This window comes from Thermobia domestica, chromosome 10, assembly GCF_964235325.1.
Source record: "Thermobia domestica chromosome 10, izTheDome1.hap1.1, whole genome shotgun sequence".
In the NCBI taxonomy this organism is placed as follows: Eukaryota; Metazoa; Arthropoda; class Insecta; order Zygentoma; family Lepismatidae; genus Thermobia; species Thermobia domestica.
Window position 1 is genome coordinate 120,987,703 of NC_137463.1, and position 235,182 is coordinate 121,222,884.

General features: G+C 35.9%; 2 protein-coding genes and 1 non-coding gene across 5 annotated transcripts in view; 1 reads left to right on the forward strand and 2 right to left on the reverse strand.

Moving 5' to 3' along the window:
- LOC145662078 (uncharacterized) overlaps positions 1-2,372 on the reverse strand; it is a 78,252-nt gene extending 75,880 nt beyond the window's left edge. The window contains exon 1 of the mRNA XM_081727418.1: positions 2,111-2,372. Coding sequence (XP_081583544.1) covers positions 2,111-2,213 — 103 coding nt within the window. The 5' untranslated portion in view covers positions 2,214-2,372. The remainder of the gene's footprint in view (positions 1-2,110) is intronic.
- Positions 2,373-26,066: 23,694 nt separating this feature from the next.
- dia (diaphanous related formin 1) lies at positions 26,067-198,087 on the forward strand. Of its 3 annotated transcripts, none has more exons than XM_081728518.1 (20): positions 26,067-26,085; positions 60,379-60,465; positions 116,802-116,957; positions 135,209-135,313; positions 141,994-142,190; positions 144,383-144,689; positions 146,826-146,936; positions 147,558-147,793; positions 149,203-149,333; positions 151,943-152,097; positions 153,773-154,153; positions 158,682-159,089; positions 163,532-163,618; positions 168,473-168,625; positions 176,236-176,490; positions 181,789-181,953; positions 188,663-188,903; positions 189,227-189,253; positions 190,784-190,865; positions 197,806-198,087. In XM_081728518.1, the coding sequence occupies exons 2-20, from the start codon at positions 60,430-60,432 to the stop codon at positions 197,822-197,824; spliced, it is 3,252 nt and encodes a 1,083-aa protein (XP_081584644.1). In that variant the 5' UTR covers positions 26,067-26,085; positions 60,379-60,429; the 3' UTR covers positions 197,825-198,087. The 3 variants fall into 3 exon arrangements, with proteins under 3 accessions (XP_081584644.1, XP_081584642.1, XP_081584645.1); XM_081728516.1 differs by lacking the exon at positions 26,067-26,085 and adding an exon at positions 53,322-53,512; XM_081728519.1 differs by lacking the exons at positions 26,067-26,085; positions 189,227-189,253 and adding an exon at positions 53,328-53,512.
- On the reverse strand, positions 152,745-152,817 carry TRNAT-GGU (transfer RNA threonine (anticodon GGU)). Its single transcript has one exon. It is a non-coding gene; the product is annotated as a tRNA-Thr (tRNA).
- Positions 198,088-235,182: the final 37,095 nt, after the last annotated feature.

Below are 235,182 nucleotides of genomic sequence, written 5' to 3' on the forward strand. Positions count from 1 at the left end.
CATTACGAATTTTACTTACATTTTAAGCTCGGAAGAGCCGAAGCAAGTACACCCATAAACTAGAATGTTATACTTGATGAATGGAGGGGTGTATACCTACTTTTGGGCCACCCTATATATATATATATATATATATATATATATATATATATATATATATATATGTGTGTGTGTGTGTGTGTGTGTGTGTGTGTGTGAACAATAAAATGATAAAGTAATTGTACGAACACAATGAAGAGAATTTATCAACGTTTTAAAGATACGTAAGTCATTATACAATATGATTTGAATGTTATATCACATCTTTCCTGGGATTTTCGTGACGCGAGAGGATTCTTATTTCAAAATGAAATAAGAAAAAATAAAAGCATAAACTTTTTTATACTAAAAGAGACGAGACTAAATGAGACTTTTTCAAAAATTTACGAGACAAGACGAGACGAGAAAACATTATTTTTCGTCTCAACTTGTGAGCGACCTAGTAGCCTAAATAGCTTCAAGATAATGAAGAATATATATTTTAAAAAATGTAGAAAGTGGACCAGGTAATATGTACTGTAGAAATGCCATTAAATAAACTAATAATGCGCAGTTTGTGACGTCATAATTGTTAAGCACCCAAATTTATGCATTTATGCGTTGAAAACAATTGTTGATTCATGTAAAAGTAATTTCCAGATACTGTCCAATTCGTTTTTTAAATTTCTGATGTTCTTTATTGTCTTTAAGTTATCAATTCAATAAAATTCAAAAAAGGGAGGAGATGAATCTAGCGAAGAGACTTGAAGCGGAACCCAAACCATAATCGAGTTCTCTTCCGAGTCGGGCACTCTCATTGCCAGTCGTTCTTTCAGAAAAAATGTTCCGGGGGAGCAGACGTAGTATTCCGGGGGCACTTATGGTACTATTTTATTTATTATTATATTATAGACATATTATTTTGGTCTCGTCCGGGGGGCACTCTCATAGCTCCAGAAGGGAAGTGCTCCTCCAAAAACATATCTGGAAGAAACACTGCTCATCGCATACTCGCCGGAACTTAGGAGAGTCAATCAAATAGATTTTCGTCCACACAGTGCGTCTAGAGATGCAATCTTTCGTTTAAGCGTGTTCGTAGACGCTCTCTCCGAATTAGCATCCTGTTTGGAGCGTAACGGGAAGCATTATGCATCCCTGAAGACGTTTCTGCAGGCTCTCGTAGTTCATTATTTTGGCTAATAGTTTACCCTTAAATGCCCATTGCTATTAAGAATAAAGCCATGGTCGTTTTAAATGCAATCTATTGTACACGATTTGTTTCTTAATTAACATTTGCTCCATTACAAACTTCGATAAATAATGAAATGCCTCCTTTAAAGCGTTTTTCTTTGCGGCGTGTGCTATAGCACATGGACGTCTAATGGATAACTACTTCGAATATTAGGATATCATCTGTTCACAAAAATGAGGTGGAGTTCTGGAAGAGAAATGATTATATTCCTCTAAAATGTCAGCTTTCATTGGTAAGAATATCATTAAAGATTATCCACGAGTTTAAATTGTGTGAGTTCTTCATAAAATGGCGGAGCATTTGATTCATAGATTACGAATGCAACATATAATTCTGCAATAGTTTATCTCCTTAAAGTGCCTCTTTCCATATATATTCTCTTCCGGAAAATATTTCAAGGCCATTGTGATCTTTTTTGTATTGTTATAAAAATGTAAGACGGTTTGATAGTATATTTATATGTATTACAACTGAAGGACACTAGTCTTTACGCGCATTTCTTTATCATAGAATTTTAAATAGAACAATAATTGGACATTATTCTCAGCTGTTCAAAAGTATTCTTATTATTTGATATTATCTTATGTATATTTGTTGGTCATGAATGCAAAGACACAATGTGATTAATGTACAAATTTAATAATTTGTATAAATTTAACCTCCAAAATGTATCGGTTCTTTTTTACAATCACGGAGACAGTTACACACAATATCTGAAGATCTGAAGAGTTGATGAAGAAATGATAAAAAATAAATTAAAAAAAGGAGAGAGAGAGAGAGAAGATAAAAGAACCATATGTGAATGTATCACAATGATGGTTCCAAATAAGTTTCACTCACCTGGTTCTAGTTTATCGTTGTCATTCTTCTTGTAGATTGTAGGTTTACTTTGCACTAGTATGACACTAACCACTAAAAGAACAAAACACGTTGACCACTCCATTGCATAAGAAAATTAGGTCTACTACTTCACGGACGGATACACAGGTGAGTAAGTCTGCATTAGATGAGTTTCTGCTCTGTACGCAATCGAAATCTCTCTCTCTCACTTCTTTACTCCGTCAGTTACAAGCCCCGCCTGTATCTGGGTCATTCCAAAACTCCTCCGCAGTCAGCGTTGCCGGTTCTGTTACAAAGAGAAAGCAAAAACTAAAGTTTTGCCATTTACCAGTTTTGCTTATGTTGTTTGTTTAGTACTAATCAAAGCACTGGTCTTCTCTGTTACATTCTTTTCTTACTCTCAAGACAAGATATGGACAACAATCTTCTCTCCGGAATTAGTGTTTGCAATTCGTATTTAACCTACATCAAAATGACTAAGCATTCTAATGTTTTGTTCACACGACATCGAGTAAAATTATGCAAATCATACTTTCCATTTTCACTATTGTTTGAAGGTAATTGCATCTATTCATATAATGCAAAGTCACACTGTGATTTCAATCCATAAGTTAGGTGGAGATCTATAACACTAATCGAAAAATGACTGTTACTCCAAAACGTCAGTTTCCATTATAAAACATTTTAGAAAGAACATAAGGACATAGAGTTGATGTAAATCGTATGGACTTGCTTATCCTTCTAAGATATACTATATAAAATGTGTTTGTATACAGTGGTGCCCACCTGCCTTTGTGTCCATGACGCAACCCCCCATCTGTCTGCCTTCCCCCCTCCCAGCCTGATCGTATAATAATGGTCAGTATCGTGGTATGAAGGACAGAAGAAAAATTTTATGGATTGTGTTATCCGTAGGTGTTCTTCAATGAAAATAAAATCTTCTTTTCGATTAATTTTTACCCCCCTTCAAACATATTTATATAGATATTTAATCCCCCCAAATATTTCAATGACGCAGTTTGCGTCACAGCCCCCCTTATGGGCACTCTTGGTACATATATGCACATTTCCATACAAATTTGCACTGTAAACCAATCTTCGCAGCCTCCAGAGACATCTATTGATAACATTACCAATGTTCGTCTTTGTATCATATAAAGAAGTTGACACTTTCACAGTAGTCATTGTCCTATGTAACTATTGAGAATGAGACCATTCAATACAATTCAATTTGATGCAATGCTTTAATACAAGCTGCTTGGACTTATATGTGCACCATTAACCTAAGTAGGGCTTGCTAATTAGCTACTTGGATAAATGGTTGCACCTGCTAGTGTAGAGTAAGAACAAGGAAATATGAACACACCTCTATTACTATACATCTTCCAAGCTTTTTCTTTACCATTTTTTAAACTACCTTAAACTATGTTAACTGCAAATAATTGGTTGAATGAGACTGTGAATTTCCACACATAGAACAAGCTAGAAATTTACTACCTGGCTATATTAGACTAGAACACAATAAATGTACATATGTAGCTCCGATAACGATGCAAACTGAACTTATCTATCTATCTATCTATCTATCTATCTATCTATCTATCTATCTATCTATATATATATATATATATATATATATATATATATATATATATATATATATATATATATATATATATATATATATATATATATATATATATATATATATATATATAGTCTACTTAGCCGGTTTCAATATTGAGTGTCGCACTTTGGCGGATATCTTTGTCCATCTGTCCTCTTCATTCATATGTACCTCACTTCCCACCATCAGTCATCGGATTCAAGAATACACTGGTTAATAACAATTTTTCTTTAACATTATAGTGTCTATACTTCATCTTTTACTAAGGTGAAACAGATTTATTCCAATGGGGCGTGCCATTCTAAAAGTTTCTCGTCTGCTGTTCCTGCAGAACGTTCGCTATGCAGTTATTGTATTCTTTTTTTTTTTTTTTAATAATCGCTTCGAATTCAAGTTCTTCCGATGTGCATTCATGGTGGTACTTCGTTTAAATTTATTCCATGCCGCCATCATTTAAGTTGGATTACTTTCTAGCATGCTCTCTCTCTGACCATCATCTCGAACCCTGGGCCACTAGTCAAGTTCTAATATGCAACTATCATGGTGAACTGAATGGTAACAAAGCTGATACCACTCAGGTTGTTTCTCAGTGCTTTTAGGTCTCTCTAGTGAGCTATGACATGGCAAACTTGTTCCTTCTGGCCAGTTGTCATCGGACATTTATTGACATTTAACTCTCTTGACCGTACCCATACTTATACCATACGGTCCATTTTGACCTTTCAGATATGTATAGTCTTTGGTATTCTTGCCTTTATCATGTGAGTTTAACCAGGTTAGACTGAAGTCGTCTTGCCAGTTTTCATCACTTCCTTCCTGACCGAACACGGACTTTATTTGACGACTGTAGTAATTATTTGAGTTACCTGGATTCCAGTGATAACTTTGATGCTGCAATGATCCTTCATTCGTGTGTTCGAGTCTTCTCCTAGCATCGGCACTGCAAGTGTCTTGCTCTCGATATAAGGACATTTTATTGTGAAACCTGTACTGGTCATTTCCTCTTCTGTATAAATAGTTGCGTTCTCGTTCTTGTTGTCCTTCATAGGAGTTCTGCACCTTGACGTACTTCTCGAGTCTTATGGTTTGACTCCCTGGAATTGTCCTTCCGCGCAGTTATGCTTGACCTTGTGAGTCTTCAAGTTATTTGAACTAGCTGCAGGGTTGTCCATTGGAGAATGGGACTCCTCAATCTCCTGACTCGAATCCTGACGGGTTTGGTGATCTAATGTTTGCAGCTGCTGTGGCTCACAGCTGGCTTTTGGCACTGTCTGTGCAGATGGAGAATCGATTTCGATAATTTCTTTCTTTACTATATATAGAGATATAGTAATACAAATTAATTGATTACCTATGTCCCCCCTTTTGGACAAGATAAACTCTTAATATCTTCAAAAATTATATTTTATAAGGCGTTGTATTTCTTGGTGCATATTTACTTTATAGGCACTTAATCATTATGGTTATAAATACAGCGTTTTCTCGGTTAACAATGTTCGACTCAAACTGACTTAAGGTCGCACTGAAATCATTTTTACTGTAAGGGCAGTATATATGAATGGATGGATGGATGTGTGTGTATTCCAGCGTAATTTTGCCTAGACCAATTTCAACTAAGTCTGGTACACATACTGTATGACTTATAATTTGGAAAATAATACACCGACAACTCCCTCTTACAAGGTAGAAAAAGGTGACATATAGATATAATCGAAACCGACCTACTTAGTGTCAAATCCATAATTTTCGGTGTTGCTGACATGAGAAGAATAGTGATTTTCCAAATGCCATTTATGTCCTAAGTTCAGTCCCGATCGGGATGAGGAGCGAAAAGAGGTGAAAATAAAATACAGTAAAACCTGCCTTCAACGGACCCTTTATTAAACGGAAAACTGTCTTAAAGGGAAATATTTCATGGTCCCATGGATTTTGGAGTAAAAGACATGTAAAATTCCTTTCATTAAGCGGAAACTGTGTTATGCGGACAACGGAAAGCAAAATAAACCTTTAACGGAAAATTCTGAGTTTCAGACTACATTGTTTAGAAAATTTTTAAACATCCTGTGAGAGGGTAAACATATACTGTCTGCGATAAATACTTCGTTCTTTTGTTAAATCTTTATGGGCAGTGTTGACCTTCGTCAATCACTACTCATATTCAGCTCCCACAATTTTTCGCTAGTCCTACGTAGCATGTCAGCTGTCAGTCTTCTTTGTAGGCGTACTTCTGTTCCGCTTGTGTAGCAACTAGCGACAGCTAACAAAAATGAGAAGAAAGGTGACAAAACAAAGTTCTGGAAAAAAGGAATTGAGGTAAAGCAGAAGTTATATATCTCCATCACGTGTGGTGAAAACAAGGAGGAAAGAGTTCAGAGGACTTTCAAAATTCCAGAGAAAGCTTTTCTGTGTCCTGAAGTATGCCGCAGCCAAGTAGCAGCAATGTATGCAAAAACTCCTGCTTGACTATTGGGAAAAATAAAGGAAAGTGTGCACAGCATATTTTGTGTTTATTTTAAGTTTTTTTGGGTATTAATCCGTAGAAGGAAAAAGTACTGTAATTGAACAAGTTGCGTACATCAATATATTTTCTCATTATGTCCGTTATAAGCATATATATTTTTTTAACGGAAAGGTCTATCTCCCTTAAGCGGAAACCTGTCTTTAACAGAAATTTTTGCGAGTCCCGCTTGATTCCGCTGAAGACAGGTTTCATTGTATCTAAAATGACGAGGTAAGTGTCGAATTAAAAAAATAATATTTAGAAAAAAATGAGTTCAATTTTTTTAAAGGTGATTGTACATACATACAGTATGTAAAAGATGAAGTAAAGAAAGCGTCTGTTGAATGATGAACGTGTTAATAATAGTACTTTGAACAGGGAGATTTCTAAGGATCTTGCCAGATTGAAAACAATAGTGTTCAGGAGTTTACTGTTACTATGACTTAACGCACATTATGTAGTTTTCACCATTTTTTGCGCATAATAAATTGTGAAATTGATATTTCCAAGCTGATAATCTTTCAACATGTGCCACTTTTAGCACAATATAAGGCTGCGGGAATATATCACCTTCAAACTCCGGTAGGTGATTCTTTATATCAAATGAAAGAAAAAACGTTCTAATAAACGTTCAGGTTGAAAAATGTCTTCTTTCAGATTTGTAAATAACCAAAAATGGAAGAAACACATTTTAAAATGACCTTTCTTGAAAAATATGAGACCTATTGCAAGCGGTTCTAGGAATTACACACATTCCATGCGTGTTTCAGAATCCTCCGGCACCAGCACAATGAATTGCACGAGGAGAAGTCAAAAGTAAAGGGACTTGAGAAAAGGTACATTTATTCTAATGATTGAATGATAGAAAATTGAAACATACATTATGTTTCTACGCAATCTCCCTGCACTTCACCGCACTTTTTCCAACATTTTACAAGTGTTTTGATTTCGTCGGAAAAAAAAGTTTTTCGGTTTTATCTGTAACAAATTTTGCACCGCATCAATGACTTCTGCATCGGTTGCAAACCTTCTTGCCCTGAGCGCTTCCTTCAATGGTCCAAACTATAAAAATCGTCTGGACTGTATGGCAGGTGTTCCAGCAATTCGAATCTCAACTCCTTTATTGTCTCGACCGTCTGTTTGGCAGAATGTGGTCGAATGTTATCTTGATGCAAGACGATACCTTCTTTCAGTTTTCCAAGACGTTTAGATCTGATTGCAGGTTTCAGTTTAGTTCGCAACACATCACAATAGTTTTCACTTTTTACAGTTTCGCCTCTTGGAGTGAAATGAATGGCTACCACACCTTCCATGTCCCAGAATAGTGTTAGCATAATCTTACCAGCTGATGGTTGATGTTTAAATTTTTTAACTTCTGGTGATGGTAGGTGTTTCCAAACCATGCTCGCAGCCTTACTTTCCGGTTCGTGATGATGTACCCAAGTTTCATCTACAGCAACGATTTTGCTGTAAAAATCCATCTCCTTCGCGACGATAACGGGCCAAATGTTTACGAAAGATGTTCAACCTTTGTTTTTTATGCTGCGCTGACAATTCTTTCGGGACCCACTTTGGACCCACTTTCCGAAAATTTAGCCTGTCGTGTAAGATGGAATATGCTGAACCATGACTGATATGTAGAGTATTGGCGATTTCGTTCACTGTGATTCGTCTGTTTTCCATCACCATACCCTCAACGTCTTTCAAATTGTCCTCAGTCGACGTCGATGGCCTGCCCGATCTTTCCTCCTCACATAAAGAAATTCTTCTCTGTTTGAAAGACCCTATCCCTTCGTAGATCTTGCTTCGCCATAAACAGTTGTCGGCACACTGCGCTTGCATTCGACGAATAATTTCCGCAGGTTTAACATCTTCCGCAAACAAAAAGTGACACTATCCTCATTTCCTCCTTGGTGCAGATCGACAATGGAGTTGCCATGTTTAACGGTCTGCTACACTCCAACGACTAACGCGGGAATAAGAGTGACACGTTGCTTAGAAGTGTTGCAGACGACACTAATTCAGCGCTGGATACTAGCAGTGTTACCAAACCCTACTGCGGGAAATTGCAAGTCCTTTTACTTTTTGACTTGTCCTCGTATAGAGTAAGTTAGGGTACAGGGATACATTTTTAAGTATTTGGTCTAGGAATTAATTCGTGCGGGTGGACAAGAGATGGCGCAACGAACGGAGCGTCCCACAGTTCCGTGTATCCACACATGTGTTGCAAACCCCTGTCATCGCGTATCGTTCGTAGTATAGGGCAGTGGATTAAAGCGTCAACAACACCAGTTTGTAGTTAAGTGAACATGGTGCAATTTGTGCCTGATAATGTGTTTTTGCGGGGTGTCCTGCTGCATTACTTTAACATGCAGAAAAGTGCGACTGAAAGTCATCGTATTTTGGTGGAAGTGTATGGTGACCATGCTCTAGCTGAGCGAACGTGTCAGAAGTGGTTTGCACGGTTTAGAAGTGGTGATTTCGGCTTGGCAGACCAAGAGCGAGCTGGACAGCCAAATAAATTTCAAGACGAAGAATTGACAGCATTGCTCGAGCAGGATTCGTGTCAAACGCAGGAACAACTTGCAGCAGCATTAGGCGTTGATCAAACAACAGTCTCCAAACGCTTGAAAGCCATGGGAATGATTCAAAAGATGTCACATTGGGTTCCACATGAATTGAAAGACAGAGACGTTGAAAGACGAAAAACCATTTGCGAATTGCTGCTTCAACGACAGAGCAGAAAGGGGTTTCTGCATCGAATTATTACGGGTGATGAGAAGTGGATCCATTACGAGAACCCTAAACGAAAAAAGGCCTGGGTGAAACCAGGTGAACCAGGTCCATCACAACCAAAACGAGATATTCACTGTGCAAAGGTTATGCTGTGCATATGGTGGGATATGAAAGGTGTGGTGTACTATGAGCTGCTGCAACCGGGTGAAACTATGAATGGAGAACTTTATCGACGACAATTAATGCGTTTGAAGCAAGCTCTGGCCAGAACACAACCAGAATGGGAGAACAGACATGATAAACTTATTGTTCAACATGATAACGCTCGCCCACATGTCGCAAAACCGGTCAAAACCTATTTAGGAAATGTCGGATGGGAAGTTTTACCCCACCCGCCGTATTCACCAGACGTTGCTCCTTCGGACTACTACTTGTTCGATTGCATGAACAACGATTTGATTGGACAGCGGTTTACTTCTTCAGAAGATATCGAAACATGGGTCTCTGACTGGATCGCTTCCAAGGATGAGGACTTCTTTCGCCACGGAATCCGTACATTGCCTGACAGATGGGCGAAAGTGGTGGCTAGCGATGGATAATATTTTTCTTAAGGTATTTATGTATTTTGTGTTTGTACTACAGCTTCAATGTGTGCGTACCAACCGCACGAATTAATTCCTAGACCAAATACTATTTAACATTAATAACTATATTCAAATAGATTACTCTTTCAAATTAGTACACTTCTCTCTTAGTATTCTAAAATGACTAATCTCACAATTCTCTATCATGTAAAAGTCAATAGATACTATTTTCAAAAGTTACGCAACCACACACCACATGTTTTATCTTCAACTAAAAGGTTTTGACAATGAAGTGGAATCAATGTTGACATTAAAATATAATTTGATAACGTTTATAAGATCATATTTGCTAATTTGCTCCTGTTTAAAAATAAAAGTTACGGAAGTACATCGTATCATAAAGAGTTTGAAAATCATTTCTGTCTGGAAATACTTATAATCGTAATTGATTAGTAGATGCGAGGAATTGCATAGATTTTTCGCTAAAAATACAAATATATGACAAAAAAATATCATTCAACTAGCAAAAAGCTGAACCCAGGTCCAATAATTTAAATTATTTCACACTTGACTATTTGCAGTACAAAACGGTCGACTAAGCACGTATTTTGTTTGTAGTACATTTGAAACCTCTAACGACCAGCTAGATTACAATCATTCGCTCTTATTAAACAATTATGATCATAAGTATTTCCAGATAGGAATTATTTTCGAACTCTAAAATATGATGTACTTCCGTAATATTTTGTTCCTAAAAAGAGCAAATTAGTAAATACATCCTTAAAAGCAAGAGCGCCAACTTCTCTGTAACTTTGGGGGAGGGGGAAGAGGGGAATTAAAATGTGTGTTTGTTTCCAGAGAAGGGTCTATGAATACATATAAGAGGATTTTAAGACAAATTGAATCCAAATTATACCAAATATTGTATATTCATAAACAATAACAATACATATAACAATAAAAGTACGGATAAAAATATATATTTATAAAAATACATGGGTGTCCACACGAGCATTGTGCGGCCCGGGCCTTCTCCTTTCTTAAAGTTGCAATTAATATTTTAATATCAAAATTCAATGCAATTTTATTATGAAAATTTTTCTTTGTAGATAAAACATGAGATGCTGATTGCATAACTCTTGAAAGTAGTATCGACTGTTACATGAAGGGGAAAAGGTAAATTAGTAATATTCGATTACTAACAGAAAAATGATGTAGTTTTAAAAAGTAATTTACTTGAATATAATTGTCAATGCATAGTTAATACTTAAAAGTTCATCCCTTCACGCAAACTTCCTCTATGCAATTCGTTACGCCGGTACAGGAGGATTATGAACATGGATATTTAGATAGAATGCATAATAGTTTCTATGTACCATAATTCCTTGTCTCATTTGCAATATGTTCCACAGTTTTCAAACTAGAACATTTTAAAACTTGATATTTTCGCTCTATCCGTGTTTTATAACTCTGAAAGGAGGCATTTCTTGATTCATGTTTATTTGAACTTTCTTCTTTCATTTGATCCAATGAATCGCTTCCCAGAGTTTGATGGTGTTATTTTTCTTCCGCCACGAAATAGCCTATTCAATCTTTATTTTCACTTAAAATGTATGTTACATGAAAATTATAATTTCAAATAGTAAAAACTTTTCATCTGTATTGTAAATACATGTTTTAATTTAGAGCTAGTGGTCTACCTCCACGCTTTATCGTACGTTGGAAAGATGTGCTGCGGTCGCTCGGCCTCTTTGATGAACTGGTTCCGCGAGCTCAAGCACCCGGCCCGTATTTCCTCTATCTGGACATTGGTCCTCGTGCACAGAGTCCACCGTCAAGATTTGTCCCCTAACCTTGACGCATTGGCGTCTAACCCCTATTCTCTAAGGGAGTGGGATACGCCACTGCGTGGCAGAGCCGAAGCCCCACCTACCAGTTACCTACTGGTGGAGGCGGACTGCTTGTGAGCCAGTCCTTAAATACTCTGCCTGAGCGTTTCAAGGCAAGCTCACCCCCATGCTCACCACTACCCAGATTCTTGGGATTGGCTCCCATGATGTACCGAATCCTACGGTACGACCGAGCCTGGCAGAGTCCAACTCTATCCGGGAGCCCCAGGCATGCCCAAAGGAGGCTTGTTCAATCTCGGCCTTGCCTACCTCTAATGTTCAACTAGCAACCGCCTTCACGTGTAGAGGTACCACGCACACGTCGAGATACTCCCGTATCTCATCCCAGATCCTGTGGTACGTGTCAAGTCAGCATTTGAGTTTGGTGCCGGCCCATATCCTACAAAGTTTCCTCCCTCCGCGGGTTCAGAACCGTTGCTCAGATTCCTGGGGTAAGCATCTCCCTCACCTCCGTTCAGCCCCCCGTAGGCAGGAATCCGACATTCCCCTTCCGGTAGGATCGTCCAAGCAATACGGGACTTCCTCTAATTACGGAAGAGGTATACCATACACTGTAGGCCGTCTCCTCAAGGCGGACATAGTCATTGGTGAGCCGTGTCTCCCTGTGGAGCCGACACGTTTTAATAGGTCTATAGGGTTCAATTTTACCAGAAAATATACAATGTTGTATTACTTTTAAAGTTTGGCTCTTTTTAAATTCTTGGAACTTCATTAAAAGTTCGGGATAATTATCGAAATACAGTAAAGAGATTCAAATGAGTACTAAAGGTACTTCATATCCCAATTCTATTGCTCAAGAATGGAGTTTGAACTGTTCATGGTAAGACACATATTCCCCCATACCACTCTGACCTGGATCCAGGCAACTGTACAAGTTGGAGTTACCCTGACCCAGCCCAGATGATAAAAAGTGCTAAGTTAATTATTTTATTCCTTGTTTCTGATCATTAAATAATTTTCATCCATTTACTGACTCTTATGCAGTGAGCCAAACACATTGTTTGAGTTAGCCAGGAAAAAATCCAGAAGATAAGCATATCTTCCACAAATCGGAGTTCTTGAATTTTTGAACAAAACTGTTATCAGTTTTACTCCATTGCTTCGGCTTGTTTTTCAGAACTGATTTGATTTAATCAGAGATTAGTCACCTTCATGATCTAGGTCATGACCCATATGTAAATACATTTTCCAATTAAACATATACATAACCAAGATTATTAATTTACAGTAAACTTTAGAATTCACTGCTTAAACTAGAATTACCATTCACTCACTCACACTTTCATACCGTATTTGACAATGTATTGATACAGGTAAATGGGTTAAATATTGCTTCGAAAGGATACTATGACATAACTAAAGTTTCGTAACATTTAATATATTTACTAATAATATGAACACAAGAAAAGATGTTTTGCTATTACTTAAATGCTCTCTGGTATCGGTCATTTTCGATGATTTTTATAAATATCCTCCTCCCCTCCCGATGTTGTAGGGCCCGGCATTCAATGTTTCATTGTTATCTCAGCGACCCCGAAAACTGAATTCGATACTGATATTGGTCATTTTGATTATATATATATATCCTCCTTCCCTCCCACAATTTTTGCGGGGCTGAATTTGGATATAAATCATAAGTGTCATTGTTCATCTGAGCGACCTCAAAAACTATAGATTCAACACTAATATCGGTCACTTTCGATCATTTGCAAATGTCTTTCCTTTCATTTAAGTTACATAGTCAAAATTATATGACAAAAATCATCTCAGGTTTAAACTTCATCTAGGTTGAAAATATCTTATGATCGAGATCGGTTTAGTGGTTCAAGAGTTATTAAGTTTTATTCATTTTTATATATCTACCCCTCCTACATCCTCCCATAAGTTCTACCGTCAAAGTGAGTATATAAATACCATCCCAGGCCCGAACCTCATCTTAGTTGAAAATTTGATCGAGATCGGTCACGTGGTTCAAGAGTGAAGTCACATGGACACTCACTTTCATTTTTATTATTTTTACATATATATATATATCCCCTATTCTCAGTTGCACCGTCAAAGTTAAATCATAAAAATTATCCTCAAATGTCATCTATGTTGAAAATTTGATCAGGATCGGTTGGGTGGTTCAAGAGTTCTTAAGTTTTATTATATATATGTCCCCTCCCCTAAGTTCTACCGTCAAAGTGATATGATAAAAACCACCACAGGCCAGAACTTCATCCATATTGAAAATCTTATTATGATCGGTCCTGTGGTTAAAGCGTGATGAAGTCATAAAGAGAGTCACTTTTATTTTTATTCTTTTTACATATAAATCTCCCCCTCTCCCTCCCCTAGGTTGCACCGTAAAAGTGAAATGAAGAAAACATCCCAGGTCCGAACATTATCCATGGTGAAAGTTTGATCGAGATCAGTCGGGTAGTTCAAGAGTTATTAGGTTTTATTCATATTTATAGATTTCTCCACTCTCCTCTCCTCCCCCTCCTCTAAGTTATACCGTTAACTGATAAAAACCACCTCAGGTCCGAACTTCATCTATATTGAAATTCTTTTTAAGATCGGGCGGGTGGTTTAAGCGTGATGAAGTCACAAAAACAGTCACTTTCATTTTTACTTTTTTTTTTACATATATCTCCCCCCTCCCTCTCCCTTTCGTTGCACTGTAAAAGTAAAATGAAAAAAACATCCCAGGCTTGAACCTTATCTATGTTGAAAGTTTGATCGAGATCGGTCGGGTGGTTCAAGAGTTAAGTTTTATTTATTTTTATAGATTTCTCCCCTCTCCTCCGCCACCCCTAAGTTCTACACTTAAATTGATACGATAAAAAACACTTCAAGTCTGAACCTCATCTATGTTGAAAATTTGGTTAAGATCGGTCGGATGGTTTAAACATGATGAAGTCACAAAGACAGTCACTTTATTTTTACTTTTTTTTTTTTTTTTTACATATATATCCCTCTCCTCCAACCCTTCTTTGCACTGTAAAAGTGAAATGAAGAAAACATCTCAGGAACGAACCTTATCTTTGGTGAAAGTTTGATCGAGATCGGCAGAGTGGTTCAAGAGTTATTAAGTTTTATTCTTTTTCATATATTTCCCCTCCTCCAATCCCTTCCCCAGAGATCTACTGTCAAAATGAAAGGATAAAAACTTCTCATTTTTGAACTTCATATATGTTGAAAATTTGATTGAGATCGATAGGATAGTTCAAAAGTTATTAATACACGAACATAGTCACTTTTATTTTTATATTTATTGATTTTTGTATATCTCCCCCTCCATCCCCTCCCCTACGTTGCTCCGTCAAAGTGAAATGATAAAAATCATGCCAGTACTAAACCTAATCTACATTGGGTGATTCAAGAGTTTTTAAGTTTTATTTATTTTTTCTGTCCCCCTCCCCCGCCCCTAAGTTTTACCATCAAAGTAAATAGCTAAAAGCACTCCCAGGCTAGAACCGCATCTACGTTAAAAATTTGATCGAGATCGGTCGAGCGGTTCAAGAGATTAAAAGTCACAAACATAGTCACTTTCAATTTTATAATCTAGATTTACGTTCCATATCATAAAGACTCATACTCAAGACACTCGATTCTTAAATATGCCCAAAAATTGCCTATAACAGTTACATTCTATCAACTCAAATCCATATGCCACTATGAACAAATACTTAAGATATTATTGTTTTTAATGTGCATACCCCAACAGAAGATAAGAATGACGATATAAAAGACAGTTTTCACGAAAAAGTATTAGAACGGGTATTTGACCAACTCCCGCGATACCTTATGAACATACTATTAGGGGATTTCAATGCGAGGGTAGGACGAGAGGATATTTTCAAACTGATTATAGGGAATGAAAGCCTACATAACAAAAGTAATGACAACGGCGTTAGACTCGTGAAATTTTAAACATCCAAAAACCTTATCGTGAAGAGTACAAAATTCCCACATATGGGATGTTCATAAATACACATGGACCTGGCCAGAAGGAAGAACATACAATCAACTTGATTACGTTTTAGTAGATAGAAAAAGACAGTCTAGCATAATTGATGTTCGGTAGTTTAGAGGACCTGACTATGACTGATTACTCTGGTAGCAGCGATAATAAGAGCGAGAATATCGTTAAGTAAAGGGAATATTCAACATCTAAAAACGAAGAGATTTAGTTTAAACAAATAGAGGAGAACCAATTTAGAGGAGAATACTAGATTGAAGTATCGAATAGATTCTCGGTTTCAAAAGGTTTTGAGAACACTAGTGTTGAGGATAGGCCTACTTGGGTTGAAATTATTCATAGTAATGGGGCACGCGAAAATACGTAGAAACAAACCATGGTTCGACCAGAAATGTACCAAACTAGCGGAGAAGGGAAAACATCCGAAACTGCTCTAGCTACAAAATTCGAACGATATAACTATATACGTGATACGAACAATATACAAAATTTCATTGACATCAGATGGGAAACTTCCAAAATATATAGAGAAAAAAAAAAAAAAAAAAAAACGCGATATTTCGAAAGCTAAATTAATGAACTTGAAGATAATAGTGAAAATATCGAGACACATATAAGGGCATCTACGAATTTAAGAAAGGGTATCAACTTCGCGCGTACAATTTAAAGAGAGATGATGGAACAATTCTCACTGATACAGATAGTATCTTGAATAGATGAAAATATTTCTTTGACGATTTGCTTAACACGGAGCCAAAAACTAATGTTCGTGGGGAAAGAGAAATACACACACCAGAACCATATATTCCAGAGCCTAACCGAATAGAAGTAGAAATCGCTATAAAGAAATTAAAGAAACACTAATCTCCTGGTATAGACAATATTCCGGCTGAGTTAATTTTTACTGGAAGGGAAAAGTTTGGAACAAAATACACAAACTCATTCTCCTTACCTGGAAAAAGGAAGAATTATCACAAGAGTGTAGGGATGCGCACGAGACAAGATTTATGGCTGTCTCGTCTCGAAAATGTGCTGTAAAAGTGGTCTCGACTCGAAAAATGTATATTTTTCTATTGGAAGAGCCGTGTCTCGACTCGAATTTTGTCAGGAAAGTCCTGTCTCGACTCGTCTCGTGCGCATCCGTACAAGAGTGGGAAAAACGAATCATTATTTCAATTCACAAGAATGGCGACAAGGCAGATTGTAATAAATACTGAGGCATTTCCCTTCTGTCAACATCCTATAAAATCCTCACAAATATTCAGTTAGCAAGATTGATTCCATACGCAGATGAAATTATTGGGTATTATCAGTGTGGATTTAGGTGAAATCAATCAACTATCGATCAAATATCTACCATGTGACGAATTAGGAAAATAGCATTATAGGGTGTACAACATTTGGCAGAATTTGGAATATCGAAAAAGCTAGTTAGAGAAATTAAGATATGTTTAAATGAATCCCAAAGTAGACTCCGAGTAAATTCTTTCTACGAGCTTCCACATCGAGAATGGCTTGCGTGTGTCTCTTCACTCCTCTCATTTTCACACTCATTCTCAACATCGTGATTGATCCGATTGGGTAGACAAGCGTGATTAACTAAGCAAACTCATCACCATCACAACGCTGAACACGTATTTCAGACTTTGACCGTTTCCGATTTTGAAACCGCTTCTGCGTACACTGTAAGTCATTACTGAGCATCTTGTATATCACGTGGAATGTGTGAATTGCGAGCGGAGCGAGCAAGAAAATTTTAAACAAATTTAGCTATTGCTTTGCAAATCGACAACAATATTGATTTAATGGGGCGCCAAAACTTATACGGGGCGCCGCATCGTTTGCTCTTTTCCAACACTTTTTCTTTCTTTCTGCTAGTTCGGCGCCCCCTTAGTATCAGCGCCCGGGGCAACCGCCCCGCTCCCCCCGTAGCTACGGCTCTGGATATCAGCATCAATGTTTTAGGTAATTTCCGCTAATTTACTGACTCACCACGATATAAATTTCGCTCGCATAATAAATCGACAATTGTTTCACTATGAAAGTTACAAAACTGGATTTTTTTAAGAAAGTATTTTACTTATTTTTCTCTTCTGTAGTGTCTTACGCCAATAGAAAAATGTAAAGAAATGCAAGACAGGACAATAGTTGGGAGGTTGAGACAGTTAGTGTTTGCTAATGATTCGAGTGAAGAGGGTGTTTATGATGGAATTCGGTGGGCAATATGAATAAGAGAAAAAGCAAATTTGTTTGAGGATTACGATGATGTTGAATTTGTAATATTTTTCAGTTGAATAAAGATAGTCAGTATCATTCAACATAAATTAGGATCTTCTCCTGACATGTAATTTTTTTCTTGTTTTCTGTGATACTATTTCGGTATAATAACAGCAATCTATAGTTCGACATTTTTTTTATTAGACCTGTATATTTAAGTTTGAATCTTGAATTTCGAATGTGATTGCGTGATCGTTGATTTTTATTAGTTACTGAGTTATTCACTTCCGAATATAGGAGGACTATTTAGAAAAGCACCTTACGAAAAGTACGATTTTAACTTATTGTGTACAGTAGCCGATGACTCGGACGGAACAACAACTACACTTAAATCAACTATGAAGAATCAAGAACAACAGTACAAAAAAAAAAAAAAAAAAAAAAGTTGGAAGATGAAAAAAAGTAAGTTTTGAATGGTACTTTGATCCTCAAATCTTACTCAACTTACTCTTTACAGTTTTTGCATGCTTCAATTATTGGCTATCTAAAGCAATCTAATTGTATCATTATTTCACTCATACAAGTTTTGGACTCACAATTAGCAGACAAAGAAGTTATATAGTTAGTTAGAAACCGACATTAACTTACGGAACAGAAGCAAAGAAGCTTACATAATTATTGTATCACGAACAAAAGAGAGCGTGGGAAACTAAGAACTTTCAATTATGAAAGCAACAATAATCTTTGTAAAACAGAGAACATGTTTAAGATAGCATAAATTAAGATGTTGCTTCCTTAAGAGATAAAAATGTTTACAATTCACTTTGTTTGCTTTGTATGAATTTGTATTCTACAATTTCATCACTTAGTTTGGAAACGTACGATCAAAAGCTTATTTGAAACAATTATAAGCCAATAGGTCAGTTTTTGAGTTTCTTTCTGATTATAAAACGTAAATTGTACTTGCTGCAGGTCATAAAGCACTATCTCTTTAGAAAGCATTACTGATGTAGGATGTAGTATTACAGATGACATGGCTTTACAATGACATATGTATTTTATGTGTAGGGTCCGTAGTTGAGTGTATATAAACAAAAAAGTAGCGCTTTCATGTAATTCGTGTGACCACTGAGCTCCCGATTTTATCTGACTGTATGTTCCATCATATTCTCCGCCACTTTCTCATTTCTGCATTTTGTAGCTAAAGGGTATGTTTACAATAATTACCATTGGGTTACTTTAACGTAATACAATGAGTGCTTAGGAAGCACGGTTGCAGTGATATATAAAGTAAAAATACGAGGATGGTTCAATAATTATTGTCCCTGACCTATAAGATGTATTATTTTTCCAAAAAGTCTCCTTTCATAGTAATGCACTTCTTCCACCGATGCTGTAAAGCCACTATGCTAGCTTTAAAGAAAGTCTCTGGCTGAGCCGTGAGCCATTCCTCCACAGCTTCAATAACAGCTGCATTTGAGTGAAACTTCTTCCCCTTGAGGTGCTCCTTCGACTTTGGTAACAAATGAAAGTCACTAGGGGCGAGGTCGGGTGAGTAGGGAGGATGTTCCAACACATCAAAACCAGCAGCATGGATTGCGGCACCAGTAAGATGGCTTTGTGGGCCGGATCATTATCTTGGTGGAACAGTACTGTTCGCTGCAACATCCCGCGCCGTTTTTCCTTCTCGTAACTTACGGATTAGGGCTGCTTAATAGGCCCCCGTGATAGTGTGTCCAATCTACAGATAGTCAATAAGGAGCACACCCTTCGCATCCCAAAAATTGTGGCCATAACCTTGCGTGCTAATGCTTGCACTTTGAACTTGCGTGGGGGAGGCGAACTGCCGCCATTCCATGCTCTGTCGTTTGGACTCGGGATCATAGTGGTGGAGCCACGTCTCATCCATTCTCACAAATCTATCACAGAACTGTTTCAGGTCTGCCCCCATAACCTCCAAACCAGCCCTTGAACATCGAACTCTGTCTTTCTGATGTTCACGAGATGACATTTTGGGTACTCATCGCGCTGACATCATGCACAGCGTCAATTTTTCTGGGGTGCATGCTGTTGTTGGAGGACCAGCACCAGGGGCCTGTTGACAGCTTTCCCTGCTGCAAGGGAAGTCACGGCACAAGTTCTTTACCACCTGGTAGGAAGGATCCCCATCACCCAACACACTGATCATGTGCTCATGAATCTCCTTTGGGCTCAACCCCTTTTTGTGGAGGTACTTGATGACAGTTCGTTGTTCGGTTTTCTCCATTTTTCAAGCTAGGTGCCACCTCTAACACCTGAAACGACAAAAAAGAATATTAATATAGCAGCTATGGTTCCGACATTTAGCATATAGGCATCTAAGACACTAGGCTACAATATCACCCATAATCCATCCCAGCTCAAGTATTTTAAATATGCCGGGGACAATAATTATTGAACCTCCCTCGTAAACTTTTTAAAGATAAATATTTTCTTACTTTGTTTCATTAGACGCGAAGTTCGACTTCGTTTGCTTCAAATCAACTACTTTATTTGGACACAACTCATAACATCGTACAGACATTTTGGAAAAGGGGAGTCCAGTCGTTCTGCATTTGCAGTTCTTTCTTTCGGTGCAGTTCTTTCTTTCGTTGCAGTTGCAGGATATGATGTGAAGTTGCTCCTCGGGTGCAGGCGGTAATATGGTGGGCTGAGGAATATATTTGACATTTAAGAGTTTTCATCCCCATTGTGAAGCGTCTAGATCATTTCCTAACCGCTGTTGTATTTGATGGTACAGTAAGGGACACTTCTGGATGGTACACTCATATGGAAATTTACAGCAAAAGTGTACCATCCAGAAGGGTCCCTTACTGTACACTCGGAGGAAATGTTGACGTGCTGCAACTGACGTTGAAGACAGAGTTGCTAAATTAATTGAAATAGTTATTGCGGTCTAGGCCACAAGTTTGTTGTACTTGTAAACCCTCAGTTGATCTAATGATTTAAAATTACAGCGGTTATAAAGTTCAATGAGGAATTTCTCTCCCACTTCTGATACCCTGTCACAATCTGCGTCGCTCGTATTAAATATACATCCACCTTATCCTGTAGTTGTGGGTTGTTTCCGAGTATAGACCAAGCCATTTTACCCTTTCATGTAAATAGCAGTAGTAGTATCACTTCCATTCATGGCATGCACAAAAATATATGTTTTCCTTTTCATATTACCAATCTTGTTTTGGATATCTGAAATATTGTATAATCAGGCCGTATGTCACCCCACGCTGGGTATGAGGAGATTAATGGTTGCTCTATTAGGGTCCGCAGCCACAAGCATTAACATAATGTCACTATCTGAAGCTACTACAGTCATTTTGAGATTACATTCGACTTTATTCAAAACAGTAGCAACTATTAAGGCATCATCATCTCCCTTGGCTTCCTTCATGCGGATTCCTTGCTTCTCAAGACGAATTTTCAATTGTTTTATTAGTTGTATTTTGTTCGAACTGTTGACAAAAAATCCCCTTAACTACTTTTAACCATTTTTGCACCGTCAACTAAAATATTTGAGCAGCTACGTTTTATTGTCCTTCGGATTTGTTCTTGCTCTTTTGTGGTAGAATCACCATAACCATCGAAAACTATCGTTGATAAGTTGGTGCAGTGAGTTTTCACATAGCTCACATAAGATTCAAAAACTTGTTCGTACGTAGCTGAACTTGGCAAAACAACTTTTCGAAGCAGCACACCTCCATACACTATAATTTCATATTCATGGGACATTTCTTTCATATCATTATCACTAGGAGTTTTTCTTAATGCCATGTTTCAGAATAGCGCCTGTCGATAAGGGACTAACGCGATACTTGTTTAGATCTTCCTGTTTTCATCACACATGCTATCCGCATAAACAATTGATTCGTATCTACCGGGACCACATTTTCATGCACCTTAATACATATACCTGTGTACGAAATAGTTTTACTTGGTCAGACTTCTTCAATTTTAAATTTCCAAAATCCTTCCCAATCATTCTCTCTACACAAGCTTTCCCAAAGTTTCCGCGGAATCGCAGTTTACTGAAGCATCAGGAACAACTGCAGTCACGATAGAGATTGAATTGTTTGTGCCCACGTCAAATGGACTATAGTCACTGAGCCATAAAACAAACTTTTCAAGATCCTTGTAGTCGCGTTCTTGCTGGGATTGTCGCAGATAGACATGTTGTTCGAACGACGATGAAGAGATGCCGTTGAATCTTTCGAAGGCTACACACATCCGCAAAGTTCTAGGTAGGGAAAGCACCCACTGAACTAGAGTACTGTCCGTTGTACCTCGGCCTCTCATAAGTCCTCTAGAGGTTTTAATTGCTCACATTGTTGTTCCATAACCATATCACCCAATACTCCACTCCAGAATTTGTCACTACTTCTTACCGTAAAATAACCTTGAACGGCTAACTTCTCATATTATTTTGCAGGGTACAAATGCGCACATTTAGCATAATTTAGGTACCTGCAGCATGTAAATGAGGCAACATACATTTTATGCTGTGAAGGTGCAGTTCCCAATCTCTAGTTCTTTCAGCTTTAATAAACTGATGAATCAAATTGATCTGCCTAACATACTGTATCCAAAGTGCTGAAGTGCGGCTGTCAAATGATAAAGTCCTTGCATGCTTTTTCCAAGATAAATGAAAGGTCACGAGAGCGTTGGATTTGCAGACTATCATAAGAAACTTAATTTTTCATGAATTCTGAATGCATAGTTTGTACCTCTTGCATATTGGCTGGACAAAGATACTTTAGAAGAGAATACAGGGGCTGGCCTCTTGAGTAAGGCCTCTTGAGTAAGAAAGTGTGCTCTTAAAACTCGCGCATATGCGTGTCCAGTCAGCATATGAAGTACTGAAGCTTTAGCATATACCTCGCTCCACAAATCAGTTAAGCCACTGCCATCCATGATCATATCGCTCCTATAAAGGACATAAGAAGATGAAATCCTCTCAGACGCACAATGTTTTTCAAATCACTTTCTTCTCATGCAGAAACAACCATCTCGAAGGCCTCAATATACAACGGTTGATCAAATGTGATGAAGCGAGACTGTTATCTGTTGTAACAAACATCGAGAGCAAACTGCATAGCTGTGTACAATGCACCCCGATTCCCAGGGTCCAGGTTGAAGAGTAGGGTGTCAATATGTAATATGTTACATGAACGATGGTTATTTAATGCGATCTTCATGTATCCGTTCCATGACAGAGCAGACAGCTGATTTCCATTTTCCGACGGCACACAAGAGGTCCAAGAAAACAGCTCTTGAAAGACTCTCGACAGAGTGTTGTGCCAGATTCTTGATAAATGCTATGTACATTCAACTACTGATCCTACATACAAAATATATATGTCATTGGATTTTATTTTATTTGCAACACCAGCGATTCTAAGGTTTCCAGAGTAAAAGAAAGGCAAACCAAGGAGCTATTTTACTTCTTCTTACTAGTTTTAATTCTTAGTGCGACAGTACATGGTGTAAAACGAACATCTCATAATAAAGCCCATTATTTTATCTTTCATTCGAATCCTATTTGAACTCCGTAGGCCTATTCGTTTGGATTTAAGAGCGATTCCAGCGATTCCTTGCGTTTCTCTAGCATTCCAGCAGTTCAGCTGCCTGGAATTCCATGAAGCGACAGCGAGAGATTAGGGGACTTTTGATATGTTATTCAGGACCTTTAATGGAACAAATCTGCCAATTTTCAGCTTTAGACTATTTTTCGCACAGTTTGACCAAATTTTATCTAAAATGACTGGGCTAAATTTCTGACGCGTCATTAAAGATGTCTGCAGTATGGCGTTGTCGGCGTAGTATACAGTACACTTTCTGTTGAGTAGTTCCGGCTGTTTCTTTTGACTGATACAGAGGTTGATTCATTTATATTGAGCCGAAATCAATGTGCAACTGTACCGCTCATGAGCAACCCATCGTCGTGAGATTGCAATGAGGCAAGTAACAGTATCTCGTTAGTCATGTAGCAGAACACTGTGATCGAGCATAGTTTGATACCACCGAAACATATTCTGGGAAAGGTTTATTGTGACCTTTTCCGACTCTAAGTTCACTGAGTTGTGCATCGTAAAAATGTGTAAGGTGCTAATTTTCGTGTATTTCGTGCCACTGTGAATCGTATTATAAAGAAATATGCAACACAGAATCCACGGCCCACCACACTGATCCCAGAAGCCTGAAATCGGCTTGCCTTGAAGAGGACCCCGCTGATATTGCGTATGGTTCGGCGTACGCTCTCCGAAAATCGCCCTACATGGCGTGTGTACTGTTAAAAATAATTTCTTAAATTTGAAAACCCGTTTCTTATCTGTGAACCAAACAATCTTTTCTTAAAAATGAGATTTGCGAATTCTCATTCATTAGAAAAGCAATAAAGTATTTTCTCGTCTCGCTTCATACAACCTCATTTACTTTTTTTTAAAAAAAAAAAATCTCATTAACGAGAGTTTCAAACTTTTATTTCTAAGAAAAGATATTCTCGGTGAGCAGACAAGAAATCGTTTCTCAGATTTAATAAAGTATTTTTAACAGTGTGATGGCCAAGAAATGTCACATATCACAGGCGATAATTAACCGCGCCAATCACAGGAATTTAGGCCCCACAATCGTTAGTAAGAGCACTGTGCACGTCCTGAAACCGTATCATGTGGATGGACGAAAAAGAAACTGCAGGAGTTTGTATGAATGTCGTATCGCGGTTGATCGATGGAAGTTTGTTGTTATGCTTGATGAGACGTGAATTTACCTCACAGACTTGGTAAAGTTCATGCCATTTAGATGCAAACCTGTTGACGCCAAATATCGAAGCATGTTCTTGCGCTAGTGCGCAGTGAGTTTATCAAAAGGTTTCATCATCATGGCCGGTTTCTTGTGCAGGAGCAAACTGCGTCTCCGAAAGGTGGAGCGAAACGTGAAAATTAATGTTACGTACTACCAGCATGAAATCCCAGCATTGTGCGGAGAAGACATAAACCAGGTTGAAATGAATCTCAAAATGGCATACAGCCATCTGGCGAAAACATCGCTAAAATTCTATTCGCCGTATGGAATAGGGAACTGGAATTGCGGCAGTTCCCTTCTCTGTCAAAAGTCCAGATGCCAGCCCAATGGACTATTGTACTTTCGGACTCCTCAAGCGGCGCCTGTCTCATCACCAAATCCGTAGCGTTTGAAGCCTGCTGATAGCTTGTAAAGAGGAGTGGATGCAATGTCTATAGTCTAGCTGCAACGCAGTTTTCGTCAATGGAAACTCAGATGGCGGGCAGTAGTCGGTAGAGGGGCCTGAAAATGAAACACATCTGGTGATAGAAAGATGTCATTTCCTAGGAAAATGGGACATTCAAATTCGGCTTAATGTAAGTGAATCAACTTCAGTTGGTACACTTTCGCTACTTGTTGATAGTAGATGTCCAAATCTATCGTTTTGCCCAGTGACAGCAACTCATGATGCACTATGCCCTTCAAATTCCAGAAAACACACAGTATCATATTTTCCTAGGTGTAAGTGTTGACTTTGCCACAGACTGTGAAACTTCTACTCGCTTCAACCACATTTTTTTTCGCACATTATTGTCGTAGCTTATTCACTTTTCGCTAGTCTTGATCAACCGCTTCAGAAATGGCTCGAGTTTGTTTCGTTCTTAGAGATTCGCAGGTAGAAAATTCGACCGAGTTAATGTTTTTGAGTCAGATCATGTGACAACTTAACGTCAAGCTTCTTTTATAGCCAGCATTCTCCAAATGGTTTAACAATGTTCTGATATGAACGTTTAGGTTATTGACGATGTCATGGCTGCTTACACTCTGGTCTTGTTCGACTTTTGCTATAATATAATCCATTTTTACTGTATTGGTCGCCCATTGCGAGGAGCATCTTGGAGATCGACATTTTCAGAACGAAAACGACTGAACCATCTTTTGAGTTGCTTTTCATAATGTTACGTAAATATAGAGACTAGACCAACTTTTTTTTTAGTGTTTTATTAAACGATTAATTTTAACTAGAAAGCGAATTCACGAATACTACACGGACATAATCCACTTTTAGAAGCAAAACAAGTTGTAGTGAAAGGGAAAGCATAAGTTATTTGTGGAAACAGAAACGTATACTTGTGTCAAAATATTTGTGAAGGTAGACAAGGACTTCCGTACTGATGTCACAGAAAACAACCTTTTGTAGTTAGGATGGTCCAGAAACAGAGAACAGAAAGATGAAAAGTGAAAAACAAATTATGTATAAAAACTCTGGTAAATTCAACCAGAGGAGAGTTGCCTCTTAACGACGAGACTTTACGAGTCGCGTTTATCGAATCGTTGTCGCGAGTCTATTAAGTTGTTTTGGTATATAATTATTGGATTGCTGTAAGGAGACAATCATGTAAGTTGGAAATGCTCTTATTGTTTTCTGAAGTAGTAGAAAATGGAGTTCTTGCTTTAAATATTCAATCATTCTATTCTATGGTATTTTATTGAGAATGACTAGAGTTAGATAACAACATTTTGATTACCAATTGATTTGTAAATGTTCATGTAATTACGTGAGCTGATTGGTGCAATTATAGAGCAGACAATTATGTCTTGCTTTCATGTAGATATCCTAATTTAGTTGTAAGGGTCAATCTAGCTCCACTTGTCTAAACTCATTTAGTTGGATAATAAAATGATAGACTAGGAATGTGAGTAATTATTCAACTTTACTAGTTTTAACAAAATCCTCGTGCTTTCTCGCGTGACATGGTAATTAGCACGTTAGATGTAAGTACTATCGAGTTATTAAAATTATTACCTCACATAACCACTATACTATCAAATTTGACACTCATAATTACGTGTTAATTACCTGTTAATAACTTAACTTCTCATAAATAACATAACTTTCTTCACGGATTTGCACAGTATTTGCAACTTGAACGCAGTATTCATTTGGCATCTGGACTCTTGACAGAGAAGGGAATTGTCGCAATTCCAGTTGCCTGTTCTATTCAGCGATAGTATTTTAGCGATGTTTTCGCCGTATGGCTGTATGCCTTTTCAAAGCGAAATACCTTACTCTTATTATAACAATTCTACCATTTTTTGCATATCTATTAGCTGCAATTGTCAGTTGTCGAATGATGTTGGGCCTGACGTGTTGCGATCCATTTACTCTGAAATTTGGGACGCTAACGTCATGTTGTGCGCTGAAAGCTCACTATTTTATAGACTACCTAATATATAATTTATATAAATGACCTGAGTAACTTTAAGATTGATGGATATATAAACTAATTTCTTGGCGACATGTCATTTACACATACCAGTGAAACCTGTAAATGAACATTTATGAAAGCTCGACTAGAAGTCTAATAATAATAATAATAATAATAATAATAAAAAATAGTAATAATAATAATAATAATAATAATAATAATAATAATAATAATAATAATAATAATAATAATAATAATAATAATAAATTTCTCAACCATGATCATCAACTATTATTAAATGTTGATACGATCGAGTACGTGATATTTTCACCAACTTTAATTGGAAAATCACTGAATAATGTAGTTGAAATTGGAGTAGTTGAGTGACGGTTGTTCATCATACGCTCCACATGACCTAGAATCGACTCTATGGCTTTGTCCTGAATAAGGTCTACACTCACTATCGAATGACTTGGGACATACAATTTTGTAGATTGAAAACTGTTTACAACCTGTGCAACTTTAAAGTGAGTTATTGATTAAAACATAAATACTGCATTTAAAAAAAATAATAAGTTAATAAAGACAGTTTGATAAGATACGATTAGATGTAATCTGCTGCCATAAACGTAAAAGACATTTAACTTAAACAGAGATCTCCTTATCTCTCTGCTCGAAAGATATTAACGCCTAAACCCAGCAGCTATATTTTTACCCTTTAAGTTCTATGCTATGAGGAAAATGATGCTTTAAATATATTGTCTTTTAACATTTTAATTATTCCAGCTTATACGTGGGCTGAAAAAAAAAGTAATGGCAACATTATTATAATTCGTATCTGGCTTTATGCACAGCTGTTACGTTCCTCCAATGTAATGACCTTCCATCTCTATTATCTTCTGCCACATTTGTGGAAGACATCGTACACGGTACACCATCAGCATGTCAATTTTTGTCGGTCACGCAGGGACTGCCATATGGTTTCTCTTGTGTCGTAGTGCTTCCCGCGAAGCAGTTTTTTCATCTTGGCGAAAAGGTAGTAACCGCATGGGCTCATATCGGTTGAACAGGGTTCACGTTACAATATGTCTCGACGCAAAACTTCCATCACGGTGTTAGCTGTGTAATGCCGTGCATGGGAATGAGTGCCCGAACATGCAATCGCTTTCTCCAGAGTGAAGGACGAAGGTGTTGTCTAAAGAAGATGCAACAGTAAGTTGGAAGGGTTACATGCACAGGACCGACACGGCGTAGGATCGACACGGCATAGGATCGACACGGCGTAGGATCGACACGGCATAGGATCGACACGGCACAGAACCGAAACGGCATAGGATCGACAGCAGAACTTTCATACGATCGAAATAATAAAAAATACATTATTTTATAATTACGCAATATTAAGTAACAATTATTTTCTCAAGGATATATAGGAGAGAACCGTCATACGATCGAAACGGCATAGGAACGAAACGGCGTAGGATCGACACGGCATAGGACCGAAACGGCACAGGGCCGACACGGCACAGGATCGACACGGCACAGGACCGAAACGGCATAGGATCGACACGGCACAGGATCGACATTCTGTAGGGTGGTCAACACTTTCTGAAAATATCAATATCGCATATCCCTCACCTTGAATTTGTGGATATAAAAAATTGTAAGGATAAATAATTCTAAATGGTCTATTTTTAAAAAAATTATATATATATATATATATATATATATATATATATATATATATATATATATATATATATATATATATATATATATATATATATATATATATATATATATATATATACAAATTGTATAAAAATATTGTGCGTAATATATCCATGCCGTAATAAATACACCTTTAATTTTGTGATATTAAAAAAAAATACGCTAAATAACTCCAATAGTTGATTCGAGGTTTTCAATACCGAATAAATAATATTATTTGTCTGATATTTTTATAATGATGTAATTTTTTATGTATACTAAGTTGAAGTATGTACATGTAACTGCAATTTTAAAACTGTAGGCTTAGAATTTGCGTTTGGAAATTTGGAATTTTTTAAGCGAATCAATGCACCTATGTTAAGTTGCCTCCTTTCAAATTTCGAATTGAAATCGGAAGCCAATCGTTTGTTTTTCGTTTGTTATTGACTTTTTTGAAGAAAAATAGTAAAAATCGTATCTTTCTTAAAACATAAAGAGATGTTTACAAAATAAAGTTGGTATATGGCCAAATTTACCCTTGTTCCTCCACTTAAAATTTTGATTGAAAATCAAAATCAATTGTTTGATATGCGTATGCTACTAATTATTTTGAAAAAGAATAGTCTGTTTCGAAAAACATAAAGAGTCTTTTCAAGAGAAATGGGTGTTGGAATTTCATATTGGCTCCACTTTAAAGTCTCGAATCAAAACCGAAGCCAAGCGTTTCTTATTGGTTGTTTTTAAGAGCAAATCGCTTGTTTCGAAAAAAATAGAGAAAGAGATTTACAAAATAAATTTAGAATGTGATCAAATTCAATCTGATTCCTTTACTTACAAATTTCGATTCAAGACCAAAATCAATCGTTTGATATGGATTTGTTGTTGCTTGTTTGGAAGAAAAGTAATTTGATTCGAAAAACATAAGAATATAATTAAGAAATAATGTTGATGAAGGTGATTTGTTTCGGGGCGGTTTGCTTATTTTGAAGAAAAAATCACTTGTTTCAAAACAACCAGTAAAATATATCTATTTCCAGGATACATTTGGTGGTCAACTTCATACTGTTTTTCTGCTTTTAAATATCGATTCAATACTCAAGCTAATAACATGTTTTCCTTTCTTATTGATTGGTTTGAAGAGGAAATAGTTTGTTTTGAAAATTATTAAGAGTCATTTACAAAATAAGGTTGGGTGGGCCAACTTTTTGGTGGTATTTCAAATTTCGATTTAAAATCAAACTCAATCATTTATTTTTCGTTCGTTATTGATTGTTTTGAAGAAAAACTAAGAGCCATTAAAGAAATTTTTATAGTAAAGATGATCACCTTCACAGGGTTCCTGCACTTCAAATTTTGTTCAAAGCATAAAACGGTTAAAATAATAAGAGAAACACAATCAGTACTCTACGCAAATGTTTAGGGGGTTCAGGGGCTTTAGGAACACAAGTTTATATAATATCAAGTGTTTATATATATAAACTTGCTAATATGATAAACGTGCTTAATTTTGCATAATACCTTGCTCAAGGGGGGTTTCAAAGTCCTTAATCCCTTTACTTCAGTACGCCACTAAACATCAATTATAAGTCATTCGTTATCCAAATTGTACTTCTTGTACTGATTCAATCCTTAATTTCAAAGTTCAAAATTATATGAGCACTTATTATGCTATTGGAAAAGAGCACATATTTTATGACAGTGCAAGGTAGTTTCTTGTTTTAACAATTGAAAGAAAGGAAAACACCAATAAAAGTAATAATAATACCTGACACGAATTCCGATAGTAAATCATATTTTATTATCTTATTTGAAACTTTGAGAAAATTGAAGCTCTACACCGAATACAAATTGGATAATAAGCAATGCTTTATAATTGCTTGATAAATTTCAAATTGAGAACAAAGAGAGTGATACTGTTTAAAAGAAAGATTGAATAAAAACAAGAATTTTAGGAATGATCTAAAAAATGGATCAAAATATTATGATCTTGGCTAATATTAATTTTTGAATCAGTTACCATAAAATATTCGAACGGTCTCTAAATCGAGTTTTCTCCAGATATGTAGTTCTCCAGGTATAAGGAGTACAAGAAAAATTTCGATTAATTAAATATTTTGGATTTTTTTTTATAACGGGCCACAAAATTTTTGGACGGTCCCTAAATCGACTTTTCATATTTTTTACGCAATAAGCATATCACACTGAGTTAAGTGATATCTTGGGTTGGGTTACACTATATGTAGTTCTCCATATATAAGACATACAATAAAATTATTGTTTGAATGAAATATATTGGACTTTTTGGATCAGGGGCTACAAACGTTTGGACGGTCCCTAAATCAAAGTTTCGTATTACTTTCGGAATAAGCACATCATGCTGAGTTAAGTGATAGTTTTGGTTTGGCTGCACTATATGTAGTTCTTCAGATATAAGACGTACAAGATTTTTTTTTTTTTTATTGAATGAAATATATTAGATTTTTTGGATCAAGGGCAACAGAATTTTTGAATGGCTCCTAAATCGAGCTTTCGTTTTATTCAGGCACTAAGCACATCATACTGAGTTCAGTCATAGTTTAGGTTTTGGTACACTATATGTTGTTCTCCAGATATAAAGCCTACAAGAAATTTATTGTCTGAAATATATTGGATCTTTTGATCCAATAATAGTCCTTCATCCTCCATTTATACATTAAGCAAGTAACAGTATAACGTGTACATTACGTGATACACTTTGTATTTTATGGTGTGATGTTTAATAATAAATTATTAACAGAATACCCGTTCTTCGCACGGGGAGAATAGTTTCATTTTGAGCATAAAGGGCAATGGAATCTGAGTATGGATTTAAACTGCATCGGGAGTGTTACTGTTCGTCTGAGTGACTCCAAATACTATTTCATCGACACTAATATCGGTATTATTTTTTATCATTATATATATAGTGTGTAACTTCATTAATGTAATGAACGTCTGGAGGTGATTCCTGGACTCGGAAGAAGAATTTAAATGAAACGAAGTCTTTAGCTTATCATAATTATAACTTCTATGCCAATGGTTACGGATGATCAATCAACGGCTTCCTGTTCAACTTAAGAGTGTGTAAAAATGAGAAAAAAATAACTTTGATCCAGAGTAGGTTTATAACGACTGTGCATAAGACAGTCAGGGGCAAAAGATCATGTACGATGAACTAGAGTATAAGGGATTCTTCACATAACAACAGTGATTCCCACAAATTATGTGAATATAATTTGAGCCAAAGTAAGCTAGATTAAAAGATTTCCTCCCCGTAATGCGTAAATTCGTGGAAGATAATAACTACGAGTACAGAAGGAATGAAACTCGACGATACTCAAGGTTTTGCGCGTGTTGCACAAGGAAAGAAAGAAATACAATTTCAAATTATCGATTTATTCTGTTTCGGAGAAGGTAGGATAACTGAAATACTCAGAGGTACCTTGTACAGTATTTGTGCAATGCAGTATGTATACACGAGACAGCTATGAAGAATAACAGTTCACAGTCTGATATTGTCGACCGTTGACCGCATTGCAAAGATGACATCGGCGAAGCAAATTTTTCCGCGTGTGATCAAGCACATCTGAAATTTCGTAGATGATTGCCGCAGCTATATTACATCGAGCTACAAGTTCTTCGACTGTCGTGGCCGGAGTTTCATACGTATCCCCGAAATAAAAAATCAAGCAGCGTGAGGTAGAATGAACGAGGTTGTCATAACACAGGTTTTTCTCTCCCAATCTGGGAATGTTTCATTTAGGTAAGTCTGCATATTCCTGTCAAAATGTGCAGGTGTACTATCATACTGAAATCACATCTGCTGTCTTATGTTCAAGGGCACATGTTCTATCAATTTTGGGAGAAAATTACGTAAAAATAAAAGATACGTACTCCCACACAGGCAGACCGATAATAAATAAGATCCTACCACAAAATTATCCACCACACCACACCAAATTTCTGCTGCTGATCGTTTACTAGAGTTGCATGTGGGTTTTTACGCCATACACATGATAGTTTCAAGACGGTTTTGATCATTCGACGTACGCTGTCTTCAAGTTCAGCTGTCCATATGGGGCTATTTCCTCCGATTTCACGTACGAGAAACCGAAGGGACCCCTCTCTCGAAGTCGAATATGGAGGCGTGGAAAAATACAAGGAAAGTTACTCTCTTTTGAGGGCGACGGTCACGATATAAACGCCTCACTTCTGGGCTATTGCCCTTTGCTACTCCATAAATGAGTTGCATATCTGCCAGCTCGTGGACAGGGTAATCTTCCATCGCGCAGGCGTGTACAGGTTAACACAATCAATTTTACTTAAACACCAACGTCTACACTTTTACACGACCTTAAATACCTGGACACAACCCTCTACCGTTGAACACAACATTTCCCATCCTGTTATACAGCAATTACACGTGTAACAGTAGAGCACCTGACTATGTATATCACTCACAAGTTGCGTAGATGCTTATTACAACTCAGCCATGCTAACTGAAGCCATTCCACAATAAAACTTCAAGACAGCCTTCTGTAAGCCACTCGCAATTGGCACACAAGGGACGATAGTTCCGTAGTTATTCCTCCGTGTAGGTATTCCATACAGCTCTAAGGTATGTACATTAGAATGTCGAAAAAAGACTATCCTTTTTTAAAATGTACTTTCAACGAGCTTCCTTTGAGAAAATTTCTCCGGCAATGATAAAATCAAAATGTAAGTGGTCTACACTAGGATAGTATTTTGGTATATTCACAATAGCAATGAAGTTTTTCATAGCTCAGGGAAAAGTTGAGGTTTGCCAACTCGAAGGAAGGGGAAAACGCCATCAAAAGTATTCCTGGGAGAAGATTCATCTAACGGATAAATCAAGTATACTATTCCAGCGCACTTCTTGGTATCGTTATGCAACGTGTACAACATCCCTTGTTTCTCCACTTTTGTTGCTTCTGTGCACAGAAGTACCATATTCCACGGAATTACATATTACGAGGAAGAAACCGTTTAATGCAGCTTACTTTTGCCCCATATCTATTCACACAATATTTGGAATCCCTGGGTCATGTGGAGAATTCCTTGTACACTCGTTCATCACATATGATCTTTGCATTTTTCGATGTTATATTTATTTACATGCCGCCTGACTGTCCTATGCACAGTCGTTTTAAACCTAATCTGGATCAAAGTTATTTTTCCTTTTTCACACACTCTTGGACAGGAAGCCGTTCATTTATCATCCGTTACCATTAGCCTAGAAGATATAAGTGTGATACGTTAAAGACTTCGTTCCATTTAAAATCTTCTTCCGAGACGTCATTATGTACTGAGACAAAATAGATGAATCACACATGTGTATCTCTCTTTCTTTCGAATTCTGAGTGTTCTTCTAACTTGAACGATGCACTATTATTTTTTAATGTTAAATCTTGTACTTGATTGATCATTTCTTCATTCAACGTTTGATAAAATACTCAAAGGAATACTCCAGTTTCTTTGGAAGTCATCCTTGCATCGTCACTGTACACTAATCGAATCTACGACTAAAAACAATGGACATTCTTTTGCCCGACTTCAATCCGACGTTTTGTTCATGAGTTATGGCGGTTTATACATTTTTCCGATAAATTTTCGGGTGTTACACCCAAGTTGTTGTATAGTTTTTGTTTTATTTCGGTGTCAGGAATCACCTAACGACGTTTGTTATATTAATTAAGTTACACCCTATATATATACGGGCGCCATTTTATGTATTAAAAAAAAACAAATTTGTTTAGTAACGTAAATAGCTAAACTATGAAAACGTATTTACTAGAGAAACACTTTTTAGTTCTTGTAATAATTTTCTCTCAAACAAACTGAAGGTAAATATATACCAATAAATCAATACAGCTATATTTTAGAAAATGAAATGAAATCTTTGAGTTTTACGTCCCACGGTTATGCCGGTTAGGCTGAAGGAGACGGTGATTATGAGAAATGAATGAAATGGTGGAATGAAGAAAGTGGGAGGAAACGGGAGAACCCCGAGAATATCCACGCACACGGCGTTTATCGACCACAAAGTTCACTTGGCGGGAGCAGGGTTTGAACCCGAGACCCCATGCACCAGGGGTGAACGCTCTACCACTGACCCACCGCGGCTCCAGCTATATTTTAGAAATACAATAGGCACGGATTTTTCGAAGACTGCTCTAATACATAGGAACAATCAAATTTGTAAATAGAGAGTTTTCTTTTTAAATAAAACAAACTGAATTGCTTAAACTGCGCTATATCGATTGGTTTCAGCATCTGATTTTTTAAAAATAAATAATTAGCAGCACGAAAAATTCCTATATTATCTTCGAAAATAGACCTACATGTTAATTGCTTTACTGGCTTTATACATTTTTTTTTTGAAAAAGTGATTGTAGGGGAAGATGGGGCTAGTTGCAACAATTTTCAGGTCTGCTTTTTTACTCGAAAATTATTATAGATATAAAAACTATATTGAGTGTACTAAAAGGTACATGCCTTAACTACATGCGAAAAAAAGTGAAGTGCAAAACATCGAACGGCAGTTTTGATAGCATCCACTTTTTGAACTAAGTCCGACTGTTGACACTTGCCCCACCCATGGGGTAAATTGCAACATCATCTGGGGTAAGTTGCAACAATCGGACTTGATTCAGAAATTTAATGCTATCAAATCTACAGCTTGAACATCGCTTCACTCATTTTCACTGTGGCAGTCAATGTCTATAATCTATACAGATGTAGTACGGATTTCTCTCGGAACACGACCAATGAGACCACTTCTCACAACACAAACACTGTACCCAGTCTTCTTCTGTATCCTGTTCTTCGTACGGTTCTTCAGAAACCAAACAGACGACTTGAGAATAAATTCTTCTCAGCTGATGATTTTACGTTTTCGGTTGCTTTTAGATGCTTCTTTTTCATTTCAAAAGTACTTTTTTCTAGAGTGTCTGTGAGAATAGCACATCTCTTCCTTTTCCGAGCTGTCAGTTTTCTAGTTCCAGATTTTGGATAGAACCATACATGTTCAGGAGATCATCTGAAGGATTCTACACTATCTTCTTAGATGCATTTGCAGGTGATCCATGAAGCTCACTTTGACCTGCAGTCTGAAGTTCTAACTGAGAAGATGAAAGGAAACAACTACTACTAGGCACTGCAAGCAATAAGCCATCACTGTTGTCCTATAATAATAATAATAATAATAATAATAATAATAATAATAATAATAATAATAATAATAATAATAATAATAATAATAATAATAATAATAATAATAATGGAATAATAAGCCAGCAAGTTTTTCTAGAGGGCCTTCATTTTTACAAACTAAAAACAAATCAAAAGTTTCTTTCAAGATTATGAAAGAATTAATAACACATAGATACATATGTATTTCAGAAGTACATATTATTATTATTATTATTATTATTATTATTATTATTATTATTATTATTATTATTATTATTATTATTATTATTATTATTATTATTATATTATTGTTATTATTATTATTGTTATTAATATTTAGTAGTAGTAGTAGTAGTAGTAGTAGTAGTAGTAGTATAGTAGTAGTAGTATAGTAGTAGTAGTAGAAGTAGTATATTTCATATATGCTACATTTCTGAGACTTGAGTCTTGATAGTACGTGAAGTTTAAATCAAAGGTTATGTTACGGACGGCAAATGATGGCTTAACACCAAAAACATATTCTGGCCGGGACCGGAGGTTAGTCTGTTTTATGTTTATTAAACGTGTTTAATAATTACAGCAAATGAAATATGTTTATAATAGAATGTGAAAGAATACAGTTTTAAAAGAATTAAACTACGTCAACATGTTAAAATAATTAAAAGAACCTAATTAATCAGTCACTTTGTACTCTCGTTTGCTTAACTGGATGAACCGAGGCCTAAAGGAAAAAGAGTTTTCTGCCCAAATCTCATAAGCAGTGGGATATTTTAATATTATAGAAACTGACTCTCCTTTCGCTTAGAAGTGTAATTTTCAAGACGCTGAAACATATAGTATTTTATTACTCTTAGTTAAAAGTTCAAATGCCGAGTTTCACGCATCTAGCTTAAACAAATCCTTCCTTAATTTATTTACATATTTTCTGAGTAAGTAATGGGGAAATCGAACATAAAAAAATGTGCTCCCTTTGCTCTTTCCCTTTTATGTGTTCAATTTTCAATTTTCAATTTTCAGTTTTTTTTTAATAGGAAAGCTTATATGCCAAGTTTTATTTTACTAGCTTTAGAAACTTGCGAGATACACTACCCTTTAAAAAAATCTTACCCCACCCTTTTTACGATACTTATTTCCAAAAATTCTTTCTTATGTACTGCTTTCATAAGAAAATTATATTTTATAACTAAAATTTATCGACTCTACTTGTAGTAGTATGCCCAAAAATCACACATCTTTACTCTTTTATATAAGAGTACAGAAGATAAATACAGTCAAACAAATGGACTTCCATGAACAGTTTCCGATTTCTTATAACTAACTTATTCGTACATTTCCCACAAGCTGTGGTTTTAAATTTACGCTCTGTCAAGGTCCAGGTTTCAAAAAGGAAGTAACTGGAAATACAATAATATTATATATTTATGTACATGTATAATATGTATAAATTTATTGTCTTATTGAAGCTTTCGTAATCTGAAAATAAACTTTTGATTTGCTTTTAATATATAAAAATCAAGCTCCCCTAGAAAAAATTGCAGGCTACACCCCTAAATGACTATGTAGTAATTTCTGCAAAAATGGCACAGGACCTAAAATTTAGGTCTAGTGCCTATATTTTTAGGACTTGTGCCGTTTAGAACTTATGAATGTCACCCAATGTATTGCATAGTAAATGTTCTTTGTTCAATTTTAAATCTACTGCGTTCTTTATGTATACCGTTGGTATTTAATGTTCACTCGTGAAATGTCTAGTGAGCTTTTGTCTTAATTAAGTAAACTTTGGTGGATTTTTGTCTTACTCTTAATAAAATTCGCTCCACACAGTATATATTGAAATTCTGAATGTTTTCTTGCTTTCAGAAGTCTGGTAAAATATGCTTTTTAAACATTTTTTCAATTTTTTATTTATTTATTTTTGTTTTAGGAATTTGTCTTGGGATTCTCGTATCTCCATTCGAAAGAAACGAATTTCTTAACTAATTATGTAATTAATTCTTAGAATGAAATAAGTTGTATTATGTAATTCACGTATAAGTGCAGAACAGATAGTGATAATAATAATAATCTTAGTAGTACAAATATAGCTGTTATTGTTGGAATTAGCTACGTTCGTGACATTATTGCCAACTAGTTGCTGCATCGTCGCAATTTCGTGGGGTGGTGGCGAATTTCAGAACTAAAGCAAGTGAATGAAAAAGGCACAAGACCTAAACGGCACAAGTCCTAAAAGGCAGAAGTCCTAAACGCCAGAAGTCCTAAAAATCATATCGCGGCACAAGTCCTAAACGGCAGAAATCCTAAAAATCATACCGTGCCACAAGTCCTAAACTGCAGAAGTACTAAAATTCAGGTCTAGTGCCTATATTTTTAGGAGTTCTGCCGTTTAGGACTTCTGGATGACACCCGACACATCATGCTGCCTCAGTGATGGTTTGGTGGGGAGTGAGCTACTCAAGCACAACCCAGCTGTATTTTTGCGAACAAGGTGTTAAAACATCTGCCAAGGTATACCAGAACACAGTGCTAACACCTATAGTGTAACCACTATCTGCTACCATGTTCCCTGGAGAAAGGTGGACCTTCCAACAGGATTCCGCTCCAGGCCACACAGCGAAACCAACTTAGGACTGGCTGGCGCGGAACGTCCCTCACTTCATTTCTACCACTGATTGGCCTTCTAGCAGCCCGGATCTTAACCCGTTGGACTACAAACTTTGGGCAGTACTTCAGGCAAAGGTCTGCCATAAACGGCATCCATCTGTCGACAGTCAGAAACAATCTTGGCCCGAGCAGTGAACAATTTTCCCATGGACAGTTTTGGGTAAGTTACATGTAAAAATGTAACGCGTTACAAGTTACTTTACTTTTTCCTAAAATGTAACGCGTTACTTGCCCCCAAAAAGTAACTATTACTTTACTTCGAAAGTAACGCGTTACTTTTAGGTCTGAAACTTAGAATATGTGAACAAATGTTATCACTTCAATTTTCCGTACTACTATTACTATCGCTTTTATTATTATTATTATTATTATTATTATTATTATTATTATTATTATTATTATTATTATTATTATTATTATTATTATTATTATTATTATTATTGCCCTTTCTGAATTGCTTTATGTAAATGCAAGGACACATTTTTACTTGACAGCTATAAGTTATGAATATTTTCATATAAGGTAACATTGGCTAAAATGCCATACTGCGTTACTCGTAGGGATGGGCTAGGGTAACCAGACGTACTGATTTTCGCAGTACAGTACTGTTTTTCAAAGAGCTGTCCTGCGTGTTGCGAAGATGTCTAGGAAATCGAGAAATATCCTTCTTCTTTAAAATGTCCTGCGAAATGTCCAGAGTTAATTTATTTGCAATATCTTAATGTTTCATTCTTTATTCACAATATTTTGAATCAAACACACTCTTTTCCTGAATGATGAACCGCTGTGTTTTTTAACACTCCTCAGAAGACTAGGGATGGAGAACAATCAACAAACCATTTTTTACAATACATCGCTTTTACTGAGAAGGCCTTGTTGAGATATCGGTAAAGTAGGAAAGGTTTCTTATTGAACTTATGACAGTGATGCTAACCAAGTTAAATAGAAGTTCCTTTGTGCCGGTCTAAATTTTCTTTCATTTCTTAAAATAATACCACGCTTCGAAATTTATTATTATTATTATTATTATTATTATTATTATTATTATTATTATTATTATTATTATTATTATTATTATTATTATTATTATTTAGCCCAACACGAACTTTGACTGTACGTTCATAAAATAAACCAATTTGTTATTCATCAAAGCATTTGGAGTTGTGTTTAATTCCTTTAATAATTTTGTTCAGTGCTTCTTCTTAACAAAAATGTTCATTAACTTAAGGTTAACATTAATTGAAATAATGATATGCGTATTGCTGACGCAGTAAGATATCATATACAGTACTATTATACTTGTGTCCTACTTTTCGATTGTTAGAATGTGGTCATCCTACGATGGGCACGAGTGAGTACGAGCGAGTATTCTTTGAAACTCGATTCGACTAAAAACAGACATCTTTGAACGCGATTCGAAAAATTTCCTCCAACTCGACTCGAATTCGGGTCGAGTCGAACCAAATCTGGTTTGTAGTTTCGAGTATTCTCTTCAAGTATCTTGCATAGACAATATAGGTTATCAATGATACTAGTACTACTACTAGTACAACTTTTATTATTATTATTAATAATAATAAATAATAATTATAATTATAATTATAATTATAACAACACTGTGTTTAAACATGAAAGAAACGCGGTCTGTGTTTGAATACTAAAAAACTAGTTGATTGCTAAGCTCGGTAGTCGTGAATTCTAGGAGTCAAGGATATTGTTCACGAGCTTGTGAATTTGGGTTGAGGGTTTAGGTTGAGTATTCGGGCTCGAGCCAAACATTGTTAAAAGTTATAGGGCACTGGCCAAATATCTTCAAAACTGTTCGGTCCGGGTTTACAATTGTAAACAACTTGAGCAGCTGGGCTCACAGCTCACTCACTATGGACCCGAACCGAGAAGTGAGCCGAGCCAACAGCTCACCGAACCGTGTCAGCAAGAGCCTTCGGCCCAGATGAGCCGAACCGAGCAGATGGTTCATCCAACCAAGCCAGCTCGAGCCGATGGTTCACCCCAAGCGAGCCGGCTCGAGCCATCGGCTCAGTTATTTCTTCCCAACTGAGCTTCTTATTAAAAAAGTCTCTTGTGGTCTCGATATCGAGACGAGAAGACATGCGAGCATGTTTCCTCTAGTGAGCAACATTAAAAGTATTCCATATTACTACTTAGCTTACATTTCTCATGGCTTTCGCTTTCTAGTGGAATCAGGCCATGATTTCAAAACGAGTAAAAACGTAATAATAATAATAATAATAATAATAATAATAATAATAATAATAATAATAATAATAATAATAATAATAATAATAATAATAATAATAATAATAATAATAATAATAATAATAATAATAATAATAATATAAGTATTCCATACATATAGAAATGCTTTTGACCAAGCACACAAGAAATTATATTTTGTCCATTTAGCACTATCATTCTTTTGTCACTCACAATTATTAATATTCATATAGTAAATATCTTATAATTCTTATATTTTAAAATCAATTGACAGGTCTCTGATTGCTTTTATGAGAAATAAATATTTGGTTTTATAGATACTACGCAGTGGGGATGATCGTGCGTCGTTTCGGTCCTATGCCGTTTCGGTCCTGCGCCGTGTCGATCCTGTGCCGTGTCGATCCTGTGCCATTTCGTTCCTATGCCGTGTCGATCCTGTGCCGTTTCGGTCCTATGCCGTGTCGATCCTGTGCCGTTTCGGTCCTACGCCGTGTCGGCTCTATGCCGTTTCGATCGTACGTATTCTATGCATATAACTTGCACAGGCATAGAATCGACAGGAGTTTATAATTTGTAAGAGCAAAGATTAAACAGATAATAAAAATATTATTTTTTTAGGCACATGATTAAAAGTTAAATTATTTCAGAGCAGCGGCGTGAGAGCAAAACGGCACAGGATCGACACGGCATAGGATCGACACGGCATAGGACCGAAACGGCACAGGATCGACACGGCACAGGACCGAAACAGGTTTCTGAGCTGAATTGTCGGTCGTATGCCGTGTCGATCCTGTGCCGTGTCGATCCTGTGCCGCATCCCCAGTTGGAAAACATGATCTATCTACTCTTGAGGTACAGTATGGTGCAGGATGATCCCATAGATATTATAACTCATAGTGAGTATCACTTTCACATCAACACCATGCAGGGTATGTACGAGATATGTTCATTAGGCAAGGGAAACCAGTACGTTTCCATTTATTGGATTGCGGCTTCAGGTGTAGTTCATACGATTGAATAAGGTTTCGTCCATAGCGACAATCCTTTCAAGGAAATATTCACCCTTTTGGTTGCGGTTCAGCAATTCCTGTGCAAGTGCATAGCTATGCCATTGTTGCACCTCAGTGATTTGATATGATATTCAACGCTGCAATTTTGTTGAACCAAAGAATGTCGTGCAGTCTGGTAGTACTGTTTTGTGGCACATGTCTACCTCTGCTGCTAACTCACGCGGAGCCCATCGGTGATTCACATGTAGCAGGGAGGTAAAGAAGTAAGGAATTATGCTGTTATCCGTTTTGGTAATCGCGAACGGAGTTAGTCTTGAATGACATCTGCCTTCACGAAACCCTTTCACCGATCGTGCCATCGTACGAATACGGCGCTACATCACCATATGCTTCACGAAGTCTCTGAAAACATTGTTGTGTACTGTTTCGTCCCTCCTTATTCTTGTTTTTTTTTTGTTTGTTTTTTTTAATATTTTATTTAGTAATTATTTTTTAGTTGGAAAGAATAAAGTTATAGTAAAGAGGAAGCGAGTCTTAAGATAGCATAGTGTCCCAAAATATCAAACTGCATTTTTTATTTAACTATTTTTTCTTTTTTGAAATTTTTACAAATTCAGAGGAGCCGTTTATGAAAAGTATAACTTCCATCACCAAAAATAAAATTTTATTAGGCTATTAAATATCTATTTTTACATGACCTTTACCACAAAATTATTTGCAATAAAATTTATTTTATCATTTTACAATTTTAATTAGCAGGAGACCTGCCATTCTGTTCCTATTTGAGCTATTTTAATGAAATAGATGTTGCTGTTAACAATAAAGTTACAAAAAAATCTTCGTCATCCTATCCCTTCTAAATCCAGTAATTAAACTATCCAAAAGCAGCCTAGCGTATAGTTAATGTAAATCTGCCTAACACTCCCTTCCAAAAAAAAAAAAAAAAAAAAAAAGCCTCTTCAATACCTCTGTTGAAAACTTATCTAGGCCCTTCTTTTCACTTTTACATCTTCATTTGTAGAACAGTAGCTGTTTCTCTTTCTGTTTTTAGTTTTACTTTCTTCGTCTTTCTGAAACATAATATTATAGCGCCTCCACATTATTTCTTTATTGACGGCAGTGCTGTCCCTTATCGCCAAGGAATTGTTGTATCGCTAAAATACACCCTTCTGAAGTAAGAGCAGTGTTATCATTACTTTTTATCCATCCTGTGTATGTTGGTCATAAGATGTCTCTGGTTGGCTGTCTCTGGCATAACTAAAAATATTGATGGTTCCACTAACGAGGAAAGGGAGTTTGAACTCCTTGCTCAATCAAGATTGTTTTTGAGAAATTATTCCGGTAGATTGTTGAGGTTTTATCAGTTGAATCAGAAGCTACTTAAGAAAACGCAATTAAACATCTAGCAGAGAAACCAAAAACATTTTTTTTTTTTTTAAATGTGATTGATGTATTTGGTCTAGGAATTAATTCGTGCGGTTGGTACGCACACATTGAAGCTGTAGTACAAACACAAAATACATAAATACCTTAAGAAAAATATTGTCCATCGCTAGCCACCACTTTCGCCCATCTGTCAGGCAATGTACGGATTCCGTGGCGAAAGAAGTCCTCATCCTTGGAAGCGATCCAGTCAGAGACCCATGTTTCGATATCTTCTGAAGAAGTAAACCGCTGTCCAATCAAATCGTTGTTCATGCAATCGAACAAGTAGTAGTCCGAAGGAGCAACGTCTGGTGAATACGGCGGGTGGGGTAAAACTTCCCATCCGACATTTTCTAAATAGGTTTTGACCGGTTTTGCGACATGTGGGCGAGCGTTATCATGTTGAACAATAAGTTTGTCATGTCTGTTCTCCCATTCTGGTCGTGTTCTGGCCAGAGCTTGCTTCAAACGCATTAATTGTCGTCGATAACATTCTCCATTCATAGTTTCACCCGGTTGCAGCAGCTCATAGTACACCACACCTTTCATATCCCACCATATGCACAGCATAACCTTTGCACAGTGAATATCTCGTTTTGGTTGTGATGGAGCTGGTTCACCTGGTTTCACCCAGGCCTTTTTTCGTTTAGGGTTCTCGTAATGGATCCACTTCTCATCACCCGTAATAATTCGATGCAGAAACCCCTTTCTGCTCTGTCGTTGAAGCAGCAATTCGCAAATGATTTTTCGTCTTTCAACGTCTCTGTCTTTCAATTCATGTGGAACCCAATGTGACATCTTTTGAATCATTCCCATGGCTTTCAAGCGTTTGGAGACTATTGTTTGATCAACGCCTAATGCTGCTGGAAGTTGTTCCTGCGTTTGACACGAATCCTGCTCGAGCAATGCTGTCAATTCTTCGTCTTGAATTTTTTTGGCTGTCCAGCTCGCTCTTGGTCTGCCAAGCCGAAATCACCACTTCTAAACCGTGCAAACCACTTCTGACACGTTCGCTCAGCTGGAGCATGGTCACCATACACTTCCACCAAAATACGATGACTTTCAGTCGCACTTTTCTGCATGTTAAAGTAATGCAGCAGGACACCCCGCAAAAACACTTTATCAGGCACAAATTGCGCCATGTTCACTTAACTACAAACTGGTGTTGTTGACGCTTTAATCCACTGCCCTATACTACGAACGATACGCGATGACAGGGGTTTGCAACACATGTGTGGATACACGGAACTGTGGGACGCTCCGTTCGTTGCGCCATCTCTTGTCCACCCGCACGAATTAATTCCTAGACCAAATACCTACAGCTGATAAATCTTGGATATCATTTCAGGAAATTGTTACTATTTCTAGTTGGTTTAGTGGCTAGCACGTGCGTCTTTGGTATACTTGTTCCCGGATTAAAATTCTGGTGGGAAAGCATAATGTAGAATATCAACTGTCCTCGATATTTCTATGTTCGTATTCCTGTCGTGTCAAGTAGAAAATGTTGAGTGAAAACAGAAATATTAGGTAGATCAAATAACTGAAAAATATGTATTCGATTTATCAGTTAACTTTCTTTTTAAGTAGTGGTTGATACGTGCAGAGGTGCCCATCCTCCCCAAAGCTGATGGCGCACTCCCCCCAAAACTAATAATCTCTTCCCTCCTCAAAACTCAAGTCCTCTAAAAACAATTGCCCAGTGTAGCAGTAGTTTTTATAGTAATAGTAATTGTTATTTTTGTTGTTGTTTTTATTTCCTGTAGTAGTATTATAGAATGCTTGTAGCAGTAGTAGGGGCAGTAGTAATTATAAAAATGGCATTACTTTTATTAGTAGTCTTGGTAGTGTACAATACTAAATATGTTCTATAAGAATATTGAAGGGTATGAAAACTTCTACACACTGTGTATGGCACAGGTATTCTTTTTTTTTTTTTTTTTTTACAATTAGTATTATTATTTTTTTCTTTACAAAATATTGATATAATTCCCTTGTACATGAAAAGTAAGACGCAAGTTACAAGTTATTGAGTTTGATACCAAAAGAAAATGTTATCCTCGAAATTAGCCTACAAAAAGAAGTGATATCCAACAAAAAACATTTCTGTAAAAGAGTCAAGTACGAGTGGCCTTAAAAAGAATTGAAATCACAAAAATAGGCGCCAAGTTCTGGTGGACAACAGTTACAAACACTCACTGGCTCACTTCAAATTTAGATTTGAAACTTGGTTGTTGTCTGTATGGTTACCACTAGCTCACGATTATGTCAAACTACTTTATAATTTTCAACAGACAACATAGGCAAGTTTCAAACTTAAATTTGAAAGTGATTCCTTGAGTGTTTGTAACTGTTGTTCACCAGAACTTGGCGCCATCCTTTCATATAGCAACTTGCGCGGTACTTCATTCATAGAGTTTCTAAGCAGGAGGCAGGGGGATTCATTCTCGAGATTAAAAAAAAAAAAAAAATCGCATCGTGTTCCAATGTTATTCTGGCGACAGCAAAATTACTTATTCGACATTAGAGTAAACTTCTTCCCCATTTTTTTTCTCGATGGCACAACTTGCGCCATTCATCCCTCCTGTGGGCGGCCCTTCTCTCTTAAAACGAACCAACCTTTCCTTTCATACGGCTACTTGCGCGGTACTTCATTCATCGAATATCGAAGTATGGGGTACGGGGGTTCACCCCGGAAAATTTTTGAAAAATTAGCTTCTCAAAATCGTGTTTTAATGCTATTCCGACAGTAAAATTGCTAGTTCGAAAGTAGAGTAAAATCCCCCCCAAAATTTTTCTCAATGGCGCAGCTTGCGCCATACATCCCCCCTGTGGGCGGCCCTGGATACGTGTACCTTTGGTACACGTGAGCTTGGGTTCGATTTCATGTGGAAGAAAAAATAAATTTAATTTCACAACCTTTCTTTCATGGATCATCCATCTCTTTTAGCATAAAGAACTTGCCTGAGACATTAAGGAATAGTTACAGGAACTCCGGTAGATAAATTAAGGGTAACTTTTCAGACACATTGCATAAACGCCTACAAAATGTCAATCATAATCTAAACTCGATACATTATAAGCTGTTGATATATTATCTTTTGCAGAAAAAAGAAAAAGAAAGGAAAAGAAAACATGGGCTTGCTCTATAATAGTTTGCTTACTCCTCATACAACAGATTATTTGCAACCCACTGTCCGCTCGTTCTTTAGACCTTATATATATATATATATATATATATATATATATATATATATATATATATATATATATATATATATACTACAAATATGTGTGTACTTTCGTGCGTCGAAACGGTGGACGTACAATGACAAAATTAAAATTGTGTACCTTGTTGACTGATGCATGGAAAGATTGCTCTTCAACATCCATTATTTTCTAGGCTAGTTTTAGACGGAAGTATTTATCGTAGCATTTCTTGTAGCAAAATCGTATCATCGATATCCTACCGTGTAAAGTAGCAAATGTTATAGCATTTCCCATGCCATGGCATCGTAGCATTTTCCCCAGCATTTCTGGTCCGATTGGAGCGCCGTGGTGTGTTAAAAGGAAGCGAAAGATTTTGTGTCAAATATCCATGCTCTTTGTTTTGCGTGGGAAATTGAATTGTAGTAAAGAAAAATGAGTTGCTGATTGAAAAATGTGAGAAGCATCCTTGTTTGTACAAAGTTAAAAGTCCTTTCTATCATAATAAACATATGCGACAAAGAGCTTTAGAAGAAGTAGCGACTGAAATCTCTGTTTTTAGTTTCGGAGCCATAATTGCGATATTCTCCAGTGATTTGTTTGCTACGTCACGACGAAATGCTTATCAAAATGCTTACGTGTAAAAGCACCATATACTTTTGATGCCATAGAATATTATACGTGATTTTTGGCAGCACATCTTCTACGCTAAATGCTTCCGTCTAAAACTAGCCTTACAGTAAATATTTTCACAGCACAGGAATCCGGCCTCTTAATCGAAATACCGTTCCGGCATACGCGTTCGTAGCTGACACTATTCAAGAACTAACCATGAATAATCCAGTATATGAGTCACAAGAACCAGCCACATCAATTCTTCCAGAAGCAGTAACAACCTCACACAACCAGATGCTCCAGAAAATTCTATCGTGCATATTATACTCCTCTCAACCGAAAGCACGAAAAGTACTTCCTGAATTTCAGATTTAAATGAAAATGGTCGGCAAGCCGTCGTTTCCGAAAAGTCTCCTCTGTGCAATGCAGATTTTATTTATTTATTTATTTATTTATTTTTATTTTATTTATTTATTTATTTATTTATTTACTTCTGTCTGGTGGCAAGCAGTCACCTGCTCCCGGGACATCTAATCAACATCATGAACTTCCTACTACGTTGGCACCGCTGAATTCTTTCCAGGCCCTTCGACGAGTTCACAGAACTTAAATCGAAACATAACTAAGGAAAGTTTTGCGATCACTTTGCAAACCTTTCTGCAAAAGCAACTCTACTCTGCAAAAGCCATCATTCAATCGCGAGGAAAATGGAGAGACTATGCAAGCTTCATAAAAACAAATGCATTCGCTTACAAAGGGAAAACTTAAAAGAAGAAACAATAAAACTTCTGAGAATATTTCAACTCAATCTAAAAATAAACTTGCTGAAGAAACATTTGTTTGCCCCGATTGTGAATAAAATATGTTACGAATTTTATAGTTGTTCATTCTTAAGTTTTTCAGGTTTGTGCAAATTTTTCTTTATAAAGACTGCTACTAATCAGATTTATTTTTAAGAGAACTTTTCTTGCGTTATTTGTCTAAGGGTACAGAACTGTTCTGTTTCAGTACAAGCTCCTCCTCCAAAAGATGATGATGCTCAATGTTCTAAGTGTTTGATGGAGGACAAATTACACTTTTTTACTAATGATATTTCTCTGTAAGGAAAGAAAAAGATAATTGGCATGTAATGGGTCTAGTATTAGATGAGAAAATATGTTACTTATTTTATCATGGTTTTTTGAACAGTTTTATAACATTATTTTGCACGATTGTATTTTTATTCAATAAATTTAAAAATGTGTAATTTGAATTTTTCCTGTTTTATTGCTTAGTTTTACCCCAATCACTCGGAGTAATATGGGTAATTGTATGTTGCTACATTACGTAGAGGGTGAGGCAGAAAGATGTTAACATTAAATGGGTGTTCTTTTTGTTTTTGTTTTGCAGATTAAACCATGGCGTGCCGATATTCCATTGAGGAACCAAGGAAGCCGGACAATCTGTTGATGTTTTCTGACGAAGCAACATTCCACATCAGCAGTCGTGTGAACAAACACAACTGTCATCAGAGAAACCGAGCACCCGTAGAAAGTTCGCGCGCACATGAGGGATTCCCTCAAGATGAATGTTTGTGTGTAGTGGGCAAATTGGAGTGATTGGGCCTTTCTTTTTTGTAGAAGAGACCGTCAGAGAGAGAATTATCCTGTCAAGCTCAGCACGTTCATGGAGGAGAACGTGCCACTTGTTATTCTCCAGCGAAGGTACTTTTAGCAAGACGGCGCCCCTGCCCATTACATCCAGATGGTTCGGAATTACCTGAACGACACGTTCGGTAAACGTAGGATTGGTAGAGATGGTTCCTCCGACCTGACGCCATATGATGTTTGGTTGTGGGGCATGGTCAAGTATCGTGTGTATGACAGCAAACCTAGCAATTTAGACGACCTGAAGCATCGCATCACTCAGGTTATCGTTGCTATCCATGGGCACCCGAAGGTGGGAGCAGGGTGGGGCAAGGGCCCCCCTCCGGCTGACGAAAATGTATAAGTAATATAGCCAACCACGTATATTAAATACCAGAAATACCAGACGTAATATACCAACCATGGGGATGGCCCTCTCTAGAAAATCTTCTTCCGGCGCCTCTGCTGCTATCCCCGCCCAAATGGCCCTGAGGGCCATACAATCAACAATAAACAGACTCCATAAGTGCCTTCAGCGGGATGGATGCCAAATTGAAAACCTGTAACCAAATCCTTGCCTTGTAAGTGAGTAAACCCCAATTTAATATTAACATCTTTATGCTTCACTCTTTATTGTATTCTTTTAATTTTTCATAGAAGACTGTCAAATATTGCTGTACATTATCAAGCAAGGAGTGTCCTTTCATGAGAAATAGAGATTCTTTGAATTGAATGTTATATTATACCTGTAGAACCACTTTTATCACTGTGGTGCCCATATTTCCCTGAGTTACCCTATATATTGATTTCGATTTTTTTCGCAATCATCAAACTTTCTTCTTTATCTGTTCTCGAAAACAAAATAAAAAATCTCCATCTCCTTTAATCGTTATCCTTTCTTGTCCTCTAGCGTCGTTAGAAAGTTAAAAAATAAATCGTTATTTTGTCTCATTTAATAAAATAAATTTCAAAAAATGAAAAAGTCCAAAGGAAACACATGGAACAAGAGCAATGATGTATGAAGAACTGAACAACATTCACGGTTAAGGTAAAGTTTGACAACAGTCCTAGATGACGAAAATTGAGAGCGATTTGAAAGTAATTGTTTTCTTTATGTGTAATAGAAAGTATAGTATTTTTCTGAAATAGTATTATCGTATGTCAACTCTTTGGATCAAAATCCGGACGCTAACATACATGCATTTACCTAAACGTAGCTCAGAAAATAACATGTCTAGTATGGAGGCTAATATCTATACCTATATCAACCTTAATCACTTAGCTCAAATTAGTGCAGACAATTAATTTAGTTGGAAATGACTTAATTTACTAAATACATTTCAAGACATCAGATTTTGTTAATTAACTAAAACTGGTGTAGTGGCATTTTGTTACTTAATGGATAATTACTAATCATACTCAAATTAAGAAATAAATTTTTACGGAACAAAAGATTGGGAAATTTTAGAGTCGAATATATGCAATGTTTTTTTCTATTAGTCATAAGCCATCTCTGTACTCACCAAATTCTTTTGACTTCGATGAAGAAGTAGATCTTGCCCCTTCTATGGACGCACGTATACCCTCTCGAGTTCTCTATCATATCGTCCACTTCTCTTCCTAGTTTTTGGTGGCGTCATTTACTCTTCCGCTTACCTTAATATTCAAGAATTTCCTGATTACTCGGAGTAGGAAGTGTTTATGATTTAAACCAACACATTGCTACGTAACATATATTTTGTTTCTTATAGAAAAAGAATGTTCTGTCTGGACATAATTTTAAGTTTGCCACATGACTTCCTTAATTGTTCTAAAGATGTGAACGATCAACCAGAACCAGCCTAAGAGTTGAATTTTATTTTCATTTAAAATATGAATAACTAGCAGCGTTCACCCCGCTTCGCTGCGGTCACCCCGGAACGCAATAAACTTTGTTACTTAGATAATTTTTACTTTTTCGCTTTCAAGTGATATGATAAAAACCATAGAAGATTGCAGTAAATGTTAACATTATATCGCCTGTCATTTATGTTAACCCGCCCCGCTTCGCTGCGGTCACCCCGGAACGCAATAAACGTTGTTACTTAGATAATTTTTACTTTTTCGCTTTCAAGTGATATGATAAAAACCATAGTAGATTGCAGTAAATGTTAACATTATATCGCCTGTCATTTATGTTAACCCGCCGAGTAACACGGTCATGCGGGTTGCATATAAATACGTTTATTTTTACCTATGATGAACTAACAAAGGATTTGTACGTTATGGACACTTGAATGGTCAATTATCTCAAGACACTGGTAATTAAAAATTAAAGTGATATGATAAAAACCATCTAGGGTCCAAATCCTAATAACCCCCCAAAAATGAAAGAAATTGGTTCAGCCGTATTAGCGTGATGAGGGAACAAAGGATTTGTACGTTCTCTTTTATATATAAGATTTTCAAAGTATTGAGATAATATTTAAATATATTTTCCCTTTTATCAATTGACTCTGTCATATTACAGTATTTTTTCTATTTTAGCATTCATTCTAAGTTTTAAAAATCTAGAGATTGTGCAACTGAATATTATATTCTGAACACTGAAATACAGAGTGGCCCAAAAGTACGTATACCGTACCATACTGATTAGCTCATTTCATTTTATATCATTTCTTAGTGTTATTCATCAGGTAGACTCAGGCCCGTATTTATATATTGTGCGGCCCTGTGCTCTAAATAATCCACTCCCCCTCGAGAACGAAAAATGTTAGAGTTGAATTCATAGTTTTTGAGGTCACTGAGATGAATAGTGACAGTTTTAATCTAATTCAACTTCAAGGTCATACTACATTCCCCAGGGAGGAGGCGAGATTTTAAAGATAACCGAAAACTAATAATCGATATTAGTGTTAAATTCGTAGTTCTCGAGGTCGCTTAGTTTAACAGAATCAGTTTCAATAATGTTCAAGTTCATCCTCACGTCTTTGGGTGGGGTTGGGAGAGGATGACTTTTTAAAAATAATTGGATAAGCTAGCTAATTAGTAACTACTGTAATTAGAGTGAAATAAACACATTAATATATTTTCCTGCGCTTGTGCGGGACTATGCGGATTGCTAGTTTTAAATATTACTTTACTGTAAAAATTTAGAAAACTCCTTAGGACTACGGTGGCTCAGTAATAGAGCATTCACCTTTGGTGCATGGGGTCCTTGGTTCGATCCCAGCTGGAGCCAATTGAGCTTTGTGAGGTTTTCTCGGGGTCTCCCGTTCCCTCCCACTTTCTACATTCCACCATTTCATTTATCCCTATCACTGTCTCCTTTTACCTCGCCGGCATAACCATGGAGACGTAAAACTTAGATTTCATTTTTAAAAATCCAAAATTTTGCCTCCCCCTAAATTCTGCCGCCCTGTGCTTGAGCACAGAATAGCACATCTTAAACTCGGAAGAGCCGAACCAAATAAACCCACAAACTAGATGTTATACTTGATCAATGAAGGATGTATACCTACTTTTGTGCTACCCTGTGTGATAAAAGAGACCTGTTGCTATAGAAATGCATTGCTATTACTATCTGTTACGGCTTAGTTCTTGCTCTCTTGTGTTGTTACAACAGTTTTAAATCTGTAAATTTCCTGCACGCGAGCGTCGTCTGTTAGTATCGCGAAGGCAGTGGAAGTAGCGGCATCTATTAACGTCACTGGTAAGTATTAGTAATTATCCTAACGCCCATAATGACATGTTTTGCTTTTATAATAAGGATTACTATTATTATTATCGTTATTATCAGTAGTGTATGCCGGATTTTATCAAGGGAGAATCATGTCTAAATTCATACACTTTCAGATTTAATTGTAGGTTTTGCATATCTTACTCAATAGAAATTAAAACCCGGGAACCATTTCATACCTGTTTGCGTACACGCAACACAAAATATGTATGTTAGATTTCGATAATCGGTCCCTATATCGCTTATAGCTACTTGTTCCAACTTTTGCGTTACGGTCCGTAAATATTGCGAAGTATAGTACATAATTAGGCCCCCGAAAGTACTCTAGCAGTGATCATTATAAGTTTGTCGAAACACCTTTGTTATTCATGAAGCGAGGTAGATGTAAGCTGATCTAACACTTAACTCTACACTTATACTGCAAAGCGTCTCAAAAGTATGCAAATTGTACAGTCCATTATGTTTAGATCCCCGACGGTGTCTCAGATACAACAGCAATGATGTCAACTATAAGTCTCACACCTCACCGGCTTACGTCAATACCACATCTGATTTTGGTTGCGATAGTCGGACATGTTATATTGAAAATTTTGCGTTGCGTTTTTGTACGCAGAAGTTTGCAACGACTGGTACTCTACGTCACTTAATTTGCAGGAAACTACTGCTGAAGTCTCCATTCTAGTATTCTACGTATAATTATTGTGATAAAAGTTTAAAATAAAATATAAAATATGGTATCAAATTAAAAAAAAAAAAATTAGTTCAACAGGCAAACCTAAGGTCTATTTTGCCTTCCAGCGTTCGCAAAATTTACTAAGCGTATACGCAATCCAAAACCGTTTAAAGATCGATTATAACTACTGTGCCTATTATCGAAAACGGAGATTTTGTGTTACGTTGATGCAAACGGTTACGAAAAGCAGGTCTCAAAAAATATCGTGGAAGCTTTTGATGGAATATTTACATTTTTTAGTTGCCGCGTGATGTCATCAGCAGCGACTTACAAGCAGGAAATATTCTGTGCAACTGTAAGAAAAAAGGAAAATGTTTGGAATGTAACTGTGGTGCTTTTGTGGTGTGTGTGTCAGCGGGAGGAGGTGATTTGTTAAAACTTATGGTTGCGTTTAGTGAAATTCAAATACATTATGTTCGGTTAAAGGACTTACATGGAAAATCAGTCTTAGTAAGTGTTAAATGTGCAAATTGTTTATAATATGTGTTGTACTTTTAAAATTTTTGGCTACGCCCTGATTCTAGTGAGCCAATCCCACTTGGAGGTTATTAGTGCTAATGTTTGTTTTAGCCTTTTTGCGGAATATTTTGAATAGTAGGCTATTTTTCTAACATAATGTATTGAGTTGTGTGATATGAAGTAGTGAAGTGAGTTTATACAGTGTTAATTAATTGCTTAGTTTTATTATATTTTGTGGAAGTGAATAACAAACATCCATAACTACTTTATCATTTTGATTTTAAACAAGAAAAGTCTTGGATGTAAATAAATGTAATTTAAAATGTTAGTGCATTTTATGTAAAGGTAATAGTATGCATGAGAACCCCCTGATCTGCGTTTCTTCTGTGTTCTATTACCACTTCTACATGAAATACTATAAATTTTCTACTAGTGCAATAGTGAGAAGTATCCATGTGCACAAGACATGCGATATGCGTTAAATTCTCCCCCTTCCCCCCACACACATAGTCATAGATAAAGTACAAGGGCACTACACATGCAGATATAAAGTACAGGTACGTCCTTTTTTATTTTCGTATCAGTCGATAAGTAAATAAAAGTCGCTTTGTTACCCCCTTTGTAAGTTCGTACATACTCAATGAATAACCCCTAAAAGTATGGGCGTCCTGCTAGGTGGCCACTAAAAAGCACGAATGTTATCTAACCGAGTCATTGAAGGACCGTAGCAGGGGCCCCGAGCAGAGCGAGGGGTTGCGTCCGCAGGGAGCAGGCGTGTACGCGACGGGGGGCATCCGTATCAACGAGGATAGTGGAAAAATACATAAAAAATCCGAATATCCACAATAATTTTTACATTCAAAAACACTTAAATGGTAATAATGATTTTTACTTTCAAAATGGCTTCGCTGCTTTCCCGGGTACAAATGGCCCGCTACGAAGAGAAATTCGTCTGTTCTGAATTTTTACTTCTTTTCCGCATTTCGCACGTTTGATTTTACGTTTCAACATACCATGACGCTGCACAGACTTTATAATATGACGCTTTTTAACACACACTTGTTTACAATGAAACTTTATGTTTGCATTACATCCATCGCAAACGTCCATTGCTAACACTAGCAGAACATTCCCGCCGTTTATTTCCACTTCTTCGCATTCTTATATTCTTCCGCTTCAGTACATAGTTACACTTAGAATACGTTCACTACCATTCAAAATATACTTCAATATGATATGCAATGACATAAATTACTTATATTCACACTCTTCTTCTTTTACGAAATGTGTTTCACATAGTGTTTTACCTGTAAATTTTGTTTTCGGTAGAACCGTCTGCTCGAGTGAACCTGTTAAATGTTGGCCGCCTGCATAAATAAGTTCTTTTTAAATACTGTTCTTCCTTTGTGAATTAACAGATTTTACCTATAAGTGTTGTAAAATTTGCATGCATATTTTTAACCTACTTTTCGCCGGTTTCTTATTTACCGGCTTTGCTGACGTAAACTTGCAGGTTCCTTACCTGTTCTGCCACAGAGTAGGTCTACTAATTTCAGGCTGGAGATCGTGAAATTTTTTTCATTACATAAGAAAAAGAATTCCTCGGTACACATTTACTTTAAAATGACTTTACCGTATTGCGTATTAATACTGCATCCGGAAATATTCCATAAAAACTATAGTTTTAAAAAAACGGGCTAGGTAGCCACTAAAAACTAGGAATGCTATCTGACGGAGTCAGGATAAAGCAAAGCAGCGCGGCCTGAGTGCTAGCCAGGGTTTGAATCCGTAGGGAGCAGGCGTGTCACCGTTGGTGGGTATGCGCCTAAGCGAGGATGTCGCCGAAAGTATTAGTTTAGGTACTTTATCGACAACTTGGTGTCCTCGAAGGAAATACCTTTCACTGTTGACTTTTCCCAATTACGTTTCATACCTTCAACACGAGTTCAAATTTGAAAATGTAACTGTTCCTCCGTTTCTTTACTTTCAGTGTTTTCCTACATTTGTCACACTTTCTTCTCAGTTTCAATATCGCTCCACATAACATAGTAACTTTTTCTTCACCAGCATAGGTTGTTATGAAAATCACAATTGAAACATGATATCCGTCACATGCAGCTGCTGCTTTTGAATGCTTGGAATTAATTTCCTCATTTCACTATACTGTCTGATGTCAGCATGTCTTTACTCAAATACTACCAACAACGCGCAGCTTTTAACACTTAAAATTACCACATTACGCTTCTTTTTAACATGAATTTCGAGAAAAATAATCAATTCACCGTTTCTTTCATGTAAATTTTACTTATTTTCACATTTCTGATCTACTCTCCGGTACTGAAACCCTGTTAAAGATCGAGACAAGTAATTATCATAAGCATATCGTCTTGAAAGAGCAGTTGATATGTTCGAAAGGAATGCTCAAAATTTTAACAGAAACAGGAGTTAAGTGCCGCAGAGTAGAACAAGACACGTTTATCGGTAGGAGTGCACTTTGTGCAGAACATTTACAGAAACCGATATAATAACTAGCGTTACGTGCAATTACACTTACAACAAAATGGGTCCAAACTACCCTAACCCTAAGCTAACCCGACCGTACCCTACTTATTCATACCTTGCGTCATGTCAGCAATGTGCGAAAATCACTTGTTCTACCAAGTGCAAACCGAAACATAACAAACCTTAACCATACATCTGCTCTGTGGTACAAAGGCTGAAAACAGTGCAGGCTTCCAACTTAAGTAAACGAAGTTACTAAAAGTTTATTCTAAGGCTGTACAGTAAGTTATTTGCCTGTTCCGAAGGCGATCATTCATGTGAATAGTCCGTTAAATTAAATAATTGATCTTTTTCTGCTTCAAATGATTCCCTAAGACAAATACCCAAATAATTGCGTACAAATTGATAACATGCGTTCATACTTATATGCTTCCGTACATATGGCATAAAAACGAATGTGCAAAAAAGTTGTGTTACGTGGCAACCAGGAGCGAGAATGCTATATAAGTGGCCCAGGGAGAAGCACAGGTGGGGCCCTCCGCGCTTTCGATTGTAGGGAACAGGCGCGTCATCAACGGAAGATGAGCATAGAGGATGATGCAAGAAACACTTAATATCGCATAGATTACATAGGATAGGGCACTCTTAATGGTTTCATACAGTTTCGCACTACATAAAATACTGATTTCTGCAGTGCAGAAATACTTCCACAATGTAAATTAATATCGTAGACAATCCCCTTTCATATACACTCACATATTTTATGAGTAAAACTACCATTTTTATGAAGAACTATTGTAAAGCATTACTACTGACTGGAGATTAGAACTCTTTCAAATATTCAAGTGAGCTACGTACACAGTAGTGCTGTCGAATTTTTGTGACATTGGCGGTTTTCGGTTTTTGTCTATTTTCTATTTATTAAAGTTTTTGTCTGCTAATTGTAATACTGACACTGCAGCTAAATGTAATTTTACTTTTTTCCTGAAAGACAGTTCCCTCTCAACTAGATGTGCAAGGGCTCGGAAAAAAACCCGGCTGTTTTGGAAAAAAAAAAAAAAACTTTTTTCTGCCTCACTTTTTTGCTTGGGAAATTTTCGGCTTTTTCAAAATTTTGCTTTAAATTGATAAAGTAGACTTTGTTTCGCTTCTCTATAACACAAAAACTCATTTAATTAGTGGTTGATGCCGATAATAATATAAGACCTCGAAAATAAACCATGAATTTCGAAAAGATATTTCAAACTGTAAATTTTTAACATATTTGCATTATGAATGCCAAAGAATAAACCAATGTATATAATAAGAATTTTTTAACCTCTTATATACAAAAGTATGCAGAGTTGGCAAGAACCATGATTGTTTTTGAAAAAGCCAAAAGCCCTTTTTTGGGGGAGGGTTTAAACCAGTTTTTTTTTGTTTTTGTTTGTTTGTTTGTTTAAACCGGGTTTTTGGGTTTTAAGTATTTTGCTGTATGTATTTATATTATATATTGACAGAAAGAAGTTTGTTTCGCCTTGGTGTTTTTATACAACAACAGGGTTATGCTGGAAGGGGTCACATAAGCTTAAAGAAATCCGGTCAGTAAATTTCTTCAATTGGGAAACTCCCGCCATAGCCATCGGGAAAATCCCGTCATTACTTTAAATGTAAAACAATAACGGAAAAGTCCTGTTATTGCTTTGCATGTAAAATTTAAGGTCAATGTATCATAAATAGTACGCTAAAACCAAGATATAAAATTACAAATTTAGTATGTAGATATCATTGAAAGTCCAACCCAAGCTAATATTGGAAGCTACGTAGGCAGTCGATAATTGCCAATTTCTATCAATATATTTAAGCAACCCTGGCTTCTTTATAAAACAACAGGCATTCAGGCAAACAGAAATATACAATTTAGTTTCATTTTGTATGTTTAGGCTTAACATTCTTACCTAATACCAAAGTTATCAAGGAGAAGACTCGCTTAAAGTGAGATCCGAACCTCTACTTGGTTTGTTCGACCGAGAGTTGAACATGAGACACTTTGATTAAAAGGTGAAAAGGAGATAAAACTAATGCAGATGGTTTGATATTTGAAAACGTCACCATGAAGTTCACACGATTCACATTTTTCGTTCTTTTTATTTCTTTGGTTTGAACCATTTTTTAAAAAAACAGCTGGTGTAAACCAGCCAATCCTGAAAGTAAATACTTCTTTTTTAAAAAAAGAATACACAAATAACTAGCAAAATTGTATGTAGTATTTTTACTTCAAAATATTCCATACCTTCTTTTTGAAGAAAGAAAAAACATATTTACATTTACATTTATATGATACGCTTAAAGGTCGCATATCTAGAGCTTGGTTTTGGGTGGTTCTTGAAATTCTACGGTCAAGTTTTATATAACCACCACCATGGTTTACCCAGATCTCAAGGTTTCTGAATTTTTAACAAGAGGAATTCAACATATGAAGGGTATGAGGCAAGAACATGGTAACCCACAATTTTACTATTTTAAGAAATTAGAGGTTTTCTGGTGCACAATTCATTTTCAAAGTCGGAAAGATGATTTTTCACGTAAGACTATACATGAAGGATTAAACGAAGCGGTATGCGTTGCTCTCTATCTGGTGCTGCATAACTCAGCATTGTTGGTTACCATGTTCTTACCTCACACCCTTCGTATCTTTACGGAATCCCTCCGCCACCCCTACCCCCCAAAAAAACTACGGTTAAATTAAACTAAACACAACTGCACAAAAACATGACTGAGTGAACGAAATATATATTAGTTATGCCTTTACTCACAAACTTTATGCTTCCGTCAAATAAAAGTTAGGACTTTTTAGAAAAACTAAATATTAGAAAGAAAAACCCTTCCCAAAATATTTTTCTAAATCCGCTACTGATTCTCAGTATAAAATGATCTTCAAGGTTGTATCCGGAAGATTATTGCTAAATAAAATATATAAACAAAACGGAATATTAATTATGCCTGTACTCATGAACTTCAAGCTCCTCCCAAATAAAAATTAAGGATTTTTTTTTTTTTTAAACGAAACAATCAGAGAAACCTCTCCCAAAGTACTTTTCTAAATCCGCTACTGATTATTTGTATAAAATGGCATTCAAGGTTGTATTCGGAAAATTATTCCTAAATCATTGCACAGCTACAGTGTAACAGAAATGTGGAAGTACTGTTTGACGAATATATTGAAAAACGTACGCTTTGACGGATATATAGAAAAACATAAGTTTAACTTTTGCGCTAGAAGCTAGATTACTAAGCTCTTAAAAATGAAACACGGATAACAAACTGAAATGATCCAGAGAAGAAAAAGATGTTGATAACTCAAAAGTTAAAATGAAGTTAAATAACCTCTAAAATTGCCCTCAAATACTATATTCTTTATGTTTGCTTTAATTCGTAAAACGTGCTCCATCCATTTTGGTGGTGAATTCCAGAGCGAAATATGGCATTTAGTTCATGGAAATCTTATCTAATTATAGAGTATACCATAAGAAAGCTATTTAGATAGAAAAATCATGAAAATTTGCAATTCTCGTTTTTTCACCAAAAAAGCCGCCTTTTTATGTGAAAAAAAAATCAATTAAAAAAAAACGGCTTTTTTTTTTTTTTGCATCTATACTCTTAACCATCTATGCAAAAGACGGATCGGATGAATCACATGTTATACCCAGAAAACAGAGTGTTTTCAGATATTCTTGCTTTTACCCGTCTGACTTACATGCATTTTTCGCTCTTTAGTTTTGTCTCCAAGGAAGGTAACTAGACAGAGGTATGTTTTGTGAGACTCGAATTGACAGTGAAACAATTAGCAAATAGCGTGAAGGAGGTGGTTAATCATTGTAGACTCTCTGTAGTTAGGATATTTTCTGTGCTTCGGTCATTTATTTAGTCCTTCTAGATTAAAAATATAAATAACGTACCACGTTTGCGACTTAAAATATCCTTACTTTTCTGTATTGTAGCTATTTTGTTTGGCTACAACGAAATTATCATATGCATAATGCAAAATCATTGTTCAATTTTCACCCTTGATTGACAAAAATGCAGGGGAAAAGAGCCAGATCTAAAAGGAATTCGTAAGGATCTAGGGTAATTTTTTTTCCCCGGACATAATATGTGGAAGGCAGTTGCACTTTTTGTGACCACAACTGTACGATTGTGAAATGTTTCAAATGCTCAGTTTTAACCATTAGATACGATTTTTTTTTTTTTTTTTAATTGCTCATTGGTATTTTTTCTGGGTAATACGTATTGTGTAGGATTTTGTAAATTTGGTGATTATTATTATGATTATGATGTTAAAAGATGGTAAACAGTAACAGCTTCATTACTTGCAGGTGGAAAAATGACGGTCGAATTGGATCACTTACAAGAGTGACTTAATTACCATGTCTCGGGCAGATAAAACGAAGTCTGGGAGTTTCGTAAGTATTCCCTGTGTTTTTGTTATATGACCTTAGCAGCATATACTCTGTTTTATTAACAACAACCTTCCGTTAAAATCTTGAACCTTTCCCTTTTAATATGCAGTAAATAAGGAAGAGTTATTAGTGTAACTAAATGAAGTGTTCATAACCTTTCTTCATTTTGCAATGACATTAGACATACTTTTTGGTTTCTTTCAAACAAGACGCTGTTGGCTTACATATGTGTCCATTATTTTAAAGTCTGGTCAATTTTAAACCATTGTTATAGGCTTTCTGTCTCTTGCCTTTCGTATGTATGTGAGACACTTCTAACAAGGAATCAGAGAGTATTGTATCATGTGAGATGTAATAAATATAGACTTAGAAACATCGTAAAGGGAATATTATCACAAATGCCACATACTTGTGGTCTGTGTGGGACATTATTAACAGCATAACACAATTATAACAAGTGGTGAGGCTGCAGAGAGAGTTTAAAAAAAGAAAAGAAAAAAAAAAAAGAATTATGATGTACATTCATAAGAAAAGGTAAAATGCGCACTTTGCTCGCGTTACAAACGCCAAGCTTCCATTCAAGCTCTTGCCAAACAATGTCGATGATTCTTTTTTCAAATGGTTCAGATTTCTGATACGAAGAAGAAGAAAATAACTAGCTCTCCACAAACACAGAAGCAGCAGAAATTGATGTATTACCGTCCCTCCCCCTTTCCCAAATGATATTACGGGAAACTGCATCTTCATTGACTGATCTTCAGTAATTCTCTATGCCGCGTGCAATGTGGCTTCACTGAACAGCAACTGTGCACAGGGAAACCGTACAGCCTATACAGCTCTCAATTCATATTGGGTATTGGGCCTACGATTGACATCTCCTAGTCCATCAAAAGAAAGTTGTCAAGACAGAAAAGTGTTCTATAGTGAGTCTGGAGGTAGAGTAGTCCTTAATTGGTCTCCAGAGCATTACTACTACTACTACAGAAAATCTGAAAACAAAATTTAGTAAAAAATCAAGTTAGAAACATGCAACGTAAGGAAACGTTCCAAAGCAAGATAGAAAAAGTTCAACTTAGACACACTGGATAACGAAAGATAGTGATACGCAAGGAGCTATGATCGAGGAACCGATGTGATTGCCTCACGATAGAACGATTCTCTTGTTTCCACAGTGTAACTGACGCTCATGGCTTACAAATAGGATTCTTCGTTAAATATAATATCGTATTTTCACTTGACAAGGTCGTTTCCATAAATAATAGAATGATCAACATTACACTGAAGGAATAGTGATGTGATATCTGTGTCTTAAGCGTACACGCACCAATGGAAGAAGTTGAAGATTGCATTAAATCGGTTTATACGAAAAACTGAAACAAGTTTTCTAACAGTTTTCGAAGTTGTGCAACATGAAAATAGTTTTGGTTGATGATAAGCGTTCTCAATGGGAACATAAGAAAAGAAGAAATATTCCATACACAAGTTTTAAAGAAGGCGCATACAAAATTAAGTGACAACAATGGAAACGGCATTCAAGATGTAGCAACTAAATCCACGTACTTCAACACTAAAATACCCATGGAAATACGTGAATTCGGACATTTGCATAGTAAATTAGTTTAATCACGTTCTAATAGATTACCGGTAACATCTTAGATGTTCGGCAGTATAAGAAATGAAAATGAAATTTCTAGTTTAACGTGGCGCGATTATTCCGTTTAGGCCAGCCGTGCGCAACAGTCGGCCCGCTGGTCAGTTATTGAAAACAATAATTATTATAATTTTTCTTTTTTACAATACCTGTTAAGAGTGAACTGGAAATTTTCCGTCGATCACACAGTGCGAAACGTGGTAACGCCCTGAAGACAAGCACTTGGCAAGCTTAGGTACTTGTTGGAAATTTCCCTCGGTATAAGGATTGCTAAATGTACCGACAAAGTTCTAAATACATTATTCTGCTCCTCTGTAGTGAGTAAGTGTTTAGGTTACCAGTGTAACAGTTGTTTTGTGTTATTGTGATGTAAATTACAATGAACATGTTCCCTCATTTAATACTAAACTATTCAATTGTATAATATAATGATATACCTACAGTGAGGCCCGCGACGCCATTTAGTGCTCTGTGATTGGCCCGTCCACTGTTCCAAGTAGCACACCCCTGGTTTAGGGTATGGTCGGGTTCAAACCGAAGACCCGTCGTACCAGAGATGACCAATCTCTCACTGAGCCCGCGTGCCCTCTTTTGGTAGTATAGATGAGGGCTGTTTAGTAAAGAACACAGTAGCCGGCAACGGAGCAAATTTTGATATCCGAGGACTAAAGAGTTTAAATGTTCTGAAAAATACGAGATTGGTAATAGATTCGAGTTTTTTCTTTTTTTTGGGGGGGGGGGGTAGAGCGAAGATCGTAGGTAGTGATGATTTAGAAAGAATAATAGGTTAACAAGATGAGGTCTAATATCCGTGTTACTGTGGAAAAGGCGTAAGGTCTTAGTAACGAATTGAACTGTGGTTCGATGAGAGATATATAGACGTGGAGGAGCGAAGGAAATGAAACTAGATTATAGTGGCTTCAGAAACCGAACATAGTAAACAAAAAGTAAAATAGAAGAAAATAAAAAGATAAACAACCGATATAGTGTGTGTATTTAAAGATTCGCAACAACAAAAATAATAATAATAATAAAAATAGTAGTATGATGTTTAGGTTGTGGCAAATAAGAACTATTCATTTTTTTCTTATCTTAATTATTAGGTTAATGAGAAAGTAAGAACTTTCTGAAAAAAATTATGAATCGAGTTCACAAAAGGCAGAAAATAGTGAAACTATTAAAAAGCATATAATAATAATAATAATAGTAAATCGCTTAAGAACACAAAATAATTTAATGAAGTCAATTGAAGCCGAACAAATTAATGCCTCATAGAAACTTATTTGGATGGTAGGCATTAATATGCTTGGCTTGGCACAACTTCAAACAATTTTATAGATAATAGTAATAAATTATTTTGTGCTTTTAAGAACTTTATTATTATTATTATTATTATTATTATTATTATTATTATTGTTTGTTTTTAATGCTTTTATTATTTTCTGCTTTTCAGTTAAGTCGGTTATTTTTTTCTTTTAAAAGGTTTTTAATTTCTATTTTTTGTTACCGCACTAGTTTAGTTGGATACCTAAACTAAAAATAAAACACTAACTTCCTATAGAATGGGTCTCCCTACGAAATATGTGTGAACAATAGCGTAATAATTAATTATTAAATTGTTGAATTTTTTTTTTACAATAGGTAAAAACATTTTTTTTTTTTTTTTTTTGCGAATAACTCATATTAGTGAGTACCGCATCAAAATATCACGTAGTCTAAAAATAGCTTTTTGCGCACGAGATGGCGTTAGTGTCCCAAATCGCAGCGTATATGAGTCGGAGCAGTCCAGCCAAACGTCATTTGACGGCAGACAGTTGAAGCTAGTAAATATGTAAAAAGAATTGGAATTCTTATAATCAGACGTATGAGGGAGTATCAAAAAGTTCGTGCAATCACCTAGAAGAAACCCACTCTGCAGAACTCTGACTCCGTGTGGTAGTAGTCCTTCTCTACTTAGTCACCGTGCTTTGTATGGAGACATTTTTGCCAGCGGTTCTCCACTTTCCGTAAGCCCGTTTTGTAAAAATCTCCTGTTTGGTTTCGAAGCCACAGATCAACCTGAGAATTGACGTCATTCCTACCTCTCAAAATTCCATCCTCTGAGTGGGCTTTACATTTCTGGGAAGAGAAAAAAGTCATGTGGTGCTAGATCTGGTGAGTATGGAGAGTGGGACAATGTGTCATGTCTTAATTCCCGTGTCTTCATCATGGATGCATGGGCGGAATAAGCTGATGCATTGTCTGCCAACAGCATCAGCCCTTGTGTGACCGATCTCGACGTTTTTCTTCAGTTCCTCTCGTAACTTAGGAGATGGGAATAATGGGTACTAGTAATAGTTTACCCCTGTGGTAGGTAATCTGTCATGACGACTCCTTCACAGTACAGAAAACTAAAAACATCACCGGCGGCAGACTTCTGCACTTGTGTCTTTTATGGGGTTCGAGGAGGAGGGGTGTTTCCATTGTTTGCTGATTCCGTTTGTTTCTGGTTCATAAAGATAAACCCAATCTTGATCCACCTCACAGTGATTCAACATTTCATTTGCAACGTCCTTGCAATTTCTCTTCTGAAAATGTGTGGGCAGTCGTGGCACCCACCTTCTGCACTCGGGTTGACACATTCTGAAGATGCACCTGGTTGTGAATATTCCAGGCAGACCCATAACTCACACCTATTGCACACATAACACTTTCAGTGGTTATCCTCGTGTCTTCCAGTATGATCTCAACTTTTTCCGTCAAGGCGCTAAGATCAGTGAAAGATGATCTTCCAGATCGGTATCCGCGGTGGTCATATGTCCAGTTTGGAATTGCCGTTTCCACTTGGATACCATTTCATGGGATGGGCTTTCATCCCGATAAATTTCTTTCATCTCTTCGTGGATCTACTTTGCTGATTTACCCTGAAGAAGAAGGAACGTAATGACGTTCCGTGCTTGTCAATCATTGCACCTTCAGTGATTTACCTGAAAAATTAAATAAAGAGTTGTTCTAACGAGTCCAGAATTTGCATGGTTAGCATACAAAGACCTAACTATAAAATGCATGTCCGATGGACTTCGTTGTTCGTGGTTTTTTAGGTATTTGCAAAAAGTTTTTGATACCCCTTCGTAAGGTATTCCAACTTGAAGATGAATGAACTTGCGCAATATTGCTGTATATTTTACAGTTTTATTTCAATAATGTAGCAAATGCGGAATAGGCCCGTGAATAAATTTGTACTGTTTATGGGCCAGGGGCGTTATCAAAAGCAACAGTCAAAAATTGTTTATTCGCTTTCGTTCTGGAAATTTCGATGTTCAAAACGCTTCTCGCAGTGGGCGATCAATTACAGCAAAGTGGATGATATTCTAGCAAAAGTTGAGGAAGACCGGCATGTAAGCAGCAGGCATGACATCGTCAGTGCACTCAATGATCTTAACATCATTACGAAACAATGTTAAACGATTTTAGTCAGTAGAATTAGCGTAAAAAATTTCATTTCCGGACATCAGTATGATATTTTACTCAGTACTTGCGTACATACCGAATAATAATAATAATAATAATAATAATAATAATAATAATAATAATAATAATAAACCTGCCAGGAGACACCTAATCAAAGGTCATCCCTCCTAGTGGCAACGTCATTTTAAAATGGCCGCCGTGTCAAGAGATGAAGTTTCGTTTAAATGGTCGTATTTCCATAATCATCATAATATTGTGATGTTTCTTGAATACACCATTTAAAAGGTCTTGAATTAATCTACAAAAAAGATTCAATAACTAATTGTTGTAATACGAACTAGTAAGAAGTTATAACGGGAAAATTTTGGAAGTAAGTGATACATTGGTGAACATTTAAGGAAAATGATTTTAAAAATATTCTTTTGCGACATTTGGGCAACATATATTTTTAGGCTTAATGGGACTTTGCTGAACATGAATATGAATGTTTCTAAGTCATTTAGGGACGTAGACAAAGCTTTTTTGGGTGGTTTCTCTAACGCAGCAGTACAGGCCAATTGAAAATATTTCTCCGACATATAATGTTCTTTTGCACAACGCCGAGAGATGAGCTACAAGATCAATATCATGCAAGTAAAAGAGATTTGCAGTTGCTGTCGATGCGTAAAATCTGACTTAAATGTTCTTTACTTTGTAGATGTGAGATGTGACTTTTACTTTGTAGCTCGATGTAGAAAATAAAACACAACCATAGAAGATATGTTTCTTCTTTTTCACTCCCTCTTAAATTTCTGCTGCAATAACTCCTAAACAGTTTGTCTGACAAAAGAAAATAGAAGTAAATGACCTTTCTCTAGCATGATTGAAGGACTTTTAAATTGTATATAAAAAGATTACAATATCCTGTTCGTAACTTAAGGGAAAATTGGGAATTTGGGCTGGGGGTGAATCCGCCTTTATGTAAGGGAAGAGGAGTCAGTAGAGAATGATGCGTACCATCGATGATGTATTTTGCTCATTCCCAGAAGGAAGCTGTGCTATTGTTTTTGATTGCAAGTGTTTCCATAAATAGATTATTTTTTTGGAGGATTCATCGTGAGTTACTGAGCACTTCCGGTATTACAATCGTAATTTTAGCAACAGTAATGAAATCATTGACCCTGAAAAGAAAGAAAACTATACCTCACTCTTATTTCTTGTCGATTTGAGGTGGCTTGAGCCACTTTCGGTGGTCGGATTGTAATTCGGAGGTCACAAATATATTTCCTGATCCTGAAAACGTAGGAATAATACATCACACGGCAATATTTGTAGTCATTTTAAAAAAGAAATTAATGCAGCAGCCATTTTGGTTAAAATTTTGTATTTCACCCATAAGGAAGCGAAATTCGACTTGGGAATATTTAGATCCATGTTCAGCAAAGTCTATGCCTGAATATACTAAAGTAAAACTACTTGGCATAACGGCCCGATATGTTGACCTGAGCCGCTCCACGCCATTTGTTAGCGATTGGTGGAGCTACGTCCAACCTAGCGGCGAACATGCGGTCACCGCACCCCGTCGCCCTATCTCTAACCGGCGTATCGGGAGCTTTCTAGACCTAATGGTCTTTTATTCACGTGACTTCCCAGTTTGCCTCACGACGCTGGGTGGACGCCGAAAATTGGGGAAGCACCGGCCTTGAATCGAACCCGGGACAATGGGTACATGAATTTAACGCTCTAACCACTAGACTGTGGTGTCTCCCATGCCTAATTATACATGCTACCCAAATTTTGCAAGAAAAAATCCGTTAAAATCATCTTAGAGAACGTTTTCCTGAAATATCCTCCAGTATACTATCCACTTCCATAATTTTACGTTTATAACTTCTTAACCATTCATGTTACAACAAAAAGTACTGAGTCTTTTTATTATTATTATTATTAATACAAGATCTTTCAACTGATGGGTGTGTTGAAATATCACGATATTATAATTGGTAGTAGAGATATGGTCATTTAAATGGACCTATGTATCTCGACACGGCAGCCTTTTGATGTCGTCATAAGGGTGTTCTGATCCAGTGTTTTCCGGCGTTTTTTATTTTTGCTTTATATAAATAACTATTGTGCAAAATAGCACTCCTGTGTCTGAAAGTGAAATATTTCAGCGATATATGCATTAACTCCATCGACTAGTTAGAGCAGCGTTTCCCAACCTTCTTCAACTTGCGGCACACTACATTGTAACTTGAATTCTCGCGACACACCCATATTTTATATATATATATATATATATATAATATTACTATCATTATTTGTAAATATAAAATACCGTGGTATTTTTATGTGATTACTGGTCTCCTCCTTACAGAGAAGAAAGCTCGATCACTGATTTTCCCCCGTGGTAATTCATTATGCTTATTTTTCATTCTAATTTTAAAATAGAAAACAGTTGCAATGAAATATATGACTTTGGTTTTTAAAAATCCATTTTCTCTTTCGAAAACTGTATCTAACCTTTAACTAAAAGGGAAGATCACTAAATAACGAATAAATAAACAAATCTATACTTTTAAAAAACACAAATGTAGTTAATTTGTATGCATATTTGCTCTGTTGAATTTATTGAATGATATGTTAAAATTTCAAGTTACGAAATAGTCTGCAACAATAAAGAAGCAATAATGGTCATGACAATGATAAATACGTTTTTCAACATTAAAAATGTACAGAAAAGTAACACAGTATGAAACTTAAAATTGTATATTTATAGTAGAGGTTCATAGTAATGTGAAATACAAATATACATGTTCCCCTGTCTTGCAATATGGTTCCTATAGAATTAATAATTTGTTTCGATTTCCTCGCGGCCCATTCGCGGCACACCGGTTGGGAAACGCTGAGTTAGAGGAACACAGTAGTTCAGTGGTAGAGCTCTTACCTCTTGTCCCTGGTTCGATCCCAGGCCAGGTAAGTTTCTGCCGGGCGAAATCGTAGTCTTGGATTTTCTCAGGGTACTCCCGTTTCCTCCCACTTTCTCATTCCACTAAATTCTTCCATCACTCACTTGCTTTAATCATAGTTTCCCTTAGCCTAACAGACATAATCGTGGGACTTTAAAATCAAACATTTAATTTTATTTTAATTTTTCCACCGAATAGCTGGAGCTGGCTGCAAAAATGTTATCAACCCCTTCGTTGTATGAAACCCATCATACTTTGTTGATTTTACGGTTGCCGCATATTTTAGGGTCACATTTTTCAACAGACGTTGCAGGAGTTATTTGATTTTTTAAAAAATAAATAATTAATAATTTTCCAAATATTTTATGCGTAAGAGTCTTCTTAGGGAATAGCTTATTTGATTAGTGAAAACTGCATCGCAATGTGTTCAACAGTTTTCAATGTAATTGCGAACATATCTACAATCATAATACATACATACAGGTCATACACAGAACTTCCTTTTTAAAAAACGGTTAAAGAAAAGTAGATTCAAAGTGGGAAGTATGTTACTTGTCTCAACAAAACATTTTCTTACGGGATTAAATAAAATGAAATGGATCTTTAATTTTACGGCTCACGGTTTTTTCCTTTATGCTAAAGGAGACGGATAATTAATGAGAGTCAGTGATTTTGAAAGAATTCATGGAATGACAATGTGGAAGGCAGTGGTGGATCCGGGGGGTGGGGCGATTGTTCCCCCCCCCCAGAACAGGAAACTTTCTTATTATATATACCAATCGCAGAGTTTGGACCTCTTAAAAGTAGCAGTATTCCAACTCACCCGCCCCCAGAAGTCCGTCCTGGATCTGCCCCCTGGTGGGAGGTAACGGTAGAATCTCGAGAAATTACGGACATGGTGTAATTTCTCACAATGACCTGAGATCGAACCGGGACCAATAGCACTGGAGGTGAGCTCTCTTACCACTGAACCTTCACTGCAGCTAATATCCAATAATTTACAGTTAAAATAAGGTGAAACTATAATTCTTGCCGTCGTATCATATAAATGTGGAATTTTGTTGCTGAGCGGAAAGAACATTAAAGTAATATCTGGCGCGAAATGAGAGGAACAAACAGGTGCATTTAAAAAATTAATTCAGTGCAGAAGTTCAACCGATACTGACTGCAAAATGTTTTGAGATGGCTGAGACACGTTCATATGAGTAATACTTGTGACGTGCATAGGAGAATCGTAGTTGGGAAGCTGGTTGGAAAGAGACCTAGGGTAGACGGAGAAAGTGCAAGAATAATGTAAAACAGTCTGTTTGGGAGATTAGTAATAACAGTCCTGACTGAATTGGTTGGGCAGAGGAAGAATTCAGTGATGACATTTTGTTCCTGCGGTGATGATACTTTCTGTTTTTTAGGTCATTAACTTATGATCCGTAACTTGCTGACTTTAGTTTGACTGGTTGGTTGGAGTAGAGTACCTTATTTCAGCATTGAGGCTGTATGCGTGAGCCTACAGTTCAAGGTGGAATTTAAGGCATCGTAATGAGTTCAAATTTAAGACTCTTTCACCGGGATTAGGGCTGTGCGATATCCAGATTTAAATATCAATATCGACGAACTATCGATATATCAGTCAGTAAGATATTTTGATTTCGATATTTCATAATACTCATCAGCCAGTTAGTATATTGAAATATTGCACAGCAGTAAGTATACATACGTCAAATGATCGGACGGACATCCATCTAAAAAATACCTTTTGGCATGTAAATACTCTATGCAAAAAAACAATAATATTTCCTATATTTTTGTTTCCTATATTGTATATTATTTTCAATTTTTGTTTTTGAAGTGTTTAACTATTTTTTTTTTACTTAAGTAGTATATTCTTCTTTTTATGTGGTTCAATAATTTTATTTTTGTAACTGTTAATATTTTCTATATATTGGTGCTTTTTTTTAAAAAAAAAAAAAAAAAGAATGTATGCACGTGGTTAAGTGCTCGGAGAAGGCTGCAGAGCCTTAACTTCGCCACGTAAAAGAAGTCATAAATAAATAAATAAATAATTGAAACACTCCTTTTGCAAATATCCGTATAAGGTGCCTGGATAGGCTAAACCTGCAAGAGGGCATTTAGATCAGTTGTGTGGTTCGCATATCGACTTCCATCGCTGTTTCCTTTTCTTCTCAGACCAGATCTGGCTGCTTAATTCAGAAAGACATCTCTCAGTTGCCTCATCTTTTTGGGTCAATAATGAAACGTCCCCCTCTGCCGGAATCGAACTCGGGACTATTCACGCCACACTAGTCATTCGACTGTGATAGTATATGAATTATAAATATATGATATGATAAATATATGATATAAGTATATGATAAATATATGAATTGAAATCTGTGTTTTACGTCCCGCGGTTATTCTGTCTAGGCTAAAGGGAACGGTGGTGATAAGAACGAATAAAATAGTGGAATGAAAAGAGTGAAAAGAAGCGGGAGATCACGAGAATATATATATATATATATATATATATATATATATATATATATATATATATATATACAGGGTGGTCCATTTTAATCTTTCCACGGCAATATCTCGAAGACGGTTGAACATAAATGAACTGAACAAAAATTCAAATAGGAAATACCATGGGGCAAATCGAATGGTGATGTCGCGGTGTCCCCAGGGCCGCTCTTCAAGGGGACCCGGGGCCCAACTTAAATTTTAAACGAAAATATGGGTCAAGTGATACCTCGTTCGATAGATCTTAATACACTAAACAGCGTTTGGTAAAAGATTGGGTCACCGTTTTCAAAATGGCCACCAAGACATGTGCCTGTATCAGATAAATGTTCAGTAGCATTAATATGAAAACGGTTGAACATAAATGAACCAAACAAAAACTCAAATAGGAAAGCCATGGAGCAAATCGAATGATGATGTCGCGGTGCCCCCAGGTCTGCCTTTCATGGGGTCCAGGGCCCAACTTTGAAATTTTAAACGAAAATATGGGTCAAGTGATACCTCGTTCGATAGATCTTAATACACTAAACTGCGTTTGGCAAAAGATTGTTTCATATGGGTCACCGTTTTCAAAATGGCCGCCAAGATATGTGCCTGTATCAGATAAAATGTCCAGTACTACTAATATGAAAACGGTTGAAGATAGTAACGGATGAACAGAATAAAACTCCTATAGGAAATCACGGAGGGTATTTTCATTCCAGGGTTCGAATATGTTGCAACAGAGAAGATGATAAGAGTAAAAGTATCATAATGCAAAGGAGGAAATCTAGTTCCTAGAAAATCATCGTTCCAACGTCCTCCGTTAGTGGTGAAGCGGAACGGGAAGGAACGCTGAAACTGCAAATGAAAACCTTAGGTTTTGTAAATTGTATCTTCACAACTAAATTATCTGAAATATGTTTTTATAACAGATAAATGTCTGTAATGAAAAAAAGTAGGTAAAATTCTTGTTAAATGGTACCTTCCATTTTGAGATGGAGTGGGTTAGTGGGTCAAGTGGGTCAAGTTTTCTGAGTGGGTCGTGGGTCAACGGCATTTGACCCTCTGTAACCCACCACCCACCGTGACCCACTGCGACCCACCACCCACCATGACCCACTGTGACCCACCACCCACCATGACCCACTGTGACCCATCACCCACCATGACCCACTGTGACCCACCACCCACCATGACCCACTGCGACCCACCACCCACCGTGATCCACTGCGACCCACCGACTCAGTATGATCTACCGACCCTCTTTGCTCACTGCATTGTAGACAGTATCTTCTGAAGACTGGTAAATTTATCTTCGTTTTACTTCCAGGACCTTCATTTCCCTTCCTTTTCCACTTGTTTCTGTCTACTTACCTGAGGTGAGAATATCTAACCAAGTTAAAAAAGAACTTCAGGCGCTTTTGGATATTGATATTTTTAAGACTTATACTACCACTTGGCTTTCGAGATCTGTGAGTTTTTAGAGGAGCTAACTACTGGAAGAAATACATTTTTGAATCACTGTGATATAAATTATTATATAAAAAATTGAATGTAACTATGTGTGCCTGATCATCACGGCCGAATTGTAAAGTCAAATGAAATTACTTTTGGTATGTAGTTAGGCCTTAATCCAAATTGGGATGTTGTATTGCTTTCATTATAATAGCTACATATCCTAAGGAGGGTGAGGATCCGAATTTTTGCGAAAAAAAAAATTAGTATCTCGCAAGCCGTTATAGTTACTGAGCTGAAATTCAGTGTATTCACTCTTTATTGAAAATAAACAAAATGTGTAATAGCATATTTTTAAATTCTCCTTTATGGAGGGGGGCACTTTCTATATATGGAAAATTGGTAGTGAGTTGGTTTGTAAAAATGATCGAAAACGATCGATGTTATTTAAGAAAAAAAATCAGAAACAAAAAATTACAGTGCTTGGCTTCATATATCCATTGCTTTCTACTATAATAATTGCTGAAGCTTATGTTTATTATATGGAGCGCTCACAGCACAGGGCAATCAACCCAAAAACTTGTGACTAAAATAGGCATAAAATTTGTACTGTAAGCTTAATTACACGAAAATTTTAAGTTTGGATTATACGCATAATTATATGGAAAATTTTACACTTTTTTCCCTTTACGTTGGTCTACTTACCTTGATTTGGAACTTTCAAATTTCATCCTCTTTTCCACTGAAAAGTATCGATAATTTAACAAGGAAAGAATTATACTATGATAATTTAATTGAAATTCATCGCAATTTGGCACATGGCAAACAGCAGTGTGGTAATTGAAGGGGAAGAAGGAGAGAAATTCCCATTCACCTCTGAACACTTTCCAGGAACCACGTTCTCTTTCGCTTTCTAGACGGGAGAGGGAACTTCGTAATGGCATCAAACCTTCATGTGTAATTACAAAAATTAAATTTATAAACAAATAAGAAATCTTCAGTTCATCAGGCTTTAATTGATAATTTATTCACAAGATTCCCTATCGAAGGCGTGGTAGGTGAAGTTTCTGTTCTCCATGAGTCGACATTGCCAACTGACATGGTCGATATGGAAAAGATGTTGTATGGTGATAGAGAGATGATACTTCTTGCTGAGTATTTCAAAACTGACCAAGGAAAATCGTTATCAGACTTAAGTCTAACAAGCAGATTGTCGATGAGGAGTTGCAGAAATCGGGTAGAAGTATTATCAATTTCCACGACAGAGTGCGAACGGGGACTTCCCCTTATGAATTTACAGATGACTGATATTAGAAATAGACTAATGCTCAAACATTGTCTAACTTGTTGTTCATCAATGTTAATGGCCCACCGCTAGATAAGCTCAAAGTAGACAAGCTATTTATTTCTTGGCTGAAGGATGGACACCATTCCGCTGCGGATAATTTACCACGAAAATGTTACCAACAGGAAATAAACCCGATTTCAGGTTTGTTTTAAAGTGGAAAATTACGAGCTATAGAAAATGTATAGGCCTCCTTGTATTACTAATGGCTTATTTGTGCTATTCAACTTTGTACCTATTTTTTAGTAAGTTTCTTCTTTGCTTTAGGTAAACTACTTCGAATAAATATTCATAATAATTGCAATTATGCATATTTGTAACTTAAACGTGGTGTTTAGTGATTACACAAATTACAATTATGAGCATACTTTATGGAGATGCTCTCACATAGGGTACCCGAGCACCTTTATACACTATGAAAAACTGATTTTTCAAGTCTTTTGTGAGAAAAATACTGTGAACTGAGAAACCATAACCCTTTCCATATTGTACAGGGGTATTTTCCTGCGAATAGAAGTTTCTTTTGGAATGCGTTGAGAAATTAACACTTGCAAGAATACTCTCTCAGTGCAAGTATATTTTACGCACACACCAATTTCCCCTCACCTCGAACTGTTTCAATTTCCTCACTGACAAACACTTTACCATTTTATATCATAAAGATCAGATCCACCGTTATTCTGACAGAGCGGTGCTTGAGCCATTGACTAGAAATTCAAACTCCGATTAGTGACAATTTCACAGTCATGTTTTATTACAAGTGTAAACTCTTTAGTTAGTACAGAAGAGGCCGTGAATCGTGTTTAGAGTTGATGACGATGGATTTTGGTGAGTCAGAATAGGTCACAGTGGATGAGAGTGGTTCATGGTGGGTGGTGGGTCAGAGTGGGTCACGGTGTCACCGTGTGTGGTGGGTCACGGTGGGTGGTGGGTCAGTGGGTCGTGGGTCAAGTTTTCATTGACCCACGCCAACTCTGACTTGTACACCCAAGTGTTTGAGACGAACCATACTTATTGCAAGTAAAAGTGGGGTTCTCATTTGAGATTTTACCATTCATTTCCGCTTCACCCATTTACGGAGAGAGATCGGAAAGATAATTTTCTAAGAATTAGATTTCCTGTTTAGCATTATGTCACTTATAATTGAATAATCTTTTTCTCCGTTGGAGTATTCTCGAGGCGTGGAATGATAAGTACCCTCTGTGATTTCCTATATGAGTTTTATCCTGTTCATTTATCTCCAGCCGTTATCATATTAGTAGTACTGGACGTTTTATCTGATATAGGCACAATGTCTTGGCGGCCATTTTGAATACGGTGACCGATATGAAATTTTTTTGCCACAACACTTTTTAGTTTTTAAAGATCTATCGAACGAGATATAACTCTACCTATGTTTTTTCCATTGACAATCTTGAAGTTGGGCCCTGAACCCCCCATGAAAGGCGGCTCTGGGGATCACCATGACATCATTCGAACGTGCTTTATGTCATTTTCCTGTTCCATTTTTGTTCTGTTCATTTATCTCCAACCGCTTTCATATTTGTGGTACTAGACGCTTAATCTGATACAGGTGTCATGTCTTAGCGGCCATTTTGAATACGGTGACCGATTTGAATTTTTTGGTTACAACTCTGTTCATTGTTTGAAGATATATCGAACGAGGTATCACTCGCCCCATGTTTCCGTTTAAAATTTTAAAGTTGGGCCCATGAAGGGCGGCCCTGGAGGGCACCGCCACAACTCCATTCGATGTGCCCCATGACTTTCCTATTTGAGCTTTTGTTTGGTTCATTTATGTTCAACCGTTTTCATATTAGTGCTACTGGACGTTTATTTGATACAGGTAACATATCTTGGCGGACATTTTGAATATGGTGACCGATCTGGAAAATCTTTTGCCAGATCGCTTTTTAGTTTTTAAAGACCTATCAAAGAGGTGTCACTCGCCCTATATTTCCATTTAAAATTTTAAAGTTGGGCTCCGGGCCCCCTTGAAGAGCGGCCCTGAGGGGCACCGCGACATCACCATTCGATTTGCCCCATGGTATTTTCTATTTGACTTTTGTTCAGTTCATTTATTTTCAACTGTTTTCAAGATATTTCCGTGGAAAAATTAAAATGGGCCACCCTATATATATATATATATATATATATATATATATATATATATATAATGTCTATTTGTAAAATTAAAGTTCCACTTCTTTTTTAAACGGCTTGCATGAAGCACTGTTATGCAGTATGTGTTGCACATAGTTTATGCTTTCATTTAGTTTTGAGAGTCCCGCGTCACTTCTTAAAATAATTTTTTCAGTTTTCGTAATCTGTGTTGAGAATAGACCAACTGCCCTATTTGCAGTAACCTTTGTCTGTCATGTGCTGTACTCGGCAGCGAGGGCGTTCTTTTTTTGCACATTTCGCTGTTCATTCTTAACAGCAGCTGGCAACTAACCCACATCTGACGTCATTGCTATCTCCACTTGGCATGTAAAATTGTTTTCAGTAGCACTTCACAAGATTTCTGAGCCTGTCATACTGAATATATAAATTAAAGAATCTTGGATGTAATCTCGTAATTAATTAAGTAGAGTATGTAGTTATTTAATACTGACGCTTCTGTATTTGCTGACAAAACTATTTTCTCTCTTATTCTTGTAATTTAGTAAGCTATATATATATATATATATATATATATATATATATATATATATATATATTTGAATACACAATATGGTATTACTAAGAAATGTCCGGTAAAATTTTCAGTTCTTGCGAGTGACAACCTCAACCACAAGACTTCCAATATATGACAATTAGAAAAGAATACATTGAAATCTTTAGGAGTTTCTTAATCATGCAACTTTTATTGCCGGTTTTACGAACATTCGGTAGATGTTTTAAGAATTGTAAGATTTTCTGAATTTACTGAATAATTACATATTGGTCAGTGATAATAGACATTCATGAAGCTGTCAGTTAAAAAAAAAAATGGATTCAACAAGGTACTACCTCATTATTTGTCAAGTAGGATTGACCTTTAATCTTGGAGAAACCTGAGAATGACCTTTCGTGAGATTCGAGTCTAAAACTCACGTTCTCCGTAAAATTATGTACACCTGTTCAAAATGAATCAGTCAGTTTTACGTTTCATGGTCATACCCCGTCGGTGGAAGGAGACGGATGATTAATAAAAGTGAATGATTACGCAGTGATTAGTGGAACGAAAATGAAGGAGAAAAAGGAAACATCCCTGAAATCCCATGGACACCATATTGTTCATCACTAACTCCCATGATCTGGATTCGAACGAAGCATCCCTCGGCCCAGAGGTGAACGCTTTACCATTGAACCACGATGCTCCAGTACGCTAGTTCATTTCGGTGTTCTAGCAGTCTTTCTTAAAGAGTGCATCTTACTAAATTAATATGGTTTTGACCGCCTTTCGCCTTTGCACAGCTCTGATGTGATGTGGAATGGAGTCGTAGAGGTCGTGAATGGTAGCTAGTGGAATATTAAACCATGTGCAATGCACTACTCAATATCGTAAGAGAGGATGAAGACGGAAATTTGCGCCGGATTTGTGTTTCCAAAACGGAGCACATTTGTTGAATTATGTTCAGATCCTGGCATTGGGCGGGCCAGGGGATGTGTTGAACTTCATTCAGCTGCTCATCAAATTATGCTGCAGCGGCTTCAGCTATATGAATGGACGCATTATCATCCTGGAATATGACATCCTTGCCGTGAAACAATATCTGGACCATAGAATCTACATGCTCCTCTAAAATGAAGTCATAATCACAGGCAGTGACGTGACCGGTTAGCTTAACATCAGTGGCGTATTTACGATTTTGTTTCGGGGGGTGCTTTGCTAACTTTCGAGAGGGGCTTTGCCTGAAAATGTGAAAATTCTGCAAGATATTTCATATACTTTACTATAGTAAGTAAGATTTCGGGGGGGGCTTAAGCCCGGAAGCCCTCCCCCTAAATACGCCACTGCTTAACATAAACCAGGATATTGGCGGCCACAACATCACAGAGCAATCAATCTTTATGTTTCACGGTTGGGTGAAGACAATGGGATCATACGCTTGTTTGGGCGTCCGCCACAGATGAACACAGCCCGTGGTTTGAAATAAGGTAAACGATTGCTACTCATCCGACAATATCACATATTTCCATTCAACAGCGGTTCGTGTTCTATTGGCGTCGTGCTAAAGCGTTATGCTCCCTTATGAGTATTTCGCCTGCGCAACAGCAACCCTGTATGCTCATGTTATGTAACTCGCGGCAGACTGTGATTCTCGACACAGTCTATGAGAAGTGTTGCTTAAGTTCATTTACGCGAGAGCTCGGAGTAATAAGTTACTTTAATACTCGTTGGGATCTCTCACCAAAGGTTTTCTTCCGACCAATGTTGTTCGCCGATGGTTTTGCCGTGAATTTTCTAGGCAGTCATAATCTTGGACACCATTTCTCCTGACACTCCCAACACACTTGTAACTTTCGTCACTCGCACCACACAACCAAATGCAAATGATTTGCGTTCTTTGGAAATAAGAGAGGTTGTGTATTTTACACTACCATCGTCAGCCTAATTCACTGCACACTGTTGATCTACTGCTCCTCGCGTAGTACTGAGTTTGCCCTAACACACCCCCATCAACAGGTCGGCATTGCGGTCGCCCTCTGACCCTTACTAACCGTCTAATTTCCAATACAGGAATTTTCCATTAAATTGATACGTATTTGTATTACTAAACAAAAAGTTATGCTTATAATTTTAGCAATAACTAGTGATCTCAGCATAGTTAATGACAATACGTAATATTGGTAAGAAACAACTTTGTTTACGTCACGTTAAATTATATCCAATGATAATTTTAACAATTATTGGTACATCTGGTTTTCATAAATTTTTGAAAGTTTTTTAGGCTCATAACTGATCATCGATGATCGTATGATGGTCGATTATCACATCCTTAGGTTCTCCCATTTCTGTTCACTATTTTCATTCTATTAATTATTATTTTATCATTGTTTACTTTCATGTATTATCTCCGTTAGGCTGCAAGATTAAATTCTGGAACAGTAAACTGAAGATTTCATATTTAACTATTTATTAGAATGGTAATATATTTGTTCACGATATTAGTATTATTATCGTCTTCTTTGGACTCCGTAAGTTTTGTTTCCCATCTTTGTAATCCGCAAATATTAACTTTTAGAAAAAGACGATTGCCTTGCCCGCTTGTCTAGTGGATGGTGGGTATGCGTTCAGTGCATGTGACCATGAGCCGGGGCAGCACAAAAAAGATTAATAACAGTCATTCACTTCCATTAATCATCGATCTCTTTAGCCTAAAGGACATAACTATGCTGGATTTTGTGTCGTCATATATTATATAATATACTATATTTGTAGAATTTAAATTGTATTCTGGTTAGGAGTATTGCTTATATTCCCTTGGTCCCTTGTTTTCAAAAATATAGTGTTGAATTCTCATTTCATTATTCTTTATTACTTGAGAAATCTAGATTACTTTCATTCATGCATCTCATCATATTAAGGAAAACGGAAAAGGCGGGAAAATTTGCCTTAAATAAACAGTGAAGCAAATTTAGGTAGCATGGTCGATTATTTCCGTTCGTGTAGCCAAGCAGGAAAGACTTGCTTAATCTTATCTCTTCCTCTCATATATCAACAGTGAAGTGCGTTGTTTTAGTTTCTGTGTCTTGCACTTCAGACAGTGGACTAGATTCAGTCAGTTCGATAAAAAAACCGTGAGAGTGCTATGTCAATTCTTTCAGCCCTTTAACTTACTTACGTTGCATCATCACATGTGCTTTTTATAAACGACTGCAACTTAATTTCAGAATCATTGAATATTTTAAAATATTATTATTATTATTATTATTATTAAGAGTACAGTAAATACCAATCTGACATGTCAGAAAACTATTTGTCAGTTATAGCGGCAAAATAGAGATAGTGCTATCAATTGAAAGCTTTCTAAAACATTCTGACAACTTTGTTTAGTTGTTACTTGTTCTTCAAATTGTTTTACTCGAAATCACATTTTGATTATTATACTCCTTTTGTTTCGGTAACGAAGTTTGTATAACTATTTTAAAGGCCTACCCTGATGCCTCATATCTTGCTTATGCAGTACCTTCATTTCGGTTTAAAAAAAAAAGGGGGGGGCTATCACAATAACAATATGAGGTTACTTGGTGAAGAGCAAGGATGGGTGTTGAACTAAATGTGTATATATATATATATATATATATATATATATATATATATATATATATATATATATAACATTTTAAAACATTTTTCTGACCAGGACAAAATGAATTATTTAATAACTATACGATTTTTGTTACAGTTTCAAGGACCTAACGTCCTCTTCATCAGACATTGAGAAATGTTTTAAAATGTTATTGTGATTATCCAGAACTATGGAGTATATATATATATATATATAAATAAACTTATATCGGGGTAAAATAATCAGAAGCAGTGGTAATTTTGTAAAATACCCTTGAGGAGGGACTTCCAATACTTGGGGTGTGAAAAGTAATACGGCGAAAATACGGGAACTCACATCTGGCATTAACGGAGATGTGAGTCTGGGTGGTAGGATTTTCCACAAACTATCCACCTAAGATAATCTTTGATCAGGAGGAAAATGAATGCTGTCCTATTAACGATTCGAGCTTTTTTTTTTTTTCAATCATCAAAGGGAAATTGATAAGGAATGCTAATCGGAATTGAATTGGCACTTGCTAGTTGTTCAACATATCATTCTAACAAAATTCAATTTGTCACGTATTCCTAGCTATTCTGGAGAGACATAACTACGGTTGTGATATCTTCGAACGTATTACGTTCTAGAAGTATATCTGCCAACAAACTAAATCTATCGGCTTAAAATATTAAATTACTCATAATTAGTTATATATGCCATTTGTATAGTAATGTACAGTATTTAGTATTGTTTACAAGGATTATTATTATTGTAACCAAAGGTAGGTTTAAATTATTTTTGTTGTTGCGCCTGTATTATCACGCGTCACTAACACCTTTTACATTTAATGTTTTAAAACCTAGAATTTGTTCCGATGGAAGTGGACTCCTGTTATGAAATCTACGTATAACATCAGCACTTGAGAGGAAAGATAATAATGATTGTTGTAAATTACGAACCACATTTTTGGAGAAAGCAGATACACTAATCCTGCTAATATTGTCACTACACTTATACCAGTCAATAATGCATATGTTCTGAACATGTACTGAAAGTTTTCTTGTCAGATGAAAATGAAATTAAATTAAATCTGTAAGTTTAACGTCTCACTATTATGCCTGTTAGGCTAAGAAAGACGATGATTAAAGCAAGTGAATGATGGAATAGTTGGTGGAATGAGAAAGTGGAAGGAAACTGGAGTACCCCAAGAAAACCCACGACACGATGTTGTCCGCCACAAACTTACTAGTCGGAGATCGAACTACGGATCCCACGCACCAGAGGAAAGCGCCCTACCACTGAGCCACCGTGCCCCTTTTCTTGTCAGATGATAGAAACAAAATGTCAACAGAACTTGTAACGGCCTAAATTTGTGTTCAAATGAACTTGAAAACGATCGGTCAAGATGTCCACAAAGCCGTTCAGGATACGCAACGAGGCTCTCCAAAAAGTATGAATAATAAGCTGGCATCTAGAATTGTTAACATTCGATGAAATTTTCACTTGGTTTAGTACTTTATATATTTGGTTAGTAATACTGGTTTAGTAGTTAATAATAGTGGTTATAATGTTAGAAATAACAGTGATAATAACATGCAGAAAGCTTCAGTCTCAGATGTACGCCCACAATTACACAAATGCTTCTAATCTCGGGGCTTGCTTTCGGTTCAGTCGGGCAATCCTAAACGTAATTGTTTTCCTCATATAATAAATGAAAGGGTAGTGTTTGTCTCCACATTAATGCTATTTAGATGATGATAATTATTACTTAGTGACGTTCAGGAATTTTGCCTTTTCTGTCTTTCGTATCTCATATTTAAAAAAAAAAAAGAAAGAAAAAGAAAATGAATGATTCTAGTGTAGAAGCAGCAAATATTTTTCTGTATAATATTCAAGTAGGAAATTAAAAGAACATTATTCTCATATCCAGTGCACATTGTTTTCAACCTATAGAGCAATATATAAGGAATATTTAAACTCTGTTAACAATTCATGGTGGATAGCGTAACGTGTGAAATTGTATATTGAAATAGTTGCATATATAATGTGGAATGGCGATCGCACAAATAATAGTGAAATTGTTCTGAGTTTTAAAAAATGCATTCTGTTAGTGAACTGCAGCCATTCTTCAGTGACTCATGTCTTTATTTTCTTCGTTCTGACGTCAGTGACATTGGAAGTTGTCAGTAAACGTCAAATACTTGCCAGTTTTCTGTTTTGAAAGTTGTGTATTCTTGTACTTCTAACCTACATTTCTTAAAAACGAATATCAAAATAGATATAAATGCTGTTTTCTAGTTAGCACTTATACACAACGAGATTTACATTTATAAAATTGCAATATGTTTAAAAAAAATAGCATTTATGAATTGGCAAGATATATATATATATATATATATATATATATATATATATATATATATATACATATATAAAATAGAAACTATTCGCTATGATAGAAGGAAGAGTTTCAATAGTAAACTATCCAACATTGCAAAGAGAATTCCTTTCAGTTCCTACCGGTGTGATGGTCTAACTCACAGTATGGCTTCTTAAAAATCAGGAAGGTTCATCACAGCAGAAAAAATCTCCACTGGATCCTATCCCAACCAATCAGTATTGTTATAATCAACTTCCTAAGCTTCAGCTTCATATGACCCAACTATTTTCTTCTTAATGTCTATCAATCTAGAACCCCGCACATATTTCGTATTCAAGCGAGTTTTCCGCCCACATTTAGCGTTTGTTCTCGGAATTTCCGAGGCTTGTTTATTTTTGCGAGTTAACTTCTTTGGTTCCCGCGTCTCCTGTAGGAGACATTTTTGACACACTGAGTCCTAATGTCGCCTACAGGAAACATAGAACCCTGACACTAGCAACACTGTAGCCCGTTTTTTCCCACCACCTGCATATGCGCAAGGCTATAGATGGAAACAAATACAGAAATGATGCTTACAAATACAGGACTGAAAATGTTAATGCAAATATACTATATTGTACTAGGAAAATGATGTTTTACAGTGAAGTTTATGTTCGCTGTAGTGCTGTCCATTGAAAACTGGTCTACTTACACAAAAGACCAGCTTAGGATTCGAGTTGTCACCTCAAGAAGAAAGAAGTTCGAATGGAAGTGTTATGGAATTCGAAAGGAATAAAATAGCCAATAGATCATGAAGATGAGAAATAAACTTTGTTTATATACAAAGGACATTAGGAAAGTTTTGCAATAGAACAGAACGGATCATTACAGGAGTTTGCAACTTAGCGCGTGTTTAGACATGCCCAAACCTGCACTGTAGAAGCTCTATTCATTGTCTCAGTGTCAATTGATTTTCAGTTGTGTTAGTGAAAAGAGGTGGAAATGTCATCGTGGCCAAAAACTGAATACCGGGCAATTTTGCACTTGGTATAAGTGTTGATCAGTGTTTAGAGAAAGTGACTCGTGTGCTTGGAGAGGATTGTCCTCGTCGTACGACGATGTTTAGGTGGTACCAAGAGTTTCGAAAAGGAAATTTCAGCCTGGAGGGCGCTCCAAGGTCAGGTCGGCCATCTTCATCTGTGACTGAACAAAACATTGCTGCAGTAAGGAAAATGCTTGAGACAGATAGACGGTTACATACCATCAGTTAGAGATATGCTTGGACACTAATGCACCAGCAGCTCGTGCTATTCTCCGCGATCACCTTGAGTTTGAAAGCGTTGTACCCTTTGGGTACCACAGGACTTAACCGACTAGCAGATGGCACACCGTGGTTCATGGTGCCGTGGAATGTTCAAAATTAAAAAAAAAATAAAAAATAAAAAAAAAAATGGAAAATCTGCCTCTGTGAACAGTATTGTGATAGGTGACAAAACTTGTCTCTATTACTGTTACGTCCCGACCAAGAATCAAAACAAAATGTGGATGTTCGAAGATGAGGCTGTTTGAAAGTGCACATCAGTAAAGAAGAAAATGGTGGTGGTATTTTTTAGTGTGCAAGGAATTGTCGAGCGAGTTGCCTTAGAAACAGAAGACAGTCACAGGGAAGTGGTATAACGAGGAATGTCTGCCTAAAGTTTTTACAGCTCTCAAACAGTAGCGCCCAAACTCAAGGATGGCCACATGGTTTCTTCACCACGATAACGTTCCAGCACACCGTTCGAAAGTTTACTCAGAGTATTTGGCTAGACTGGACTAAAACTGTTAGAGCACCCTCTGTACAGTCCAGATCTCGCTCCGTGTGAGTTCGCGCTGTTCTTCCATGTGAATACCAGACTGAAAGGAAGGCGTTTTACGAGCGATGACGTCCTACTAAGGGCTTGGGACGATGAGTGTGCCCAGATCTCTGTCGAAAGATGAGAGTTTCTTCGTCGACTGGTTTAGAAGAATGGAAAAATGTATAATGTGTGGTGGAAAGTACTTTGAAAAATTTATAAGAAATAAGGTCGTATTGCAAAACTTTCCTAATGCCCTTTGTATGAGGTAAACAATTGGATTAATTTGGCCACATAATTTTGAAACCATGTGTAGACAAGTACTATTGTACTACAAAGTAACAAAGAAAAAGGTTGTTGCCATTTTTGAGATTCCGTTTGATCAAGCGCTGAGTAACGGTAAGGAAATTAACTTTTTCTGCTTATGTATGTATGTGTGTGTGTATATGTATGTAAGAGAAAGAGAGTAAGGTATAGAAATGGCAGTTTCTTTCTGCGAAATATCTTGTTAGCTTTACTTATGTTAATAGAAGTGTTTATTATAATATAAATTTGAATTTATTTTATTAAATAAAAAGGGCAGAAAATCTTGTATGCTTATTCTAACACAGGACTATAATGTGACCCATACTAAGTTTTTCAACATGAAGGCATAGTCCCATTTAAAAGTTAAATGATGTCATTACTTTTCCCTTAACAGGAAGTGCATTGCAGTGAGTGTTTCCTCGTATGAAATGACACGCGAAGATGTGTAAGAGACTGTGAAATGACTGACAATATATTTACAGGTGTGACGGGAATATCAGTGAACTCTAATTATTTTTATCACGATTTTAAGTTTTTGGACGTTATTTACTTACAAACATGTAATGTTTCGTAATTCAAAATTACAAATTGGAAATATCTGAGATGTATAATTTTCCACAAATACAACATATTATGTATTTTGTCTTCTGGAAACTTTTGCCAAGTCTTTCTTCATTAACGAGATTAGTATTATCTCTGGAGAAAAAAAAAAGTTGTCCATTATTGGGATTGGGATGAGTCGCTTGCGTCGTATCAAGAGCTTGTATCTATGCAATATTGCCTTCTCTGACTTCTTTAGCGACTTAGGATTCATCTGCTTTCAGCTTTAAATACCAATTCTTTGTTTCTTTCTTGCCTTTTATTAGAAGATTTTTAAGGTTTAGTTTAATTAAATAAAAATAAACGAATAATAATTGTACGAGTAAGATTATTCATATCTTGTTACATCAAAAAAAAAAAAAAAAAATACTGTATTTATAAAATATTGCATTGCGATGTTATGAATGAGAGGAAATTTATCGTGGCATGTTAATTTGCTGATTGTGTAGATTGAAATATCTGAATTATGTGTGCTGCGTTCAAAAGCCAAAAGCCTTGGTTATCAAAATGATCTTCGGCTGCATCTACACATTTTTGCTATCGCTCAGTCAATGGTGGGTCCCATGAAAGTATGGAGCCTGCGATGCCTGCGAAAGTTCTCAATCGTACATTGCAGTGCCCGGTCATCAGGTAAGTTCCAGCGTGTCTATCGGTCACGAAAGTCACAAAAGTGTCACGAAATCAGAAAACAGTCATGAAAGTCACGAAAAAGTCACGAAATATAGCTTTTGGGTCACGATTTTTTAAAATTGTACAAATGTAAGTACAGATTGGAAAATTTTGTTCTATAAAATGTCAAAATTCACCACCAAAAATGTCTATAGTCGGCTTGAGATGCTTCCAAATTGCAAGTAAAGTACGTTTCTATCGCATGCATGAAAATTCGGCCTAATTCGTACCCAAATTCGCTCTTGAAAATGTTAGGAAATTTTATTATTTGGTAAAGAAAAGGTCACGAAAAAGTCACGAAATTTCATTTTGGAATTTTAGTAGACACCCTGAGTTCTTTCTTGCCATAGAGTGATCGAGATTCCAGAAGATCTAGTGGTAATTAGCGGAAGAGACGTCAAGAAAATACAATGAATGAGGAAGTATTTCACACTGCAGCTCGTGGAGGATCTAGAATACCCTTTTGCGACATATGAGCATGCATTGTTGTCAGGTCCGTATTTGTCTAATGTGCACCCTTGTGCTCTAAATAATTTGCTGCCCCCGCACAAAATTCGCCACTCCCTCCCGAAACATCAATATTAGAGTTGAATTCATAGTTTTTGGGGTCGCTGAGATGAACAGTGACAGTTTTAATCCAGTTCAACTTCAAGGTCATACACCACTCCCCAGGGAGGGGGCGATATTTTAAAATTAATCGAAAACGACAGATATTAGTGTTAAATTCATAATTTTCAAGGTCACTGAATTGAGCGTTATCAGTTTTCATGATGTTAGTTCATCTTCACCCCTTGGGGTGGGGATGTGAGAGGATGACTTTTTAAAAATAATCAGATAAGCTAGATAATTAGTAATTATTGTAATTAGAGCGAATTAAACACATTAACATATTTTCCCACGCTTGCGTGGGCTCTGTGGGTTGCTAGATTTAAATATTACTTTATTGTGAATCTTAAAAATAATTCCAAAATTTTGCCACCCTGTGCTCGAGCACAGATTAGCACTTACCTGGAACGTAAAACTTAAAGAACTGCACGCGCTCCCTACACTTTTCCTTTTGATGTGAAAAGGGTGGAAGCTAAAGTGTTCGTGCGTGATTCGTATTTTGTAGCCTTCTGGTTCTGGTTACGTAATTAAACTGGGACGTCAGTTAGAGTAGGTCAAACGTAAGATCCCCAAACAACATTAAATGGGGTCGTATGGAAAATAATATTAAACTGAGAACAAATAAACCTATTGAAACGGGAAGAAAGGTATCCAAGGCAATTCAGCATGGATGTGGCAGATGAACGAACAGTACAACGCTGACTTAACAAATTTAAGAATTAAGACAAATGCGTCCAGGATGCATCGCATAGGGAAAGCCTTATCGTCGGCACCTCCACCAGCTTGTAATTCGATGTAAAGTAGTGTGATGGATCTCATATGGGTTGATCGGCTCAGAAATCCACCTGAGTGTTTCTTCGTTGTCTGGGAAACGACCCTTTCTGCACAATGCACACGTGCAATGAGAAGTGAATTCTTTACGGTACTTCACAGCGCTGTCACCATTGGTTGGCATTACATGCACTCGGTTCGAAACAACCAAACCATAATTTCATTAACGAAGGTGATGCTATGTTTGGTGGATTTCTCGGGGTATCTTGAACGGCTGACTACTGCTGCTTGGACAGACGATCAATGTGCAACAGTGTACTCACAATGGACCATTCCGATTTGGTGAATTCAATTGCTGAAAATGATGGCTAGTACTGGATTCAGCACCAAAAGAAAGAGAGAAAAAGAGGGTATTTAGTAGCAAACCTTATACAGAGTGGGAGATAAATGAGAGCAAAGTGCTAAGATAAAACGTAGAAAATGTCTAGAAATGCCATACTAATTTTGAAACGAGTAGAGGGATTGAGGTCAAATGTTGAATATGAGGAATGCAGTACAGCTCCACTGAATAGGCGTAATGTGATTTATGAGGGACATCTGAAAAGCCGCTATGTTGGACTTAGCGCAAGAAGAATATACGGGTAAGGGGTTATGTGACATATGGCTCGTGATGCACACCGTTTATTGAAATCAATAGTGGTCAATACAGTGTGAGACCTCTGTAACAGGAGGCGTTCCACGCTATGGCAATGTCAATACTATCGTAAAGGTGACGTGAATGAGGAACTAAAGACACTGTAGTAGGTCCATGAGCACGTTGTATGCGTGAGGGGTAGAAAGAGATAAAATTGAATTCTGGAACATCAAGAAGAATGTTTGCAACGTGTAACGCAATGAGAAGTAGTTCCACTGGATGAGCGCTGGCGTGGTACCTTGCACTGACACATGTCCCATTCAGGGTTCTGATATATTTATGGTCCCCTCCAACAAAACGTACCGGTTGTAACACTGATGACTCTTCTCAAAACCAGTTACATTCAATTGGCAGTTAAAACACTGTTCACATTACGCCTATTCAGTGGAGCTCTATATGCATCCCTCATATCCAACATTTGATCTCAATCCTACGCGTTTCAAAATTAATATGGCATTTCTACCATTTTCTACGTTCTATCTTCGCATTTGGCCCTCATTTACCCCCCACCCTATATAGGTCTGCCAATAAACTCCCTCTTTTTCTATGTTTCTTTTGGTACTGAATCCAGTACTAGCAATCATTTTCAGCAATTGAATTAACCAAATCGGAATAGTCCTTTGTCAGAATAATCGGAACGTTGTTACACTGGGGTTCCGGTATTGTAAGCCAAGTTTTGTAATGATAATGTTATTGTCTCGGGCGTTAAGTTTTGCAACGATTGAAAATAACTAATAATTAAAGGAAAATTTCTGCTCGGGCTGTCAAATAGAATTACTGCGTGATATTACGAATAAGCAGATCTTACGTATTCGGGCGACGAGGAATATGAAACGTATTGTTTTCGGAATTCGATTCCTTATCTCTAATTTGCATATTTAATCTGCACTAGAATGAATAATTAAGGCACTCACGGATGAGCCTAATATGCATCAGAAAAATGAATACCTGACCTTGTACTTGAAAAGTGAATGGTATTGATGAGTGGCAACTCATCTGCCTATTACACAAATAACATTAAAAAAAAAATGAATGAGAGTTTGGAGAATTGAAGTTGACTCCACGGGGCTCGAACTTCAGTTCTCCAAGGTAAAGATACAGTTTTGCTAAGATGGTTAGGAATTTAAAAAAAACATGATATATATATATATATATATATATAACGAAAGATGACCTAATGTCTAATCGATCCTGTTTTCCCCATAACGGTGTCTCCAAGGCGCTAGGAAAACAGGTGCGTAGTTAATGGTTAAGTGATTTAAACATGCGGAGCAAAAATCTCACAAGCTGCAAAGCTGAAAGAAAGATTTTTCGCTAATGGCTTGTTCAGTTGGCTACACTGACTATCACCTTGTCACCGAAGTGTGTGGAGATAGCAAAAATAGTTAAAAAGCAACAAACAAGGAAAGTTTAATTTAAAGTTTAAAAAAAAATGAGTTAATTTAGATAAAAATTTCTGATGGTCAATGTAACCGTATTTCAACTTTTTCAGTTCTTCTAGGTATGCTAATACCGGTTAAAGAAATAGGCATATCTTTGAAATGATAACCACATAAATGCTTTGGTTCTAACGTCAAATAGACTTTTAATAAATTTAACGAGAAATAAGGTGATATCTACAAAAATCAACAAGAAAGTTAATTTGGATTTACAAAAAAATGAATTAATTGACTTTACTGAAAATGAATCAGACTTTTGACTGTTTTGACCAAATAATATGATTTCTGTTAACACATTCTTCACTGTACAACGTAATATTCAAATTATTTTATCTTGACTGTAAAATTTAGCAACAATTTCTTTCTACTCAACTAAACTGACGATATTCGATTCTTTATAATTACCATGACGTAGTTATACAAACAAAAATTTCTATTAAACTGAATTAGAGATGCAAGGGCTCGGAAAAAAACCGGCTTTTTTGGAAAAAAACTCGGTTTTTTCTGCTTTGCTTTTTTGCTTGGGAAATTTTGGGCTTTTTTCAAAATTCTGCTTTAAATCGATAAAGCAGACTTTGTTTCGCTTCTCTATAACACAGAAAGTCATTTAATTAGTGGTTGATGCCGATAATAATATTAAACCTCGAAAGTAAACCATGAATTTCGAAAAGATATTTTAAACAATTTTACTTCAACATTTTTACATTATGAATTCAAAAGGATTAACCAATGTATATAATAAACACATTTTAACCTCCTATACACAAAAGTAAGCAGAGTTGGCAAGAACCATGGTTGTTTCTGAAAATGCCAAAAACCCGTTTTGGGGGGGCAGTTTAAACCAGGCTTTTTTGGGGTTTAAACCAGGTTTTTTGATTTAGATATTTTGCTGTATGTATTTGTATTACATATTCACAGAAATAAGTTTGTTTCGCCTTGGTGTTATTATTCAACAACGGGGTTATGCTGGAAGAGGTCCCATAAGCTTAAAGAAGTCCGGTCAGTAAATTTCTTAAATTGAGAAACTCCCGCCCTAGCCATCGGGAAAATCCCGTCATTCTTTTAAATGTAAAACAATAACGGGAAAATCCTGTAAAATTTAACTTGCATGTAAAATTTAAAGGTCAACGTATTATAATCAGTACGCTAAAACTGAGTGACACACAATCATAGTCAACGTCTTGCGAATAAAATCAGAAAAATAAACACACTGCTGAACAAGACTGCACTTATTTAATATAAAAACACATTTACACCTGACGTTTCGATCTTCTATCCAAACGATCGATGAGGATCTTGGATAGAAGATCGAAACGTCACGTGTAAATGTGTTTTTATATTAAATAAGTGCAGTCTTGTTCAGCAGTGTGTTTATTTTTCTAAAACTGAGGTATTAAATTACAAATTTAGTATGTAGGTATCATTGAAAGTCCAATCCAAGCTAATGTTGGAAGCTAAGTAGGCAATCGATAAATTTTACCAATTTTAATCAATATATTTAAGCAACCTTCGCTTCTTTATAAAACAACAGGCATGGATAAATATATAATTTGATTTCGTTTTGTATGTTTAGGCTTAACATCCTTACGTAATACCGAGGTTATCAAGGAGAAGACTTTCGCTTAAAGTGACATCCGAAAGAGTACTTGGTTTACACATGAAAGAAGGGTTGTGGTTCGACCGAGAATTGAACATGGGACACCTTGATTAAAAGGTGAAAAGGAAATAAGACTAATGCAGATGGTTTGACATGTGAAACGTCACTATGAAGTTCACACGATTCGCATTTTTGTTCTTTTAATTTTTTTTAGTTTAAACCAATTATTTAAAAAAAAAAAACAGCTGGTGTAAACGAGCAAACCCTAAGAGTAAAAACTTCTTTCAAAAAATACACAAATAACTAGCAAAATTGTATGTAGTATTTTTACTTCAAAATATTCCATACCCTCTTTTTGAAACAAAATAAAATTAAAATAAAACATAAGAGAAATACTAAGGCTAGTTTTAGACGGAAGCATTTATCGTAGCATTTCTCGTACCAGATGTGCTGCCAAAAATCTTGTATAATATTCTATGGCATCAAAAGTATATTGTGCTTTTACACGGTAGCATTTTGATAAGCATTTTGTCGTGACGTAGCAAACAAATCACTGGAGAAGAGCGCAATTATGGCTCCAAAACTAAAAACAGATATTTAAGTCACTATTTCTTCTGAAGCCCTTTTTCGCATATGCTTATTATGATACAAAGGACTTTTAACGGTGCAGTTATACTATACAGATCCATAGATTTTAAAATTTACAGAAGAAATTTATAATATTTTAATATAGTAGTGTATAAGTAATGGAAATATGGTGTGCACTTACATCTGAGATGTGTATTTACGTGGAAATATAGAAATTAAAGTCGAACCTGAAATGCACGTAACCTTCAATAAGCTGCCATAAAATTTTGGCAAGTCTGTAATTTCCCCCCGTTCCCACTACTGATACTACTACTACTACCACTACTACTCCTACTCCTATTCCAACTACTATTACTATTACTAAGTACTGCTACTGTTACTATTACTAAGTACTCCTACTCTTACTACTACTTACTCTTACTACTACTTACTCCTACTCCTATTCCTACTACTACTACTTACTTCTACTATTATTACTCTTACTACTACTACTACTTACTTCTACTATTATTACTCTTACTACTACTACTACTACTTCTACTACTACTACTTACTTCTCCTCCTCCTCCTCCTCCTCCTACTACTACTACTACTTATACTATGGATCCGTATAGTAAAACTACACGTTGCCACCTGTTAAAGTGAACCTGCACCGGAGAATGCAAGAGCACACCTCAGAAATTATTGCTGAAGGTACAATAAATGAAACGAAAAGTTTTTTTAAATGAATTTCTGTGGATCCGTATAGTGAAACTGCACGCTTTTAACTTTGTACAAACAAGGATGTTCCTCATATTTTTTAATCAACATAATAATAGTATCCCTTCTCCGACTCATTTTTCTTTACTACAATTCAATTTCCCATACAAAACAAACAACATGGATATTTGAAACAAAATCTTTCGCTTCCTTTTAACACACCACGGCACTGCAATCGGAGCAGAAATGCTGGGGAAAATGCTACGAAATAGAGCAGATTCTATCGACAAGAAATGCCATAGGATATGCCATGGCATGGGAAATGCAATAGCATTTGCTACTTTACACGGTAGGATATCGATGACACTTTTTTTGCTACGAGAAATGCTACGATAAATGCTTCCGTCTAAAACTAGCCTTAGATTTGTATGATACAATTAAAGGCTGCACATGGTTCTGTATATTCTTGAAATTCTACAGTCAAGTTTTTTATAACCACCATCAAGGGCGCCCATCAGGGGGGTTAAGGGGGCGCTTGCCCCCCCCCTAGAGGAAAATGTACTTCAGAATATTGAAAATCCAATAGGATTTTTACATTAGTTACAGCAAAATTTGAAACTATTTTTGAAACGTCGCTTATACTTGCCCTCCTTGGAAACCACAACATGGGCGCCCTTGACCACCATCACGGTTTACCCAGTCCTCAAGTTTTCTGAATTTTTAACAAGAGGGATTCAACATATCATTACGGAACAAAAAAAAAGACTACGGAATATATTTAAGTTAAGCTAAATACAACTGCACAACAAACGTGACTGAGTGGTTGGCTTTTGCGCTTCTATCGGGAAGTCCGGGATTCAACCCAGCATTCGACCATTCTGACAAAGCCTTCCTTCATTCCATCTGAGAATGTAGAAATAGTGCGTGTACTGGCCGACTAGGAGTGTAGGAGTTGGCCGACTTCCTTTCTTATTGTTTTTAAATCGTTATTATTACTAATTACCAGCAGTGACGGTTTTGCGAAGGTTAGAGGATCGGTCTTTCGGACTGAAGCCTGTTCTCCAAAGTTGTGGAATGTCTAAAACGAACGAAATATCTATTAGTTATGCCTTTACTCATAAACTTTAAGCTCCCGTCAAATAAAAATTACGAATATTTAGAAAAACTAAACATTAGTAGTAAGAAAACCCCTCCCAAAACACTTTTTTAAATTCGCCACTGATTCTCAGTATAAAATGATCTTCAAGGTTGTATCCGGAAGATTATTGCTAAACATATAAACGAAACGAAATATTAGTTATGCCTGTACTCATAAACTTCAAGTACCTCCCAAATAAAATTAGGACTTTTTAGAAAACGAAACAATCAGAGAAACCCCTCCCAAAGTACTTTTCTAAATCCGCTATTGATTATTTGTATAAATTGGTATTCAAGGTTGTATCTGGAAAATTATTGCTAAATCATTGCACAACTACAGTATAACAGAAATGTGGAAATACGGTTTGACGGACATATTGAAAAACGTATGCTTTGACGGATATATAGAAAAACGTAAGTTTAACTTTCGTGCTAGAAGCTGGAGTACTAAGCTCTTAGAAATGAAACACGGATGACAAACTAAAATGATCTAGAGAAGGAAAAGAATGTCGATAACTCAAAAGTTAAAATAAAGTTAAATAACCTGTAAAATTGCCCTCAAATACTACATTCTTCATGTTAGCTTTAATTCGTAAAATATGTGCTCCATCCATCTTGATGGTGAATTACAGAGCTAAATATGGCATTCAGGTCGTGGAAATCTTATCTAACTATAGAATATACTATAAGAAAGCTATTTGGATAGAAAAATCATGAAAATGAAAAAAGCCAAAATTTCCAAAATTCTCGGTTTTTTTCCAAAAAAGCCGGCTTTTTATGTGAAAAAAACCATCGATTCAAAAAAGCCGGCTTTTTTGCATCTCTAAACTGAATATTAATTAACAAAATAATTTATTGTTTTTCCCCTAGGCATAAACGACTATTAAGTAATTCGCCCACAGTTACTACCTTTTTTTTTTTATTTATAAAAGAAATGGAAATAAGTTTAAGAATCGGATTACGGAATGAAAGAATTAATGGTTTAGGTTGCTTGCAAGACTCACTGGAGAGATAGTTTAGAAGCGATAGTATGCTTTTGAGAAAATTTAGTGCACTGTTTCTAATGAACTCTAATGAATTTTCAATATTAAAAGATTTGCATAAACAAAACATAGCTTTGTACACATACTATATCAGTTGGAAAATAATACAATTCACAATAAAAATCGTTACACAACACTAACTACACAAATATTTCATATTCAAATACACTACACAGAAATATATATATAGTACTACCATTATTATAGTTTGGCCAATTGATCAAAATAATTATATTGTCGACACTTTTTTATTTTCTCACTGATTCCTTCTTTTGCGAATAAACGTTTCTCCATAGCTATGGACCCTATCTGCGTTCGTTGCTCACATAGGTACCTCCGAAGGAATTTACTCGAGTATCTTAAGTTTGTTTACCTTATTTATGAGAGACTAACGATATTACGGGATAAGAATATTTACACTTATTTGTCTGAAACTTACTCAACATAGCACGTCTTTGGAAGCTTTATATTGATTGTTTCTTTTAAGAATGAGTATAATAAAAATTGACAAGTTACAATAAAATCATATTAAGCCTGTTTACCGCTCTGACACATATTTCCCTAACACAACCTATACAAATGTTAAAATTTGAAAAACTAGACTTTGACGCTAAATCATAGTTTACTCAAAACAGAAATTACATTACATTCACACATCTTAAACGCGATTTATGTTTAAAAGAGAAATAATCCATACTTGATGTAAATAAATACTGGATTGTATATAAATGATTATAATGACGGCTTCAAGGATCTAAATATTGACACATTACGATTACAAATAAATGCATGATCGAAGATCAAATCAATGTATACAAATTTCACTAGTAAAATAATCAAAAATTTTATGGTACTTATTCAAGAATGAAATTAACAGTTCCTATATCAGTGAATTAATTTTGGAAATGCAACCAAGGCATTAGGCTATTTGTTTACTTCTTTTAAAAAGAAAGAAAAAAAATGCTCTAAATGTTTACGGACAGTTCCGTATGAATAAACAATGTCCCGAAGTTTCTAGAAAAAGGTGAGTATGGAGATCACGAATCACGGAAATATTGGCCATAGTCCTTCTTCAATAACGAAAATAACAGAATACTTTGTCCTACCTTAATAAGTCCTTCCGCTTATATTTCCACACTTCAGAAGAAAACTGCACTGTACTTAACTGACCGTCACAATGCTTCCTAATGTCCCTTCTCAGACCCCGCTGTCCTCTGGATTCAACTCCCGGAGAAGAGGTCCACGTTTGTCTGAAGCGTCTGGGTCTTCGTGTGGCAAGGCATCTGTTCCATGTATCGGGGATCGAACCCGTGTCTCCGTCCTTCATCTCCATGTTGTTGAAATGCAACGATGCGTCACTTATCACATCCATCTGCACTTAAATTTCACTCGCACAGTTTATATATATCCGCCATCCATCGCACTACTTTTCCTCTCTGAATACAGGAAGTCCACGTATATAGATCAATCACAGACTCAGTTCAAAATCACAAATTACGTAGCGTCACCATAAGATGATAAAAATTATGTCTAGGTGTCGATGTTTTAAATATTTGTATAAATAATCTTGTAACGACGAAATTGCTGTGGATAACGCGTGGTTTAAGTAGCTGGCTGCTAACGGGTCTTTAGCTAGCCATTTTTCTGAAATTTAAACACTTAAATATATATATATATGTGTATATATGAGTTGACGTATGCTTATGAATCGCGTGTTGGTGATGTTTTCACGATGAAGCGTCGACTTAGAGTAACCTCTCTTTCGTGTAGGCGTTCTCCCAGCTTTCTTTATTTTTTTTTTAAAAATAGACGCTTCATTCTTCTCTTTGTGAATTTTGAATTTCGGATTCTAAATTCGCCGCTTTAAGTTCGTGACACCATTTCCCAAAAATCGGTTGATAATGTGGCTTGGGTTTCTAGCGTCTCTTCTGGGCTAGTACGTGATGTTAAAGAGTTTCATAAGCACTTGCGAAGATTGTAGATAAAAAATTTTGGTTCCTGTGTGTCTGTGACGTGATATTTGCGATATCGAGGTACTTAGGTAGTGCGACAGTATGGCTGGAGTAACAATACCATCGACTGGCGAGGTAGAACGGTGGGTGGTCTATTAGTGCGGTTACCGTCTTATGTTTTTTTTTTCTTTCTGAAAAGCAGAGAAACTTCTTTACCTGGGACAAATGAAAGAGGTTCGCTTGGCTGCTAAATGAAACAAAATAAAATTTTCCTTGACTTTTTAAAATAAATTGAATTTACATATAAATATGTTTTAATTTGAATATATGAACAATTAATTGAGTGTGTGAGCGTAATTGTCACAATACCCCCCTCCCAAGATGTAGCAAGTGCTGCAACAGAGTGAGGCACGGCTGCATCTAAGGAGAAGTAACATTTGCTAAATATAAAAGTTCAAATTCTAACAAAAAGTGCAAATACATGAAAATCCTAACCCTAATCTATGTTGAAGAAAATTTATAAATTCACCAAAAATCCGAACCCTAATGGTAAAATTTCGTTCAAGCTGAGAGAGATAATCTCAATCTAGATGAGAGGTCTCAGGTATTGAGTTGGTGATCAGTTCAAGCTGCTGGACACAAGCTTATGAGGCATGTTTTAAATAATATGACCTTATTCTTAATTGTCTCTTGGAGTTCTTTATTTTCTCTGCGCGGGATACGACTTCTTATATTTCTTCCAAAGTGCTGGCTGCCCTAGGTAACAAAACAACAAAACAACAATATTATATAATTCTCAGCGTCTTGTATCATCGGGAAAGAGAGCATTGGTTACAGAGGGTGGCATGGAGCTTCAATTCCTCCATGTGCGAGGGCAAAGCCACTGCTCGCACTTTTGCTTTTCTTCTTCGGCCATGATTTTTCTTCAGTAACATAACTTTAAAATATAAGGAGAGTAAAATGATTAAGGCAAAGTTCCATGTCGCGAACATCCAATTGTGGGAACTTGCAAACATCTTGGTGGATTTGTCATCTGCTCGCTGCTCGTAGCTCACTATTCTTAGGCTCGGCGCGTTTTCGCAGGTATCCTCACCAAGGAGAAGGGGTGCGTTGAGTCTCTGCTCTAAACGCAAAACTCCACTTCAGAGAGCTCAAATCGGGAATCCATCTCTACCGATTGCTCCGTATACAGGCACTTCTTCGTGCATATCAAAAATTACATCTCCTGGGCCGGTTTTAATGCTGGGTTGCGCACATTGGTGAACATCTTTTTCCAATCTTCCTCTGTAACTTTGATTGCCTCACATCCGATATCTGAAATAAAGTTAAAACAAATGCTGGTAAATAAATTCATTTCTGGGCATTATGCTTCCATATAGTACATATTCTTATTCTTTATGTTTATCTTCTAGGGTTAGCCGCTTGGATAAGAGATGCAGTACATTCAACTGAGTTATGCCATAAACAAAATTCTCTTATATTTCTTTCATCAGTTTCCTGTTAAGTTTTCTTTCTTCGCGCTAGTACTTTATTCTTGACTTATACTTTTCTTGCAGTATCTTCTTGCAATTTTTCTTTACTTCTTGCCTACAATCATTGTATTTCTGTGCTTCCATTAGTTTTCATGCCATTGTGTGTCTTAGTCTGTTTTCCAGCAAGCTGTCACGTAACCTCGACTCGAACCTGGACCGTTGCAAGTCAATTTTTAGTATACAAATGTCATAGCCGGGTGAATGGTGACAATGCCGATACCATTCTTGTCATTTTCCAGGCTTTCCTTGGTACAATGTGAGTACTGCCAATTGTCATTGCTCATTTCCTTAGTGCTCACCACTTTCCTATTGGCAATCAATGTATCCTGTTGGCCACTTTTACATTCTGCTTCTGACTTGTGGTCTTCTCTGGTGCCTTCATCATGAAAATTACTTCTTGGCGGATTTGCTTCGTTCTGCCAGTTATCGTCACTTATCTCCTGTGTCTCTACTGCTCTGGCCTGACTGTGTATAACTTGCCGGTCACATGGACTTCTCTGGCCGTTGTAAGTTCTCCATGAATCTTGGTCCTCGAACTCAAGTACTCCTTTTCCTTCTGCATTTCTGGAGTCTTCTGCCCAATTCCTCCGTGCCTTCGGGTGATTATTCCTCCTGCAATAGTTATGGCTGCGTTGCCATCCAGCACGTTTGTCGTGGAAATCTTTCATTCTTGTATTTTTGTTTCGTCTTGGTTGGATTCTTGTCCTACCAGGGATCATTCTTCCACGCAGTTTACGTTTGCTCTTGAATTTTGGAGCGTTCACAGCGTTGGAAACACTTGTGCTTATCTTTACAGGTGCGGGGGTTTGTTTGGCTTCCTGGTGTGTATCCTGCACAATTGCTTCTGATGGAAGTTCCTCCAGTACTTCCGTGTTCGACTTCTCGTGTTCGTCCAGCCTCCTGGCTTGCTCCTGTCGTTTCCTCGAGAGGTATTCTGCCAAATGGTCTTGTTTTTCCATGAGCTTGTCAAGTTTTCTATTTTGTTTTTCTCTAAATTCTTCGTTTTTCTTGTTCTGTTCTTCTATATTCTTCCTCTGTTCTTCTCTAAATTCTTCGTTTTTCTTGTTCTGTTCTTCTATAATCTTCCTCAGTTCTTCTCTAAATTCTTCGTTTTTCTTGTTTTCTTCTTTTTGTTGTCTCATTAACTCATGTAACGCTGATTGTAACGCTGATAGAAAAGATTCCTGAAAATCGCCATTAGTGCTGTTCGGCCTGTGATGCTGTTGAATGTTGTCTCTACTTCCTTGAGTGACATCATTTTCCATAACTGGACTTGTATTCCTCTGGTCACCACATTCAGGACAATTTCGAGCCTCATCCGTGGGATCCAAATCCTGTTCCCATAGGTCACGTCCACACGTGCGACAACGTTGTGCTTCTTCCATTGCAGACATCCTGTTTCTTGGTCGTTGCCTCAAGGTAGATGGCCTCAACTGTGGCATCTGCAAGTAGACTTAAATAACTGGATTGTCAGAATAATTCTTATTAAAATTTGTCTAAAATGAATTCTAATTGTCTGACCTATGCTGTCAATCACTCTAAATTTCGTACTCTAAGTTCACCTTAATACGCAAAAATATTACTATTTCATCAATGTAGCATGCCAAGCTACTTTATCACCACACGTTTTCCACAACAACTTAGTTCATTCTTGTTTTTTTTTCTTTTTTTTTTTTACTATATTCATATGGATATTTATGTGTATATACAAATAGTGTATTAATTAACAGATAACATGTCTAAAACACAATAATATGTAAGTAATAGAATGCATGTGTAAATAAAAGTATTAAATCTGACCTATTCTAAACCTATATCTATATATGAATATATAATTATGTTAATACTAATGTTATTCACTAGAAACACACTTAGCTAAATTTATGCATCAATATGCCAAGAATTTGCATGTTCACTTATATTAGTTGCTTACCTGGTGCATTACCTTTTTGTTTTCTTCTTTCCTTCTTTTCTTCTCTTTTTTTTTAAACAAACAAAATGGTGTATCTCCTTTCTCTTCCAATCAAATAAACCAACAAACAAACATGAGGTAAGAACAATTATTATTATTATTATTATTATTATTATTTTACGCATGTGCTGAAATGAAATAAAATTGGATGCGAGGGGGAGGAGAACGCTTAATCGTTCTCTACGGGTAATCTCGAAATAATGATTCTTTGAATACAAAGCTACCTAATTTCATATCACGCTTCCCATTCTTAATTTTAGTATTACGGAATAGACTTGATTACTGTTTTCGTTCGCTGTTCGAAATTTACTATGTATGCTTCTCCAAACTAGATTTCATATTTTTTTTTTTTTTTTTTTTAAGCTTACTACGCTTTTCGGTCCTTCAAATGAGATTAACTACGCATTCGGGTCCCTGTTCGGGAAGCCATTTCTTGTTACACTGGGGTTCCGGTATTGTAAGCCAAGTTTTGTAATGATAATGTTATTGTCTCGGGCGTTAAGTTTTGCAACGATTGAAAATAACTAATAATTAAAGGAAAATTTCTGCTCGGGCTGTCAAATAGAATTACTGCGTGATATTACGAATAAGCAGATCTTACGTATTCGGGCGACGAGGAATATGAAACGTATTGTTTTCGGAATTCGATTCCTTATCTCTAATTTGCATATTTAATCTGCACTAGAATGAATAATTAAGGCACTCACGGATGAGCCTAATATGCATCAGAAAAATGAATACCTGACCTTGTACTTGAAAAGTGAATGGTATTGATGAGTGGCAACTCATCTGCCTATTACACAAATAACATTAAAAAAAAAATGAATGAGAGTTTGGAGAATTGAAGTTGACTCCACGGGGCTCGAACTTCAGTTCTCCAAGGTAAAGATACAGTTTTGCTAAGATGGTTAGGAATTTAAAAAAAAATGATATATATATATATATATATATATATATATATATATATATATATATATATATATATATATATATATATATATATATATATATATATAACGAAAGATGACCTAATGTCTAATCGATCCTGTTTTCCCCATAACGGTGTCTCCAAGGCGCTAGGAAAACAGGTGCGTAGTTAATGGTTAAGTGATTTAAACATGCGGAGCAAAAATCTCACAAGCTGCAAAGCTGAAAGAAAGATTTTTCGCTAATGGCTTGTTCAGTTGGCTACACTGACTATCACCTTGTCACCGAAGTGTGTGGAGATAGCAAAAATAGTTAAAAAGCAACAAACAAGGAAAGTTTAATTTAAAGTTAAAAAAAAAATGAGTTAATTTAGATAAAAATTTCTGATGGTCAATGTAACCGTATTTCAACTTTTTCAGTTCTTCTAGGTATGCTAATACCGGTTAAAGAAATAGGCATATCTTTGAAATGATAACCACATAAATGCTTTGGTTCTAACGTCAAATAGACTTTTAATAAATTTAACGAGAAATAAGGTGATATCTACAAAAATCAACAAGAAAGTTAATTTGGATTTACAAAAAAATGAATTAATTGACTTTACTGAAAATGAATCAGACTTTTGACTGTTTTGACCAAATAATATGATTTCTGTTAACACATTCTTCACTGTACAACGTAATATTCAAATTATTTTATCTTGACTGTAAAATTTAGCAACAATTTCTTTCTACTCAACTAAACTGACGATATTCGATTCTTTATAATTACCATGACGTAGTTATACAAACAAAAATTTCTATTAAACTGAATATTAATTAACAAAATGATTTATTGTTTTTCCCCTAGGCATAAACGACTATTAAGTAATTCGCCCACAGTTACTACCTTTTTTTTTTTATTTATAAAAGAAATGGAAATAAGTTTAAGAATCGGATTACGGAATGAAAGAATTAATGGTTTAGGTTGCTTGCAAGACTCACTGGAGAGATAGTTTAGAAGCGATAGTATGCTTTTGAGAAAATTTAGTGCACTGTTTCTAATGAACTCTAATGAATTTTCAATATTAAAAGATTTGCATAAACAAAACATAGCTTTGTACACATACTATATCAGTTGGAAAATAATACAATTCACAATAAAAATCGTTACACAACACTAACTACACAAATATTTCATATTCAAATACACTACACAGAAATATATATATAGTACTACCATTATTATAGTTTGGCCAATTGATCAAAATAATTATATTGTCGACACTTTTTTATTTTCTCACTGATTCCTTCTTTTGCGAATAAACGTTTCTCCATAGCTATGGACCCTATCTGCGTTCGTTGCTCAGATAGGTACCTCCGAAGGAATTTACTCGAGTATCTTAAGTTTGTTTACCTTATTTATGAGAGACTAACGATATTACGGGATAAGAATATTTACACTTATTTGTCTGAAACTTACTCAACATAGCACGTCTTTAGAAGCTTTGACTTTGACGCTAAATCATAGTTTACTCAAAACAGAAATTACATTACATTCACACATCTTAAACGCGATTTATGTTTAAAAGAGAAATAATCCATACTTGATGTAAATAAATACTGGATTGTATATAAATGATTATAATGACGGCTTCAAGGATCTAAATATTGACACATTACGATTACAAATAAATGCATGATCGAAGATCAAATCAATGTATACAAATTTCACTAGTAAAATAATCAAAAATTTTATGGTACTTATTCAAGAATGAAATTAACAGTTCCTATATCAGTGAATTAATTTTGGAAATGCAACCAAGGCATTAGGCTATTTGTTTACTTCTTTTAAAAAGAAAGAAAAAAAATGCTCTAAATGTTTACGGACAGTTCCGTATGAATAAACAATGTCCCGAAGTTTCTAGAAAAAGGTGAGTATGGAGATCACGAATCACGGAAATATTGGCCATAGTCCTTCTTCAATAACGAAAATAACAGAATACTTTGTCCTACCTTAATAAGTCCTTCCGCTTATATTTCCACACTTCAGAAGAAAACTGCACTGTACTTAACTGACCGTCACAATGCTTCCTAATGTCCCTTCTCAGACCCCGCTGTCCTCTGGATTCAACTCCCGGAGAAGAGGTCCACGTTTGTCTGAAGCGTCTGGGTCTTCGTGTGGCAAGGCATCTGTTCCATGTATCGGGGATCGAACCCGTGTCTCCGTCCTTCATCTCCATGTTGTTGAAATGCAACGATGCGTCACTTATCACATCCATCTGCACTTAAATTTCACTCGCACAGTTTATATATATCCGCCATCCATCGCACTACTTTTCCTCTCTGAATACAGGAAGTCCACGTATATAGATCAATCACAGACTCAGTTCAAAATCACAAATTACGTAGCGTCACCATAAGATGATAAAAATTATGTCTAGGTGTCGATGTTTTAAATATTTGTATAAATAATCTTGTAACGACGAAATTGCTGTGGATAACGCGTGGTTTAAGTAGCTGGCTGCTAACGGGTCTTTAGCTAGCCATTTTTCTGAAATTTAAACACTTAAATATATATATATATGTGTATATATGAGTTGACGTATGCTTATGAATCGCGTGTTGGTGATGTTTTCACGATGAAGCGTCGACTTAGAGTAACCTCTCTTCCGTGTAGGCGTTCTCCCAGCTTTCTTTATTTTTTTTTAAAAAATAGACGCTTCATTCTTCTCTTTGTGAATTTTGAATTTCGGATTCTGATTCGCCGCTTTAAGTTCGTGACACCATTTCCCAAAAATCGGTTGATAATTTGGCTTGGGTTTCTAGCGTCTCTTCTGGGCTAGTACGTGATGTTAAAGAGTTTCATAAGCACTTGCGAAGATTGTAGATAAAAAATTTTGGTTCCTGTGTGTCTGTGACGTGATATTTGCGATATCGAGGTACTTAGGTAGTGCGACAGTATGGCTCGGGACAGGACGTTTGGGCGCCGCCATTTGGGCGCGGACGTTTTGGCGCTGCCGTTTGGGCGCCGGACGTTTGGGCGCAAAGCCGTTTAGGCGCCAGACGTTTGGGCGCGAGGTACATAGTAAAAATCACAATTTACGACATATAAAGTAAGCTAGGCACTGAAAACTAAGCGCCAATCAAGATATATACATTCCCTACACTTCTATCTTTATCTCACCTCATTTATCTGTATATATTCTATCTCTATCTTATTTATTCATCTAAATTAAATAGTTTAATGCGTTTGTGGCATTTGTTGCCTAACCTCGTCATGGATTGATTTTTCGCTTGTTCACGATTCTTGTACTTCTGATCTAATTTTTGTATTATATAAGAAAGCTAGGAAATAAAGGAATCAGACGAACTGTTAATTTTCTTAATGTTAATTAAAACATATTGATTTAATTTTTGTATTTTTTAAAAGAAAGTTAATAATTACATATTTATGAATATTAAAATTTGTTTTCTTTCGTATTACGTTTGCCAAACTCCTCTCTTCCTTAAGTCCAATAAAGAACTACCAATAAAAGATTGCAGCGTAGTCGCTAACACTCTCGCCTTCGGTGCGATCGGTCCCGGGTCCGATTCCCGGTGGGGGCACTAGGTCGAAAAAGTGTAACACGCTCTTTCAAGCCAGCTACCCTGAATGAGGTTTTCCTGGGTTTTCGTCATTCACATTAGGCAAATGCCGGGGTGGTACCTAATTTATAGGTCCCAGGCCGCTTCCTTCCTTCCCTTTCCCCGGATAGTGTGCTCCCTCAAACGTGACGGGCTAAATGGCCTTAGATGCCGAGAGCCTAGAAATCTAAGAGTCCTAAATCCTAATCGAGTTGAGAGAAAGATATTTTGCATACATGGTGTGTAAGACATATTTTGCATACAGGATGTCTAACACATTGAGTTTAGGAACTGTAGTATGCCGTATTTCTGGTATCACTTTTTTTTATTAACATTCCAATGTAAAAATCAAAACTTAACACACATTTTTTTCGTCCCATTGTAAGCATTTAATCTGCATTAAAGAAAGTGGCGAAAGAAAAAAAAACAACGATTTCAAAGTGAAAAATAATAGTTAAGTGTACATATATTGCTCATTTAGCCACTAGAAATGTGTTTGACATTCACACTTATTGCGTAACTACAGTAGAAGGCCTGCTTTAAGTTTTTTAATGGAATAGGCTCACTATGTATGTAATGCAGTCAATCATATGTAGTCTGGTCGACTTACATTTGGCTTGAAAAGTTATCAAATAAAAAGCACACTTAACTTTCGTTGAAACTTAAATTTACAAAATTTAATTGTTAATTCAGTTTTTATAATTTTGAAATTCCAGTATTTCTAGTATGTAAAACAAAATCCAGTATAATTCAAGGACTTCCACTACAGTAGACACCTTGTGATATCTTGATTCGAACTTTGTACTCAGCGCCTAACATAACGACTTTTTAACTCGCGCCCAAACGTCTGGCGCCCAAATGGCTTCGCGCCCAAACGTCCAGTGCCCAAACGGCGGGGCCCAAACGACCGCGCCCAAACGGCGGCGCCCAAACGTCACGTACCGGTATGGCTGGAGTAACAATACCATCGACTGGCGAGGTAGAACGGTGGGTGGTCTATTAGTGCGGTTACCGTCTTATGTTTTTTTTTTCTTTCTGAAAAGCAGAGAAACTTCTTTACCTGGGACAAATGAAAGAGGTTCGCTTGGCTGCTAAATGAAACAAAATAAAATTTTCCTTGACTTTTTAAAATAAATTGAATTTACATATAAATATGTTTTAATTTGAATATATGAACAATTAATTGAGTGTGTGAGCGTAATTGTCACAACGTGAACATTAAAAATTTAACACTGGAGCTATACAGCCTCCACATTCCGTGCACATAGCATAGTCCGAGGGACTTATGCACAAGTTGGTCCTAGGGGTCCGGAAGCCCTCAGCCAAAATCCCGACTTCTCTGTAAATCTAGTCTAATTTTAAGTGATTTTACAAATGTTAATATATAACTTATCCTTATATTGAACCCCCTCCTCCCAAAATAAATTCCTGCGTACGTCCCTCGTACGATTATCGTTTGTTCTATTCGGTAACTAACCATTTGTAGGAAACCCTCGACGAGGTGAGACAAACACTGTACAATTTCTTTGGTTCACATTCTACCACCATGGGCTCCATAGTCCGCGTGAGCGTTGAAGATCGGGAAATTGCTACAGATGAAAACTTCTTTGATTTTCCAATGATGTTACTATGTTTGCCATTGTAGGATCAAAATTCGACAAAAATTTTGAATTACCTTATAGGATTACGTTTGATATATAAAGATTTTAGGTTTGTACATATTCTAAGAGGACCATAATTATCATTTGTGAAAAATTAACATTTAATACTCTCCAGAGAAGTTCAGCAACGTAATTATTGTCTTATCGAGTTGTTCGCAGAGATCGAACTCTGTAAATAAACTTCCTTCTGAGCTCTCGCCATTCAAATCTTGTAATGCTGGGATGTATGGAAATAACTTAGATCGTTTTGTTCTTTTCTTATATCTTGTTTCCTTACAAAGCAAAGACACATGCTTCGCCCCTCCCCGCTCCTTCTAGAGTGTGAATTTAACTGATCATCGAAGAGTTTATTTACCATTTCAAACTGGGCATCCATACTGATTTCTTTTTCAGTGTCTCTCATCAAAGAATGTTATTCTTGAAAGACCTGAAATGTATCCCAGATTGTGACTTTATAGTCACAGTAGCCTACAAATGCAAATGATGAAAACAAGTAAACTAAAATACAAAGAAGATGAACTAGTTAACTTCTGTAGAAATGTTTGAGAGTTCAAAATAGTAACTTTTTTTTTAATGGTAACGACTTTCCGTGTTGTTGACCTATGAACGACTTTATCATTAATAAATTTAAATGATTATGTTTAAAATCATATTGTGTACATAAAAAAAAAAAAAAAAAAAAAACTGGTAAAGTCTTCGGAGTGGCTGTCCTTGAGCTGCTGGAGCTCTTGTGATATCACAGGCGATGATGTAGTCATGGAAATATTGTGTAGGAAAGTCTCGAAAGGTAAACTTTGTTATGAGTCAACATCTTTCGTGTACAGAAACCTGTTGACTTTGTTCATTGATATTGTAATTAAATGTCGCTACTGTATTTTGATGTTCTCTGTATCCATTGTGAAGTATTCCATGAAATAAATGCTGAAGACTTCCATGTTATAGCACAGCATTAAATCATTTCAAGAATTTAAGTAACGAAGTAATTAGCATAAGTAACTATAAATACTACTAATAGAAAAGAAGTTACAATTATCGTAGCACTTTCAATCTGCGAGGTCGAATGTTCATACCCTGTTTGAGAATACAATACGTATATTGCAAACGTAGTTCAGTTGCCAGCAGGACCGGATTAACCGATCTGGAGGCCCGGGGCTAGAAAAAAATATGTAGCCCCAGCTGACTTCGCCGAATACTTTTCTGTGAAAGTACAGAAGGAAAGTTGAGGGAATATCTTTCATATTTTTGGTCATATTTGATTTTTTGATGATTGTATCCTTATAATTCTTTTTTTGATAGCCAGTTGAGATTTTGATCAAAGTAGAGGCTCCTGTCCACCTGTAGGCCTGGAGCTACATTCCCCATAAGCCTCTCCCTTAATCCGGCCCTGGTTGCCAGTCTTAATCATAAACCCCTTTTTTGACCTTTGTGTTCCGTTTACAAAGAATAACCAGTTAATCGATGTTCTTAGTGAAAAAAGATGGACAGCGTTCCTTTCAATTAGGAATTGTCTTCCTTTTCGTGTGCATGTAGGACTAACCTTCAAGTACGATATTAACATTTGCATTTGAAAAATATTATTAGTAACAAACATTTCGCTTCTGTAATGTTATCTTTTGCGAAACATCATAAGAATTTGAAAATAAAATAAAATTTTATGCAATAATTGGGAGTCGGGTTTAAGATCTTTATGAATTTAATTTACATTCATAAAAAGAAGTTAAAGAAAAACATTGTTAGTTTCAAGGGCCGGGAAACTCATTTTCTCAAGCGCAATTTTAAAACATATAGAAATGTTTAAAACCGTTAAAAGTGAAACAAAGAAGGTGATGCCCAACTTGGAATAATATTAGTGGTATTTACTCAATTGTCGTGAGTTTCTCTGTTGGCGAATCATGGGTTCAGTGAACCATAAAAATATTTTAGGATTAATATTCTTCACCGAAAGTGGTGGCAGTGGAGGAACATGTAGTCTTTAAGTTCAATTATGGTAAGAACGGTTATAAAATAGAGATAAATTCTTATTCTGGCTGAATTTTCCTTAACTGAAAACCAGAAATATTTCTATATGTAGATGGTCCCAGAATCTTCAGGTAGGAAGTCTGAGATGCGTGTGGAAGTTAAGCTTTTTCTAGATATATCCTCTTCTTCTTTAATTGCAAATTTACAACTGTTCCTATATGAACTGTTTAGTGCGTCTTTTAAGGCATTACAATACTGCAATAGTAATGTCACAGACTTTCATATTTTTTAAACGTCCATTTATATTTTACTGAAGTTTTGAGGAGGAAGGAGCAAATAATAAAAACGACATTCAAGAAATTTTGTTGAATATACATGAAAAAGCATCAAGTAAGCAATCCTATATATTGCTGGACCTTGGTTGAATTAAATAAGGGATATACTACTGTAACCTATGTGTCCCACAGAGGTTGACTCACTTATATTGAGCCGAATTTGTATGTACCACTTACCTAGGAAATGCCGTGTTTCCATCATCGGTTGTGTTCGATCTGCAGTCCACCTCTGATGACTATTGCTCGACATCCGAGTTTCAAATTGCAGGAGTCTGCGTTTAAGCTAGCCATGAGTGTTGCATTTCACTTCTCTTTACAGGCTTTCCACAGGCCGGTGACGGTGCAGAATCGACTATTTTGAGGAGTCCGAGAGCACAATATTCCATTAAGTTGCATCTGGACTCTGAACAGGAATGTCAGAGAAGACAATTGCTTCAATTCGTTTCCTGTTCCATACGGCGATAGAATTCCAGCATGTGGCTGGATGCATTGTCTTGGTGCAATTCAACCTGGTTCACGTCTTGCCCGCACAATGCTGGGATTTCGTGCTGAAACGTTCGGAAACGTAGTTTGCTGCTGTACGAGAAACCGACCATAATCATGAACCCTTTTGAGAAAGGTTCTAGCTGCTCGCGTCAGTGTAATGGCCCCAGAACTTTGTGTCGCATATTTCGGTACAATACGATTCACAGTGGAGTGACTTACACGAAAATTACGCACTTGATACATTTCTACAACGCGTAACGCCGTGAACTTAGCGTCGTAAAGGGCCACAATGAACCTCTCCCAGAATCTGTTCAGTTTCATCATCATCAGGCCACGCTCGACCACACTAATCTGCTACGCGATTAACGAGATGCTGTTGCTCGGCGATAAGTTGCGCATGCTTAGTACAGTTACACATTGACTTAGCATAAATGAATCCTCTGTATATCTTTATGTTGTAGCTTCGTAATTCTTTTCACGCTAAGTTCGGTTTTAAGAGAAAATGACAGATAGCAGAAGCATCATTTACGACGCTGGGTCAATAAATATCGCCCGGACTTTTGTGACTTTTTGCGTGTTTGCACTAGTTCACAGAACTTGATGTGTGAGAGGCGTAATTGTTTAGCTGAAAAGTAGTTCTTTTTGACTTTTCATAATGGATGAAAAAAATAACACTGCAGTCATTAACGTACGGTGATTGAATTGTATAACTCTTGCGTGCAGTTCTCCAAATTAGCCAACAAATTGATGGGAACGTTTCCCGACACAAAAGAGTGTGATCGTAATTGTCATTCTGAAACATGAAACTACAGTGTACAAGAAAAGATATTGCTTGATATTGTACAAGCTGAAATGCACTGAAGACCATGAAACCAAAGTTGCAGGATAAGGAAATTAAATTGCATCATGATAATTCGAGACTACATACAATTTATATGGCAGTGCAGAAAACCCGGGAGACGGTGACTACATTGAGTGACAGTCTTAAATGACATCCAAAGTAAGTCTTCTTAGAAAATAATTACATGCGAACAGATGGACTGTTCTCACGTCAAGTAATAACGTAAGTTTAAAATGCATATAATGTAAATTTATAGATTGTGTGCTATAGTGAAATACAGAGCTTTGCCGGTAATTCAGTAACAGAAGGGCCTCCCCAAACGAAATGGTCTAAATTGGGTAGTCAGGCGAAAACGGGATCTACATAAGGGAGACGGTGTTTTGGTAAGAGGTAGAAGGATTAGACGGAATGGCTCTTGTTGCGGATTAAGAACAGAAAATTTGCTGTGATAAACAGACCGCGGCAAAAAATGAATATGAGGAGAAAATAAACGTCAGAAAAACAAAAAGGAAGGTCGTTGGAATGAAGTGGTCTGTATCTGGTCAGTTTCAAATATGAGGAATGAAAATAGGGCATGTGAATAGTTTTCGGTACTTGAAGTGAAGACATAAAGTATGAATGTGAAATAAAAGCAGGAATAGAAATGGCGAAATATGCATTCAGAGAGAAGAAAAAAATATTTTTGCAAGTCTTTGAATAAATGGTTAAGAAAAAGATCAAAACATTCCAGGTGGAATATTGTAATCTACCAAGCAGAACATGTACACTATACAGTAACAACAAATAACAATTAGAGGTTTTCGAAATGTTGACGTAGAGAATAATGAAGAAAATTTAATGTATCGAATGACCCGTTAAAGTGTGCTGGGAATGTATGGTTAAAAGAAAATAAATAGTACGCAGTTGGAAAGAGAAGTTGATTGGGACTTGTCTAAGGAGGAATTGTAAGGAATATTAGAAAGTACAATGGAAAGGACAAGAAGGAAAGGGTGAAAGATACTGCAGTTTATGGATGTTATTAAAACGAATAGGAGCCACGGAAAGAGGAAGAGATTAACTGAGAACCGTATCACGTGGAAGTTTCTCAGTTTGTGGCAAAGTGATCTGCCAGTAACGGCAGAATACTTATAATGATCATGATAGCTAAGATATTTGTAGTAATGACTTCGAAAATATACAACGAAGAAAAATTATAGGAGGAACATGTGAAGGTGTACAGTAAAGATTATATTAACCCTCCCGCCGGCATAGTGGTCTTTTGTGTACATGGTCCCGGGTTCGATTCCCAGTAGAAAAGCATTAAACTTCGGACGTATTACGTTGGTTCAGATTTCATTTTAAACTGTAGATTCACGTCTCATAGCTTCGCTGCTGAAAAGGGACGCTAAATTCCATCAAACAATAAAGATGTTATTTTAGAAGTGTACTGATTTGACCTTAACAACAAGAATCAAGTATGTGAAGAAACGTAATGCATTCGCATTTTATGTTAAAGAAATAAAAAGTAATCTTCTAAGATCTAATGTAGACGTTGTGTTACATTTTGTGTAGCAAAATTGCGATACAAATTTCAATTTGTGTCGCAATTTGTAGATTTTGTACCGCATTTTCTGTACTATAATGTGTAATTATAAAATGATTATTGTATAGAGAGAGTCTCTTTGGTCGGGATGTTTCTTGAGTTGGGTTCGTGCCATCTCGCAAGGAGAAATCTTGCAAATGCTGTATGTTGGTTTTTACAAGGGGCGTAAATAGACATCTGGTATATCAGTAATTCAAATGAAAAGCGAAAAGAAAAGAGAGAAATACGAGTGTATTTTTCTATATTTTCGACGCTGAAGAATGCCGTTAACTGCTTCAGTGATCTACAGTACGCACTTCTGCGTTTACTAACCATATCCAAGTCCCATTCATGTTACACCATATATCGACTAGGTCCATCATGGTTTGAACTTGTTTTCTCTGCTGCCAATGCGCCTTTTCTTCAAGGTTTTTTTTTTTTTTTTTTTTTTTTTTTTTTTTACACACGTTTAGAAACAAGGATAGGGTAACCCAAAACCTGAGGTCTAGAGGATGAACCAATAGCAACAAACCGACAAAGGGAAGGAAAGACAGAGTAGAAAACTATTTTGTAACCCAAAGTCGAGGCATTTTTCGTGCAACAACTGAAACTTAAGCAAAATGTGTATATGACGGATTCAGAGCATCTCTGTGAATTTCAGTTGGAACAGGCGGTCTTCTTAGCAATATTCAAACGTAGCCAGAACGTCAGATGGACACTCCGCCGAAATTAGAAAACACTAGGAATACAATTGTAAGAATTTTAAAAATAGGAAAAACTGGACAATATGTAGAATTTAAGTTAAATTCTAATGTAAAGAACCAATTTATGAATAAGTTTTAAAGTGAGTAACGCATATTTTCACTTATTGCGTTTCGTATGCGCTGCCTTCTTGTATTTGGTGGAAAAAGTAAATAGAGACAGAGACTACATTGAGTGACAGTCATGACAACTTCATGAGTTTCATGACATCTGTTGAACGCATTTTCCTATGTCCAACTAAGAATAGTTTCCTGTTTCGTAATGTAAATAATGTTTTCAGAATCCTCTACTTCCCCTTACGGTTTCATTTCATTTCGGTGTTCTGTAGTCTTGTACATTGTGAAGTTGACATTTGAAGTTCGTACTCCTTCAGGAATTGTGGTTGTTAGAATGGAGGGAACTCTTCCAATAGTTTGGCGATGGAGAAATTACATGTAATTATTACTTAAGAATACGGTTTTCTTGAAGCTATAGTACAGCAGGATGCTCAGAACACCGACTCACTTGCGCATTTCTACACATTCAATATTATTTCAAATGTGCAGTCACATTACGGTGCTCATGCGCATCGAAGCGATAACAACACTAGCTCCTTTGTTTTTACTTAGACGTCTCGTTTCCCTTATTGTAGCTAGCTTTGTGACATAATCGTAGCATTTGAGGCCATTGAAAGTGAAATTGTTTATAACAGCTTTGGACGAGCAAGAGGTTATTTAATTATAAAAGTTACAATTTCATTAGACGTGAAATTAAATATTTCTTAGATGCAACTTTTGAAAAAAGTACATCGAATTTGAACGTTTTTTATGTTAAGGGTATTTTCTCAAGCTAAATTGTAAGCAAGGTTCTTGGAGATTTTTTTTTTTTTGTTTCTTTTTGTTTTTATGTTAGAACTGTCAGAGGTTCCCTACGTTGTCCTATAACAATAAAATTAATGAAAAATATTCACTGTAAATATGAACTCCTCTGACTCCTGGCGTAAGAAATTTGTTTGCAGAATCCGAATTAGCTAGTTTCGAATTTTTCCTCATTTTCTTTCCCCGAAAGTTGTTCGTAAGTGATTTTTCAAAGTTGAGATCTAGAAAATACTTCTTTAAACCCCACAACGGATATTCCCATAGTCGCCCCAATGCCGCTTTTCCCAAGGTTGATATCTATAGCGAAACAACTTTTATAATAATTGGATAAAAATGTTCAAAATAATAAACGGGATAAAATCACGGTCTCTTCAAAATATTACATGTTGGAGACATTAACATTTTTTTCTTATACATGACGAAAGTACAGTTACAAATTAATCCAGATAAGTTTGAAGATATACCAAAATACTTTTCAAGATCTTTTGGACTTGTTCGCGATCATAGTTTGTATTTATCTGATGCTAATAATAACGACAGAGTTTTATTCGACCATCATCCCTTCCTAACTAGTAAAGGTAGTTCTAATAGTAGTAATGAAAGAACTGATCAACGTACATTTAGATGTGAAAAATCTTAAGAGAAAGGAAGTTCTACACTAAATAATTTATTTCGCCTGTTTTGATGTAATCTTTGTTCGTAAAAATCTGACCAACCGCATTTATTTCAGTCCTACCACCATTACATTGCATCTAGACAGAGTTGGTTTTCGTTTGTAATAGTTTAGATTCCCATCCCCCTTCTCCTTCTAGAATATTGCAAGCTGTTGCCGTATTATGTCTGTGTCCCTAGTGGAGAAGTGAGAAGCAGTTTGTTTCTTTTCCGGCTGCGTAGTTTGGCGCTGCTGTACTTTCATCCATGAAATTGTATTGTACGAGACGCATTCAGAAAGTAAGTTCTGGTACACTGTAAAATGAAAGACAAAGGTCAGAAGGAAAATAAAAGGCATTTGTCAGAACGTGGTACCAGCTTTTATGGACCTGTGTCAAAGAATTCTGTTGCCAAGAATTGAAACCGGAATATGACAAATATCTGCACCTCAACTGCGCTGTCTAAAGATTGTCCGGCCAGAAACTGCTTCAGGTGATAGAACAAGTGGAAGTCGCTGGGTGCAAGTTCGGGACTGTAGGGCGAGGTCACGCAGAACATCATCCCCGGTAACGATACGATCGAAGAACAAGTCACCTTCATGATGGTAATGCAGAAGGAAGATCAAGGCGGACACTAAACGCTTCTTTTCTTCCACAGTCAGTTGTTTTAGAATCCATCGTGCACACAACTTGAGAAATTGCAATTGCTAGGTGACGATCTCATGCAGCAGGGAGATCTGCAGATACTGACATGAGGCATTGTGGATCGAGAGTTTCTGCAGAATTGCTTACTGCACACTTTCCACTAATTCAGGCGTAATCATAGACGGTCGGCCATTACAATGTTCATCGTGCAAACCGACAGTGTGGTGTCCTTCGCGATATTCTGTACATACCTCACTTATGACATATCCACACACTTCACACAGCTGCGGTGAATCTCTGACGCCGACAACTTCTTACTTCAGAGAAAACGGATTACCGCACGTTACAGGCCTACACGGCCAGAATTTTTAGCCCGGCCCGTGAGTTTATAATGTGAAGCCGACCCGAGTCCGAAATATGTTTTAGCATTTAGGCCCGAGCTCGTGTTATGATCAAATGAACCCGAAATAAGCCCGAATTACAGAACTTAATAATTAACACAAAATTGTAATTTTATTTACAGCAGTTAGAGGTTTAATGTTATAGTTGTGCGTTAAAAGTTCTCCAGAAAGAACGGTGCAATAAATATCGCTGTACAGTATATCTACATAGTTAGACACGAGAAATATGGCTGTTTATTTAAAAATTTATGGACCGAGCACGTGCAGACCTTTACCGCACGTACCACTATTCTGTGACCACTAACCTCATACAACTTGTGCTTGCGCCATTTAATGGTTACGTGTTGCTCCTGCATTTCGCCGGAGCATCCCTGTCTAACCAGTCGCGCCATCTTGAGCACTTGCGAAACTTACATTGCTGATGCACCTCGTATCAAGTGTGACTTTTCTCTTTGATACTCTTTTTATAATCTATATATCAAAATATTATATGTAGTACTGAAAATATGAACTAAATTATATTTTTATATATTTAAGTTTATTTTGCATTTGCAGTAAGAATTGGGATAATTACTTTCTTGTATTATAACCATGATACTTGTATATGGCAGTTGTAAGTGGAAACGGAAAACGTAAAGGCCCTGCACATAAAAATCTAGTTCGCGATATTTTTCTTAGCACTTTTATTGTACTGTTTTTCTTAGCATAAATTGTACTGTTAATATTTCATCTTTCATTCGGTGCCTTTAGTAGTGTGATATATAATTGTGAATAAGGGGAAAGGACAGGAAATTAAATCCTCAATGAGTGACTGTATGCTAATAGTATAACTATATTCTTTTGAGAATAGAATCGCAAATAGAAAAAACTCTGTAGAGCAACTCGTGCAAGAAAAAAAAAAAAAAGCTCTCAATCGATTGTTTGCAAGCTAATTAAACCGAACGAGTGTAGGGTAATGGTTAGTATTCTTGCTTCGTAATCTGTATGTCCTGTATTGCGTTTGAGACAGATGAGCGCTGTGACAGTAGATTGTCAACTGTTAGAATATTACTGATTCAGTTCCAGCCGAACTATTCAGGCGAGAGGGACCACATTAGTAAAAGTAATCCATAATAATCTACCTTAATATGGTAGAAAGATAAAATAGAATAAAAAGAAGACAAACTGTAATAGAGTTATCGAAGAATATTGCTTTGCCGTTGTATGTAAATGAAGAAATTGTAGTGATAAGGGTGGCTTCATTCGTAATAGGTTAACATTACAGCAGGTAGTCCAAATTAGACAGATACTGTATTTATTAGGGTAAAAGTTATTTCCTTTCACATTGGGAAAGTACGATAGCTTTCCAAACCGTAGGGGTTCAATATTTTAACCAGAAGTAGTAGACTTATCTGTTGCGATTTTAATAGGCGGATTAAAGGGAAAATTTATCTGCTCTTGGGATATTCTGAATATATCAACGTACATTTATCACTGTATTTTGTAGTTCTTGCTTTATGAAAACGCAGTATTGAAACCAGGATTACTGATTTCAACAACTTCGTTTAAATAGAGATATTAGAGTCGGCATTGAACTCTTGCTTGGGACAGTAAATTCATATCAAGAAACGATTTCGCGTATATTTGAGGCATATTTTATATCAAAATTATGTTCCTTACATATATTCGGTAATATTATTCAGCTGTTCTTTCTTAACCGGTTTTGTTGTACGGGAATCAATATTGAAAGCTAAGTTGTAAATTTCCACTACTTTCGATTTCAGTAGAGGGTTAAGTGCGGAGATGGCATATATCATTGAAATACTGAGGTTCAATATTGAAACCGGTAATGATTTCTTCCATTTCTGTTAACAATAAATGGATTAGAACCGAGATTCATCATACTTCTGGAACTCTCATTTCGTATCAGAAACCGTTCCTCGTTCTTTATTACCACTTTTTCTCTATGAGGAAACGGAAGTTGCAGCGGATTTCATACATAGCTTCTCGCGCTATATCTTCTGTTTTCGCTTATTTACATTTCTCTTGTTTCACAATAATATTTGAGAAAAAATGTACGAAATACTGATCAAAACTAACTAAATGCCTCCTGAATATAACTGATATGTGAGTAATTGAGAAAGAAAGTATTGTAGATCAAATTTATAAAAATGTATATGCAAATCATATTTTGTATCAAAATTATGTTCCTTACATATATACTGTAATATTATTCAGCATTAATATAAATTTCTTTCTCTTGCAGCTGGACACATGGTTCGGAAGAAAAGGTGGAAAAGGGGATGGGGGGCCAGCTTCCCCGTCCCCATTCAGATCAGACTTTAACGAAGTTGAAGAACAGGAGTTGTTCATTGATCATCTCAATGACGAACAGATTAACATAGAATTCGAGAAAATGCTGGTATGTATGTATGTATATTATTAGCAACTACGTTTCAGATTTTGAGAGCGCGTTTGATCGGCTCAAACTAACAAATTTACCTGGTATCATAATTTTCCGAAGTTATTTACTTCCGACAAAAAATTCGTACAAAAAGAAAGTTTTAATCTAGCAACTGATTTATATTTAGGACTAAAATTATTATAATAATAAGTAATGGTTAGTGTGTCTTATTTAATTGTAATCATTTACATTAGAACAGTCTAAATCGTATATTATATTTGGTTTTATTCATGGTGTGACCATAATTGGCGCTGCCTCTTTCAACTGTAGTTCGTACTGCTGTACGGCACACGCGCTTATGTTTTTCTGGACTTTGGAGGAAGAAAATCTCAATTTCGTGTGTGGCGCATGGTTATACAGGGAGATTTATAAGAGCAGATGATCTTTAAATATCGAAAAAATGAAATGATGTCTTTCGATCCCCAGTGCCGTAACAAAACTCTGGGGTCCCGGTGCAAGAGGATATTTGGGGGTCCCTCCCACAATCGAACATATTTTTCAATATAATAGTAAAAGCGCAAGGTGCCTTCCATTTCAACTCAGGCAAAAAAATATAAAATTGTACCATCACCATCTCAGATATTGTTGAAACTTTTTTTTATAGCAACTAGACATGTTTTTAAGAGACCCATATTTTTTTGTTTTGTCGAAAAAAATTTTCCCGCCAAGTAATGGGGCATCAAAGACGGGGAGTAAAATTTATGAATTGTAGAAGACATGGAAAATGGTCAACTTCGGAGCCTCACCATTCGCCTATGGAGACAGGTAGAGTTCTTGTTGTGGTATGTACATTCTATTATATAAAAGAGAACGCACAAATCCTTTGTTAGCTCATCACGCTAATACGGCTGAACCAATTTCTTTCATTTTTGGGGGGTTATTAGGATTTGGACCCTAGATGGTTTTTATCATATCACTTTAATTTTTAATTACCAGTGTCTTGAGATAATTGACCATTCAAGTGTCCATAACGTACAAATCCTTTGTTAGTTCATCATAGGTATAAAAATAAACGTATTTATATGCAACCCGCATGACCGTGTCACTCGGCGGGTTAACATAAATGACAGGCGATATAATGTTAACATTTACTGCAATCTACTATGGTTTTTATCATATCACTTGAAAGCGAAAAAGTAAAAATTATCTAAGTAACAAAGTTTATTGCGTTCCGGGGTGACCGCAGCGAAGCGGGGCGGGTTAACATAAATGACAGGCGATATAATGTTAACATTTACTGCAATCTTCTATGGTTTTTATCATATCACTTGAAAGCGAAAAAGTAAAAATTATCTAAGTAACAACGTTTATTGCGTTCCGGGGTGACCGCAGCGAAGCGGGGTGAACGCTGCTAGTAGGGATATAAATAAACTATATTTTATTATAGTTTGGTTTGCGCATGCGTATCTTTTTTTACATAAATTAACAAATGAACGTCAATTTATCTGAAAAGTCGAAGTTTGCGAATTTTTTCGAGCACTTCCATTTCGAATTTTAAAATTCTGTTTTCGCGGTTGGTAAGACCTAGCTACCCGCTTTCCAAAAAAAAAAATTGTATCGCTTCTGTGTGCAACCGTTTTGTCGCAAAAAATTCGAGAAATTGTAAAATTTTCAAAAATCGACATTTTTGGGCGCCATTTTCTCGAAAACACCATTTTTTAAAATTCTGAAATTTTGTCAGATGGTTCAACTTTACATGAATAATAAACACACCAAATACCATTCTCGACCAATGCTTCATGAATTAACTGCAGCTTTTTAAAGTTAGCGAAGTTTCGTGAACTTTGATGTCACAGTTAGCAACACTGGGAACAATAAAAGTGCAATGATTTGATGATGTTTGTGGTTCACATTCATTAAATAAAGAATAAAAGGTTTTCTTGACTGTTTTGTTCATTATTTTGATCAAGAAGGCTCTCTGAAATAGTAAAATGAGCCTCCCCCTACTCCTCCGTTTTCTTAAACCGAAATAATCTTAGGTGGAAATTAGGATTACGAAACGCACAAATTTCAAGTTCACTTACTTAAAATGGTCTTCGGAAACAAAATTTCACTTATTTTTTATTTTTTTTATTTTTTACGTCGACCAATCATTTGCTTGGTTGGTGACGTCTTCGCTAATAGCATGTAACCGTGAAGGTGCTCCAATAGGTGTTGGCTCACTCACAACTCGTCCAGGAGTGGATCTAGGGGGAAGAAACTTTTTAATTTCATATATATATATAAAACCGATCTCAGAGTTTGGAGCTCTTAAAAGTAGCTCTAAATAGCAGTATCACCCCCCCCCCCCCTTCCAGAAGTCCGTCCTGGATCCGCCCCTGAGTAGCACATTGTCGAAAGTCACAAATGCTGAAGGTCCATGTGGAAGCATAACAGCATACTAACTTATGGATGACGTGGAAGCAGAACTAACTTCACGTAATTCATGATTTATTCATAATATTTCTGCTACGCACCACTTGTTATCATACATATATATGTATGTAACGAAAGTTCCTTTTTGCAGATTTCTTAAATCTACCCTTTGAATTGCAGACGTCCGATTTTGGGGGAAGCATGAAGTTAGTTCATGGTGACCCGTTACTGCCAAAAAAACTTCGCCATTTTCCGAAAGCCAAAGATGACTTCGTTGAATACCAGTTACCGGTCGCATACTTTCCCTTTTTTTTCTTCCGGAAGTCGACGAATTCAGTTCCAGGCAACAGAACGAGAGTAATACCCGGAGTTTGTACTTGCACTACACTCACGAATTCTTCTGCGGTTTTAGTGGGGGCGCGGTGGCTCAGTGGTAGAGCGTTCACCTCCGGTGCTTGGGGTCCCTGGTTCGATCCCAGATCGCGCCGTGTGGGATTTGTGGTGGACAAGCACTGTGCTCGTGGGTTTTCTCGGGGTTATCCCGTTTCCTCCCACTTTCTGCATTCCACCATTTCATTCATTTCTCGTAATCACCGTCTCGTTTAGCCTAACCGGCATAAGCGTCGGACGTAAAACTTAAAGATTTTATTTCATTTTTTTTTTCTTCTGCGGTTTTAACACTATGTATCTGTATTTGCCTAAGGTTATGCCGCGTTGCCACATTCTTTACACCTCCCCCCCTCAATAACGTCGCAGAGACCCTTGCATGGCCGGTTTCACTGCAAAACCACTGCTTTATCGGACCTGTCTGCATCTCGAACATCTGAAAGCGATTTTTAAAGTGGGATGCAGCACCATCAGAAATCACTGACATGGTTTGGGAAATTGTAGACACTTATTTTCTCGTATTCAAACCTTTTTCTATAAAATATATTTTCGCTTTTCTTCGAGTATTTTTAGAATCTTGTCTATGGCTATGAGTACATGAGCCGAATCGTGTGTTTTATCGTCGTTTATTACAACAAAACTGTCAGTTGATTCATATTCCGGTGATAACTCTGAATTTCACTTTGCAGAATAACAGTCCAGATTTCAGCGAAGTCCACATGAAGTAAAATAGAATTTGTATCTTGAAATTTTATACGGTGCTTTTCGGTAGTCATGAATTACAGTTAAACCAGCAATGTACGATACGAAAACAGAAAGTGGCACAGTTTTTTTTTTTTTTTTTTTTTTTATTATTTAACGAGATTATTGTTTTCCCATATGACATACCTAACACTTTCATTTTCATCAGGATCAATAATTAAAGACTCCACACTTATTCCTTCCACTCCAGGACATTTACCACATTCTTGAAGAAGACAGTTGTCATTTTCTACGGATCATACTACTAAAGGAAATAGGTTACTCATGACAGCTTTAATACAGGCTGCACCTTTGATTTGTAGCAACGCAGTAGCAGCTAACTTAAAATTTGCACAATACTCACACACACACACACACTTCCCTCGCCGGTTGCGGACTGACCCACTTGTCAAATACTGTAAAATTCCGAGTAACCCATTCTTATGTTGGGATTGTTCTGTTTAAAAAGTCAGTAAATTTCTTTGGAACGCGTAAGAAAACGTTTCGATATTTAAACTTTTTGTCCTTTTTCGATCACTAATGACACCGCACTTAATTGAGACTTTGTTTGGAGCATTCCAAATCATCACTGAGGTAATAGTTCAGGCTTTGTGTAGATCATCAGAATTTATTGGATGGCCATTTCAAGTAAACTTAAAATTTATGTGTTTCGTAATCGTAATTTCCACCTAAGATTATTTCGGTTTAAGAAAACGGAGGAGTAGGGGGAGGCTCATTTTACTATTTCAGAGAGATCCTTCTTGATCAAAATAATGAACAAAACAGTCAAGAAAACCTTTTATTCTTCATTTAATGAATGTGAACCACAAACATCATCAAATCATTGCACTTTTATTGTTCCCAGTGTTGCTAACTGTGACATCAAAAGTTCACGAAACTTCGCTAACTTTAAAAGGCTGCAGTTAATTCATGAAGCATTGGTCGAGAATGGTATTTGGTGTGTTTATTATTCATGTAAAGTTGAACCATCTGACAAAATTTCAGAATTTTAAAAAATGGTGTTTTCGAGAAAATGGCGCCCAAAAATGGCGATTTTTGAAAATTTTACAATTTCTCGAATTTTTTGCGACAAAACGGTTGCACACAGAAGCGATACAAATTTTTTTCGGAAAGCGGGTAGCTAGATCTTACCAACCGCGAAAACAGAATTTTAAATTCGAAATGGAAGTGCTCGAAAAAAATTCGCAAACTTCGACTTTTCAGATAAATCGACGTTCATTTGTTAATTTATGTACAAAAAGATACGCATGCGCAAACCAAACTATATAAAAATATAGTTTATTTATATCCTATGTACATACCACAACAAGAATTATAACTCTACCTGTCTCCATAGGCGAATGGTGAGGCTCCGAAGTTGACCATTTTCCATGTCTTCTACAATTCATAAATTTTACTCCCCGTCTTTGATGGCCCATTACTTGGCGGGAAAATTTTTTCGACAAAACAAAAAATATGGGTCTCTTAAAAACATGTCTAGTTGCTATAAAAAAAAAGTTTCAACAATATCTGAGATGGTGATGGTACATGCTCTGCCTGAATTGAAATGGAAGGCACCGCAAACACAATATTACACAGAAACACTTTCCTCCAAAATAATCTTAAATAATGGAATAACATAAGAAAGAAAGGTTATATTTACGTACTACAGCATTTCACAATTTACGATAATTTCACATAGCTTTTAAAAAGCACAGTACCATATCCAGCGTGCAAAGTAAGTGAAATGTCTTTTCAACATTAGTCAAAATGAGAAAGGTATTAATCACATATATTTTCTAGAGAAAACAAAAAATATAAGAAATTACGTTATTCATAGTGTACCATACACACGTTATTTACAGAAAAGAACATCATGATTAAGAAATAAAAAGGGAATATCAGCATGGGTTGCCCGAAGTCGAGGGCAGGGTGGGGCCCGCTCCCCCTGGCTCACGAAAATGTATACGTAATGTAGCAAACCACGTATATTAAATACCAGACGTAATATAGCAACCATGGAGATGCCCCTCCTAGAAAATTTTCGTCGGGCACCCATGATTAGTAGGGATGTTGCACAACTGCTGAAACAATTTCAAAATAAAATTACAGCAATGAATTCAAACATGCAAAGTACCATGAGAATACAACAAAAAATTTTAAGTCGTTTCAAGTAGCTTTTTCTCCTAGCTTTAGCATCAGCAAATGTGAAACGATCTTGTCTATATTTAGTGTTGAGGATTTTCGTTCTGCGTTTAATATAGCATCATTTGTTAACCTTTGTTGTGGGGTACCGTTACTACTCAAGTATTTCTTTATGAGTTTTAATTTCGAGAAGGAGCGTTCAGCAGAAGCCACACTTACTGTATTGTCAGAAAAATTACACATGCGGTAAGCACATAAGGAAAAGACGTAGAATACCCATTTTTCCACTAAAAATAAAGCTATTTCCCGAATTGTTCGAAGGTTACCTATTTCAGTCCCATTATAATATCTGAATACCAGGGGGGCGCGGTGCTTGGGGTCCCTGGTTCGGTCCCAGCACGCGGCGTGTGGACTTTGTGGTGGACAAACACCGTGCTCGTGGGTTTTCTCGGGTTCTCTCGTTTCCTCCCACTTTCTTCATTCTACCATTTCACTCATTTCTCATTATCATCATCTCCTTTGGCTTAACCGGCATAACTATGGGACGTTAAACTTAAAGATTTCATTTCATTTCTCTGAATACCAATATTTGCCAGTTTACATCACTACTATTCTTTGTGGCAAAGCCATATCCAGATCTCTGAAGGTCTTCCTCAGATGCAGACAACAGTGTTGCTGAGGTAAGAAATTAAAAGCTATTGAGCTCTCCAGTCATTCCGTGGAAACGGGTGCTAATTTGTGACACAATACAATCCAGAATAGGATAAAAGACAGTGACATGAAATGTATATCCCGATACATCTAGTATTTAAGTACCTATTCAGTCACACTGGCTTAGGGGGGGGGGGGGGGTCAAAACAAACAAAAAAAAGTTACCAAAATTACTCATAATCAGTAATTTTTCACAGTGATTACTTCTTCTACATAAGAAATAAATAACAAAATATAAGTATTCAATACCGAGCAATAAAGAGGTTTAGCGAGGCCCCTTGGGCTTGGTTATCCCAAAAACGAAGAAAGAAAGAAAAAAAATGTTAGGTAAGTTACTAGCAATCCAGAGTATGACCACAATGATTATTTCTCACACATAAGAAATGGTCGTATAGGATTGAGGGGCCCAAAAACAAAACAAAATAAAAATGTTACTAAAATTGCTGGCAATTTTAACATTGACAATGGTGATTTCCCACACATAAGAAGTGAAACACAATATAAGGTAGGCCTAAGGGAGACGAATGATTCAAGCAAGTGAATGAGGATGGAAGAATCGGTGGAATGAAAATGTGGGACAAAACGGAAAAACCCCAAAGAAACCCATGGACACTGTGTTGCCCATCACAAATTTACCTGGTCGGGGATCGAGCCAGGAGCCCCACATACCAGAGGTAAGCACTCTCTCACTGAGCCACTGTACCACCTACTTTAAATATAGGAAAATTATTTATCTACGAACGTATTTAAATGGGCAAAGTCATTTTTGTGCCCCCCCCCCTTCTTTTTTGGTTCTTCAATTGCAGGGACCTTACTTAATTGGTTCAAAAGCTAGAGGTTGTATTATATTAATCATATAATATGAGAGCAGGTTTACAACTCTCTAGAACACTTAAAAAAACAATTGGTTACTTATCTATAGAAGATTAGCGATCTGTAACCAAATTAAGCTATCAAATCACGTGTGTTGAAAAGACCAGAAGTTGGATGTAAGACTGCAGAGAGGAATAAATATTTTCAATACGGCGGTCATCGTTTGTTATTAAGTAGAGCATTTAGAGCATAATTTTTATACTTGTACGATATTCATAGTGCATGAAACGATGATGTGTCCCATCGATAAACAACAGTGTAATCTTTATCGTCATTTTCTATTTCACACGAGTGAAATTTAGATAAAATCAAGAAGTAAAGCGTAATACATAAGTAAAATATGTCGATGTATAATTCAACTGCATCATTTCTGCTGCATAAAATAATGCGCATCGAAGAGCATATAATATATATATATATATATATATATATATATATATATATATATATATATATATATATATATATATATATATATATATATATATATAAAATTTCGAATTGATTGATTTGACTTTAACTTGTTCAGTACCGAGGATATATGTGATGGAACCAATTGCTAAAAGTGGAATCCGAATCATTACCCGGGTTTGTATTGGAAGCATGCACTCCACCATGAATTAAACTCATAACCAACCGCAGAGCTTAATTGTTGCTATACGCGGACGCATCTTTGGCACTGGAGACTGAGGTTCGATTCCCGGTGGGAGCTCATGTAGTTCGGATCCTACGTTAACCTATTGGTTCACATTGCTTGATTCTACTAAAGAACCTGTCACTTGGTTCAAAATTGTATTTATAGATTGGTTTCTTGTCTGTCAACAATAATGATCTCAGTATTAATTTCAGTGAATATGTTACCTTGGAACCTAAATACTCGTATACTGTAATATGCGAATCACTAAATCGTGGAAAGAAGTAGTTCTAAACAGAGATGATTTCACGGGGTAGCTTAACACTGACGCAAATTCAACTAAAGCCAAGAAATTACGTGATAATTTACACGATTAAGCAAGATACACGATTTTCAAACTCAAAGAGCCATTTTCAGAGACAAGTAGAACCTCATCCTTCTACTTCATCATCAAATTTTAACCAGAATCGTTAAGACAGTGATATAATGAAGTTTGTTTTACAAGGGGGGTTAGTTTCCGGCCTAACACAGTAAATGAACTCATATTTCAAAATACAAAATACTTATATTTTAAAGAATGTTTTGCAAAAAATTGTAAATGTATTTCAAATACTTCTCTTTTGTTGCAAGGCTGAAGTGACCTTTGCGTAGCAAATTGTGACTTTACCAAATGTGAGAAGAGAGTAGTCATCAAATACTTCTCAAAGTATATGGGAGCGAAGGAATTTTTTTATAAATCGACACAGACAATGGGCAATAATGACTGTTCTTCATATAGCACAGTAAAATCGTGGGTACCTGAGTTCAGGAGGGGCATCAAAGATGAGGAGAAGTGTGGAAGACCCAAAACAGTGGTGACGGTGGAAACTGTGGATCGTGTGCACGACATAACCCTTGCAGATAGGCGAACTGATTTGTCACGTATTGCAGAAACCCTAGGGATCAGGGTGGAGCGTGTGCATTACATCATGCATGAAGAACTTGGTATGAAAAACATATCGGCAAAGTGAGTGCCCAAACTTCTCACAGCTGATTAGAAGTGGACAAAACGGGACTGTGTACAGTGTGTGTCGTGCCGCTTTTCAGTGAGTACTTCCAACTTTCTTAAACAAATTGTTACTGTTGATAAGCCGTATGTGTGATCCATACATAATTATATGTGTATGATCCTGAGACCAAAACTCAGTCTATGCAGCGGTGTCATAGTGGGTCACCAAGGCCGTGCAGAGAAAATCCGCTGGGAAGGTGATGGATGTCATTTTTTGGGATTGTGAGCGGGTAATACTGAGCAAGTATCTGGAAAAAGGCACTACATTAAGTGCTGAATAATATGTGAATCTGCTAGGAAAATTGCATACCGCATTGAAGGAAAAGAGGCGATGAAAACTTTACAAATGCATCGCCTTCTTGCAAGAAAATGCCCTCACCACAAATCATAAGTCGAATTGATCATCCCCTCTGTTCTCCAGATCTGACTCCCACAGACTATCTTTTGCCAAAACTTAAGATGCACTTGAAAGGAGCTGAATTTAGGGACACTAATGACGTCAAAGCAGTTGTAGAGTTATGGTTTGCAGCACAAGACAAAATGTTTTATTATTATGGGATAAAGTGCTGCAGGATCGTTTACAAGACAGTTACGTTGAATTAAATACTATCACTGTGTGTATCTAGCGTTATGTTTTCACTCCGAGGCCAGAAACTTATCTAACACCCCTCGTATATCCTCACTGATGGCGAAGAGCATGATACCGAGTCTTTCCCTAGGATTCCTGAGAAAGCTCGATTTTTTCAAGAACGTGTACCACGAAAGTTAAGAAGTTAGAATTTTATCACCTACGTCTTGCAGTTTCAGGTCTTTAGAGGAGTGTATAGTGAACCAATTAGTGTTTCTGAAAGGACAGTACAAGACAATAGACCGAAATGGGATTAAACCATACTAATTTTTCTACTTTTTGCCTTTTTTGTTCGAATGTTATTTTTGTATTTTTGTTTATAAGTGAGATTTTGTTTGTGAACTGACTCGAAACATTCAAGAGATCTCTCTTAAACAACTATTTTTTTCGTTAGTTAGAACGACTTAGGTCTTCAACATTGTGAGTATAGTGAAATTTCCTCTGTGTAAGGGAAAATAGACTGAAGCGAATTATAAACTGTAAAAATATATAAAAAAGAATATTTTCCCGTTTTTTTAAAAAAAATAAAAAAGAATGGTTGCACGTAAGGCATATTTTGACATCTTGCTAATTTTCATATGCACAAATGAGTATTAAATAGCTCCTATTGTGTATACTTGAGCTTTCAATATTAAAAGAAAAATTAAATAAAGCCAGGCTTGATATTTTAAGGTTTTGTGTATTGTATATGCTAATGATATTAAATAATTTTATTGTCATTTGAATTATGTAATTCGTTTGTGTATTTAAAATTAGACTGCTCAAAAAATTAATGATATATCTTACTATTTCTCATTTAACTTTAGCTTAGAACGCAGTCAGTTCCTAAGAATCTTTTGAGACCTGTTTAGAGGCTACAAATGGAAGTTTCATTCTTTTGACGGTGATTTTCGCCCGCTTTCGTGTTTTTAGTTTGGTAGAAGTTTTTTATTTTTTTTTCTTGTAGTGCCTAACAACAATTTTTGTAAAACGTTTTTTACCCTCGTTTTTTATGGGTATGAAAGAAAGGTCGCTGACTTGCGCGTCGTTTGCTATATGAAGGCAATAAGAGAATTGGTTATCACCCCCTCCAAAGAACGGGCCAGCTTTGGACCCAGACACAATAGACACTGATTGTTCGTATTTAAAATAGTAATAATAATAATAATACTAATTCTACACTGCAGCTTCTAAAGGAAAGCGTAAAAGTTGTTATCCAAAATTACCGTTACTTTGGGTGCGAGGTTTAATTTTAAGCCTGGTTAGAGGGCTCTTTACTACTACCCTATCCTAATAAAATTTTGACAAGAATCCTTGAAACGAATTTCTCTTGAGTTCAGGGTTCTCTTTCAGTTGTATGCTAAAAGAAACAGTCTTTGAAATTAAGTGATAGAGTAGAGAGAATACTCACTTTCATATCTTCATGTGGTTCGGATTCCACGTTAATCAGTAGGTCCACGTCTCATATAGCCTCGCTGCTGAACGGGATGTTAAACTCAAAATCAACTCACTTTCGTATCTCTCAGGTTCCTAAACAAGTAATGAAACAACTATGAAAGATTATAGGAAATTTGCTCGTTCTTATTCTTGCCCTCTCCATAGTGGGGGGGGGGGAGTTGGTGAGGGAGCAAATTAGATTTCTTACAAAAGTATGTTAGATTCTTGTGCTTTCTAAGTGAAATACAATCGTTCGAGACTTTTAGAGATATTTATGTGTAAATAAGCATTATTAACTGTCTTAATTCCCTGATTTTATTTACTCTGACCATGTAAGATAACATGAACCTATCGAAGAAACAACCCCTAGACATTGAAGAACAACGCATGGTTTGTGTGTGTTACTGGTTCTGTACGATCAGTTCTGAATAATTTTTAATCAATACAAAGGACCCCGCGCAGAGCTTATGGAAATCCGGTTTCAGTTAAATTGACCGGTATTGCAATGTGTTGTGTATTTTGGTCCCCTGATGAAAAGTCTCAATGGGCACGAAGCCCGAAAACCCCACGTTTTTGAGATATCCGCCGATTATTGTCGTCACTTAAAGGCAAATGCTCCCTCGTAAATTGAAAATAATAGTTAGGACGGCATTTTATCCATGAAGTATGAACGAGTCTCACTAGGTGTACTAGGGTTTTGGGGGTCGCTGATTCCGAATCCGAGGTCGGTTAACTTCCATCACGTCATGTTCAAGGTCATTTGAAGATCAAATCGAGAGGGAACGTTGCAAAAAAACTGAACAAAAGTACATAAATGTTGGCATTTTCTTGACCCGACATGGTCATGTCAAGGTCATTTCAGGACATTTCAAGGTCAAACTTGAAAAATTTTTTAAATCTTAAAGTCTGAATCTGAAAGTCGTTTATTGATGTTTGATAAGATTGTACAATTGCCACACCAAAGTCGAGATCGTATCGATGATGTTTATGTCATGCAGGCTAGAGTAGAGGCAGAGAATTTGGCGAGACGAAATGCAATTTCCTCAATTTGATATTGCGTTTCTTGATCGGATTACATTACATTTATCAGATTAAACTAGCACCTTCGTATTATTTAGACCATGAAAGTACTGGTATTTTTCAATTCGACAAAGGTAGTTTTCAGCCATGATTGTTACCTTTCCGAATCTTTTCAAGATTTAGTAACGCTATTCAACATCAGTTTTGGATATGCTTTGCAGTGACTCATGACCAATTGTGGGTCATGGACGCAGAAGATGGTCCAATATTTGGGTGTTACTGCACCTGTAAGTCCGGTGCTAGGACATTACGTTGTTGTGCACATGTAGCAAATGTCCTGTGGTTTGTAGGATAGACTCGACATCAACAACAAATGAAATACTCTAGTCAAGCTCTATTGGAATACATACAATATGCTGGTAATCGTAATATGAATAACGATGGAAATGAAGGTGTAATACTGGAGGTTGAAGTTCGGGAATGATGCGATGCGAGGTGCAGAACAAGTCTTTATTGAAGAAGACACTACAAATAACTGACTGGAAAACTAAATTGACAATATTAATGCTAAATTCTATTTACACCGACATCGGATTCAGAATTAGCTACCCTAAAATTCTATCTATGAATTTTTTTTCAGATTTTTCCGACGGTTTTTCAAGTTTGGCCTTGAAATGACCTTGCAATGACCTTGACATTACCTTGTTGGGTCAAGAAAATGACAATCGGATCTGGCGAGTCAGAAAACATTTATGTACATTTGTTCAGATTTTTGCAACGTTCCATCTCGATTTAACCTTCAAATGACCTTGAATCTGACGTAATAGAGGTTAACCGACCTCGGACTCGGAATCAGCGATCCCAGAAACCCTAGTATAACGTAGTGAGACTCGTTCATACTTCATAAATAAAATGTAGACCTAATGTTTATGGGAGCGTTTGCCTTTAAGTGCCAATAATAAGCAGCGAATATCTAAAAAACATGGGGTTCTCGGGCTTCGTGCCCATTGAGACTTTTCATCAGGGGACTAAAATACACAACATTATAGGAATACATACTGCAATATCAGCCAATTTAACGGAAACCAGATTTTCATAAGCTCTGAGCGGGTTCCTTTCCTGATCGAAGGAGACAATATATCCCAGCAAATATCAATTAAATATAAAATATATTAAGAAAAATACAAGATATAATTGTTATGTATTATATACGAGCGTCATTTCAAAAGTTCTGCACAATATTGTGAAAGAAGATAATTTATTGCACAAAACACCTTGACAAGCCTTCAATATAATGTCTATTCTTGCCTGTGACAGTTTCCCAACGATTTGGTAAATTCTGTATTCCGGTTAAGGCACCTTCATTGTTGAGCTGTCTGATCACTCGGGTCACTTCACTGGAAACTTCGTCAGTTGTATCGAAACGTTTTTCACGCAGTTGTTCCTTCAATTTGGAAAACAAATCAAAATTTGATGGGACTGAAACTCCAGTTCTGGTTCAAAATCTCGTATCCTGGTCTCATCAATTGCAACAATCCTTCGTAAAAACTGATTTCCTTCTGTTCGGTAACGTTGAAGCAATTCTTTTGCGACATACTTTCTGCTCTTCGCTCAGATCATGCGGAACCCATCTGGCAGCGATTTTTCTCATCTTTAACTTTTTATAAATGATTCAGTAATGATATAAACTGAAGTAACAGACATTCTGGTCTCATATGCAATTTCCTCACAATCCTCTCTCAAAATGCCATTCACAACTATCTCAGAGGTGTAGTATGTCGCAGTTAATGGTCTTCCATTTCTTGGGTTGTTCGCACTGGTTACACGACCTTAACGGAAACGAACGGACGTCCATAATAGAGTGCTACAATCCACTACACTGTTTCCACAAACCTCTTGCAAAGCATTGTAAATTTCAGTTGGATTCTTTCCACGTAGAGTTTCTTTTTTGATAAAGGTACGCTGATCACTATGGGTAATTCGTCCTGAGTCGGGTTCACTTCCATTTTAACACTGAATTTCTCACAACACTGCCACGCGAACCAGCAAACACAGACACAACCATCAAGCCCAAACTTTGACTCACAATTGCCATAAAATTGAACTTAATCACACCACTCAAACGGTCCCGCATGACGCCCAGAGATGGTGCTTGTAGATCTGTCGATAATTGTTGCGACGTTCTACAGTGAGGTTTATCAAAGGTTTCAGACCACGTCCCTTTCGACGATTCTTCAACCCCAGATCACGAATTATGTTGTAAATTGTCTTGGAGGCAGAGTTGTGAAAAATCCAAGAAAGAAAGAAAGAAAAAGAAACATGGATTTTATAGGGTAAAAATGGTGTTTTATTAAATTGTGTACGTACATTTAAAGCCGATTCCTACTCAAAATACCACTTAGGCATTCATGTTCCATTCTACGTAACTGCAGTGAAATTGAAATTCCCTTGTCACACAAAAGAAATCCTTGAAAACCCATTCGTAGGGGCAGAAATTTTTCGCAAGTTGCGAAATCGCGAAAGTTTTCCAATAAAGCCGAAGGTTGGCTTTTCAGCGAAATACATCTGATTAAATAAGAAAATAGGTATTTTGAAGTCGCGACAAAATGCGATAACTGACATTTTGAGCGAAAAATGCCGCAAAACGCGACAAATTGTGAATTTTTTAAAACTGCAATTTCAGTTGTTAAAGTATAGAAATAAAAAGTACAATCTTCCAAACAACATTTTCATTTTGCAATACACCCATAGAAAAGCTGAAGTGCAACATACCCGTAGAAAAAGTTTACCAATCTGAATAAGAAGAAAATGGTGATATTGTTTGAAACGTGCGGGGGAAAATCCCTCTTAAAGTTATATATCTTGAGGAAAGAAGAGCAGGAATTGGATGAAATGTACGAAACCCTTGGTAAATTATTTGATCCCTTATTTGCTGGAACCCTCTCAAATCGTGATGTAGTCTTTGTGCAAGCTTTTTATTCACATACTAGGATTTTCAAAGGAAACTGATGAACCTATGTATGCTGATTTCCATTAGAGTTTGAAGGAAGTTGTGATGCAGAGTCGAGATGTTAATGTCAGTGTGATGGGTATTTTACTTGCACAGAGAACCAAAGAGGAGGAAAATTTAAATTTCAGTAACTTATGTGTTGTAATGTGTAATGTGTTGTATATTAAAAAGGAGAAGTGTTATTAGTGGCTTCGATTTTCCGGTGAAATCTCAAACAGGATTAAGAAGTATTTTTTTCCTCAGAACTATTCTAGATATTGCAGCGAAACTTGTTGTACACATTACGTATAGACCATAGTGTTTTTCAAGGTAATTATATTCTGTTCCTGTAGCCGGAACCCCTCCATAGGGTCACCAAATTTCAAGAAAGAGGAATTTTGGAGGGACATTTCTCTTATTTTACCCTAAATTTCCCGTTTCATTCTTCACATATGTGGATAATACCATTTGTAAGCTTGTTTATTCTGTAGTGACTGACGTATCAGCCATGATACTTGGATGAATAGTACTGAAGCGATAGCTACGTAACTGAGAGTCAACATTTTTCTCAATGCAAAAATCCAAAAGGGTTAACTGGATTTGAAAAAAAAATTTTTTTTGGGGGGGGGGCTGATATGTTGATTTTTTAAAATCTCATTTTCAGTCACCAATACGCTTCCTTACAATATATTTTACAATCAAAGGACCGTTTTAACATGAGATAATCGTACAATATATATCAGATATTCAACCAGACACACAAGAAAAATTCGGGAGTTTCTGGATTTTTTAAATGCAACTATTTTTTCGTGTTTATCTTGTAATTATCCAGGAGAAGACTTGAGGAAATAGAGGTAGATCTTTAGTATTTTCTTTTTTTTTTTTTTTTTTTTTATGTGAAGCGTTTGTAGTGTCTTTAATTTGCAGTATGGTATTAGAAAAAGGGAAAAAAAAAATCATAAGAGATTTTTTTTTTTTTTTTTTTTTTTTTTTTTTTGTAGAACGCTTTTTCGTTTGTATAAGTGCAGTTACCCAAATGTAGTGTTGAAAAAACAGTTTTTTAAACCCTTCGACTATCAACGGAATACGTGTGTCCCATGCGAATAGTTCAAACATAGTTCGGATTTTTTTAGAAAATTAAAAAAAATACATGTTGTTCTCCCATCGGTTCAGATGTGACCAGGAGACTGTTTAGTTTCCAAAATTGTGCACAGATGTCAGGAATATCCCACATTAAAGAGTCGTACATGTATATATAAAAGAATATTCACATTTAAAAAAATGGTAGTCAAAGGGTTAAATGAAGCATTATCGATTTGTAATAACTGAGACATGGAGCGAGTATGTACTACAAAAACAGGAAATACAGTCATATTGCTTTTTGTCCCAGATTACAGTTGAACACCGTTACAACGAATTTGTTGAGTGCGAACAAAATTCGTTATACATGAATCTCAGACACATTTTTTTCAATGATATTCAGTTTTGGAGATCTCATTTTGATAAATATACATTTTCAAAACCAATTCTCACCAGGTGTGTGCTGAGAAACAAGGTTGATGAAGCTAATTATGATCTCATTAAGATTATAATTTCAATCTAAGTTTTGAAATATATTTTTGGTGGTATTTTTTTGAGGGGAAGGTTATTGTGGATTCTCCTCCCATCTAAAAAAATGCTGTTTTTTTTCTGGAAAAATTATTAACAGGCACGCTTGGAGGATGTTCCAACACGGTTTACAATACCTCCCTGTGTACTTGGATTCCTTCCTATGAAGAGACTGCCCTTTCCAGATAGTACCGGATGTACAGCTCGTAACAGGATGAAGTTGGCTTGTTTCTGCCTTTCAGGAATCACCCCACCCCTCGCCTTTTGCTGTATTTAATACGTGTGTGTTGTGGCATTTTTCAACACGGTGAATTCATGAGCTCTGCACATTTTAATTATGTCATTATAACTGTATGTGACATCAGAAAGCACTTATGTAGCTTTCCCAGTAGCGATTGATCTTCGATGGTATTCTTCAACACGAATGCTCATCATATCCATTATAAATAAACTAATCCAATGTATTTATGCGACTGTGATGTCATTCTCTTTGCGATGGTGGTGCTACTATCGCTTGTGAATATCGTGACTGTAAATTGGAAACAATCTCTACAAACTGTGACATTTTCTATCACTATACCTATGACTTACTACTGTCCTATTGACAACAGACACCATTTCATGCGTCCATTATTTGCTCTTTTTTTATGCTACGGAATGAAAACTTTTCTTTGATTTTTTACTCTTTTTTTCAAAATTCAATACTTTTGGTTTTATTATTACCTTACAATGGGAAAAGAGAAGAAACAAATTTACGTTTTCACTAAAATTGAAATGATAAAAGAAAAAAAAGAGAATCTAGTTCTCTTAACAAAGAAGCCTTTGTTTTCCCCAGGTTCCATCATTTCTAATGTACTAGTGTGAGTTTTGCCGCAGCAGTTTACCCGAAAGTGATTTTCTTTGTATTTCATTAACAGCTCTTCTACGTTGTATAATCCATTTAACTTGAAAGTGGTGGAGTGAGTTCTTGAAGTTTCTGTTAGCAGGATCGAAAATTTTTATATTATATTGTTGTGAACAATTAATGAATTAACTTTATATATATATATCTCGTATAGTAACGAAAGAAAGTTCGTTACCGTAAGTTACAGGATTTGTCAGTAATTGAGCAAGAAGACACTCATTTAAATATTGTTTTATTAGACACGTGAAAAGAAAATTATACTCAAATTGACTTCTTTATCCCAAAGTTGGGAAAAGAACATGCATGCATTCTGTTGGCGACTATAATTGCTACACTTGAGAGTTTTACTGAAAATATCGGCAGATCTCTTGGCAAAGATAACTGATTTATTATTTTGTGGACAATAGTAAAATCAATACTTCAGATTCTGCATTGTAGGACAGATCAGCAGAGAAGCGGAAGAACGGCATCTATGTAATGTAACTATAATAAATACTTGAAATAATACAACTGTAATGAAAATAACAGGTCATTTCTTTCTCCTTTTTTTTTTTTTTTTTCCACATACACACGCATACATACAGACCAAATTATATGATGATGATTAATTATATTGTTAGTCAAGCACTTCATATTCTATGGAGGTTTTGTCACAATTATGGATTATTTTAAAATAAGTTTCATTGTTTGCTTTTGAATGTGTTCTCAGCTTTCATGTTATGAACTAACTCATACTTGGCTTATTTTCAGGATGACATGAATTTATCGGATGAAAAGAAACAACCTCTTCGGCAGCAACCAATGTATAATAAGAAAAAGATGTTAAAAATGCATTACAAAGGAACAACCGCAGCAGTAAGTTAGCGATAATTTGAAATAATCATATATATATTTGTGTGTGTGTTTTCAATGTTCTAGTAGTTCAGATACAGAATTATCATTAAGAAACATTTTTATTATTAAAATAAGCAATACCGTTTTCTATACTTCTAGACGCAAACGAATATGCAAGTTTATGTAAAACATTAATTGTAATCGTAAATTATTAATTAGAACATTAATTTGTGAATGGAAGTAAACAGAAAGCTTACTTGTTTTGTTCCTAGTAATTGTCCTAAGAATAATTGACAATGTCTAATCCATACAAGTCTTCATAATCGATAGTGTGTGTAGATCTTAGAGAAATTTTGTGAATTTAAACACACACACACGAGTGTAATGGTGAATTATATTTTAAGATAAGAGTAGTGGTATTAAAATACAAAAAGATAGTAATTCAGTTTTGAGAAGTTAAATATTCCGAAATACATAAACGAAATTTAATTTAATTTTATAATTTTGTTAGATTATATAGGCTGGCAAGGTTTCGCTTTTTCATACTGTTTGAAGAAAGTAGTTACACAAACAATTTCGATTCTTCCTTCATCAAATAAAGTTTTTGAACATTTCTAATTTAAACATAGTTTAGTGATTATAATATAGCGACAATATAAAAACAGCAATAAAGGCAAATTTTTACGAAGTTAGCGTATCATGACACTTCAAATATTATAAACTGAATTTGTCGGCAAACGTGTATATGAATTGTTCAGTATTACTTCCTAATTGGAAAATATTTTGTTCAATTGTGGAAATGTGTTACAGTTTATATTGTGAATTGTAGATCACTCAGAGCTACCATTTAAAGAATGTTCTACGCGACTGGCCTTGCCGAGCGATGAGAAATTAGGCTGGTGATCGTAAGATCTGTCTGTGGCAGGTTCAACTCTCGCTCAGAGTGTGTTATGCACTGCCCTTTCACCATTCATATCGTCTACTTTAGCTTAAAGGATACGATCGTGGGACATAAAACTTAAAAAAATAAGTAAATGAAATGAATAATTAATAATCAAATATATTAATTAATCAATATGTGTTATGAATCGTTACACTGATTGCATAGGAAACTATACTTGCAAATGTAAAGTTTTGTTCCATTTTCCTTATTGACTGAAAAGAGAGAGAGGAAAAGTAAGAAATTTACTCTTTTATCTATTTTGTTTAATGTCATACCAACTGTTGCTTGAAAGTCGTTTGTTGAGGTACAGCATGGGATTACAGGGTTCCACAGACCTGGAAAATCAGGAAATATCGGGGATATTTTTGAAAACGGCCATTCCATTCTTACGGACAGGACATTTTAGCTCACGATTGTAACAAAAAAAAAAAAAAAAAATTCTAAAAAATTTACAGGATTGTTTATATATCTCAAGATTGGTAGCTGGGCTCTTTTTACTTAACCTTGTTTTTTAATAACAGAAATCGATTTTACCGTCTTTATGATGGTCAGTAACTAAACTTACGGATGGGACATTTTTTGGACACATGTTGTAGACGTCAACTTGGGCGTCATTTTCCGCGAATTGCAAAATTTTAGCAAGCTTATTTTTTTTCTGTTGGGTTTAAAGTATTTACCTACATGTTGCGTCACATTTCATCTGAGAATATTTATATTTCACTCAATAAAAAAAGAGTCAGTAATCTTACGGACGGGACCAAGAATTATCTTACGGACGGGACAAAAAAATAATTGCTAAAAAAGGCTTCTTGGAACACTCTTTACTGTCTGAACTGAGTTATTACCCACAAAAGAACTAAAACTAAACATAATGTTTACAGATGCGAGAAACAGAAAGGAATTATGCACTTGAACTCTCTTAAAAATTAACTCAACTACATGTAACAAGTACATGGCATATTACTCTTTTAAATTTGCAATATTACTAGAAAACTACAAATATTCCGTCTGGCCTACGATATTAAGACAAGGAGATTGGATGAGACTTGTAACTTCACAGATTTTTTCACTTGAATGCAAACAGTTGAATTCACATTTTAAAATATTTAGCAAACTCGGAATCATGTACAAAAATTCAATAACATCATCCTTCTCAACACCATCTTAAGTGACAACAATTGTTTGTATGTGTGTTTAATTTCTCCGAACACTTTAACCAATTTGGCTACTTTTAATGTCACTTTGCTTAACTTATTGGGGGTTTTCACATTATTATCCGGAATCCGAGTAAATATAACTGAATTTCACTCGCGCTGCTTTCGGACGGTCATCAATCTCTTCATTTGGATCTAAATCTGAAGATTCTATCTCAGCGTGCTTCCACACTTCGTAACAACTTGTCTCAGATTGAACAGTTCTTCCGGTTTCGATCTGACGCTCATCAACAGGGCGAAAATAATGTCGAGACTGAACTTGCGGGATTAGAACAAACGTGGGCCCACCTTTCCTCGAGAATATCCCTGTGTTCACTCACAATTTCTTCACTAACGAAGAATAAGTGAATTCCGTCGGGCTTACAAAGCTCAGTGGAGTATTTAAAAAATTCCCTTGCTGTAGAAACCTCCATCTGTCGAGACTTAACCCTTTCCCATACCATTCTCTTGAGTGTGCTTCCTGCACCGTCCACGGCTCTTTTCCCGTGAGAAGTCCAAAAATGTTCCACTCACCAGTCACCCCAAAGTCTTTTTTTTTTTTTCTTTTTTTTTTTTTTTTAAATCATACACATGTTTGCCAGGGTAAATTTATTTTTGAACTCCTTAGCACAGCCATCTGAGAAAACAATTACATGCTCAATTTTGTGTTTTGCCTTTAAGCCAGTAAAGTTTTCAAGAATACCCACACACAGGACTTGCCATGGCTCGTATTGTCACTAATAATCGCATAGCACTGCTTTGAATTCTTCATCCAGGCCACACCAGGAAAAATAGTGACTTGAGTTTGTTTCCAGTGTGCGCTCTGTATTTCGTCTTGTGCCACACAGGAATAATTTTCGGCAAAATCTACTTGCAGAACAGCTTCACCACACTTCAAGTTCTCTTTTTTCATTTGAAAGTAAGATTCTTGGGTCATCTTAACAAAGCAGTGAGTCTTAAATTTTAACAAGCTTTCTCGTATCACATTTAGTGCATCTGGAACAGTCTCATGGACAGTACAACGAGTTGGGTGTCCGTTCACATCAACCCACTGCTTGCAAATTTCTTCACTTAAATCACAATCACTACCAATGAAAGCTGAAAGATCTGTTGTATATACAAAGCTGGCAGTTTCCAGTCATGCAATTTTCGTTGGTCACATCACAGCAAAGGCCTTTAAGAAGATCTTTGGTGGTTTTAGGAAAACCATGTATTGCCTTGGTCAGTTCACTCACAATGAAATTGAAGTTCGCGTGAAACTTACAGACACAAACATTATGTGGCATATTAGAACTAAGCATAATGTGTGTTGGTCTCAATTCGTAGAACCTACTTTTCTTTACTTTAATTTCAGGATACTCTGTACGAAACAAAGTAAATGTTTCTTTTACTGTCATACTTTTCTTTCACTGTCAAAAGGTCTCTCTTTTGTTTTTTTTTTTTTAATTTTTCCATTATCAGTTTTAATGCTCTTGAAATCGCGCTTTCCAGGAGCTTGCCTACTTATGTCGTCACGGCTGTAGAAATCTTGAACCTTTTGTATAGTTTCATAGTAAGATTGTGTCCCCCCCCCCCCTTTTCAGTGATGACAACAAATAGTAACTGTATCGAGTACTTCTTACGGACGGGACATATATTCTTAATTCTTTTATTTGTTAAATATGAATCACTGGTTGATCACACTTTGAAATTAAATTATTATTATTCTACAGAACATAAAAAGAATTTCTTTACCTTTTTTCTTACGGACGGGACATCCGAAACACTATTAAGTGCTGAGCTATTTCTAGGAGAATCAGAAGTGATAATCCACTGCCGAACACTGCATCATATACACAACAGACAATGAGTTTTTCCCTCCAAGCGTTGCTTTCTCAAGTTCAGTCACATGGATAAATAAGTGTTGCAAACAAACGCCTGAAATATTTCGCGGCAATGCACACGCAGTTCAGTAAATTCAAACTGCCAAAACTGGACAAAATAAATTTTAATTGCGTTTATTTTTCTTTTCACTCAATAATACACATACTTCGCTAACTTAAGGCATATTGTCAGTTAAATAGCAACAACATGAAAATTTCACTATAAGGTTTACTTTTCCATGGAATGGCCGAAAAGTTCTTTAATGTCAGGGAAACATAGTGGTAACTAGATTATGAAGGCAACATTGAAGTAAAAGTTTATTTGGGATTTACAAATCATAACAACACAACAATATAGAATAATAGGTTCCAGATGCATTAAGGTATATCAACGTGTATGGTGCCATGATTTGTAGTTAGGTTCTTAATTCTGAAGTTAGTTCAGCTAGAGCATCTTGGATCCCTTAATGTAGACAATGTGTAGGGTCTCTTGACATTTTGACCCGAGATACATACGTCTTTTTAATAGTTTTTTTTTTTTTTTTTTTAAAGCTTCTTACTTTGTACCGTTTATATGTATAATATGTTGTGTATGTTCACCATAACTTCGACTTAGGTTCACCGATTTCGATTGTTCTTTTTTATTTGAAAGAACGTGCCTTCCCTGTGGTCTCATATAAATTTTGTTAGAATACAGGGTTTGTCTGGGAAGTAGTAGAACTGATTTTTTTTTCCGCCAAAACGTGAAGAAGGAGGGGGATGTTACTTGTCTGGGTAGGTAGTGGTGGTCTTAGCTAGTCGCCTCCTTGTCTTCACGGAGTGTAGATCGAGTTTAAGGTGAACCTCTTTCAAGGTGCCTTATTGCCACAATGAATCGTTTGTTAGAGCAGCGTTACGCGGCGAAGTTTTGCATGAAACTGGGTAAAACTTCGAGTGATACCCATGGCATGATCAAGATTGCTTATGGAAGTGATGCCATGGGTCGACTAATTGTTTTTGAGTGGCACAAATTGATTCGGGAGGGAAGAGAGCAAATTGAAGATGAGCAACGGTCAGGACACCTTCAACGGCTAAAGGTGCTGGAAACTTAGTGAAAGTGCGACATCTTTTGAACTCTGACCGCAGATTGAGTGTGCAGATGATATCGGAACAATCATCCAAGAAAGCCCGCATGAGCAAGTCGAAAATGAAAATTGATGTTGATCATCTTTTTTTGAGTGCACGGGATTAGTTCACAGAGTTTGTACTTCCTGGTTAGACTGTGAATGCTGCATTCTACGTGGAAGCTCTTGAAAGACTCAGAAAACGAGTCGCTCGCGTCCGTCCAGCAATCACTGGAACATGGAAGTTTCATCACGACAATATGCCGAGCCACACAGCTTTCCCAGCCACCCTACAGCCCAGATGTCGCTCCTGCAAACTTCTTCCCCTGACATGAAAGGGCGGCACCACGGCTCAGTCCAGGCCTTTCAAGAAGCTGTAACGAGGGATCTGAAGAACATTCTAGTTTCTGCGTTCCAGGGAGCCTTCAGTGATTGGCAGAGTCGCTGGAAATGCTGTATTGATGCAGAAGGAGGATATTTTCAAAACTGTTATGTCGATGTGTCAAAATTTTGATTTTTGTAAATTTTTATTCTACTTCTTTCCGGACAAACCCTGTATAATGATAGTCTTCGGAGCTACACCTCAACGGTGCAGTGCAGAAATCATACGTAACCGACTTTAATATGCATATGTTCAAGCACAAATTCGACGTAGGTGCAGGTCACCGATTTTATTTATTTATTTATTTATTTGTTCGAAAGATTATTCTTTTCCAGTGGTTCGATATAAATTTCACAAGGATAGTTTTTGGAGTAAGACCATAAAATTCTTCAATGCCGGATAGTGTTCATTTTATAATTGAAGTGCATAGGGAAAAACGTTGGTAACCCTCATTTGAAAAATGAGTTAGTTGGTTGCAGAAAAACAATAATGACACTCATGTGAGCTGAATTGTGAAAATAATTCTAGTTAGAAATAACAGCATACTGAATATTCAGTTTCATACTTGAACTGCTGAATATTCTGTTTCTGTTTCAAACTGTTTCTACAATTCAGCTTACGCTTATTCCCCCTATACCTCATTTATTTTCCTCAATGCTCTTCAATTGTGTATATAATAGCGCGTAATTTCGACGTAGGAACACCAATTTTGTTGATTTACTTTTTGTTTTTGAAAAAGTATGTTCTCGCGGTGGTTTCATATAAATTTCATTAGGATCTAATGACAATCTTTGGAGTTAAATCATGAAACTCCTCAGGACCTTATACCATGTGTATGTTCACGTATAATTCCGTATCGAGTAGACCGATTAATATATATATATATATATATATAGTCTCGCACGTTTCTCATTTTGTAGGAATTTAATGTCCTAACTTTAGTTTAGGTATCTAACTAAACTACTAGGGATACGAAAAAAAATGAAAAATTAAACGAACTTTTGCCAGGGAAATCGGTAAACTTTCGTCAGAGAAAGTCAGGAAAAAACATTTACAAAAACCTGTCAGAACCCTCTATTAGTATATAAACATAAATAATTCAAAGCCCCTAACCCTTATCGAACTGTGTTACCAAGATTTTTTTTAATTATATTTTGTATTTCCTTGTATTTTTTTTAACACTTAAAAGTAATGAAAGTGTTGTTTTTATACTCACAGGAAAACCGAAATAAATTTGATAAACCAGCAGACTACATTCAGTACTTATCGACTCCAGATCTCAGTTTCAACAAAACACATGCCTGCCTAGAATCCTTGAGAATAGCTCTCACCAATAATCCTCTTAGCTGGGTCCAAGAATTTGGTACAAAAGGCTTAAAGCAAGTACTTTCCATGCTCAATGAACGGATAAGAGGGTAAGAAAAAATTTAATATTAAGTAAAATCCCTTATATATATATATATATATATATATATATATATATATATATATATATATATATATATATATATATATTTCGACCTTGCATACCTTGTCTCAAACCAAAGGAAACTTCCTGCAAGTCCAACCCTTGAATACCTTGGTAAGTCTTCAGAGGCATAATATTTAAGAAGTAGTATTGGAGAATTTAAATAAAAATTTAATAAATCAATAAAACGCCTAGTACAGATAAAATAATAATAATTAAGGAATAGTAACAGATAAACAGCAAACTGAAGCTTACTATTTTCAAAATGTTTTCAGCAACAGTTTTTTCTAGTCTCATTTGTGTTTACAGTCCTTTTCGTGTTGGTATGCTATTCAGGATATATATATATATATATATACTCATGAAATATTAGTGTTTTTTTGTTTTCGTTGACAACTTTTCAGTTCTTATTTAAATCACGTAAATTTATGTTTAATTCTGATTTCATTTTGTGTGTGAAATGTGTTTTAAAAAACTTCTTTTTTTAAGTTTTTTCATTACTTTAGTAAACTGTACGTGATGCTCGCTCAGTTTCTAATGTTGAGTTGATTTTAGTTTAGCGTCCTTTTCAGCAGCGAGGCTATATGAGACGTGGACCTAATCCAGAAACATAAGTGTTATTATATTTAGGGCCTCTTCAACTTTCGTTGGTTCTGACCTTTATTTTTTAGACAAATAAAAGATGGAATGAAATTGGACACAAATATTGGTTGAGATGTTTTACAAATAGTATATTGTGCTCGATTGCTTATTAGTTTTGAACATTTTTCTGTTAAATTATTATCTGTTAAAATACTATTTTAAATTCTTTATTAATTTTTCTTAAATAATATGCCACTGAATACATACGTAACTGGACGGATTGAAATATATTGATTGGAGATACACATTGAGTATCTTCAAGTTGTTTCGTTATAAGCTGAGATTAGGTCAAAGGTTTAAGCTCCATGTATTTGCTGTGTGGTACTGTTTTATTATTTGAATTTTTTTTTAAAGCTAGAAAAACGTAATGTATTACAAAGTAGGTTTATCTGTAAAGGTATTTAATCCAATCGATCTTATATGTAATAATCTTTTTAGAATTATGTGACGTGAAACTTTACCGTACTTTTACAGCTATATCTTATTATTAACATAATTCACAATTTCATAATTTCGTTTATATAATAAGAACGTAATGATAATGTTAACAAATGTTGAAATTTATTTCAACTTTGATCTGTTGTTACCTGAACACCGTAGACTAAAGAGTATGAAATAATATTTGGGATATAAACTTGAGAGATTTAACATCAGCATTATCTGTTAGCTTAAGACTGATCCCAGGTATGACAGTAACTCGAGAAATCTGACTGCCGGTCAAGTTATTAATCTAGTGTTATTGTTAAAACGGTAATTCATTATGAGAATATTACTATAGCCATTTGATATCTTCGTGGTAAAAGAACATAACTCTCCGAATACCGATTAGATCAAAAGTAGATTGCTGTTTGTAATCATAAGGCTAAGTTCTGGGTTCCTATAGAATAGGTATCGAGAGGGTTTCACGACCTTTACGTAGAAGAAGTAAGTAAAATGGATTTTTTTTAATGACTCAGAATACTGACGTGCCAAAAATTTAGTTCACAATCAAACTTATTTATCGAGTTATGTTTTATTATTAAAGTTTAGTTAAGCTATAGTACTCTATTATTATTATTATTATTATTATTATTATTATTATTATTATTATTATTATTATTATTATTATTATTATTATATAATATTGAATTTGTAATCTTACTTATTTGATTTACATAGTCAAGCTTTATATATATATATATATATATATATATATATATATATATATATATATATATATATATATATATAAAGCAAAGCTATATGAAACGTAGATCTACAACTTTATATTGAATTCTACACCATCTAGGAATCCAATCTGATTCCTCTGTTTCAAACACTGGACAAACAATTTAACCACGAGGATAACCTATTAAACCCCACTCCTTTTATATATAGCTCAATGGAACAATTAAGTTTTTAACAATAAATTTAATTAACTTAAATGTAATACTCCATTTGTTGTATATTAGTTGAAAGTAGAGTGTGATTTTTTATTATTCTCTTTCTGCTTTGCAGGGATAAACATGATAGAATCCAGTATGAATGTATACGCTGTCTAACAGCTATTATGAATAATAAAGTTGGCTTGAAACAGATGTTTGAACAGAAAGAGGCTTTTACAATACTTGCAAGACACTTAGACCCCAACCGACCAAATGTTATGTTAGAGGCTGTGAAACTTCTAGCTGCTGTGTGCCTTATTCCTCCAGATGGTCACGAGAGAGCTCTGGAAGCAATCACCATGAACGGCGAATTTAAAGGTCAAGAGAGATTTCTCCCTATTGTTCGAGCTTGTTTAATGAAAGGCAATGATCCATTAAAGGTAAATTCCACTTTCACAAAGGATTATCATAATGGAATAGGTGATGCACATTGTTACTTTTATTTATTTGCAACATATATCAAGGTTGCTGTTATTCTCTATGATCAAAAGAAGTACGTTGCACATGAGAGACAGACAAAATATTGCCCATCAACAGTAAGTGGGAGTAATGAGTTTACATACTACTGAACTATTAACATGTAGAATTCATAAGCACACATACAATATCCGGTAAACGAGCAAAATCTCGTCCTTACGTGGTAGTTTTGAAAAGACAATTCTTAATTATAATAATTGAAGTAAGATAGGGTGAATGCTCTAAAAACTATATAACCTTCCTGTCTGTGGAGCATTTTCTAGGAAATTTATATTTTAACTTTTATTAAAGATTTCGTCATTTTATTTTTGATGTTGAACAAATAGGGTGCTAAATAAGTATTGTTACACATATATCACACCCCAAGAATAAGATTGTTACAACTCTAAAATGTACATTTTACAAGTAAGCCAAAAAATCATTGTATCTAAAGAAAATTTATTATCTTTTCTATTTTTGGGAATTGTAACGTTATTTCAATATGTATAGTATTAATTATTGTAGAGAAAATCTTTCTTAAATTCATACAAATTACAATTATTATACTTAGACATTAAAAATATGTAATAATTTAAAACCTATTTTGACTTACGACAGGCTTGTTCTGGAGGTGCGATATGTACTTTTTTCCAGTCAACCTATTGATAATAAAAAATTAAAAACATGTAATATAATCACGATGAGATTTCAATAATTTAGTGAGTTCCGTGCTACCAGATTAAATTTTCTATATAACCAGATAATCGGGCGTCAACTTTTAAAAGAAGATTGAGTTCATACAGCATATATTTGAAGTACAGTACTAACTCGAATTGGATGAAACCGAGACTACCTTGGATTATCAAAGACTCCGACTACACGTAAATAAATAAATAAATAAATAAATAAATAAAACTAAAAAAAAATTAAAATTACAGATTTTAAGCAAGTGTCGGTTAGCATAAGTAAACTATGCTGTTTTATTTTAAAACCAATGTATTTTTACAACTAATTCATGATAAATGTTTTTCACAAAGAAAAAGTTGGATTTGGGACAAATTTATTATTATTATTATTATTATTATTATTATTATTTATAGTTCATTGATAAAATATACACTTTTGAAAGTACAGTAGTGTTTCGCTAATTCGAATTGGATGTAACCCCAGATTATTAAACACTCAAATTATTAGTTCTGCAGATTTTGTGCAAATACACTTTAGTGTAAATAAACTATACTGTTTTATTTTTTAAATCGGTTTACAACCAAATAGCGGTGTGCTTCTTTTAATTTTCCGGGTATTGCTTAGACCAAGACAAATATTTTTGTCCCTATTTTGATGCTACTGTTTTACGGTTACTTTATGTTCATCATATTGTGCAGAAATCTTTTTACTTTTTATGTTCATGCCTCAATGTAGCCTTCGTAGTGGCTCTAATTTGGTTTATGTAAGAACAACTTTTATTTTTAGCACTTGTTCTTTCAGTCAAATATTCGAATTAAAACTTTAAAGTAGCTTCAATGACGTGCTGGGAATGGTGAGCTGTCAGATCTTTGAGTGGCTCTGATTATATGTAACAGTGGAATATTAAAACTTTACTGTATTATAATTTCTTCCCTTATATATGTATAAACCTCAGTTTTTAAATATTTTTATTGATTGAATAAATAAATCATAAATGAGTTCAAAATAAAGGACATCGGAAGTGGAAATAAAGGCCGGTTGAAAAAAAATATATATATGTAATAAATTATTATCATTCTTTTACTTACACTCCCTTGTATCCAGGTTTCATATACTCTAGAACCACAAGGGAAAAATTCTACCCACTTTATCCTGTTCTATTAGCTTAGTGCCTTACTAGCTCTGTTAGGTAAATAAATTGAACCTTTCTATTAAGTGGAACAATCACACATACATCCACATCCCACTGTTTATAAACATGATACTGAAAACTGCATATATATATATATATATATATATACTTTAACAATGGGTGTAAACTATGTAAACTACTTCTGTTCAGTTTCAGATTTAAGTCTAATTCTCTCTTGCAGGTGGCGTGCATGCAGTTAATAAATGCAATTGTTTCTACACCTGACGATTTAGATTTTAGAATACATTTAAGAAATGAAGTGATGAGAGTTGGACTAATAGATGGACTTGATGTAAGTATTGTCATTTATTTAACGACTTTTCATTTCATATTATTACGGCTATTTATAACAACATTAATATATGTGGACATATGACAAGACACGAAATGTAGAATATTAACAGAAGAAAACTCTAAATATTGGCTAGAATTATGTGGTTTAAAGTTTCATTTTTCTAGAAAATATAAAAAACCAAATCAAATAATATTAATGCACTAGCGGATACATAACTCCAGTAAAAACACAATACAGCTAAAAGTGAAACTTGGAGTAGTTTGTGTGTAGAAAAAATAAAAATTAACATAAAAAATAATAGTAAGTAAAAAGATGGTTGAGAAAGTACTTAGCAACTATTTAGTAGTTAGTGAAATTATTAAATTTTTATTAGCGAATCACAAAATTTTGGAAATTTAGCGAGCGAATCCCGTTGCACATTTGTCAAGAATTACTGCTATATACGCTCCACAACTTTTCATCCATCCAAAGAGTTACTTAAAATGAGGACCGTTTCTGCTGTGAATCAAAGATCAGTTCTACAAGTAAAATTACAGAAAATTTGTTAATATACATATATACTGCTATTTGATTCATTTACTATTTGATAATTATTTACCAGAATTTCTTTTTTCATAGACTTTAGAAGAAGATGCCAGTGACGATCTTAGTGTACAAATCAAAGTTTTCACAGATCATAAAGAGGATGATTACAATGAGTTTGTTCAAAGATTTGATAACGTTCGTTTGGACTTCGATGACTTGACGGAGTGTTTTGAAGTTTTGAAGAACATCGTATTAGACACGCAAGCAGAACCATATTTGTTATCTATTCTTCAACATTTATTATTCATAAGGGACGACTGTGTTGTGAGGTATGTGTACCGTGTATGTTTTTTGTAGTGAACGTCAGTTTAAAAGCATAGGACTATTACTAAAACCGTATGCATAAATACAGAAATTATTCATATTTAAGAAATAATGTGATATATTAGGTGTTTATAATTTTCAAAGGGCTGTTTCTTATTTTGGTAGTTATACCAGTACAATTGATTCCAAAATTTATATCGACTATGCCATAATTCAGGCGTAAATTTCATTCACAATCCTCAACGCAATATTGATATCAAGATGAAATACTCAGATTTAGTGCCTATCAGTGCTACTTGTTTTAGCAGGTTGTTGGATCATCATTTGTGGTTTCATGTAAACACTTCGTCTTTAATTTTCTTTAACCGATTGTCCCCTGCTTTTCTTCCAACTGTATTAAATGTATTTTGAATAAGTATTAAATAATCAGTGCAGGTTCTTTCTTTGCTCTATCGTAGTCAGAATGCGTCGGTTTCTATTTGCTTTAATTAGTTTATCAGTGTTATTTCATTTTTCTGTTCATGATAAGTGCAGTTCTGTTTTCCAGTATCTCACCTCAAACACAAGTTTCTTATGTCTATTTTTCGAAACGTTCGGTTTTCTGACTCATACAGGGCTACACTCCAAAGCTCTTAATAAATCTATTCCTGTTAAATCGTTCTTCAATGTCAGCAGTCCTTTCTTTATTTAGAATTCATGATTTGTTTCTCCTGTCGTAGTTCCTACATCATTTTTAGTTCGTTCATTGCAGGATATCGTGCTTCTCGAAATTGATAAGATTTCATTTCTTCAATTTTGTCAACCTAGGAAAGTTGATACTTTTCCCTGTTTTTTCCTGTGCCCTTCAGAACTTTCTTCTTTATTTTCATATTTCGTGTTTCCTTCATTCCTCACATTAAGAACGCAATTGATTTAACTACATATTTGATGCTAAAATATCAGTTTTATTTATCCAGTGGGAGAGTTTCACTCAAATCCACCTCATTTCGTTGTAGTTAATAATAATAATTTCATCTATGCTTATATAGAATAGTATAATAAACTAACCTACCAAGACTCAAGCAAAAGTGAATTATGAGCGTGAATTAAAAGTGCTGCTATTATTATTATTATTATTATTATTATTATTATTATTATTATTATTATTATTATTATTATTATTATTATTATTATTATTATTATTATTATAAGTTTTTGGTGTTGAATATTCTTGTTTCTCTATCTTCACAAAAGAAATAAAAATTTGAACAAAGCAAGGTTTTTGATTAAAATAATAATTGTGTAACAGTTTCGCCAACTAACTGAACATTTTGGCTTGCTCAGAGGAAGTATATTCTTAATTTGAAAAATTGGATAATTTATATATAAGAAGCAATTATTTTATGTAATTGTTCTTGTAATTTTCATTTTGTAGGCCGGCATATTACAAATTAATAGAAGAATGTGTGTCTCAAATAGTACTTCACAAAAGTGGTTGTGATCCTGACTTTCGTGCGACGAAACGATTTCAAATAGATGTAGAACCTCTAATTGAGAGCTTAGTAGGTGAGTATTTGAATCCAGGAGGCTGTTAATTAGTAACAATTACATTCCTTTTCTATTGATAGCTACAACTTTTCTGTCCCTACCCAGAGAACTGATCTAGACAAGGTCGGATATAGATGTTAACAGGTATTACTACTACCAGTACTTGCTCTTTTTTATAATTCCTCGCAAAGCAAGTATTTTAGGACTTTGCATTTTTAAACCTAAATCGAGCTTTGTAGAAACCCTTACTGAAAGCCTGACGATTATTGTGGTTGCAAGTATTGATATTTCTGTGTATATAGTAATCATCTGTATAAGTACTTCTTATCTATCCTACCTCCACTAAACTTTTTCTCTTGCCTATGTGTTGACAATGCTGAAAGTAATCAGCGAAAATTCAATGCAAATGAATTTTGGAAGGAATATGTAATAGAATATAAACGAAGCGAAGTGACTAACTTTTGAGTTCGTTTACTAAACGGCTTACACCAACACTGTAAAGTCGAACTTGGATCACTGCCTGCAGCAGATATTCAAGCCAATCTATATGAAAGGAAAACTATGCTCCTATGGAAACTGTCAACTGGGTCTGAGTGCGCCAAAACACTGCTTTACTCGACACCTGAAAACATAGTTCGCTAATTCTGGGAAAGGCAGCTTGCCAACGGAATCATACTATTTCAATCCAAGACATTCCAGTAAAATTTCTCGACGTTAGTTCTGAGCTTTAACACAAGAACTGCGAACACACACACACAACCGAAAAGAGATGACGGTTTTTTGGCTTTTCTGAACATTTTTGGGATTTGAAATTTGGCTATTTGCACTTTAAGGAACCCTTAGTAAAAATAGAGGATATATATATATATATATATATATATATATCAAAAGTCCCTTGACATAGGGTAACTCTGTTACTATCAGAGTTACAACGAAATATAGGAGGGGAAACCGTCTCCAAATATGATGTTTTCAATCTAAAGGAAAGGAATTTTTTAAGTCGGACGAGCCATTTGGGCTGTACACTCTTTATGTGCCCAATATTAAATGAAAATACGACATTGCCATTATAGATGAGCTGGGAGAAGGGAGGGAGAGGCAGGAGGCGGATAAAGTTTGTAAGTGTGTGGTGAAAAGGGGCATGTTTGAAATGGGGGCTGGCCATCGACACGTTAGTGTAAAATACACACTTATATTGCTGGTCCAGGTAAATGGCAACGTTACATTTTCATTTAACATTGGGCGCATAGTGTACAGCCCAAGCGGCTCATCCGATTTAAAAATTCCTTGATTTTAGATTGAAAACATCATATTTGGAGACGATTTCCCCTCTTACATTTTGTTGTAACTCTGATAATAACAGAGTTATCCTATGTCAAGGGACCTTTGAGGCACCATATATATATACAGAGAGAATTTAATTATACCACCATATATCAAAGTTTCGGTCCGAAATGAAATTGTTGAGTATCAAATAAGTGTACGTTACATGAAAAATACTAAAATGCCTCTCACATTTAATATGGTTATCCGAAGAGCTACGTACAACCACAGTAGTAATCGCTTATTTTTCCTTGACAGATTGTTATAATTTGTTTATAAATTATTCTCGTACCATTAATTAATCTTACTATAAGATTAATTGTAAGTAAAATATAAGCTTAGAAAATTTTATCATGTTACTACTAATTTCATTAGTTTATTTTGAATAGAAATAACGATATTATTTTGCGTAATACATAAATAAAAGGGAAGGATATGTACATATTGCTGTATCATCGTGAATCTGTGTACACTCAGAAAATATACATGTAAATTAAGACTTATAATTTCATCTGAACTGGTCCTGCTGTGATCGTGGTAATAGTATCAGCATTGCAGTATTAATGTAGTGCTATATGGAAAATGCATGCATTTCTAGAACTTTTCTTTTTTCCATTTCTGGCTAATAGCAGAAACGATTTATTTTATTATTAGTAGTAGTAGTTTTTATCATCATCGACTGCCACTCAATCGACTCTGGTATCTGCTGAAACGTGTTTACAGCATAGCACATATGTTAAATAAGAAGCATTTGTTTCTAACGAAACCCAATTGATTTATGATTTTATTGGTTGAACCATTCTCAAAATACCTCTTCTGCATTCACTTCATGAATAGATTTTTCTTCAATACTTAATGGAAGTAGCGTTTAGTTTGCCATTGTTATTTCTATTTTCAACTTGTAAATTTCCATTGTTTTTAGTTTCTTTGCAAGTTTATTTTAATGTTTGTTTCCCAATAAATTCTTGTTTATTGTAATATAGCATTTATAAAATTTTTAATAAAGAGAAAAAGTATCAAGTCAGTCAGTCAGTGAGTTCAGATAATGTCTAAAAATATTGATAGACTATATTTCAGAGAATTGATGCTACTATTCGCATATCTCTATTCGACATTACTTTATAAATCTTGTTGAAAAATACAGTTTTATCGCAAAAGAGCAGTAGTCTTTATAGTTTCAAAAGACACTTTGTTTATATTAGTAATGATGCTAATGAATTTAGTGTTAAAACATTAAAGATTTATTAAAACGTTAATCTTTAAAATATTAAAGATTAAATTTGTAAACTTTTTTTAATGTACAGAGAAATCGAAGGCTGAAGACGAAAGGAAAGCTGAAGACTTGACAAAGAAACTGGAAGAAGCGTTGGCTATTAGACAAGAAGCAGAAGCCAAATTAGCCCATGCAGAGCAGAGGATTCATGAATTGGAGGAGCAGGTTGTCAGATGTGGAGGAAAGGTTAGTATCATGCAAATCATTTTGATATAAGCGGCAACCGTCGTTTCATAGATGCTATATATATCGCTATCTGCGCAAACTGTAATTTATGTAGATCTCCAGAAAAATAGATAATAAATTTTGAAATTGACTTTCTTAACGTTTATAAAACTTTTTTTCTTAGGGGTGGAATAGTCAGTTCGTACACTGTTGTGCAGTAGTTGTTAGGAAAAGTAGAAAGCAAGAGGAAATTACCGGACTCTTACACTTTGAAGATAATACTGCTCTATTAGATTGTTATAAATTAATGGGTTTCGAATCCCGGTTGCAAAGATGCTGTTCTTGGCATGTAATATATGATTACATTGCACACCGAGGATAGCAGCTTTACAAGAAATGGAGTAAACTTCTTATTCAACCAGCTTCTAGGACACTATGCAGATGGATTCAGATAGGCAAGCGAAATATTAATCACGAAGTAAGTTTAATTATTGCGCGAATAGGTAAGCAATTTTGTTAAGTCTTTCACCTATTAAAGGATGTGTATTGCACGGACATTCATTAACTTGAAATATATACTAATGAAAAGAAACAACAACTGATTTTTTTATATTGCATACCAAATCCGCTACAGATGCGAATGTTGACATTAGGAGTGAAAAGGTGACTGACTGGACCGGACTTCGAACCCGGGACCTCCGGCATACCATGCCGATGCGTTAACCACTACGCCACCCAGTCCACTTCCCAGAACAACCACTCACTCTCCCACTATCGAGGTCGGTGCCCTCATCTGTCTTTCATCTGTGTCAAAGATTAGTATATATGAAATCACAACCGTCATAAGGGGCTCGGTATATGGACATAGATTGTCCGATCACAGCAGGGATCTGTGGTACAACCCACGTGGTCCGAGATGAGAGCACCGACCTTGAGAGTGAGAGAATGAGTGGCTGTTCTGGGAAGGGAACTGGGTGCTGTAGTGGTTAATGCATTGGCACGGTATGCCGGAGGTCCTGGGTTCGAGGCCCGGTTTAGTCAGTTACTTTTTCACTCTTTAGTTGGGTTCAGACAAATCATAAAAATCTACGTTAATGGTTAAAATATATATGCACATGCCGGAATTTTTTTAGTCTAGCAAAAAGTCTGTATTATTTCAACATGTCATTTAATTTTATACCAATACAGTGAAAAAACTCAAAAGTGTGTGTCAAGGTTTTCTGTCTCTGTACCTTGACTTAATTTGTGCAAGGTTTGGGCTTAAAGAGAATAGACCGGGAATGTTCAAGTTGTCAAATAATAAAGACATGGAGAGACAATTTTGATTCCCCTTTTTTATATTAAAAGTGGATAAAAACCAGAAGTCACGTTTACATGAATATTTAGAAACTTTGTTTTTCGTTAAATAAACTTATATTAACAATGTCTTACTATACTGATAATTACTTGTATTTCACAATTTTTTTAATGCTTGTTGTTAACACATCATTGCTTTGCAAGATTTTTTTTAAAAAAAAAGTATTAATTTTTTTCTCCTAAAAATCCAAAAGTTGACATTGACAAGTTTCGGAACTTATTTAGATCCACACATTGCTCATAAACAGCAATTTGCTTAGTCCTTAAAAAAATAAATAAATAAAAATAAAAATAAAATAGTCAATATATAAATCTTTTTATCTTATCTTTTCTTTTTCAGGTGGGTTCTCCATCACATGGACCAGCAATGGTACCACCTCCGCCACCGATGCCTGGAGGATGTGGTCCACCCCCACCACCGATGCCTGGTGGTGGTCCACCTCCCCCTCCTCCTCCACCCTTTCCTGGCGGTGGCATACGACCACCTCCACCACCACCTTTCCCTGGCGGGGCTGGCCCTCCGCCACCGCCTCCACCTCCAGGTATGCCTGGAGCGCCTCCTCCTCCTCCTTTTCCGGGTGGTGGTCCTCGACCACCACCTCCGCCTGGAGGGATGCCAGGAATGCCTCCACCCCTACAGCCAGATGTTCTTCCTTACGGTTTGAAACCCAAACAAAAGTGGAATGTAGATGCACCACTGAAAAGAGCCAATTGGAAAATGGTAAGAAAACATATTTAAAGTCATTTTTCTGACCTAAGTAATTAATCTATTATTTGTGAATCAACACTAGGAATACTCTCCGTAAACGTTGTAATTGTAATGTTCTGACGGAAAAAAAAACCCTTAAATTTATGTCTTATTATTGTTGTAGAACTGCACATATACTTCGTAGACAGCTTCCAAAATGGTTGAATATTTTTAATTCTACTGCAGGAAAAAAAAGAAAAAAACGAAACTTTCCCATTAACTTTCTCGTGTCTAGGAAATATATAACAAATCTTTAGTTGTCTTTCACTTCTTCCTAATATTTTGAGCAAGCTCTGAATCAAATATGTTTAGTATCAATGAAGTTTTCAATATTCTTTCATCTGGAGGCAAAGTAGTTTCATAGGGACATTGGAGACAAATACTAAGGAAAGAACTTATATTAATTAGGCTTTTGACTTGTAAAGCATTACAATAGTTAGGCTTTTGACTTGTAGAGCATTACAATAGTTGTGTCATTATTTTCTTGAACCAAACCCTGACTAAGAATGTTCACCTCTATCTGAATTAAAATTAATTCAGCAGAAAGGTGTATGATATAATCATACCCTCTTCCTCTCCCGAAAAAAAAAAAAAAAAAAAAAAAAAAAAAAAAAAAAATCAAAAGAGAAATTTAGTCCTCTATCGTTTAAGACTAGAGCGCTATCGTGGATAGAACAATAGCAGAGAGTGTAAATCTTTCTGCGATGTTGCATGAAGTGTAATTTAACCTGGAAAAGAAACGTAAAGAACAAGATATTATATTATGTTCCTACAGATATTGTATCAGAAAGGTGCTTGGGAAGTTTTTGGAGCACCTATTTTCGTGTCCAATACTGGGTGAGCTTTTTGAAAAGAATTTGTGGTACGGTTAAATTGGTAATGTATAGAAAAAGGAATCAAACTTTCCAGTTAAGTAAATATTATGAGTTGAGTTGATTTTGAGCTTAGCGTCCCTTTCAGCAGTGAGGCTATATGAGATGGGACGTACTGATTAACGTTGAATCCGAATCACATGAGCTCCCGCTGGGAATCTTATATATATATATATATATATATATATATATATATATATTAAATTCTCTTAATCGTAACCTCTATCTTTGCTAAGAATTCGTCCATTTGAGGGATACAGGAAGTGTCTGAAAATATTAACTGTTTTAAAAACTTCCGAAGATTTCATTAACGCAATATCTTTCAGTACAGTACAGTGTATTCCGGTAGCTAAACGTAATTTTTCTTTTGATTTCATTATAAGTCGTCTTATTGACGTTCATCTATCTAATTTTCAGGCTGATGAGTAAATTCTTGAGAATGTCATTTAAATAAGCTTATAAATTATCAAACACATATATCAAACAATTTGTGATGAACATTTTCGAGTTAACGTACTAATTTGTGATATAATATTTTTGTGATATACTGTCATAAATAAAATGTTACTTTATATAATAGTTTATTGTCATATTCAATAGTGTCTTCAGTGTGTTTATAGCTGTATGACAAAAGAATCAGCTTGTGTGTATTTATTAAGGTGATTGGTGTTGAATCAGAACATTCCTTTTCCAAAGAGAATTTAAGAAAATGTAGTAGAAATAGAGTGACTCAAGATAGTATCTAATACGAGATTCAGAACATTCTTATGAGGGAGCTTTGTATCCGTAACTGTACGCATCATCAAATGAAGCCTAGGATTTTGAACTTTTATTACGATTATCAGTCATTTTTCAATAAATTAATATATTCTGGTATTTGAATAATCTTACAATTAGAAATAAAAATTCAAATTAAGCCTTACAGTAAATCATCTATTTGCAGTGACTGACTCGATTTTCCTATAAATACATTTGAATAAAGATTACTCTTACTTCTACTGTACTTTCAGTGAATATTTCGAGTATAGATCTTTACTCATCAGCAGAGGAATACTCATCAGCAGAGGAAAAGGGGAAAAAGGTTTAAATATTACCGAGTTAAAATACATGGGTTCGCAAAGAACACAAAAACTGAGATGAAATGCACAAATAAAGACGATAGAACTTTGATAACCTTCTCTAAATGTCTGGAACTGACTGACTTGCGTTTAAATTACGAAGAAACATTTGAATATCTTTCCGGATACAGAGACTGCCCAGAAATCTGTTTCGACACAAGTGTATTGCGTGCAGTATACGAGGGACGTTCCGAAAGTAAAGTTCGTAATTGTTTTGAACGAGAAGATGATACACCACGTAAAACAAACAATCACCATAAGCAACCTCATTCGTTGCTGGATCAGTGACGGTTATCGGAGGTGAAATAACGCATGCGCAGAGCACTGAAGAAGAGAGAGTAGCAGCAGATCGGGATGCCCGAGGTTATTCGAGTACAAATCACAATAGCAGACAGATGTGTGCTGACAACGTGATCGCCAATGAAAGTGCACGCTGTTATCCAGTATGAATGGACACATAGCACTAGTGTGTCCGTCATTTATGAACGCCGACAGACCGTGTATGGTGAAGAGGTCATGTCTCGTCAGATGGTTGGTTGTTGATATTGCATGTTCAGTGAAGGCAGGCAGAGTGTGGAGGATGAAGATTGAAATGGGCGTCCCTCCACATCCACAAATGAAATCAACATAGCTAGAGTACAGGACATGCTGTTGTCGGGCAGGCGCATAACGGTGTTAGACGTGGCGTTCATACTGCGTATTGGTCGTGCCCAAGCCAATCACATGCTCCATGATGTGTTGAGTTACTGCAAAATGTCTTCAAGTTAGATGCCGAGAAACCTGACCTCGGATCACAAAAGTGCAAGAATGGAAATCAGCCTCGATCACTTCAGAATCATCACAGACAATGGGACATGAGTGCACCACTTTACCCCAGAAACCAAGGTCACCTCAATGACGTGGAAGCATACCAGTTCACCAGTGAGGAAAATATTAAGTGTCATCCTCCGCAGGAAAGGTTATGGCCACATTGTTCTGGGACGCGAAAGGTGTGATACTTAATTTCCTCCATGAAGGGACTATCAATGTGGCACGCTACTGCGACACACTCACCAAACTCAGGTTGGCCATTCGACGAAAGAGACTAAGGCTCTTGAGTGAAAGTTTTATGTTGTTGGACGACAACACATAACCACACACAGCAAGGCTCACTCAAGATCAGGTTCGTCGCTTCGGATGGGAGAGATTTTATCGTCCTACCTACAGTTCCGATCTTGCCTCATCGAACTTTCACCTGTTCTCAGCATTGAAAGCCGCATTCTCGAGACGTCACTTCCAAAAGATTGTTGAGGTGGAACAGGTTGCACGACAATTTCTTGCATCGCAGGGCACCGAGTTTGACGAGACTGGTTTCTTCAAACTGATTGTATGCTACGACAAATGTTTCAATGTCGGTGACGACTGCATCAAAAAATAGTGCAAGGTGTATAGTTCATGATGCCATGGTGCATTTGTGTTTGACAATAAAGTTTTCGTGTGAAAAAAATCATGAAACTTACTTTCGGAACGTCCCTCGTATTATATGTATATAATATGGCTGAATTGATTTATAGGACGTTAGTCTATCGGTACCTGTCTTTTCTAGAAAACACATTAGAAATAAAGACGAATGACGAATAGTACCAACCAGGATATTATCCTTGCATTTACTTGAAGTAACTAACTAAAATCTCAAAACAGTTTTTGTGATCAGAATTTAAGATCACTTGTTTCGTTCCATGCCAGACTTGTAGGCATAATCTTCCAATTATTGAACAACTAGTTAAGAAACTACACGGGCTGTATAGTAAAAGTGAATCAAGTCAAGGTACCTTGCCTATTTAGTGTTTTTATTTGGAAACAATAATTTCGATACTTAGCACTTCTAAGCTTTTAAACTTATTACATAGGTTGTATTTATTCCTTACGAACATGGTTTAATATGCATTTCTTGAATAGAATCTGCACAGGCATACATTACTTCCAAATATTGTGAATGAAAATTTTAAAGTGTATCTGCTTCAGCTGCTGTAAGCTTAAGTAGGGTACGGAGTGTTGTTAGTTGTTAGCTACACGTCCAATGGGACATTTATGTGTGTGTTTACAATTTAAATGTGATTTCTTCGCCATGCTGATAGCAATTTTTGTCTAAAACTCTGCAGTTGCTCAGCAGAAGTCTTAAGTACACGGATACCAGTAACTTTGAGTAACTTCGAAGAGTCAGTTCAATGTGATAATCTGAAAGTTTGATTCTTTGTGGAGGGTCATTCTCTTCTTTTTTCGGCAGCATGCTTTAGGTCAGAAGCTATCTGCTAGTATTGTAAAATAAGTACAATGTTAATCACTCCTTGAAAAGGCTGAGTAGAAATAGAAAGGGATAATACGCTAAGCAAAAAACTGTAGTATAAAAGAAAGGATGGAAGCATAATATATATACATTTGAGTTGTATAAATACTTATATTGTAAGGTATAAGCATTAATACCAAATTAATGGCTTTTCATTGATTTTATTTTGTTTATTTAATTTCCAGATAACTCCGCAGAAATTATCTGAAAAGTCATTTTGGGTAAACGTAAATGAAGAAAAGTTAGCATCACCTGACATCCTTAATGGCTTAACGCTGAAATTTTCATCGAAGCCTTCGGCGAAAAAAATAGACGATGCAGTGGACAAAGGTTCCTCGAAGAAAGTGAAAGACTTAAAAGTGTTGGACTCGAAAGCAGCACAAAATATTTCGATTTTATTAGGTGGTTCTCTAAAACATATGAGTTACGACGATGTAAAGAAGTGTATATTAAGGTGTGACGATTCCGTGTTGTCGGACAATGTGTTACAACAACTGATTCTGTACTTACCACCGCCAGATCAGTTGAAAAAGCTTGAACAGTACAAAAACCAGTATAGTGAGCTAACTGAAGCTGAGCAGTTTGCAGTTACCGTAAGTTTTCTTGAACGGATATTTTCTTCGCCTTATTTATTCTGTAAGATATTTCAGAATATAATTTATGCGCACACTGAAAAGCTGTATTCCAGTAAACATGAAATTATCATTAAGTTTGAGTACCATTTCAGCTATCTTTTCTTACTTCTTTTAATAAAAGAGAAAATATCAAGAAAAATACTAAGTTTCTTAATTCTTCATTGGTACTTCTAAGCTCTGTTTTCAAAATTCCATTGAATGAGAAAGCTGAAGGGTGCTCCTCACTCTCGCTTTTATTATTATTATTATTATTATTATTATTATTATTATTATTATTATTATTATTATTATTATTATTATTATTATTATCTGAAGGTTTGCTAAAATTAAGAACTAATGGTAAAATAAAATTTAGACATTACTATTTAGCAGTAGCAGCTCGGGTCCTGTGAAAGCAGCTGTTAGTGTATCAAAGATATGTGTACACAGGTTTACAGACTTGAAAATGTCTTGTCTATTTTTCATATTTAGTGATTTTTAAGTTTACATTAGCTGTTATTGCTATAATATTCAGCTACTATTATTCACTTTCAGACATAATGCATAATTACTATTCATCGTAAATTTAAAGTTATTTCTGTACCAAACTATTACATCAATATTATTAAACACTAGTTAGATGAAATATAGCATGAACTGTAAGGTACAGCGTACAAACTTGTTCAAAAAAGCCCTGCACTGTCTTTGAAAAGCCCTGCACTGTTATCTACAATTGGAATTAAATGAAACAAATACGGATTTTCTTTGGCCAGTTTACACATATTAGAATTTCTTACGTATGATTACCACAGTATGACCCTCTGAAGGAAGATGAGTGGCGAAGATTTTTCAATTAAGACTATACATTTTAATAATTACGTATGTTTCATTTTATGTGCGAAATTTAAAATGCACTTTCTCCAGGTTCACTTGCAACAAACAAGATTGCATGGTACTTAACTTTTTATAGGAGGATTAAAAACAGACTCGGAACATTTTAAACAAAACACTCGTGAAATTGACTTGAATCCAGTTGTACGCACCACCACAACGCTCATGTATGTTTTTGTAAAGGGTGTTTGTCAATCATTCTTCCTCTCTATATTAAAGATTAGTTCCACACAATGAAATCATTAAATTAAAACTGTTTGTCAGAAAGCAAATGTCCGTTAGGGAAATAGGCTGCTGGTAATTGTCAAATGTTTGCAGCTGTTCGTAAACAATACGTGAAAGATAGCGAGGCAGGTATGAATGTACTTTTCACTGTTAGGAAATAGAAGCTTCCTGTCATATACTTATTTTTTTTTTTTAAAAAAAAAGCGTCATTTTACCTGGCGCTGGAGATGAGTGTTATTTTTACTTAATCATTGTTCTTTACACTTCAAAAGTACATTCTGTGAGATTAAAAAATAGGTGGTTGCACAATTATGCAAACTATGCTTTGCTGCAGCCGCGTCTGTACTTAGTGAAATAATTCTTTGTTATCGACATGTTCCCCATTGTCACATGACATTGTAAGCTTAGACTAAAAACTGGCGTAAAACGGAGGCAATCTCAAAAACATTGGCTTCTTTACTTTACAGGATTTTATTCTTACTAAAAAGTTAGTCAGGAAAATTTCAATGCTATTGTTTGATTCCTGTCTGTGCTTAAAACAAGTGAGAAAGTAGGGATAGAGTTGATGAGCACATTTAATTTATTTGTGAAATGGAAATAATGAACCTGATGTAATTTTCTTGTAATAGATAACACTTCTGTACTATACAAGTAAGGTGTGAATCAGGTTTATTGTCCCAAAACGGAAAATAAGAGAAAAAAAAATGAAGCATAATTCCCAAACCAATACTGCTTATTTCATAGACTACAGGATACGTACATGAATTAAAATTTCTTCAAGCAGACAGCATATGGGCCTTCTTTTCCTGCCACGCGCAGCTTCTTCTTGAAGTTGGCAAAAAGGCGTTTTCCGTTTTCCGTGTTTTGCAGCCACCTGCTTCGAAATACGGGTCCAATTTCGCTTAAATTGCGTTATGTTCTCGCAAAGAAGCTTTTTAGCAACCATTTCTCTCTTCACCATAGTCCAGAACCACTCAAGTGGTCTACACTGTAGCACAGACGTTGGGTTGTCAACTCGTGACAATATGAGATGTGATTGTTCTCTAAAAACTGCACGATAATCTAAGCATAATGCGATGATGCCTTGTCCGGCCAAAATAAAATGGGCTGGGTAATGTTCAGACTATGTATTCATGGCAACAAAATGTTTCGTAACAATTGGATACATACATTTCACTGTTTAATGTTTTTTCGGTCACAAACGCTGGAAAAAGCCTCCCATCCTGTGTCAGTGCCTGCCACACCATCATTTTCTTTGGAAATTTGGATTTCGTTTCTTTCATGGCTTCCAGAGAGGATTGGCACTCTGGTACAATAGAGACATATTCATTAGCATTCATCTCTGAAGCGTCCCATTCGACTTTTGTTTCATCATCGATGATGAAGAAGAAAAAGTTATCTCCCGAAGGTATGGCTTTCTTATACAATTTTGCACAATTTTTCTTTGCTTTCTCCAATTCATCTTTTCGTATTTTTGCCAGTGTCTGTCTTTTTCGTGAGTGATTTCTGGCTGTTTTCCGATTTCTCATCACTGATGCTTGCGAAATGTTTAGTTTTAGAGCAGCATGTCGCGTTGACAGATTTGGTTGTTTCACGAACATCATCTTTGTTTTTTCCATTATCTTCTGGTTACATGCTGTGCGCTGGGGCCCTGAATTTGTGTTGTATCACCAGTGTCAAGAAATCGTTTAATAACTCTGTTGATCCTTCTCACACACACACCGTGTTCTTTGAAGTAAGACACTGTCACCTGACGATCACAATTCTGCTCCTGGAAAAACCTGGCAATCGCAATGTTTTGCTTTTCCGTCTCTTTTGATTTAGGCATACTGCCCATGTAAACCGTACTGTCGCTATCAAACACTCATAGGTCACTGCACAATTTAGGTGCAAGGCGCCTTCATTTCTAGCTCCTGTTCATAGTGGTGCCAACTCAAAGTTTGGGACAATAAACCTGAATCACACCTTAGTATGTAGCTATGTATCGCTTTGATAAAATTCTATTCATTTATCAAAAGAATCATAGCTTTGCAGTCTATAATAATTGGATTTGTGATTAAATGATTCAAGGAGTAAAGATCAGTGCAGTCTGAAAAGGTGCAAATGAGACAGAAAATTATTTTTCTGTACGCAGGTATTTCTCTCATAGTTACATGGTGAAACCTACAGAAATATGAGGACAAATGCATTCGAGAACAGTTTCTGTTATAGTATTTTGTGCTAGCATGAATAAATTATATGAAGTTTATTTTGAAAATATCTACGCATTTCATATACTTTAAATAAAATAGTACCTGTATTAGATAATAGCAGCTTTGTCTTCTTGTGTGCCATTTGTGTCATTGCCGTTCTAAAATGTTGCTTTTAACAACGATTTTATCTGCATGAATAGCCGAAGTCATAGGGAGCTAAATTTTCTCTTTGTAAACTATCAAGTCTGGAAGACGAAAAGTTTCACCCAAAAATGTGAATAAAAGACAGGTGTACAATGTGTTACAGAACGACTTTTATTGTCATACATTTGGTCTAGATATCGAAACTAATAATCCGTGAATTGAAGGTCTGACTTTGAAACTCTCAGCTGCCGATTTTCGTTTATTGCATTTCACAGCCTTTTGCTTGTTGGCTTTCCAATACTTTTTGCTTTCTTCTTAGGATTTTCGGTTGTTTTACGCGTGGTACTACATTCACCAGAACTTCATATATTAAATTGTCCCGAAGGTCCTCTTAGTCATTCTAATAGGTTACATGAACGAATCCATATTAAAACACTACGTAACCATATTCTTTCAGCGAAATATGCGACAGCCCAAGAGCAAATACATCCATTCCGTGTGATCTTATTGTTGATGGAATAGTTTTGTGGAAGAGGATTGCTTATAAATTTGCAATAAGTTGTGTAATGTGTAATGTAAGTGTGCCTGTTGCTAACTTACATTAAAGCTTTGCTTTTGGTTCTTGAGACACTCAAAGTAGCTGTATATGTTTTGGACAGACCTCACCATAGTTGAGAATATCAAGTATCAAATTACATTGGGATAGCGTGTATTCAATGCACGAAAATGAGATACTTGTCTTGCTACTACTGCATATTCGTCGAGTAGTTGTAACTTTTATGTAAATGGTTCTGTTTAATGGCAAACAGAATTATGGAGAAAATAATATAGAAAGTTTCATTTCTATTTACATCGAGTGCATAAGATATTATAGTACTGTTTTGGTACGCTTTTACTCCAAATCTTATAATAATAATAGTAATATGCAGTTGTTTTACTGTTTATACGAATTGTATGAAATCTTTTCAGTTAACCGAAGTGAAAAGGTTGTTGCCAAGACTAAAGTCAATGAGCTTCAAAATCCATTACAGTGAAATGGTGCAGGACATTAAACCGGTGAGTACTCGCTTTTCTTAATTTTTCTAATTTGGACAGAAGAAACAATTATTTTTTATTCTATACATTTGAAAGTTTTTCTGGACCATGATAATAAATTTATGTAATAAGTAATATTTTTGAAATTATCATAAAAAACTATTGTTGACATGGTTAGATATATTTTTCAGGAAGGAATAAGAGAACAGTTTTAGTTCAAATCTGGTGTTTATGTCTCTCTCTTTAGTGACCACATAATTGTACGTTAACTCGTCAGGGAAATATGGAAAGTTTGAAAATATTGACATCAACTAAACCTAATACTGTATGGGTTTTGGAATAAATTTCACCCCTCCCCCCTTCGACCCCCATTCTTCCCATGTAGAGGGTGGACCTTGATAACATCGTACAAATTTTAAACTAATAGACAAAAATAAAGCTGAAATTTTGTACTACCAGTGTGTCTATCGGTCACGAAAGTCAGAAAAAAGTCACGAAATCAGAAAATGGTCATGGAAGTCAAGAAATTTAGCTTTTCAGTCACGATTTTTTTTATCTGTACAAATATAAGTACAGATTTGAAACTTTTGTTCTATAAAACGTCAAAATTCATCACTAAAAATGTCTATGGGCGGCTTTAGTTAGACGCTACCAAATCGCAAGCAAAGCACACTTCTATCGCATGCATGAAAATTCGGTCTAATTTGCACCCAAATTCGGTCTTGAGAATGTTACGAAATGTTTTGGTTTGGTAAAGAAAAGGTCACAAAAAGTCACGAAATTTCATTTTGGAATTTTAGTAGACACCCTGACTACGCAGTGATCGGCAGGGGGATATTGTTTTGCATACTCTGTGATACCACAAGATTAACAGTATTGCCAACTCAATCTAAAGTTTTTTCCCCCCCTCAAATGGCACTATATCAGCTTAACAGTATTTTAAATCTGAATGTAAAACGAAAACACAGTACCACTTCTTAATGCAGTGTTACAGACTAAGGACGCTTCAGTATCACAAATATCTAAAGTTTGATAGCGTCTACAGTAGTAATAACGCAAATGAGACCTACTAGGCAATGCACATTCCAAGCATTTTAGTATCTAATACTATGATCACGATATGACGCCTAATGAATACAATCTGACTTTTTCCAAAAGTATTTATTTCGAGAAACTATTTAGATAATTACCTCATTCAATTACATAGTTTTCAGTTGATGTGAAGATCACAATGCCGTTTACAGCAACTTGATATGGGAAACTATTCTGAAGATACGGTAAAAACTTACCGCAGCATTGCGTAAAATTATTTAATTCCGAAACATACTGTAGTTACCTACCAAAAAATATTGTAATGTTACAGAAACAAAGTAAATCAAAAATAGTTTTTAAAAGTTCCCACAAAGACACCATTTTAAACAATATGTCTGATTTTACCATTTTTTTCATATCTCCTGATTGGTTTGAGCTATTAAGTAATAGTAAACGCATTATGATCTTTGTTTATTGGATACCATGTACGTAATTTGATTTGATACTAATCTTAACAGTTTTTCGAAATAAAGTCCTAAGAAAAGTCAAATTTTCAATTCCTTCTAACTTTGTTTCTACTTGTTCGAAATAGCTCGTATAGTGACTGTAGTATTCGACATTAGATTGCTTTGGATGTGCATTACCCCGTCCGTCCCACTTGCGTAATTACTGTTGTAGAATCCTCCGAATTTTTTTTTTCAAGGTTTGTAATACTGTAGCATCTTTAGTTTGCAATACTACATGACAAGTGTGATATTGTATGTTTTTATTTTACTTGTAGACTTGAAATATATAACAACTTGACGTAAGTAGTGCTATTTGAAAAAAAAAAAAATCAACTTTAGGTTGGGTTTGATACAGGGTTGGCTGGTTTAAACTTTTTTTTTTTTTCATAAAAACCAACTGGTTTAAACCAAAAAAAAAAAAAAGAAAAAAAAAAGAAAAATGTTTTAAATCTTGTGAACTTAATGGTGACGTTTCCACATATCAAACCATCCGCATTACGTTTATCTACTTTTCACCTTTTAATCAAGGAGTCCCGTGTTCAATTCTCGGTCGAACCACAACCTATCTTTCAAGTGTAAAACAAGTAGTGATTCGAGGTGTTCCTTTAAGCGAAAGTCTTCTCCGTGATAACCTTGGTATTTCATAAGGATGTTAAGCCTAAATATACGAAATGAAACCAAATGATATATTTCTACTTGAATGAATGCTTGTTGTTTTATAAAGAAGCCAAGCTTGCCTCGTATTGATAGAAATTTGCAAAATTTATCAACTGCCTGCGTAGCTTCGAACATCAACTTGGATTTGACTTTGTTTTAATTTTATTGAATGATATCTACATACCAAATTTGTAATTTAATACCTCAGTTTTAGCATAGTGATTATGATATGTTGACCTTAAAATTTTACATACAAATACATTTAAAGTAATAACAGGATTTTCCCAATGGCTAAGGCGGGAGTTTCCCGATTTATATATAATTATACTTGTGTAACTGTTCATCTTTTCGTCCTTTTGAAATGACTCTTGACAATTATATTAACAAGTACGTCTATGTAAAGATCAGTACAACGTATTTTTATCAGGAGTCCTTCGTGAGTGAGTCGGCAATCGTATTTGTGACCAATTAGTCCCGGTTTCGTGTCCAAATGGACAATTTCTCTTGGATGTAAGTCGAGAAGCGGTTTGGATTCCGCTTTAAGCTTATGTGACCCCTTCCAGCATAAACTTGTTGTTGCATAATAACACCAAAGCGAAACAAACTAATTTCTGTCCATATCTAATATAAATACATAGAGTACATTATTTAAACCAAAAAAAAAAAAACCCTGGTTTAAACCCAAAAAAAACTGTTTTTTCAATAAAAACCATGGTTTTTGCCAACCCTGGTTTGATATCATTGTTAACCTTGTGAACATTGTTAAACTTGTGGTATCACACAGTATGTCAAACAATATTCCCTGCTGATATTTGCATGATACAAAATTTGAGCGTTTTTTTATCCATTAATTTAGAAGTTAAAAGTTTAAAAATTAAGATAAATGGTTCATCTTGCATATATACGATCACATAGCGTCTCCTCTTTGTTGTCAAAAGATGTGTGGACGACGTGAAGAACTATTTGAAGCGGTTGCTATTTGTTATGTAACTTCCGTAGTTTTCTTTGTATCTTCGCACTTTTGTGTTCATTGTGTGCATATTAAACCCTGTTCTTTTTATTGTTCCTCTTATTAACTCACGTGTACAAAGACGCTATCTGTTAATAGCATTAAAAGCGCCTTTCTGTAGCCTTCAATCGGATATAACTCATTTCGATTACTGCAGATACTTTGGAGTCTTTAGTACATTTAATATAACGTGTATATCCAGTAGGAGGATATGCGGGGTGTATCAGAAGTCCCGGCTGATAGGCCAACTCCATTACGAGTAAAGATAAGAAGAAAAAGAATGGAAAGAGAAAAAAGCTGTTGGAAATGGCTGGTGTTCTATCTATAATGGTGGAATTTTTCCAGTCGCACTAGTCGTTTGGACTCTGTACTGTTAAGATGAACTCTGTTAGATGAAAAAGCAATGTTGCCAGTTCAGCAGCCTTTGGACTCTCACTATACCAACAATACAGCATTGTTGGAAAACGAATTGGAGGTGTTCAGGATTCCCTCACACAATCTCCACGTTCACCATGTCATTGTTGTGTGCGCTTACGCTCCAATTGAATAGTCTGCTGATCTAAAAAATACTTTTTTATTTAACTTGTGTGGAGCCCAAACGGCTTGTGCGTTTTGGAAACTTGCGTCATTTTAGATTTAAAACCACTTATTTCCAATAATTTTCCTCTCTTTACATTTTTTCGTATCTTCACTCATATAATAGAGTTGGCATATGGCCTCCGACTTTCGATTTACCCGGTATACTATATATAATGAGTTTCCCAATTTAATACTATTTAAAAGATAATCACTGTATACATCAATGAGAAAAAAGCGATTTTTCAAAGAAAATTTTACCTATTCTCTTGAAGTTCGTTACGTATTATTCGTGGAAATAGTGAAAGAAATCTAAATTTCGAACGAAGTTCCATTCTGCTCTTACCCGAACAAGTAAATAATCTGGTAATGAACTATTTATAGAAGATGTTTTTCTCTATCAACTTTTCCACGCATGACTACGTCAATTGGTGATAGACAACTGGGTGGAAGTATTTTATGAAAAAGTTCTTTTTTGTATGTAAAGAACATTAGATGTCAAGATTAATTCTTCATACTCCGGGAAAGTCAGATTTTTTTTTTTCTGATTTCTTATGACTTTGTTTTATGTTGGACTATGCAGTCTACTTGCAGGAGTAATCCATGCAAGATAATTAAATACTGTAGTGAAGTTTATTATGCATTCATCGCGATAAATAATAATAATGAAATGTATGGAGTATATAGCACTGAACTTCGAGGCGATATAGCTCACGAAAAGATTTTTTCAGAGACACTTTTTTACTTGTAGACAATATATGACTAATATGTCAAACTATAACGCTAAGACGACTAGTATTAAAAGTATACACCCCTGTTACTCTTAATTCACTTGTGCCTCTTGATACTGAGTCATACCAAAAGTTCTCTGCCGCAATTGAGAATCAAATTTAGAGCCTGGTATGTGTTTATCCAATATATAAGTAAAAAGAATTTGTTGGTTTAATGTCAGAATAAAATAAGACTTCCCTTTTATTTTTGGAAGGCAACAAATAGAAATTTGTGGAGTTATGTCTTTTTTAAATATATATTTATTTAATATAATATATATATTCTAATTCTCGGCAATGAAGTTGAAAAACGTCTGTTTTACAGGATATAGTTGCAGGCACTGCGGCTTGTGAGGAGATAAAGAAAAGCAAGAAGTTCGCAAAGATGCTGGAGCTTATTCTTTTAGTTGGGAACTACATGAATAGCGGTTCCAGAAATGGTCAAGCGTTTGGCTTTGAAATCAGTTTTCTTCCAAAAGTAAGTTCTCTTTTCTTTTTCCTCGTATGATTCATTTTATATTGTGTAGTAACTCTTCGTTAAGAGAATTGTTTTGTAAGAAACAAAATACCTAATTAAGTAAGGCTGTTTATGCAATGGATGTTTTTTCTGTGAATTTGTGGGTAATTTTCTCAGTTATTCGTAATGTAATTTGAACTTTCTATGTACAGAGTTTAAGATTGTCTTTACAATATAGCAATGAAGAGATGATATTAATATATGTGGTTTGAGTTAACAAAAAGTGTAAGTTTCAACATATTAACTTCACTGATGCATTACTTAAAAAGTTAATTTAGTGTGTGTGTGTGTGTGTTCGTTTAAACTAATGCTTCGAAGGCCTTAGTGTACCACGAATATATCTGAGGTTGATGTATCATGTAAAACTTATGTTTTGGGAAATAAACTGCTCTTTAATATACCTTGTAATAATAAAGGAAAAGAAGTAGCGTACCTGAGCAGAACTTCAATCCTTCAACTTTCTTAGCTGTGCTTAAAATCCATTTGAAAAAGAAAGATTACAATCCAGATCTGTCAACATTATTGTCTGTATATTAAAGAATTTCTTATCTACAGGTGTTTCTTTGATTATAAAATGTCTTCTTCAGCTGCAGGGATTGCAGCTAAATTGCACATTGTTTGGGATAATACTTTTGTAGGTAAATATGGTGTTTTTCTCTTCTCTCGTTTTTCCTATGCCTTCCTCTGAAGAGCAGTAAGTTTGGTGTTAATCGAATGCTTGTAGAGTAACAAGTGTTGTACGCATGACACGCATCCTGTATAAGCCTATAACCTGATTCTACTTATTAATTCCTTCACATCATTAATATTGTCTTGTTTTCGTGTCTTTTTTAAAAAAAGTAAAGTTGAGTGTACTTTGCATTTTATGGCAAGTACAACTTCTGTTGTTGGACTCCATATATAATATCGTAACTCTACTCTGCAAAGTAGGTGTGTACTTGCATTTTTCAATAATCTGTTCTCGTAAAATTTGAAGTGTGTAACAACAAACTCATTGTGTAAATAAAATTTGTTTGACTCCTGCTTGAGACCCGACCTAGGTGTTTTTTACACACATTATTGAAAATAGTGAATACGGTAAAATTAGTAAGTTTTGGTAAACGCATTTATTATCATTAACCATTTCTCTGTACTATCTACGTTCTTTTGTCCGAGCGTCAAGTATTATCTTTTATTAAATAAATAAAAATCAACCTTGCATTTTTACTTGCTTTTTTTTTCTTTCTTCGATTACACTTACTTGCTATGAATCCTTATGTTCAAATTTCTTGTTTAAGCGAATCAGAATCGTAGAATTCGTGGAGGTTTGGGAAGCATTTTTGAAATATACTATATATACAGTTAAAATGCAAAGTTGAATCAAAACTTAAGGTGAATTTAACTGTACAATCCAGTTTTCCATATGTATATTTATAATTGTATGTAATATATGTTGAGGCACAGTACGTCTGACACCCACCAGAGCAGCACGTTGTTTCTTCTTGTGATTAGGCCAGTCAAAACAACAACATTACACAAAACTGGTATTCTGTTCTTCTGTGTCAAGGCGAAGAAACCGACAGAAATTCATCAAGAAGTGGTAGAAGTTTATGGAGAAAATGTGATGACACGTAAACAAATGCAAGAGGTTGCGGTGACTCAGTGATTTGAGCATTCTACTCTGGTGCGTAGGATCCCAGGTCGCACCAAATAAACTTCGTAGAGGACAAATCCCATGTGTGTGGTTTTCTCTGTATCTCCCGTTTCTTCCTACATTCTTCATTCTACCATTTCATTTATTATCATCGTCTCCCTTAACCTGCACGGGATAACCGTCGGATGTAAAACTGAATTTGTAAATATATGGTATAGCGCGGTTTCCAACAGGAAAATTGATGTAACAGATTAACAAAGAAGTGGAAGTCCACCCTCGAACACACTCTTCACAGTCGTGCTCTAACCCCTTCTGAGTACTAGGTTTTTGAATTCCTGAACAAACACCTCTGTTGTCAACATTTAGCACATTTGGAGAAATGCAAGAGGCTTCCGTTACTTGCCTTACAAGTTTAAATCAAGAGTTTTTAGCAATTGACGTGAACGATTTGGTCTTTCAATGGAGTTAATGTCTGAATTCAGTGGCAGTTACGAGGGTGGAATGAAAAGTTCTCAGCCTGACAATGAAAGACTGCGTATTTCAGTTCAAAAATGATTTTATTTTTCGACACAATCTTCCTTAACTTCAATACACTTGGTCCATCGTTTCTCCATCAGTATTCCTTCCCGGAAGTGAGAGTCTGGAAGGTTGTGAAAATAGTCATCCACGACCCTCTCATCCACGACCCTCCGACCTTCATTCGATGCGAAGCGCTTCCCAGAAAGAAATTACTTAAAAGTTTGGGAACAGATAGAAGTCCGATGGTGCCAAATCAAGAGAATATGGGGGATGGCCGAGCAAATCGTACCCCAAATCCCGCAGTTTTCCCATCGCCAATGCACCCTTGTGCATAAATGCGTTGTCTGGTGAAAGATGATTTTCTTCTTCAAGCCAGGCCTCTTCTCGCGAATTTTGGCGTCCAACTGGTCAAGAAGGTTGGAGTAATATTCGCCTGTAATTGTTCTCCGTTTTGCAAGGTAATCAATTAACAGGATCCCTTTCGCATCCCAAAACACACTGCCCATGACCTGTCCGGCCGATACGATCGTCTTCGCTTTCTTCGGCGCTGCACCACCGGCTTCCACCCACTACTTGGACTGCTGTTTCATTTCTGGCGTGTAGTGGTGAACCCATGTCTCATCCATCGTCACAAATCGCCGCACAAAATCGGTCGGATCCCTTTTGAATCGGTCCAAAGATTGCTGCGAAAATCGTTTTCGCATTTGCTTTTGGTCGGCAGTCAGCAAATGGTGGCACCCATCTTGCGCAGAGCTTTCGCATCCCTAGTTCTTTGTGAAAGATGTTTCGCACCCGTTTCTCCGATATTCCCACACTCAGCTATCTCACTTACCTTTACTCGCCTGTCGACCAACACGATATCATGCACTTTTTCGATTGTTTCCGGTGTGGTTGCTGTATTCGGCCTTCCTTCACGTGGGTCATCTTCGAGGGATGTGCGACTACGTTTAAATTCAGCTGCCCACTTTTTAACGGTTGACATGGAAGGAGCAGAATCCCCGTAAACTCATCAACTTCGGATAAATTTCCGTAGGGGTTAATCCATCCAAAACGAAAAATTTGATTACCGTACGATATTCAAGTTTATCCATTTTCACAACTAACAGGCAAGATGTCCAATTGCAACAATGCCTGCAGACAAACTACTTGAGAGAACAAGTTGACACTTGTTATACGAACGACAGAAAAGCGCCCCCAGGCAAGAACAATAAAATTTTGCTGATTGGAGTGCCATCTCTGGGTCAGGCCGAGAACTTTCACCCCGCCCTCGTACGTGCAGTTTTAGCGCGATACCATATGCATAACATACTACAGTTTCATATTTGTTGTCCTTCATGTTCAGGAATAAATTCAACACTCACACAACTTTTTGATTCTTTCTCGTATAGAAAAATTACAACTGAAACGGTAAGTTTGTCAATAAAATAATAATAATGTTAATAATCTGTCTTTGATACCAAATGACCTAAACATAACGCACTTTCGTGAAATAAACTGTACGTTACACTTAATGAGACAGATAGCTCGATATACTTAAGATCTGTTAACTCGAGCTTTATGTATATTTCTCTTAAAATCCTTGCAATATACTATGTGTTCGTACAGTTGCTATTAGATAAGCCTGGTTTTGATATATAATGCAGATTCGATGTTTTTATATTTCATGCCGTTGTATAATAAAGATTTGCATCGGAAAAGTTACATACGTATATCCTTCTCTGTAGGCGTAGCTTCGTTAATATTGTTTGTGTATCAAAAGCCGCTTATCATGAATGAATTTATTTAAACCTTTACAATAAGCTCAGAACTAGTGGCTTTCTAACCATAAATTGGTTGGGTGGATTTGAGTTAAGCGTCTCTTTCAATATGAGACTTGGACCTGCAGCTCAACGTGGAATCCGAACCACGTGAGCTACGCCGGGAATCGAACCTTGGTTCTTCCAACCAAAGGCGTGTACTCTAACTACATAATCACCAGAGAGCTTCTAACTATAAATCATAGAGTGTAAGTATAAGAATTCATACTTACAATTCTTTAGCCTGTATTTCGCTTTTTTTAAAGCTGTGCAGGACAGACAGTTTCACTTGAGTTCACTTGCTATAATAACAGGAAGTTAATAATCGTATCTCCAAGCATAAAGAAAAGAAATCCTCTTGTAAACGTTTTCTTATTGTTTCAATTTTTATATATAAATATGTGAAGAAGCAATATTGACATTCACGAAATAGCCTAAATATGAATTCAAAATTGCTCTGAAAGGAAAACATACTAAATTCAATATCAAATAAGTGATGATCATTTTCTCTATATCTGACATTGCTTCTAGACTTTCATTTATTTATTTTTACTAATTTTAATAGCCAAAATTGACTACAAGATTGATTTTTAAGAGATTTGTACCAACAGTCTTCCACCGGATTGGCTTGGTACAAGATTAGAGCCCAGTGGCCGGTCTTTGTTTTTACACTGATAAATCTTCGGGTTTCTTAAACTGTAGAGTTGTTTTAAAGTTAAATTTTCTATCGTTATTGACTGCATTTCAAATTGTGAAGTCTCAGTATAGAAATTTCTAAAGATTTGTTGTGTCTTCTTCCTAGTACTAGTTAGTGATAATACAACGAACTGGAGACATGCTCCTTTGTCTGTTTCTGTGAAACGACTACAGAATTTGAGTTTAATTTTCGGTAATAATGTTCTTTCTTTCTTTGTTTCTCTCTCTCTCTCTCTCTCTCTCTCTCTCTCTCTCTCTCTCGCTCGCCCTCTCAGGATATACAAGGTATTAACGAAGGTGACCGACAAACTGTTCCACTCGCATTAAAATAAGAAGAAGAAACTTCATATGAACCTGTGGGGGAAAAGTGAATAGTTTCGAAGCTAGGACTGTCCAAAACTGAGGGAAAAAAACATTTCAATACTCGTTACTCCGAACATAGGAAATGTGGAGCTGGTGATCCATAACCTCACATTGTAAATTATATGTACGCTGGCCAAAAGGGCAGCAATATGAATTAGATGCGGAAGGTATTTCCCAGTGGGCATAATAAGGTATTCCTAGACGTTCTCAGACTAGAGGTACTTCCAAAATAGATTAACCTCGATAGTGCTGAACACAAAATGCGTTAACGGAAAGGCGATGTCTTAACTAGAGGCAATGTGGTAGACATTTCAGGCCGGTAGCCAGCCCAAAAATGTAGGAGGGGGTCCGGCTGAAGTTAGGGAGGGACCCAATCCAACAATATTATAGTTCATTTGCAAGCCTACCGTGAAAATTTTAGGGGGGGCAGCAACAATTTAGGGAGGGCTTGCCCCCCTAGACCCCCCTGGATACGGGCCTGCCTGAAAGGACACCTAATGATTTTGGTGACCAACATGAAAGGTCCCGTGATGTATGTTGGGTCATGTTATTGGTAGTAATAGGAAATATGGGAGCAGTATGACAATAAATCTGGTCAGGTACTGATCAGACAGGATCAAAACCATCACTTGTAATACCATGGAGGAGTACACGGGCATGTCTGGGAACGAAAAGTGTAATCTATACTACTGGAAACATCATCATCATTATTATTATTATTATTATTATTATTATTATTATTATTATTTAGAGTTTGTCTATCTAGTTCATTAACTCCGTGTATATGTATGTATGAAAGGAATCTCTCATCAAGACTATAATTTTTCTGTTTTAGATTTTTTTCACTAATTTTCTGGAGACTGTTGAAAAATTGATAATTGTCAAAATTGCAATTCTTTATTGGTGTTGCTTACATTGATATGCTTTTAATCCTCCTAGATCGTTACGAAAGCATATGTATGGGTCTGCTATAAATTTTGGTAGCGAATGTACATAGATTGTGCAGAGCACGACTTAAGAAGAAGGTATAAGAATTGAGAAACAAGATATGTTTATAATTATAGCTTAACAGCATTGACAGAGGAAAGTAATATATTTTTCAAATATTATTGCAAACTAGCAAGAGATTTATATACATCTTACAGATGTGCCAACTTCATACTGCTACTAGACTCTTGAAAAAATTTTATCACATAAATCTATCATATAATTTTCTTACATGAAAGGTTGAGTCGTGTATGAATGTCCAAACTTGAACTCAGAATTAACTTGTCAGCATCTGTTGGCTTCGTCAGCATCTGTTGGCCTCAGTGTCCTCTGCGTGGCTCTTAACAATAGCCTTGAACGGCAGTTTCTATTAGAAGGCTTCAACGAATTACAGGAAAGAATGAATCTTCTCCCATTCCTGTTTACAGGCTTTCCACACGTTCTGGATAGTAATAACACAATACTAGAGAAGTACTCTCTTTAGGAGACCAAACTAGCAGAAAGACAGATGATTGGCATCTGCTTGCTGACTTCGCACCGGTATGTCCTCAAATGTAGTGTCTTTAATACCGGTGGAAATCTCATTTCTTGCAGCAATCTGTGTATAGAATGAGAAGAGGTCTTATCTTGGTACAAAAGCAGTACAATTTTCATACGGACTGGGCAGGTCTTCTGTATATAAATAATATTAGTATTTGTTGCCGATAATGTGCAGTGTTGATTTTACACTTTATAGGCATCTGACGAATAGTCATACTGAATCTTCCATTACAACAGTTACTTCATGTTGACCTTAAATCCTTTCGAGAAAGTGCCTTGTAATGACGGGTGAATTCTTGACGGGATTTTGGTCGACCGAAGTGTAAGTTACGGTGTAAATTTTACCACAATCGGATAGATAAATCCAAGTTCCATCCAGGGACAAAAGAACCTCTTGGTTTTAATATCACTTAAGTATGTTCCTGAGAGTGGTTAACCGCATGGTGATTTTTTTTTTCTGTTTCTGACACACAAAACTTCGTGTTTAAAAGTGCCAGGATATATCTTTCCCAAAACCTGTTCACTTAGGGAGCCATGATGCACACACCACATATTTAGAAAAGCAAAACCGTACTGCAAGCTCGTAACTGTGTCTTGACCTTCAAACAACCCAGTGCAATCGAAACTCTGCAAATGGGTAAGAGTTGAATGGTGTACACGTATACGCTACTCAGTTTTCTGTATTGGGACGGAGATAAGATTTCAAGCTATATTGTAATTGTTAGTGTTCGCAGTGATACCACGTCGGTTTCAATAACATTTTTCCTTTAAAAAAAAAAAAAAAAAAAGTTCTACCTTGTGGCAACGTAGACCGGAAGTTTTTGATATCTTTGAGAAATTTTGAAAAGAAAACTGAAACCAATGTTTTTAGATCGTCCTAACTAAATTTGTTCAATCGTAGATGTCTGAAAAAGAAATAACTGTTTAGGTAACTTGGAGGTTAACTAGAGGGTAAACATTGTTAATTCTTAGCTTGCCATAATGTCTCAAATGAATATACGTGTTTAATGAAGTAAATATCTTTTTATCTTTTTCAGCTAAGCAGTACAAAAGATATAGAAAATAAAACAACTCTTCTCCATTATTTGGCCGAAGTGATTGAAAAGAAGTTTCCCGAATTGCTGACTTTTCATGAAGAATTGATTCATGTAGATAAAGCAGCGAGGGTCTCAGTAGAGGTTATTCAGAAGACACTTAGGCAAATGGATGCGAATATTCGGAATTTAGAGACAGATCTTAATAACGCTAAAGTTCCATTGAATGAAGACGATAGATTTTCTGAAATCATGGGTGTATCCTTTAATTTTCTTTGTATCTCTCACAGTAATTGCGTTATTTTTGTTTATGGTAAGAGGTATGAATACAAGATGTCTCTTGTAATCTTATTCAGGAAGGTACCAACTTTCTTTTCTGAAAGTTTTGTTCTTTTTTATTATTATGAGGTAAATCAGATAAAATGTCGACACAGATGTCAGATGGAATAGATGTCACAACTGTTTTCATTTTATGTATAATGATGTGAACACTACGTGTGGGTCATATGCTCGTTTATGGTCAAGAAGTGCACCGGTTTCTTGATATCTTTCAAGTCGTGTATTAGTTAGCATTACAAGTCCCTGAATTACATCATCTTACGATAACAGATGGCCGTTAAAGCTCTTCTTCATCAATTCAAGGGCGTAAAAGAAACGACGACGTGATTCAGAATGCATCGAGACTTACGTAGAAGAGGGGCCATTCTACGCTACATCTTTCAGAGGTGCCCATCTTACAAATTTGTCATGAAATTTGGTGTATAGCAACTGTAGGAAGATATAAGAACTTTTTTCTTTTGTAATTTTTCCCATATTACCTGTGTATAACTTGTTACAACTGCCGAAAATCACAGTACTCGAAGGTTCTGTAAGCGTTGTGGTGAAAGAACGCAACATGTCTCACTTCATTTAAGCAGTACAAGACCATGTTGAAGCAGAAGGAATTTGAAAATATAGCGTACAACTACATGAATAGATATCTAATCCATGAAACTCCATGAAGTACCTGTCCAAAGTCTTGATGATCGATTTTGGAAACTTACGTATTTTCATTTATCAAAGTTACTGTATCTTTTCCTAACAAGGTACAGTTGCGAAGTGTAACATTTGTCGGAGAAGCAGTAATTGATCCAATTTGTTTTTTATATGCCCATATTCATGTCTAGTTACATCTAAAGAAACTAAAAGCAGTTTTGTGTCCAAGCGTTATACTAGTGTATGATTGAATTCCGGATATATGAAGGCCCATAAATATGAAAATTACCAGTATGGGCCACGGAGAACTTTGCATTTGAATCAATTTTACACGAATCCCGAGGGGACACTTCGCAAATGTACCTTGTAAGAAAACGTAGGATATTAATCTAGACATTAGTTGAAGTAATCTAGACATAATGCCCAATGAGGGTTTAAAAAGTATCGGTGGCTGTTTGCTTTTAGCAATCTATGGAGAACATAATGTACAAGTTGGCTCGAAAGTTGAAGGACACCTTTCTTGCTTCGAAACGGATTAGATATCGGTCATTCTGAGTTGACTATTGTAAATCGAGATAGGGACCCCGTGTTTGAGAGTACTTCCCATTTATGGCCGCCATATTGGATCGAGGTTAACTTTAAAGTGAATAAAGAATCATGTGCTGTATCAAAAAGTAAAATTTTCCTCTTACATTAGTCCATTTTATGTAATGAGATTTTACATATCTGTTGTCATTTGAAAGTTACGAGTACTGCCATGTAACAGAATTGCATTTGTTATACGTATGTGCAAAATTAAAGGTTATGTTCGATGTGTTGTCCGTCATGTTGGCTGCACATAACTGCAGTCGTTTGATACAATCGAGTTGCGTGTCGGAGCATCTCTGGCTTAATGTTGTCACAGGTTTACAAAATGAGTTGTTGAAGATGATGTTTGTACCAGATTTTTCACTGTACTCCATTACGATAAGATGACTCGATATAAAAATCAAGGGAATGAAATCAGGTGACCTAGATGTTATTCCAGTAGACTCCGGCTCCTCCCATAACATTGTGTGCCGTGTACTGATTTTGGACTCGTGGTAGATGCTGCAAAGATCATTCTTCATTTTCCCCCATCAGTAGCATTTTTAGACCCACGTCTACGAGATTTGTCCATCACATTTCCCATTTCACGAAATTTCTCTATTATAAATGCAACCATGTGATGTGAAGTTGGTAGCCTACCTCGATGGTGATTGTTAAATCCTACAGCTCTGTTTCCCAGACATTAGGAACACTTTTATTCTTTCCTCTCTCGTTAGTGCTATCAGTATTTACCTGCAAGGAAGCAAAGTTCTGCTCCGTGCTTGTGCTTACAACTCAAATAGCAACAGATATGTAACATCTGATTACAAAAATAAATTTACGAGAATTTGCTAGTGCGTTTTGAAACCCCTCATGATTTCTTTCAATTGAAAGAAAACGACCTCGATCTACTATGGCAGATTTCAGGAAGGTAGCTATGAACCGGAAATACTCTCAAACATATGGCCCCTGCCTGGATGTACAATGATGGACTCGGAATGGAAGATTCGTTCTTCATTTCGGAGGCTGGGACTTCGGACTTACCGTGTATATTATGCCCTCTGTTGATTGCTAACAGTAAATACCCAACGATATTTTATCCTTTTAGTGAGAAATTGTGTTCTCTTTTAGATAATATCTGTGTCGGTATTCTACGTCTGGACTAAAAAACTAAATAGTACAGTGATTTGGAACAGGACCTTGTACTGTTTAATTGAAGTGAGACATGTTCAGTTTTTTGACCGTGTTTTTATAAAACATTCGAGCACTGTAATATTTTGGCAGTTATAACAAATTAACCAGAGGTAATATGAAAAAAAATTAAAAATCGACTTTTATATTTCCCTGCAGACACTACATACCAGGTTTCACAGAAATCTTAGATGTAGAGTGGACAGTTGTGTTTGAATTGAATGGTTTGGTGTAGAATGATCTAAAGGTTTCAGATATCTCGGAAATTAAGTTACATCTCTGTTTTTGCGTGAATACATCTATGAATCAGGGGCGTCACTTCAGACTTCCCTTAGGGGGGGGGGGGGCAAGAGCACCACCGACATAAGGCTTTCACGTTTTGTACTAATATATTAGTAGACAATCGATTAAAGTATATGTATTCCTCAAACTCTTGGGAGGGGGCAATTGCCCTCCCTAAATGACGCCCCTGTTATGAATACGTACGTGAATACATCCACCTGTTGTTACGCTATACTAATATATGAAGCGCATTGTCCAACTGGTACAATATTCCTCTACCATATTGTCCTCCACAATAATGCCACAGTCTTCTTTGGAGATTATGGGTCTAAGTAATAGAGGATTCACCTATAGTGAAAGAGTCCTGGTTCTCTATTTTCGGTATTTATTTATTTAATTATTTAATTAATTTCTACCATCAAATTGTATAAACCATGACTGCATTATATAATACAAAGGAATTTAGGTATTAGTTTTCCAATGGCGAAGTAGCTATCATATTTGCCTTTGATGAGCGTAATTTCAGTATTGTTAGCGCCAAGAACAAAGTCAAAGGATGTTAAACAAGAAAAAATCCAGATATTAAAGTGTTTTTTTTCTGCCATGGAGCAAAACAGTACAATAATTTGTTTCTGATTTTTGTTGATAACCTCACGCGCTTTCATGCGAGAAATAAATGGGATAAATTTTAAATAATTACTCGAGTGTAATAAAAAATAATTTAGAAAGAAGGATCTTCACCTTTGAATAGAACTACATAATTTCGTAAATATATCCCACTTTTAAAAACTCTCTATGAACACGCAGGGAGGATAACAAAGGGATTTATGTACTTGAGATAAAAGAGAAATGAACAAGTAATACCCATGTAGTGGGAGAAACGTATCAGATTATCTCATAAGTTATTTCGTTTTTCCAGTTATTGCTGCAATGACGTCATCTTATGAGCAAATAGTGAAATAGATGGTACATGCCATAGCTGTGTTGTATAGGACACTTCATTTTGCAGCAATGTATTTAAAATAAAAATTTGCTCTATGTTTTGGAATCGTGGCTTGTGTTTGATCATGGCAGTGTCGGAGGACCATATACGGCCTGTCATACTGTATGAACTTCATCAGGAACTTTCAGTTTGTGCAGCGACACGGAACATCAATCCCATGTATGGTTAAATGCTGTGAGTGTGCGAAAATGTCAGATATTTCAGTCCAGGATATCAACCTCACCGATAAGCCACGAGAAGAGACACCTGTGCAACAGGACAACGATACTTTGAGAGCAGCGGTGGAGGCAAACCCAGTACAAACTGTCGAAGATTTGGCCAGCGAACTTCATATCACCCATTCGACCGTTCATCGTCATCTGCAAGACCTTGGGAACATGTCAAAACTCGGCAAATGGATACCCCGTGCGTTAACGCCTCAACAGAAGCAGCAGCAAGTGCACATCTGCAATTCCTGCTCACCTGTCACACTAACCTAAAAAGAGCGGGTACAGGAACTGTGACAAAACAGGGTCTCCACCCCTGTAGAGTGATGTTAAGTGTTTGGTTGGACATCCATGGGGTAATCCATTTTGAGCTCTTGCCACGTAATCAGATAATCAATGCATATGTCTATGTCAGCAGCTTGAATACCTACGGGCTGCATTGCTGCAGAAACGTCCAGCTCTGGTTCATTGGAAGGTGTGCTCATCCATGGAAATAACAGCGCCCACACACGGCAAGAAGGGCCTGCCTGTACTTAGGTCAAGGAATGTGACTGGGAGAAAATCACCTACCTCCACACCAGATCTTGTACAACAGACTATTGTCTTTTTCGCAACCTGCTTAAACACCTTACCGATAAAACACTGCACGCTGAGGATGACGTGCGACGAACAGTAACCCAGTTCTTTGCCTCCAGAACGTGTGACTTGTTTCAGTCGAGGATTCAGCAACTAGTTGACAGGTAAAGTGTTATAGAGTCTGATGGACACTATTTTTCTACTAACGGTAGTGTTCCAGGTAAGTTATCGTTCCTTTTCTTACAGTGTAAAAATACAATATTACTTATGGAATGGCCCGTAGCTTAGTTTTCAATCAGTTTTGATCTCATGTCACGTAGGTTTTTAGTGGACATCATTATCCTTTGAGTTTTTTCGAGATTTATCCGTTTCTTCCCATTTTATCATTATTATGCAAGCGTACTATCGTCGTTGTTTACGACATACATCATCCTTCTGTATTAGCGAACAGGGTATGATCTTAGAATTAAGGTTTCATTCCATTTTGCTTTAAACTGTCGTTACGGTATGAAATTTATCTGCGTATGAGTTTAAGCAAGTATTATTGACTTCTGAAAGCTAGTAATTTGAGCAGCTGTTTTTAAATAGCTGCTTTTTATGAACTTGAAAGAAAGTAGAACATAATTATGGAATAATATGCAAGTAAAAAAAAAAAAAAATGTTTCCCAGATTAATGAGTAAATCACAATTACTAATTTATGTTACGGTTTAAGTGGATTAAATAAATGTGTTAGTTTTCTTTAACAAAATATTCAGACATTTGCGAAAGAAGCAAGACAGCAGTGCGATGTGTTGCAAAGTATGTTTAAGAAATTAGAAACTCTGTATTCTGATTTGTCAGAATATTACGCATTTGATAAACAGAAGTATACCCTTGAAGAATTCTTCGGTGATATAAAATGTTTTAAGGATTCTTTTCTGGTGAGTATTATATTTTTAAAGAAAATCCATATATACACTTAAACTGTTGTTCTTTTTATTTATTTATTTATTTATTTATTATATTTAGTCATCTTTTCCTATTGTCAAATGCTTGATATTATACGTTTGAGGGAGGACTTGAACAATAGCAACTAGCAACAGCACCGAGTGATGTGTTTTCACATTAGCGTATTAGCTTCTTAACCACAGAGTTCGAATTTGAAACATGTCCCTTTTCCTCACATGGTTAAGATCTTACTTTTCCTATTAGGTTTGGCTTCAAAAAAGGGAAGGATCTGAAGCCCAATAATGCCATAAAATTCATAATAAGAAGAAGTTATTTAGAATTCTTGATCTTGTAGAGAACAAGGAGCTAAATGTAGTAAAATGTAGATATTCACATTCAGAGAAAAATAATATAATATGTCACACTCTGCCTTACAAAGGACCATTTAAATACGTAATTGGGCAGAAGCAGAATTGTCAGAAGTGCCTTGCTTCTCCATCATTATCATATAATCTCAGGTGTTTTCTTTAATGACAAGCAATTGATAACACGCGAAATAAAAATTAGGCTCATGATTTTACCGATTAAAACAATTAAAGGAAACATGGTCTAATTGTTTCTGGTTTGAGATTGAGTGATGACTTTTGTAACTTTTCTGTTACGATTAGCAATAATTAAATTAAGACGTCAAAAGTTGATTCGTAATCAGCTGTATGTACTTACTATTCCGGCTCTGGAAAATCTTCATAGTATATTTGAAATTCGAAATAGCATATATTCTAACATTGATTCTATCTTAAATCCGGCCTCTTTCTTTGTTCCTTTCACTGGTTTCTGTATCAACATCTGCCTCTTCCCCGGTCAAAAATAATAATAATATAAACGAGTTTTGTTTTCACCTCCATATATGCATATTTTTTTTTTATTTCCTGTGGCGCTATTTTGGTGTGTGTCTTCGCGGATTTTAATAAAACACGCTACTACAGATATGTGTTGATCAGAGTATAAGTGGCTACTTACATTTTAACAGAAGGTCGTATCTTGACTAACGCTGTAACGGTTTTTTTTTTTTTCTTTCTTCAAATCAGGAGTTTCTTTTATTAAACAAAATTAAAATATATATCCTTTAATTTCAATCGTGTATGTTTCAGTCTTATTTAAACTTTTGGCATCTTATTATTATCTCCCTTGGCTAGTAAATTTTTTGTTAATCGTGGTTTTACTCCTCAAGGTACTTCATTTCATTCATTCTGCCATTCTTTTCTTTATAAAGACAAAAATACAGGAACTGAACGAAGTGGTGGAAAAATAGACGTACTGGATTCATATTTAAAGGAGATGCCTTGTCCATTCCGAAGTAATTAGTTTGACAGGATTTTTTTTTTTTTTTTTTGGCATATTTACATGGTGTAAATGTAGATGGGTGGTTAATGTTCTTGATTCGTTGTTTGGGGGTTCTAGGTTAGATATCCTCGACCATCTTGACTAAGGTTTTCCGAGATAATTTCGTCTGTTTCACTAACCAAATGCAGGAATAGAAATTATATCTTTAAATATATGGACATTTGTGACTGCTTTTCTAATATTTTCCCCTACTCTCATCGTTTTCAATGTAAAACTGATGCCTTACTCTTTGTTATCTGGAATTTACATAATATGTGTTGCATGTTGACTGTTTTAGCCAGTAGGTCAGTAACGTTTTCTTTCCCCTTTTTGTACCATATTCATGTTCAGTTTCGACAAGCATATTTTCAAATGCCAAAAATTCGTATTTAGATAGATTAAAGAATGTAGAGAAAGTATCAGTGACGTGGCGTGACAATTTGACGATTGTTACCAGTTGCTGATACTACAAGTAACTCTTGTTTCTCAACATCAGAAAATCTAGTACTCACTTTTTCTTTCTGCGTATCAACCATTTCAAACTATAGGCATTGGCAAAGTGGTCAAATTCCACTTCATTTACTCTTGACCTTTTAGAACAATGTGGCTTTTCATGTTCTTTCATTTTTTACTAAATATAATTGAAACTATCTCTCAATGATCTTAGATATTCTTCAAAGTCATCTATTTTCTTTCTGCAGTAACCTACATCATGAACTTTCTATTGTAAGATATTGAACAAGATTTCTTATCTTGATGCTATAACAGAAAACAGTTCAAGTAAAAAATTGAAGTCAAAACTTTGAAAGGTTTGACAGAATTTTGCTACACAAACTCTGGTTTGAGAATCCTATTCGTCGGTTTTATCCATCATGGATTTAAAGACTCCTAACAGTTCATCTTTAAAGCTATACAACACATCATTTACCCTACTTCTATAGTTCCATACCTTGTGTTTGAGACTATTGGGATACTTTTGTTGACTACATAATCCAGAGCATTTGTTCTTTTTGAAGACTTCGAGAAAGAAGAAGCAAGTCCCGACACAATTTGAAAATAAAAAATATCCTTTTCCAATAGCGTAACTTGAAGCTTCAGTGCCCCCGCAACCTTTAGTTATGCGCCCTAGTTTCTATATATTTTGCGCCCCTGGAGCTCGTGCACCCCCTTCCCCGCCGCGAGGGTTGCGGGGGTGCTATTTACGCCTATGCCCTTTTGTATAATCAACGGACTTTTCTAAAACTAAATTAAGTCTATAGGCATAAGAATGAAAATATAATTAACAAGAGGCTGCAGTTCTTTACCTCACCAACCATAACTGGAGTTTCATCGTATGTTTGAGCAACAAGTTTTCCGTATTGAAAATTAGTTAGACAGTCAAACTTTGACACGATGAAAACGATTGCATAGTTCTTTTTCAACACATCAAACTGCATCAAAGTCCAAATTCAACTAGTAGGCTAGCAGCTAGAGTTGGAAATTCGTTGCATCGAAAGTTTTCTATACTAAATTAAAAACGAAGTATTATCAACTTAATTAGCATAAATCTTAAATAATAATAATTACTCGAATTGGAAGGAGCGCGGGCAACATCTCTGCTTCGCTCTAATTCTTATTACTATTCCCCCTTGCTCTTGAAACAATTCCAATATAGCACAATGTGTTTCATCAATAGGAATTTCTGTATATTTAATGACACTTCAGGGACTGACAATATCTTTGCTCCTTCAGGCATGAGACAACCATCTAAATTTATATACTGTTTAAACAGAAATAAAATCTCAATCTAAATAATAATAATAATAATGTCCATAAGTTCAAATTAACATTCAATGAGAAACTTTATTTTGAATCAAAGTAAACCTATATTAAATTTTTGTTAGAATATCCTATGGAATATATTCTTCTTGTTCACTGTTGCTGTATTATTCAAATTTAAAGATAACATATTAACATACAAAAGTCGTATAAAAATGATAGATTAACATATAAATAATGGACTGGAACATCAGTCTCACAGTAGCATGTGTTAAATGCTGTTAGTATGAAAAACCTGCTACTTATATTTGTCCGAACCTTATGAATAATGAAATTACAGCCAAGTTCCTATTCTTAGAATGGCGAAACAAACGAAACAGTATAGTAGAATTACCGCCCACTCGATCCTCTACAGCGAGAGGAGAGCGAATAGGCTCCTAAGCGGGCGGTGAGTAGAATATACATGTCGATGATATTCTAGATTCTCCTTGTTTTGACAGGGAACGTTCCTATTTTTTCCTGTTCCATTCAGCCGAACGGTAACATAAGGGCTATTCCGAAAGTCCAAATACGAGCGCGCAGGATGCTTCTGGCTGGCACGCAAAAAGGTGCTTCTGGAGTGAACGAACGATATCGGGGTTCGCGTTACCTCTGAAATCTGCGGTATCAACAACAGCTGCTCCTATTTGGTGTTGGCATGTTGCATTCGTTCACAATGTAAATGAAGCATAGGCTATCAAACTTTTTTTAAAAAAAAAAAAAGAAAAGAAAAGAAAGAAAGAAAGAAAGAGAATAAAAAGGAAAATGTAAACATCATCCCATGTCGATAATGAAATTTGAAGATATATGAAAATAACGAAAAACTGTAATATTTTTACCGTTACCGCCGGTAACAGCGGTAATACGCACTACACGTCCCTGGAAAGTATGTAATATATAAAAGGAGACGTACTTTGTAAGTAGTTGTCTATGATAATATCAAATTCATACCTTTTCATTGTTAGTATTGTTGTGTTACATTACATAATATTCCAACTGTAATGTTGAAGAATGGTAAGATGGCGTCAGGATGGAAAGAACTGTCTCGAACTCTAATTTAATACAAGTGTTTTTTTTATTATTATTATTATTATTATTATTATTATTATTATTATTATTATTATTTGTTTGTTTGTTTATTTTGGATACAAATTTTAGTAAATGTGGACATTCTTGGCGTCACTACTTTTCATATTCACAGTAATTTAACTGTATAACCATATTGTTTAACATAGGAGATTTCGGGCTGTATGCCTTTTGTAACCACGACAACTTTACAGCAAACTATTTTTGTTTAATACAATTTTACTACTTTATAACAATTAATAGTGCAATAGTCGACATGGCTAATCGCTGCGACACTCCTTTCATAAAAATCACAAAGTGGTTATAATAATAAGAACTGTAATGTTTTCCATTGTATAAGCTTTGCTTTCTGTAGATTTACATTTGACTTAAACTACTCACTGAGTAAAACAATACGTTTATTGTAAAAAATATTAACATGTAACAGTTTTGCCAACTATCTACTTTCGCTTCATTAAATACTATCTTTATCAGATAGTGTCTGATGAAGCCAAAATGGGCAGTTTGTGAAACCGATACACGATAATACTTTTTATAATAAACTTATTGTTTGGCTCAGTGAGAAGTTTAAATCAAATGTAATCTTCCAGCAGAGAAGTGCCACTTTGAAAATCAATTCTTAGCCGCCCCGAATCTAACTTAAGACTTAAAATTGCTGTTTATGTATTTATTTATTTTAGAATCTTTAGCCGGAAAGATAGGTCATAAATAACCAATTTCCGGTATTTCCCAAGAAAGTTACCTGTTTATGAAGAAAGAAGGAAAAAGCAAAGCCCCTATGGCAAAAAGGACTACAGACCGTGTGTGTTGTTCCTTTCTAAGGATGTGTTTATTTCTCGGGTATTACAGAGCTCCTTTGTGACTATATGGTTAGCGTACTCCCTTCAGCGTGGTAAACCCTGGCTCGATTCCTGGTTGGAACTTGTGGTTTGGATCTGAAATTAAGGTGTAGGTCCACGCGCCATATAGTCCCCTTACTAAAAGAGACTATAAACTCCAATACAATTACTAAAAGGTTGATCGGTTTATATCCGACCGATTTGGAATCGCTGCTGCCACCTGAGCCAGAGTCGTGGAACCATAATCATTATCATGTGATGTCTTTGCTTGCAAGATCTGGAATACCATTTTGGTTATTGACATGCTGCCGAAAATTAGTCGTTATTGGGAATGGTACATCATGGCCTTTCTTCCATGCATATTTTTCATGTCTGGAAGATCGTTTAATCATTAAAAGGACTAAACCTAACGACATCAAAGTAGTGGTCAGTAAATAAAAACGGGGCCCATGCAAAAACATTCGCCTTCAGCAGTCCGTTCGAGAGATTATGAGCTAAAATTCGCGTGAGGTGCTTCGTGAAATTCGTCAACTGGCAAACCATGATAATCCACCACTCCAATGTGACTTCGCGCAGAGATTAACTCTGGCGCAGTTAACTGTCAGGTGCATGATTCGTCACCGTTTTGGCCTGTGGTGTGTGCACAAGGACCAAGTTCACAGCCTCCACCCACGCCATACTGCTGAACGTAAAGAAACTAATGCAAACTATGCGAATGACATTTGCAATGTCAAAATGTAAGACAGTTGTTCCATTGGACGAAATGTATATTTATCTCACGCGCAGTGCCAATATTCAGACAATTACATGCTGTAACACCTCTGCAAGTTACATTCGAGTTATACCGACAGTGTCAAGAAAGTTTTCTGCAGGTAATATGGTTGTCCCCGGATACTGTCACAAGGGGAACCTGTGAAGTGTATATAAGATGGGAAAAGAACGTGGAGGTGAATGCTATTTACTTACAGGAATCAACATGGCCCAGTTCATCCCTCGTTTATATAGAGACAACAAGAACAAGGTTCCTAGCCATACAATCCTTCCGATTTTATCATGGCATGGAATAGGAAGCGGAAATTATATTATTCCCTTCCATGACATTCCTGTAAAACAGCTGTTGTGCCAGCTAATGGATTTCTGCGTATTTAGACTGTTAAAACAACATCTACAATGTATCCTTATAGGTCTATGAAAAACTTAATAGTTGAGGATGAGATGGAATTGTTATGAATCCACTGTAGTTCGTTGCAATGGAAATCCCGATGTCGGGCAATAGTTACTGATGCTGATAGTCCATAAACGGTGAAGGTGGCACGGCTTTTCATAGAGTAAATGCATTTTGAAACTGTTGGAATAACCCGATTAGCCTTCTGTGTTCTCAAAATGTACGATTTTAGATATTTAGTAGAGAAACGTGTATTCATGAAGATAATGGTAATACATTTTCTATCATTTTGCTTGTCTAAATACAGGTTTCAAATTGTATTTATCTTGTCTCTTAAAATAATTACTGGAAATGTTCATTAGAAAGCAAAATTGATGTGAGAGAGGATCGTGCTATGTTGTATTAAATATTTTTTTTGTTTGAATCTTGTAGCAAGCTTATAAAGATAACGTAAAACTTCGCGAAACAGAAGAAAAAGTGAAACGGGCGAAAGAGGCTCGTGAAAAAGCAGAACAGGAGCGTGCTGAACGAATGGCTCGAAAGAAAGCATTGATTGACATGAATGCAGACGACGATCAGGAAGGTGTGATGGACAGTCTACTGGAGGCGCTACAGACAGGATCAGCCTTTACTAGGGAGCAGAGAAGAAAGAGGGCGCCACGCGCAGCTGGAGGTTCGTGTAGTATTCTTATGGATTAAGATCATAAAACTTGTATTTATTTCTTTATTATATGCGGAAAATCAACCTAAAAGTAATCTATTCTGTACTAGTATTGGTGCATTAATACTGCAGCATTGTAGTAATTTTCTTACAGAAATACTAGTTTTACATCTCTTGTACTCGCATTACGCGAATTTTCAAACTTCCCAATCTTTTTATGTTGCAAATGATCTCTTGAGTATCGGTTGCTCTTTTCATTTATCTATTCTTGTAAATTGTATTTTATGTCTGTGCCAACTGAAAACTCTCATTTCATTTTTCATGCTTTGCAATAGATGAGATGGAGAACTTCACCTTGTGGTGTAAGTCAACAATACTATAGTCTTTTAGAAAAGATGCAAGAAAATTGGTTGTGGCTTTCATTTTATACTGCAACTAGTAGTACTTTGATAATTTATTAATTTAGGATGTACTGTGTGTAATCTTATAATTATGATGCTTGTTTCTGTTTTATGAGTGTTGTATCTTATAATAATATATCTTAAATCTATAGTTCTTTTCAGTTTACTTTCATGAATGATCATAAGAAGTAGTACACTAGTATGCCTTCAATAGCTAAATCTTTCGTAGTAGTCAATCTTGCATAATTTAAGAAACGTTATTATTAAACCTTTTCGTTATTATTATGCGTTGTATGAAACGTTATTATTAGGCACCTTTTCTTTACGTCTATGCAAAATTACATATTTATAGTGCTCCGTATAGCGTGTTTTTCAGAAATCTTCGTAGCTTGCCATGGGCATCAAATAATAAAAAAACTACTACTACTACTACTACTACTACTACTACTACTAATCATCATCATCATCATCATCATCATCATCATCATCATCATCATCATCATCATCATCATCATCATCATCATCATCATCATCATCATCATCATCATCATCATCATCATCATCATCATCATCATCATCATCATCATCATCATCATCATCATCATCATCATCATCATCATCATCATCATCATCATCATCATCATCATCATCATCATCATCATCATCATCATCATCATCATCATCATCATCATCATCATCATCATCATCATCATCATCATCATCATCATCATCATCATCATCATCATCATCATCATCATCATCATCATCATCATCATCATCATCTCCTCCTCCTCCTCCTCCTCCTCCTCCTCCTCCTCCTCCTCCTCGTGGGCTAATCTGTTTTAACTGCAGTTCTGCTCATTTACTTACATTTCTGAAAACCAGAAGCATGCATTGTGGTTTTGACAACAGACTTCCAGTTCATATATCATATCGCACTTTTCTTATTAAAACTATTTATTTCATCTTGTATGTCTTATACTAAGACTTATTGTTGTTTCAGTTGGTTCGGTGGGACACGGTGGCTCAGTGGTAGAGCGTGTGTGAGCACTTTATAATTCTTTAAATCATTCGTACTTTTGCAAAATTACTAAAAGCAGCGCATTTCTTTTAACATAGTCATGAAAACTTAAAGGATAACCGGCCCTTGATCCACACCTACTTGTTGTGGTTTCTGATAACGCCTTTGTTGTAGAACAGAATAAAGTAAAATAAATAATGAAGTGACATTTTCATATTTATAAAATGCTAAGTTGAATTTTCTGATTTTCCACAAGAAATCCAGAGCTACAATTTAATCCATAAACATCATATTAGATATAGGCGATAGTTTGTTTTGAAAAATTAGATTTAATTACTAATCTATAATTTAGAATTCTGTTGTTGATTAGTGATAGCGATCAAGCTTTGAGTATTTCTGTAGATGCACTAACTCAATTAATTTATCAAAAATATGTTTTTCTTATAATTAAGCAAAATATTTTATTTTAGCTGAAAGAAGAGCTCAACTAAATCGCAGTAGATCAAGATCAGGGCTCGTTGGAAATTCATTGTCAAGTCGAGAATTGCCAAGGTGAGTGAGTATCCGAGAATTAAAAAATATTAAACTCAGTTTAAACGGTTATATATCCTATCATTCTTCCTTTAGACAACTTGAGAATTGTTCGTATATTATTATGGTAAATAACGAAATTGCTGAGTTGGTTATCAGCGTATTAATTTTGTTAAAATTGCACTTGTGGTTTTAACAGTTTCGATAACGTACTACTACTTCGCTAACTTGTGCAACATTTATCTTGGTATTTTTTTCAATGTGTCACCCCGTTTCGGGAGAACAAAAGGAAATAATACAGATTGTAAGCTTATAACAAAAACAAGTTATCATAGTTTTCCATCAGAACGTTTTCCAATAAAATACACATAATATTTCTTAAGAGCTATTTTTAAAAAATCATTAAAAAAATACAAATCTAAAAACTAAAGTAGCTGGCATCATTGTAGTTTCCAAATCAAGGAGAAATTCTGAAAAATTCACAATAGAAACCGCTAAAGAAAATGCAGTTCACCCGATTAATACGTTGTGGAACTACCGTTAGCGATCAGAACAGCTTTGGTACGTCGTTGAATGGAGCCATATAAGTCATGAATGGTTTCCAGCAGACTGTAGTACCATTCATAATGCAGTGCAGCATTCAGTTCCATCAGCGAAGATGGAGAAAGATATCTGCTCCGGAACCTGAGATCCAGCACTGACCAAAAGGGTACAATAATGTTGAGACCTGAGGATTAGGCTGGCCAGTGGAAGCATTGTAATTTATCCCGTTCTTTATGAAACCACGCCTGAATAGCTCTAGCAGTGTGAATTGGGATATTGTCATCCTGGAAAATTACATATTGACCAGAAAGAACATTTGAACAATAGTATGCATATGGTCTCCTAACATATCCACATAATCACTGGCAGTAATACGGAATATCAGGAAATTGCGGCCTTCAGCACAACAGAGACTCCTCCATACTTCACCGTAGCAAAGAGATAGTTCGAATCATAAGCTGCTTTAGCTGTCCACCTATGCGTTGGTAACAGCTTTCATAACAAATCGCAACACCTAGAAGTAATTAACATTAATTCATAGAGCTTTTGGCATCTCCGACTAGGACAACCTGGAAGCTAAAGTCCAGCATCTACATACCACTTCGCTCCAGAAGGTTGCTCACGATAGAAACAGTCGACTTTCATGGCACAAGCGAACCACACATTTAACCGCTGTTATATCCCGATATATTGCTGGCTACATTGGGGTCTGTACTTGATAATAATATCAGTTGAACACAATCCATAGAACGATTAACGTAAAAGTGATACCTTTCTGGGAGAGATTAATTTGTGAACTTTCCTCCACCCATTACAGCCACTCAGCAGTAGTGAGTGATACGACAGGCCTCTGAGATACGTGATCGGCCGGAAATTGTGATGCCTCAGTGCGCTCGAACTTCCAGTACATGCGCGCTATTAGTAGACTATTGACAGAGGGCAAATCTCCCAACAGAGATTTTTAGCCATACAATATGTCGAAATTTTGTACTATGAAATATCGGCAGGGATATTGTGTATCGTACTTTGTGATACTACAACGGTTAACGGTGTTACCAACCCAACATAAAGTTATATTTTTCTAAATGGCACAAGATAAATGGTCCACAGGGTGTCTCAAAAGTCCCCTGACATAGGTAACTGTTATTATCAGAGTTACAACAAAATGTAAGAGGGGAAACCGTCTCCAAATATACTGTTTTCAATCTAAAGTGAAGGTTTTTTTTTTTTTTTTAATCGGACGAGTCATTTGGGCTATACACTCTTTATGCGTCCAATGTTAAATGAAAATACAACGTTGTCATTTACCTAGATCCACAACTCAAGTGAATGAAGTTACTGTCTTTTACGCTAACGTGTCGATGGCCAGCCTCCATTTCAAACATTGCCTCATTCACGATACTCTTACAAAATTTATCCACCTCCTGCCTCGCCCTGCTTTCCCCCAGCCCCTCTATTATGGCAACGTTGCCTTTTCAATTTATACTGGGCGCATAAAGAGCGTACAGCCCAAATGGCTCGTCCGATTTAAAAAATTCTTTCACTTTAGATTGAAAATATTATATTTGGAGACGGTTTCCCCTCTTACATTTTATTGTAACTAATAATAAGTATTACCCTATGTCAAGGGACCTTTGAGACACCCTGTATGTATAATATAGTGTAGTTCGGGTCGATTTTCGTATGATAATGAGTAGAGTTTTGCATGAATATAAAATATGGTATCCGCAATATCTTTATCTGCATCCGCAGATTAATGAGGTAGCAGATATTTACAGCTTGTTTGTTCTGTAATTATTATGATTTCGAAAAAAGGTTCTAACATAGCAGTTCTAGTATAAATCCTATTTCCTGGGTTCGTGAATCTTATGATATGAAACCAATCACATTCAAATGAAACCTTAAAATATACCACCTTCGGATTGTAAGTTAACAATGCTAAATAAAGTGCAGTAACATGTATACAGACTCAAATTACGATACTAGTGTGGAAAACTACATGCTTACTTACAACTGTCTCAAATTCAGATTTCTGGCAAGAAAATTGTCAAGATCGTAATACGGTATCTCTCAAATAATTTCAGATCACATGACTATTTTGCTTTTTATTTCAGTACTCATAAGTAACGAGTGTGGTTATTCAGAACGCAGGGGTAAAATGGAAATAAACTGTTCCGTTGAGAAAGATGAATAAACCACTTCAAACTTAAAATCTTGTTAATACTTCACTTCAAAATTAACTTAACGTTAATACTTCATCTTTGTTATAGAATATTAGAAACGGAAGATTTAACGAAACATTTATCCGAAAAGGTTTATCACACTTTAATAATGGGAGTCTATAATTAATATTGCTTCAATGAACAATCACAAAAATTATTCTCTTTTCACCTACATCCCGTTTTATCCGCCATTTAAAAAAAATGCGGATATATTCACATTTTGGCAAATCTTTAAGTAATGAGTAATAGAAAGCAAGGGAAAACTTTTCCGATGATACTCATCTGCCATTGTGGTATCCGCCATATTTGATTCAGGTCAGAGTTTTTAAATGGAACTTGGCGTATCCGATACGTGTTCTGGGACTTGAATTCGCTCAAATTCGCTTAAGTAAAGCCTATTTTTCAATATTGATAGATTAAAAGTTTTGTTGTACTCAATAATTTATCAGTTTGTTTAACTTGTGTACGGCACTTGTGGATGAAGCACTGCACCGCTGATCATTCTAAAATTGCAGAATGTGTTCCAGATAATGTTTGTTCTTGCACGTAATGCAATACTTCGATGTGAGAGTTGCATATACGTCTCTTATTCGTTGCCCCACATGCGTGGCATTACGAAGTTTCGCGACATACACAACTCCTTTCAAATATCCCCATGATTAGATATTAGGAAAGTAGGATCAAGTGAACGTTGTAGCCATCACTGGACCTTGACGTCCAATCCAACATCTGGGAAATTGGTGATTGAGTCAGGCCCTGACAATGGCATCACAGTGGGATGGCGCTTTATCTTGTTTAAAATAATCGGGAAATGTATCAGTGCGGTTTAAAATAACGGAGAAATGTATCGGTGTGGTTCTTTGATTTTTTAAAAAAATAGAGCTGCTAATATTAGTTTTTCAGATTTTGCACCATACTATCACTTTTTCCTGTCTGCACCTTACAGAGATTTGTATACCGCGAATTGCCCGGACACCAGTAAGTTTTGATTGTAGATTCCCCATGAAGGAGAGAAATCAGCCTGATCATAAACAGTATGTTGTAGGTAATTTGGGAATCTCTCTTGTTGTTCAGCATCCATTCACAAAACTAGATCCTATGTACACTGCTCTGAAGGACAGGATGCTCTTGAAAGCGTCATCGGATAGCTGTTAGTGGTCTCTTGGCGATTACAGCTAAAACATAATGTTATGTATACCCTCATCAGTCGTTGAGCATGGATGGTCGAATTTGGCCCGTTCTTCATAGGTATTGAGACTTGAAACTTCTGGATAGCATTATCAGAGACTTAATTTGTGATCAAGGTAGCTTCTCCGCTGATCTAGTCGCTAACGCGCGCGCCTTTGGTGTGTGATGTTTACCCTATAGGATGAAGATCCAATAGTCATTGATCGAATATTTCGCCCGAGCGTTAACGACGAAACAAGTTATCACTAGAGTAATAGCTTCTTTCACTGCTAACCACACGTAGGCAAAAATTCAAACAACAACCGTAGACTTGTGAACAGAATGAAACTTCAGCATCGTTTGAACTGAAAAAGAACATAAAATAATAATTCGCTGGCATTAATATATTCTGCACCATACGCAACACTATGGAATAACATGAGGCTGCAACATACAATCAATCTGACACCGTATTACGAATAGAATATGTGCTCTATTTTGAATAATTTTATACTTACATTATCTTTCGTGACAAGGAAATTACATTAAAGTTATTAAAAGGTGAAGATGCACAAGATACATAAAATTTACACTGGATCCGCATGTTTATTCTCTTTTCTATGAATTGTTTCCAGCAGCTGTTGTAAAGTGCTGGCCGTTGTTAGGAGTCTTGGCGCCGAACGCCAGCTACGTCACGCAGCTTCCTCTTTGTCCCCGCTGCTCACGTGAATCCCACCTACCAAAGTGACGTAAGCATAGGTAGGACTGTGATTGGCTGCCGTCGATGGTCAAGGCCGTCGGCTACTTCGTCTGCCTCTTTGCTGATATATCCGTTGCAAGAACGTACAACGATTAGTTACACTATGTGCGGAAAAATAGCAGCCTTTAAAATAAAAAGATTAAATTGTCTGAGCTGGGCCCACCAAAAATAATGCACAAATAAGTTTATTACAGATGCACGGAGTTCGGGTTCGATTCCCTATGGGAGAGCCCTAAAATTTGAATGTATAATGGTGGTTCAAGTTCCACCTTAAACTGCAGGTTCACATCTCATAGCCTTGCTACTAAAAAGAGACACCCAGCTGAACAAGCAAGCAAGCCACATTTGATCAGGATGTTGTTGATTGAAGAGACTGGCAATTTCCGTGGAGCTATGGCCAGCTAGCAGGCTTGCTTCTCCTTTCTTGTCAATGACATTCTGTCATACAAACATCAAGATATGCCTGCAAAGACAGCAACACAGCGTGTAACGGTTTGCACATTATTTCTCACGAATTACACATATATGAATTTAAGTTATTGGGTATCATTAAACGTAAATTACGATATTGTAAATTCCACTTCATTAGCGTATTTCTGAGTGAATTAAAACATGTATTACATGACTCCAGTCCCATTTAAAAAAATAAAAGATCTGGAAGTCAATTTAAGGAGATTTTGCTCCTCTCCCATCTCCCTTTGTACTGTATATTGCCTGTAAAATTATTTAAAACTCTCATCATGAAATATTAAATAGCTGTCTTGAAAAAGTAACGATAATGACTTCTTTTCTCAGTTACATCACCGCATACTATTCGTCATATGTAACAGTTTAGTTTTAATTCTTTCGTAGGTTTCAGAAATGAAAAAGGAAAAAAGTGACATATTCGCCTTGTCCTGTACAGAAGCCTTCAGAACTGCATGGAATGAAATTACTAATTTGTTGATTTTAGTATTTATAATAATTTTACTTTTCAAAATTAATTTCGGCAATTTTCAGTTTTTGATTTTTAACCAATAGAAATATTTTCAAATGCCACAGAAATCCGCTAATAAGAAAATTACTCAGTCTATATTTAATTATTTCACTTTTATTATGAAAAGAATGCCTTTACGAATTATACATGAGCTTAAAGTTTCATTGAACTAAATAGATTTAAAAACTTTTTAAATGGAATGTGAATTTCAAATCATACAGGATGTTCCTAAATGGATATAAGGTTTTAATTAAATGTATTTTCTATTACATATGAAATACAGAAATAAAACATACATTTAAAGAACAGTACTCAGTTTTTGTCTCATGTTGCAAGGGTTCAATGTGCATGCCATTGTGCACGACACATATCTAGTCTGTACTTAATTTCTTCTCACTGTTGCAACAATCCTGCGTTGCAATTCAAGGAGGTCGGGAGGTAGCAGTGGCACGTAAACACAATTCTTCACATACTTCCACAAAAAACGAATCGTAGAGGTGAGATCGGTAGACCTTGGAGGCCATTGCAGAAGAGTCATGTCCAGCACTTTTTCGCAGGATTTGCACGGGCCACATTATCTCCAGGCTTTAGGGCTTGTAACAGTTGCAGACGCAGATTCTTTTGTAACATCCTCCAAACAGTCTTGGTTGGAATTGCTAATTCTTGACTCGTCCGACTTACAGATTTCCTGGGACCGAATGAAACTTGATGTGACTTGTTCCACTTGCTCATCTGATACACGATGTCTTCAGGAGCTCTTCCCCTTGCACAGGTATTCTTAAATTGCTTGTACCACCTCCGAATGTTTTTATCCGATATGAAATCACATCCATATTTCCGTCGGAAAGCACGTTGCACTCCAATTGCTGAATTACATCTTGCGAATTCCAAAGACACAGAAGGCTTTATGCTCAGGAGTCGTCATCATCTTTACAACTAGTGTCGCGGAAATACGAAAAACCACCTACAAAGTAAGAACTGAGTTACCTTTCGTTTTAAGAAATGTATCATTTTTGTATGGCATAAAAAGATAAGATACACTTAAACCACGATAATCATTTAGAAACACTCAGTATTTTCATAGAGACTCGTACACTTTGTCTTCTTGTTTTCCCTTTATGCGTAGCCTTGTATTAAATAGGCTCCTTATGTTACTTTGCAAGTGCAATATTATCGGGTTTTGAAAGTGTAATATTATTCGCTGGAATGAAATATATTGGATGTTTCTTCAATAGGTTCAATGCATACCTGATTTTACTTAAATATTATTGTATGTTTATTCCTATTTTTCAGCGAGCTGATGGCTGCGTAGATGCTTTTGGCGCTTCCATTCCTTGCTGCTTCTTACGTGAAGGATCCCGTATCGAGCGTAGCGAAACAGTTGGAAACATCATATCACAAGGTTCATTCCTGAATAAACAATAATAAAACTGACTACCTGCATTCTAGTGCCTTAATGAGAAAAAATAATATAATGAGCGCATCGAAATAAAATTAAATAATTGTACAAAATAAATATGTATATATTAGTTTGGTTTGTAAATGAAATACATTAATAAAACTTTGTAAATCTTTTATACGGTGTAATTATTTCAGGGAACCAGTACCTTTGTCAGATTTCATCTAGATGAGAAAAAATGAATTCAAGGGTTTGTAAAAGGATAACTTTCATTAATTTTTCATTTAAATCTTTTCTTTGTTTAAAATATTTAAAATTTATTGTTTGAAATAGAATGTTATATGGTGATTGTTTGTCCATGAATGTTTCGTCGATTTCCCATTTTTTGTACTATGTCAATGTACTATGTTCAAAAATTCTTAATCACCCAGTTGCTTTTTAACTTAAAGGTGTTACTTTATTCCGTGAAGAGAAAAAGACCCCTAGCCATCTGTTTCGTCTACTTCGTTCAGAATATAAAATCAAAAAGTTCGTGTGTATTGAGAAAAAGAGGTGTGTAGAGGCAGGACTATTAAGATATTAGGGAGTTAATTTAATAATAAGATACGAGCAGCTCTGAACTGTAATGTTTCTCTAGCTTTTAAGGATAGTCAAACTACTCGTGCAATCGAAGAGCCCCCACCAAGCCAGTCCATTCGGATTTACTAAGAAAAAACATATGGTTAGTAGCAGGGTTGGCTGGTTTAAACCAAGGTGGTTTAAACCATGGTTTAAACCAAGGTTTAAACCAGCTGGTTTTTTCAAAAAAACCAACTGGTTTAAACCAAAAAACAAAAAATGTTCGCAAAAGTGTAAGTGTTTGTAAAATCTTGATGAATACACATTTGTGGGTTATCACGTTTCACTCCCGTATATTATTCGTATTATATTCAGACCTAAATTCCCCATTCATTACTCAAAAAGATTATACTACAAAAGCAACTTTTTTTTTTTAAAGTTTATAAATGTTTATTTTGTGATTTTTTGTAGTTGTTATTATTGTTATGTAATTGCAATCGAAGAAAAATTCCGAATATTGTTTCGTTTCAATGTTTACTATTGATAAAATAGATCGAAAATGCCGTACTTTGTGTGTGTGTGGGGGGGGGGGGTCATACAGACCCCACGAAAGGCATTTAGTGAAATAAGTATCTTTGGTATCTATTTACGTATAAATGAGTCTGAGCCAAAGTGGACTCAAATAATTCGTATCTTTATTCACTTTTCTTATTGATATGCAGATTAAGTCGGTGTATTTCTTTAATTTGGACCAATAAAAGTCGTTGTTAATTAACTTGAACTAAATTAGTTCTTCTGTACTCCGTAGTACTTTGAAATTGTTCATATGTAATTCTGTGTAATGGTTTCACTTGTGCAACTGTTTGTCTTTTTGTCCTTCTGAAATGACTCTTGATAGTTATATTAAGAAGCATGTAAAGATCAGTACAACGTATTTTTATCAGGATTCCTTCGTGAGTGATTCGGCAGACGTATCGCATTTGTGGCCAATTAGTCCTGGTTCCGAGTTCAAATGGAGGACAATTTCTCTCGGATGTAACTCGAGAAGCGGTTTTTATTCCGCTTTAAGCGTATGTGACCCCTTCCAGCATAACCCAGTTGTTGCATAATAACATCAAGGCGAAACAAACTTATTTCTGTCCATATATGATATGAATATATAGAGCAAATGATTTAAACCATAAAAACCTGGTTTAAACCAAAAAAACCTGGTTTAAACCAAAAAAAACGGTTTTTTTGTTTTTTTAATAAAAACCATGGTTTTTGCCAACCCTGGTTAGTAGTTTTTCTTTATTTTAGGCAAGAGAATTGTTATTGCTTAGAGAACTCCATGGGCTTGTATAATTTCTTAGTTTTCAAAGTAGTCTTCATAAAATGTGGAGTTACTTAGTCATGTTATAAATTTGATGTTTAGGTTCTTAATGCAAGTGTTGGTGTATTATTGGTTTTATATAAGGTAGTTAACATCGTTACTTGGTGTATGATTAGTGATTCGTAACCACAACCGTTCTGTTTTAAGTTACATATTAATATTGTTAACGTGAAGAAAGAGGTAACCCATACGTAAAGTTGGGTCGAACAGTGGTGTTGTATATTCGATTCATGAGATGTTTTACTAGTTGTATGATTTTGAGAGGTTTACATTTAGGGTGTAGAATATGATGTTTGAGAGTTAGTCGATTACCTAGCTTAATTCCAAGATATGTTGCAATACTCTCGGATATGTGTGTTATTTTAACTTTGAGAGTAAGATATCTGATTCTGCGCATGCCTTTGCCTCTGTTGGATAAATAATAAGGAATTATATTTTACTTGTATTCAGAGCCAGGTGCCAGTTTCGGCACCATTGTGAGAATTTTTTGGTTTGGTCTGATCTATTTATGATCTGTACTCGGAGTGAAGAAGTCCAATAATCTGAGTAAGCTTATAATTCTTGATAAATAGGATGTAGTAGAAATTGGTGCGTCATTAGCATAAAAGCTAGAGAGAAGAGAAGCTAAAGTGGGTCTTTGAAGAATTCATCTCTTTACTTGTATCGGCTGGTATAAGTTTTCAGCGACTTTAATTTGGGTAGTTATATTTCGTAAGAAGAACTGGATCCATCTGATAATTGTAGTGAGAAGATTCAGTTGTGTTTATAAATTAACCCATAAAGGCGCTGCTGAGATGAAAAGGATGGCTCCCAGTTTGTGCTATCGTTTGATAGAGGCACGAGTTTTTCGCAATGCGCGATAAAACGAAATGAGTCAGAATTAAGTAATTTTCAGTTTCTTGACGTTTTATGATACTTTGTATTTTCAATGGTTTCCGTTGCGCGACAAAACGCGAAATTAACAGTTTTGCGCGAAATCTCTAACAATACGCGAAATAACGCAAAATTTTAAAAATACGTTTTCATCAATTTCAAACGCCAGTTTTCCGCTGACGGAACTGTAGAACGTGGCGTGAACGGTGCATTTTGGGTGATTCGGACATGGCTATAGAGAATATGTTGCGCGCTAGCTATCACCATTCCATCTGAGTGGGGAGGAGCTGTTTTAATTAGCTAGCCAATGACATGGACTGGTGATAAGTGATAAACATACAATGAAGAAGTAAAATGTGGAAACATGTAACATGGTTATGTTTAATTCTTAAATGTAACTTGTGCCTAATGTGTTTTCAGAAGACAGCATAACTTTCCTACTCATAGTAAGTTTAGTTACTGATTTTCCTTTAGATTGATTAAAAAATTACAATTTTCTATAAGTGAAATTTACGTCAAGTGAAATATTCAGTGTATTTTGTTTTTAGGTAATTAATGGTTTATTTCTGTAGTGATCTATGAATAAAAGAGACAATTTTAAAACTTTAAGGGAATATCTTTTCCACAAGAGCAACAAAATTCGAAACTATATTTGTAAAATGCAACAAAACGCGAAATATGAAAAATGAAACGCGAAATTTTCAAATTCTTAGTGCCCCTATTGATAGTTTTGTGTCATCATAGATACGTAAAGTTTGAAATCCTGTTTGGATTTAGTTGAGTTGCCTGTTTTTTAAGGTATGTATGCAGTCTTTTACCTTTTTTACCTCCATCGAGACCAAGCATAATTCTTCCTTAACTTTCTAATTTCACTTATAAAGAATTTGTGGTCCAAACTTCCTCCCTTAACAAACGGAAATAATTAAACTTGTTGAATTAAACTCTTAAAACAGTATTGTTGAAAATTTCACAAGCAGCAATTAAACAATAAATGACTAGGATATTTACCCTATACACAATTATGATAGTAGAGATGAAACAACCATGATCTTTTAATTGAAAAGTAGGAGAGTAACAAAGTGCCATATTATTGAAAACCAGGAGCGTCATTTCAGATTTTGCTTTGGGGGGGGGGGCAAAACCCCTTGATATAAGTCAAATTTCGCGTATTTCACTGATTTACTTCTATTTTATTGATAAAATCTATAGAAATCTCAAACTCAGAGGAGGCAATTGCCCCTCCCTGCCCCCCTAAATGACGCCCCTGTTGAAAACTAATACACATGCAAGCTATCCTTGGTTTGTGATTTTGTGCAGAAAGTAGTTTTGCTGAGGAAACGAACCAAGACGACCTCGTCCAATAGAAATAGGTAAACCTTTTTGGAAACTAAAAAAAAAAAAATGGAATTTTAATCATACTTCACGAGACTAAAGAGGCCGAAATCTCATTTCGTGAACAACACTAGCAAAAATTCCGAAGTTTACGTCATGACCGAGAATTCCCTGTAACTATATAGTGCTAACTATATAACAATAGTTAACGTGCTCATCTTCGGCACGGGAGACCTGGGATCAATTCCTAGTTGGAGTTTAGGGGAGACCGGGGCACGTTTTCCAACTGGCTTTAGTTCTGAAAGGATCTGGTAGATCGCTCCTGCGGGTGGACTGGCTGAAGCAGCAATGCTTGGCACACCATCTACGCAAGTTTCAGTTGAGTAGCTGTGTTGTAGGCAGGAGATCTTGTGAAATCATTTTTTCGAAAATGAGTAAAGTAGCAGGTCTGCATTAAAACTTAAAGTAAATGTACTATTGTTAAACGTACTGCTTTGACATTGCATGTACTAAAGATGGTGTTCTTCCTTTACCTAATAATGTGTTTGTTTTGCAAATAATATACACCATTACTCGTCAAGGTTATGTTGAAGTTCAAAAATGGCGATGGGGCAGGTTTTCCAACAACATACGTATTCCAATATTTTTCCGGTCTCAGTCAGTTTCTCCAATTTTAGTAGGACTATAACAAATGCATGTAGGGCCTACAGTGTAAAGAAATCTCCGAAATAACAATGTATGGTACACAATACGTAGCCCGTGACCAGGCACGCAGCCAGGGGAAACGTTAAAAAAAAAAAGCTAATGTTATTCTATGCTGACATTTTTTTTTTTCAAAACTGACGTCCGAACAACCCTCTCGAAATATTGAAGCGGCTATGGCCCTGTCTCTCCCCCCCAAAAACAATACTGAATACGTGCTTGCCATTGACCATATAGTCTATTGCAGTGTTTCTCAAAGTGTGGGTCGCGATAAGTTTTTTCCTTTCAATTATGAACATTTTATTTTGATGCAGAAACATATGTTGTGAGCAAGGACGGATCCAGGATTTTCTGAGAGTGGTACACCATAACTACCAAAATAACCAGTATCATTGAAACTCTTCAAAGTGGCATGTGAGAATATTCTTTACAGCTGACAACGCTGATGCATAGAACGGAAGGGGGGAGGGGAGTATTTTAAAGAGAGTCACAAGTGATATGCAGGAAAAATTGTTCTTCTCTTCTCCTGGTTTTTGTTTACTTCCTACTTGACAAATGTTATATTGCTTGATTTGTTCAATACTTTTCCTTGAACCTTCAGAAAATCGACTTAAACTATTGCTTTTGCAAAACTCCTCTTTCTTTTAAGCCCCATACGGAAACATGATGGCAGAAAGTTTCGGAAATTTTTGTTATTTTCACTACTAGCTTCTCATTTTAGATAGTGTATATTTGCAACGAGGGGGTGCACCTCCCCCTAAATCCGGTCCTGGTTGTGAAGTATTATTGAGAAAATGAAAATTGCAAACGTTTGTTAACGAGCTGAAGAGTAAGTTATTACTCAGAGCCCTGCCCTGTTATACAGTTAGTAGAGATGCTGGGTTAGGATGGGAAGATAGTGGGTCAGTGAATATCTGTCACGGGGTAGGGTATTGCGTCGGGAGTAGTGTTAGCTCTGTGTTGCCTTTCTATGGAAAAACTTTCTCTCTCTTTGCGCAAACGTTCAGTTTTAAATAATACAGTTATTGAGAAAGAAATTTACTTTACATTTACTCGATCGTCACCTTCTGATATTCTCTTACCGACGACGCCACTGTATTCATAAATTTACATCAAAATTTAGTTTGAAATTAAGATATTTACGATAGGCATAAAAGAAACCAACTAAATTTTGATTTATTAAAGTTTAAGCATCGAGATCTACTTTGTAACACTCGTGGTCACTGAGATATTATTTACAAAATTTAATTGCTTTGAAATATATCACCATTACGTAGAATACGTCAATGTGTATTTGAATAACAATAGGTGGGCCACAACATACTTTTTATTATTTAATGTGGGTCGCGGTAACAACAAGTTTGAGAACCACTGGTCTATTGTGTAAAAAAAAAAAAAAAAAAACTTTAATTCGAGTGATGTAGATGATGAAGATTGTTTATGCATTTATTGCTTTGAACCTTTCTCCAACTCTCAGGCAAAGTAGAAGTGGGTCAGGTACACAAAATGCAACAACTGGGCACACGAAAACTGTACAAAGGGAGATGTATTTTTTGTTCGCGTTTATTGTAATTCAGACAATGATGACTTTTGTTAACTTGTTGATTAGTCCTACCACAATCTCACTTCTCTATACTGTCCAAGCAATAAATAAAACGTACCGTACATTTTCAGTAAAAGCAACGATTTATTACCTGTGTTTTATTATCATGTGAAGCAGTTGGAACACTTGTCCCTGTGTAGTTTTAGTTGATTGGCCAACTTGACCCGAATTCGGGGCACGTTTTCCAACGTCACATGATCACACTTAACTATTGGTAGTGAAACTCAATATTCATTTTGTGAAAAAATACCTGTTCCACTTCGTTCAACCTGTTTACCTCTAAATAGGTTTCTGATAAAATACCACACATGCAAAAGTTGGCAAATGTGTCCCGGTCTCCCCTATGTGATTCGGATTCCACGTTAAGGTGTAGGTCCACGTCTTAAATAGCTTCGGTTCTGAACAGGAGATTAAACTCCAAATCAATCCATCAAGCAACCACTTGAAGTCGGACTCGGGAGTGCCTTTCCCTCTGCCTCTCATAATGGAGTATGGTCAGTGCTGTAACAATGGGCTGTGCAACGTACCGGGGCCCCTAAACTTAGTGCTCCCATCGAACCTATTACTTACTCAATAGGTTACTGAGTACTTATAGCCCTATTTTATTATTAATTTCTTATGTGCGAGAGAAAATTGTCAATTTTAAAATTATCAGCAATTTTAGAATTTTTTTTTCTGTTTTTGGGGCCCTCAAAAAGCCTAGAGGCCTCACTGAACCCATTTATTACTCAGTACTGAATACTTATATTGTTATTCACTTGTTATGTATGGGAAAAATCATTATCAATGTTAAAATTGGTAACAATTTTAATAATATTTTTGGACGGAGCCCCCAAGCCTATAGGGTCATTTCTTATGTATGAAAAATAATCATTGTGGTGAAATTCTAGATTACTAGTAACTTTCGTAATTTTTTTTTTTTTTTTTTCGTTTTTGAAGTTTCCAAGCCTAGGTGGCCCCGCTAAACCCGTTTATTACTCGGCACTAAATACTTATATTCTGTTATTTATTTCTTATGTAGAAGAAGTAATCATAAAGCTATTTTTGAAGATGTTCGAAAACTTTTTTTTTTTTTTTTTTTTTTTTTTTAATAATCGTGGGTACAACATTGGACATAACAAAAACTGATCAAGTTAGTGTCATTCTTCCTTACGTTGTTGTGAACTATGAAGAAGGGACATTAGAAATTAAAGGAAGATTCGTATGATTTTATAAATTAGATAAGCATGATGCCGAGAACTATAAACACCTCTTCCGTGAAATTATACTCAGCAACCAAATCGACATACAACGGTGCAGGGGCCAGGGATATGATGGAGTATCAGTGATGAGAAGAATTTATACTGGTTTGCAAGCAAGAATTAGTAATACTACCCCAAACGCTCCGTACGCTCATTGCTGTGCGCATAATCTGAATCTTGTTATTGCCGATGCTGCAAAAGTCTCCACATACGTTTCCATTTTTTTTTTTATGTTCAAAATTTTTTTTCCTTTTTTCTTTTTAGTTTTAGTGCTCCTAGATGGCCACTTTTAGCTCTTAGTGATGAAATGGCTTCAAAATTAAAGAACAAAACTTTTTAAAGTGTATAACTAGGTGGGACACAAAACATAGTGCTGTTAGCTGCATGAAAGACAGAATTGCTGATGTTGAAAAGTTCCTTACCACGATTTGTTTGACAAGTAAGAAACCAGATGAGTTGAGAGTAGCTGAAGCATTAGAGATATTTGAATTTGTGTTGATCCTAGTCATTTGAAAAAGATTTTAATGTCCATGTATGTAACTTCCAAAACTTTACAGTCTTCTGATATTGATCTGCAAATAGCAGAAAAAAATCTGAAAAAATCACTTCAGCAAATGAAAGATCTTCGGGGAAAGCATGACGAACTTGTAAAATACACAAAAGACATGTGCTCAAAATTGAGTATTTCAAAAACATTTCACGAGAAACGCAAAAGGTTTGCAAAGAAATATTTTGATGTACTGGCTACGAATATTAGACTAGATATATTTCGTGTCACTGTATTTTATCCTGTTCTGGATAGTATTGTGTCACAACTTAGCACCCGTTTCCACGGAATGACTAAAGTGCTCAATAGCTTTTATTTTCTCACTCTAGCAACGTTGTTGTCTGTATCTGAGAAAGACGTTCAGAAATCTGGATATGACTTTGCTATAAAGTACAGTAGTGATATAAGCCCAGATTTTCCACGGCAAATACTGATACTCAGAGATTATATATAATATGGTTGAAATAGGTAACCTTCGAACAATTCGGGAAATAGCTTTATTTTTAGTGGAAAATGGGTATTCTACGTCTTTTCCTGATGTACTTACCTCATGTGTAATTTTTCTAACAATACCAGTAAGTGTGGCTTCTGCTGAACGCTCATTCTCGAAATTAAAGCTCATAAAGAACAACTTGAGAAGTAGTACCTCAGACAAAAGTTAATAAATGATGCTATATTAAATAGAGATCAGCATGAGAGAGTTCGAACGAGTTTTCTTTGAAACTTGACTCGACTCGAAACAAACATCTTTGAGCTCGACTCGAAAAATTTCCTCCAGCTCGACTCGAATTCTTGTTGAGTTTCGAGTAGTCAAGCCAAAACGAGCCAAATCCTGTGTGTATTTTCAAGTACTCTCTTCAAGTATCCTACATTGACAATATAATTATTATCAATGATACTACTACTAGTAGTAGTAGCTACTGCTGCTATTACTACTACTACTACTGATTATTATTATTATCATTATTATTACTAATACTATTATTATTATTATAACACAAACATGAAAGGTAGGCTGTTTGTATCTGAATATTAAAAAGTAGTTGACTACGACCTCGGTAGTCGAGAAGTCTTCAGGAGGCAAGGAAATCATCTTAAAGTTCTGGTTCTGGATTTGAGTTCCAGAAGAGCAAGTATTCTGGCTCAAGCCAAAAATTGTTAAAGGTTATAAGGCGCCGGGCAAATATATTTAAAACTAATTGGTCTAGGTTTAGGGTTGTCAACGGTTCGGCTCCAGCTCATTCACTATCCAGCCGATGGCTCACTCCAACCGAGCTGGCTCGAGCCATGGGCTCAATTGAGCCTAGTCGATGGTTCATCCCAACAGAGCCGGCTCAAGCCAGTCATTGCTTCAATTGAGTCATGTCGATGACTTATCCCAACAGAGCCGGCTCGAGCCAGTCATCGGTTCAATTTAGCACAGCTGATAGTTCATCCCAACCTAGCCAGCTCGAGCTGTTCGCTCAGTTGAACCGAGCCGAGCTGGTTGACATCACTACTCGAGTTGGGCTTCTGCTTGGGCTCAACAATTCGACCATGCAGGTTTCGGCCTTGATAATAAGAACTACAGTATACACTTATATTGGTCCTCACGACATTTGAGGTTATCTCGTTATAAAAACTTATTGTCTCATTATTGAGACGAGACAAGATGCGAGCAGTGTCCCCTTTTGTGAGCAACGCTAAAAGTATTCCACATTACTGCTTACATTTCTCATGGCTTTCGCTTTTCACTCTAACCAGACCTTGATTTCAAAACGAGTTAAAACGAGCTGAACGAGCGAGTCATTTATCAAACTCGATTCGAGAAAATTAAGCTCGAAAATCGACTCGAATTCGAGTCAAATCAAATTTTAGCGCGACTCGTACCCATCCCGAATATTAAATGTAGAACGAAAACAAGCTTGAAGAGTAAACATAGACAAGATTGTTTCAGATTTTGCTGATGCTAAAGCTAGGAGAAAAAGTTTTTCGAAACGACATTAAATTTTTGTTGTATTGTATGATACTTTGAGTGTTTGAATATTTGAATCCATTACAATAAGTTTATTTTGAAATTGTTTCAGCAGTTGTGCAACATTCCTGATATCCCCTTTTTATTTCTTAATCATGATGATCTTTTCTGTAAATAACATGTGTATAACTATGGTATACTATTAATAACATCATTTCATATATCTTTTGTTTTCTCTTAAAAATGTGTGACTAATATATTTTTTCATTTTGACTAATATTGAAACAACGATGGATATGGTATTGTGCTTTTTAAAATCTCTATAGAATTATCGTAAATTGCGAAATGCTGTAGTATGTAAATTACTCTTTCTATCTTAGGTTATTCCATTATTTAAGCTTACTTTGGAGGAAAGCATTTCTCTCTCTCTCTCTCTCTCGCTCTCTCTCTCTCTCTCTCTCTCTCTCTCTCTCTCTGTGTGTGTGTGTGTATGTATGTTAATATTGTGTTTGCTGCTTTTACTATTATATTGAAAAATACTTTCGCTTGTGGGGGCCCCCAAATATTCTCTTGCACCGGGGCCCCAAGAAGTTTTGTTACAGACTCCATAGATATTGCAAGGATCCCCACATCATGACAAGAGCACATGTCAACACAACACGTGCTATTGTTTGTAAACAACCTAGCAGACAAGAAGCCGACACGAAAGACACCGAGGAACACCGAAAGAAGACCGACCTCACGGAAGGACTCGAAGAGGACAGACAAATGGCGGACCACCGAGTGACCCAGCATCAGTCGTCCAACTGATCAAATAACCTACACCGCCCTGAGGTCGCACTGGACTAGGGGTACACCTATCCTTCCCGAGGTATCACTGGACTAGGGGGCCTTTCTACAACCAAGTCTCGCGAAGCTGGCTTGAACTGAGGGGGCTATCCTTCAAGACCCACCAGAACCGGCAGGTGCCTTGGAGACTGCCTTGAGAGAAGGGGCACCATGCAAACACGTATTTCCTCTCATCTGGATAATAACAAAAGAGACACTAGTTTACTCTTTGTAATCAAAGACGTTTTGTATTTTACAAATTTTATAATAAATTGGTGAAGGGGATAAATCTCGGTCCATTATTGACTCTACCAAAGTCATTACAGTATCTTTTGGAAGTGGGGTAACGGTGTTCCCCAGCGTTCTCCCTGACTTTTATCCCTGGATATATCGGTTTATAGGTTTTGTGGCGCACTCATCTCAATGAAAAATTAAGCTAACATGGAACAGTCGCGCACGGCGATTTCAACGAAATTTTGCAGGTAGATACTAGACATTAAAAAGTTACCCGTATTTTTTCGCTTCTGCGGAAAGCGATTTGTAGAGGCCTAAGCCCTTTCAAAGTATTTTCAAAAAAGCACGAAATCTCCAAAACTACACAAACAATTTGCAGAAAAAGGCGTATGCATATACTAGATAAAAATTAAGACATAGGGTTTTGTTTCTTTTTTGTGAGAAAACAGTTGCAGGGGAAGCAACGGCCATCATTCAAATTTTCCAAATAATATTACAAAAGTCAAAATCGATAAAAGAATACAAGCGATTCCGAGGAAACTATGGATGCAGATACTAGACGTAAAAGTGGGAAATACGTATTCTTTCGTTTCTGCGAAAAAGGCCTAAGCCTCTTCCAAAATATTTTCAGAAAAGCTCGAAATCTCCAAAAGGACAAACATTTTGCAGAAAAAAGGCGCATGCACATACTAGATATATGAGGGCTGACTGAAAAGTTTTGAGCCTCAAGAAAACTATAAGAAGTACAGATTTAGTAATACCTTTATTTTTCAATATAATCCCCTTGGACAGCAACACACTTCCTCCAATGGTACTGCAGTGCTCTTATTCCAGTAGAAAAAAAAATATTTAAGGCTGTGGTCAATGAAACTCCCCCACGGCTTCCATGACGTCATTATCGTTTGCAAAACGTCGTCCTGCTAGAGCCTTTTTTAAGATCAGGGAAATAGTAGAAGTCTGAGGGGACCAGATCTAAAGAATAGAATGGATGAGGAGCGAGTTCAAAGTCGCATTCGTGAAAAATAGCCGTGGTAACAGCTGATGTGTGGCCGGAAGCATTGTTATGATGGTAGAGAACACCTCTAGACATCATTTGTGGACTTTTTTCTTGAATTTGCATTGGAGTTTTTTTCAAAAGGTCACTATAGTATTGTCCTGTGATGGTACGACCCCTTTGCAGGTAATCAATGAATTTCACACCTTGGGAATCTCAAAAAACAAAGGCCATCACTTTGCCAGCGGAGGGGATCACCATTGCCTTCTTTAGGGTAGAGAGGAGGGGTGATTTCATTTTTTGGATTATTGTTTTGTTTCCGGATTCCCAGCCTGTCTATCTGTCGAGTTGACAATCGTCGATCTTCCATGATCATATCAAGTACCAGGTCAATGCTTTCCTTGGTGGTAGAACTAGCTAGTCTTCCAGATCTCGGCTCATCTTCAACACTCTGCCTACCACGCTTGAATTCCTGCACCCATCTGTTGATGCTGGCATATGAAGAGGCAGATTCACCTATAGTACTGACCACATCCTGGAGGATCTTAGACGCCAATATTCCTTTTAATTACAGATACTTGATGCCTGAGCTGTACTCGATTTTTTTCCCTGCCATTCACTCACTTCAAGAGCCTGTAAAAGACAAAACAAATTACTTATAACCAAGAGCTTGATACACATTATTATCAAAGGTTGTACTATTCTAATACATATAATTATTTTATTCTAGATTCTCATTCTCTATGTTAGGCTCAAAACTTTTCAGTCACATCTCGTACAAGTAAGATATAGATATTTGTTGCGAAAGAAAAACGTTTGCAGGGGGAGCCACATCCCCAACCAAATGGCTCAAAATAGTTTAGAAAGGCTACAATCGACTAAAGATCACAAACAATTCAGATAAAATATGTATGCACATGTAAGACGTGAAATTATGAAATACATATTGAAAGTACGTTCCGCCATTGTATAACACAGACCAACACAGTGTGATAAATGACGATTCTAGCAGGATGAAATTGCTGAGGAGCTACTTTCGGATTAGGATTTAGGATTTAGATTTCTGGATTTTCGGCAGCTAAGGCCATTTAGCCCGTCACATTTTGAGGGATGACGTCCCTCGGCGAGCACACTATCCGGGGAAAGGGAAGGAAGGAAGCGGCCTGGGACGTATAGCTTAGGTATTACCCCGGCATTTGCCTGATATGAATGAGGAAAAGCCAGGAAAATCTCATTCAGGGTGGCTGGCCTGAAAAAATGTTATACACTTTTTCGACCCAGTGCCCCTATTGGGAATCGAACCCGGAACCGTTCGCACCGGAGCTAGTTTCGGAACCAATGTACGTAAAATGTGACTGGTGGGCGATTTCTTGCTCGTAGAATATAAACCAGTCAGTATTGACATCAGGGGCGTTATGTGAAGGGATAGGAGGGGGCCATTTGTCAACCCCAAAACAGAAACGTGTTTCAATGAACGGGTTTCGGTAATAAAAATGTATGAACTACATGTGTGAATACCAATATATCAGCATACACAGTTAAGATGTAAAATGTTTAAGAATACCAAACAAATGTAAAGCTACTGAATATATGGAAGAATCGAAGCTGATGTAAAGGGTTATCGTCACTTAACGAATTAAGAGAATACAGAATTAGAAGATTATCTTAGATGTCGTGTGACTTTTGCTCCCTGTCCCTGTGTTCTGCAGCACACGTTAGTAAAATATGTTTAAAGGAATTGAGAATGAGAATATACAGGGTGTTTCAAAACAACACCGACAACCTTTAAGAGGTGATTCCTGATACCAAGACAAAATGTATAGACCAACCTGGGTGGACAAATGCTTCCTTTCGAAGTTATAGGCTGCAGAAAACATGAAAAAATGAACTTTAAAGGTCCATAGTTCCAAAACTATGGGACCTACCGTAGTCGGGTCAAAACTTCACTTAGTAACTAATATGTGCGCTATCCAAAAATACATGTTTCAGAATGTATTCGAAAAGAAGCATTTGTGCACCCAGGTTGGTCTATACTTTTTGTCTTATCTTGGTATCAGAAATCACCTCCCAAACGTTGTCGGTTTTGTTTTGAAATACCTTGTATTCATTTAGGTATATAATAGTAGAAGGCCCTGAGTATATCCCACCGTGGAAAAATTCCCTGGGGAATGTTTCCTGAGCGCTGGTTAGTTAGTTGCTAGGTTGGAATAAACGTATTATGGCTATGGTTATGCTCTTGGACTCCTACCGGTTGTATAAACAAGATGAAACATGTCTTTTCTTCTCCTTCTTCTTCTTCTCGTGAAAATTAGTCATTGCTATGTGAATAGTTCTAAGTGGTAGGACACGTTAATGCTCTTCGATGCCTGTATAAACAAGATGAAATATGTTATTTTGGACTCCGCCCCCAATCGTTGATTATGAGATGAGGCTGAGAAGCCTCCCATAGAAAGTGGATTCCACGTGAAAGTTATTATTGAAGAACTGATGATAATGTTTCAAAGTCACGGGAAAGTACTTAGTTCCTTAGAATAAAGGCCAGATTCGTGTTATGACATGTTTTGTTGAAGGTGCAAGTGTGTGTGATGTTGTATACATTAAGTAGTAGGATCACGTGACGAAAAGTAGGAAATAAAAAGATGATGACGTCGGAAACGGAATGTAGAGCGTACATGTATGGGTTTGTGTAGATCATTCTATTAGTAGCTGTTGCGGAGGAAGAAACGTCAAATTAAAATGGCATCCTCAATGAATTTATTAGATAAGCTTAATATGCCACCATTGGTTCCCTTTACAAAAATAAGACATTTGGATATCGGCGTACCATTTCGTGTTGTAAACTGTGAGATAACTACAACGATATATGGCAGGAAGGCATGTGTAACATTTGAAGGAGGCGAAAAATTAATCTTACCAGGACCCTGTACTGAAAAATTGGAAGCAGATAATGGTGCATCATTAACGTATTTACAAAGAGGAAATGCATGTTTAAATATAAAGGAATGAAGATTGATTTATCTGGACGTAACATGCACGATATCCAATGTACTGAATTAGCATCTTCATTGTAAGTGTATGGGGGCATGTATATACAAGAGGAAACATGAATTTTCCTCTTCGTTTCCCCTTCATGCATGCACAGTCATCTGTATGCACAGTGCCGTTATTGCGTTGATCAGTTACTGGAGTGCTTGTGCATCAACTATGGCCACTAAGAAAGAGTACTTGTTAAATGTTGAATATGGACTTAATTCAATGAAAATCAAATTTATTTGTATTAGACTGGATAGTGATACATTTGAGCCAGTGATTCGTGTTGGTAAAAGACTTGTGTTTGGGGTGAAGTTAAATTTGGCAGAGTAGGAGAAACTTGTACATTTGACCCTTCGGACTATTTAAATTCTCAAGAAGAAATTACATTTATAAAATCTCTTGGACGAAAAAACGAACTGGTAGTGCGAAAACTAATGGGTGAAAAATTAGTGATGTTAGAGAAGAAAGGAACCCTTCATGCTCCTCGAAACACTGTGTACTTAACTTCAAGTGATTGGCTTTATTTCTTGGAAATATTACCGTGTATTGAACATGCTGTGAAAAACAGTAAAGTTTGCAGTGTTGTGCTACGTGAATATTTTCACTTGTGTACAGATACTATTCGCAATCATGTACAATCGCAATGTTTTACATGTAGATGTCTTGCCGGAATTCATACATGTGTGGACATGGGCGGCGATTAGGGTGTGCAAAGGGGGCAGTTGCCCCCACTTTGTTGAAGTGATCCATTAATGTATATAGTTTCATTTGGAAATTTAAAGTTTTTGTATGTATTACTGGTTCATACAAAAAATGATATATAATATAAAAAATGATACCATTTAATATTTGCCGTTGCGTGAGTACGTATTGCTTGTCTTTCCGTGGAATTAAGATATCCACAGCAATTGCTTTTTAATTGCCATAGGAAATGGCCCCAAAATTAACCTATTGGAGCGCAACAATTCCAGTGTACTTTCGTTTCTTCTTACAACAGTAGCGTAGCCAGGATGTGTGTTTGGGGGGGCCCAAGTGCTGTTATAGGTACATATAGAAAAATTACAAACAAAAAAATATATAAACATAAACATATATAAAAAATTACAAACATCAAAGTACCAAAGTTCATTGTCGGACCTCTTTGGGGGGGGCCTCCGCCCCCCCCCCTTCCCTACGCTACTGTCTTACAAGGACTCGATATGTTAGTTAGCCGCTTTGAAACTCATTGGGAGAACATCTCACAAAAAATCTTTCACAAGTTATTCTTTAATTGCACAAAATTGACAGTTCCTAAAATGTATTTTCTTCTTTCTAATAGTAAGAAATATTGGTTAGAAAGAGAGAAATTAGAAACAACTTCTACCTTTTCCATTGTTTTGCCGTATAATGTACAAGTGAAGTGTGTTTAGGGGTGTACGAGTATATACAATTAAATTTAGTGAATTCAATATAGTTCTAGGTTTTAGGATTATTTTGTATAACTGGAGTGTGGAGTGATTCTAAGTATTGTATTTTGATGTGTTCCAAGAAAGTGAAAACGGCACCTAACGGCAACGAACATGTTTCGGGAAGCTGCAAAAGCAAATATTGCTTTAAATGTCGTAGCATATGCTTGTAGTATTTACCGTCTATCATTTTCTAAGAGTAATAACTTACATTTAATAGTAAGTGTGGAATTAAAAATATAAGTTGTTCATTAATCCCCAGTTTCAATATAACATCTGCAAAACAAGCCTCATTATTCATTACTATGATTAATAATGTCCTTTCTATTTATTTGATTTGTTAATTTGTTATTAAATAATCTGATATCACAATTTTCCAGACAAAATTTTAAGATGTTCATGAGCAAGGAATCAAATGTCTGCATAGCCTTTCGTTCTTTATGAGCAAAGGGCTAGTACCTATTTGAGTTGCTCTTTTCAATTTACTTAATAATATATGAAATACGATATACGGTATTTTAACTGAAAAAGATAGTATCCTATTAGTTATACAACCTTTCGTCTGTGTTAGAAAAAATCAGAAAAACTAACATTGATATACAAATATTCAGATCATGTCTTGCACCCCACTTTTATCATCCAATCGCCGCCACTGTGTGGATGAACAGAATATTATTAACGGAATGAACATCAGGTTTCCAAGTTTCTCTCTTGATAAGAACAGTGATGTGAACATTGATGGTGAAAGATTAAAATAGAATTTGTGATTGTATATACATTCCCGGAAAATTCCCATTTTTGGGAATCTTCCCAGGGAACATTCCCAAAAATATCTTTCCGGGAATTTACCCATCACTAGGTACATATTTGCAAAATATATCGGAATTTTGGAAGTGGTCAGAACCATAGGAACCTCCTTCCATGTGTACTCCCTCTTTTCCAACATTCCCAAAGATGTCAGCCCTTTCCACATGCTTTTCCGCAAGTAAGAAGGCTTACGTCTTTCGCAAGTTTACGTCTAGTATGTGCTTACACAGTTTCATCTGCATTGCACGTATTCCTTTCAAGGGCGTCATTATGGAAAGGCAGAAGAGGGCGATTGTCCCCCCAAGATTTTGAGGAATACATATACTTTAATCGATTGTCTACTAATATACTAGTACAAAACTTGTAAGTCTTATGTCGGTGGTGCTCTTGCCACACCAAGCGAAGTCTGAAATGACGCTCCTGATTCCTCTGTGGATTGAGAAACTTTATGGAATATACATCGAATATTTCCATTGGCAGCTATCGTTCCCCCTGTGACCGTTTTCCCGGAGGGAAGGTGCAAAAACGTCTTGTGTCATTTTCCTTCTCATCTCTCTTTAGGCACGCCTTTGTCTGCAAATTGTTTGTGTCCTATTGGAAATGTCGAGCATTTTTGAAAATACTTTGGAAGGGACTTAGGCCCCTTCCAACCATTTTTCCACAGAAACGAAAAAATAAGTATTTCTTTTACGTCTGCTATCTGCATGCATAGTTTCCTGGGAGTCGCTTGTGTTTTTTTGTCGATTTTGGCCTTTGTAATTCTATTTGGAGATATTCCAATGGGGGCTGTTGCTCTCCCTGCAACCGTTTTCTCACAGAAAAAGAAAAATCAGTATTTCTTAATATTACTCTATCTAATATGTGCATACGTTTTTTTTTTTTTAGCAAATTGTTTGTCCTTTTGGGGTTTAGATTAAATAGCTTTTTAAAAATACTTTGGAAGGGGCTTAGGCCCTCTACAAACCGTTTTTCCGCAGAAACGAAAAAAAATGGCTAACATAAGTTTATGTCTAGGATATACCTGCAAGATTTCAGTGAAATCGGCTCGCAACACTTTGAGGATGTTCCATGTAAAGGACTTATTTTTTACTTGACTTATCAAAAATTGTGGTGTGTAACAACACAAAACGTGCAAAAATAAACTGCTGTGCGTATTCTCGCAAACTAAAGCCCAGATTTTGCATTCCGTTAATGCGAGCTGTAGAGATGCAAAAAAGCCGGCTTTTTTGAATCAATGGTTTTTTGCACATAAAAAGCCGGCTTTTTTGGGAAAAAAACGAGAATTTTGGAAATTTTGGCTTTTTTCATTTTCATGATTTTTCTGTTTAAATAGCTTTCTTATAGTATACTCTAAAGTTAAATAAGATTTCATGACCTGAATGCCATATTTCGCTCTGTAATTCACCATCATGATGGATGGAGCACATGGTTTATGATTTAAAGTAAAAATACAGTACGTAGTATTTGAGGGCAATTTTAGAAGCTATTTAACTTGATTTTAACTTCTGAATTATCGACATTTTTCTTCTCTAGATCATTTCTTTTTAGTCATCCGTGTTTCACTTCTTAGAGCTTAGCACTGTAGCTTCTATCACATAATTAAACTTATGGTTTTCAATATATCCATCAAAGCGTGCGTTTTTCAATATATGTGTCAGAGCGTACTTCCACATTTCCGTTATACTGTAGCTGTGCAATGATTTAATAATAATCTTCCGGACACAAATTTGAATACAGTTTGATAGAAATAATCAGTATCGGATTTAGAAAAATATTTGGGAGGGTTTTTTTTCTGAATAATGTTTGTTTTTTCTAAAAATTTCTAACTTTTATTTAAGAGGAGCTTAAGTTTATGAGTACAGGCATAACAAATATTTCGTTTCGTTTGTATATTCAACTATAATCTTCCAGATACAACCTTGAAGACCATTTTATACTGATAAGCAGTGGCGGATTTAGAAAAGTATTTTGGGAGGGTTTCTTTTTAATGCTTAGTTTTTCTAAAAATTCTTAATTTTTTATTTGAGGACAGCTTGAAGTTTATGAATAAAGGCAAAACAAATATTTAGTTTGTTTTAGAAATTCCGTAATTTCGGGGTAGAGGCTTCAATCCGAAAGACATCCCCACCCTAACCCTCTTCGCAAAATCCATCACTGCTGGTAATTAATAATAACAAAGATTTAAAAACGATTAGAAAGTAAGTCGGCCAGGACTCACAGTACACGCACTATCTCTACATTCACAGATAGAATTAAGAAAAACTTTTGTCAAAATGGTCGAATGTGGAGTTGAATCCCAGACTTCATGATAGAAGCGCGAAAGATAACCACTCACTCATGTTTGTTGTGCACTTGTGCTTAATATAAATGTATTCTCTCTCTCTCTTTCTCAATGGCCACAAAAGCTCTCCATTGACTTCTGTCCTTATCCAATTCAATCCAGTTTCTACTCTGTATTCCTATTTCTGCTAGGGCCTAGAATTTCCTAATGGACATTTCCCGATTGGGTTTCCAGTTAAAACTTTGAAAGCGTTCTTACTTTCTTCCATTCTGACTACATGACCTGTTCACCTGAGCCTCCTAGACTTGATGACTCGAACGATGTTTGGTAAACCGTATAAATTATGTAGTTCTTCCTTATGAAGTTTCTACCATTCCCCATTCCCGTTCCTCTTGGGTCCAAATATTCGTCTCAGAATTTCATTCTCAAATAATTACAGTCTGCGTTCTTCCTTCAGCGTAAGCGACCATGTTTCACAACCATAAAGCATAACAGGCATGATTATCATTTTATATATTTTAAGCTTTAAATTCCTTGACAGAATTCGCGACGACAAATATTTTGAACTGAATAATAATAAGAATTTCCTGATTTTCATTTAATTTCTTTGTGGGTACGATTTTGGTCTGGTAATACTGATCCAAGATATTTGAAAGTATCCACTGTGTCGAAAGTATTAATTGACATTTTAACGCATTCATAATTTGCCGTAACTTCCTTGTGTTTAGATTTCTCTGCATTTACTCATGTCCCTGCAAGCGTTTAATAAGGCCTCTGCATTTCTTTCGATCGTTCTATCAGATTTACATAATCAGCATACACCATAACCTGGTGAATACCATTCAACTCTAAGCCCTGCTTCCTATCTTTGATTTTTCTTATAGCGTACTCCGGAACAAAGCTGAATAATAACGGCGATAACGCATATCCTTGTTTCAGGCCAATCTAGACGTGGAAGCTCGCATTTTTCTATTCTGACTTTACTCTGGAATTGATTTAAACACTTATTAAATCTAGCTCTTTCGGTATTCCAAATTCTGTAAGAATGTACAATGTTTCCCTCCTTACCGAGTTGTAAGCCTTTCTGAAATCAATAAACAGTTGATGTACTGGGTAATATATGCCCATTTCTTTTCGAGTATTTGTTAAATGGTAAATATCTGGTCGATTTCGACTAAATTCACACTGATAATCTCCAATAATTTCATCTGCGTATGGGGTCAATCTTATTAATAGAATGTTAAGTGAAATGCCTCGAAAATTATTACAATCAATTTTGTCGTCTTTCTTGTGAATTGGAACAGTGATTGATTTTTCCACTCCTTTTAAATGTATTCCATAGTTTTTCTTTTTGTAAAAAAAAATCGCAACTATATGTTGAATTTTCTTGTTAAAAATTTAGAAACCTTCAGCATTTAAAAATTTAGAAACCTTCAGCATTGGGTAAACCGTAATGGTGGTTATATATTCTACAGCCTAGGAAACCATACGCTCAGATGAACCGTGTATTACGTATATCATCCATGAACAGAAAATTCGATACTTTCCCAATTCTGAACAAGCTTAAGGAGCAGTCAGTGCATTACAGAATTTGGAGCTTTACCGATTTTGCAGATCCGAAAGTACTGATAGGTGGTAACAGATTATTACGTATGTGATCAATCAGTGAAAAATTTGTTCGAAATATTCATACAATGTATATGAAAGTTAAAACTTAACTGAAAAATTTCAAGAATGTACAGAAACACCCGAAACGAAGCTCTTGATGTGCAAATTTCTCTCATGTTTTTCTTTATTTTGCTTCAAAAAGAGGGTGTGTGATATTTTGAAGTAAAAATACTACGTACAATTTTGCTAGTTATTTGTGTATCGTTTTTTAAAGTACTTATTGTATATACGAGGTTAAAATATTATCACATATATTGGTTAATCCCTTGGAATTCATAATGTAAATATGTTAAGAATTTTCATCATCATCATCATCATAGGCATTCTGCCTTTATTGGCAGGTCACTTGCCGCAGCTGAGAAGCTTCCATGCTCCACGGTCCTCCGCTAACTTCTTCGTCTTCGCGTATGATAGTTCTGTTTTTATATCATCCATTAATTGTAGTCTCCTTCGAACCCCCTCCCTCTCTTTCCCGCCACCATACCCTCTAGGACGTTCCTCATGATACAACTTCTTCTTAGGCAATGTCCCAACCAGTTTCTCTTCCTCTTCCTAATAATATCTAAAAGTGTTCTTTTCTCACCCACCATTTCTAACACTCTCTTATTTGTTTTGCGCTCGACCCAACTAATTCTTTCCATTCTTCTCCACACCCACATTTCGAAGGCTTCCAGTCGATTTTCACCACCTTTACGTAATGTCCACGTTTCTGCCCCATACAGTACAACACTCCACACGAAGCATTTTATGAGTTTTTTTCTCAACTCTTTATTCAAGGTCCCACAAAACAGACTTTTCTTCCTCCTAAAGGCTTCTTTCGCCATTCCTATCCTTGCTTTTATTTCACGTTCGCACTTCATGTTATTACTAAGAATACTACCCAGATATCGAAAACTATTCACTTGTTCTATTTTCTCCCCTCCTACTTTTATATTTCACACAGACCTCTTCGTTCCAATCACCATGGATTTTTGTCTTTTTAACATTTATTTTCATCCCATATTCTTCAAAGCCCTTCCTCATTTTTTCTAACATTTTATTGATTTTCTTTTCAGATTCTGCAACAAGCGCCATGTCGTCTGCAAATCTTATGCATCTAATCATTCTACCTCCTACCGAAATGCCATCATCATCATGTAAACTCTTTTTCACTATCTCTTCTAAATAGACATTAAATAGTGTTGGCGAGAGGCAGCATCCTTGTCGAACTCCCCTTCCAATTGCACTCTCTTCCGTCAGTTCTTCCCCTATAATAACACTTACTTGTTCGTTCATGTATAAGTTTCTTATGAGTCTTCTATCTTTCCATTCCAACCCTATCTTCGTTAGAACTCCCAACAACAATTTCCAATTCACGCGGTCAAAAGCCTTTTCTAGATCAATAAATATAACATACACCTCTTTCTATAAATCTTTCACCGATTGCCCTTAATAATCCAATTGCATCTCTTGTGCCCTTGCCTCTTCTGAACCCGAACTGCTCCTCCTCAACTTCTTTATTTGTTCTTTCATATAACCTTCTGTTCAGTATTCGGAGCAGAATTTTAGCTGCATGAGATATGAGACTAATAGTTCTATAATCCTCACATCTCTTTGGGTTCGATTTCTTAGCCATCGGTATCATGATCGTTTTCAGAAAGTCTTTTGGCCATTCTCCTGTTTCATATATTTCATTGCATAGTCGGAACAATTCTTCCTTTCCCTTGTCTCCAATATTTTTAATGAATTCGATTGGTATGTTATCTATTCCGGTTGCCTTTCCATTTGAATCTCAGATATAGCCTTTTCAAACTCGTCCCTAAGAATACTAAATCCTTTATCATCCTCGCCTACTTCATTTTCTACTTCAACATTTAGGCTGTACGGTCTATCCCTACTCTCATATAAGTCTTCAACGTATTTTTTCCACCTTCCTATGACCTCATTTCTCTCGCTGACTACCTTCCCATTCTTATTTTCTACTGCCATCATAATACCCCCTTGTTTCCTCCGAAATTCCATAGTTTCACCTCTTTGTACTTTTCCTCATATTTCCCAACTCTTTCTAATTCTTCTATGTCCTCGCATTTTCTTTTGTAAAACTCTTCCCTCGCTCTGACTGTTTCTCTTCGTAATTCATTATTTAACTTTCTGTACATCTTTCTGCCCTCTTCTGTTTCAACCTGTTTCCACATCTTCCTCTCCCTCATTTTCTGCAACATCTGCTCTGTAACCCATGGTTTCTTAGCAGTTTTGTGTTCGCGGTAAGCTACTGCTTCTTCTGCAGCCTGCTGTAAGCAACGTTTAATATGTTCCCACCGTGCGTTACTACCTGCACCTATTCTTTCCTCGTTTGAACATTTTTCTTCGAATTTTTTAACGAAAAGATTTCTTATTCCCTCGTTTTTCAACTTTTCAGTATTCAACACTTTGTTACCTACTTTTCTTCTGCCTACATTTTTCAGTTGAATATCTACTTCGGCCAGCACAAGATTATGATCAGAGAAAATATCAGCCCCGGGAAGGGTCTTCGCGTTCTTTAAGCTATTCCGATACCTGTCCTAAATCATAACATAGTTTATCTGATATCTTTCGCCGTCTATTGATTCGTGATTTCCATGTATATCATCTTCTCTTGTGCTGACTGAACCAAGTGTTCCCAATTACTAGTGAATTCTGTCTACAGAAATTCACCAGTCCCTTTCCCCTTTCATTTCTTTCGCCTAAACCATATTTGCCTACGATACTACCTTCCTGTTTTTCTCCCACAACTACACTGAAATCTCCCATTAGAATTATGCATGCACCTTTTTTCTCCCTATCTATAATTTATTCTATTTTCTCATAATTTTCCTCTACTTCTTCAGTTGCATGCGAAGTCGTCTTTTATCATCTTTTTGAAATTCATGGTTTATTTTCGAGGTTTCATATTATTATCTGCATCAGCCACCATTTAAATGAGTTTTTTTTTTTGTTGTAGAGAAGCGAAACAAAGTCTGCTCTATCAGTTTAAAGCAAAATTTTCAAAAAAGCCCAAAATTTCCCAAGCAAAAAAGCGAAGCAGAAAAAACCGATTTTTTTCCAAAAAAGCCGTTTTTTTCCGAGCCCTTGCATCTCTAGCGAGCTGTCATGGAATAAGGCCCAAAATATAATGGAATCTTTAAGTTTTACGTCCCGTAGTTATGCCAGCTAGGCTAAAGGAGACGGTGATTATGAGAAATAAAGAAAATGGTGGAATGAAGAAAGTGGGAGGAAACGGGAGAACCATGAAAAACCCACGCACGCGGTGTTTGTCCACACAAAGTTCGCTTGGCGAGAGCTAGAATCGAACCCGGGACGCCACACACCAGAGGTGAAGGCCCAAAATGTGTCACAGACATTGTTACTATGTATTTTAAAATAGCGTACACTTAGAGATTCTTTATTCAATTTTTATAGTTAAAAATGTTATATTACCACATTCCTAGTACATTAACTAAGAGCGAATATCGATTACTGATTGGCTTCTCCTAGCGACCTCTAAAACAATTTTCTTTACTTACTAGTGAATAACTTCTTGGATACAGACAAAGTTTATTCATATAAGTCCTAGACAGTATTCGAAGTGGGAAGAAAGCAGAGGCGGTATATTTTATTACGATTTTAACTCGACATACTGGTTCTCTAAATGTTGAAATACAGTGAGGGTATGTTGCCTAAAATACTGCGTTTCTATTTACATAATGACTGAAAACCACTGGTGAGCTTCTCTTTAGTTACTGGGGGAGAATGGAGAGACGTTGATCCCTCGCCAACAACTTTCTGAAAAAAGTATTATAGAGAATTATATACGAAAATACTCAAAATTCGAGATTTTGTATTAACAATTTCCTGCAGAAAAACTCGCGGACTCCCATTCGACTGAGGGGTATTCCAAACATCCGGAAGGATCGCCCCCACAGGAGACAACCGCTAAATCAGCTCATGCTCAAAACACGATAGTTAAGCCTGTCTGAGACGGGACTGAGATAAGGCTGCGATTCACGATCTAAAATTCACGACCTTACTTAACGATCGTAACTTACCCCTAGTTCAGGTTGAAATTTTCTGCTGTCCTTATTTGGATCCTGACTTGGAAGAAATAGAAGCGGTTTCTATTTTCATCTGGACTTGCATACAACTACCAATCAGAAAAGAGTAGCGCCTGACGACATTCAACTTTATTTCTCGCTGTAATTTCAAAACAATGCTGCCTGGACAAGAGAGGTACAAATAGAGTCATACGAAAAATATGATTTTTTGTAGCACGATTTATATTATTTAAAAAATGCAAGAATAAAGACCAGCGCGTAACATTTCAAATATAGGAGAGGGCAAGTTTTTTGTTGCTCCCCTCTCTCAACAGCGCCCCCCCATCACAGCGCGTAATTTCCACTAATCTTTACAGCATTACTGTTATGTGTTTTTTTCTTGTGTGGGGGAAAATAATTGTAATTTACGAAAACAACTATTCATTTGAAAAATTAAAATATTAGACTTACTTGAAGTAAACACAGCTTTTTCACCCACCCAATGTATTCATTCAACACAAGAGTCGTACATTAGTAAAACTAGTAGACCTCATTTGATTTGCGTCGGGATACGTATGAAGTACAATTTACTATTAATTAAGCACTAAATAGTACGACATGATTGTTCCGTATACGTTCGGCACTAAAGCCACATTCTCATTCTCCAGAACTCATAGGCTGAAGACATATCACAACCACAATTTTTTTTCTAAAGTGATCAACAGATTTCTCACACCACATTACATTTCTTTTCTTATTTTACTTTCACACCACATTAATCTTCAAATGTTTCAGTACATAGATTGAACTGCACTTTGTATTGATATACCGGACTAGAGATGCAAAACAGCCGGATTTTTGAGACGTGCTTTATTTCCATTTAAAAAAACGGCTTTTGGAAAGAAAAAGGAAATTTTCGCTCTTTTGATACAACTGGCATCTCATAAGTCCCACGTTGGTTGCCTAGCCATGATATCAAGTTCTTGAAATTTATACATCTTGAAATGTGTTGTTTCGTTTGCTTAAAGTCAAACTGGCAGACAAGAAAAAAGTGTCACCGCCGTTCCAGAAACATTATTGTTTCAGAAACTCTTCAATACCTAATATTAGAGCCGAAAAGGCTTCATAATTCTGTTCATATTTCAGAAGAAAATGTTTCACTAATAGCAGCAGCATAATATGATTTAGTTTAAGGAACTGGAGCAACAAAGCTTAGTGCGGTGGTTCTTACCATTTATTTTTCTTCAGAATACAGTATTTTTCTTTAAGTTGGACTATGATGGGAAAAGAAAGCTGGAACACATTGTTGTTTCTTCACTAAATATGAAATATTAAAAGAAAAAATCCCAAGCCAAAAAGCATGGAAAAGATATGTTTTTTTTTTGGTAAAAAAAAATCAGTTTTCTCCGAGACAAGCCACTATTCAGAACAGTTATTGTTCCCACTACTAACTTTTCACTAAAACTTTTTTGTAGTTAAACATTATTCTAAGAACTGTACAAACAATTCGTTCGAACTAGAAAACCCTATGCATTAACCCTTTTGAGATTTTTAAAGGTAAATTTTAGACTTTCAGTCAAGCAGCTATTGGGTCGAGACTATTTATCGTCGAATCATGGTTCATACCCTGTTTTGTTCGGAATGAAACAGTGTTTTCCTAATCTGTAAATTTTCTTAATATGTACCTAAAGCAATAAAATTCTTGTCCAAATTGGGAAAAAATGATTTTTTAAATTCCCCATTTCCTGCGAATTACTTCCCTCCGGTACACAACATAGACATGCGAATGTTACCAAAAAAATGCTTCACTTCAAACAAAACGAGATATGAACCATGATACCATGATGGGGTAAATAGACTTGGTGCTAAAATTAATTTACTATTTTTTCCTAATATCTACTATTGTTATTCATCAAGCTCTAGTGTCAAGAATCTTTACCGTAGGATCATAGTTCGTAACTCTTTGTATTTGTAATGAAGGAATGTTTCCAACTGTACCATTCAAATTTCCACATTATGTACCAAAAGTGAAAAAAACCCGCTCAAATTGGGAAAAAGAGATTTTTGTCGGGGAAAAGTAACCTTTTTGAGAATTTCTTCCTCCAAATACATGCTAGCGCCATGGCAGTCGTACAGTTCAAAACGTTACTTTATTACAAACAAAATGAGGTACGAACCATGGTCCTAAAATGAACACTCTTGACGCTAGAACCTATTGAATAATATGTTAGTAACTATTACCCAAAAACGGGGAGGGAAATTTAATAAATCAGCTCTAGCACCAAGACTATTTATTCTAGGATTATGGTTTGTACCTTTTTGTTTGTAATGAACCAGCGTTTTAAATCGTATCACTTGCATGTCCCTATCATGTACCTGAGGGGAGAAATTCCCGCTCAAAATGTATAAAGAAAAGCTGGAAATTCAAATTTTCAAAATTAACTTTCTCGGAAATGTATCTCCTCATGTGCATGACAACGCAATGTTAGTGGTACTGTTGGAAATGTTGCATCATTACGAACAAAATGAGGTACACACCATGATGCTAGGGACAAATAGGGATGACCTATAGCTACTTTACTAAACACATTGACTAAAAATATGTAATTGGCGGAAAATTCCATTTTTTTTTTTTTTTTTTGAAAAATCACTATTTACCCTACGATCATGGTTTATACCTTATTTTGTTTGGAATGGTGGTAGGTTTTAAACGGTACCACTCTCATGGCCCTGAGGGGGAGGAATTCCCGAAAAAATAAACAGATCTGAAAAATCCCCTTTTTTCACTTTGGGCGGGGTATTCCCGCTTCTGGTACATAATAGGGAAATTTGAGTGGTATAGTTGGAAACATTTCTTTATTATGAACACAACTAGGTATGGACCATGATCCTAGGATTAATAGCGATATGTTAGGATTTTGTTCTAAAAAAGAGCTCTAAAATGTATCCTTTTTTTCCTTTGTCCATGTTTGTGACGTTACTGCCCCCGGGCATCAAAAGCGTGATTTCAGAATGTAGTAATTAAGTCTTTTTTCTTCTTATAATGGGAACAAAGGTGGAAAGTACTTTCTTCATTAAAGTTGAAATATTCAAAAAAAAAAAAAAAAAAAAAGTTCAAAATTTGACAGGCATAAAAGCGCTGGAGAAAACTTTTTAAAAAGCCGTTTTTGAGCCCTTGCGTACGTAACATCCAACTTTTAATATCTTTAACAAGAACTTGATAATATAGTTTCAATTTGATTAAATGTTCAATGTAAAATGTAACGAGCCACTGTGATCCTATAGCTCATTTCAACACAAAAAACCTGCACACTTCAAAGAGCAGAATTCACACTTTTCCGAAGAAAGTCGCACGGTAGGAGCTATTTGTGAATTCTCTACACAGTTCCTTCACGTCCAGTGAGTCAAGCCTGTCTGGATGTGCATTAAGAACCGCAAAATGGTTCAGTCATGCCTGGGTCATTGCGGACCTCAGGTAAGTTTCGAGACCCCGCAACATTGAGAAACTTCTCTCGGCAGTTGCAGATGCCGCCGGGATGACAAGCAGGAGACAAAGGACTTTCAACACTTCAGGAAACAACTCTCTTGTTTCTTTACAGAGTTTCTTGAAGTTCTCAAGCAGGTCTCTCAGATTTTTTGAAGTAGAAATAGTGGTGAGTAACTGTTGCATCTGTAGTTGTAGTCGGTCCGGATTGACATGGTATTCTTTCAAAATGTCATTAATGTCTTGAGAAAAGTTAACTTCCAGAATTACATCTTCTGTTGCACGATACTTCTTCAATTCAGGCTGATGGAATCGACTCAATTTTGCAAATGATATTGTCCAAACATTCACAATAGGTTGCGCGTAATTTCTCTCCTGCGGTGTTGAATTGGTAATTTTTCGCGGATGTCAGCGAGTGTTCTAGTTTTTTCGGGGTCTGTTTCCTGCGCGATAGCTGAGGAGATCCTTGTTTTTTCTATCGAAGGCCCCCTATACAATCAGGGGGGACAAAAGGAATAATTAATATATCTACAGCGTCCTTGGTGCAATATTATATCCTTGTTTGCTCTATCGAAGGCGCCCCTATACAATCAGGGGCGACCAAATGAATAACTAATATATCTACAGCGCCCTTGGTGCAATATTATATCGTTTTTTGTTCTATCGAAGGCGCCCCTATACAATCAGGGGCGACAAAATGAATAATTAATATATCTACAGCGCCCTTCGTTCAATATTATATTCTTTTTTGTTCTATCGAAGGCACCCCTATACAATCAGGGGCGACAAAATGAATAATTAATGTATCTACAGTGCCCCTTGGTGCAATATTATTTATTTTTTATTCTACCAAAGGCGCCCCTATACAATCAGGGGCGACGAAAAGAATAATTAATATATTTACAATGCTCCGTCATTCTAACGAAGCATTATGTCGCCCGTACATAATGAGGGGCGAAAAAAGATTAAGAAAATGTTTATATCGCTGGTTGAATGCCATATAGGTAATTTTTATTTCTTTATTTTATCGTATCAAAAGTGCCCTAGACAATCAACACAAAAGGAACAGAAAAAGTGTGTATTAGTTATAATAATACAAGGCACTGCACTCTATATTTTGTCGAAGATTTGGCAGTGCATACAAAACACTACTTTTGTACATAAATTTTTCATTCTTCAATCGGCTTTAAAATGGCAAAGTAGTCATTAGGCGCCTTCGGCGCCCCCAATAACTTCTACAAGAACTTTGGGGGGCAATGTCTCCTTGCCCTCCCCCCGTCTTGTTACGCCTCTGATAAAGACCTTAGAGGAGGTATGCAGTGAAGGTATCCGCCCAAACACTACAGCTGTGAACCAGTGACGACGCCAGAGGGGGGCAAGGGGGGCGAGCGCCCCCCTAGAAGCTACTTCTGCCCCCCCGACTGCCATCTAGACTGCCCCCCCAGACTCCTACAATCTTTAAACATTCTATATGTAGTATTTTATATCAGTATCATAACCAATCTCATTGTCAAATTGTAGTCTACTTTCCATGCATTTACTATGTGGCAGATTAGTCCTCAAGCTTTCTTCTTTGAGCGTCTGGGTATGAACGCATATTTCTGTTTTCTAATTTAGCGCCTTTTGAGGTAAATTTTAGTTATACTTCTTTCTTATGATTTTTAATTAGTGTGCCTAGCGAACAATAGTAGATTTGGTCGATTTGTTTTCTTCTCATTGGATCAACTTCGATTGGAAACAAAAGAAAGGTAAAACCAGTTACGTAACTAGTTTGTATTTATCCAGGTTTGAAGTTTTCAGTTTCATATTTTGTTTTATTTAAAGCATCTATACTTCTTTCTGAAACATTATTCTCGGTTTTCAATATTCAGAGGATGTGTCTATAACAGCTTAGTTTGCAACTACCAGGGTTTAATTTTTTGAAGGGGATAAAAAGAGTTCTGGTTTCCCTTCCTGCAAATGATAATAAATTTATGGAATTAAGTTGATTCTTAATAAAACGTATTCGCAGAATTCTGATCTTTAGTTAGTAATTGGTTTATACTAGTGCTCTCTTACTTATTTTGTTTCAAAGCACAGACGTGAAGTATACCATATTGACTAGAAACTGCAGAAAAATTCGTAACCCAATCCAGAAGCAGTGTACGTGAAATGGTGAAGTTTTACTTCTTCTTCTCTTCCCCCGAGAGTCAATATAGCTACTACCTTGTACAGTGCTCCAGTTTTTGCAAGGAAGTTAAAAAATCTGAAGATTTCCTCGCACCACTGTTCGTAGCACTACCCCTATCAGATCTAAAATGGCATCCTTTCGAGTGTTATTTAAGTTTGGGAAATAAGTACACGTAATAGTTAGACGGAGCTAAATCTGCGGAATAAGAATGATGATCTAGACATTGAAATCCTAGATTATGCAATGTCAGTTGTGTTCGCAGGGGTTGATGGACAGGTGTATTCTCCTGAAGGAACAGAATTCCTTTCTTTTCATTTTCCGCAGCGTTGAACTTTGAAGTTTTCTTTCAGTTCTGTAAGTAATGTAGAGATTCTGGATTAAATATCTGACCGTTGCGGAGGTAGTCTATGAGTACGACTCCATACTTATCCCAGAAGAATGTTGCAAACAGTTTCCCAACCTACTTCTGTGTCTTGAACTTCTTGGAGCGATGGAGAAATGAGTGCTACTACTCCATTGACTGTTGTTTCAATTCAGGATCATAATGGTGCAACCATATTTCATCTATGGTTACTATTCGCAGCGAAATTGATCAGCGTTACAATCAAATTGGAAGAAGACTTCTCTTAATGCCATCACTCTTATTCTCCTGAAAGATATTTTGGGAACCCATTATGTCGAGAACTTGAGCATACCCAAGCCATTCTGAATTATGCTACCGACGAGTTCCAAAGAAATGCCCAGAATCTCTGACACAAGTTTTGCAGAGAAGGTAAAAACTGAGAAAGCGGGGCGCACCCAGACCTCAGACTATATGGATATCGTAAGTTTACTATACACTTTACAAACTATATAAATAATAACTTAAATTATTTTTGTCACTCAAAAGCTGGGTGGCCTAGGCCCTCCGGCCCCGGGCTATATCCACCACTGACTGAAATGCTGCAATTTTCAAGAATGTCACAAATTGCATCCATGATTTCGGGAAGAGTCATTGCTTTTAATCATCCTGGATGTAAAGCATAATTTGTTGAGAAATCGCCACGTTTATTACTAAGCCACTTACTTATTCACCACTATATATAACGGAGGAGAGTCCCGTGTGTTTCACTGATTTCCTAATTAACTTACTTCGGTGACTTTCCTTGGTGGAACAAAAATGTTATAACAGTAAAGATCTGGATGTTCGTGAAATTATCTGTTTGGGCACACATAGTCACTTCAGAGGCCTGGGAAACAATAAGAATTTCATTATTAATATGAAAATTTATATTTGTACATACAGAGATATGTTTTTCTAAACTACGGTTTCATTTTTCTACCTAGTACCTACACTCTTTCTGGATTGGACTACGACATTTTCAGCGGCTCCTCGTAAAGTCTTTCTCTCTTTTATACATACATACATATATATATATATATATATATATATATATATATATATATATATATATATAGAGAGAGAGAGAGAGAGAGAGAGAGAGAGGGAGAGAAACGTAGCATAGTACTAGACAAATGTGTTACTTGTAGCATACGCGAAAGTAATTCAATTTATGTTTGGGCTTCAAAGGTTTCACTGAAAAATATTTCATGTGCAGACGTTACTTATTTGTTAGTTACAAATTTTACTTGAAATAAGTTTAATTTATAATCATATAGGTCTAATATGAAAACAGCAACGAAATTACACAATGTAATGTAAAATAAGTCAAACGTAATAAATATGTCATTTTTGGTATGGCAAATAGCCGCCCCCCGAAAATGTATCTGCCCCTCCTTTGCCCCCCTAAGAACTTAAGGCTGGCGTCATCACTGCTGTGAACAAATGTAATTACATCTTTTAAAAGAATAAAAATAGGTGATTATTGTGTAATTTGTGTACCAAAAAACGAGGGTAGTGAAAACGAGTGGGTTTTGACAATGATACGAGTTTCAATAGCATTTGTCATGTTTTCATTCTAGTAGTGTTTATCTTGTAAACAAAACACAACTTCTGTAAACTGTACAGAAATTCATCGCCGGTGGAAAATAGTTTCTATACAGGCATCTTTCATGTCAACTCATTTATTTTATCCGTCGTAAAGCACTTGTAATAATTTTAGACTAATAATCCTACACTTGTAAACATAAAATTCAGATGTGATGCGCCAAAAGTAAACCAGCGTCAAAAACAGAAACAGTGAAAGTTAATTGTGATCAGTGTTATGTGGCTTTTGTGAAATTTTAGGGAACAGTTCTACAATGCTGGCGACAATACAAAAATTCCAGGTGCAGTGCGTGAGATGGGTTCTCGGTGGGTATAAGTTTACTTTATGGGCTATGTGGGCATTTTTTGTCGGTACTGAGCTGAGCGGATGCACTCAGTACCTATACTAGAATTGCTCTTTCTTCTTTAATAGCTTTCCGCGCCTGATAACTGCCCTCATTTACATATTTGGACAAGTTATTTGATTTTTAGTTTTACAATCTGGTGGATCCAAGGATCTACAGACCATTTTTCAGCTGATACAGACTCCCCCATGTTCGTATCTTTGTGCTGAATTTTCGGAGTTACTAATTTCAATAGGGTATGGAACTGAATAATCCATTCTGTAGTTTTTTTTTTTTTTTTTTTTGTAGGAACGAGTATTTGTAAGTAGTTCATTATTCACCATTGAAAATACGGTGCTTTCCTCTGTATTATTGCGGCTAAGAAATCACTCCCTAGTCCATCAGCTCCTCTTTACTCTTTCTTTCTCTCTCTCGCTTTTTTTTTGGGTGGGAGGGGAGGGCGGATTTTGTGTCAGCAACAGAGCAGATATCGCTGCTATGGCTATTTCATCCTCTTCAGATGAACTCCAGGGATGAACTCATATCGTGAAATAGAAAAACAACAATATTTACGATTTGCGTAACACGTTTGTCGTTTGTTTTAATACAGCGACCACGAGAGGCTCTGCTGGTAAAACCTACTTAGTTTTAAGGATCGTCTGAGACCCTACATCACCTCAGGATAAAAGAAATTGTATGGAAGTTTGAGTTAAGCAACACTGTTAAGTTGTAGCCTGGGTTAAGGCCTTAGTTCAGATCCGTGTGAGACGGGCTTTATATGAATTAAGACAAGAAGACACACACGTACATACGAAAGAAACAATTCAATGTGACACATCAAAGTATAAACTAGATGACATCTTTGAAGGCACCTCATTTTAGAAACAAAAAGGTAGGAAAAAGATAACAAGAATTTTATGATTGATCCAAAAACTGCATCAAAAGATTGTGATCTTGGTCAATAATCAGTTTTTGGATCAGTGGCCACAGAATTTTTGGAAGGTCTATAAATCGAGTTTTCGTATTTTATACGGAATAAGCACATATATATTACGTGCAAAGCTATTCGTCAATTACTGTGTATAAAAATGGATTTATTACAGGTATAGAGCATCTGCTCTTCCGTGATGGTATGTCTTGATCACTAAAAAAACAGAGGCGGTATGGCATACCACCACATACCGTCTCATTTCAACCACTGGTCGTACATACTCCTCGTTGATGGAGACTACCTTTCCAGCAATAATCGAATTTCGAATCCATAACTCAGAAAGGCAATTAATTCTTCTCTCTTGTAAAAGCTGTCAAATATTCATTCAAACAGTTACTTCCACTAAAATATGGATTTAATATTTAAATTAAAAAATGGATGTAAAAGATTAATACAAAATGTCCCTTAAAATATTTCTTCAAACATCTTTTAAAATTGGAAAACATCAAGGAAAGTAATACCATCGAAGAAAGAAAAACAGGTTTATTAGTCTACGTCAGAGATGTTCCTGCAATCGATATCTGCCATTGCCCAGCATAGATAATGTGCAAAACTACATAATTATATCTTTATACGACCTATAGACAATAGAGAATAAGGATTTCTGAAAACTGATCCATCGTAAATCTACTGCGGAGCTTAAAGAAAAGAAGAAAATACGAAGAGTACTAAAAGAAGTATGTTGGGTTTCTTACTCATACTAAGAACTTCTCGTAATGAGAGGGGATGAAAGGAGCTGAATTGAACTGAAAAAAACTTAGGGGTAACTTCTCTCTACTGGTCTAGTGGCCAGCGCGTATATTTTTGATACATGTGATTCCGTGTTCAATTCCCGATAGAAGAGCACAAAAATTAATTAAATCATTATTCGCTTTGCATAATCATCCGTCTCCTTTATCTTAAAGGGCATAATCGTTTGACGTTAAACTAATTTTATTTAGTTTTTGACGACGAAGAAAGTAAACTAGGTACCTAACATTATATGTGCAATTTGATTAAAGATAACACCAAATACAAGTTATTAGTTATTTGATTATCCACCTTATTTATTTCTCAAAAGAAATAAATATCTTTAAACAAGTTTTAATGAAAAACAATTATTTATTTCAAATCTTCGTAGGGAGCCGCCATGGCTCAGTGGTTGAGCACTCATCTATGGTGCGTGGGGTCCCAGATTCCGCCAAATGAGCTTTTGTGATGGACAAACACAGTGTGCGTGGGTTTACTTGGAGGTTCTCTCGTTTCCTCTCATTTCTTTATTTCATTCTCTCTTATCATCACCGTCTCTTTTAGCTAGTACAGCATAACTGTAGGACGAAACTTGAGAATTTCATTATTTCGAATGTAGTAGTAGCTATTTAAGGAGAAATCAATTTTTATTTGATTCGTGAATTAGATTGATTTCTCAAGAATTTACGACATAAAATTTATGTATGGACTGCTTTGATTCCATGTGGTGGAAATTTTTCTGTAGAGAACTTTGAAATTCAATATCTCATTGAAAATTCATACTTATTTTATGGCTGCAAACGAGAACATAGTTATTAAGTTTATTTTCCAATTCTTATGCGATTTACATGAGATTTTTAAGGTGAAAGTTCTTTTCTGGAAAATTTCAATTGTGGAATTACACCACTTAGCATCTAAGCAGTCCATATATATATATATATATATTTCAAATTTACACACACACACACATGCGGAATGTGAAAGTGAAATAGTATATTTTTTCTGTACGCTTTATGCAAAGTGTAAACTGATATGTACTAGTAGTAATCTTGATCTTTATAGTTTACTAGCAGAGTTCACCCCGCTTCGCTGGGGTCACCCCGGAACGCAATAAACTTTGTTACTTAGATAATTTTTACTTTTTCGCTTTCAAGTGATATGATAAAAACCATAGAAGATTGCAGTAAATGTTAACATTATATCGCCTGTCATTTATGTTAACCCGCCGAGTGACACGGTCATGCGGGTTGCATATAAATACGTTTATTTTTACCTATGATGAACTAACAAAGGATTTGTACGTTATGGACACTTGAATGGTCAATTATCTGAAGACACTGGTAATTAAAAATTAAAGTGATATGATAAAAACCATCTAGGGTCCAAATCCTAATAACCCCCCAAAAATGAAAGAAATTGGTTCAGCCGTATTAGCGTGATGAGGGAACAAAGGATTTGTGCGTTCTCTTTTATATATAAGATACTATAGCTCATGAAATAAGAGCTTAAAGTGCAAGCCAATTACCTGTGGTAGTTCAAAGCTAATTTGTTACAAGTCATTCGTAATAAATTTGATTGAGTATCTTTACAATAGCTTCAATGACTAGTATAGTAACTTAATTTAAGCCTATTTCTGCAACAATAAAGTTAAAAGTACATTAATGTACTTTTATCAAATTCACCCAATTCAGTCATGGACGCTAGAATTAAAGGGCCTTATACAGAGTCGTTTTGACGTATAATTAGCTTCATACTAAAGGCCTGACTACTGCAGAAAACATGTTAGTCAAACTCTTTATTACGGCACTAATCACGTGTCAGAACGACTGTGCATACGGCCCAAAATCTTTACAAGAGTGACTTTGCTTTAACGTAGGTGGTAGAAAGAAAATTATTATATCGTAATTTTACAGTATGTTCTCATTTTTTTTTAAAAAAATAATAATTACAGTGAAACTTCTATTAACGGACACCTCTATAAAGCGGACACCTCCCATAACGGACAAATTTTGTAATCCCCAAACACTGTTATAGGAAAAAGCAAAGCATATTGGCAAACCTCTCTAAAGCGGACACTCTCTAGTACG

Coding starts and splice junctions, on each gene's coding strand:
- dia (XM_081728518.1), top strand. CDS start 60,430: ATGTCTCGGGCAGATAAAACGAAGTCTGGGAGTTTC. Junction 135,314..141,993: donor ACAAAGGAACAACCGCAGCA/GTAAGTTAGCGA, acceptor TTATACTCACAG/GAAAACCGAAATAAATTTGA. Junction 176,491..181,788: donor GATTTTCTGAAATCATGGGT/GTATCCTTTAAT, acceptor CAAAATATTCAG/ACATTTGCGAAAGAAGCAAG.